The 288,358-nt window shown below is 39.0% G+C and overlaps 6 protein-coding genes and 1 long non-coding RNA gene across 8 annotated transcripts; 4 read left to right on the top strand and 3 right to left on the bottom strand.

Moving 5' to 3' along the window:
• The first annotated feature begins 57,029 nt into the window (after window positions 1–57,029).
• Window positions 57,030–179,888, top strand: LOC124167796 (synaptogenesis protein syg-2). Of its 2 annotated transcripts, XM_046545824.1 has the most exons (15): window positions 57,030–57,107; window positions 78,437–78,569; window positions 100,089–100,297; window positions 111,138–111,248; window positions 113,398–113,604; window positions 116,490–116,641; window positions 118,234–118,378; window positions 121,933–122,063; window positions 127,315–127,474; window positions 128,525–128,818; window positions 130,566–130,862; window positions 132,179–132,475; window positions 135,208–135,359; window positions 152,517–152,568; window positions 173,829–173,908. In XM_046545824.1, exons 1-14 carry the CDS (start codon window positions 57,053–57,055, stop codon window positions 152,541–152,543), a joined length of 2,370 nt encoding a protein of 789 aa, XP_046401780.1. In that variant the 5' UTR covers window positions 57,030–57,052; the 3' UTR covers window positions 152,544–152,568; window positions 173,829–173,908. The 2 variants fall into 2 exon arrangements, with proteins under 2 accessions (XP_046401780.1, XP_046401779.1); XM_046545823.1 differs by lacking the exon at window positions 152,517–152,568 and having other exon boundaries at window positions 173,829–179,888.
• On the bottom strand, window positions 145,141–147,507 carry LOC124167797. Its single transcript, XM_046545825.1, has 2 exons — window positions 147,254–147,507; window positions 145,141–146,874 (listed from the first exon to the last, which is right to left on the bottom strand). Exon 2 carries the CDS (start codon window positions 146,762–146,764, stop codon window positions 145,478–145,480), a length of 1,287 nt encoding a protein of 428 aa, XP_046401781.1. The 5' UTR covers window positions 146,765–146,874; window positions 147,254–147,507; the 3' UTR covers window positions 145,141–145,477.
• A 12,897-nt stretch (window positions 179,889–192,785) lies between the features above and the next one.
• LOC124168172 lies at window positions 192,786–208,415 on the top strand. Its single transcript, XM_046546297.1, has 2 exons — window positions 192,786–193,088; window positions 205,235–208,415. The coding sequence occupies exons 1-2, from the start codon at window positions 193,072–193,074 to the stop codon at window positions 207,303–207,305; spliced, it is 2,088 nt and encodes a 695-aa protein (XP_046402253.1). The 5' UTR covers window positions 192,786–193,071; the 3' UTR covers window positions 207,306–208,415.
• A 20,312-nt stretch (window positions 208,416–228,727) lies between these two features.
• On the top strand, window positions 228,728–235,536 carry LOC124167942. Its single transcript, XM_046546008.1, has 2 exons — window positions 228,728–229,002; window positions 233,454–235,536. Exons 1-2 carry the CDS (start codon window positions 228,986–228,988, stop codon window positions 235,408–235,410), a joined length of 1,974 nt encoding a protein of 657 aa, XP_046401964.1. The 5' UTR covers window positions 228,728–228,985; the 3' UTR covers window positions 235,411–235,536.
• A 9,824-nt stretch (window positions 235,537–245,360) lies between these two features.
• Window positions 245,361–259,653, bottom strand: LOC124168064 (mannose-P-dolichol utilization defect 1 protein-like). Its single transcript, XM_046546176.1, has 5 exons — window positions 259,263–259,653; window positions 259,116–259,181; window positions 256,167–256,299; window positions 250,860–251,103; window positions 245,361–245,622 (listed from the first exon to the last, which is right to left on the bottom strand). The coding sequence occupies exons 1-5, from the start codon at window positions 259,369–259,371 to the stop codon at window positions 245,401–245,403; spliced, it is 774 nt and encodes a 257-aa protein (XP_046402132.1). The 5' UTR covers window positions 259,372–259,653; the 3' UTR covers window positions 245,361–245,400.
• A 65-nt stretch (window positions 259,654–259,718) lies between these two features.
• LOC124168063 (cyclin-C) lies at window positions 259,719–275,369 on the top strand. Its single transcript, XM_046546175.1, has 6 exons — window positions 259,719–259,962; window positions 260,047–260,153; window positions 260,298–260,504; window positions 262,777–263,307; window positions 267,357–267,558; window positions 274,969–275,369. The coding sequence occupies exons 1-6, from the start codon at window positions 259,931–259,933 to the stop codon at window positions 274,991–274,993; spliced, it is 1,104 nt and encodes a 367-aa protein (XP_046402131.1). The 5' UTR covers window positions 259,719–259,930; the 3' UTR covers window positions 274,994–275,369.
• Window positions 275,370–281,071: 5,702 nt separating this feature from the next.
• Window positions 281,072–281,717, bottom strand: LOC124168295. The gene is made up of 3 exons (XR_006866894.1): window positions 281,552–281,717; window positions 281,354–281,450; window positions 281,072–281,122 (listed from the first exon to the last, which is right to left on the bottom strand). It is a non-coding gene; the product is annotated as an uncharacterized LOC124168295 (long non-coding RNA).
• Window positions 281,718–288,358: the final 6,641 nt, after the last annotated feature.

Below are 288,358 nucleotides of genomic sequence, written 5' to 3'. Positions count from 1 at the left end.
TTGAACCGATATTTATATACATGATGATGTTATCTATCAAAGGCAAAGAGATACCGCGGACCAACACATCTAATTATCAACGAAGATATGGCATTGCCCACATATTTTATTGTAAGAGCGTGTTTCAATTGCCACACAGCCTAATGATGATTGTGTAACAATTAAAACACCTGTAGTACGTTGTTCTAATAAAATTTGTGGGCGATACGATATCTTCGTCGATCATTACTTACCTATAAAAGGCTTAATTTCAATGCTGTTCCTCGCAATTACAAATATTGTACTTCAAAATATTGAGAAAAAATTGGATCGCATTGTACTAATCACCGCGCCGCGGACATTTTTGAAAACCAATTTAAATGCAACCGAAGTGGCAACAGAAATCTTCGCCTTCTATGGGATGTAATTGGGCCTCCTCTATACGGTCCCCTTGGTTACGTTCAACGAAGTAATTTCAATTCCTTCCGTTCTGTCATTTATTTTTCCCAAGCCGAGTAATGTTTTCCACCGAAGCATCAAGGAGCCGGTGAAATACAGCGTGAGAAGTTTGAGGGGCCGTTTCCCTCGGGGCTTATTCAATAGCATCAGTCAGTATTCGTGTGATGAACTAGTTCCACGGCACTTAGCCTCCGCCTCAGTCAGTCTCCGCCAACCCTTCCTTCATTTGTTATTCAAATTCCCCGGCAGTGTACCTACGGGTTCTCTCCCTTCTCGGCCCATTTCGAACGCCAGGCGGTGGGAGAGATTGTGCCACTAGCTTCTGCGCCTCGTGCGGTGGGAGCAACTCCCACTCTTGCCCCGCCCTCGATTATGCCAACTGCGATGAAGGAGCCTTCGCTCCGAAGAAGCTACTACGACTTTCTGCCACTTCATATTCGCTCACATTTTAGGGATGACCCGCCGCGACTAAGCGATTCTCCATTCCTCACGACAAATGTCTGCGCCGTGTGCGCTTTTCAGATATCTCTTCCGGTAAGTCCATTCACCCCAAACCGGCCAGTTTACAAGTTTACATTAAAATGGCGCGTGCGTATCGTATCCAATGTAAAGCAGGGATGGCAAGTGAAACGAAACGAAAATGTTTCGTTTCGAACCAGAGGGAAACGAAAATACGGGGCATAGGTTTAGTTTAGTTGCCGCACGAAATTAAAATAACCAAAGAGTTTAGTTTCGACCCGGGACGAAGGATTACTCCTTGGAACAAAACTAAATTAATCGAATCTCCGTAGCTCATAGATAAGTTTCAATCCCAGAAGTGAAGTGGAGGGGAGTAAGAGAGAATAATTTCGACCCATTACGTTTGACATACCTGTAGAGAGGTTAAAAAAAATCGAGCTTTAAGATGGAATGGCCAGTTTTTGTTCACGGTTCTCCTGTTAGTGGTAAAAATATGAGTGCACCTTGCATCTAATGGCGGTAGGCCGAACCTCTACTTCATTCAACCACTCTTCGTACAAAGTGTATTTCGACCCGAAGTAGTTCTGACTCCGATTTCGTTTCGACCCTGAGTTTAGCTCCACTGGTTTAATTCTTTTTCATTTCGCTTCTACGTTTCGCTCCCGGGAATGAAACTATTGAAATTTTACTGGTTTTGGTTTTCGTTTAATTTCTTTTGCTATCCCTAATGTAAAGTGTGTTTGAGAGAGAATCCTAAATCTAATATTTTTTGCTAAATTCAGAAGCATTTGAACAGAAAAAACAGTTTAAAAAGAGTATTGATGCATTTCTTGTGTTTTTCATTTTTATTTTTTTTTTCACCAATTTGGTAACCTTCTTTTTGATTGTTTTTTTTTATTTTTTATTTCTGATCCAAATTTCATAGCTTTTTGTATTATTTCAAGTTTTTAAAAATATTTTTCTCAAACATTCTTTTTGTGATTGAAAAAAATGGCATTGCTAACTAATAAACTGATATTAGAAGGATGTTAAGACCGTCGAAAGACTCATAGAAGATATACTTGAAGACGTATTATATATATATATATATTGTTGGGATACTTAGATCTTAAACCCAAATGTCTTTAATGAGTGCATTATTCGTGCCCTTAAGCTTGGACTCAAAGTTGTTTGCCAAATGGGAAAATGACATCATTGATGCAGGGTAGTTTACGGGCGGATCAAACATCGGACATTCTAATCGAAAGTCTAACATTGAGGAGGAACCGGATTGAGTTATTTCTAAAGCAATTGTTAGATAGTTCTATTTTTGCGTAGATTTCGTGTGCGTAGATAACCACCCGGCAAATTATGCTTCTTTTTTTATTTTTTATAGTATAATTTTCTTTAATTCAATCCAGTGATTATTTTTTTTATCGTGAGCACATTCAATTTTGAGAATACAGTTATTATGATTACATAGAAAACCAAGACGCACGATGGCTAACTTGCTTTCAGAAATACAAAATACACTTTCACACAAAATACCTTATATTAAGAACATTTTATGTCACCATTCTTAGTAATAAATACTCCACTTCCTCGTAGCACATAAGGCACATAATCTGCGCCATGAGAGGAGGGTGGAGAGAAACCCGGCGCGGAGTCGGCATTAACCTGCTCTTTACGTAAGGCGCCAAGGGGTCCACGGCTTAACGTCCCATCCGCCGGACGGAGAACTGTACTTGAGGTTCCCTTTACAAAGAACTCAAGTGAAAATCGAGCGAAATAAATACCCTCCAACGCCGGGATATGGACAGGGTGGGAGGGGAATACAATAGTCGCCACAGTATGTCAACCCCAAAAAGACTAATGCATTGCGAAATGAACGTAAAATATGATCTTCAACTCACGATTAATCCTCCCGTTTGAGTCGTGCCGGACGTTATTTCAACCGACGCTTTTTTTACTTCATTCAATATGCTTTTTAGCTCCTAGGGATACATCGTAAAGTACCTGATTTCTTTTAATCATAAAAACTATGGTTATACTAACCATGGTTTAGCTTTTGTCGGATCAATTTTTTTTTCTGATTTAATCGATTCTATCTTCGCATTTATAAAAATAATAATGAGAACCTATGCAAATTGCGATTTTTTTAAACACAACTTCTAAGAAATTCCAGGAAAGCCGTATTTTGATATTTAGCCAAATTAGTACAGTGAGTGAATAATGTTTGATGATGGCGATTAAAGGGATATGTACATAATTTGTTCTTGTTACGGAATTTTCGTAGGAGATTTCACGGGATAAGTCTTAGGAATACAGAGATTCACTACAGTGACTTTGTAGTCACTTTTAAACCATTGATTTTGGTCCAGCATTGGTGGATATTAATGACCGACAATTTTCATCCTTGAAAACGTTCGCCATGCCAATGTAAACCTTTACTTCGGTACTGCGCCATCTGATGGCTTTTTCGGAATGTATCGTTTGTTCAACACAAAATTGTCCGCATTATAACCGTAATTGCTAGATATATTGTGCCACTTCGTTAAGATGGAAGGTGTCTTATCATTGGCGCGCCGCAAGCGCCCATTTTCACCACAAACAGCCACTTAACAATATTAAAGTTATGGAGCGCATCTGTTTGTATTGGGTGAGTAGTTTGTTGCTCGTGTTAGCAGAAACTTATAGATTTATATTGAGAAAATGGATCATGACATTTTTCATGCAAACATTTATAGCAGAATAAGTATTATTCCTATTTTCTATTATTCGTAATTTCCGTTTGTACTTCCTGTTTCCGTTATAGTTTAATGATTTTTATTTTTTCTCTGCAAGTAACAAATTATATCGTTTTGTATATTTATGTTATCTTTTATTTTCTTTCGACATAATTCATTCTCAATACGTCTTTTTTCTAATTCCGGCTCAACGTATCGCATCAACTTGTCGGTGGAGAATCGCATTGATAGAGTCGTCACACGTCCTGCATTGATTGTATTCCCCCTCGGTCGAACGGCAGTCAAATGGCGCACCCGCACTCTGGTCACCTGAGGGAGAACCACCTGGTGCATCTGACCCAGCCAAAAGCTACCCCCCTAGTGTGAGCAGATGGAAACCAAACCTCTAGTAGTATCTTGCTTTCTCACCTTGTTGCCTCTGAGTCTTTGTCCAAGAAGGAATCAGCTCCAAGGGAAAGATCCATTTAGGTAGCATGCATAGTTCTCTTATTAGTTTGAAATCCGAATGGGATTCAATTAAATTATTGTAAAATTACTTGAAAAAATACTCAGTTGTATGCAGAAATAAAGAAAAAGTTAATTTTCATTGAATTATCGATTCATTTTAGCATAAACGAAGAAATATCTAAAATTAGTGCTGCCCTTAAAAAAAGACGGGTCCTTCCTGGTAGCCATACGACCCTGGTACTTGTTAAGCGGCATCTGGCACTATATTTAGCGGCTGTCCGTCATGAACAGGCCCGTGCTGGGCCGCCAGGACACCGGGACTTATCCCGGTGCGCCTTCCAGCCTGGGAATCTTTGGCGCCCTCCTGTTCCGGAACTGACAAATTTCACTGTCAGAATACCAAAATGGAGCTGTTAACTTGATTTCAATGATGTCTCATGTAACAGCATAACTAACATCGTGTTAAGTAAAAAAATTAAATTAATTACATTTATTCTGGATCGTTCCGGTAGTCTTCCCCTACTTAGTGCTGGCACCCTCTGGCCATGGTCGTCCGCCGCCCTAAGAAGGGGTCCAGCACAAGCCTGGTGATGAATGTAGTTCTAGTAAACCCGGATACATGAAGACTGAAGGCCGCTATACACGGCGAATGATTTCATTCGCATGATCATTCAGTATGATCGTGCGCGTGATCATTCACCGTGTATAACGGAACAATTCGAGAATGGACCGTCATGCGCATGACCATTCAGTGAAAATTAGAACATGTTCTATTTTGCTCGTATGATCCTGTGAATGATCACGTGATCATTCAGAATGATCATTCGCGTGATCATTCAACCTGTATAGCGGCCTTGAGAAAGGCCAAGAAAGTGATGTTAGGATAGACTAAAATCTGATTTGGTGAAGGTTGGAGCTTCATAACGGGAAGCAATAGGCAAAAATGACGTGAAGTCAAATTGTTGATGTAGCTGAGTGTCAACTAGGGCATAAGTGGACCTGGTAGTGAGAGAAGATGAGTAAACTAGCCCTAGAAAGTGCAAAAATTCCATAGAGAAAAAATCATTCACCTTGCACAGGATTCGAACCCGGATCGTCCGAATTCCGGTCGAGTGCATTTATTAGTTAAGATATCTAGGGATGTCTCCTCTTTGTGGAAATTTTTTTACTATACCGGAAAAGATGGTCTGAACTGCTGAGCTGGCGAATGATTTTCTTCTCAGCAAAATTTTCGCTCAGTTTGTACATTGTGGATAACTCAGTAAAGTTTTCACCGTGGCTAGTTCCGGTATACTTTTCGGTTGTGAAACTTCCCACCTGGTTTCATTATTTAATACCTTCCCGGCTTTGAGAATACCGTTATTTTCCTTTAGTTACTCGGTATTTCTGTTTTTGTGTCATGTAAGCCGAAATATTCCCAGCTAATATTTGATCCACCCTTTTTTGTTCATAATTTATGATTTTAATCATTTTTCGAAACCCATCTATAATTAATTACGACATGGGTTCGAGAAATACACATCATATGAAAAAAGGTTGTCCATGGGTATTTTGTGAATTGAGTATCGATTTTCATCGCAAAAGGCAGAATGTATGTGCACATCGAAATCATTGGTGGTATTTTTTGTTGGTCACCTGCTCGGCATGTAATTTTTTTCTACGTCTACATAATACCCTGCGAGCCACCTCTAGGGTGTTTGGCAAGGTGACAAATCACCAACATGCAGCATGCAAGAGGACCGCCACATGCACACCGCACGGTCATAGAAATATTACGCATACTAGCAAAATATATATAAGACACGGTCTCAGGCGTACTTTGTGAAATTTCTTCATCATATAATAAAATAAAATTACTTTGTTTTTATTCCACACTTTATTTTAAATAGCACGACCCGGGTTTATACCTGATGATAGCACAAGATGCTGAAACCCGGGTCGTGCTATTTAAAATAAAGTGTGGAATAAAAACAAAGTAATTTTCTTTTATTTTATTATATGACAAAATATACATGATTATTCATTTTTTAAAATTTGCTAATGGTTAGTAATTCCTAGAACAATTTTGGTGTCGGATTTCTTTCCATGGAAAGGACTTAAGCCGTACTTACTAGAATATATAGTTTTCTTATATGAAATCCAAACGGGATTCGATTGTTTTCGTTCCGGGGAGTTGTCGCGCGCCGATTGGCGAGGCAGTGACTGCTGTCGCCTCGCCAACCCTTCCCACCTCCCTTCGCATATCCAACGTCGTCGTCGAGGGGTTGAAAGAGGGGGAGGTCCCGCCCACAGCCATCGGCAGAGGCACTTAAGCAGTCGAGGTGAAAATTACGCTCCCTTCTGCTCCGTCATGCAAATTAGCACCCGTTTTCTCGCTCACCTAAGATACCTATTATGCTCCGCTCCTGCTTGTATGTCGCACGTGCGGAGTGTTCCTCAGTCTTTACGGATACTCCGGCTGAAGAGCCGTTCATTACAGCGGGGTTGAATCATAACAAGGTTGCTCATACCCTGCAGAGGGTTATCTTATTAGTTAGGCCGTCATGACTCGTCAGAATACTGCGTTTTATTTCTCCTTCGCACGAGTTAAGTTAGTGTTTTTATAATGAACGAATAACCTTTGGAAGGTTCACCAATTTATTAAAAAATAATACCCTGGTTTCATACTGTAGTTACGTCGTCATGTGACGATGCTATGAAACCTGGATAGTTCCATTTTACGAATCTCGGGTAGTTCTATTTCAAATATATTAGTGAACCTAATTAGGTTTATTCTTTTATTTTCTATGGTGGAAAAGTTTCACAAAGTTAAGGCTGAAATCATCGGTTATAGAATATTTAACTTTGCAACACGCCTGCAATGTGAACTCCAGTGAACACCATTTACTAAGTGAATTTCTCCATGTTTACTTGTCCTTTCAAAACGAAAGGCACTATTGTTTTTAAAAAAATTCCTGGATGCATGACTCTTACACCACGTGGTTGTGAGGAAAAAAGTTATAATGTGCTGTTACCAAAAATGAGTAATTTCGACTCTAAATTATGAAGGAAACGAGTAATGCAAGATGAATATCGCTCAGGAATCAACATGATTTTATTTATCTGACACGAGATGTTCCCACAAAATATTTTGAATTCACGGTACCAATGAAATCGAATAAAACACGTGAATTTTACATTTTTGTACCTTATTTATAATTTCCGCGTGGATCCCTACGATGAACCCGTATTTATCTTCTACTTGCTTCGCAAACGTTGATTTTTGTCCTATCGTGAACTATTTCTCACCAAAAGCTAAGCCATATTGGATCATAATTGTAAATAACTACACGGATGCTAAGGTAAAAATACTCCGATTACCGGGTGATGGCGATGATTGGAGCAGATTTTTCATTAGCTTATTGTTTCATCGTCTCTAGAATGAACGGTTCGAGCCTCATACAGATCTTGCGTTGATGCTGTCAAGTTCTGCTACGTATTTACGATGTAGCCGATTTATGGGGGTTGGTCACTGGGGTCATGACACCCACCAAATTCATCAAACATTTTCCATTTTTTTAGTTCAAAAGTTCTTCTATTCTTGCGAAGGTTTAAAGACAGTGTATATGCAAATGCATTGCTACAAGTCCCAGACGTGAGTGATGTTTGAGTCGTATTTATCGTAGAGCGTAGCACTCATTATAGTAAAAAAACAAGCTCAAAAATAAAAAAAACTGTGTTTTAACTCGGTAGGCATTATGGAGCATGGATTTATCTTGGCTAGCTAGCTAATCCAAAAGGAAGTATGAATTGGTGCATCCTTACGAAGGTAATGCCATCTTCTGGGGTGGAAACCGATGAAAACAAGAGAATGTGAAGGGATGACAAATAAGGCAGTGAGAATTAAAGGGGTGTAATTGACAAAAATTACAATTTACAGTTATATACATAACATGATAGGGGAAAGCCTACTCTGTTTGGTGGCAAATAGATGTTATTGGTAGCTTTGAAAGGTGCTGCTATACAGAGGGATTTAAAACAGCTGCTTTGTAAAAACTCCATTTTGATTTAACTTTGAACCAGTTTACACAAAATGTAGCTTTTGCCACCAACGTCCCTTTGCTTTTCACTGCTTCAAATGATGTAAAAAACCTTACACAATCCAGGTCCGACTGAAGCGATAAATTAAGAGAGACATTTTGCCGAACGGAAAAACATGAATCGCTCACTGCAAAATGGCATCATGTTGGGCGATTTTTCCTTTTTATCTTTAAGTTGTCGCCAGGAGTAAAACTCAGCGTTTCCTACTAAAAAGAAATATGTCCGCTCGTTGTTATTAGCATGAAATTTTTCCTTTTAGTAGGAAACGTTGAGTCTTGCATCTAATAACAGCTTAATGGAAAAAAATAAAATCGTCGAAAATGGACATAATGCCTTTCTGCAGTTAGCGATTTATATGGGCATTCGTTTTTCCCGCGAACCATAAAGGACTTTGATAAATTCTAATTGTAATTTTTTATGAGCATTGCTTTTTATATGCAGACGCCTGTAGTCCTAACACCACCTGCCACACGCCTTTTTAGGCAACTTGTGGGGTAGTATTTAGGTGTATTGTGAACTTTTCCATGCCATTGTGTCAGGTTATGACCACCTCCCTCCAAATTTGGTGCTGAATCCGCCCCTGTGTATAAGAGAGTGATTTTCTATGAAATTACAGTACTGAGCTGTTCGGCGCGTAGATCGTCTCCGAGTGCTATTGCATCGTATTTAAATATTCTCTCGTGGGCATAATTCTCGCTGGCGACCCTTTCGTGGGCATCCGCCCCATGCTGCAGCGATTACACGTCGCAATCCCACTAGAGGCTACACTCCCGTTGGCCGCCGCATTCCGACGAAAAGAAATTAAATTCCTCGGCCCTGCAATGGCCAAGGGGCCGAATGGCCTTTCCCCATGTGGCACGCGCCGCCCCTGCCGGCCCTGATCCACCCGTGTGTGTGCCTCTCATGGGTCGATACTGCGGCCCTGCGAGCGGTGCCCGCCCGGCTCTATATAACGCACACACACCCTCTCTTCTTGTGCCTATCACGCATAGAAGAGCAGGAGTGCTCGTGGAAAACACCTTGGCGCAATGTTCATCTCCATGGCGTGAAACGAGAAGACGCCGTCGGCCTAGTCCTCGTTCAGTCTGGCGACGACGACGATCCTCAACTTCGTGTGGGCTTGGTTTATTGGAGACTGAAGTCTTCTGACTGAAGACTGACTTCTATTGCTCCTTGAGTTTGTGTTACGTCTAGGGTCTCCAACCCGCGGGCCGTCTGCGGCTCCTATGAGGCTAAAGCAAGTATTGTATCGCGTCAGGCTAACATAAAAGATATTTCCTTGCGCACAATGGGTGTTTGAAACTCTTCTGTTCACAACAGAAATGAGAGCCTTGGGAATAGAATATCACTGATGGAGGAGACATATGGGGATGATATCTCAGCCCTAAAATATATAAATATTAATATCCAAATAAATTCAGAGGTAAGGAAAGAAAGGGATAAGAACGTATAATGGAAAAAGGACGAGGACAACGGTGCTGTGGTAGATGGAAAAAAGCCAGAAATCAGAGGGTAAAAATGTCTTGGACTCGAACCCAGAACCTCATGGTTGACGGCCAGGTGCTCTATTTACCACGATTTCGGCGGTGGTTTATCCACAGACAACTAACTACCTTTGTTATTTGTGGAATAGTACTATGTTTTGTTTTACCATGAACATTTCATCGTTCCACCAAGTAACGCCCAAATCAGTTGATTTTAACTCCCTTTGCTTTGGCCCACAAGAGGTACCAATGGTTGGCACTGGGGCAGCTCACCGCTCACCAACATAAGGAGTGGACGAGGACACAAGGATGAAAGGAAAGATACACACTCACACGATAGCAGGAAAGAGACAGGAACATGCGTTTCGGGGCACGCTGAGCCCAAGTGAAATAAGCCAATATGGCCGATACACTACTTCATTCATTCACACGGCACCTTAAGCGCAAACATACAAATAAATTAACAGATCGTTATCCAATGTAGTGGCCAATGCATCAGGATGAATTCTCTCCGCCTCACACTTTTCTCCGCCATTCACTTCATTAAAGTCGTCTGATTTCCATGCTTTTCTTTATCATCTTCCAAAATTTTAATCCATATATTCTTTTACGCGAAATGTCTTCAACTGCGGCCTCCGGGCCGCGTGTGGCCCGCCGGCTAATTTCTTGCGGCACCTAGAGGTTAAATAAAATATTATATCGCGCCACGTAATATAAAATATATATCGACACACTATGAATAAAGATAATAAATAAGGCAGTGAGAATCAAAGGGGTGTTTGTGACAACAATTAAAATTTAGAGTTAAATGCATATCATGATAGGGGATAGCCTACTTGTTTGGTGGCAAATAGATGATAGTGGTAGCTTTGACAGGTGCTGCTATATAGTGGGATTTAAAACAACTACTTTTTAAAAACTCGATTTTGATTTAACTTAAAACCAGTTTTACACAATGCAGCTTTTGCCACTTACGCTCCTTTGTACAAAATATTGCACTATCCAGGTCCGAAAGAAGCTATAAATTATGAGAGATGTTTTCCCAGACGGAAATATGCACTTTGAAATTATGTTTTTAATAATATTGATGTGGTGGTTAAGTGACAAGGAGCATTGTGGCGCTGTGAAATCAGTTTTTGGCCCTGGCATTGAAATCGGTTGAAGTTGTCTTGTCCCTTGTGTTCGTCAATTTTAAAACTTAATTTCGTCAAATTTTTAAAATGTACTCCTGTCTGCGATACCTGACCTTAAAGGTGTCTTTAAAACTGTAATCAAATCTTTGATGGCTTCATTTTCGCTGGCTGCCAGTCCTTCATAATATTTTGTTTTGTCCTGCCAGTCCTTGCGTTTTTCAATTTTTAAAACTTATTTACGTCAAATGTCCTTCAGTCTGCGGAATTCGTCCATAAATTTGTCTTTAAAACTAACCAAAACTTTGATGGATTTATTTTCGCTGGCTGCCAGTTCTTCAAAATATATTTGAGACATACTTGTCACTATTTCTTTTATAGACATCACCTTATTGATAGAGTACAGATAAATTTATTTTAATTAAAAAGAGAGAGATTAGAACTCTCATAAAAAGGGTATGAACCTATTAGCTTAATTAGCTTATCTTTTTATTTCTTAGTGTACGATGCACGAAAATTTTTAATGTTTTAAGAGTAGTACCGCTTGGTTGCCCAACTCATAAATCTGATGTGTCTTCTTTCCAGTTTTTCGATTTTTCCGATTTTGTCTTTTAGTTTGTATGCAACGCTAGACCGCGGCGGTGCCGCGTACAGGAAAACTGGTTGAATGAATTATTTGTATATTACTTTCTTGGCTGTTGCCGGCGTTGCGATACTTTTTAGTATTGGGCTTAAAGACCAAATACTTAGCAGACTTATCCAAAAAAGGGCATTTTTGTAATGAAAATGAAAAACAAGAAAATTTCCGTCCAATCTTAGTGTTGACTGACCCGGTTTCGATACTCATTGTGAGTGTCACTATGAAGGACTTTGATAATGATACAAAACATTGAAATCAGCATTGAAATTGTGTCGAAATTGACTGCTGACTTTCATTCTCACCCCATGGATATTAGATATTTCCACAAAGTTTCGCTGGATACTCTTACATTGTTTGGAAGTCCAAGTGACCACCATCGGAACACGAGTTACGACTCGCGTAAAGGCCTTACTTCCACGAGAACATTTACATCGTGAAATGGCTTTTGCCGGGAGTAATGAATCAATCAATGAATCGTTTGATGATTAATGAATTCAGCTCATTAAACGAATCATTTGACGATCCAACTACTACTTAAATGTGGTTATTTTCATTCGAAAATACAGACTGACCGCCCAGAAGTAACACTTGCTTTTAGTTTATCTTGAGGTTTGGCCAATTGAATAGCATATATTTTGTTGGATAAGTGTTCATTAAATAGTCTCATGAATTTTGTGTCAAGCAGAGGCGTAGCCAGGAATTTCGTTCGGGGAAGGGTCTAAAACCAGCGGAGAAAATTAAAAAATAAAGAATACTAAGTAATGGGTTTTAAACTAATTTTAACACTTTTCATAATCGAAATAACTTCATTTGTTAAAAAAATATTTTGTAAATTCATGATTTTTCACTATTTTGTTTTCTTCTATGAAGGAAAATAATAGCGTTTTTTATTTCGGGAGGGGGGTCCGGACCCCACGGACTTTCGTTTAATTCAAAAATTCATTTGGGTATCCACAAACTCTCTGAATGTGGTCGTCTTCATTCGAATGTACAGAACTAGCAGGCCACCCGGCGTTGCTCGGAAAGGGTAGTACCAAGAGAGGTGGCCAACATGGAATTCATGGTCACATGCAGGATTTTTAGGTAAAGGAATAAAGCAGGTATGATAATGGCGTATACATATATAACAGCAAACAATGGAAAAAATTATTTTCATATACCGTGCTCGGGATCGGCTTACATCCCACTCCACAACACTGATCATTATGTTTTTTCGTACGTGCATAGACCATAAACGTCCTGTGAACGCATACCTCAGTAAAAAGGTTTGCACCAGGAGGAGTAATAGTTAATTATGGACTCAAATGAGTTTTCCTCATTGAGCGTGTCGAGAAGTTTGCCTACCCGGCAGGATGACCAACCGCAGATGAAGGACGTAACGTAACCAATGGTAATGAGAAAACGACGCAAAGGACGCGTCGGACGCATCTGTTAGTAGTACTACGGTGTTTGAGAGCATGAGATTCACCAATGTACTAAATTGGGTTGCAGCCTGTGCAGCCGTATGGAAACGAATAGTGGAAGGACAAATAGACAACCTCTTTTATGTATACGAGACATAGATAACCTTCCTGGTTCGCCTCCAGAGGAAAACATTGGTAAAAGCTGTGGCAGAAATAAAAAATACATACAATATGAAAAAAAAAAAAAAAAAATGCCTTAAAATGCGACAAAAAATGACAATATGTCGAAAAATCAAAGAAAAATTCAATATTGAATTTTCATGTGTTTTTGTCCAATCAGACAATTTTCCCGACTTTCAATGTCGGATTGGTTTAGTTCTCTTAATTTTAGCGTGCTTTGCGCGCGCTCACTGCTGTCGCCGCATAAAAGATAGTACGCTGACCTTTAACCACTTGTACGAAATTTTGCCGAGGCCTCATAAGGTCGTGTCATATACCGTTTTACTTTAAGGTCGAGCACCAGGCCGGCAACCAGGAGGTTCTCGGTTCGAGTCCAAGTCATTTTTACCCTCTGATTTCTGGCTGGTTTACTTTATGGAGCTTTGGCAAAATTTCGTACAAGTCGTTTAAGTTCATATTCTACCTTTTTTGCACCGATAGTAGTAGTCTGTCATTCATCTTCTCCATCACTAATGCTGGAAAGGTTATACTGGTCCCTTAACAAATGTTGGAACTCAACGGTAGCTGATCCATAACCAAGAAAACTATGTATTAAAATGTTTTGGGTGAAAGTTGATGATGGTGGTAATATGAATGCCGAAAAAAACGTAGCAAAACTCTCGCGATCCCTGACTTAGGCCTATTTCTCTACTTCCCAAAATTAGCGAACTGATGGAAAGACTCATCGCCTAATACCTTAAGGAATATGCAAACAAAGTCATACCCGTACAGCCATTAAGATTCGGTAAGGGTTTATCTTGTACCCAATTTGTATCTTATCTCAGCCGTGAGGATGCTAGAGTAGATTTCTAGTGAAACGTCTGCCAATACAGGTCGTCTTCCCCGGTGTAAAACCCATTAAAAATTCACCTTACCTTGAATTTGTGCGAAATTTTGTTATAGTTGGTGTAGTGGATAGTGTTGTTCTCCCTGGCATTAGGCCCTGGTTGAAAAACCATCAACCTCAGTACAATTGACATGAGAATTTAGAAACCTGGTTGGCCTAGTGATCTGCGCAGTGACCCGGAAAGCTTGAAGTCAGTGGTTCGATCTCCGGCGGAGGGGAATTTTTTCCAATGGCAATGTACGTGAAATTTACCCCATTACAGGACTGGTTTGAAATATTATACAGCTTCTCATGGGAACATGACTCTTTGCCAAAGGGATTCACTGATGGGGAGGGCTAGTCATTCCTGAAGGTTATTCCCTGGTAGTAATAGACGTTTGTACAGCGCAGGGAATCGTTGAAAATCCCTGGCGGATACAGCTCTTTGATATGAGTCCCCGCCCCCTCTTTCGACCGCGTCGGATGCATTTAATATCCGCCGCTCAGCCAAGTGGAAACATTTCTTCGCGTGATCTCTCGTTCTATTGGTCGACCGGCCCTCGCGGTAGCGGATGCGTCTTCGATTTCAGGCGGAGCCACCTTCGCTGAAAATTTGACCGCCCGAAATGAAATTTATGCGACTGAAGTGAAAAAAAAAATGTTGGCCTATCCCTGGTCTTAGCGATTTTATTAGGGATTGGAAATATATTAATACTCTGGGACTTATGCCCTTGGAACATGAAATACATAAAAATGATAATTAAATTCAACAGCAACATAGGCAAGCAAGGCACAGATATGGTTGATATTCTAATATAATGATATATTTATCTAATAATATATAATATTTTAATGTCAGTGGTTCGATTCGGTCCAGGGTAATGTTTTCCCATGATGTAGTACGTCAATTTTACTGCCACTCAGCCGTGAGAAAAAATTCTGTTTCACTTCTTATCTCTTCGACATTCATTCATACTGCCGTGTCAACAAAATATTTTTCAGTCATATTTCAGTGCATGAATTATTAGAATATTTCATAATCTATACGCACAAACCTTAGCATTTATTTACCTTTTAATCATATGTTTATCGGTGGGTAAATTTCTTGCTTGCAAAAATGAAGGTCGTGGGTTCAAGCCCCGTCTAAAGGCTGGGACATAATCAACGCTAATGTGAGACGGTATACGGGATCCGGGAGAACGTGAGACGGGGAACGCCACCGTGCGGTCGCAATTGACGTTCCCGTGGCCGGAAAGAAAATTGACTAACGCCCGCGCAGTAGTTTTGTTTGTGGTCTTCTGTCTTTTCGTTTATGTGTAGGAAGAGTTTTGAAGAATGTTCGAAATCGACGAGGATAGTATGCACGTAAATTAAATTAAGTAATGGCTTACCTTGACTAACTTCTCTTCAGCTCACGTTGCACGACAACAACAACTGCTATATTCAGCAATGGGTGCCAACAATGCTGCATCGCTGTGATTGGCTTTCCGTGTACGGGACACGGGAAGAGATGAAAGTTACCCATCTTTTCGTACTCTCCGTAAACAGTGGTTGTGTCCCTTCCATAAGCTTTCCCTTCCGCCATATTTTTACCGATTCCCGTTAACGGCTCGCGTCTCACGTTAGCGTTCATTGTGTCCCGGCCTTAAGTATGTCATTATTATATTATCGTAAGTAAGTCATTATTATATTGTCGTAAATATTGCAAGGATTGCATCACAATGGCATGAGGGATAGCAGCTTGAAGTGCGACTCTTCACTTCAAATATCCTGGGAATGGATGTTTGTGAAATTTTATTGTTATTTGTTGCAATCTCCTTGTTGATATCAAAAGCTGTGCCTTTGACATGAACAGGATACTACAACACAACAACCCTTATTGTACTGTTTCAAGGGAGATGAAGGGAAATTAAAATGGGTGTTTTTCTGTTTCTTTTAATTTGGTTATAAGGACGAAAGATGGGAATTTTTAATTGATCTGACTACGCTAGTGTAATACTGTAAACAATTTTATATTGTCGTAAATATTGCAAGGATTGCATCACCCATGGCATGAGGGATAGCAGCTTGAAGTGCGACTCTTCACTTCTAGTATACTTAAGAAACGCTCCTGCCTCCATTGAATCCTGAATCAAGGTATAGGCACATTCTGAATTACGGCATACCATGAAGTGAGAAATTTATGTATTTTTTTCTTTTAATTTGAAAATAGTCGAATTTTTTAGAGCAAGAGAAATTCGGGAAATTCGCGAGAAATTAGGATAAAAGCTACAAGATACGCTCTTATGCGAAGTTGTTGACTCTGATGATAGTGATTTCACCGAACTCAGGGAATGAAAGAAAAAAACATGAATATTCAGACTTATAATTCAAAAATTTTATTTTTATGGAGATTATTAATTGGTTGTCAAACGATGTTACATAATTATGAAGATTATTGTGAAATGTCGTTATCCTAGAATTAATAATTGTTAAATTTCTTTCATGCGACCGAAACACAAAAAGTATTTTCTGTAATAGCTCTTATTGTGCTTAATTCACCTTACGTAATGCCTTCCTAATTTTCTTGATTAGCAAGAGTTAAGTTCGGTTGGAGCGTTACTTAATATAGTGGTATTCAATTCCGCTAAACTACCTTTATTCAAAATATTTTTTTCTTCGCAGGTAAGCCGTCTGGTGTTTTTCAATTAATCCCGTGATTCTCCACTTTGGCGAGAAAACAGGTGATTTTGTACGTACTGGTGAGTATAATGAAACACAATGCGTCACTTGATTTCGAGTGATTTTGTTAAGAGTGGATGAATATAAAATAATATCATCCGTATTACAGCTAAGAAATTTGCTCCACGAATCTCCGTGATCAGTAGTAGATTAACTGTGATTAGTTTTCCTCGATGTAGTTTTCAATTGCGTGAACACAATTGCTGTTTTTTACAACCGTTACGGCACGCTGCATTGTAAAAATATCTGTTGCGTTCGGATCAGTGGTGTCATGGTGCCGGATCACAGTTCCGGCACTTGTTAACAAAAGACATTGTAGTACTATAACACTTAACATAGACATAATAGTCAAATAGGTAACACCCTTATCAATGCTGCCTCAAAATTTCTAATATATGCATGCGAAAACTAAACAAAAAATTTCGTAAACAAATGTAAATAATAACTTGCATTAAAAAACACACAGTAAGATTTTACACCTAAAAAAGTTAAGGAAATTGCGTTCTGGCACTGATAATTTTTCCATGACATCACTGGTTCCGACTCATTTTGTCCAGAAAAAAGTTATGTTTTTCTTTCTCTAATTAAATAATTTCTATTCGAAGCCCTGTCTCTGTTCTGCTTGATGAGGGACGTACGTTATATTTGGAAGAATTTGTGTTGGTGTTGTGCGTTGAATTTGTATTCACAGTCGTTACGATCTCTTCCCATTCACACATCTTTCCCGTCTCCCGGACAAGGAGAGATGGTTTCCGCAGCAGCAGCGCAAATAACCCTTAACGCCTCACTGTTTTTTTCTTAAGAGCCATCTTCAATCAAGTAAACGTTGCTAGGGCGAAATATTGGTCCAATCATCAAAACGTTTTCATGAGGGGCTTTTTCTTCTCATAATTGCTATTTTCTGCCTGCTAGTTTCACCAATGACCTTCAAATGGGGGTGAATATTCTGAGACGCCCATTTCTCCTTAGTTATACGTTGCTTGAAAGTATAAACTTTTCCTCTACCATTCACCCTACATCTGTGTATTCAATTTCAGAGTGTTGGTGAAATTTACTGATAATTTGTTCGGCTGTAATCTCTGTTTTATAATGGCATTCAGATTATCACATCTCCCGCTAGACAAAGATTCATCGTTGCTGGTTTATATTGTTTGCTTTATTGAGACTCCAGTTATCCTGACGCAAGCATTCTATTTTGGACAGCGAAGGCAGAGCATGCTTCAGCATTTTTGTTATGTTTATTTGTGGTTTTATTTTCGGATAATTTACGGGAGAAATAACCGTGGTGGCTTTTCGAGAAAGTCCCATCCACGTGCTAATAAATGTAGTACCGGGAAGTCAGTCAATACGGCTACCATCCAGCATACATACTCAGACCCTTATTGGTGTCAATCCAAGAATACTTTGTGGCCGCTAGACCCTTGCAATTGCCCTAGAGAAGAGCCTTAGCTGTGTGATGCTTCTCATCCGGACTGCTGCGGGGGCGAAGGTCTTCATATATGTCATCCACTATTATGCGTGATCATCGATGTTCTAACCTGCAACTTGCCCCATTATGCGTGTGGCAGTGGGTGCCAGGATACCAGCCGCTAACGAAAAAGGGAAAGAAAAGGATATCGATGGCTAAGTTCTAACAACACGTATCTCAGAAATAGCAAATTTTCAGGAGAGACAAAGGAACGATTTATATTTTAACGGTGCACAGAAATTTAAAACCAAAAATTCATAAAACTTTAAAAGGCATACAATTGTAAACAGAGTTGTTTTTTGCTTGAATTCTATTTCTGAAATGCAATTAAACTTTGTTTAAGATACCTGTCTCAAACCGGCTAAATTTTTATGTACGTGTTGTTAGAACTTAGCCATCGAAATGCTCGTTGGAGAAATGTGAATTCATACCTAGAATTTAATAAAGTCGTTCGGGGGAAAACGAACTCATTCATACCCGTTCAGGATAATATCTCTCTTACTTTATTGTTTCTGTCGCACCTCGAAATATGGTGAGGTTCTAAGATGATGTGTTACTCTGAAATATATTTGTTATTAATTGCATTTCGGCCTCTTTCTGAAATCAGGCTGCCTCAGGAGAAACGTCGTTTGAGATTTCTAACAATGGGTTATGAAAGGATCAGGATATGAAAGCGGGCTGTTAACTAAGGTGTCAGGGTGTAAATCGCGACGTGATTAGCAATAAAAAATTCCGAAAATACGTAACCTGGTTAAAGTAATGTCTTGCAATAAAACCATTCGACGAAGATATTACTTCAATTCAACTAATAAACCGGAAACGAATGAAATTATTAATATATATTATTCTCGATCAGGATAGCATCTTCTAATGAGGCTAATATCATTTTCACTATAGCTTTTAGCTTCAATATATTTTACCATCCTTATTGCTTTAACGCAATGATATATGCACCATAAATGGCTGATTTTTTAGTTGAAAGAAGGCCTGATAAAAATGTGTTGACGTTCATGGGCTTGGAACCAATGGGTAATAATACCTCAGGAACCCGGGACGTAAGTGCAGCTTCAGACACGAAGTATATTATATTTTTTGATGCTCTGAGTAAAGAATGGCGATTATTTGTGGCTTTTTAATCCGCTAAATAATAGAAAAACTATCTTCACTTCACGGAAAAATGTCCACACACCCTTTTAAGGGCAGTTTCTTCTCGAGGGACGGCTTTTGATATATGACAGTTACTTAGTTCGCGTTCTCCGGGCGATCCGAGGAAAGATTCGCCGGCCCCGACATGAAATAGTGCACCATGTACTGCACCGAAATGGCGGCAACTTGCCTCTCCACGCGCGGCTCCGAGGAATTCCTTCGCCCATCTTCCGCTGAGAGGCGCTGCGGACGCGGGCCAGTGAGTCCAGTTAATCTCGCTCAAGCGTCGTCAGACGATGGCCATATTTCACGCAATGGCCGCCCAGGGAGCAGCCTCCTCCCAAGGAGCCACTGGCGGCCGAAATGAAAATTTCATGGTTTACGAGCGCTCCCACCCATCCGGCTAATGCCCCGATACGCACCCGCTTCCGATAGGAGGCAGCACTCTAGTCCCTTCCCCGGCTATCTCCCGCGTTTCGGACCATTCGCCACTTGTCTGGTTTGGGACTGCAGTGTTTAACACATGAGTATTGCAAAAAGAGGATCCTCAAGTCGGCCTCTAAATGTGTTGTCACCGGCCAGGCACTTAAATGGGTTTACTAAAATCGCCACTGACGGGCTAAATAATCTGAGTTTCGCGGGATATATGATTTAAAAAGATGCTTAACACACGAATATTACAATAGACGATCCTCAATTCGGCCTCTAAATGTGTTGTCATCCAGTGGCGCAGCGAGGGGGGGTTTTGGGGGATAACCCACCCCCCAGAGCTCAGAGAAATTTTGAAATTTAATCCATTTCACTTAATTGGATTAATTTTACTTATAGAATACTGTAAATATTAATAAAATATCCCTTAGAAGGCCGCAAAACTCACCATTTGAACCATTAATATGAAAAAATTTTTAGGGGAGGGCCCCCTCACCTCCCACTTACCCTGGCGGGTATTCCACACCCTCAGATACCACAGTGTTATGCGCCTAAAACACCCCCTAGCCTTAATTCCTTGCTGCAACCCTGTTGTCACCCACCGCGCCCTTTAATGGGTTTACAAAAGTCGCCGCTCGCGTCGCTGACGGACAAATTGATTCGGGTTTCACGGGGAAAGAAGGTATACTTTGGGGTGTCCACCGAAATTCATATACATAATGGTGTGACGAATCAAATTCATAACTTTTGAGTGATAAATGAAAAGGAGACTACGTTGATTTCCACTGATTTATTTCGTCGGTACGACATGTTTCAGACCATATGATGACCAAATGATCTCTATGATTCGAAACATGTCGCACAGACGAAATAAATCAGTGGAAATCAACGAAGTTTTCTTTTCATTTTCGAGTATTAACTTCCACATAGTTGAGCCTAACACCATTGAACTTTTGAGTGCTTTAAGTTTCACTAAATTAGTGTTTTATGTCATGGGACACATATTTCCCTAAGGATCATAAGGGAGGGAAAATTGGTATTATTTGACGTCCCACGCTGTATCTCAGAAACTAATCACGTCCCTCTCTGTATCTTAGAGATGTCGCATCCGTATAAATGTTTGTGGAATCTACGCGTTAATATTAACCTAAAACGTATTTTGTTTTGCAATCTAATGGCTGCAATCTCAATGGACCTTAAAGGGTTAAATGGGTTTGCAAAAGTCGCCACTCGCGTCGCTAACGGGCAAATTTATCCGAGTTTCACGGAGAAAATAACGTATAATTAGGGGTGTTAACCGAAATTCATACACATAATGGTGTGATCCATCAAATTCATGACTTTTGAATGCTCTTCCTTACAATAACGGACATTATACAGCAAACTGTTGGGAACATTTGGATCTCAATGCACTCATCACCGCGCTGCGGACATTTTTGAAAACTGATTTAAATGCGACCGAAGTGGCAACAGAAAGCAGTCTACTATGGGATGGGATTGAGCCTCCTCTATGCAGTCCCCTTGGTGTAACAATGTACCAGACTCGTTATTTTAACGGGTAACCTTTACTTAATGTTATTGCCTAGAATTTTATTCTGTCGTCTTCATTTTTTTACTTTAATTTATTTTTTATGTTACGTATTTTGTTAAAGTATAATTTAATTTTTTCTCATACAAATGGATAATTACTACCTATCCACCGTGAAAAACGAATAACCTTCAGAAAGACGGGATAAGCGTTTTATATTTTATTTGTAACGGTAACATGTGTTTTATCAGAGAGGAGTATTATCCTCGGTTTTATTCGGGAAATCATACACTATACTACGTCTGGGTAGTTTGATGTTTAAGTTAGCACATTTTTGCAATTGAAACTATTTGTTAATTTTTAATTGGAAATAAGCAGCTTATCTACCACACCAAGGGGCGTGCATACGGCATACATCTACCCCCTTTATGAGCATAATCTCTAATTCCAAACAAATTGTTTGCAACATGCATAGGAGCATATATAATTTATACTTTTGAAATAAGTACCCGAATAAGATTTTTTTATTATTTTTATTATCTCTTGAAAGCCGAATTTTGTTTTTAATGTTTCGTTTCGTCTTATACTGGAGCGTGTGGCTCATATGTTCCTATTGGGAGAGGTGAAGTTTGCTTTTGGAGGGGGTAGGCACTATCAGCAATGAGGGTTAAGGGATAGGTACCCCTGATCTCAGTAGGAGGAACGGGAGTGTGGTGATAGGCAGGGTAGCTTGGGATGTACTTGCAGATTTGGGTGGCTATTCTATCGAGGTTAGACAACAGGTTGTTTTGGTGGATATAGGGAGACGGTAATCGAGCTTAGATTTAGGTTTTGGCACAAATAACATTTCTCCTTACTGATTCTTTCCCAGCATGCATCTACCCCCTGTGTAAGCATTCTCTCTAACTCCAAACAATTATTTGCAACAGACAGAGGTGCATATATAATTTATACTTCTGAAATAAATGCCCGAAAAGGATTTTTTGAGTTTTTTACTATCACTTAAAAGCCGAATTTCGTTTTTAAGACGGCCCAACAATTTATTTTGAAATGACTATCGTTTTACAGTCTTAAGCTTTTTGTGATACTAGTTTATCAAATAATACTCTTTTTGACGTTTCGAAATAGTGTATTGAATGTTTTATCCACAGAATATAATAAGAACAATTATACCGTAGAAAAAAACATTTTTGCTATAAACGCTGTTCGCAGAATCTGGTTATCTTAAGTGAATTGACTATTTTCTCATTAATTAAACTATATGGTCGCTTAAAAAGAAGTTGCAAATCATATTATAATCCACGATTTTTAATCATTCGGCTACCAAAGTATTTTTGCATCTTACAAAATCAATGTCAAAGGGGAGATAATCAGGTTACCATATTTTTTCCGTTTTAGAGGTACAATTCTCAAATAAATCCATTTTATTATCACAGTCAAATTTAAGAGAAGGTGATATGAACATGACGTGTTTATGTAGATCTAGTTTTATCACATTCTCCTTCATGAAAGAGTGCTGATTCCTATGAATATTAAAACTTGGTTTAAAGCATTCCGTACGTACAAACCTGGATTTTTTTCCCTTACCTTTCTTACTAAGGGTACTTCTTTCTATTGTTTATTTTTACCTCGCTCGTTTGTCTTACAATTAGAGATAAGAATTATTTCTGCGTATCGTACAACTCATTCAATGTGATTGCGTAGATTGATTGCACGCAGAACACTCGAAGCACTTATTGGCCTATATTCCGAGAGTTGGCAATTCACAAGTCAGCTCCCCTTCGTCATCGACTCGGCCTAATCTCTGAGGCAGCGGCGGGTGGAACCACAATTGGTTGAGTGCCCGCTGTCGCGAGTCTCGTATATGAGAACCGCTTCAGGCCAAAACCACAACGCACAACATCTCACCGCGTGAACAACCTCTCCACGCGGGTGTTTCTTGTCCAAAGAATAATAAAAAGGCCGAGAGGCGAGTCTATTCCCTGCAGAGGCTCGCAGACACGCACATAGCGAGCGCCCTAGGGCATTGAGCGGCCGAGGGGCGAAGCACGCTCTCACCCCAGCGAGGCATAACTGGCAGCCATTACGGGCAATTTGTCGGCAAACACGCCATGTCTTCCCCCACACGCCACCGCACGGCGGCATGCATCACGCGAACTTCCCAGGAGGGCACTGCTCCTCCACACACTGGCGACCCCAGCGACGGCGCACGGAAACTCCTTAAGGAAGTATGACCCCGCAAGACGCGGCTGTTTTTTTTTCCTCAAGGAAGAAATAAATAGGTGGGTCCGTTAGACACTCCCTCTTCCAAGGTACTTGGCTATCTAGAAGGGTATGCGTATAAACTGCATCCGAATTTTCTTCTTCATTCATCTTACGTAAAATAAATGTTTTCAAAGTATGCTGCGAAGTTAAAAAAAATATTTTGGTGGGAGCATAAACACACATTAGGTCGCACTAGGCACAAAACATTAGTGTTCCATATACATATTTCGCTTGTTTCAAAGGAGAAATATATGGGTCGGAATTGTCCTACTCTGATCATTTCAACTGAAAACATATGACATATAAGCAAACTGCCTATAAATAATTTAAATAATATACCCTTGCAGATTTCTCAGTCGTCTCTCTTGTTTGATTAATTTTAAATTTAACTGTTTTAGATTTTTGGTTCTTTGCGTGGTACCAAACAGCTCTTAATTATTCAATCACAAATTTTGAGTGGAGATAAAATATGTGGTTGGACAGTTATCTTAGAGCTTAAGCCACCACTTGGCAATGCATCCAAACCATGCTTATAAGATGAAATGCCGGCCACAAAGGACCAATGTCAAAAGTTCTCATATCTCAACAAGACGATTAATGATTACAATAGATTCCCTGCTGAACTGTTTCGACCCTATCCTAGCAACATAAACATTTTTAAGAAGAGATGCAAAAAATTATCTTCGAAAGCTAATTTCATTGCTTATTTTAAATTTTCGATTTCAATGATCCAGTTTTATTTTGAAGATGTATTTTCATTGTATTGCCCCTGATTCAGCACGCAATCTTTTTCGCCTCCTTTAAAAATCTCTTATTTAATCCTCACTTAAGTTTCGATTTCATAAATGGATCGGAGTACTGAATAGAGGTATTTGACGATGGTCAGGTGAGCAGTAGGATACCAACCGCCATTAATATGTACGAAATCAGTCACTAAGTAAAATGAACCTCCAAGTATATTTCTCGCAAAGATTTAAGAATTCGCGCCAGCGCTTTCTTGGGAGCCGTGCCTAGCAGTTCCTACTGGACGAACGTTGCTCAGAGAGATTTTCAATTATCGCAGCATGCTTTCATTTGAGAACTGCCCTTACCCCTCGCAGTTCCATAACTGTGAGAGCATAATTGCTCTGCTATGGCCGAGGGTATTTTCCGCTCTGCACATTAAATAGTTCCTTAAACCCTTCATGCTGCTGGTCCCCTTTTTCTCTAGATCGTCGGCTATCGTTGTGGGGAGCTGAAGGAAATTTCAGGAATAAATGGCAAAATGGCTCGCTCTACTTCGCAAGCATCTCAGGACATATTGTCGAGAAAAAAATTTAAAGCAGCAAAAATTGCTGTATAAAATCTTCGTAAAACATGGAAACGGTAACAGGAGGAAGAGATACTCCAAACTTTAGTGCATTTTACTACACACTATACATCTTTCACTTCTATCAAGGGTAAAACGAGCATTTTCGATTTCTTGCTGAAATCCACTTTATTCACTTGCTTCCATTACGTATTGGAAATAAAATGCTGTCGTAACACCAGGAAAAAGACAATCGGTAATTACACCATAAGAGTTTCTAGCTAAGGTCTTGAAAATAACCACGGCCTCTTTTTTGACTCCCCTCTTCCATCCCACTACAAAAATACGTAGGTACTTAAAGTCCACGTTTATTTTACATTTTGCGATGATGCCACTACTTAGTAGGTGTTGATGTGATGGCGAAATCAAGTACATTCACTGTTTCGACTCATCAAAGCAGGGAAAAAATGTCGAAAATCTTACCGTTTGAAAACTTGTAAAACATGACTATCGCGTGGTCCTAAATATACGTGCATCAAGGAAAAAAATCGCCAGGGCAAAATATTTGGCTTAGCCGATATTCGAACTCAGGTCTACCGATTATGGGTCACGTATGCTAAAGGAGCTGACTTCTTCAAAGGTAAAACCCAAGATCCAAGTTATGTAGGACTTCACTTTTCCCGGCGAATGGTGGCAATAAATTCTTCTCGGGATTGCATCCGGGTAAGCTCCTCGATCTCCATCTCTGCCGACGTTTCCAATGAATTCTTTTCCATCATCATCAGGGCCGATAACGGCCTGATCGGCGCTGATGACGGTGGAAAACAATTCCTTCGAAGCTTCGGCAGCAATAGAAATCGAGGACCTGGCCCAGATGAAATCCCGAGAAGAATTTACATCCAAGATCCATCTTCTTGATCTGTCTTCCCTGGGTTTTGTCCATTTTCTTTTTCGACCGAATAGGTTTGTGTACTTTTCCATGAGTTGGATAGCTGTTTTCCGTCTTCCATATTGAAGGTTTTGGAGGATTTCATGATCTTTATCGCTTCCCTAATGTTACGCAGGTAGCATCTCTTCTCCTTGGCGGTAACTTTTGGACTCTCAGTGTAATTACTCGATGATTGTGTCCATTCTGCGTTCATGTGGTAAACCAATGCAGAGAAAAGTCATCTGCGACTCTTGGCCTTTACAATCGGTATAAGCTTTCCACCTTCCTCTTGTCCGCTGATGCCTGGCTTAATGACGCGCCGTCATACCATGCAATGTCACTCCGCTTCGAGACCTGCTCCATGTGACGTGTCCTCGAGTCACGCTTCTCGACGTTCCGCTGTTTCTGCATTCAAGGGGTCGCCGTCAGGGGGTGGGTCGTGCGCGGTGTTCCAAGGGGGGTGCCTATCGCGCTCTCTTGGCGCCACCCCTGAGAAGAATGCCAGATGAACATGCAGAATCTCTTCTTAGTATTCCAGGTGTGTAAATAAGGAAGGGGCTTCTGTTGAAAAAGCATGAGTGTCAACTTCCCTCGGGTGCCTATTCTAGTTTTACCGAGAATGCAATGCCTTTACCGGTCGACAGCGTGGTCGAGGAATCCTGCCGATTTGACAGCGTATGGTGACGTCATCTGCCTATAAGATTCATCACATAACGTGCTTTGCGAAGCGTCCTATAGCATAGTGAAGACGTGGAAAGAGTACAGGGACTGACGTATAGTTTTTTCCATTCGCGCCATCGAATGCAATATATAATAGGGTGGTTTACTATTTTTTTACTGCCTCAATCGAAAGATTATTACTCCTGGAGTACGTATTTCACGCTTTTAGATTTTTAAATGACGATATCTATTTTTTGGCGATTAAATGTAAAGTGAAAATTTTCAAGCGCGCGAAAACACGACAGCTAAGTATGAATACTGTGTGACGTCATTCTGGTTCTAGCTGCCGCCGTGTGAGGCCACCTTGGTGCGGGGCTTTGAGCGCCGATACGGTGCAGACTGCTAGCAGGTAGCGCTTGGCTTAAATAAGGATTATTAATACCCTATTAAACTAAAGAAACTTTCCGACCATAGGCAATTTTAATAAGTGATTATTAAGAGATGTTTCCATGAGCTCTGTGCCACATGCTTGCATTGATAATCTCAGCCGTTGTAAAACTCCTGACTACTCGTATAGCGTCTAGGTCTGTGTGACGTCACGTGAAGTGGCATCGTATGGGCGCCGATCTGGCCTTTTTTAAATGAGGTTAAAATTGACCATTAACATTCGACTAAACTGGGATTTCTGAAACCAAATAATTTGTATATTATGAATACTCTAATGGTGGGTAATGAATCGCAATCACTGCCTTTTGTTTTCTTTGATGAAGGAAAATACCCTTTTTTGTGACTCCAATAGACTTTGTAGACTTTTATACTGAACGAATGCTGTAATGCAATGATTTTCGGGATAGGGAACGTCTATGTCAGTTAATAATGAATTTTGTCCATTGATTTATGTACTGTAATATCCTTTTCTAAGGTAAAAAGAGATTTTGACGTAAATATAAGCGTCATAATGTCTTCTGACCTTCTCACAAGTTCTAATTTGATTATATCTTTTGTTAATTTGTGCTACATATAATTTAAATACACTTTACTCATGTTCGATGGGTTTCCAGTGTTTTGTTTGAAAAATTTAAGCAGGATTAATGAGAGAAAACGAAGTCTACTTTTTGGCTGACATTCCGTGTACATACTTTAAAGAAAATAAATTGTTGAAAATCCTTGGAAAAGCTGTAGACGTTAAGGAGCAATTAGGCTATAACCTTCAATTGGAGCAAACATTTAGGCAATGCTTGTCCGTCCATATTTCCTGTGATAAACGAGTTTTACGCTTAGCCTATGCAGAGTTCCTGCTTGTGGACTGAAAATAGAGCTATCAGAAACTATTTCGTCCATGATGTGCATGTTTCTGCTGTTGACTTTTTATGCTGATCGACTGAGTTCTTATGAAGTGTGTAAATTGCATTTTGTCTTATAATAGATGTCTTGAGTGGTATTAATGGTGCAAATGAAATTATTTTGAAAACATCATGTCAATCGTTTTCGATTATTGCCCTGATATTGAGAATCGAATGAATTTTTTTGCTGTAATATTTCTTTCCGAGTCCCTCAGACAAATGGTTTGACAATGGTTTGAGGTGTTAAGTCAAAATAATCATGGTCATGAAGATCGAATTTTACTACTAATGAAATTTATTAAGGTAATAATTAATATAGACTTCTAAGTACTCGCTAACTACTTCCGAGTGAGAAAGCAATGCGGAAATATCTTTAGAATTAGCTCTACTTTCATACATTTTAGCCAGCGGTATTAGTTCATCGCACGAAAATGCACGGCCGCCTCACGCACGAATCTTGAGTCTATATTCCTGGAACCCCAAAAATTATTTTAACCAAAGTCCTAATTTAATTTAAGGAGTACATAGAGCTTATCAGGAATGAGCCACTAAGGTTCCTGCAGCTTCAACAGGTGAGCGGTTTCCTTATCCTAATGTAGGCCTGTTCCTCTGTATCATATGAACCCTACAGATTATTTCTCTGATCAGAGAAATTATCAGCAAAAATCAACGATATGGATCGGAAGAATCCATAGAAAATTGATTTATATTTAATTTATTACACTTTTTTCAGTTTTCATCTCCAGATTATATTCTGCATATATTATTTTTAATGAGAACAAATATTCTCTGAAATAGCAGAATAATTAGGAAGCAGCGTAGAAAGGTTTCAACTGTGAAATTTCTTTTTTCATTTTTAGCACATTCAACATTAGCTTTTTCTTACACAAGATATTAAATGAGCTGAGAAGAAAATATATAGTATATTGGCGATTTTTTGCATAGAATAGCATTTTTCCTATTCTCTTTCTATTAACTGGTTCGGAGGTCGATGTTTTTGCCATCCTAACTTTATATCCCCTTCTGTGTATTCTTTGTGACGCGAATTTCAGTATATTTCGCTACGTGTGAAAATCTGTTTTTCTATCCGTATTCTGCTCACAATGATTATCTATAAGGAAAATGTGACTAAAATTCATTAATTTTTCATTTGTACGAAGTAAATTGAGTTGGCATTTCGAGATAAAAATTTCTTAACAACAATTTCTTGTGAATGCGCTTTTGCATTTTGGGACATTTTTCAATGTTGAAATCAAAATTCCTCTAACTGCATTCATTACGATTAATAAGTTTCTCATCATTTGTTTGGATTGGCGATTTGTACTTTCAAAGGAATGTAAATTTTAAAACTTAATTTTAAGCCTGGCTCCGTGCTTCATTTGAATCACTGTTAAGTAAATCAGAAAACTTATTATCCATTTAGAGCCTGTTTGCCAACAGTAAAAAATCAGTATCATAACTAAATAAATATAAAGGTTGTAAAAACTTAATTGGATCACATTTGCGAGACAAGTTTTCTTTCAGTAGATGATGTAGTTACCCAATCCTTATGTAATTTAAGTAAGCTGGTCCGATGTCTCACTCCAGGAACCAAAGCGGCCTTCGGGCCTAGATATCAGTCCTTACCCGCGAGCCAATCCAAGTTAGCCACCCAAAGGCAGTGAATGCTAAATCCGGCCTCTATACCAACTGTTTGGGGAATGGATCATCTCCGCCAACTGAGGAGCTGGATTAAACAAATATAACCGAAGATGAGACAACGACGACCAGTTAAATTGCACAGAGTTAGAGGTTTTTTTCCAGGTCATCGTATATACCCATTCAAACTTATTGTGTTTTATTTTACTCTAGTTGACAAATATACGCAATGAATTCTGGCTGACTGGTTAGTTTTTTTTCAGATAGATCAATGAGATTCCTTTCCCAAGACTCTCATCTCTGCTGCGAACAGAAGAATTTCAAACACCCATTGTACGCCAGGAAATAACTTTTTATGTTAGCCTCTGATGTTTAACGTAATGGGAGAGAAAGGCGTAATGTTGCCCAGAAGAGCTCTGTGATTTATTTCAGTACATAAAATGTGCTTATCCACGCAGCTCTTCTCGGTAATTCAATTTCGCGCCACACGATATCGCGGTGTGGTGGCGCCTTTTTTCAGAGATAATCCATTCGGCGCAAGTCGCCCGTGAACGCAAGTTTTTTCGTGCAAAAAGGGAAAATGTTACGTTTATATGTAGAGGAAAAATGCGCCCATCTCCCGACTGGCCCATACCATATTTCTTTGGTGCTAGTCTCCTTTGGCGAAAATGTCTCCGGAGGTTCCTTAACCCCTGAGGGACTCGACTTCCGGAGGAGACTGTCGGGTCCCTCTAATTCGAAAAGCATCGTCCCCACCCACCTATTAAGATGAATCTCCAGACGTGCAGAGCCGCAGCGTAATTGAATGCGTAAAAAAGTGAATTCCTCGACTCGTCATTTTTCGCGTGGCCGCGTTCCTTCCGTCCCATCGAGCTGTCGCCATTTAAAGTTCTTGGCCAACTATTCGGTTAGCGCCACGGGCCCTCCTCTCCAACCCCCCCACCCTCCAAAACTCCCTCCGTCGGCCCCCTCTAGGGCCGTTTTCGGGTCTGATGTACGACCCTTACCCCCCTTCCCCCGAGACACCTAATGGGCGAAGAAGAAGGATGTGCGTGGAACCAAAGCCTCTTAATGTTTCTCTAAAACCATATCACATCCCTCCAACCGTCGGCATCCCTCTTCCGCACGTTAGCAATTCACCCCTCCCCTATTCCCCCCCTCCAACCCCCATCCCAATACGCCCCCGCCCGCTCTGGAATGGACTTAATGTTTTCCCGGCTTTTCTTCCCACACCGCAGAATGGGATTTATGATCTCTTTCTCTCGTGGCCCCCTCCTTCTCCTCACCGGCTCCGATTCCGCATGCGACGGGGCTACAAACACACACCGCTTGCATGCAAAACGGGCGAGCGGCGCACGGCCCCTTAGCGGCACGATCCAACGCCTCCCGGGTGGTTATTCTGTATTTCCGAATTAGGGCTTGAATTCGGATGACGTCACTCATTTGGCCAAAAGAAGGGTATTGCTTGGAGGTTTAATGAGTGACTGACTACGGCGCGCGACTGCTCACTTCAGCTCGCCTCCACGGCTCCTTAACGAAAAGATCCAACGCCTCCCGGGTAGCTTTTCAGTTTCTCCAAATTTGGGCTTTAATTTGGACGACGTCTCTGATATTACTAAATGCGGGCATTGTTTGAAGGTTCAATAAGTGACCGACGACGGCGCGCGAGAGAAGGCTCATAACAGAGTCCTCTATATTGCCTTACAATAACTACTGTTAGGGAATAGTATTCACGCTCCAACGCCCCCCGGTTAAATATTCTCAATTTCCGAATTTGGTCATAAATTGGGATGACGTCACTGATTTGTCCAAACAGAGGAATCGTTTGGAAGTTCAATGAGTGACCGCCTACGGCGCGCGAGTATAGGCTAACTTCAGAGTCCTCTATATTGCTTTACAATAACTACTGTTAGGAAGTAGTTTTCGTCCACATCCCGGGTAGTTATTTTGAATTTCCGAATTTGGGCTTGAATTTGGATGACGTCACTGATTTGGGCCTGATGGGGGCATTTTTTGGGGGTTCAATGAGTGACCACCAACGGCGCTCGAGTAAAGGCTCACTTAATAGTCTTCTAAATTTCCTTAGAACGACTACAATCAGGGAGTAGTGGTTAGAGTGCAAGTTAGAGGATTCTAGGCTCAACTTCTTCGGGTATCGTCCATTTCCATCGTGTCCTTGCTTTAAACTCAAGCAATTTACGCATCGAACGATACATTAAAAAATCCAACAGCTCTAAGGATGTAGTCAATTTCATTTGGAAATACGGAATAACCTCCCTTTGGAGAATGCTTGCGAGGAACACTGTAACGCCATCAGCCTCGGTCACCTATAGGAGTTAATACATCCAAGCATTGCAAATCTGGTGTGTTTTGCATACTGTGGGAGGTTATAAAAAATTAAACTTCATGAGTTTGGCTATCCGCATTTTTTTAGTAAAATAATAAAATATTCAAATACATTCCTGATGACTTGAAATCATCGCAAAAAAATATTCCCTTGGTAAAGCTTAGCCCACGAGAATCAGCGCATGTTCCACATTCATTTTGCCGCTATCATAATACTGCTACGTAAGATACAGGATTTTACACTTCATGTTTCATTGATAAATATGTTAAAAACAACTTTATATAAAAACTCTAGTGCCTTCTTATGCTATCATACAATAGTAATCACATCCCAATGCACCCCTGCCCGTCCTGGAATGCAGTTAATGTTCTCCCGGCTTTTCTTCCCACACCGCAGAATGGTATTTATGATCTCTTTCTGTCGTGCCCCTTACCCTACTCAGATTCCTCTTGCGACGGGGCTAAAAACGCACAGCTTGCATTCAAAACGGAGCGAACCTTCTTAAGCGGCACACGCCTCGCATCCACGGCTCCTTACCGGCACGAGACAACGCCTCCTATGCGGAGAGCCTGCAAGCAGCACTTCGGGCCGTATTCCTGAACCGGACTAAATTTTGAGTCCACATTCTACCTCATTGGTTCATATCTCAGACTCAATTTGAGTTTGTGCTAGAGTTCGTATTTGGTATGGTATGGCAGGAGGAAAATATATGTATCGTAGGAGGCAAATGACTGTTGAGGTCTTAAACGCCGTTGGGGAAGAGTACGGAAGGAAGGGTGGAGAGAAACCCGGCGACGGAATTAGCCTGCTCTCAACTTAAGACGCCAAGAGGACCATGGCTTAACGTCCCGTCCGACGGACGGAGTGTCACGCTTGAAATGTACTCTATACAAACTTCAAGCAAGAAATTCTCTGAAAATTCTTTATCGGTTAAGCCGTACTCCCCATGGCGCCTTTCGTTAAGACCAGGCTAATGCCGACATCGGGTTTCTCTCCGCTATTCCTTCCTTATCGTCCCGTATGGCCCAAATAACCTCAGCTGTCGGTCGCCGGGATTTGAACCCGATCCCACAGGACGGGAAGCATTTCTAGCAGAAGTATTTTCACAAGGGATATTTAATTTTAAAAACGCAAGGTGATGGTGCTAAAAATCTAGGAGCCTAGCGACTAAATTTGAATTAGGACTCAAATCAGCTCTGGATATAGTTTGAGCAAGGTTTCCGCCTTGAGGTCTTTAAATACCAACGTGGCAACTGAGTCGTTTTAGCTACGATTAAGACTTTTTAAATGCAGAAGGTTAGTATATCGTAAGTTTTCGACTAAAACCCGGTGAGGTCATCATCGTCGGCCGTACAATGAGTCAGATATGCTAAGACCCAGGTATGCTAAGTTAATGCTAAGCTATGCAAAAGACCCAGGTATGCCAAGTTATGATATTTGTTTTAGAAAACCGACAGCTTAGGTCATAAGTGCCATGGATGAAGATAGGAAGGGAAGGGTGGAGAGAAACCTAGCGTTGGCTTTAGACTGTTCTTAGCAATAGGCGCCAAGAATACTACAGCCTAACGTCCCATTCGATGGACGGAGTCGTCCACTTATATGTCTTCCCCACAGTAATAAAGCAGAAATCGGACATTGAGTCCCACTGGGAGGTCAAGAACCCAGACAATTATTAGAGATACGGAGTAATTTTCCATAGTGAGGAAGGTAAAAACAGAGATACTCTTCAGAAGATATAAAGGCAATTTATTTCATCAGGATAAAAACAGTGTATTTAGATATTTTCGTCTATATTTCAAATCATCGTAAAAAAATATGCCCTAAGTAAGTGTTTTCCCGCGATAATTATGTTACATAAATATTTCGCCACAACTATAATAATTAATTGATTTAAATTATATATTTCCTCACCACGGAAAACATTACTATTTGGCCTTTACATTGGGGTCTGTGAAAACATGTAACGGTCAAACATACACAAATATCCATCCCCTAGAGAAGGATAATTTACCCAGGCGGGACACGTACCCGCGACCTTTGGTTTGGCAGGCGAGGACTTTACCCCGCCGCCACCGAGGCCGGCATAATAATCTACGTAATTAATGTGACGGGTTTTTGTCCAACAAGTTTTCTCGAAAGCGACGTGAAATCTCACAGTAAATACGATTAAGTGCTTCCTAGGCGTATTAGTTGAGTGACACTATATGTCTTTCTGTGGTCTTTCAGTGATTCAATTTCTCTCAGAATAAAAAACCTTGACTACGAATCAGGTGAGATAAAAAAATCATTATTATTGTGTGAATAGTCCTTGTAAATACTTCCAGACAAAATTAAATTTAAACTATATGAGGACTTAAACAAGGTTTTAGTCAAATCCTTCACATTCCTTTGATTCTGTGCTCTACTGCTTACTGCGTTTTCAGCATACATGTATGTAAATTAGCGTAAGCGTTTACCTAGCTATTAACTCAGAATACCTATTTGCGAATTTATTAAGTATTCACTACGAAAATCTATACTGCAAGAGAAATAGTTTAACAAAAATGATTGAAATGTACATATGGTCCTTGCTATCGCGGAAAATATTCTATACAAAATTTATTATTTTTTCAACAGAGGTATCTCTACTATCAATTTAATCAATTATGTAACGTATTTTTAATATTTTTGGTTGGCTGGGGTGCCGTGATAGTGTGATGAACTTTAATGGTATGTAACTGCCATTCATTTTGAAAGTCTTTCCCACTGACGACGTTCATATTAACGCTAATATCATACGGCAGTAATTCTTCCCTCAAGAAAATTTCTTAAGACATTAACTCCGAATTTATTCATTCAATCCTACGATGACCAAGTTATAAAACCAAAAATGGATGTATGAAGTCAATTGAGTTTATGCATTGTCCTACACCTCAATTGAAATTATTCCCATAAAACGTCATATCTACGGTATTGATAGCGTGCCTTCCCATTAATGTATCATAATGTATTGTTGCATTTGGTTATTATGATAGGTATTTGAAATATAGGGTTTTCAGCCCACGAAAGAAACTATTTTTTATTACGACAAAGAAAATGGTGTTTTTGAAACTACTAGGAGGAAGAGACTATGACAGAACATTACGGGAATGGTAGTTTTTAATTTATTTACCGTCTGACACGCTTTATGCTCTCAGAACTCTTTTGATATGGAAATATATAACTAGGAAACGTACATAAGAGAAACAGAACATAGCACTCCTCTTAATAATGACGACGAATAAACATGGAGTGCCGTAAAATTTATTGTGAGATAGGATGGGAGCCGTTGCAGCCTTTATAGCTTTCGGCATTGCTTGAGATATTCAATTCATAGAGGTGACTTTTACAATGGAGGGAAAATACTTCCTGGCGGGTATCCACCATGGTATTTTCCATAAAACTCACAGAATATACTTTTACATCGCATGTTGATAACCATGGTGAGTCTCAATTTTTATCTATTAGAAGAAAATGTTTGCAACCCATTTTCTTGTTTTTTTTTGCGAGTTCGTCTAAGATGAATTTATGTTATAAATATTGATACTTGCTACACTAATTTATTGCACGCACTCTTACCTACACCATCTTAATTATTAATTCTAAGCTCTTGGAAATATTATACAATTTTTACATTCGCTCTTTTCCTTTGAATGTAAATATGGAAAATAGAAATAGGAAACACGCCCGTCGCAGATTACGCACATAATTTTTTGGTCTATTTACGAAGTAAATAAGTATTTACTACTAAAATCGATAATGTAAGAGTGTAAGAGTATAAAAGAGTGTATGTGTATGTAAGAGTGTAAGTGTATAAAATATGATTGCAGTGTGTATGTGGTCCTTGCTATCACGGAAAATATTCTATACCAAATTTATTTTTTTTTCAACATAGGTATCTGTACTATCAATAATGAAACATGTTACGTATTTTTTTATATTATCGGTTGCCTGTGGTATGCCATTATAGCGTGATGAGTGTTATTGGTATGTAACTGCTATTCATTTTGGTAAAGTCTTCCTCCGGTGACGACGTGGATGATTGAGGTGGTAAAACTGATAGGCAGGCATGACAAAGAGGTCTTGAATTTGGTGCTATTTAGACTTAGTAAGTGGAGGGATTGGCTATTATGCAGGGACTCTTGCCTTCTGCTGCATGCAAGGATTCGCCAAGTACTTTCTTAGTTGAGTTCCCGCTTTCATATAAACTGCTTTGTCTAGTGACTTTAGATCACCGTGTTACAACCTGAAACGGTGGTTTTATTGAATACGAATTTTCTAAAAATACAATTTCATGAATTTTCTCATTGCGTATATTTCTAGGATGACTATCAAAACTTTTTTGGCGTTAAACATTTATGTTTCTATGTATTGTAAGTGATCCGATTATACTTTCCGGACTTCAACCTCGTTGTTGGATGTCAGATTAAGACAGTTTCGTTGGATTCTTCCAGCGATCAGTTTCATTCATCAGCGAGCGTATGTGAGAATGCATGGACGTGAGATGGCAAAATGGCCTCTATTCTAATTTCGTTTGAGCATTCGCGCAATCGCACGCAATAATGATAAATTAATGGAGTTCTAACCGGCGCGATTACGTGCCCAGTGTAAAACATCCTCAAGAGTAGGCTAGTGCCGGTTTCTCTCCATCCTTCCTTCCCTACCGATTCCTCATAGCATAAATGACCTCAGAATTCGGTCGCCTCCTCCGGCATTGAATCAACGGGATTCTCCTCAGAAGTCACTTAAGCTTAAAATAAATATAATAATCCACCCACACTGTTTACGTTTATGTGCTTCATTATACATTTTGTTACCCCTAGGAGGTGATTCCCCTGCGATGATGTACAGAAGCGGTTTCATTTTCCCTCGGCGTGAGCGCGATAAGATTTCTCACGCGAGTGATCACCTCTCTGGACACGTGAGATAGGCTGACTGTCCCAAACGTCGCGTTCATTACCAGATGCACTTGTGCACAATGGGAAGAAGCCCTCTCGCCGTGAACTATCGAGGAATAAATAAAGAGCCGCACTTCGGGGTGGCTATGGGAATGTCCCCCCCACCCGCTGTTTTACATCGGCTGTTTTGAGTTTTTCTTTTTCTGGAGTCGTCAGCGGGGCCGCAATCGTGGGAGGGCTTACCATCCGGTAGGCTGCATTTCTTAAGCATCTCCTTTTAAATTATTACTTTGAAATATTTCAGGAAAACCATTTGAGAAGACTCAAGAGAGACCCTCTTCAAATTCATTAACTCATTTGTAACAGTGTGGTATGAGTTTTCCGGGATCTCACACAATTACTTATACCACTTCTTTTTTACAGAGCGCGACCCGGGTTTCAATTAATTATCATTAAATGGCTCATCATATACCCAGGGTCAAATTCCGCATGGCTTTTAATCCTTATGCCACTCTGAGGAGACTGATTGTTAAATGTAAGGATCAGAAAGACCAATTGGATAGATGTGGAGTGTATTCATTGAAATGCAGCGATTACAATGGTGTATACGTGGGACAGACAGGAAGAAGTTTTGAAATCAGGAAGAAAGAACATTTAAGTGCTTACAAAAATAACAAAGATGAAAAAAGTAATTTTGCTTAACACTTAATATCCAACTACCATAGGAGCGATTTTAAAATGAATATTTTAAAATTTCGCAATGACCGCCGTGAATTGGACTATAGGGAGTAGTTAGAAATTTTAAAAATTATTGAAAGTGAGGGCAGTACTCTTATAAATGAATATCTCTACCCATCCTTTTCCCCTATTCTGGCGTGCGTTTTAAAATTCATCAAGTAACTAGGTAACGATAGTAAGATAAAAAAATCATAATTTGAAGATGATGATCATTCTTTGAAACCCGGGTCGCGCTCTGTAAAAAATAAGTTATATAAGTAATAGTGTGAATTCAAGGAAAACTTATAATGGAATACCACAAAGTAGATCAAGGGTTAGTGAATTTTGTACTGTGAGGTATTCCATTTTATAATTAATATAATTTAAATAATAAATTTTATTTTAAATTTTTTAATTTTTTCATTTCATTTTATAATAAATATAATTTTTGGATAATTATTACTTAAACAATTTTTGGCAGAAAAAACCAAGCTTCAACGGGATAAAGTATCTTGCCTCCAGAATGTATACCCCTTGCTTATGGGTAAGGCCACCGCGTTGCATGTGGGCACCATCTTGCGTCGTCCGTAGGAGCGTCTAGTAGAATACGGGCCGCGGAGGGTCCCGAAAGTAAATCATAAATATGCCTTGATTCATCGGAAAGTGCGCGTGTCCTTAACCGCGGGTGGTCCGAGGACTGCCTCGGCTCCCTGTGGAGACGGCCCGAGGGTCCGTTGCCTCGGCGGGGACGGCAGCAACAGGAGGCTGGGGAGAAGGTCCGTTGACGTGATATAGTGTCAAATGAGAGGGTTGGGTGTCCTTTCATTCCTTTAGATGACATTCCTTCGCTCTATGTGATTTTTTTCGCTACTTCGTTTAAAAACTACTAAAAGCTCTTATAAGAAATGATTGTGTCATAGTCCTGAAGAAGCTGGGGTTATTGAAGCGTGTGTAAGGAAAGTTTTCGGATGAAAAAGTAGAAAAAAGTGCCAATTCGCACAGGTCCGGCACAGGTTCCGTTGACGTGATATAGTGTAAAATGAGAGGGTTGGTTGTCCTTTCATCCCTTTAGATGACATTCCTTCGCTCTCTGTGATTTTTTCGCCACTTCGTTTGAAAACTACTCAATGGCTCTTATAAGAAATAATTGTGTTATAGCCCTGAAAGAGGTGGGGTTATTGAAGCGTGTGTTAGGAAAATTTTCGGATGAAAAAGTAGAAAAAAAAGTGCAATTTCGCACTCTTCCGGCCACTTCCTGAATATACAGCGAACAAATAAGGTCCAGCGGAGAAGAATTTATCCGTACATGGAAGAATATCCGTATCCATCCGTGCATATTAAAATACAAATGAAAGCTGCGCGATTCGACAAATTTGCTGCGGGCGTACAGAGACCATTACATAGATGTTAAATGAGTTAGTCTAGGAGTCACTAGTGTCTCGGAGGCTGCGACGTACTAAATCGTCGTTTTGATAGGGTGCATTGCCGGTGGGTGTTTGATGCTGGGTGTGTCTTTTTGATTTATTTTAAGTAATAGGAACAATATAAACATTTCCTTAGATGAAAAGTTTCGAAATATTTTTTAACATAGAGTACGTAACTTCTTTATTCACGTAGTCGTGCGAAAAATCCACAGAGGAAAAATCATTCGCCTTGACTGGGATTCGAACCCGGATCCCTCTATTTCCGGCCGAGTCCTTTAGTCAGTTAAGCTACCGAGGCGTGGATTTTTTGCACAATTTGTGCATTGCGGGTGAATACGTAAAAGTTATCACCGTGGCTAGTTCCGGTATACTTAAACAAGTCTAGAGCGAACACCTCTGCGTGTTCAAAGTTCGGACTTTGCTCTCCGGCTGTGGCGCCGTGCGCTCGACGTGGACTGCTATTCGCATAATATGCTCAGCAGTCCATTCCACCATGTCCGGTAATGCCCACAAATTTCTACAGGGAAGAATGACGCCTCGGTAGCTTAACTGGCTAAAGCACTCGTCCGGTAATCGAGGGATCCGGATTCGAATCCCGTTCAAGGCGAATGATTTTTCCTTTGTGGACACACATATCGCACAATTTGTGCGTTGCGGGTGACTCCGTAAAAGTTCTCACTGTGCCTAGTCCCGGTATACTTAAACAATTTATGTAGTCTTTTAAACCTCGGAAATTAAAATCTACCTTTCGGCCATTTTAAAAATCAAAGAATGGGTAACATTTAATTTTAAAAAGCTCTTTGTAATGTGAAGATGTCATTCTTTCGATAAAAAATACAATAAAATCCACCAATCAAATATTTTTCCCGTGGCGAGATGAAGAGGATGACCGTTTCGCCATTTGCATAGTTTTTCGCGTGTTCTTCTTCACTCTTTCGACCGTAGAAGCTTAGCGTTTGCGTTAAACAATGTTTAGTGATTCATTTTTGTAGTCCAATAAACAATGAGTAAAACGGTATGTGACAAGAGCTTCGTCACGATTTTATGCAAAGTTCAGCTTTCTACCTTTTTTGCGGCGATAGTAAGCTTACATCCATTTTCAATTGATAATGGATATCTTTCAGAGTGACGGGGAGAACATTATATTAGAACCCCACTATATTCCCAAGTCCGATCAACACGATATATTATGAGAGATATATTTGCCGAACTGATGGTTATGGGAATTCGCTTTCTCCCGAAAATGAGAGGGCTTAAAAATAAATGCCATGCGGAACTTCATCAGAGCATTTCTTTTCTATTTGTTTAAGGCTGGTGTCCTAACACCCCCGCCACAACCCAATTGCTTAGAATCCCTTGCAAAGGCTTGCGTTGTAGTCTGTAGATGTTTCACTTGATGACTTGTTTCATCGCCGTTAAGACCTTTAAGGCTGTTTTACACGGTACACAGAATTGCGCAGTCTGACGTACGTGTGAAGGCGCAATCAAAATTGCGTCGTGTAAAGCGGCGAATTGCTGGAACACATGCGAGAATGCGTGGATGCGAGACGGCAAAATAGCCCCTGTTCTAATTTCGTTCATGTATTCGCGTAATTCCACGCCATTTTAGAAATTAATGCAGCTCTAACCTGCGCAATTCCGTGTACCGTGTAAAACGGCCTTAAGACGTCCTGCATCAAATCAAATTTGCTTCGTAGCGAGTAGAGATGGGTCAAAAAGAACCGAACTGCTAAAACGAACTGTTCACTGAAATGAACCGGTTCGAAAATGAAAATTTCAGTAAAACTCCAGCCAGGAACAAATATTTTGAAATTTTCTTTTTACTGAATAGGATTAAAGTGAACGATTCGTCAAAATGAACTGTTTAACCCACCTCTATTAACAAGGGAAAGAAGCGAAAAATATATTATCAATAGAATAGCCCAGGTGAACGGACCATTCCAAAAAATGGAAGATCTTTCACAGTGAATCATTTTTACATGGAAGTGAGAAATAAATTCATCAGAACTTACATTTGGAGAACGCTTCTCAGCGGAAGTGAGGCATTTACAATGACAGCATTGGATATATCAAAGGTGAAAACTTCATAAATATGGCGCTAAAGAAGAATGATGAGGATCGAATGGATCAGCTGAGTGATTAATGGGGATGTACTAACAAGAGTTGGAGAGAAGAGAATCTTCGTGAAAAACTTGAGAAGAAGTGAAACACCTAATCGGCCATATCTTGATGCATTATGTCCTAATGAAGACAATACATAGTCGAGGACAGGTGGTTGGCAAGAAAGGGAATGCTCGGTATAATAAAATCTATGGAATAGATAAAGAATAATGTAGAAGAGAAGAAATAAGTGGGTTTGAGAAGATTAGATGATTGGAGAATAGCGTGGAGATATACGTTCAGCCAATCTTAGGGTTTGTGTAGTATTTCGATGCCAGCCACGCGAACGGCGGTGAAATATACTTGAATTGATATGAGAAAATATTCCCTTTGACCGGGAATCGAAGCACGGACCTTGGGTTTTCCATGTCTCTTCGCTGACCATTACGCTATCTAGTAGGTTCATAGGGCGATTGTTCCGAGGCTCATGGTACAAGACGTAGGACCCTAGCGGTCCATCAAGGATGCCATCGCGAAGGAGAAAGGATTTTGAGCACCTTGTACTCGTTTTTGCTTAGGGTACTTGATTTTTTCCGTGAAATTCGGATTGCTCTACCATCAACTTCGCGACTAACGACTTATGGTAAGCCATTAACCCTTTCTAACCCAGAGCTGATTATGGGAGAAATTAAATTTCAAGACTTTAAAAATGACTTTAAAAATGTGAAACTTTTCTACTCGTTCATAATTATTGCGGAAGCCACAAATTTCGCCAATAAACTTGACAGTATAAATGAACACACAGTTTAAATCTTTCCTGAATACAGCTGAAAATGGATGATGTTGTATTTTTGATGCTGCTTAGAAGCAGCATTGGGTTATAATCGGTTGAAAACGCTGTGACAACACATTTAGTAGTCAACTGGAGAAATCTACAGTAACATTCATGGTAGGTGTATACCTGTTAACGTAAATGATCAGAACTGCTGGTTTCAAATGGATTCCGACCGAACTTTGGGTATTCTGGCCAGTGTGAATCGTAGTCTGCTTTGCACGGATGGACTCAAAGACGGTAGTTGTCGTGGCCTTTTAGAAGCAGCATTGGGTTATAATCGGTTGAAAACGCTGTGACAACACATTTAGTAGTCAACTGGAGAAATCTACAGTAACATTCATGGTAGGTGTATACCTGTTAACGTAAATGATCAGAACTGCTGGTTTCAAATGGATTCCGACCGAACTTTGGGTATTCTGGCCAGTGTGATTCGTAGTCTGCTTTGCACGGATGGACTCAAAGGCGGTAGTTGTCGTGGCCTTGGGCCGCAGAAGAGTAGGGCCCCGATGAAATTATTGCAGAATTCTCGCTTGGGACGATGAAGGATTCTTTGGAGATATGGGGGGCTTAGTTCGAGGTGAGCTCTACCCTCACCTATCCAAACCAACCTTCGGTTTGGATCACCATGTACGTTTCATCACGAATATATATTTCGTTTTACATATTTAATTAAATGGGTACACGGTAGAGGATTTAGTATGTCCTAAAAAATCTCGATTTATTCTGCTACTTAGGGTGCATTTCAAAGGGTTTCAAAATTATTAAATAAAACGACATTCATCAGCCCTGAAGATGGGTCCCGAGTAGTAGCTCGAAACGTTGGATAAAATGAAGAATTTAACCCTGTGGGAATCTGGATAAACGTTTACCTACATAGGTGGAGGTTAATTTAAATTATCGAATCTGCTGGTTTGTTTTTTTAGTTTTATTTGCCAGGGTTTTCTCTAGCGTTCCGTGAACGCAAAATTATGCAAGCCATATTTTATGATGAATATGATAGTATATCTGAAAAATTATCATAATTAGGCCAAAATAAACCGGGGTATACGAAAAAAACTATGTTAAAAGCCCTATCCAGTCATGAGTAATAATTGGTTATCGTAAATGATTGAAACTGCTGGTTTAAATGGATTACGATCAAACTGTGCGATATTCTTGCCCGTGCGATAAAAAATAAAAGATGAAACAATGTTTGAACATTTGAATTTTTAATTTTTTTTACATTGTTTTTTTCCTGCGTTGCGCGAACGCAACATTATGCAAATCTTATCGTGTGATGGACATAATAGTTTTTTTCCGAAAATTCAACTTAATTCGGCCACAATAAACCGGAATATACGAAGAACTATGTAAAAAATCAGTCATGAGTAACTGAATACAGTCATGATTAATAATGGGTTAACGTAAATGATCAAAACTGCTGATTTAAAATGGATTATGACCGAACTGTGAGTATTCTGGCCCGTGCGATAAAAATTCAAAGATGCAACTTGATTTTAAAAAGTTGTTTTTTATTTACATGGGTTTTTCCCTGCGTTCCATGAACGCAACTTTATTCAACTCATATATGACGATGGATATAATTATTTTTCTGAAAATTCATCTTAACAAGGCCAAAATAAACGTGAAAAAAGGAAAAAAATGACTTTAAAATCGCTGCATGCAGCCATGAGTAATAATGGATTAAGGTAAATGATCGAAAATGATGGTTTCAAATGGATTACGACCGAATTGTGGATATCCCGGCCCTTGCGATTCGTAGTCTGCTGTGCGCGGAGGGCCTCAAAGGCGGGAGTTACCTCGGTCTTGGGCCGCAGAAGGAGTGGGCCCCGGTGAGAGATGAAATTAATGCATAATTCTCGCTAGGGACGAGGAAGGAGACTTTGGGGATATAGGCGAGGGGGGCCGGCCTCAAAGGAATTAGGGGAGTTGGAAAGTGAAACTTTGTGGAATGGAGATGGGAGGGAAGGGGCGGGGGTTATTCATTAATTAAAGCGGACACCAGGGGGGCGAATAATACCTGCGAACATCTCCAACTGCCACGAAAGTGGCGCCGCCCCGGAATCAGGCGGCGGAGTGCGATAACTATGGCGTCTTCGTCATCACTGGTGTTCGTCGTGGCTGTCGAGGGATGAACAAAGGCATCGCCACCCTCGGATAGGCGAGCGAGTGTGCGTGAATTAATGCGTTTAGGGTGCGTATATATCCTTTCTGGGTTTGCGGAATGGTTCGCTGTCGTGTGGCGCACGCGGCCAGATCATCCGCCCAAACGATGCTCTCTGCGTAGATGGCCCGGCATTCTTTCTCCCAGGTGCCTAATAATCGTCCGGATTATTTCTGAGCGAACTGGTAGTGCCCCTATGTGACTTGTGGAGGCTCGAGACTTCTCACCTAACCTGAATGCGGTGGAGCCCCGGTTGTACAACGCTCCTGATACGAAGATAAAAATAACTCCAAACAGGTGAAAGTGTCGCACTAACAAGAAGTCTAGCTTTAGGAATCCTATCTAACATCATTTCAAGATCAACTCAAATATTTAACAATATTATTATGTTTTAAGACATAATAATAATAATTTATTTTACTCCTACTTTTTGTTTTTAGATTTGAATACATAAATACCAAAGAGAAGGAGCTTTAGGTGGTCTCCAATGTCATAGGACCAGAATTGAACCACCATCGTATGCCAATAAAAAAATAAAAATGCAGTAAACAATACATGAGTGTTTCAAATAAATAGCATCAAAATATGTTTTCAATTATTTCTTGCGAGAAAAGCCAGTCTTTGGCATGTCTTAACAATCCATTTGAGGATTTATTTTTTTAAATCCTAGTGGGCAGTAAATGAAATAACTTTGGCTCCATGCAAAGAAAACAGCGTTTATATAATGTTAACTTAGGTCTATTTGCTACTACAAATGACTTACTCTCTGGTTTGTTAGTAACTTTATTTCTTCGTTTATTCCCATACCACCGAAAACAGCGCGTATTGACCTTCTACGTCGGGGTTTTCAGAAATTACACGTAACCGAAAAACCATTCCCTGGATAGGGGCAGATTTCTAGCGCGGGACTCGTATCCGCGACCTCTTGTTTTGCAGGCGAGGGCTTAAGCCCATGGCCATTGAGGCCGGCGAATAAAATGCATTTAAATAAAATAGAGAATGAAAACAAAAATTTATTGAAAGAAATTTACTGTATTCTGTGACACTACCTACCTTGCAGTATTGAGCAGTACTGATAAAAATGTTGCCTTAAATACAAAAATTTATTAACGGAAATATAGTCTTAGCGCTTTTATGGCAAAAATTGATAAATTAAACCTTATCTTGGTCATTTTTGCAAACAAAATTTATTCCACCTTGAAACATTAAATGTAAAACATGGAAATATAAAATCATTGAATACATTCAAAACATTAGGGTTGGGAAAGGTTGCTTAAAATAATCCTTGACAAAATATTGTTGGCTCGAAAGGAGACTTGAGACAGTTCAACGTAGGGCTACCAAATGTAGGCTTCTTCTGTGTAGTCACCTTGCACAAGTGAAGTTTGCATTTTATCATTCGCTCGCTCCCTAGGTGCCATGAGTTAAAAACGTTTCATTACGAATAAATGCCGTCTACCAAGCTGTATGATATTTAAAACCGTGTTCTTGAAGGTGAAAATAATTTTTTGAGAATAATTTCTAGGATTTTTTATCCTTCGAGGAGGTTTCTTCGTGTAGAATTAAATATTAAGCAAAGAGAGCGATAAAATTTACAGTTCAATTTATTTACTTCGGGGCGATGAAGCACGGTATTTGTAAAGCCGCATTCTTTTTAATGCTTTTTTTGTGCATAATGAAACAAATTTATGTACAACCATGTTTTCCTGTTACATGTGCGTCGCATTAGAATAACATACAAGAATAGAGAAAGTCAAATTTTGACCAAGAGGACTAGTGTTACCGCTCCATACGTACGGAAAATATTTTACCTCTAGTACATATCTCTTAGCCGTGCATGTCTTTATTTAAGCTCACGCGATGCATATTTCGTATTTTAAAACCGGATTATAGTTCTGTGGAGCCACAGGAACGATGCAATAACGGAAATTTAATGCCGCAAAATAGGAATTTGAATTTTTCCTCCGAAGCCGAGAGGTAATACAGTTCTCATGCTTACTTTTATTCAAGCCTAATGATGATTTTATTCATCTTGCAATAGAAACAGGACAAAACAATTGAAAACGCTGTGAAAACGGAAAATTATACTCCTTTGTTGTCCACTATGAGGGGGTTATTCTGTATTTGCGAGTTAGGACTCAGATTTGGATGACGTCATAGATTTAGCCAAATTCGGCCATTGTTTGGAAGTTCAATAAGTGACCGCCCACGGCGCGGGGGTAACGGCTCATTTAAAGGACTGAATTCCGTGGGAACGTTTCATTTGCATTGTGTTGTTTTCTTCTGCCTCAGGCAATGAGTGACTCATTGAACGGTTCATTAGATGATCCAAAATCCACGTGCCATCCGAATGTGGTAATTTTCATTTTGAAGCACATTATTACCCTCCAGAAAAGGATCTGATGTTTGCCATTTATTTTACTTGACCTCTTACTGTTGCCCTGAGTATTCGGTGATTTTATAAATCAAAGTTATTCTCCATTGAAGATAAATTTTAAATGACCAATCAACACGGTGTTTCCCTCCCAAATTTAGTTTCCTTTTTTGTTGAAATTAGGCTAAATTTATTTCATTTTATCAGTAAATTGTTTTCCCTGTGATCATTATATTAATGCAAACGTTTTTTTTATTAATTTTAATCGGACCTTAAACATGATCCCAGTGTGTAAAATTCTCGCGCGTAATAGTGTAAAATTTCCGTGGCCAAAGCGAAGCCTAAGCATAATATTTTAAAAGAGAAGAGTTTATATTAACAACGTAAAATTTTTGGCGTTACTCCATGCTTACTTTCCCTTGGGCCTCAACCTTGCCGCGGTGGAAAGGCAGGCGCGTTTCAATGACCCATAGAGCTGCACTGGCGGAATGAATTCTCAATTACTCCCGCCAGGGCCACCCATGCCAGATAGGTCGAAGGGTAGGAGGCAGAGGAAAGTAATTCCACGCGAAAAACACTGTCGGGATGTAGTTGGGAAACCCTTCCTACTATCTATTCCCCGAGAATATAGGAGCACAATCAAGTGAGCCTCGGGAACTAACCGAACGGTACCCATCCGCATAGGGTGGGTGGATATGTAGTTCATAAAGGTGCTGCCGTAATACTTCGTAAATACTCCATGCAAACCTACCTTAATCGGTAGTTCGAAAATCCCACAGAGAAAAAAGCCATTGGCCTTCACCGGGATTCGAACACGGATCCCCCGATATCCGGTCGAGTGCTTTAAACAGTTGAAATATATAGACGTCATTCCTAACTGTGGAAATTTAGTAACTGTCTAAAGAAGAATCTGAGCTTTTCCCGGTGAATAGCGTGGATGAAAGCTTCTCGGGTTCCCAACCGGGTCAGTGTCTGCATGGTGTAGGCCGACGTTTCGTTGGGAGACTTTCCCAACATCATCAGCCCTGAGGATGTTGGGAAAGTCTCCCAACGAAACGTCGGCCTACACCATGCAGACCCTGACCCGGTTGGAAACCCGAGAAGCTTTCATCCAAACTGTCTAAAGCATTGGACAGAAATTTGGGGACCCGGGTTCGAATCCCGGTAAAGGCGAATGATATTTTCTATGTGGAATTTTCACACAACCAATGCATTTCAGGTAATTCCGAAAGGTTATCACCGTGGCTAGTCCCAGTATACTTTAATGAACCTTGAAAGGCTTTTAGCAGTACTAGTATAGATAGTTTCCTAGTATGAAATCCAATGGGGACTCGATTCTTTTCGTTCTGGGGAGTTTTCGCGGGCCGATTAGTGCGGCGGCGTCTGCTGTGACATTATATTCTTTAGACATCAACAATTTCTAACCCAGATCTTCTTCTGGGAGAAATTATATTTCAAGAGTTTTCAATTGGAAAAATGTGAAAATTTTCTACTCGTTCATAATTATTGTGGCAGAAACATATTCAGCCATTAAAATTTACAGCACAAAAGAACACATAATTTAAATCGGTCATAAATAGAACTGAAAATGTAGTAACTTTAAATGTTACGTAGAAGCAGCATTAGGTTATAATAGGTTTAATTTCCAGGATTAATCATTAAAATACTCAATTGAGAAATTCAATTTTTTAGAAAACTCTTTTGACCCATGCTGTACTTTTAAGTCCAATGGTGAATACTCACCTTACCGGTGAGTATTGAACTCAAAAGTACAGCAGGCTGCGACTGCAGCGGTTCCATCAATTCCAGTTTTGAGAATGTGATTAAGCGAGGGCGACCCGTAGGGCAGTTGTGGCCACTTCGGCGTCATCACTCCTAATGAGCCAATCAGCTGACGCCCTCCAGCGCTCGCTCCAGTTGGATTCGCCATCATCCGAGGCGACTCAGATGTCGATCCATATCTGCCGAGATTGCTTTTCTTGCGTAGCGTCGGATGGACGAGGCTCCGAGCGGAATCTGCAGAGACTATTTACACCCACATTCATTTGCATCGTTATTACCTGACAAGGCTCCCGAATTTGATTGATGCTTTTAGTCTAAAATTAGATTACCTCCCATTTCCTTATTTATTTAATGCAGTCAAAAAAACAGCACAAGCCGAATTACAGAGGACTCACGATAAAAAATAAAGCTATTAACAAATAGTATGCAAAACGTTTACAGAAATTAACCAATAGAAAGCAAAACGTAAACAACAATTAACAAGATCCCCTGAGGATGATCAGCAAGTCGCTGATCAAAACATCGGGAACATGGACGACATCAACCGGTGGAAAACCCGAGAAACGTTTCAGCAATTGATACGCCGGGAAAACCTAAGATCATACAACAACTAACAAAATAATATTCAATAAAATTATCACTTAAAGAACAAAGAATGAAAGTATTGATAGGGTGGTATGAAGAGTAGGGGAGCATTACGATTAAGGTGGTGCGAGATAGATGAGAAGATGAGGGATGAAGAAAAGGATCAAAATTTGGAAATCATTTTGAATAGGAATTAATAGAAGAAGGTAGTCTGAATAGAAAAGAATTAGAGACAAAATTACGGGGTATGAAACAATGAAGTAGGACGCTCAACCTCGTCGTATGAAAAGGAGCACGAAGCGGCTAAAAAACAAAGAAGGTCATTTTTTCTGTATTTGCCATTAATAATATTAAAAAAGATTCTCCTGTCATTGAGGACACGGCGATTAACTAGAGTGATAATAGTTGATGCGTAGTTTTCCGCGGCGTTGTCTAGATGATGTCTCCATGTTTCTGGGTTTCACCGCGTGGATTTTCTTTGTGACGACAGTACAGACGACAGTAGTGACAGAGTGACAGACCGACGACACCGGAGAAACTGTCGTCACAAAGAAAATCCACGCGGTGAAACCCAGAAACATGGAGACATCACATAGAGTGATAATACCAAGAGAGGATTTAATGATATTCAGGGAAAAGTTACGATAAGACTTGTGGCGGTTGCGTAGGTAGTAATATCTCTTCAGGTGTCAATGACGTTAAACTTTTGACATGATATGAAAATTTTATACCTGCTTGTCTTTCTTGCAACAAATAAGGATATTAAGGGTGTACTCTAAACCCCCAGCCCACACATATGGGAACACAAAGGCAAACCTATTTTCTTCTTCGCCAAAACGTTCGGCGTACCTATATAACTTTTCCCTGCATTATTATCAACTATAGACTCTTTCTCCGATTTTAATTTATTGGCTATTACGATCGCGTATATAAAATTAAGAGAATCTTATTTTTCCATACCAATATGTGTCACCTATTACTTGGGGTAATTTTGGCAAGAAAATCAACGGCTTTAGCCCTTTCGCTGATTAGTTGATGACGTCATGAACTTATACCATGCGTGTCACCGCTTTTCCTGATTTAGATATGGTTAAGGCCGTCACTTTTTTTCGCCGCTAATAGCTCAACAAAGAAGCGACAGTTCTTAAAATAGAATAATACGCGCTACTTTATTTTTCAAACTTTATCACAATTGGCATAGAAAATAATTCCTGAACAAGCCGAATGCTGTTATTTAGTTCTAACCCCCACTAATGGTTTCACGCCTCAACGTTTAATGGGATGAAATAGTTAAGGCAGGGCGCGTTTAAACGAAAAAGCTATTGCACTGGCGAGGCTCTTGTACTTCCCAATTTTAAGGTTGTAAATTACATGAGATATAATTATATACATCATTGCAGTGATTTTTATCAGTAGAAATGAAACTGTGATGGGTACTTACCTTTGTAAACAATAAATAATAATGTCCCTTGCTTGTGGAATAGTGAAATTTTAATTTTTGTAACAATTTGAAAGTAGTACCCTCTTGAGGCCCTACACCAAGGGTCTTGAATCTGCGGCCCCCGGGACGCATGCGGCCCGCCGGCTAATTTCTTGAGGTCCCCAGAAGCTAAAGAAAATATTGTGTCGCGAACCAAATATCGGCACACTGATTGAAAATGAAGAATGTCAAAAATCGCATTGCTTAATTGAACTTTTTAACCCATAAAGACTATTGCACTTTGAAATTGTTTTTTTTATTTTATTGATTAAAAACGTTGAAGTCCTCTGCCCTAGACTGAAGCCTAAAAGTCCTATAGAAAAATCTGGCTCTAGGTTGTAGTCACGGAAGGCAGCTTAGGAGAAAGTGCTCATTACAAAGAGCGCGAAAATACATCATTACAGTGACTTGTATCACTGTGATAAATGAAACATGTTGTAATAGGGTAGTTTCCGGTAGGATTGCGATTCGTTACCCACCATTAGTGTATTCATAATACACAAATTATTTGGTTTTTGAAATACCGGTTTAGACGGATGGCAAGGGTCAAATTTTATCCTCATTTGAAAAAGGCCAGATTGGCGCCCATGCGATTCCACTCCACTTGATGTCACAGGGACCTAGTTTCTACACGAGAGGATAGGAGTTATACATCGCCTGAGGTTACCAATGCATGCATGAGGCACAGAGCTCAGGGAAACATGTCTTAATAATCACCTATTAAAACTGGCCAAGGTCGGAAAGTTTTCTTCGTTTTATAAGGTATTAATAAACCTTTTTTAAGCCAAGCGCTACCAGCCAGCAAGGTACTCAGCTACCCGCTAGCATCCTGCGTCCTATCAGCGCTCAGAGCCTCGATCAAGGTCACCTCACAAGGCGGGAGGGGGAACCAGAAATGCGTTGCACGGACTTTTTCCCATCATTTCTACTTACGCGTCGCATTTTCGCGCGCTTGAAATTTTTCACTTTTCATTTAATCGCGAAAAATAGATATCGTCATTTAAAAATCTAAAAGCGTGAAATACGTACTCCAGGAGTAATAATCTTTCGATTTAGGCAATAAAAAAATAATAGGAAACCACCCTATTGGTACTATAACTTTTATAAAAAATAAATAATATTGTTCACCGTTTTTAGATGAGTGAAATTTTAATTTCGTTAACAGTTTGAATGTAGGTCCTTTTTGATCTTGAGGCTCTAGGCTGAGGCCTAGTTATCCTGTAGAAAAATCCAGCCCTGGTTTATGGTCACGGAAGGCAGGACGGGCTGCAGATAACCCTGGCCTTAATCCGGTGACGTCATCTGAAACCTTTGACTCTCCTGAAAAGCTCCCCCTTCGTGGTTTGCTTCGCACGGGTCCCACTGAACGTTAGAAGTAGGCGAGAGTTCGAAGAATAGAAGAATACGTGTTCCTTTAATTTAACAAACCTAGTCATAATCGACAGTTAAAATAATCCCTGAGCAAACCGATTGCTGCGATTTATTTCTGGCCTCCATTTTTGGCTTCACACCATAACGTCGCTTCACATTTAAGAGGGCATCCATTCAATAACGTGAGGTGTTTAAGGGGATAGGGATCAAGCCGATTCTCGCCCAATCTCACCGCGAGATTCTCACTTGGGTAAGAGAGGGGATCCTGGCAAGTATCATGTATTTTTTTCGGAATGAAACGGTGGAAAATTGCGAGAGAACTGGGTTGAATTGAGCAAGTTATTAACAATCTTAAATACTAGTGTCAAATAATCTTAGCTGAAAATAAATAAACTGATTGTTTTTATAAATCCAACGCATTTATTTATTTAATCCAGTCCAAAAACAGCACGAGGCCAATTACAGAGGACTACAAGAACAGGAGAAACAATTTAATAATATTAAGCAACGTAACCAATAATGAACAAAAAATATTCAACAGTATTTACAAATAAATAACAAAGAATAGTAAATTTCATCGGGTGGTGTGAGGAATAGGGGGAAAATTATGATAGTGATGGTGCAAGATTGATGAGGGAATTAATCATCTATTAACGTATTCCCACTGTAAATACGCATTTTAAACAATCTCAGGTGACATTAGAGTGTTGGTCGAGCCAAATCTCACGATATCTCACTAACTGGGGGGGGAGTCGGAAAATCGCCAAAGTTGCCTCAAATAATTAATGGACGTCCCCAAAGGGTCATGGAGGATAGCACGGGCCGTCGAGAATCCTGGTCTTAATACGGTGACGTCATCTGACGCCTCTGGCGTTTCTGAATAGCTCCCCCTTAGCAAGTTTCCGTGGTTCGCCTCGCACGGCTCGCGGGCAGCCGAGGCGCGGCTCCCGCCATGGTGGCGTCACCGGGCGCGTGCCTCGAGTGGCGGTCTAGAATGGAAGCTCATTATTTCCAAATGATTTTCCGGCGACGCCATTCTCTCCCCTAACCGTGCGGATAATTGGGAAGATGGCAAGCAGTTGGTCGCGGGGCCGAGATGAGACGAATCGAAGGTCTCAGTTTCAATGTAGTCCATAGCATAACCCGATGCTGACTTGAAATCCTAGTTTTTTCAGAGGTCCTCTTACCCCAGCTCGATCAATCTTTTTTCTTACATGTTTTCATGTGTCAGGTTGACGATTTCACTTCTTGTTAGTGGAAAACCATTTTAATAAGATACAAACAGCTGTATTAATTTTCCACACTATTTCATTCGCTCAACCGGTTTCAACATAAACACGTCATTATCAAGAGACAGCTCCAAAATAAAAAAATGGGTCTATTAATGCAGCCAGGGGCGCAGCTAGGAATTAAGGCTGGGGGGTTTAGGTGCAACTAATACCGGGGTGTGTGAGGGTATGGAATACCTACCAGGATAAGCGGCAGGTGCGATTTTAATAAATTGCAGAATTTTGAGATAAATGGTTCAAAATGGTGAGTTTTACGGCTTTCTGAGGGATACTTTATTAACAGATAAACTATTCTATTAGCAATATCAACCCAATTATGTAAAATAGATTAAACTTTTAAAAAATTCTGAGCTCTGGGGGTTTTATCCCCCAAAACCCCCCTCGCTGCGTCACTGAATGCAGCTGTTTGTATCTTATTGTTATCATGAATGTTGAATAAGATAAAGGCTGTGGTGATAATGTAAAAATGGGTATGAGAAAATGTAGTATCTGAGATTTTTCCGGAAGATGACTTAAATGAAATTTTCTCGGGTATCCAACCGGGTTATTTTACATTTCGTAGGCCGATGTTTCTTTGGGAGACATCTTTAGGGCTGGTGATTATCAGCCCTGAAGGTCACGGGAAAGTATCTCAACGAAACGTCGGCATACAACATGAAGATACTAACCCGGTTGGAAATCCGAAAATAATTTATTAAACGTAAAAAAGGGAATAGGGTTGGTGTGGTGGCTAAAGTGTTGGCTTCCCACCTGGCGGGCCCGGTTCAATTCCCGGCAGCGGCAGAGAATTTTCAGGGACTGCCCGATCCCTGCTTGAATGTTGTTTGGAGGACATTTCAAGAGCAACACACCGTCCGTCGGATGGGACGCTAAGCCGTGGCCCCCTTGGCGCCTTTCGTTAAGAGCAGGCTAACGCCGACGCTGGGTTTCTCTCCATCCTTCCTTACCTATACTTCCCTCATGGCGCAAATGACCTCAGCTGTCGGTCGCCTCCTCCAAATTCCATACCACCATCAACGTAAAAATGCCTTAGTGTCGGCTTCGGCTTGACCCCCTCTCCCTATACGCCTCGCGTAATTAATAGATGCTCCCTTGCCAACAATGATTATAATACAAATTATGAGTAAAAATCGATCATTTTAACTTTTCTCGAGATTCCGCGGGAGTAAGATATTCTAAGAGCGCCGACATCAAAGACATTTCCGACTCATTCAAGCGGAAAAATCAGCCATATTCGATCAAAGCCTGGATGAGGACCATAAAATAAGGTGGTATGACTCCAGAGTTTCATGGCGATCAAATCGCGAGCACAGAGAACATAATATTAAAGCCACACTATATTTCCAGGTCCAATAGAAGCGATACATTAAGAGAGATGTTCTGCCGAACGGATAGATGTGGTAATTCGTTTTCCCCCGAACCATAAAGGACTTTAATGAACGCTAGTCCCAACTTCGTTAGAGCACTTCTTTTTTTATCTTTAAACGGCTGGTGTCCTAACATTCCCTGCCCTACGCCTTTTAGGCGGCTTGCGGGTTATTATGTGGATGTAGATGAATTCAATTTTGGAATCGATTAACTAAAGAGGCTATAAGACTGGAAAATAAAAATGTCAACCGAGACACCGGATTTTAGATCGGCAGCTCTTGGAATAGAAATCTTAAAAGAATTATGATTGCCACAGTCTACACTGATCCACGGTCCTCCGCGACAACAATCGGGTTTCGACCAATCCCTGATGCTGAGCTGCAACGGTCAATTCAAATATTCATTCAATAGCCGTGAGAATGGGCAACGAGTCGGGGCCCGAAACGTCGGCGCTCTTAGAAAATCTTACCCGAGAAATTTTTAAATATTCTGTTCGCCGGGAAAGTGTAAAATCTTCTATAAATGGATCGCCGTGCACTCATTACCGCACTGCTGACATTTTTGAAAACCGTTTAAATGCGTCCATAATGGCGGCTTAAATGAATTTTCTACGGTGAGGACTTGGACCTCCCCATTCTACTTCACCTTGTCCTCCTCCTGCGGATGCACGCTCCGTGCGCCGATTGCAGCGCCATCTCGAGGAACATTCCTCTGTCGAGGCCCTCTCGCTCGCAGCGCCGCATTCGGAGCACGTAGCAGCTATGGAATAAAGCGTAGCGCTGATCTTTCTTCGGTGACCGTCCGATTGTAATGCGGGTCCTGAATAATATCTCGTTCCTGCTTAAGCGCCTTCTTTCTCCTAAATCTTTTTCCTATTGGATTTGTATTCCAGCCACCGCGTCGCCCAGCGCTAACTGATTTCAGCCCGCTTCCAGCGGTAGGGAGCTCTTTCCGCGATTTCTCTTGACGGAGGCCACAGCTTCAGAGCTAAGAACACCAAGAGACAAACTTGAAAAGCAGTTAATTTAACACAGCGCCTTAAGTTGGAATATGTGACACTTGATTTACCTCAACCAAGATTACAGTAAATAGATGGCTAGTTTGGACTTCAGGAACTTAATTCAATAGGTTTGCAAGGTTAACAAAAAGATTTACTTTCCTTGCTCTTAACAATTTTGTAGTATTAGTTCTTTTCACTGGAAATATGGTCGTTTAAAAAATCTGTTATGAATTATGTGCTAATAATTATCATCAGGATTAAAGGACCCATAGCTTTTGAGCTATGAATGTAGAAAGACAAAAATTACCATCAGTATTTGCGGTAGCTTTTGAGCTAAGAAAGAGATAAGGGACAAACCTGGGAAGCGGTTTTATGCAGCTTTATTGCCAAAATTCGCAAATATGTAACGTTTAGTTTCTTTAAGGGAAATTTATTAAATAAACGACTAGGTTGACTCTAGGAAGTAAGTTAATGAGTTGACCAAGATCAACAAAATGATTTATATTCTCTCATCATCACTGGTCAACAATCCTAACATTAGTTTGACGTAGCTCTCCACTCAATTCTCCTTTCAGTTAATCTTTTCACACCTACGTATTTCTTCTCTTTCTTACCCCTCTTTACCTTTTGTCGAGGTCTTCCTCATCCGTTCTTGCCATTCACTCGTCCCTCGACGATTGTCTTCATCAGGCCATTATCACTCAAGATGTGGGCTATAAGGTTGTTCCGTTTTCTTTTCAAGGTTTTCATGAGAATTCTCTTCTCTCCTACTCTTCTTAAGAATTGTTCTTAACAATTGGGTACTTTTTTTTAAATTGGAAATATATTTATGGTCGTTTTAAAGATATCCACTGATTCTTTTCAGCTAAAATTTATCATGATCAGGATTTATATAATAATAATGAGATAAAGAATCAGTATGAAAACTACGAGCACCGGCTAATAACAATAAAAAACCTTTTTCTATCCGATCAACCGCTTAATATAACCAATTGTTTTTGGTTCATAAGACTTTTCTTTCAATTGAAGTATATATTTAGAAATATATGTAATCTTAAAAGAGGAAGATATAATTGAGCCGTTGCAGGAACTTTTAACATATAATATAATAAGATTTCTAATTAAGTCAAGAAGTGAGCCTAAGGATTTTCATTTCCTCCATGTAAGTTATTTATGGTTAAGTTGCATATATAATCTGGCATCGTAGGGCTTTCAATTGGACAAAATACATCTAATAGGTGACACTTCTCGTCTAGTCTAGTGCAAGTCAGACTATTCAATTGGTCATAAAAATATACCTTACTAGCATTTTTGAGGGATTATTTTACAACCAACTCCTGCAAAATAGCATTAAATTATTTTAATGCGGGTACTGAATCATTATTCACACTGCTAAATTCATCATAATCATCATAAGTAAAATATCGTATGATTGGTTTGACTTACCTCTTAATTCCGCTCTCCTGTGGAGCTTAAAGCCACCGATTGGGTATACTGGGTTGCGGATGGTGGATCGACTTTTAGCTATAGAAGTTAGCTGCGGTACAAGCGAGTTTACTCGATGAATAAGCAGTCATGGATAAAAACCAAGGGATATCTGAGATGGTTTCTGTAGACTACATCTGGGTAATATAAGCCATTCAAGTGATAGTTAAAGCAGGTGTTGATACAGTGACGTGGCCATCAACAATTTTGCTTCAAACCTTCCGTAAGAAAGCTCTTCTTCGTGTGAGTGAAGGCAAAGGACTACAGTGGTCAGTACAGTAACACTCATTTCACCTCAGGCGTGGAAACATTTACATAAAAGGAAGTAGTACTGCAATTTGGAGGGCAAAGGAAACCCCCACATTTGTTATTTCGAGGAGTCGCAACTACTCCACCAAATATTTTGAAGACATGGTGGCATTCTCGCGAGTAAAATGTGAAATTGAAATGACAAACGAAAATGGACTACATTTCGTCGATATATAAATTCTAAAGAATGTTTTATTTTTTATTTTTCCAGGTAGAGTAGTCGCGGGAGACTTGCAGCCAATGGACCTTCCCACGGATTCGGGACTGCAGATTGCAGTCAGTGCCACTCAAAAGCGTATGTTGAAGACTTCCAAGATCATCTCGATGTCGTTTCGTTCGCAATTTTCAGTTCATGATTAGGCATCAATTAGTCGCTTTAAGTGGCATTTATTTTTTTTATTTATTCTTACAGGTAGCTTATTTGTGGAAGAGCTTTCAGTTAGCTTTTTTTATGCCCACCAGCTTTCCATCAGCATGTTTTTTTCACCATATTTATATGATTTTCGTATTCATTACAATTAGTGCAAGCGAAGCATGATTTGGTATTTCGTTCTCCTTAAGTTTTCAATGCCGTATTTGCTAAAAAGCTTTCCTAAGTAAGTAGTATTAAATATCATCATGTGCTGATATGTAATAGGAAACAAGTCTACTCAAACATTAAAGTTTATATATTAATAGCAGTATCACGAATATTCGGAAAACTCCTATGAAAATCACCGGATGAATAAAAGTGATTATGGCGGCCAGTGGCGCCGACTACATGGGGCCTGAAGGGGACCGAGCCCCCTCAAAAATTCGTAATGGGTGTGAGGAAACAATGTGTCAGGCTTGTCGATTTTCTCCGGAGTGTCAAGATATCGAGATTCGAGTTATCAGGGTTCTAGTGTTGATCATATGACCCTTCTAAAAAAAATTAAAAAAAAAAACAAAAAAAAACGATAAAAATTTTTAAAATAACGATTTCTGTACCTGGAGATGTCGCCTCTGCGACGAAACGTCTGTCGTCTTAAATAAATTGTGTGAAAAAGTACCATGCCTTTCAATGGTTTACAATGAATTTTCACTAATATAAGCCTGAAAAAATCGAGTTTATCTTCTAAAATGCTTAAAAAACTTAAAACTCAGTACTCATAAAATTTCCCGAGGCAAGATCCCCGGTTTGGGCCCCCCAATGTTTTTTTAAGTTGGCATCCCTGATGGCAGCAGTTCTCATTTGAATTAGTGCGCATCAAAACTTAGCCAAATCAAAATATGAGTCAAAGATTAATTTAAAAAAAATATCGAACTAAGTTGGCGGAATTGGTCACGCAAAAAAAACTCGGAAACACCGCCTTCAGATATTCCAATCTCCTTGAGTCCATATTTTATCCATACTATTTTTCATCCCGAAAATCCTTATTCACAGCCTGGGTTAACAAAATGCGGATGAAAAGCACAGTCAAACAAATGACTACTACACTGCAAGCTCCAAAAAAACACGCTGATTTTCTTGTTAACACATTAAAGACCGGGCTTTTTTCGACCTTACCAATGTTTATATCCCAGCAAGTTTGATTTTTTGTAGTTAACTATAATTATTTTAATTACTTAATACCTAACGAAAACACAAATAAAATCGAGTTTAATACATTGTCAACTGATGTAATCAGTATATAGACAAAGTAGCTGCGATGTATCATTACAGGTGGCGTTTAAGGACAGAATGTAGAACTACGAGTTAACTCGTGACGCGTCAGTAGCAGATGGCTCGTGAGACTCGATTAAATGCGTGAACCGTTCGAAATATAATTTAAAAATCGACCCAACCTTATGATATTTTTCGAGTTTAAGTCACCTGAATCCGAGCTATTTTCTATGTAAACACCCCAGTAACGACTAAATACTGGAGTCTTACGTTAAGTTCTCCTTGCGTATAATTTATCGATATTTTTTTGTAATAACTGAACGTAACTCAAGTTTTCCTTACCACTTTCCTCGTGTTAACTCCAGTCTTCCTGCACACACACCGAACAGGTGAACTCTTTTCGAGTTTAAGGAGCGACGGTTGCTAGCACTACTGCTGCCCTCTGTTGGCTGGGGCGTGAGTTTTCGACCCGTCCTTCTCCCCGCGGGCGTCGACGGTGCTGCTGCCACGCGGAGACAGAGGGGAACGCAAGGTTTGCCCTCTCATCTCCATTCTTCACCGTCGCCGGAATTTCTGCTTTTATTTTAATGAGGTGTGCGGTTTTGTGAGGACGGATCCGCGGGGCCATCTTGGGGGAGTCGGAGGAGGGGTGGCGTCTCACGCAATTTGGATGCAGTGATATCAGGCGAAGGTCACGGCTGCTCAACTGCCGCGTTTCCATTCGGGAACGAAGTGACGAACAAGGCAGAAACACACGCCTAGAACGAGTTTGATATCCACGTCGTAGTAGCTTCAAACATTGAGACTGACCGTTGTCAAAATCAGGCATGCAATCTGATATTTGTACTACATACATATTAGAAAAATAAGACATTGCAGTATTTCCACTGAATTTTATTATGACACTACGCGTTTCGTCGTTGCAAACAACATCATCAAGTGTAACGATGAAAGTGCAGCTGTAGCGACGAAACGTGTAGTGTCATAATAAAACTCAGTGGAAATATTGCAATATCTTATTTTTCTAATGTTAAGAACTTCCACCATATCGTGCCCAAGATCATACAAGATGTACATGCATACTCCTTCATTCATTCACACAATTCAGATATACATCAGCCTCATTACACCTCAATTTAACTAGCGTGATCTATGGATGGGTCGATTTCATTTTTTTTCGATTACATAGATTTTATTCATACTATTTTATACTACATACACAGTGTATACTATTACCTACTACACGCAGACTTTCAGGTAAATATCTCCCATCAGCCATTGGAATACTTTTTCACGGTCATAGTCAGGGGAGCCAAGATCAGGATCAAAACTGGGGGAGGGGGGAGAGCCATGGTTGTTCAAGTTGTAGGTAAGATATAAGCTGGGAAAAGATGAATGAAATAAACATTTTAAGGAAACTTTAACAGCTCTTTATTACTTTTTAAAATTATTTGCTTGAAAAAATACTATTCTCCTTAAAAACATTTGCGATTTTTGCTTCTAGGGGGGGCAGCTGCCCCATTCTGCCCCTCGCTGGGTACGCCCGTGAGGGGAACTCTGTAAAGATGCACCAGTCTGTTCTGCTGGAGCTTGATTATTGTTGCCATTTTGGGCGAATTTTAATCGATAATGAAAAAAAAATTAGGGATGAATCGATTCCTTTTTTTCGTTTCGGATTCCAACTCCGATTCTTTCATATCGATTTCCGATTCTCGATTTCGATTCCAATGATTCTTATACATATTATCTGGTGGTATATTGATGTGTTAGTAAAATTTGTATTATTAAAATTCAATAATTGGATATAAAAAATAACATAAACAATGAAGTGGCCAAAAAAGAAAACTTTTTATTAACCCTTTGAGTGCCAGCCGAATTTCTATGTACTATGTAAAAAGGCCGAGGCATTTTTGCTGATTTTGCAGTGGGTTAGGAAAAAAATAGGTCTCAAAAACAACAAAAGGTATGTATTCAACAACTTTAGGAAATCTTTTCTATGCGTGCTTTCATCTTTTTAATGTATTACTTGACGAATTTTTGGTAATATAAGTTAATTTTTATAATTTAAAGAAAATAGTTAATGTTAAAATAAAATTAATATTGACTATTGAATGATTAGTGAACTATCAGCATCTAAGGGCGGCATTGCAGGAGGAGCCCTATTGCGCTCCTGGCACTTTTCGCCAGAGATACGAAGAGGGCGTCTTCTGTACGGAGCCGTCCGAGTGCATTCTCGGTCTTGTAAATTCTGGTTTCCCTTTTAGAACTTCTTTATCATTATCTCTTCCCTTTTTCTATGATGCGGACCAGCCATCTTAATCTCCTGCTCCTGATGATACCCACAATACTTGGTTATTCGTACAATTCTCTTTTAAAAAATTTATCTTCACCGCCACGAAAACAGCTCATTGAAGGCCTAATACATCAGGGTAAATAACGCGTAACAACGACAATCACGCACAATCATCTTATTCTACATGTTACTCCTTCTTCGACGAGACCGAAAGTACTTCGCAAAATTGTATTTCTAAATGTTATTAGCCTCATCTTGGCCAAGTGACCTTACGGTTCATTGAACATATGAATATCGTGTCGGCCATCCAGGAAGAGTAGAGATGTTTTTTGGAACTTGTTACAACATACTACAAACATTTGAAACGTGACAAGGGAGGCATGTGTCTTTTTTGTAAAAGCCCACAGTTCAAAACTATATAATAATATCGGCAGCAGGGGTGCAGCTAGGAATTAAGGCTGTGGGGGTAGGGGGGTTAGGTGTAAAACTAATACCGGTGTGTGTGGGGGTATGGAATACCCACCAGGATAAACGGTAGTTTGCGAGATTCAAAATTGCGGAATTTTAAGATAAATGGTTCAAAATGGTGAGTTTTGCGGCTTTCTGAGGGATATTTTATTAATCCTTTCACTATTCTATAAGTAATATCAATCCAATTAAGTAAAATGGATTAAAATTAAAAATTTCTTTGAGCTCTAGGGGGGGGGGGGGGTTTATCCCCCAAACCCCCCCCCCCTCGCTGCGTCACTGATCGGCAGTACTATTCTTTTATAAATCATAATTTTGTTATTTTTTGCAATAGTATATTGTTAAATAGCTTTTTAAGCTCCAGTATGACCTGTCAGACGATGCAGGTTGGGTGTTCAGTTTTTCAATCTCTTTTTTGCTGTTGTTTGTTAACACTATTCTGACGAGAAGTGCTGCTTTCCATTATTCATTGGAGCACCATGGAGTTCCGCCGTTGGGCGCTTGAGGGCAGCACCATCGCGATCGCGTTGTGTGAATGCGTGCATTATTTCTATGATCGTGCCGGCAATAATAATGTGCACGAGGCATTTCTCGCATTCGCCAACGGCTGAGTGATTGCGATTTCTGAGTGGGCGGAAGATGAGGCCCTCGGGATAGAGGGGCCCCTAAAGGAGAAGGACCCCCAGGGATCTTCCCGCGTCCCATGATGAAGACGAATGGCGGGAATCATTGCGGCCACATTTCCCAGTACGGCCGTGCGCGAGACGCCTGACAGCCAGAGTTTCCCAGAATTTCAATGAATAATGTCGACCGCAATTCTGGTTTTGCGAACTGAATTAATGGAAATAATCCATATCGGAATGAAAAATGAATGAATTTTCCTGAAAACAAAATTTGTTGGGAGGGACACCGTTTTTTTTGGGATGGGGCATAGCAACACATTGGGTTTCTTCTTTTTTCCACTTTCTATTGATTTTTATAATGATTTTCTACTGATACTGTAAATAAGTTAAAATACTAGCGCGAAATAAGTTTACTTAAGTTTTTCCCGTTTTAATAATCGACATTTACGCCTCGATGACATTAAATATTATTTAAAAATTTTATAGCTTAACAACCTTAGCTATAGAACGTATGAAATCGTCGCAAATTTGACTTGGTGGAAGTTTGATAAATCCATGACAAAAAGCCGATGTTACTTTCCACACTTTCATGCAAAACGTGGAAATTACCATTTGTTTTTTTTTTATCATGGTAGTAGCTACAGAGTTATGTACAGGTTGGTGGGGATCGGGCTGGTGTGGTGTCTATAGTGTTGGCTTCCCACCCTTAGGGATCGGGTTCAAATCCAGGCGGCGGTAGAGAATTTTTCAGACTGCCCGATCCATGCTTAAGTGCCTTGTGGAGGGCACTTCTAGTGTAGTACTCCGTCCGTCGGATGGGATGTTAAGCCGTGGTCCCCTTGGCGCCTTTCGTTAAGAGCAGGCTAATGACCGGTTTCTCTCCACCATTTCTTTCCTACCCTTCCTTCATGGTGCATATGAGCTCAGTTGTCGATTGCCTCCTCCAAATACCATGCCATACAGGTTGGTACTACTTAGCGGCAGGAGCACTGGGTTGCTGACCGAAAGGTCTTGAGCGGTAATCCCGGGTATATCTTTTCGACGCTATATACAAAAACCTTGAAGCACATTTACATCAACATATTACCCCGCGAGCCACCTGCAGAGGTGTTTGGCAGGGGGTGCACCAACACCAATTTTCCACAACACGAACCATAGGGATTAAAGTTAAATTCCTCGATCATGCATTACAGAACATCTAAGCTACCTAAGACATACTATATATATAATATACCTAAGATATATAATTAATATATATCCTACTTATGTAGGCAACCTGTCTATCATGTTAGAAGCTGTAAAACATGCTGTTGGAAATACTATAACAATCTTCAACAGCCAACTAGATTTTCTCTTAATCCTAATACTGCCGTTTTAGTCTCTCATCGATCGCGGAAAAAATTCTAAATCCATCTGCTCTAAATTCTATTCCTCTAATTTTATTTTTATTATCTGATCTACCGTAGTATGCTGTACATCGAAAGATTTGGTTAACTTCGTCAGAAAATAAACTGCTCGTAAACGTGCATAATAGGACTAGTCTAGTTTTCAATATACGGTCTGGAAGTGATTCCCTTCCGAGTAGTCCATCCACCCAAGTACATCTACATACTACCCCGCAAGCCGCCTAAAAATGCGTGTGGCAGGGGGTGTCAGGACACCGGCCGTTGACATATAAAAAGCGAATGCTCAAACAAAGGTACGACTAGTATTTATTGTTATGTCTCGGGGTTGCAGGAATTAGAGACTAGCAGTCCGGGCACTAGTTACGTTTCATGTACTTGTTCTACATACTTATAGTGCACATCCGGTGCACAGCCAACATGCGAACAACTCGAACGTTACGGCAAGACTGCCCGAGGTCACCGTTGCCGTACTCCATTACCCACAATTGCGTAGTAGCAATGGCGCAGTTGGCAGCATAACAAAAGATGGATACTTAACATTTATTAAAGTCCTTTATGGTTCGGGGGAAAAACGAATTCCCATAGCTATCCGTTCGGCAAAATATCTCTCTTAAGTTACCGCTTCTGCCTAACCTGGAAATATAGTGGGGCACTAATATGATGTTCTCCGTGTCGCTATTAAAGATATCTATTCTCAATTTTTCAAGCATTCTAAGCCCAGAGCGTAGCCACCGTTTCTTTAGCGGCTCCCAGCCTAAATTGCTTCGCATCTGCGTAACATTTCTGAGTATGAGGTGACCCTGGGAAAGGAATAGGTTTTTTTACCCTCCACCTTGCGCCTTAGAATAGGATGTGCTCCACCCTTATCTATCCAAACCAAGGGGACTGCATAGATGAGGCCCAATTCCTTCCTATGGAAGGCTGATTTCTGTTGCTACTGCGGTCGCATTTCAATCGGTTTTCAAAAATCTCCACGGCGCGGTGATGAGTGCTATGCAATCCACTTATTTTCCATTATTTTTCAATATAATCTTTGTGATTTCGAGGAATAGAATTGAAAGTATATGAATTAGATAGATAGCATTCATCATGCATTTAAATTCAGTAAACGCCCCTAGTTATACCATATTTCCCAGTGAAACTTAACTTTCGGATCACTTTGTCCGTCAGCCACGCGAGTGGCAACTTTTTAACCCATTTAAATGCGCGGTCTCTGACAACACATTTTGAAGCCGACTTGAAGATCCTCTTCTGCAATATTCGTGATCCAAACCATTCTTACGGTTGAAGCTGTATGTACTGGTTAGAATGAGTCCGTTGTCCGCAGTAAAAATTTTTAAGTCCGTGTCCTCCGTTTTGTAGCTGAGCATTCCAGCACTCATCCCGCTATCCTTCTATTACAACTACGTAGCCCATGTGAGCGTATGCATAGCAGCTGGGTCGTCACCATGAGTGAGTTCGTCGGCGCATGTTTCCCGCAAGACGCAGCTGTCCGCCTTTTGTTGGTCTCTTTACGTTCCGCCCAACTCTTCCTCATGAATTCATTAAACGCTTCAATATTTACGCCGTGGTAATTCACCCGCTGCCATTAGGAAGCGCCGAAACTGGCTAAGTGCTAAGCTTCCCTCCCCCCCCCCCCCCCTGAACCCCCAATCCCCCCTCACTCTGCCCTGGTTGCGGGATTTCGCCATTCAACTTGCAAGCTGGCGGTGCGCAAATCCCGCCTTGAGGAAATAGCTTACTTCCCTTCGCTATCTCTCTCGCTCTCTCACCAGGTGCTAGGAGTGTACCTCCCTTCTCGATAGATGGCGTGGTCCATCTTCAGAAGGAAAGGGGACTAAATAGGAGGAGGCACCAGTCTGTCCTATTCAAACTTATTTTTTTGCCACCTTGGGCGTGTTTTAATTAGATTTCAAAGGTTTAATTAAAAAGATTTTAAACACTCTCTCACTTCAGTGTTTATCAAATTCCATTTGGAAAATTATTTTTTAATTTTCAATTGAAGATTTTCACAGCTTCTTTTATCAATTTTGGTGGTTGTTTTCGGGAATTGCTGCGTAGGTAACAAAATATAATAATATATAATAATTAATAATGATCTATAGTAATAGATGGTTAATAATATCGTCTTAAAGACCTGCACTAGGGAACCTATAGCTTATTAGCATCCAAATTCCTTGCGGGTAAACTTTTCTCGGGATTCCCACCGGGTTAATGTTTTTATATCGGCCAACGTTTCAAGTACCGTCTCGGCACTCATCTTCGGGGCTGAAGATGAGTGCCGAGACGGTACTTGAAACGTTGGCCGATATAAAAACATTAACCCGGTGGGAATCCCGAGAAAAGTTTACCCACATTATTCGCCGGGAAAGCATTAAATCATATTTCATCCAAATTCCTTCATTAAACATCTCATCATGTATTTCATTACTAAGAAATCAGTGTATTTCTTGTAAAGGGTTTGTCTTTGTGGTGATTCTCGGGCATTCTTCTCTTTCCCTAGTGGTAGGAGAATCACTGACTTTCAGAATCTTATCAATTTAATATACTTGAGTAAGTAAATGTATGCTATGGTTTAATCGATTATATGATTCATCATCACCTGCAAGCTGAGATGAAAAAAAATGAAAAAGATGAAAAAGCGCGCTCTCTCCAAAAACAGTATAAAATACATAAAAAAGTTAAAAAAGGCATTTCTTCATTCAGAAAATAAATCGTGGCGGCTGCTTCGGTTAATTAGAAATGACTTAAGAAGACCCTGATAGGTTTTGCACGCTATATTAACATATATTTGAAACCTATTCAGTACATCCGCTTTATTCTCTAAGTGATGAAAAGCTTTTTTTTCTCTTTTTATTGCATTTTATACTTGCGGAAAGGTAGCACGTCTTGAGAATAGGCAAGAATTAGGTAGCTTACTTAAGAAACAATTAGAATGGGTCGTACAGAAATATATGAAGGGAATGACAACGTCAATGTATTTTTTAATGCTTACTTAAAAGATGTTCGCATTAGAGATGGGCGGAATTCCGCCGTAATCGATTAATCGTATCAAATGATCATCGGTTCCCTAGCGGCGATTCAGTGTAAAAATCGGGAAGGCATAATCGGTTATTTTGAAAATCGGTAGAATCATATGATTTTTTAGTAGGCATCGAATCATATGATTCTACCGATTATGTGAGGGCAACGAATCATTTGATTCTACCGATTATGTGCAGGCAAAAAATCATACGATTATACCGATTCTATGATGGATAATCGCGGGGATATCATATGATTTTTCGATACGAATTTTCCCTATCACTAGTAATTCCATTTACTGCGTTATAATTGCTATATAAAAATGTAGCCACCGGTACTTGATTATAACTCGATAAGAGATGTATTAAACAACAGCTCTTGCCGCCGATTTTTTCAAGTGAAGATCAAGCTTAAATTATTGATTCAACGATTAAAACGACACCCCATAATCGATCACATAATCGAAAAAATCGGAACATAATAATCGATTATTTTCACCCATCACTAGTTTGCGTAAGTGTGGATGTGCTAGAGGAGGGGATGCAGACAGAAGGAAGGTTGATTAAATTTGTAATAACTGTCAATGAATTTTAACAGCTATCCAATAAGCCAGGAAAGTTAGGGTTGGGGAAATAATTAGAATCGTGACAACTGAGAATAATATGAAGCAGCTAGGAGCAAGAAATAACTCGTAGTAGTATTCGAAACCCAGCATGTATACTATGCTTAAGTACCATGAATGCCATGCATCTGCATACTTAATTTAGGCTAAGTAACCGAACTAGTTTATAAAGTTTTTAATTCTTATTCTAACATAAATAGAAAGATAGTCTGCCATAGGGAATCAAAAGGAGAACAGGAGAAACAGGGCAATGGGATGTTGTTAATTATTAAGTTAATGAGGGTTTCTGAAAGTGAAGTGATACGGGTTGGATCACTATTTACAACCTTAAAACAAAAGATATTAGCTAATTTAGGACGGATGGCTTATGTGAGGAGATGCCTATCATATTACTTACGAACCAATAGCTTATTAGTATCCGAATTCCTTCATTAAACATCTCATCGTGTATCTCGTGTCTAAGAAATCAATGTATTCCTTGTAAAGGGTTTGTCTTTGTGGTGATTCTCGGGCATTCTTCTCTTTCCCTAGTGGTTGGAGAATCACTGACTTTCAGAATCTTAAACTTCTCAACACTTTTTACACTCCAAATATAAATAAGATAACGGAAAATAAATCAATTATGAATCCTTGGATGAGTTATCAAGGATGTGTGGCCACCTTGGAATATTATTTTATCATAACTAATTAGAGCCATATTTCAAATTCTATAACGCTGCATATCCGCTTTTTAGTAGTTAATTGAGGTAGATTTATATTGAAAAAGGTTTTGTGTCTGCTAAAAATATCCTTTTAAGTATTATTCTGCACTCAAATAATTAAGGGGTGGCATCTCTTCTGAGGCAGTTAAACAGCGAAAGTTTTAAGACCAGTTTTTCGTAATTGCTACCTACTTCTGATATCAATTTGACTGATTTCATAAGCTGCGTGCGTTTATTCATGATGTGTTGAATGTATTAAGGGCATAAATTTTATCGGATTGTTGAGGCAGTTTTAAATCTCGGAATGCCCAAATGTGACTTTTTTTATGCATTTCTGACAGTTCACGAATTCAAAATTCGGGATTGCCACGATCAAGCTTTCGCGGGGAGGTGAAGTAAAAAAATATACGATCTTGGAAATTTCTACGCATCTGTCCATTCCCATTTGTCGTTGAAAATGATAAAATTCTCATGCTATTTCCATCTTCCTACGGCCAGAGGCTTTTGAAATTCAGATTCGCCGTGCCTCTTCACACGCGGCGTGGTGCCAAGGTTTTTTTCAGGCAGTAATGGTGGAATTCCCTGGAATGGTGGAATTGGAAATGTCGAATATGTTATTTGAGAGTACCACCAACTCCTTGCGGCTGAGATTTAAGCCACCGAATGCGTCCACTGGGTTGCGGATGGTGGGTCAACCTCTAGATATAGAGGTTAGTTGCGAAATAAGCGTGATAACTTGTCGAATGAGAAGTTGTGGACAAAAAGCGGCGGCATTCCGAGGTGGTATGGGTCTATCTTTGGATTACATAGGCCATCAAAATGAGGAATGAAAACGGTGAAGTTACCGTGGATAAGAGACGGGAAAATGCCAAATATTATGTTACCCATCACCCGGAGTAGTGGGCAGCAGCCCTTCTTCATATGAGCGGAGGTGGAGACTGCAGTGGTTGGTACAGCGACAATCATTTCAATTCAAACGTGGTAAATTTACTTCAACGGCTAAAGTACTATGATGCGGAAGGCAAGAGAAAACCACCATATTATTATCGCGAGGAGTCGCAGCTACTCCGATTTTTTTATATCAGACATTATGGAAATATCTCAGTTAAAACATTCCAAAACATTATGGAAATATCTCAATTAAAACATTCGAAAAGGTTAGCGGATAGGAGAGAGGAATGGAGAGCTGCGTCAAACCTATCTCAGAATTTCTGATTAATGATGATGATTACCAACTCTGTTCCTCGGAATTTCCATTCTCCCCAGCAATGACTTATCTAAACTACTCTCATTTTCCCGATTTATATCTTATTTCATGTGCTTGTCTTACATAGAATAGCTAAAATCCCCGGGCGACCTTCAGCATAACATGGTGGTGCATAGTTCAATAGTTTGTACTTTCGCCGATCAAAGGTACATCAACAACGAAATCTCTTCGTATCCATTATCTTCAATGCTCGAGCTACCTTCAAGAAGCCACGATATAAGAGGCTCCACTTGGACCATAATTGAGATAGTTAGCGCCGGTAAGTGATTTGTGAGCAGATTCAACACAACTGTTGCTAACAAAGGAAATATTTATTCACAGTAAAAATTGACAGATCGTTTTAAAAATATTTTGTTGCAAAGTCTCTAAGTGATGGAAAAGCTACCTGGTCTGTAAAATTTTCTCCTTATCAATTGTTGCTTTTCCCCTTATACTCTGAAACTCTTCTACTAGAACATTTATTCTGTCCTTCATATTTTATCGCATCTTTGTCTTTCAGATTGATATCTTTAAAAAATCATTCTGCTTCTTAAAGATCCTTTTTAGAAACTATAGTTATGTTTACGCCGTATGAATATGCCTGTGGCTTGAGTTCAAGGCTCGCCTATATACATTAGTACACAGCCTTAACTCTTTTTCATTTTCTATGGAATCCTGATAGAATTACACGTAGGAGTGGTCGCATTGGATATTAAGGTCTTTTTGTGCCAATAAAAACGGTATTCAGGGTCAGTGTATAGAATAGTTAATCATGGAATCATCGTCATACATTATCCTTCCGAATATTGGTTTGACACAGCTGTTTTGACACTGTCCTCCGATATATTCTCATATTGAAGCATTCATTCAACTTCACATACTTAATAAACTGTCTACTGTAAATTACTTGGATTCGTCCTTTGCCTCCCTTCCCGTCTACTTGTTCTTCGATGCCTGTTTTCATTAGGCTTTTATGTATCTTGATGTGGTCAGGTAAGGTGTCTCATCCCGTCTTCCTAGAGTTTTTAGAAGACTTCCATTTTCTCACACTTCTTGGTACGTACTCGTTGCTTTCTGGATTGATTCATTTATCAACACAATTCTTTGGAATTACTAGATTTTGAATCATTCGTTCTTGATTTATCTGCTGCTATCAATTTCTCTCCTTTCTCTCATAAGGAAACATACTCTATAAGTAGAATCTGATGAATTGTTAACTCACTGCCATATTCATAGGTATCATCTGGTGTTGATAGATTCCTGTGTCTGTGGAATATTCTTTTTTCCGATTAATTCTAATGTCCTATTTGTAACCGGCTTCGTCCATTGCTGGTTACTCGGCTTCCTAGGCAGCAAAAACTCTTTCACCTCTTCTAGGTTTGACGAATATTTCTCGGGTTTGCAGCCAGGTTAATGCTTTTATACAAGCCGACGTTTCGGGAGACGACTTGTCTCCCATCATCAAGGCTGTGTTACTTTATGGAAGTCCAATTTCACACTGAACCGGATCGACCGTTTATCGAGGACAACAATGCGGCTCAGTTGTCAAGTCAAGTCGTCTCCCGAAACGTCGGCTTGTATAAAAGCATTAACCTTGCTGCAAACCCGAGAAATATTCGTCAGAAGTATTCACCAGGAAAAATTAATATCGTTTATTCTTCTAGGTTTGGTTTCCTAGTTTAATTTTTGTCGTAGTATACTCTCCCTTGCAGCATATCAATATCCTAGTTTCCTTTTCATTGAATTACTGCTAAGATTCAGTCTTCAATTGGCGGAAGTTAGACATATTTAAATAAATAAACGATCGTAGAACAGATGATGGCTCTGTGAGTCGAAACGCGTTGTACGCAGTAAAACATTTTGGTCGAAAAGTGCTACGATCTTTTATTTATTTAAATGAATTACAGCTAGTATCTAGCCAAATGTGTCAGAGACTTCTTCAAGACCTTCTCTGTTTAGGCTATGACTGCTATGTCGTCTGAAAATCTTCGTATACTAATTATTTCTCTTTGGATAGCTACCCGTGAAGCCCTTCTCTTATATTTCATTGGTAGCTTTCTCGATGTAAACCTTAAATGTTACGGGGGGCGTGATCACCATTTTCACTCTCTTTTCTTATTCTAGCTTCTTCATAGAATATTAGTTGTAATAATGAATCCATAAAGGAACACTTTCCTTTCCCCAAAGCTACATATAGCTACGAAGAATTTCACGGAATGCTCTCCCCTACAGTCAAGGACGCTTTCTCAGCGGAGCCTCAGTGTCTACCGCCATTCCCTCTGTCGTGCCCGCTGGGAACCTTCTCCCTCTTGGCTCACCCCCGCTGAAATCAAGTCCCGAAGAAGGGAAAAAGAGAAAGAAGGGTAATTGGGAGCGTTATTTCCAAGTGGTTGAGCCGCAAGTCGCAAGCCGAGGAAATGGAGTCGAGGATGATTTCCTTTGGCCGCTCTGATCATCAGTACGTCTCATCAACCCTCTGCCTCAACTATCTACCTCACCGCCGGCTTCTTCTTCTTTCACGGATCAAACGCATACTACGAGCGCCTACGTGAGCCTAGAAACTATTAGTGGGCTCGTGGTTTCACGAGCAGTGAAGTGATCTATCGATGATCGTCGACCCGAGGAGAATCGATCTATCGAATCCTTACCTTCAACGCTGAGCTCTAAGCAATAAAATGCTGATAACTCCTTCCCAAGAGAAGCGAAGGCATGCAATGAGTACTAGAATTGGGTTCCATTTTAATATTTGGGAAATAGTGCATCTTTGAACCTTATTTTTTCTCGAGTCTTATGATTCAAATTCGCTCTCACTCACTGGGGGGCTTAGCTTGCCCTAGCGAGCGACCATTTCTCGCCACTCTGCGAGTTCTTATAATTTTTATCGGCCGTTTGTCCCTTAAGGATCGTTTTTTTCGGTGATATCTAACCCACATAAATTAAATCCTAGGAATTCCAAAAAGTTCTTCTATTACAGGGTTTATGACTGTTACAAGGTGTGGACTATTGGCGACGACTTTGATACTATTAACAAGCTTCTGCACGATTTTCAAATTTCTCATTACCATCGATTATTTTACCCCTAATACTCCCAAAAAGTACCGGTATAAGGGCAGTTAGCACCACTGTGATAGAAAAAATTTTCCTAGGGTTTTATGGCCTGGTTACACGATACATTAACGCGTACAAGTTCATGTACGTTTGCGTGAACGATTTTGGTGGACCGGAACGGAACATGTACGAATGCATGAACGAAATTAGAATAGGTTCTATTTTCCGTTCATCCATTCGCACAAGTTGGGTGGTTACATGGTGCATTTTTGCGTTCGTTCACGCGTTCATACATTTAGACATTAACCCGTATGAGTTAATGCATCATGTAACCAGGCCTTTACACTATTATAGATGGGGTCGTATTTCGTCTCGTTCACCTCAAAACACTTGTGTGATTGAGTAAGTTAGTGATCGGAAGTGCGTTTTATAGTATACTAGCAGGCCACCCGGCGTTGTTCGAGAAGGATAGTACATAGGGTAGTGGAATTCATGGTCACATGGCAGGATTTGTATGTTTACCTACCCGACCGGATGTCCATCTGCGGAAGTTGAATGAAGTGACGTAACAAACTGTAATGAGAAAACGACGCCAAAGACGAGTCGTTAGCAACCTCAAGTAGAAAAACGGGGTTTGATAGCTTGAGATGCACCTATTTATTTAGGTTGCAGTCCGTGCAGCCGTATGGAAGCGCATAGTGAACAGACAAACAGACGTCCTCTTTTAATTATATAGCTAGACTACAAGTGAAAGAGGAGTGGAAGAAATTTATCCTTCACGCAATTGCGTTGGAAGGTCTGAATTCTGAAGGCTAATTGAGATTCTTTTTATCCTGTTTTTTGCAGAAATCTGGCATCTTTGTGAATTATTTGCTTCTTGGCTTTTTACGGCCTTATTTCATTGGCGTGAGAAGCCAGTCTTTTCTGTAGCTCCGCAGCTCCTTTGATCAGGACTCTTTAAGATGTTGAATACCAGTACGTGAATTACATCCAACTGAAAATAGAAATTGTAAGAACCTTTTTTCCGTGGGTGATCGACATTAAAGAAGTATCGCGATTTTTTTTCGATATAATTAGAATTTGATGCAAGATATCTGCTTTGGCTTGGTATTTCAATGGTTGCTAATTATCCCGCTAAAAGCAAACCTTCTTTATCACAGAATCTTATAGTTCTACCGGATAACAAGGCAATTTTGACATTAAACCCTTTCTCCTCAGAGTCACCTTTCCTATACCACATATTTGATATGCAACGTATAGTGATGAGATTATGTAGATATTTGAATTCCGCACTGCAGTTTTTTCGTCTCAACATTCTCTATCCTTGCAATTGAATCATGTGCATTTCCTATTTCAAAGATATGGGAGTTGTTAGGCTATGTTGTAGTGCCTACACGACCTTCAGCCTGGATTCAACTACTCCCGTGAGCTCAACTATACCATCGCGACCAGAATTCTGCTGTTTTCAGTACAGTGCCCTAAGGCCCAGCGCACTAGCAGTGAATATTTTATGACTACAGTTGGAAATCAGTTCAGTTTACAACCAGTTTCCCTACTGGTTGTAAACTGAACTGATTGCAGGCTCAACTGGTTACTGGTTGCAGGCTCAACTGGTTTCCAACTGAAAAAAAAATTTCTGTCCGCACACTGGTGTACTGAAAAAGGGCTGGTTGTGAATCAGTTGCGTCTATTGTTCGATCAGTTTATATGCTGTGCGAAAAGTCCACAAAAAAAATCATGCGCTTGATCATCCTGGTTAAGGCGAATGATATTTTCTCTGTGGACTTTACGCACGATTTGTGCATTGCGGGTGACTCAGTAAATATATCACCGTAGCTAGTCCCGGTATTCTTAAATCAGTGTATATGTGTTTACTTAGAGTGTTACGTGTTGTTTTTAAGGCCTAAGCTTGGCTGTGTGCGCTTACTGTGTCAGACTCATACGAATGTGACGTTGTGAACTATTATCAAGACCAAAGACGATTTATATTTTGTAGTTTTACAGAACTTCATGCTTCTTCACTGTTCCAACAAGCGTCATGTTGAGTTCTTGATCACTGATGCTGAGATTGACACTGCACGGCTGTCAGAATACCGGTAAAATACTATGTGGTCTCGTGTAACTGGAGTCAACGACGCAACTGCAACCGCAGCCCAACGGTTGTATGTGACTGGTTTCAGATTGGTTTGAGATCGTCAAAAACCAGTCGTGTCGTGTGAGGTCACAAAACGGTAGCGCGGTCATCCGGTTTGCAACTGTAGTTGTAGAACAGTCGCACCGTGCGCGCTGGGCTTAAGTCTCACGTGAACTCCCGTCGGAGACCAGAATGAGTCTGTTGCATGAAAGTAAAAGAGGTAATGAATCCCGGGAATCGAACGTTTCAGGCTCAAAACGAATGGCCTCGCTCAGCAGACTCGTTTTTACCATCATTTTTAGCTGAGTCTCAAAAATAAATTCGCCCGTTTTATTACCACGTTTTATTATAGTCGCTTTCTTGTTTGTTTGTGTGTTTGATCTGACGAACAAAATATTGCTACTCGAATTTCAGCCACTTTTTTGTCAGTTAGACCGCTGAAATATTCAGGATAGCTCAGAAATGAATGTTAATGCAATGTTATTACACTTTTACCATAATGGAAACAGGATCTCGACTAACATTATGAAATAAAAATTGAATGTGGAGATCAGCTGCGAAAATGACCACCGTTTTTATTTCAGTGGTTAAAACACCACCTCACGTAATGTTGGTAGGACGTTAATACGTAATGTTCATACATCACATCCATGCACTACTCCAAAAATGTGATTTTTTCTATAATATTGCTCGATTCATTTTTACATATTTTTTAATGCCAATGATGCATTTTTACGTTAGCATTAGGTGTTGAAAATATCATTGAGTGATTCGTTCTTTACATTTCTTCAACTCTAAGTATTTCGTTGAAATTAGCCGATTTACTTAGCCCCTGGGATATCGAAGGGTGATTTCTGTGAGCCTCTACATTCCATTCTTTGAATTTGCTCTACCTCGCATTGTCTTCTTTTTCTGTTGTCCTTCTTTTTGTAAGCCTCCCTTTTTGCTCCACTTTTTTTATACTCTTTGTCCCACTCTTCCTCAAAATTCTGGATTACCAGCCGGGGTGCGTTTGACAGCGCAACAGTCTTCTCCCTCGCCATAGTCTCTAGCAGGGAAGAAAATAAAAAGAGGTCCTCGTAAAGTTTTGAATTATGAATTCGGCTCCTGGCCGCATCTTCCCCTTCACTTATTTCCGAGAGCACTCATACTTCCCCCTCACACACACTGGCGGCGCTGTCTCCGCCTGCCGGACAGCAGCCGTTGCCACCCTCGTGAACTCGAATCGCCGCCACCTGAGCCACGGACGGCGCCACCAGCCTCGGCTCTTCGCGCACCAAATTAACCCCCGCTCTTTCATTAAGCCACTGCCTGCTTTCCTGCCCTCCATTCCATTTGCCTCCCGCCATTTGCCTGTCCTTCCTTTCCGCCCACTCCCATTTGCCGCTGCAAACGCCTTATTATTACAAGCGAGGGAGCTGAGGCGATCGGGGCGACAACGGGTCGCTCGGGCGAATTGGGCATTAGGCACAGTGCCGCTGCCTACCGGTGGCCGGTACCATTAGATGCGAGCCATTAACGAAGGAAGCAGCACCCTGCTGTTTTCACCGCATGGGCATTCGCCAAAATTCGTGAGATTCCGTAGCGAATTCTTCGCCTTCTGCACTGTTTGTCCTGGTATAGGTTTACGGCGATTATGCATAGAGCGTTGGTGTTCATTTCATTTCTTAGAATCCCCACTTCAGTAAACCGCGTTTATTTTTCTTTTAGCGTAGAGATTCTATGGATTCGCGTATTTACTAGAATCAATGTTTCAGTGTATTTTCAACTCATTTTTTGGAGAGGTCCAAATCATTCTTGCATGAGGCAGTGCAATTAGCAGCGGAAAATGAATAGCGCGTCCCCAGTACACTAAAAAATTCACACTCACTCTTAGGCACCACTCTTAGGCTTCTTACTTCATGTAAAAAACTTTTTAGCCCATAAAATTAAGCTTTTTGTTATGTAAACAATAAAAAGGTATGGTACTTTTTCACACAATTTATTTAAGACGACCGGTTTCGTCGCAGAGGCGACATCTTGAGGTACAGAAATCGTTATTTTTATAGCTATTTTGTTGTTTATTATTATAATTATTTTGTGATGTGCCTAAAATTGCGTAGAATGATATATGCTCTGGCGTAAAGTATTTCGCATGTGTGAGTAGTTTCATTTTTTTACTTCAATGAACAGTGGCGCCGACTCCATGGGGCCTGAGGGGGCCCGAGCTCCCTCAAAGATTCGTTTGGGGGGGCCGAGCCCCCTCAATGTTTCAAGAAAATTATTAAGTTATATTATGCTTTTTGAAATCACAAAAATATATTGGTAATTTTTATTTCCCATGTTTGACAATAGTTACTTTTTAAAATATGTTCAACAATGTGTTAAAACAAATAATTATTAGGTTAAGCAGGTTAACTGAATCAGGTGGTGTGAATCATGATAGTGTTTCGGTGCTGCGACACACTTTGATTTTAACCTCTTCCAGGGGCAAGACCTCGGATATGGTCCCCCCCAATATTTTTTATAAGTCGGCGCCCCTGTCAATGAAACAGCCTTTCAATGAAGGAAGAGATCGTAATTAAATTTCCTGCGAATTTGTTTGCAGAATAGTCCAGAGGTTTAATGAAATTTCTTCCATCGTTTTAATTGAAGTCTTTGAGGAGGCAGTTTTGATAGTCATGATAGTATCGTTATGCTAACCAAATCTATACAAAGGGATAAATGATCTGGGGATGTCGGTAAAGGTCTTCTAATCTACGAAATAGGGTACAAATTTTCCATATTTAGGTTTCACTGTCAACTCCTGCCAAACCAAATTGAACCGCATTTAACTCACCGATGAGAGTAATGCTCCTATTGATGGTTTTAGTCGACATTTCGTGACGCAAAGGTAAATAATCTCAAAGAATTTGGAAATGCTTTATACTATTTACATAAATATCATTGGGCACCAAACATGTGGTTTTGCAACTTTTAAATGCTATCACAAATCTCTTCAAGAATTGTATTGGGTAATGTGGCATCTCTTTCTGCAAGGAATGAATTATATTTTCTATTTACAAGCCGTAGAAGAAGTGAACTAATTTAGATAATGATAACATTTATAGGAAAAAATAGTTAGAAACAAGATTAATCGTAGAAAATCGTTTGAAGTTCACTCATAACAGAAAGCACGACTTTTTTTGTAAAATCCGCTTGGGAAGGAAAACTGAGAGTCGAGAGTGAAAAAAAACGTGGTGAAATGTTAGCCAAAACTGGGTTTTATTCCCCGGTAAGGAATGGCTCCGTATTCTAAGAAAGCTACGCCATGAAAAAGGTGAATAACGTAGTGAATTCATGTACTTATTTTATTGTTGATTGTGATAGAATTTGTAAAATAAAGGGATTTGTTTTCCCGGCTTTCAGCCCGTCACGTCGCCAACTTCCCGAGTAATTCATGACGAAAAATTGAAGTCAGTCGTAGTCAATGGCAGACATTTCAATTTCGCATATTTACGAGAATAAATCATCCGCAGACGTTTGTCCTTTGGGTACCTTAACTCTGAAATCCATGCTGAGCACTAAAATAAAGATGTATCGACAAATAATTCTTTCTATCTGAGGTTCATTTTTCTATAAGTTTTTGAATACGTCCATTGGTCAATAGTGTTTATAGTAGCTACCTATCTTGCATTTAATTTCTAACTTCCAAAGGAGAATGTGCGTTCACTTTTAAATCATATACGTTTTGAATGCTAAAATGGAATAGGATATACCGTTTTCCGGCATCTTTTTTTTTCTAAAGCCACGTGACTTCATTCTTTGCCTCATCTTTTAGTTAACGTTGCACCACTCCGTGGCTTTTGTTTATCTTTTCTCTGAGTTCAATCTCACGGCAAAGAAGTTCAAAACTCATTTTTCCGAGGATATCAACAGTCAAAGTTTGGATGAGTAACGCAAATAAGTAAGTAACTTTTATGCAGCTCTGCCTTATGCAGGCCTGATTCACATCTTAAGTCCTTTTATTTTCATATGAGATACCTTTTGTGTAATATGAATACTATTTATCGTAGTCAGATGGTATATTCAAGTTCCACGTACAGTTTTTCGTGCGGTAGCTCTAATCCAGGTATTATCTTCTATTTAACTTAAAGCCTGTAATTTGAAGCCAAAATTTGCATCCATAGTGGAAAAATGGGTAAAGGAACATGCTATTCAAAATTCTCGAAATACGAGGTATATTTTGCATGAGTTCGTATGACTTTTTGTGCCTTTTTGCTTTTTAATGTCATATTTCTAGTTTCTAGTTATTTATATTCACCATGCCTGGGTTTTTCACCCTCGATAGTATGTTTCATTTTTGTTGTAGAGTTGTAGATAAAGCGTAGTCATTTAGAGGTATGTGTAATTGTGTGTACGGAAAGCCTTCAATTGTTCTTTTGTTCATTTTCTTCCTGCTTGGCGGCGCGTGCAGCGGGCCCAACGATAGAGGTGCAAGCGGTCACCAAGGGAACGGCCATTCTGCCTTGTGACATCGTTCCACCGATCGCCAACGACAGCGCCATCCTCGTCATTTGGTACAAGAACGACATGACTGCAATCTATAGGTAAGCACTCTGACCTCAGCGAACTCCCTCAACCTTTATTATTTAGCAATGCTACTCCCTGATCAAACCAGATCAACCTCAACACATTCACGACCACGTCCTAGGACTTAGCTTTTCCTGGGTAAGCATACTAAAATCATCCCCATAAATTTGCAAATAATACCTATCTAAATAACTGATATTGCTCTTAGCCACCTGTTTATCGTTTATATAGATATGAAATTTTAATTTTGCGTACAAAATATCCATATCAATGGGGAAAAAACAAGTCAGAGGAATAGCAAATTAAAATTGTCCAATAATTGGTAAACAGATGATTAAAAAACAAATTTTCCATAAACTTGGTCGATATTTTCAATTCCTAAAAATTGTAAATAATACTCGGCATAGCAGCAATTTCTGTGAGTGACACAGGAAATCCGCTTGGTCGTGTACTCCCGGGGTGAAAGCCAAAGAACTTTGTTTTTACGGGAAATACTTTTAAAGAGGGTCTTTATTTCCAATCTCGGCGTGGAGACCAATATGGAGGCCACCCACAAAGTAATGTATCTCTTTGAGCATTCATCTTGTATTGGTATTTTTTTACCATATTTTCTTGAGTTTTTGGACGTATTCCCTCAAGGAAAGTGTATGTATTCGTTTATAAATGTTATTTGTAGTAATTTCCTGCTTCGTACTGATAATGATTTTTTCTTCTATCGCCTACGAAAATTAACAGTAAAAAGAAAATTGACTATAGCTTGTGAAATATTTTGACACGAGAAAGACCTCGTTCGCGAGACATCGAATGAACACTTACTGTCGCGGCCAAGTGTTCCCCGTATCGCCACCGTTCGTCGCGTCGATCTGTTTGGATTTGGGTGTAACCAGAGTCCTCTAGGTTGCAGTCTTAACACTACCTCTTCACTGGGCCTTTCCTAATATAGGGGAATCCAGGGAACTCGTAGTGCAGTGGTGCGGGCTCTCAGGACGAAATTTGACTACGACCCAGCCGCAAGTGGCGAGGCAACGGGGAAAGGGGGCAGTCTTAAATCGGCAGACAGGGGAGCACTTGTGGGGATGAGGAAAGTGGACAGGGGACTTTTATTCATCTCTATGCACCTCTTCCGCTCATAATCTCTTGACATCTTCGCCTCCCGCTCTAATTTTAATAACCAAGTGAAAAGTCTATCTTTCTGACACTGACCTTTTGTATCTGTTGTATAAGATGAAAATGATTGTTACTTATGATAAAAATTTCTTACATGTTCATTATTATATTTATATAATTTATTTTGTTTATAAGCCCAATGTAAAGGCCTTAGTGCTGTTTTTGGTGTGACATAAATAAATAAATAAAGCTGCCATCCGGGTGGCCTCCTTCACCGGGCAGTTTGACATTCTTCGCTGCACATCTCGTGACTTACCTGAAGGACAAGTCCTTGAATTTTTATTTTTCCATCAGTAAGTTAAATAAATTAACAAATAAATTACATGTTTAAAGACATCTTTCTCTTGCGACTCAACCTCAAACGTCATTTTTGCCTTTTAAAGAACTGCACTTTTTATATTTAATTGGTCATGTTTCCACCATATTTACCTGAATTTAAACTGTATTCTCAAGAAAAAGCATATCGATGGCTAAGTTCTAACAACACGTATCTCAAATTCGGCCGGTTTGAAACAGGTATCTTAAACAAAATGTAATGACATTGGAAAATAAAATACAAGCGAAAAATAATTCTTTGTTTGCAAATGAACGCTTCTTTATCAGTTTTATGAATTTTTGGTTTTTAATTTCAGTGTACAATGAAAAATATTAATAGTTTTTTTTCTCTCCTAAAAAGTTGCATTTTTGAGATACGTGTTGTTAGAACTTAGCCATCGATATGCATTCGTTTCTAAATTGTGGTTATTCTGATTTACTTTGGTCATCCGCGCTTGTTTTGTTCTGAAAATCCCCCAAAACTTACCAGTGAATACTTTCTTTGGACCTAATTTGAGCAGGTTTTAAATCATACATTATTTAGTTTTTGATCAGACTTGGTGTGGTTTTAATCATGCCTGACCAGGATTAAATCAGCTCCTTTCTTGTTAAAAATTTCAAATCAGGTCTAATATTAAATTAGCTAAAAGATTAACTCATTAAAATTTCATAATATCAAAGAGCCGATTTTTATACATGAATCTTTGTAAAAAAATATTTTTTAAATATAACTTAAGAAATATTATAATTTCATCTTGGAATTGGTTCTTGATGCGAACGGTGTAGTTTCTCGCGTTTTAATTCCCTCTTTACGAATAAATGGAGTTTAATTCGAGGACTCAGAAGAGATAAACTATGCTGGAGAGGATCGTTTTCTGAATAATTAGATGATCAGAGAAATAATCAAGAATAGTTACAATAAGCCCAAATATACTATCTGGATCATTTCAAATAATTGTGCTAACTTCTTTATGAAGCTAAACTTCTAATTTATTCCTTTTCCGTGGTCTGTTTCCCTCGAACGTGGTGAATCTCCAGCATGTAGGGCTCCAAAATGTTTCTTTACGAACGGAAAAGAATATTTACGCGTATGTTAGAGACAGCCCTTACGGATCTATAATTGCCTCCATAATTGTGCATGGCACTATAAAAGCCTAAAAACAACTATAGTTTGCTATTCGTTTAGATTTACTCCTCTACCTCAGTTAAAATTAACTAACTGAAATTAAATGGAATGGAACGTATTTTGACCGTGTTGGAATTAAAACAACTCATGAGCTTTTATGCTTATTGAGGGACTAGTGATGCAAGAAAGTATGAATACAATATGCAAAAAAATACTGACGGACCTTGTGGTAACAGTAGTGTTCCCGGATTCGTTCTCCCTCCAATGAGTTTAATTCCGGCCTCTTCGCTATTCTATTGGAATCAGCATCTTCTTCGCATGAGTCGCGAGTCACAACTTTCATTCCTTGGGCATGGTAATCTTACAAGAACTCTCAGGGTTCAAGGCGAACCCTGCTAAGGGTACAGCCACCGGGACCCGGAACCAAGCCAGGTGCTTATACGCCAGGAATCCCGGGGAGGGGGCTGGAGAGGAAGGAAAAGGGAGAGAGGCGCCGTCGCGATCGGAGCCCGCCGACGCCTCCAGGGAAAGGAAAAGGGCTGGAAGGGCGGGGAATAGGGATAAAACACTCCAATGCTATAGAAGCAAATGAGGCCCTACCTAGCGAAACCAAGCGTACGCAATTTTTCTACCACCATCCCGGGGAGATTTTTCTATGAGGTAATCTTACAGTAACCTTACTCCCATCCGCACAATATATCGCCTGGAAACCATTTGTGAAAACAAAGTGTGAGATGTAGAATTTGAGTTTTCCCGGCGAAGACGATGGAAACGTCATCGAAACGTTGGGACCTGTGACCCAAATCTACACCCGGTGGGAAACCCGAGAACTATTCCTACGGAGTGTATGATGATAATAATTCACCAATTCTGATATCAATGAACTTCAGCCTGTCTGATCAGAGGGAACTTGAGGCCCTGGCACCGGTATATAAGACTTTCTGAGCCACGGCATTCAACCCTGAGGATTGAGTACGACTCGGACCCCGAAACGTCGGCAGCCGTCGTGGAGATTACCTGTTGGAGCACCCGAGCAGTCTTCATTACTACTAAAATTCAACTTTTTGCGGAGAGATGTCGTGGAAAAGCATACTTTATTAGGTCAGGAAAATTTTACTAAACCACATAAATAAAAACTGGAACACGACCCGGGTTTCATCTTCTTAGCGTCATTATCAGGTGGTTACCAATGCGTTATTACCAATTCAATGTATTGGTAACCACCTGATGATGACGCTAAGACGTTGAATCCAAGGTCGTGTTCTAGTTTTTATTTATGTGGTTTAGTAAAATTTTCCTCACCTAATACAGTTTGTGATGGAATACCACAAAGATTCCCAGAATCGTGTTTTATTCTTACGTGGAAAAACTTTTCGAATGATGAATAAGTTATCCTATTACCGTATTACTAATTTTGCTGTAAACTTTTACCACACGTGTATCGATTTTTACATTATCATCATCAGGTACTAGCAAAATCTCATTTCAGACATACGTACGATGGGGGAACCAAAATTAACTGGACGAAAATCGCTGCGTGCGTCGCTCTTAAAGTATAGTCCTAGTTACGCCACTGCTCACCACTTTAGCATTACGTAGTAAATCATATCAGATGCAAATGCCGATCCTTAAAGGTATCTCTGCTGGTAAAAATTCTGTAATTTTGGACTTCAAAGCATAGAACGGGCGTGTTGATCCCTGAAAATAAATTGGCATGTAGGGAAGAATGAAGAAAAATTTACTACTGCACACAAAATTTTTTTAGTGGATGGACGTTGGCTAATTTGGTGGTGAGGATTGTAGCCGTAGCCAGACGCAAGGACTACAATGAGAGAAGACCCAATTCGTCCCGTAAAACTATATTTGGCCTCTTCGATCGCTTTACAATCGATTTTCAAAGATATCTACGATGAGCTCGAAAAGATACATTTATTCCTTATATTTACAATCGAGGGGGATCAGGTTGATATGGTGGCTTTAGTTCTGGCTTCACACCCAGTTGAACCGGGTTCAAGTCCCGGAGGTGGCAGATATTGTTTACAGGCTGTCCGATCCCAGATTGAGTGCTTTGTAGAGGGCATTTCAAGTACAGCACTCCGTTCGTCGAATGGGACGTTAAGCCGTGATCCCGTTGATGCCTTTCGTTAACAGCAGTGTAGTACAGACGCCGGGTTTCTCTCCACCCATCCTCTTAAAATTTCCCCACGGCGCAAATGACCTAAGCTATCCGTTGCGTTCTTTAAATGCCATACTTAGCCATTTGCAATCGATTCTTTTCACATGGTAAGAATGGAATTAAAATAAATTTATCAGATTAACCTACAAATAAAATAAGGTTATAAATTTGTTATATTGTATTATTTTGAACATAAATTTTGTTTGACAGTCATAATTATAATGTATTTACGGTGGCATTCTGGTCCTACTAACACATACGTCGAAAGTCGCAGCTTATGTGAACTTATTAAAATGTGCATTAGGTGACAGTACTTTTAGTGGCTGATTGGGGGAACCGTCTACTGCGATATTTATATCCAGAAGAGCAGGAGGGAAGGTGCTGGAAACGATAGCGAAAGATAATGCGTTCGCAGACAAAAGTGGATGGGGATGCCATCCGAAATCATTGTGATGATCGCCGCAGTAGTAACGCCTCTAATCTCAGAGATTTTCATTTATGTGTCTGACCTATTGTGTCGGGTTAATAGCCCATCGTGTGGGAACGTAGATACTTCAATTTGTTTTTTTTAACTGGGAGATTAATTCCACTCCCAATTAAAGTGGACATTTTTGGACATTTTTTTAATCAGAAAATGTCGCTGCTTTTTGATCCTTAAGTCGGAAGAAAATCAGTTGTCGGTCAGCCTTCGGGATTATCTTGGAATATTATTACGTCGCTCCATCTCTTACTTTGTCGTCATCCCTGGGAAACGTATTTCGGCCGCCGGCAATCGCAATCGCTGTTCTAATGAAAGACGAACGGGCGCCATTTTAATCTTCTCCAGCCACGATTTCCTCCGAGGCGGAACTATTATCCTCCATCCCCTCCGGGAAATTGATGGCCCATTCGACCCGCCCCTCCTCCTCAGCCCAATTCAACCAATATACCTCGCGCGTAATCCCTTCTAATTCAGCCCTCGGCCGCCTCCCCCCGGGCGGCGCCCCACTCGCGCCTTTTATTCATCCTACTTTCGGCAGAATTCGCTCCTTCCTTTCGACACCTTCCCCCCTCCCCTCCCTTCCCGCCCTTTTTTTTGGGATTTGGGGGGTGGTTTTGAACCCCTACCCTCCTCCTTAATCACTCCATCACGCACCTTTCGCAAACTCGACTGCCTCCTTAAACCCCCCCAAACCACCTGTCTTCCGCAGCGGCTGAGATTGAAATTGGGAATTTTTATCTCCCGCCATCGCGTTGGCGGCTGATCGCCGAGGCTGTGGCTTTCGAGGTGTGGCGTCTTCCCCGCATCGCGAATTAGTCGAGAATTCCGTCTTCGGTCGGGAGAAAGAATGTTTTGAGAAATAGGGGGTACCATCATTGGGTTTTGTTCCGAAAATGAAGGAATAATTGGTTTGATGGTCTCAACTTGGAAGAAAAATGGGAGTGAAAACTCTTTTAGGCGCATTTAGCACATCTTGGATGAGGCGAATTCCAGCAAGTCGCAATACGGGGAGAAACCGTTTCGCCATTTCGAAAGATTTCGTGACTGACTTTTCCTCAACGCGTAGCATAAACGGCAATGGATTCAATTCAAACTTTCAAAGACACGTTATGAGGTTAAGGTGCGCAGACGAAGGATTTTGTAGCAAAATAAATTGATATTGTTTCATTTTATAAATGATAAATTTTACACAATAAATGGAGGAAATGGATGCAGAAGAGAATGAATACGTCTTCATGAAAAGGCCAGCGAACAGGAGAGAGGAATAGAGAGCTGCGTCATACCAATCATAGGACTGTTAACTAATAATGATGATAATGAACGTAGGAAAAGACTTCCATGTAAATATTTTATGATATAAAAATCATTGAATCTATTTGATGCTTACATTTTGGGAATCTGAAGTTCTGGAATCCCATTTTCATTTATTTTATTTTCTTGTACAATCCAACAAGCGAGTCTTATTCTTCAAACTTTCCCTTTCCTTTGCCATGTTTGCCTCACAACGAGGCTGAAATATCGTTTTACTAAGCTGAAACTTGTGTTTAGTATTCCTCTTTAGTATATTTAACCGTCAGATATGATGTATAGATTACATTTCTTGTCAAGCATGGTTGAAGATTTTGTCACGTTATGCCTCACTCGTCGGAATTGAGTATTTAATTTCCTGATTCAAGGTTATTAAGGCAGCAATCGACTGTAATTAATTCTCACCAATTTCATATCAGAAATTAAAGAATACAAAATCAAAATAAGTTAATGATTGTTCCTTGGTACAAAAAATGACGATGAAACAGTTTTTTAAAGACCATAAAAAGGTTGGGTAAAAAGCTGCAGAGTAGAGAAAAGATACCGCAGTATGCAGGCTTTAATATGATTTCTTATATTAAATTTGATGGGAATGATGGTTCACTTATTGAATGAATTAGTCATCAATTTTACTTGTTTGATTTCACTTACTCCTATTATTTAGTTGTGAATTTCTAAGCTTCTATTTATTACGCAGAACTGCTTGTATAATTGTGTTCTCAGTTACACCGTAATGCATTACCGTAGTGGCATGCCGTGACAGTTTCAGTCAGTGGTGGGTGTATGGAGGGGAGCTAAGGGGGCTATAGCCTCCCCCTCTTGGGTATCCAATTTACACTAGAGAGAATGGTGATTTTTCCGACCCCCACTACTGCTGGAATTTCAGTTCCCACTTATCACTATCCGGGATCCACCACTGGTTTCAGTTTAAGAAGTAGAGGCCCATTTCTGTGGTCATATAAAAGGGCTTATGAAATAATTCTTGAATAATGCACGAAGAAATGATTATTCCAAAAGTCACAAGCTCGATTATACCATCGCATTGCTTAGACTTGAACATACAAGTAGCAATTGATATAGATTCGCGTTCAAGGGGACTGCATAGAGAAGGCCCAATTCTGTCACACAGAAGGTTTATTTCTGTTGCCACTTCGGTCGCATTTTTAACGGTTTTCAAAAATGTTCGCGGCGCGGTGATGAGTGCAATGCGATCCACTTTTTTCCAATATTTTGCAGTTAAGTGTTTCGTTATTGCGAGGAAGGTCATTGAAATGTTAAAAATTTGATAGATTGCATCATCATGTATATAAATTTCGATTGAAATCCCTAATTATATCTTATTTCCCCATGAAGCTCGGATCAATTTGTCCGTCAGCGACACGAGTGGCGGCTTTTGTAAACGCATTTAAATGCGCGGAGGTTCACAACACATTTATAGGCATACTTGAGGATCCTCAGTATATGCTTGCGGTAAACTAGGACTTTTACAATATTCATTCTTTTCTCAGAAAAACCCAATTGCAGCATGCTTCAGTGGCCCTCCATTAGGCGCGGGTTCTCCTATCAGTGAGTTTCCCATGGACTGCTATATTTTTATAAGCTCGTGGAGGAAATTTAGAAAAAAGAAAAATTATGGTCATGCATTAGTGCTTCATTTAAGAATATAGTCTGAGGTTACAGGCGAGATGGAGTGGAAACGCTTCATTTAAGCTTTCGTAAAATACGGCGAATGAGACTATGAATATGAGAGTTATTAAAATTTTTTCTCAGGGCTGGGGTCAAAAATACCCCATTGAGATAGGCACGCCCCCGCCTTCCAATCTGCCGTCGTACATCCAAAGTCGCCGCACCCTCGCCCCTTTTTATGTGCGCGACGCCGAATTTCCCAGTAGGGCAGTGCTGGCTGCTTTTACGGCGGGATTTCTCATGTTCACATTGAAGGGAGCCGGATGAAAAAATGTGCACGGTGGGAGGGGAAACACTCATGGTCCCCGCTCGCAACCGATTCCGCGGTTCCTCGGCTCACCAATATTACAAAAAAAAGGAGCCTCAAGCCGACCTCTAAACGTGTTGCCACTCAGCGCGCATTTAAAAGGATATTGCAAAAGTGGCCACCGAGTCACTGACGGAAAAAATAATCCTAGTTTTGCATTTATTGATTTAAAGTAGAATAAATTGATCTCGATGTATGATGTCCTGATGAAGAAAATCTTCGAGGGACAATTGGATTGTAAGAACGGAAAAGGAATACCTCCAAAAAATATATAGGAACAAGTAAAGAAAGATGTGAAAGAGAAGAAATACGTAGATGTGAAAAGATCAGCTGATAAGAGAAATGAGTGGAGATCTGCGTCAAACCAATCTTACAATTGTTGACCAGTGATGAGGTTGATGAAATTTATTTTACCAAAAAGCCTAAGATATAGTTAATTTTATCCATTTATGACAAACAAGCGGAAAAACATACATATTTTTAATAATTTTGTGTTTTTGAAGACCAAATAATTATCGGTACTGTTCATCACTGCAAGCAGCGGCGGATCTATGAGGGATATACAATTGGATATACAATTTACACTAGATTGAATTGTAATTTTTTTCGGATCCCCACTACTTCTGATAAGTTGACCCCCACTTAGCCTCCCCCCTTATCCCTATTCTGGGGAAATAATCATATCCATTGCATTTTGATAACGCGCAAAATATCTACCTCAGAATTCTTCCCCATATTCTGCGAAGCATACTTTTTCCCACGACTCACCTACAATGGAATTTACTCTCATCTGTGAACTCAGCCAGCATATTTGGCATTAAGGCTGTGTTAGAACTAAATCGTTCAGGTGGCGTAGTGGGTAAAATATCATGCATCGGATCAGAGGTTCCACGGATAGTCTCAGTGACGGATGATTTGATGCTGTCGTAAATTATAAATATTTTGTTCTATTCCACATTTTATTTTAAATACTACGACCCGGGTTTCTGCATATCATGCTATCATCAGATTTGATACTGCACGCACACGATGGAATTTTTCTGATCTTTAAACCTACCACGAGTTACAGAGGATATTGCATGGCTACCGAATTCTTATGCCCTTATAATTGTTGAAATTTAACTCTTATACTGCATAATCATTTGGGCAGTTAATATGGAGTGAATTTTGTCCACATTTTCCGCGTCGTTCAGCCCCGCTTCAAGGCCCCTAACATTAACTGCATGTACGACGTGTCACAGGTTACTCTTCCTCCCTCATTTCAAGGGGAAATCCCCGGTAGTTCCGCAGATCTGAGTGAAGGCAGAATATCGAGCCGCCCAAACTCCGTACTTTTCAATCGGGAAACTTTGGGAAACACTTCCTTACCTACCATTCCCTCATGACGCAAATGACCTTAGCTGTCGGTCGCCTCCTCCAAATATCATGCCATATCTAGAACTTGTACTTACTTTCTACTTTTCGGTACTTATTTTTTGTTTTAAGCCTCAAGGATATATTATAGTTAACAGTTTTTCGGATGATTCTCCGGTTCTCTTTATTGGCGGCCCTCGAAGATATTAACTTTGACATGGTAATATGCTTCGTTCCTGTAAATTTTTCTCGATACATATTTGCCGTTCTTGCTGTCGTATCGAAAATATTTATGAATCGTCGCTGGTGCTCATGCTTCTTGACGATCGCCGTTCTTTAAGATGACCACTGACGTGCTTCACTCCGAGATATAAGACGAAGATGTATTCAGATCCAGAGAGCGGGAGGTTTTCCATCTAGTGGAGTGGGGAAGCGAAAGAAACGCGTCACCATCCCTCCTATTTTATTAATTCCCAAGCCTCCACATCGCTGATTCAATTTTCCTGTCCGCGAAAAGAAATTCGCTCGTGGATGTAAATACATTATTTAGGGCCGGCAGAAAGGCAGCGCAGACGGGGGTGGGGGGAATGGAGAGGTGGATAAACATGGGAGGATGGAAGATGCAAACCGCAGCGGCGGCCATCGCATATTCATGACCAGACCGAGAAAAGGGAGAGGGCGAGAATGCACTTTGATCTCTGGGCGGCCCTTTCACCTCAGCCCACCCCACTACGCCCCCCTCTGGTCCACCTAGGTTCCTCTATGTCCTCCATAAGGTGTCCCAAGCGTCGTGCAGGGCGGTAGAAGGTGCCTTAATTGGCTACACTCAGTGCCGCTGCAATACGCGTGAAACACGAAGCCTCCTATTTCCTTCAACTGTCGTGTAATGATACTAATGATGATAGACTACCGCTTTAAGCTAAGTTCCAGTGGAGTTATATGGGCTCTTTGTTACCTTTAAGCTCACGTACACTAGCGAAAGCTCCTTTCTTGATTTGTATGCCTATCTTTAACTCATCACGTGATCTTCCTGCCATTACCAACAGCAAAATGATTTTTTTCTCAACATTTCCTCTTATTTTGCTCCACTGTTGTGTAATGATAATAATGACGATAGACTACTTCTTTAAGCCACGTTCGAGTCGAGTCTGCTATTTGTTGTCTTCAAGCTCACGTACACAAGCGAAAGTTCCTTTCCTGATTCATATATCTATCTTTAACTTAACACGTGATATTTCTACCATTACCAACAGCACAATGATTTTTTTCTCCATATTTCCTCTTGTTTTGCTCCAATGTCGTGTAATGATACTAATGGCCTTATACTACCAATTTAAGCCACGTTAAAGTAGAGTTATAAGGACTATTTGTTACCTTCAAGTTCACGACCACAATCGAGCGCTTCTTTCTTCATTTTTATGTCTATCTTTAGCTCAGCGCAGGAACTTCATTCCATTAGAAACAGTATTTTTCATTTAACAAATCCAAATTTATGGTAACCATGATATTTTACTAGCATATTTACAATTGATAAAAAAAGTGCCGATAAGGTATGTCAAAATTCTTTTTGCGCCTTTTTCATTCATGTGCAATTGTATTTTTTTTTATTTTTAATAGTAAATAAACTTTGAAAATCATTCTTACCTTCACGATATAAGAAAAGATAAAATAAAATATTGAAACTTCGGTAAATATTTTTGTATTTCATTCCTTGACCTAAACTACAAGACCATATTAATTATTACTTAAAAAATCAGGAAAATAAAAAAAAAGTTTTCTTTTATTTTCCTGACCTCTCTATTAAATATCAAATTTGAATCTAGGAGGTGTAAAATCGTTTCATTTTTTAATCTTGAATCTAGGAGTATAGGTCTTTAAATTTAAATGCAATATTCGCCGTCATTTCGGTTTATTTATAAACCATCATCATCTCGCTTATCAATTTTATGCTGACACATTAGATAATCCTTATTATATCCTTATTAAATGATTTTAAAATGCTGTATTAAAGTCTAGTTCCAAAAATCCTGTGCATATTCAATTTAATTTCTCTTTTTTATTTATACCAATCGCCTTAATTTGCACTCGGGCTATATCGAACCACTCATTCTCATTCATAAACCACCCCGCTCACGTATACTTTGGTTTCCCACTCGTATGGCTTAATGGAGGAAGAATATGCGACTTGTTTGATTTTCCTTCGTCCGAATTTTAGCCAACTTTCTTGCCAACTTTTCCAAATGGGCAACTTCGAATATTTTAAAAAATGCGAATTGCCCTGATTATAGTTCGTTATATAATGGCATGGTGGTTACTACCCACGGTTCTCTCCGCCAACTTCGCTTTCATGTAAGACTCGTGCAATTTTCATTTGCCTGCACAACCCCCATGTGCGATTGTGAATAATGACCAATAGTTTTATGCCCACAAAACGGTCATTTTATTTTGTACACAAATGTCAGAATGTTGATTGAGTACTTTTCATGTTAGTCGTGTGCTGTTAATGTTAACGTGCGCATGATAGCGATGGGAACGCAAGCTGACTTGCTGTGTGTACGCTACATGTCGAACGCATTTTCTCGTTCACAGATAGTGGCGGCACAAAACTTGTCAGAATACTTTTGCCTTTAGTGCATGATGATGCAGTCCCGTGATGGCTCAAAGTTGAGTGCGACCTCTCGGTTCATAGAGGTGGACTACTTCCATCTGCTGCCACACAACGCTCCCTCTGTATTCGGGGCCACATGGCCTAGAGAGAGTCTTTCGCAATCCAAGCAGGTGAGGCAGGACCTGTTAGTAGTAAGCGAACGCATCCTGCTCCACGTTCCGCTCCGCTTTTTCCCCTCCGCGGCCCATTTGACCGCTCCTCCTGGCGCATTTTCCACCCCATTTAACTGCGATGGCGTGTTGGAGGCCACTAACGGCCTGCCCCATTTCACTCCAGCCCACTCCAAGGCGCCCCCTCCGAGTTCATTTCGAGTGCTAGCGCTCACTCCAAAGCTCCTACAGTATCTATAGTCACCGCTGCGAGTGACTGCAAGTCTTCGCCGTCATATGTTACCATGAGAGAAAAATGTTCACTTCACTTTTAGTAATCCTATATTTATATTTCGCGTGTACAGGCTTTCATTCATTCCGCGAATCTAGCCAAAAATAAGTACGCCGCGTGGCAGAAAATGCTCGCATGAACGAACCTATGTTCCGAACCAGTAATGATATCGTATAGGAAATAGTGATCGCATGTTTCGGTTTTCCTAACTTATTCGTGGATTATTGCAGTGTTTGGTTTTCCAATTTAATATTAAATATGTCACTTTTTATAATTCTCTAACCAAAATACTGACGTATGAAGTGAACATGGAGTCATTTAAGTGACGCAGCGGATTTTCAGTCCAAGCTTAAGCAGGAGCCAAAATTGATGATCCACATATATGGCAATAATTCATTACATTCCAGTCATTTCTGTGGTATATGTGTTATGAATGAAGTCTGTGCTAGTGTATATACACACAAAGAATACCAAGAAAAACGTCGAAATCTTAAATCTTATCGTTTATCGATTTCCACGGTCGCGTTCCCGAAATTAGGAATCAACTTAAATTTTTCATTGTTATTGCTGCTAAGTAATTGGGAAAAGTTAGTTTTTCACGTCAAATAAGAGTTCCTCAAATAAGTTATCGATACATGATTGATATAACGATAATATATTTTTCACGCCGTAATACATTTACTAGTTCAGGTGCGTAGTTAACTCCAACATCGGCGAAATGTATCGACTGAAATGAGTGCATGTACGTAAATTCTGGAAAAAAACGTAGATTACTCATAAATATTTAATGTTGTAATGATTACGAAAATTATGTGCTTAGTTGTGATCGGCACACGAATGGTACTAGATTTTATTACATCGTAAGTGATATAATGTTCGAAAAATTTTATGAGTGTGTTTCTGTGTGAACAGGTAATTAATGCATTTAAGTAAATAATCTTATACTATATTGAGAATCATCTCGTCTTTCATAAATATCAGATATCATTAATTGACATCTTCTGAGTAGATTCAATTCAATTCGTATTTCTATAATTAAAAGGACTGAAAGTGATACCCTTATTTACACTTAGTTCTGCTGTTCGATCTCAGGGTAAAAGTGAAAGAAAAACGTTACTAGATCATCATCAACCACCCCAGCGAGAGCAACTGTTAGGTAAATGTTTTTTTTACTTTTCCATCCATTTATGTTATCTTTCCGCTCTCTATTTAATTATAGTTTATAATTTAACGAAAACGATTCGCACTCACGCTATAGCTTGTTTTTTCATACATTTTAGGGCTGATATTTTATCATTGAGTACTCACTTCCTTTTTCTCGAGTGACTGAAAATTTATCACAAATTCTAGAGCTTGGAACGGTGCAACTTTTTTTTCTAATTTAAATGGTTAAGTTACGGTAATTTTATTTAATATATGAAATTTTCCGCTTGTATGTGTTAATCTTGAGCAGATAATGCCAAAAATGAATTTATTCAATAAGATTTTATTTTTCAAAATCTTGTCGCACAATAAGACTTCATCACTTGGGATGCATTCAGTGGCACCATGGTTTTATCAGTAATAGGCAATTTACTGAAATTCGGGCTGGTAATCAGTATGACGATATTCTTCTCACCATTTATTTGGAGAACTTTAAAACCTCCAGCGGGTTCTCCTTAACTATACGAATCGATTTCATTAATTCTGCGTGGGTATACTGCCCTAAATATGGAACTGAACCGTGTGAAATCTCCCGTGTATAGCTGTTCTTAGCTTTACAGACGGGTTATTGCAATGTGGAAATAATGACTGTAAATCAGCTCAAAGAGTTGATCCAAGATGTTTTCGTGGAGACAACTTCGTTTCGTGCGGCTAATGGCTTTTAGCGGCTCTGTTCGTAAAACTATGCTTTTAATACCGCCGTCCATTTGGTTTCAAATTGCATAACTCGGCTCGAAGACCAAGATGGTAAGGGAAATACCATACTGATGATGAAATAATTGATATTCTTCAATATCTTACCTAATTGTATGCATAGATTATTCCATTAAATAATCACAGATTCTTGGGTAGAGCGTGGTGTTATGCAGGAAGAAGTTCCTATGTACATAGCCTACGTTGTTGCGCGCTTGGGTGCTTATCAATGGGTCCTGGGTTCACGCCCCGGGTGAAGCCATCGGAAACGCCCCAAATAAAATCCTCGAAGTGCGGGGTGGTCCATTGAAAAGAACTTGCACCCCTACGCTACTGAATGTGGGAAATTCAGACCCTGTGGTTTAGGTTGGGGTTAGCTTTACCCTCACCTATCAATGCTAGTATCAGGCTTGAATCACTTTGTGAATGATTCGTTAACATATATGTACCTTCATACTTGGTGCCGTAGAGGCTCATAGTTTCAGCATTCAGGAAGCTAAATTTAGGTTAACAGCCCCGATTATAGCTTATTTCTCAGTGAAATCCGGATCGCTTTGCTCGTCAGCGACGCGAGTGGCGACTTTTGTAATCCCATTTAACTGCGCGGTGGGTGACAACACAACTGGAGACTTAACTCGAGGATCATTTATTGTAGTATTGGCTCGTGGTATCCTTGGTTCCTTTCGTTTAGACTTTGCTAACGCCGACGCCGGGTTTCTCTCCAACCTTTCTTACCTATCCTTCCCTCTTGGCGAAAATGACCTTAGCTGTCCATACCATACCTTCTCCACGCAGAATACTTCAGCTGCGCAGGCGGAATGCAGCAACCATTACTATCGCTCCAGTGCTATCGCGCCTTCCAGCGTCATCGTCTTCGCTTGGGTCGGCCGTATACTACTCCTAAGTCTTCGCTTCCCGAACACAGTGAAACACGACGGGACGGCTAGTATTGAAGGACGTTCTCAGCGATCTGCGATAGCTGTTGGGAGGGCTTTATGGCGCCAAGTGCCTCCCAAGGAAGCGAAATCGCCCCAGCGCGCCTCCCTCGCGATAGCAGCGCCTCTAGGCGTGGCGGTGGCGAGGGCCGAAAGCTGCGCGATAGCGCCTTTAAATCAGAGTTTGCGATGTGGTGGGTGCTGGCCCAAATGGGCCCATCGCATCTTTACGACCATCCTGGGGAGGGGCCCTTCGGGACGGCTAGCCTCTTATTGGCTGGACGCAGCTAATGCCACGGAAAAAGGCAGCTCCTATCGGATCAAACTCCAGCCGCGCCAGCACAAAATCACACGCACGGCGCCTCTTCCGCTTGACAGGTTTTTTTATCGCGGGAGACGACCATGCCATTTACAGTAAGACGATCCACGCATAGGTCTTCCTTCACTGATATGTTTGATAGCTCGTATTTAGGGTCTATATGGTCACTGGCTACCTACCTCCGTAAATAGTTTCCCATCGGCTGAAATCATATATATATATCTTCTCACTATTTTACTTATACCTTCTGTCCTTATATAAGGACGAAAATTGAAGATATTGCATTTACATACTGCCATACAAGCCGCCTAAAAAGGAGAGTGGCAGGTAGTCTACATTAAGCCCGTCAAACAGCCGTCTAAAGAAAAAAGCAAATTCTCCTACAAAACTACGTCTAGCATTTGTTAAAGTCCTTTATGGTTCGGGGCAGGGGCGGATCCAGGATTTCTTTCTGGGGGGGGCACAAGCAAGGCCGTATCCAGGATTTTGTTCAGAGGGGGGCACAAGAATATCTCGTAATACAAAACGAACGCAATGATAATGGGACCGTATGAAAAATCTTGCATATTTTTGAGTGTCTGGGGCGGGCACGTGCCCCCGTGCCCCCCCCCCCCTGGATCCGCCTATGGTTCGGGGGAAATGCGAATTCCTATATCTGTACGTTTGGCAACATATCTCTTAATTTATCGCTTCTGTCGGACCTGGAAATAATCAAGGGGCTCTAAAGGTCTGTTTACACGGTACATTAACACGTACAAGTTAATATCTAAATGTATGAACGCGAGAATGAATACGAAAATGTACCTTGTAACCACTCAACTGGTGCGGACGTATGAATGGAAAATAGAACCTGTTCTAAATTGGTTCATGCATTCGTACATGTTCCGTTCCGCTCCACTAAAATAATTCACGCAAACAGAAATTAAATATTACGTGTCAATGTATCGTGTGAACAGGCCTTAAGATGATGTTTTCCGTGTCGCTCCTAAAGATATCTATTCTCTATTGTTCATGCAATCTAAGCCTAGCGCACAGCCTCCTCTCCAGCGGCTCCCAGCCTGATTCGCTAAACATCTGGGTGACGCTGTCTGTACGCCCGAAGCAGTTTTTGACGAATTTCGCAGCTTTCCATTGTATTTTATTCAGTTCACGGATTAAGTCTTTCTGCACCAGATCCCATATGCTCGCTGTATATTTAAGGTGTGGTCGGACGAGTGCGATATATCACCTTTATTTTATTTTCTCATCCGAAAATCTTCCCACAGTTCGCTTGACGAATCCCAAATTCTTCTGAGTTATGCCGAATATATTCCTTTTATGAGTTTCCCACGAAATGTTTGAAGTTATCGTAAAATATGTATACGTAATACATGAGTAAATAAGCCAGATAATAACCAATGGTGAACTTTCGAGAATAAAAGGAAACGAATAATGGCTCAAGCACTAGCAGAGTGGAACTCAAGTTTTCAATTATTTAACATAATAATAGAACTTTCTTCGTCTATTTCCACACTTCTTCATTTTTGCCGACCGATTCCACGTAGTACCATTTTCAAGATACAACCAGGTTAAACCTTGGCATTATTTCCTGGACTTTAGGTTGATATGGATAAAGAATTGTGGAAATACACAGGTACTTTGTTAATGTTAAATATGAAAGATTTCCACCGCATTACTCCGGAAAATGAATCTTTTATCTCAAGTTTTCAATTATGGCTGCTGAACTCATTGTTGGAAATAGAAAATTTTGCTGGTAAGGGAAGAAGTGCTTCATGTATTTGTGGAAATCCTATTTTTTTTAATTGGTCCTTCACTCAAGTCTTCAATTTTTCGAGTGATTAAGTATATCTTGTATCATACTGCATGGTGTGATGCAGGAAGAAGGTCACATAGATAGTCCCACAAGGAAGCCTAACAGGCCCTCTATTGTGCACTTTCGTTAACTTTTGATGTTTTTAATTATACATAAGAACAGATATACCTCTTTATTCATACAGTTTATCATTGAGGCGATTGGTTTTATCATGAATCCGCTCCTCTGATGACACATCTTATGGTTAACCTGAAGTTTACAATGAAACCATGTTTATCAGTTAATTATTTCATGTTGCGTATGCGCAGGGCGACTCACCTGTCTTGTAATGTTAGTGGTTCAGAGAAAAGTCCTCCGAACTTACACATTGGGACCAATTTTTTCCCTTCCAACGTATTTACTGCTTATATGACCATTGATTGAAACATACTATCTTTAGAACAGTATATATGTTTCTAAGGCAAAATATTGATTCCAAAAACAGACCCTGAGAAGTTCAAAATCAAGAGGGATTGGTCGAGGACTCCCAGCGTCAGAAATGTACGTTAGCTTGTATTTTCTTCAAGGAGCAGCATGCAGTTTGGTTGAAAGCATTTTGGAATATGCTCCTATGGAATCTCATATCACTTGCTCTCTCTCATATCTCATCTCTCTATCATAATCTCATATCATTATCAAATATCTATCGTTGTATGCACTTCCGCGTCGTTGGGCTTAATACGGTTTAACATTAATGAGCGTAAGTTGAATACAATGGAATGCCATTGATAAAGGAAAAGAATTTTAATTTAAAATACTCATGCATAATAATAGGAAGTTTTAATTAAAGATAATATGACTATAATCTATAAATATAACCTGAATATAATATTTACTCTGTGATATCAGTGCTCCGCAATGATGTTGGGAAGGGCCGTATTCTCAGACGATACGGTCACTTTCCATTCATTCCGAAGTAAGTGCAGTCACAGTTGTCCAGGAAGCCACAATTTGTTTGAAAACCATTCCAAAAAATAAGGTAATTTCCGTGGTAGGCATTAATATCACCGATATTCTCATACGAAAATGTACATTTAGTCGCAACCGATCGCGTCGATCGATAGGAAGAGGGTGAAGATGAAAACAAAAGAAGGAAGGAGAAAAATTATTTTCAGCTATATTATTTAGCAATAAGTCTAAATAGTAGGTAGAAAAAATTCCGTACCGTAGGGATGCAAAAACAAGGAGGGGGATGGAAAAGAAAGTTAAACTCTTGAAAGGCAAACTGTATCCTGGAGAAACGCAACTTCCTTGACACTAATGCATAGTTGGTGGCTCATTACTCTCGCTCGACGGCGGAGAGATAGAAACGATCTGAGCTCCTGTCGAGTAGGGCCGGAGAAAACTGGTAGTTTTATCGCGAAGACTACAGTCTCGTGATGGAAAAATTGAAGGTCGACATTTATTTTTCGAGTAATTAATTTTTAATCGCAATGAAAAGCACCCTTTTCGACAAAAATTGAAATTTGAACCAAAATATCGACTAATTCGAAAAATTGTCGTTTCTTAAAAAAAGCCGTTTGCAGAAAAACGTTTCTATATCATTAGAAAAAACACTCAAAATAAAATATTGAAAGATCAAGTGTGTCATATGCTTTCTTGAAGATCCCATTCCTTTCCAATTTTGAAAGATCAAGTGAGGAAGATGCTTTCTTGATGATCCCATCCCTTTCCAGTTTTACCAGTCTTAAAGAAGAGTCTTTCACATGGGATGGATGACGTTATCATAGGCTGGTAGCGACACTGCTATGATCAAACGCAGTGTTTAATCTCGACGTTGGAAAATTGAGATTCGATTGAAATTCGAATATCTTGACTCGATCTCGATTTCCTCGTACTTTGAATAGTAAAATTCGATTTTAGTCGTAATCGATTTTTCCGTGATTAAATAGGTCTGAATAGAATTAGGTATAGAAAATAGGTTAAAAAAACTAACGAGATCGACTTAATATTTAGTAGGGCATTTCATTTTCCACTGGATGTAAGCACAGGGCAGAGATTGTATCCTTTATGAGTACGATAACCCTTGATATGACTAGTATGGTGTGTGGTACATGAGTAGATATGAAGAGAATGGAATCCCTTGGTCACCAAGTTGTTGCATATTTCTTCCATCAATTTCTGTACCCAACTCCGTTTAGGAAAAAAAATCACTCGTACCCCTTGGCTTCTCACCCCCTGATACGGAACATTCATCACCTGCGTTTGAATGAAGACGGAACAAAGACGTGGCTAAATCTGAGACGTCAGCAAAATTTGAGCCCAAATTCGGAAATAGCCTCCGTGTACTTAAACCCTTGACGGCATGAATTTTTAAATACGTGCCAGAAATAATTCTCATAAAATATATACAGAAAAGCTTCAATTACTACATGTTTATAACTTTTTCTGCTATTTTTTATTTTTAAAGATAAAGTTTTAATATTTATCTCATGTTATACATTATGGTTATGGACAACTTTTACATGAAAAGGATACATAGCACAGATTTGAAAATTTTCCAAGAAAGGTTTTCATTTTATATACTCATTGAAAACTTTTCGTTGGCGCCCGTACTATTACCAATAACATAAATAGATATCACCTTGGTGAATCCTCTTACTCAACTCTCATGCGGGGAGCTTTCTTACTTCAGCATAATTAGAAGCTGATTATCTGCGATACCTACTGACTGCTTTGAGAACCGCACAGTATAACGACGGGGTATATCTGATACACCATGCGTTAGAGAGGAAGAATAGGGTGGTTTCCTATTTTTTCATTACCTAAATCGAAAGGTAATTACTCCTGGAGTGCGTATTTCACGTTTTTACATTTTTAAATGATGATATCCATTTTTCGCGATTAAACGAAAAGGGAAAATTTTCAAGCGTACGAAAACGCGACGGCTATGTATGAATGCTGGGAAAAGCCCGTTTGACGTCTGGCCGCTGCTGTGTGAGGCCACCTGGGTGCAAGGTTATGAACGCCGCTACGATGCAGGCTGCTTGCTGATGGCGGTAGCGTAGAGTACCCTGCTAGAAGGTAGCGCTCGGCTTAAATAAGGATTATCAATACCCTATCAAACGTAGGAAACTTTCCGACCTTAGGCAATTTGAATATGTTATTATTATGAGATGTTTCCCTGAGCTCTGTGCCTCATGCATGCATTGGTAACCTCAGACGATGTAAAACTCCTAACTACTCGTGTAGCTTCTATGCCTCTGTGACGTAACGCGGAGTGGCATCGCATGGGCGCCAATCTGACCTTTTTCAAATGAAGTTATAATTGACCATTAAAATCCGTCTAAACTGGGATTTCTAAAACCAACTAATTTGTATATTATGAATACTCTAATGGTGGGTAATGAATCGCAATCAATGCCTTTCGTTTTCTTTGGTGGAGGAAACTACCCTATTGTGCCCCTCAGAAATAAGCGGCAATAAGTGTATTGTATCATATGTTATACAAAATGGAGTGAGGGGTTAAAGACCCTAAATTGAATTTTTTAAACGTGTGAAAAAATGTCAAAATGAAAGTGGCCGATTTTCAATCTCATATCAATGTGCAAAATGTTATCTTTCAGCTACGACGCGCGGGGCAAGCACTCGGACAAGGCGTCCCACTGGAAAGAGAAGGAGCTTGTGGACGAGCGCGCCTATTTCCGGACCATAACGGAGCCCGCCACACTGTCCGTCGACTCGGTGGAGGAACGGGACGAGGGCGAGTATCGGTGTCGCGTGGACTTCCGGAAATCGCCCACGAGGAACACCAAAGTGCGGCTGACCGTCATCGGTGAGTATGTGCCTGCATCTTGCTGCACGAAGTCTTGGCATTTATTAATATCTATTCACTTTATGCCTGCGGGTGAGCTTTCGTGAGAGTCCGGACACTCTCGGATGGCTTCGCTGATAGGGGAGGGGTAGTACCAAGAGAGAGAGGATGAGCTAACATAACGTTGCCAAATGTACATAGCCGCCCTACTTTGTCACTGAAAACGTGTGAGTCATAGATGGCCATAGGTATCATGGTCCGGGCGCCGAGATAATATACCTACTCATTTGGAAGGCATTGAGGATAATCCCTTCACAGAAGCCCATTACATTTCCAGCTACCGCGCCGAATGAGGCATACTTAATCACAAACAATGAGAACGCGTGAGGTTTGACAACACTGCTCCACGAGCAGATTCACGATGTTTACTCGGCGGAGGTCGGAGAGCGGCTGACTGAGGCCACGCCTGCTGTTAGCTGATTGGCCAAGGGAAAGTCACATGTCGAGAAACTTTTCCTCCCCTCATCTCCACTTGCTTTGGCCACACCAGCTCACCCACAGAGGTAAAATGAACAGAGTTTAATAGCTTCTGTCGCGGGATGAAAAAGAAACGATGATCATACAACTATAACCCGAAGGACCAGAGAAATACAACGCACTTTTAAACATTCAAAAAATATATAACCATAACTTTGACAATATCATGACAATAGTGAATAATAATGGGGGAATTTCTCTTATCAGCACTATAATGGGAGAAATTTCACTTATCAGTCAGTCTTCAGTCAGTAAGCATCCTTGTCTGCAGTTCCGCCGACACTTGAGCACACTTGGGGGGCGGGGGAGGGGCAGGGGCAGCCAGAGCGGCTGATGCACCACGCATTCTCACTATGAGTTCCACACACGACTGACTGCGAGATTGACGACGACTCGTCGCACGCACACACAAAAAATTGAATATCGGAATAAAACTACGCCCTCCGGTGGCAGTTACGACAACTAAAACATACTTCTGTTTACAGAACAGCTTCCCATTTTCTTCCCTGATTTTTATCTCGTATGGTCAATCATGTGGTGGATCTAGTTCAAGCAGTATTACTGGTATATTATTTCATCCTCGGTATTCAGGAATCTCCCGCTACTATGGCAATATTTAATAATCGCAGGATATACTTTTATCTAGCTGTATTTAGGCTTTTGAATAGTGATTCAGCTACTTATGAAAAGTGATATCTGTTGCTGAAAATACAGTAGATCCAATATGTACCTGAGTCCTTTTTCCGGGCACGCTTAATTTCATTCGATAGTACTTTATATTTTCTATATTATTTTTATTGGTAAGTTGGCTATTGTTTTTACTTGGAATCAATATATCTTTTTTGTGCGAAGCTTTGATTACCTTGACTCCGTCGATTGTGATGTAAATTCTTGTCATTGAGTTTGGTTGTTGAGGTAGGTTATTATTAAAGAGTTACTTTTAGGATTTCATTAAAATAAAGCTAACTTTTAAGCACTTATTGGTGTGTATATGTTGTGAGGGGTATACACTTCTGTACGTTGGTTATATAATGCAATGCATGTTGCACCAGCAGCACTCCGTATCTGTTCGTGCTTATATATTATGCACTCATGTATAGCATTTTACATCCTTTCTGACTTATTTCTCAGCCAATTTGTTCTAGTTATTAATATCTATTCTTACCTAAGCTTATTAGAGCACATTTAGCTGATGATTTGTTAGAGACATGAGTATATTACTGTGAATTCTTTACTTCAAAATTTTGATTTTTCCGACTTATGTTTCAACTGCCAATCAATAATTTTGAAGGTCTAATCCGCTGGAAAGAATTTCTGTTTAGTTACAACCTGGTCATAAATTAAACTTTTTGAGCGTTAAATCAACTAAAATTACTTGGCCTGTGACTACAGTCCACTAAAGTACAACTTCAGCCGTCAATTTTATTCTTACTTATTTGTTGTTTTATTTTTATTCCCATATTTTTATTTTCTGTAGTTTTAAGACTAGCTTATTTGAGAAAGGATGATATACAAGATATTTAACGTATCTTTATTTAAACGTAGAATTGTGTAAGCACAGGGGAATTGCGTGGATTTGTTATTGTACCTATTATATACTCTACATAAGAGAGACTACATCAGAGTCCGGCGTACAATTTTCATCCGAAATTCTATTTTTTTCTTCTGGCGAACCGTTTATCTCTTATTAGTATAAGAGAAAGAGATGGGGTAATTTTTTTTACAAAATACTAGCCCAAGAAAAGGCGGATTTCCTGTATTCGTAAGAATCCTTAAGTTTTAAAACTCTTCTCATCCCTTCAGGGCAGGCAAATGAAATAAGCCAATCTTCACATCCAATATCATTTTCAGGTCAAATACAACTTGTCGATGGTTGTTATGAAACAGTCTGCTCAAAAAATAAGTGGGAGATATCCATGTCGTACTTCTCCGCATTAAACGTTGAAGTGAATTTTTACGCTTTTAGGATTCAGAGTCTGACTATCGACGGTTGGTTTAAGATTAAGACTTGATTGACTACTGTTCATATAGTATATCTTGCCTGCAGTTATGTTGGCAGGCGTTACCGATTATATAGCATGTCCCATTGTTATCAGTGAACACGAACTTTTTACATTTAATTCAACCCTTCCCGGTTAGGATTCTTGGAAAAGCATAAAAAATGATACAGAAATATATCATACCGTTCACCTAAAATTAATTTAACATACCCTACCTGATTATTATTGAAAGCCAATCGAAATGCGTGTAGTGGAGTGTGTGAAATTAAAGGTATGTGGGCAGTACAATGTCTTTGCATATCATTTGAGTGTTAAGTTGCAGAGATATAGTTTGCTACAAAGTTTAGTTGGCCATGAAAAATATAAATATGTTTTTTCTCCTTCTTAGTGAACGCATTATTTCTTAAAACACACGAGCCAAAAATTTTAACCTCTTGTGCTATAATTTCTCTGACACTTCACTGGGCCCCCTGGTGATTAATCATCGGAAACTTTCTCTCCACGTAGCCACGCCAACCAAACCCATGACGTGGAAAACAAGGTAATAGTTCTCGGAAAACACGAGGTTACATATTTCTTTCGTTCTCATCTTATGGGGTTAATCAGAGGAAATGATTTATACAAGGTAGCGCACAGCATACTCTTGCATTCATCTTTTTGGAGCGTGCTTTGTGTGTAAGGAAGATAAAGGGATAACGAAGTGAAGATAGCGCGACAGAGCGGCTTGTGCGCTTAGAAGTGGCATTCGAAATTACGATGGAAATTTTTCGATCTAAATCGATTTTGCGAGCGATCGATTTTTTGTAGAAATGAAAAGATCGACTTTTCAACAAAAATCGTAAATTGAACCAAAAGATTGATTAATCGAAATAATTGCCTGTTCCTTTTTAAATACACTTTATACAAAAACATGTTTATTATTCATTCGAAATTACACTCCAAATACGCATCTGAGCAGTAGAAAAAAAATCCCAAAAATCTACTCATAATATATGCTTGAATTTATGGCATTAAAAATTTACAACTGCAAGGGCTGGAAAATGCTTTTCTCCCGACAGACTCTTTGAACCCTCTCAATATGCTACTCAGATGCTTCAATATCATTCAGCATTCAAAAGAAGTTAAAACCGTTCAAGTCAAGACGACTTTGATGGAAACGAGGGGCTTCAAGAACAATCAAGACAATATGTCTGGTGTCATGACGACTGACATGACGTCACATATATTCCAGAAAGCTTGTTCAACGAGTCCTTGAACGAAATTTGACAGTGTGAAACCGCCATTATATCATCCCATCATGTTTTTTAGGGACTGCCTTTCACGGGAGAATTTTTTACCATTCTTTTTATGATTTATCCTGATAATTCTATTTTTCATAATTGCACAGAAAATTTTATTTTTCGATTGACATGACGTCATATGAGTTCGAGAAAGTTTGTTCAACGAGTCTTGAACGGAATATGACGTTGTGAAACCGCCATAATATCATCCCATCATATTCTGTAATATCTTTAGTGGAAAAATTTTATTTACCATTCTTTTTATGATATGCCCTGAAAACTATATTTTTCATGATTGCCCAGAAAATTTTATTTTTCGATTGACGTGACGTCATATGCATTCGATAAAGTTTTTTCAACGCGTCTTGAACGGAATTTGATGGTGTGAAACCACCATAATATCATCCCATCATATTCTGTAATATCTTTAGTGGAAAAATTTTATTTACCATTCTTTTTATGATATGCCCTGAAAACTATATTTTTCATGATTGCCCAGAAAATTTTATTTTTCGATTGACGTGACGTCATATGCATTCGATAAAGTTTTTTCAACGCGTCTTGAACGGAATTTGATGGTGCGAAACCACCATAATATCATCCCATAATATTTTTGTGATTTTCTTTCGCGGAGTAATTTGATTTGCCATTCTTTTTATGATTTGCATATGAATTTGTTTTCATGGTTTCCCTAAAAATTTTACGCATACGCTTTCGAGAAGGCTTGTTCAACGTGTCTTGAACGGAATTTGACTGTATGAAACCGCCTTAAGAAGTCCAAGTGCTGGAAAATGCTATTCTCCCGGAGTTTCCAAGGTGAGCATGATGAATTACTCCCAATGCTCCCTCGAACCCCGTTTTCTGAATTTTTTCACACTCTCTTCTGGCGTCCAGCGAACCGGCTGGCCGCCAAATGTTCTCAACGACTATTAATCTCCGGAACGTTTTCGCTTCGGACCCGCCAGCCAGAGAAAATCATTAGTGGACTTGGGATTGAGGGTTGCAAAAACATCATTAAAATCGCTTGCTCATGATTAGTGATTCTCCACCCCTCCTACCCTGCGACACAAGTGCCTCCTCGCGCAGGTGTGACCATCTCCGGACCGCTGCTTTTTGCCACTTACGAACGGGCCGAGAGGGAGATGGGACGCTTTTTGGAGGGGCCCTTTGGCCGCAGTACACCCCAAACCGGAGTATTTTGCGTCATCTCGTAGAGTAGCGATCGGGATGAAAAGGGATATTGCTGACGCTGCAGAATCCTCGGTCAGGGGGGGGGCACACGCAAAAAAAGGGGGTTTGCAATTGTGGTTACGGTGGGAAGACAAGGAAGAAGGATTTTAAGGGTTCAGGCTGCTTCTTTCCCTTGCCCGGACGCGAAATTACCGCGTTGGCGTCGAGTAAGCGTTTTTCGTGGGGAAGGGTTTTAATGAATGGGGGTTTGAAGGTTTATTAAGTTTGGTGTGGGGAGACCACTCATGTGCATTATGAGAGGCAAAAAAAAGATGGGGAGTGCATTAAAGATATTGTTGTTTTAATGGATGGTGCCGGAACGTGCGTGATATATGAAGCGGACGGTGGGAGACTAAACACCTGGCTGCAAGAATCGTCGATCCAACGTACCTCTTGTTTTCTTCGCGGCTCCAAGCGCGTTGGCGTTGACACAGCCGACGTTTCGTCAAAGTCATTTTTGTCCTTAAGTCAACTGCCCTGAAGAGTGAAAGATTCAACTAGATGATGATACGGGACACATTAGGACGGAGAAGGAAAATAAGTAGGCTTTGCGCACCCTTGCGAGAGAGAAAGCATGGGGAAACTACGACTTCATCATCATCACTGGTCAACAATCCTAAGATTGCTTTGACGTTGCTCCCCACTCAATTCTCCTATCAGCTACTCTTTTCACACCTACGTATTTCTTCTCTTTCACATCCTCCTTACCCTGCTCCACATATTTTTCTCGAGATCTTCCTTTCCCGTTTTCGCCATCCACTTCTCCCTCGACGATTGTCTTCATCAGGCCATCATGTCTCAAGATCTGGGTTATAAGGTTGTTCCATCTTCTTATTAAGGTTATTATGAGGCTTCCCTTCTCTCCTACTCTTCTTAGGACTTCCTTATTGCTTACTCAGTCGATCCATGTGATCTTTATCATTCCACTGCAGCACCACATGTCGAAGGCCTCTATCCTTGCTTTCTCCGCTGCTGTCATTGTCCATGCCTCACTTCCGTATTGGAGCATACTCCACTTAAGATTGAAAACCGCAGCTATATAGGTAGGAAAGATCATTAATACAATATGAAATGCCGGCCAAAAAGAACCGATGTAAAAAAGTTATCATATCTTTACAGGGCGACTAATAAATGGAATAATAATAATAATAAATTCGTTTATTTCGTGGGCCTTGTGGCCCATGAGAAAATTATTGTACAACTTTTTACAAGTTCAGCATGACATTACATTCATAAAAGAAAAGAAAAAATGAAAAGAAATACAAAAGATTCACTCGTTGCAGACCGCCGTTAAATTACAGACAATTCGGCAAAACAATATTAACGAAAGGAAAAATATCATACTGCGATATAACTGACTAATTATTACAAGAAATTAAGGCGACAATTTATTATGACAATAGTGTCACACAAACAGTATTTTCAAAAAAATAAATGACAGATTGGTATAACACTCTAATTTAACACAATTTTAAACTCAATTTTCTGCAACAATATGTTTGAGCCAAGAATATATTTGAGAAGATTATTGTACAACTTATGCAAATTCAGCGTGACATTACATTCGTAAAAGAAAAGAAAAAATGAAGAGAAATACAAAAGATTCACTAGTTGCAAACCGCCGTTAACATACAGACAATTCGGCAAAACAATATTATCGCAAGGAAAAATATCATCTGCGGAATAACTGACTAATTATTACAAGAAATTAAGGCGACAATTTATTATGACAATAGTGTCAAACAAACAGTATTTTTCAAAAAAAATAAACAGCAAATTAGTATAACACTCTAATTTAACATTGGAATAGACCTCTGCAGAATTGCTTCAGCCCTATCCTAGAAACTTAGGATTTTCCTGATGAAATGTAAAAATTTATCTCGGAAAACTAATTTCATTGCTAATAATAACATATCTATCCATTGCTTTTCGGGTTATTTCGGGCATTGCGTTCTCATAAGAACTCAACTTCGACGCAGCTAACCCGAAAAGCAATGGGGAGATTTGCAATCCAGCGCTGTGAAAGCCTCAAGCAGAAATAATAACATAATACAGTAGAACCTCGGATAAAGACCACAATCCGTTCCAGAAAGCTGGTCGTTATCCGAAATTTTCGCTATCCGTAACAATTTTCCCCATAAGAAATGAAGGAAATAGGAATAATTGGTTCCTAGCTCCTATTGACTCGCAATTATATGAAAGTTACAGACTATATAAGTATGCTTTTTTAAATGAGAATAGTTATAATACAGAACAAATTGAGTTAAATATAAATAAAAACATTAAAGAAAGCATTTAAACAAAAGGAAACATAGGAAAATTAACCATTTTTACTACCATGAGATGGCGTGGGTGGATGGAGGTATTACTTTGTTTCCATTTGGGATCACACAGCACCGAACACAAACATGGACGCTACACATCTGTTCGCTAACCGAAATTTTGTTCGCTATTCGAGGAAAATGTTTAGCGAAATTTTTGGTCTTTATCCGAATTGTTCGTTATAAGAGGCCTTCGCTAGTCGAGGTTTCACTGTATATACGCGAGTCATCCGTCACCAAAAAGACGAATGAGCGGCCGGTATGCGTCCTCGTAAGCATCTGAGTAGCATGTTAAGAGGATTCAAAGAGTCTTTCACGAGAATATCATTTTCCAGCTCTTACCCTTGTAAATTTTTTATGCTATAAATTCAAGCATGTATTCTGTGCAGCTTTCTTGAGATTTTTTTCTACTGCTAAGATGTGTATTTAGAGCGTTTTTTCGAATGAATAATAAACATGTTTTTGCATACACTTTATTAAAATAGAGAACAGTCAATTATAATTAATCGAAATAATTATTTCGATTAATCGATATTTTGGTTCAATTCACGATGTTTAGCGGGGATTACACACACGAGTTAACTCGTAGTCGATCGATTTATATTGAATCGAATGTGAGCTTCGACTCCACTTGGATTCACTGTTGTGTCTACACGTCTAGCGCTGTCGATTGCACGTTATCGCAAGTGAAGTCTTGTCGTTGGCGGTATTTTTATATCAAGCATATAACCAATTATTCGTTTGTGGCGATGTCTATTAACCGAAGGAGAGTCGCGCTCGGACTTGTTTTGTTGAGCAGCTCCTGAAGGATGTTCAGGAGAGGAAGAGGAGATTACGTTTTACATTGAAGGTTCTTCCGATTTCTGTGGAGCAATAATTCTCACTTCTCATGCACTGATTGCTGTGGGAATTCAGCAGGTTGCTTGTGGAGGAAGAATCAATCTTCCTTTCATTCGCTTGTTTCATGTCTTCAGTATTCGGCGAGGAGTTTACAATAAATTTCTGTGAGAAAGAGGATTCAATTTTTACTTGATACAGTAATATGCATAACTATGAAACCGATGGAGTCCACTAATCCAAGAGATTTCTATTTGTGTAGCAGAGTGATATGATTTACTCTATCAAACGCTTTAGAAATGTCAGTATAGAGGACGTCAATTTTGACAACCATCCTCAAAAACCGGTAGGTTGGATACAGTTAACATACCCTGTCTGAATCCATGTTACTTATGTGCTAATACACTCCTCAGTAGAGGTTCAACCTTGTCAACAGCTATGCTTTTCATGATTTTGGCTATTACTGACTGAATTGTGATGGGACAATAGTTAGTTATAATACATTTGTTGTTAGCCGTATGAAGTTATATTACATTTTTTGTTAGCCGTATGAATGGGAATTAAATAGCTAATTTTCAGAGGGTCAGGGAAAGGAACCACAGCGGAAGGATAAATTGAAGAGCATAAAGAGGTATGAAAGAGCAGAATAACATGATTTAAGAATAGCAGGGCGAATACCATTAGGCTCACAACTCTTGTTAGACACTAGATAGCACCGGATGAGATTATTTTAAGTTGAAATTAAAACAACAGTCAGTTAAACAATTAAACTGATTTTTTGACCGCTTCCACCATAAAGTTAAAAGTCTCGGCCAGGTTCAAATATGCTCGATTTTTCATGTCAAGCCTCCGATGCTTGAATGTTCCAAAGGCATTCATGCCTTTGATATTCCTCGATAAATTTTATGGTGTCTGCCTCGGTAAACGTTACCCTCCGGCATCTCATATTCGCTTACACTTCTCTCAACCACTCTCAACGTTCTCCATTTTTAAACAGCGATCCACTGCTGTCGGACCACTGCGATTATTTCGATCTAATCGAGAACCCTCGGATAGCTACTAGGATGGCGGCTACCTCGTCCGAGTATCGAGAACCACAGCAATCGATAGTGAACTCGGCCGGAAGTTGATATGATACACGTCCGAGTCGGCTAGTACCAACGAGTCAACTCGTTCGTGTAATCCCCGCTTTTGTTCAAAAGTCGATCTTTTCTTTTCTATTAAAAATCGATTAAGATCGAAAGTTTTCCATCGTAAGTTCGAATGCCACTTCTAAGCACAAGCCTTTGAATCAATCTTAATTTCAGTTTTTAAATCCATTCGGAAAAATTAATTCATAATTAAAATATGTTGGCTTTAGTCCAAAAATTTAATAGTGTCGTTTCAGTATAAACCATAAAAATTTCTGCAAGAATTGGTGATAAAGGATATCTAAAAGCTATGCCCTCCGCGTAATTGATTGAAATCTATGTCATTTTAAACGTTTTGGTGATTTAATTTTGATATTTTAGATTTTAATGACAAGAGTGACAAACTTCATTTTTAGAGCAATATTAATATTTCAACAGCCTGCGTATTTTTTGCAATGACTATTTTCCCCAGATTCTTGCAGCCCTCCCAAGAAAGACCTATACCAAATGCCGTAAGTTGACGTAATAATCAACCCCAACCCACCTTACTCCTACAAATTCAACTCTTTAACCACATATATCTCGGCGAAAATTGTTACCCAGTAGATGGAAGTAGGTTTTGAAACCCGGATTGATGTTTTTATTAGTTTTTTGCAAAAAAAACAAGTTTTTTTATGAATGTTTTTAATGAAATTACCCATGAGAAAATCATTTGGCTTAGCCGGGATAAGCCGGGATCCCGGAAAAACCAAATGATTATTTCATGGTGGATTTCGGCCTTTGTGGATTTCATCCTCTGCACCTAAACGCGTGACTGCGAACAAAGGTACCCTAAGCAGCAGACAATACCCATAGAAAATCTAAATATGGTTGATATAACCTAAACACTTGCCAGAAAATTGCCACAATAGGAGTCAAAGTTTACCCTGACTCCGTGCTTCATTTGAATCGCCTTTGAGAAAATCAGAAAAACTTAATATCCATTTAGAGGCTATATTTGCCACCAAGAAAAAATGTTCACATAACTTAAATTAATATAAAGTTTATTAATAATTAACTGGATAACATGTGCTACAAGCATAACTGCTGTATATTCCCCCTCTTTGTATCAATCTTAATTTTAGTTTTTAAATCCCGAAAAAATTAATTCATAATTAAAATATGTTGGCTTAAGTTCGCAAAAATTTAACAGTGTCATATCAAGATAACCCATAAAAATTTCTGCTAGAATTGGTGATAAAGGTTTTCCGAAATCTATGCCCTTCGCGCAATTGCCCTAACTTCGCCAACTGGAACGTTGGCAAAATGTTGTCCGGCAAAACGGATGAACGCGGAAGGAAACCCGGAAGAATCACTGCCTAACTTCGGATATTTAACAGATATCCATACAACGTTAATTTTAATTAAAATGGATATTGCACGGATATATTTTGACGCCGATAGTGTTGCTTTGATGTTGTTGGGATTGCTGCTTGGGTAGTTGAAGTGGCGTTTTTTTGACCGTATTTTCTGTTTCCTCTTTGCAGTGCCTCCGCAGAAGCCGAACATCATTGACGACCGGGGGAAGGAGGTGGTCGGTGTTGCGGGACCGTACGAAGAGGGCGCTGAGATGAAACTCACGTGCATCGTGTCTGGCGGTAGGCCATTGCTTCCCACTGTCACGTGACCACCTTCTTTATTTCAACTTCCTTCAAATAACCACTCCGGTATAATAGATTCAAAAACAAACTTTGTTATATTCCACACGAAGATAAAAGTAGGTGGGGAGAAACTTGAACAGGTAGAGCAATTCAACTATTTGGGCAGTATATTAGAGGAAAACGGACACAGTAGTAAGGACATCAGGAGGCGAATTGGACTCGCGAAGGAGGCGTTCATGAACAGGAAGGAGCTTCTGACAGGATCGTTATGTAAGAGTTTAAAGAAAGGGTATTGAAGAGTTTGATCTGGAGTGTAGCTATCCACGGTGCGGAAACGTGGACAGTGGACACTAGGGAAAGAAGACGACAGAAGATTGGAGGCATTCGAGATGTGGGTGTGGAGAAGAATGGAGAAGGTGAAATGGAAGGAGAGGAAAACGAACGACGAAGTGCTGGATATGGTTATCGAGGAGAGGCAGCTTTTAGATGAGATACGGAGGAGACAGGAGGTATGGATGGGAGGAGTACTTAGCGGGGAGAGGATGGGCCTTACAGTGAATTACGAAGAAGGCAGTGCTGGAAGGAAAGGGAAGCTCCCAGATCACTTCTTTAGTACTCCATGGAAACCTACCATAATCGGTAGAATACTATAATAATAATATTCCACACAGTATTTATTTAAAGCTCTACTGGTTTCGACTTCTTCAGGTCATAATCAAGAGGTAACAAAACGAATCGAATCGCGGGTAACAACTTACAGTGGCGTCGCCAGGATTTTGAAATAGTGGGGGGGGAGGGTTTACCGGAGACTGCGGTGCCCTTCCGGGGGGTATGGAAAACATCCCAGGGAAAATTAGGGTCCTCCTTCGGAAAATTTTGGATGTTGAAAACGTAATTTTTAGGACTCAAAAACAGTGACTTCGTACGAGCAATTATTAAGTTATTTGTTGAGGCCACCTTACTCATTTTTGTCGCCTCTTTTAAAGACTCAAGAGAGGGAGGTTGTAACCCATAAACCACTAACAACATATCCATTAATTAAACAGAACGTATCGATTTTTTCTGTTACCTCTTGATAATGACATGAAAAGCTAGATTTTGATGAGATTTTTAATAAATAATGTGAGGAATATAACAAATTATTTTTGAATCCATCCTGTCACCATTCCAGGAAGTGGATTCGCGAACCATTGATTTGATACCGCTCCAACATTTTGGAATTCTCAGCCAGTTAACAAAATATCATCACCAACCTTACAGTCTTTTCAGGAAAAACTGTCTTGTGACTTGAAGACTAGCTTCTCAAGTTCTGGAACGGTTTTTCTTACGTTGTTGTTAATATATTATCTTCCTGTGATACTTTTTTGTTGCAATTTCTTTAAAACTTTATTTTTTGTACTATTTATATTGAATCATTCTGTCCATATGCTGTTTATTTCTATCTAAGCAGAGCATAGAAATGTAATTTATAAAATTCACGAGCAAGCAAGGAAGTGTGAGCCGAAAATCGCCGAGCTCATTAAAACACGTTTAACGTTAGCGGCTGCCATAGAAAAATTTACATTGAATACAGCTGAAAATTTAATTATACTTTAAGGGTATGCATATCAACATGATATAAATTCTTCCAATCCTTGAAAAAAATTCTCAAACTCGTCTTTGGGATAGACTTTAGCCCAATGTTTCCCAAACCTTTTAGATCCACCCTTGAATGCGTAAACCTATGACTCAACGCCCCCTTATCGGTAACTTTAAAATAATAATTAGAATCATAGACTAATTAGCAAAATAAGTACCTAGCATTGTAATAATTAAATTAAAAACAAAGACTAATGGAATATTTTCTTGTAATCCTATAGATGTATAGATTTCATTGCACATTTGTACAAAATACTTAATATACAATAAAAAACTTAGGTGAGAATATACTTAATACATATGTACATATATATAATGTACATAAAATAAATTTTCCCCCCTGCCGCCCACTTGGCTCTTTTCGTCCCTATTGACTAGAGCACAACGAGTCGGTTGCGCCGACTTTGGTAACCCTTTCAACGATCCATAATAAATTTTAAAACCGCAGAGAATCGCATCTTTATTTCGATACTTAAATAATAATCCTGCACCCATTTCTTCCCTTCAGGTCGGCCGAGCCCGTCGGTGAGGTGGTGGAGAGGCGACGCCATGGTCGACTCGACGGACACGCAAAGTCCTTTCCCGCACGTGATGCGCAACCAGCTGGTGGTGGCGCGGTTGGAGCGGACGGACTTGCACGCAACGTACACGTGCCAGGCCAGCAACAACAACATCAGCCAGCCCGTGTCTGCCAGCGTCACCGTCGAGATGCACTGTGAGTCGGTCGAGAGCACGGACTTAGAATAATCAGGGCTGGGTGCTTAATCCTTTCTAACCCAGAGCTGATTCTGGGAGAATTCAAATTTCACAATATTTCGTTATGAAAACTTTAAAATTTTGCACACAATCATAATTATCTTGGCAGCTAAACATTTCGTCATTAAAATTTACGCCACAAAATATTGCGTAGTTTAGATATTTTCTAAATAGAGCTGAAAATTTATACATTTTTATGTTGCTTAGAAGCAACATTGGGTAATAATGGGTTAAAGCTTCATTTGTCATAGCTATTGTCGCTTAAGGTTAAGAGAAACTATTGCCTCGTTCACATTAGGATTGTCCAAGCGATCGTCCTAACGATAGTTGGTCGAACTAGCCGTGTGAATGCATGTCCTGACAATAGGTCACGTAGTTCCGAACTTAAATCGAAACATGAAGCTTTTACGTGGTGGAAGGGCTCCATATTAATAATGAAATACACTTTGTTACTTCCACAAAATTCACGGAGTTTCTATTTTATTACCTGTTTCGGCTATTCCACCATTTTCAACTACCTAAAATACCTAGTATTTGAAAATGGTGTAATAGCCGAAACCGGTGATAGAAACTCTGTGAATTTTGTGGAAGTAACAAAGTGTATTTCATTATTGATAAGTAGTTCCAAACGTTGCCGCTTAACGATGATTAGGCGCTGGTAGACCGGAAACGGAAGCAACAAGAGAAAGACGAAATGTTCGTGAAGCTCTCTTCGCTCTATCTTTTTCATGGATTTGTCCTAGGAAGGAAGAATGTGGGCGGAAGAAAAAAATATTCAGTGAATACACGTGGAAGTCAGTAATATCTTGACCCTGCATACCTCAACAGCTTTGCTAACCGTGAATTTCTCGTTCACTTTAGATGTCAGCACTAGAGGGCAGCACAGGTTTTAACCATCGTGTGAATGCACGATAGTTCCAAAAATTGCTGGAACAATCGTAATCTGAACGAGGTATGTTCGCGCAAGGTGTCAGCACTATTGCTAGCCCTAAACCAAGGAGGTTGTAAATATCTGGAGGCGCTGTTTTCGAGTTTTTAGCGTAGTCAAAGTTCCGCCATCTTGGTTTGACGATTTCTGGACTCAGTCTCCGACTGATATTTTGATGTGGCTAAGTTTTGTTCTGAAAATGCACTACAATGAGTGAAAAATGTATTTCGCCCGTGATTGTTATTGGATTTTCCCCATCATTCGCGATACTTCTATTAATGTGTAAACTCTGTGTCTGTTAGCAGCTTCACTGGTGGGGATATCCTTGAAAGTATACTTTATTCCTGTAATTTTTAGATTTCCATTGGCTATAGTAAAATTAAATACCAGTAAAAGTGCTGGTAAAATACTAGTTTACTCTTGTAAATTATACTTTCAGCTGAGCTGGTTGTAGAACGTAACCGTAGTGATTGATAATAATTTTTCCCTGGGAAAAGATGTTTGAGTCATAACTTCGCGAAGCCTACCAATGAAGTAAGGGAAAAGTTTACATTGTTCCTTCCATAGGTTATTTTAATGTGTTAACGAGTTATGACCAAAAATTTCACCAAATAGAAAGCATTGACCCTTATGGGATTGTCAATGTTTTGGTCAAAGTTGGCGGGTTTGTCCACCCCAAGCACCCCTATTCTGGCCACACTTCGCTCCACGCTCGAAACCAGTGGTGCCCCCTCCAGATATTTACAACCACCTTGGCCCTAAACATCTTAGGAGTTTTATGGTGACTGTATGGGAGTGATCTTTATTCAGTGTACTTTCCAATAGCGAGTTTAGAGCGATCACTTTAACTCACAATTTTAGAGGATTGTGTAAAGATGCCAGGACACCGATACATTGCTCCGGGATGCACGTCTGTTAACATTAGTAACCCGGAGAAGGTCTACGGCTGGATCGAGAGACGCGCGTTGCAGTTCCAAACTTTCCTTTCGTGACTATTTCCCTCGCGTCTTAAGAGGACTCACGCCGTAATCTAGAACTATACTCAAGTATGGATCCTGACTCAAACTATAATCGGTTGCCACAATGGTATTATGAGACCTCACTCGAGTCCCGGCTCATGTTGAGTCACCAAATTCCAAGATGTCCGCTACCATCGCATCACGTTTTTGAAAAGAAAAATCTCTCGTAAAATAACCTTCAACGTGTGATTATATACCACAGGCATGATTTTTTTGATGAGCAGGGAACCAGGAATGAAAATAGTTTAGGTAAATATAAAATTTTGTAAACTTTACCACAGTAGCGTAACTATGGGGGGAGATGAGGGGATACACCCCCCCCCCCCCCCCAAAGTCTCAGAGAAATGAGAAAAATGTTTAAAAGTAATGTCTAGTTTTGAAGAATTGTAACTGCATCAGCTTATAGTTAAATGTGATTTATTAATATAATGGCAGTGAGACAAATCACTGAATACTGACCGGTGACTAACCTCCGGAGCCGGAGGGGTCACCCTGAAAACCCCTCCATGCCCCCAAGGCATATTCCTAGTTACGTCACTGCTTTATCACAGTTACTCTGACTGAACTGAGCCGAGTTGAAGTTAGCTTCTATAATATGACCCACAATTCAAACTCATCTTGAATTTGAGAGTGAGTCCTCACTCTCCTTCACTAAAGATTGTGTCCTCACTCCATACTCACTCTAGACTTTCTGAAAGTTCTGGAATACGGCCCATAAACCTTCTCGGCTTGTTTTTTTGGAGACGGATTACTCGTTTAATGTTTCAACAAGAAGAATAGCAACCAATAAAATAATATTTTGGACAGAACAGCATTTTGTCTTACAGTATTGAATGTGTTATATGTTTACCTCGCGTGCTAAATTCATTAACTTTCTTCTTTTCCTTATCTATGCAGTCAAGCCGCTGAGCGCCACCATTCTGAACAAGAACCAGGGCCTGTCCGCGGATCGCAAGTACGAGATTGTTTGTCAGGCCGTGGGGTCGCGCCCTCCAGCCAAAATCACTTGGTGGAAGGACAACAAGAGACTGGAGAGCTTCGTAGAGAAGGTAAGTCCACTCTCATTGCCTCGTAAGGGAAGCTACCCAAGTATCACCATAACTGTGTTTTAATTTAAAAACTAAATCACTGCTTGATATTTCATCAAATAGTAAATATCATCAACACCCAAATTCTTTTTTGGAACCAGTCCCCACGCCCGAAATATTAAAAACCAGCAGCCCGCCCGGCGGTGCTCGGGAAGGATTGCACACAAAGAATTGGAAAACTTGGAACGTAGAAGTCAAAGTCCCCATAGTAGGATTTACATATTTTCTCTTTGAGAGTATAAAGATGTGTTTCTATTTGGAAATACGTCCAACCGCAGAAGTTGTATGACGTGACGTAACAAAAGGTAATGAGAAAACGACGCAAAGGATACGTCGGACGCGACCAAAAGATTTACTATCATGTTCTTGAGCATGAGATGCACCTATATACCAACTTTGGCCGCAATTCGTACAGCCGTATGGAAACGAATAGGAGACAGACAAACATACATCCCTTTTTTATGTATATACTTTACCCATTTTCTGAACTGTTGGGGGCTAGGAGGTAAAGAGTTAGTAGTGATGCGAAACTTTGCGTATGCATCATCTGAAGTTTTATGGGTGCGCACACCAAATTTTTGTCTTTTTCGACTGATAGATTAGCAGCAGGACAGTTTCAAAGTGGCATCTGTTAGTGATGTGCGTTACCAGCAGCATGCTGTGTTTGAATTTCTCACTGAGGAGAAAAAAATGTAGAGGATATTCACATAGAGTTAGTCGCTAGATTCAGAAGACGAGGACATCAGAAGTCAGTTCGGCGGTGGTCCAAGATTTGCAGCGGTCAGGGAGACTATCCACGGTTGTCGCACCTGATACGTTTCAGCGAGCTGATGTAGCTATTGCCATGCCATTACTGCCAAGAGGCAGAACTATTAATTCAAAAGCATATGTCAACACATTAACAAGCCTCAAGACGTGCTTCCAGCGACTTCAGTGCCATACACCCGAGGAGATTTTTTTATTCAACATGATAACCCTCGGCCCGGCACAAGTTCGATGACTGCTGAATAAAACAGGTTTTGGCAGTGGCAAAACAGGTTTTGACAGTGTCACCTCATCCACTGTACAGCCCTGAACTGGCTCCCTCGGACTTCCACTTGCTTGGACCATGACAGGATACCATCAAGGAAGACATTTTGAGGACGACAAGGATGTGATTCACTCAGTGAAGAAATGGCTACGTGCCAGAAAAAGGATTTGAACCAATAGGGCAAACATACCCTTGCTTCCCGCTGGAGGAGGACCATAGAACGGGACGGAGATTATGCAGAAAAATAGGCTGTGTAGTTGAAACATCATTCTTGGGTGATTATTCTCATAACGTTCAATTGCTAAATGTCGAAGAAAAAAATATGGTGCATTACTTTCTGGGCAACCCTCGTGCTATCTATATTTTTTCTATCGTTCACGTCTCGAAAATTGAGGTCGCAATGTGGGCCAAAATCGATAAAAACTCAGTCCCAAAACGTAGTCCTTCAATTTTTCAATGGAGTTTACTTTTGGTTTGCCGCTGGTGGAATGGAATGACCTCACTTCGTTTCCTTGCTTTCCAGGTATCGACCGACGGGAACGTTACTACTTCCACGACCACGCTGACGCCCTCAATGCAGGACAATGGGCGTACGCTGACCTGCAGGGCTGACAACCCGCGAGTACAAGGCGGTGCCGAAGAGGATACCTGGAAGATGGACGTGTACTGTAAGTTGGCACTCCTGAGGTTACTTCTGAGATCCCTTTACTGAGAAATAGAGTCCCTCTGTTGACAGTGTTTATTGCCATTTGACATAAATTTTACATCACCGAATACAGTCAACAGTGTGTCTGGGAAAACTGGTGGAATCGAGAATTATGCCTGAATTTTTAGGCCATGAAACAAAGCATGAATTTTTCACGATTTGTTTCTCCAACCTGGAATTTCAAAATCTTATCTTTAAAATTCATTTCACATAAAATCTTACCATTTCAACACCCATTGTCTGACCTAAAATGTGTTTGACGTAACTTAAAGTGCAGTACCTGAGTAGAATTTTTACTTAGAACAATTTTTATGAAAACATATGTTTACCTAACTATTGTACTTATGATGAATATATATTGAGGTGCCAAGTGATACATTCATGAATTAAGTGTAGAATTGTCATTGCTAACAATAAGTGTAAGAATTTAAATTTAGAACATTGAGTAATACATAAATATAATATTATTTAAAAGTATTGAAGTAATTGTTGATGTTTTAAAATTTCCTCTATCGCCGTAATCACGATAGATAAACATGAAATTTTGGAAAACTTCCCTAAAAAACCTGGAATTATGCATGATTTGTTTTTACTTTAATTGCCCAGACACCCTAGTCAAGAATGTATTAGAGTCGGGGTTACTCTAATATTTAATTCCCAGCAATCTCGAGGCTTGAATTTCATTGTAGAAAACAGAACGTTTTAGGAGAGCACAATGCAAATATCTTGTGTATAATACTGGGAATTGCTCATTTGGAAAGTCTTAAAACGCAGTACTTCAGGTGAAACCTCTCCAGTTCACCAGTAGTATACCATGACATTTTATCGTTTATATCACATTTATTTCTCCAAAGCACGTTAACTGCTGAATTATTTGATTATATTACCTCTCTCTATCGAACTTAAAAGTTTTTTTGTATTTGTTTCTCCATGCCTGTTGAATCTTTTGATACATCCGAGATTAAAAATTTTGAAATCAGTTTCATAACTTAAAACATAGTTTAAACCGTGGTATCCCATGAATAAAAAGTATGGTGTAAGTATTTATGTCCTACCAATTTTCGTTACTTAGTTATTCTTAATCAAAATTAAGTGTGTGTGGTTGAAATTAGACGATATAACCATTGTAAGTATGGAAAAGGTTGAATTTTTCAATGACAGAATGTTGTTAAAAATCCACCCGCACCATTTGAACCTCTTTAAAAGAAAAAATATAGTACCGAATTGCCTAGAAACATTCGGAAATTCTCTTCAGGTAGTTAGATCGCCTCGGTAAAAGTAACAAAAAATTGATGAAACATTGGTCACATATTCTTAGAAAGGCGCGCTTTCAATGATCCAAAGAAAAGAAATTCCCATGTGCCCTTTTGGAGGTATTTGACGGTAAAATTAGAATAATTAAGCATGGGCTCTAATGGAGAAATACGGTTTTCTTCAAGCTATCAAAGCTATTTATAACAAGAAATTGTTGAGACGGCACTCATTAGCAGGGCCGCTTCATCAATTAGGCACAGTAGGTACTGAGCATAGGACCTACGGACTTTTCAAGGGCCTACGAAAGTCAGAACATAGAGTGAAAACAAGTTCAGAATGCCAGTAAAATTTAATAATGTTTGTATTAAAGTAAATATATATAACCGTATGAGATGAGCACCTGAGCAAGTCAAGCTGCAGTTCTGTAGATCTGTAAATTACGGTATGTTTACTTATCGGCTCTTTGTCTTAGCAAAGTCACATATGGCGTCCTCAAATGTCATTTCCCTCATCAAATCATTTTCAATTGAAATTAATGCCAGGTATGATAGTTGTGTTTTTCCCATCGTTGACTGGAGATACGTTTTTATCAATTTGAGTTTAGAAAAGGAAACTTTTGAAAACATTTTAAGAAAAAAGAAGCACACGATAAACAATAAACAACGAATGCGAAGCACATGACGTAATACTGGAATTACTACATCAGCACTGCATAGAGTCTGCACAGAATAATTAACGATGCGGAAAGATCATTTAGATTTCAAATCGCAAAGAATTGCGGGTGAATTTTTGAAAAATATTAAAAATGAAATCGGGGAGGGCCTACGACTTGGTAAGTGCCTAGGGCCTACAATGACCTTAAAACGGCCCTGATTGTACCCCAAACAGCAAACGATATCCATAGGATATCTAAATAAGTTTGAAATATCCAAAACATATTGTCATTACACGATGGATATCATGTTGACAACATTCCATAGATAACCTATTTATAACATCCACGACAAGATTTAAAATAGCGTGTCATAGTTGTAACATCCGCGGCAAGTTGTAAACTTAACATTACTTAGGTATCCAATTCGTAATATCCGGGATATTCTTAATTGACGTAGTCCATGCGTATTTAACTAAGGAAAGGAAGGAGAAGACTAAATCTAATTATGATATGGTTTGATAATAAAGTATTCTGAATTTTGCCAAAAATCATATGCATTACCATTATCTACTCATTAGATGTCGTGAAGATATCTAAGAGATGCGTACGACTTTGAAAGTTCCTAGGGCCTACGATGACCTTAAAACGGCCCTGCTCATTGGAAGCAAAATTTTGTAAAAAAAATCTAAATATTCTTGGGAAAGTATATGTTTTCATGATAAAATTAGAAAGGTATTTGTGAGAAACTACCTAAAACGGAATAGACGGCTGGAAATTTCTGGTACCAACACCGCAAAACGCAAACCACTACACAGACTTCGCCTGTATTAGGCAAATATATTTAGTTTCCCGGCTTATACATACGTCTTACACATCTTTGCTTATAAATATATAAATTTATTTAGGATTCGCCTCTTTGAGTGTGAATATTCAGTCAAAATATGTCGTCAATAACGCAGCGTGCAAAAGTTCGAAGCAGTGTTGAAACTAGTTAATTTGGCTACTGTAAATACCTTTTAAAAAATAGTTTTTGACGTTTTCATTGTGTTGAGGTGCATAATTGCACTCACATTTCATTCCTAATTATGTTTTATTTTGTTTAAATATTTTTTACTTAAAAAATTTGCGTGCATAATATTTAGCTCTAGCACATCACTTTACTTCCGTCGATGCCGCTCCAACTACCTTTATAGTCATAGAATGCCAGTATTATTGAAATGGGATAGGGTTTCAGTGATGAATAATTTCTTGCAACTTTACTTATCCTTATCTATTGAAAATACACCAAGGGATGAAGTTCGCCATGAAAAAATATTTAATTTAGCCGGGACTCGAACCCGGATCTCCCGATTGCCGGTTAGGTGTGTTAGCCAGTTACACCACAAAGCCATTTTCTCAGACTGAACTTCGGGATGTGCTGTACAGAACAAGATGTTGACGTCACAGGTCCACACTGTGGCACATGTGGCGAGGGTCGTGCTTACTTAAGCCACCGTCGTCCTTTGGTGTATTTAGCTTTGCACCCGTATCAGTGACTGCGTACAAAGTCACTTGATTCTGCAGTGCTAATCTATTGAGTTCACAATTCGTTTCGTGGATTTTTTCAGACGTGCCCGTCGTCCGGCTCGAGCTGGGATCGAACCTGAACCCCAAGGACATCGAGGAGGGCGATGACGTATACTTCGAGTGCAACGTGGACGCCAATCCTCACGCCTACAAGGTCGTCTGGAAACACAACGTAAGTTCACCTCTCGAGCCAATCTTTGCCACGCAATTTTCCAGGCAGCAGCGCAAGCTTTGGCCGAATTCCAGTACACTTCGGGCCACAAATCTGCATCTACATAATAATCTGCGAGCCACCTTTAGGATGTTTGGTAGGGGGTGATAAGTGCTGCACCAGCTATACTAAAGAAATTTTGTTGTAATGGGGAAAATGTATGACCATATAATATATTCTTAAAATGCTATTTTTTCAACCTGAGATTCTCTGCTAGACTAAAAATTATGTTTAAACTTGATGCGCTTTTATTTAATGGCATCAAATAGAAAATCATTGCCTTAATTTTGTCTTGTCAATGGTGTGAGATGAAAATAAGTTGAGTGCATTGTTTATTCACGCATATCCATCATTTCGTCGTTGCTTTCAAAAGTATAACATGATTGCATCCTTCCTCAGCAAAAGACTCAAAAATTGGCCGCCATGAATCCGAAACTAGATGTTGAATAATCGGCCACCCCATCCCAGTCGAAACGGAAGCGTTCGGGAAGTGTGCTGGAAATGTTGCGGGAGCATTGAGCAGTATCCCCGAGCACTCCCCGTCTCTCGACTCTTCTGCTTACCTGACGCTTCCTCGCCACTCCCGGGCTGAAACGCTCCCGAGACGCTCCCCGAACAATCCCCGTCTCTCGACGCTTCGGCTTACCTGACGCTTCCTCGCCACTTCCGAATTGAAACGGTCTCCGAACATTCCCCTTCTCTCGACACTTTGGCTTACCCCTCGCTTCCTCGACACTCCCGGGTTGAAACGCTCCCGAGAAGCTTCCCGAACACTCCCTGGACACTTTGGCGTACCTGACGCTTCCTCGCCATAGGGTAGTTTCCTTCATCAAATAAAACGAAATGCTAGTTTTAAGGTTTTCGCAGCGATTAGATGCACTATTACAATTCATTTTCGGGAATACGTCTGCGTGCTTAATATTTAACTCAACGTTTCGTTCCACTTACTGGGAACGTCGTCAGGAGAATGAAAATATAAACACCTATCATACCGTTGGAAAAACTGGTCCATTGTTGTCAAGGTATTTAAAAAAGTAAATAAAAATAAAATAAAAGCCAACTTCTTTAAAACATCTACTATAAAAAGGAAGATGAAAAGTGGAATATTGTAATTAAATTTTCGAAATGTATCTCTTCCACACATGGCTTAAATTATATCCATCATCCCTGTTAAAATTCATAGGTCGTTTCGAAATTTCTATTGCCTCTCTAATAAGCCGTGGATAATATGCAGATTTTCTTGCAATGGCTTTGGCCTCATCCAGGAGGATCTTGTGTCCTGGCCCCGACATAAAATGATCGGCGACAGCTGAAGTTTCCCATTGCCTTGCCTTCAGCGCCCTTTCATGCTCTTTCAGCCTTGTCACTATCTTCCGTTTGGTCTGTCCGATGTAACTAGACCCACATGAACACGGAATCTCATATATGCCTTCCATTTGTAATGGGGGAACAGCATCAATGACGGATGAAGTAGGTTGTAGTAGTGTCTCTGATCTTCCTCAACGTGCCAAACCTGGTTTCAACGTTGGCTTTTCCAAGGATGCGAGCAATCCGGTCCGTTGTTCCTGATATGTAAGGCAGAACTGCAAAAGCACTTGGTTTTGTTTTCTCCATCGGAGCCTTGACTTCCCTTAAAGCTCTCCTAATGAATGCATTAGCATATCCGTTTCCTTTTAAAATAGAAATAAGATGTTCCATTTCACTTTCCACGCTATCTTCATCAGAAACGGCAAGGGCTCTATGTCTTAAGGTCTTATGTCACGGCTTATTAGAGAGGCAATAGAAATTTCGAAACGACCTATGAATTTTAACAGGGATGATGGATATAATTTAAGCCATGTGTGGAAGAGATACATTTCGAAAATTTAATTACAATATTCCACTTTTCATCTTCCTTTTTATAGTAGATGTTTTAAAGAAGTTGGCTTTTATTTTATTTTTATTTACTTTTTTAAATACCTTGACAACAATGGACCAGTTTTTCCAACGGTATGATAGGTGTTTATATTTTCATTCTCCTGACGACGTTCCCAGTAAGTGGAACGAAACGTTGAGTTAAATATTAAGCACGCAGACGTATTCCCGAAAATGAATTGTAATAAAACAAAATGCATTGATTGCGATTCGTTACCCACCATTACTGTATTCATAATATACAAATTATTTCGTTTTAGAAATACCGGTTTAGACGAATGGCAATGGTCCATTTTTATCCTCATTTGAAAAGGGCCAGATTGGCGCCCATGCGATGCCACTCCTCGTGACGTCACAGGGACCTAGTTTCTATACGAGAAGATAGGAGTTAAACATCGTCTGAGGTTACCAATGCATGCATGAGGCGCAGAGCTCAGGGAAACATGTCTTAATAATCACTTATTAAAACTGGCTAAGGTCGGAAAGTTTTCTTCGTTTGATAAGGTATTAATAATCCTTATTTAAGCCAAGCGCTACGAGCCAGCAGGGTACTCAGCTACCCGCTAGCAGCCTGCGTCGTATCAGTGCTCAACTCGCCTCAAGGTCACCTCACAGGGCGGCAGCGGGAACCAGAAATACGCCACACGGAGAGAGATTTCCCGGCATTCATACTTACGCGTCTCGTTTTCGCGCGCTTGAAAATTTTCACTTTTCATTTAATCGCGAAAAATAGATATCGTCATTTAAAAATCTAAAAGCGTGAAATACGTACTCCAGGAGTAATAATCTTTCGATTTAGGCAATAAAAAAATAATAGGAAACCACCCTATTCCCGGGTTGAAACGCTCCCGAGACGCTTCCCGAACACTCGCCGACACGTTGACTTACCCGACGCTCCCCGCCATCTCCCCGGTTTCTTTACTCGTTTGTGAACGCTTCCCTCGCGCTTTCGTGAATATGATGGGCCTAATTTGGTCTTGGAACTTCCTCTAAGGATTGCTTATTTGTAATTTATAAAATATGATGGAAAGGGAAAAAGACATTTGAAGTTGCATTTGAGAGTATTCAAAAGCAACTCAGGCGAAACGGGAGCGTCGATGAAGGGTTGCGGGAGAGGAAGTAGCGGTTGAGTGTTGTGGGAGCATTTTAAATATTGTCACGTTATAGTCTATTCACTTTATGTTTGCGGGTGAGCTTTCGTGAGAGCCCGGACATTCTCGGATGGCTTCGCTGATAGGGGAGGGGTAGTACCGAGAGAGAGAGGAGGAGCAAACATAATGTTGCCAAATGTACATAGCCGCCCTACTTTGTCACTGATAACGTGTGAGTCATAGGTGGCCAAAGGATTTTGGCCCCGGCGTCCAGACAATATACCTACTCATTTGGAAGGTATTATGGATAATCCTTTCACAGAAGCCCATGACATTGTCAGCTATTGCGCTGAATGAGACACCATTCGTGGAAGGCATACTTATAAGGAAAACGCGTGAGATTTGGCAACACTGGTCCGCGAGCAAATTCACGATGTTCACTCGGCGGAGGTCTGAGAGCGATTAACTGAGGCCACGCCTACTGTTTGCTCATTGGCAAAGGCAAAGTCACATGTCGAGACTCTTTCCCTCCACTTGCTTTGACCACAACCGCAGAGATAAAATGAACAGAGTATAGTGCACTAAAACAGCTCGTTAATGCCGCTTTACGGCTTTACACAGTGCAATAGGTAGGTAGTGAAGAGGATAAGCGTGCCTCCGTAGCTTTCCTGAGCCCCACCGCCGCCAGCAAGGTTCGCAGTTAAACATTTACAGGTTTATTATATTTCCTTAACCCCTTGCGCTGTAATGACGAGTCTAGCTCGTCATGAACATTCGACGCCAAACCGCACAATGACGAGTGCATATCGTCATCGGATTTTCATAATTTTAGCACTATTTATAGGAATAATATAATTATTTTGAAAGCTTAACAATGTTAAAACATTCATAGTATACATAAATAATTCATTTTTCATGAAACATGATGCATTGGAAGGATTAAAATTATTTTATTCGAGTAGCTGTGCTCTCCATGTATAATAATCACATTTTATTTCGCGGTTATGCGTTGATTACAAATTACAAAATATCATTTCGCCATACACAAAGGCAATAGTATTTTATTAATGTAAATAATCAACCTTTGCGTTGAAATGTGAATAAGATGTGACTAAACTTTCCCTTTTTAAGCTTAAGAGGAATACTTGATGCACACAATTGCATTACGTAGTTACTCCATATCCATTTCTAGTGCAGATGCGCAAGAAAACTTTATTTGTAGGCTTTTTACATCGATGTAGAGACGATTTTAACGTGCTGGGTGATGGATTGAGTCTAGTATGACGACTTTTATCACATGTCATTCAACATGATCGCGAATGATTATGCCTCAGGAATACCTCTAATTAAGGTTTTTATGTGTCAAAATACACAAACATCTCCTTACAGCTTTAATATCCATGATAATACGCTGTTCAATCATTGTCTTTGATGCACCGGCTTACGGATAACATTGCAATGTAAAGCAGAAATAAACAGAAAAATGAACGTAAACAAAATTAAAACGTTATCGCCATCACAAATAATAAAAACAAAATCATTTCTACCAACCTATCTTTTATGTAAGGCCTGTTTAAAAATCTTTAAAGTGATGAAATGGTGGTGAAGTGGATGTGAAGGTTGGGTCAGACCAACCTACGCTGGCGAGGAGTCCTTCACCAGCAAAGTGCGCTGAAGAAGACCTTCGGACGTCTCCCGAACTGAAATCTATCCTTTATGAGCCGAGGAAGATGAAGGATGGCTAAAGAAGCGACTGACGATACGGGCCTTAGGTGCGAATAATGAACGCGGAATTTTTTTCATAAATTTTCTACCTTTCATTTTACAAAAGCCTGCTGCTCGTCTTTCTTTCCGTGACTTTCAATGAAAATTATATTTTCTTCTGGGAAATCTTTTCTGCAATGCGGCAGCGTCAGATGGACCGGTGTGGACACTCCCCTAGCTTGCGAAACGCTCCCGAAGACGCTTTCAGTGGGCCATAATCTGCACCGCGACACTTCCTAAACACTCCCGTAACACTCGACCGCCACTTCCAGAACACTCCGTCCGACGCTCCCGCAACGCTTCATCAACGCTTCCGTTTCGCCTGGGATGTACAGAGCTCAGGGTTTAGCTGATTGCACATATGCATTTCCATCATCTGGGGGGGCACGTGCCCCCGTACTCCCACCCCCCCTAAATCCACCTATGCCTGTCACCATTCGCAGAACCAAGTAATCCAGCACAACCAGAAGCTTGGCGTCATCACCACCAACCAGGACTTGGCGCTGCAGGCGGTTAACAGGCATCATGCGGGCAACTACTCGTGCATCGCATCCAACATCGAGGGTGATGGCGACAGCAACACGGTGGAGCTACGCGTCATGTGTGAGTATTCTGACTTCACTACGATCCTTTTCAAATATCTTTGCGACTGGCGCAGTCGGGCGAGCTGGGAATGTTTCCAGCGGCGTAGCGGCATTGTACATAGAGTGCATGAATCGATTGAAGTCTTGATTCGATGTATTAGAGAAGCTGAAGCATTTCAGCCTTGAACGCAGCAGGGTACATGTTAACTACGGCCATGGATATATCGCGGACAGATAGTGTTGATTTAACTATTCAAGTAAGGAGCATAATCACCAAGTGCTATTTCTCAATTTATTGGTTATTAGGGTATCAATGGCAAGCCAAAATGCCTTTTTGTTTACCCAAAAAAACAGGATTCCTTTGCAACCGTTACATCTTTTGTTTTTCAATCTTTGCCAACATGGAGTAAGTGGCACTCTAGGGACACTGCAGTGTTGAAAACAAGGGGACTGCATAGAGAAGGCCCAATTGCATCCCATAGAAGGTTAATTTCTGTTGCCACTTCGGTCGTATTTTAATCTGTTTTTAAAAATTTCTACGGCACTGAGACGAGTACAATGCGATCCACTTTTTTCCAATATTTTGCAGTCAAATTTTGGTCATTACGAGAAATAACATTGAAACGTCGTGAATTTCATAGATTAAATAATTGTATATATAAATTTCGGCTTACAGTCCGAGTTATGACTTATTTTTCCGTGAAACTCGGATCAATTTGTCCGTCAGCGACGCAAGTGGCGACATTTATAAGCCCATTTAAATGCGCGATCGTTGACAACACATTTAGAGGGAGTTTTGAGGATCCTATTTTGTAATATTCGTGCTATGGACACTGCAGTGTTGATAGCAGAAGCGAGATATCGCTTCTGCTATCAACACTGGGGGCTTCATCGGGGCTTCTGCTGTAGCATTCTACACTCGGGGCGTGTAAACCAGGCTTTACGACACCGAGCCAAGCTATAGTCAGAAATCAGTTTGATTGGTAAACGAAGTGTACGTAATCGCCTTTGGTTTCTGGTGTAGCTGAAATTGCTTGATCGTGATGCATTTGTTTTTTTCTCCGAACAGACAAGCCCATATGCCGGTCGGAGCAGAAGCGGGTGTACGGCGTGGCGCGTCACGAGAACGCCAACGTGGTGTGCGAGGTAGAAGCGTTCCCAGCGCCGGACTCCTTCAAGTGGTCCTTCAACAACACGGCCGAGACGATCGACGTGCCCCAGGCACGCTACCAGACGGGCGCCTTTTTCAGCACGCTCACGTACACGCCCGTGACGGAGATGGACTACGGTACCGTAGTGTGCTGGGCAGCTAACACGGCCGGACAGCAGAGGGAACCCTGTGTCTTCCAAATCATCGCCGCAGGTCAGTCTTGCTCATTTTAGAAGGCCTGGTTAGTCGGTAAATTAACCCTTATAAGTCAATGACTGAATGTATGAATACGAACGAACGCAAAAAAAATACCCCTTAAAACTAACTTGTGCATATGTATCAACAGGAAATAAAACCTGCTCTAATTCAGTTTATTCAATCGGACACGTTCCTATCAGGTTCATCAAAATCGTTGATGCATTTAAAAGTTTACTCCTACGGGTTTATTTATCATATAATCAGGCCTAAAGGCTCTACATTGGCATTTCAAGTTGCCGATAGAGCCCATCACTGAAAAGTGTGATAGTGGATAAAAAAAGGAGCGAAACAATCCAATTTCATGTTTCTATTGCGTACAGAGTTTTAGTTGCGGTTTCAACAGTGATCGCCTCTGACCTGCAGAGGCTAATGGAGCTGCTGGGGAAATCGTTGTCAATCAAAACTTTGTACACAGTGGAGACCAGATAATATTGAGAATCAAGTGTACGTGCGAAATAGGGTAGGGTGCTTTCCTAGCGAAAAGCATGTGTGAAAATCTGTCAGGACTACCACCTGATTAGGAGCTGAAAATGTGCCTATGTTTGGAAGTCCAACTTAGTCATCGTCATCAGGGCTGATAGTGCCCTCATCACTGTAGTACTCATTATCAGCCGAGAAGATCAGCCGAGAAGAAGATGGGCGAGTCGGACATGAAAATATTGACAGCATTACATGCCAAAGGCAGTCCTGAGAGATTTTCACTAAGTATATGTGCTCTGTCAGTTGATTTGTTTTCTGTAAGCCTACATATATATTAGATCATATGATGAGTGCTTCTCGAGGTTGCTCCGCTGCTGGATGCTCTGAAAAAGTCATGACTTTGAATGTTTTGCCTACTGGAGATTGCAATGAATCCAAGGCATCTGGCAATGAGGCAACCTTGCGGCCAATTGGAGGGCTTGGCTCAAAGTTTCTGTAGTTTCAAAATGGTACATTTTCGACCTAAACACCATAGGAAATTTAGGTTTACAGTGGCATCAGCTGTCATCATTAATCTAGCGATTTGATCGATGGATTTTTCTTCCTCATAGGAAAATCCTCTAAAATCGCTGGCACATTAATGGCTTTGCCTGGTTTTGCTAATTAGTAGGGCCCTCTTCGCTTTTATAGCATTGGGGTGTTTTTCCCTCTCCCGTTGCTTCCGCACCTTTCCTCTCCCAGAGGCGTCGTCAGGCTCCTATCGCGGCAGCGCCTCTTTCCTTTCTCCTTCCTCTCCAGACCCTCCCCGGGTGATTGAGCATGTAAGCCACTGGCTTGGTTCCCGGCCCCAGTGTGTTGTATCCTTGAAGGGCTCTCCTGAGCCCTCATCCGCTGGCATCAGCTATACAGGTTTAACCCTTTGCGGTCCAACGTCGAGGCTGGCTCGACAAGTTTAGTGCTACAAGCACTTGGCTTGTTGTAGCATCAGGTCTTACTTCGAGTTGAGCTCAAAATCAAGTCGAAGTGATTTATACAAGGGCAATGTTTCAAGAGATTGCCTGATTGTACGTCGAAGTTAGACCTGATGCTACGACAAGCCTAGTGCTCGTAGCACTAGACTTGTCAAGCCAACCTCGACGTTGGACCGCTAAGGGTTAAAATTTCATGATACAATTTTTCTTCCCCCTATGTATTAGCTCATGCGAGGGAGTGGTGAGATCAGTGGAAACTGCGGCCAGTTATGATCACTCTGCCTCAGCATCAAATATTTTTCCACTCTCAGGCAAGCCGGAGGTCCCATTAAACTGCTCAATAGTGAACCAGACGACCGACGGTGTGGAGGTGGAGTGCATAGAAGGCTTCGATGGTGGACAGCCTCAGTTCTTCCTGCTCGAGGTGCGGGATGCACAGAGCGGCCTATTGCGAGCTAATCTCTCCAGCAAGTTCCCAGCGTTTGCTGTCAGTGGTCTGGAGCCTGGCCGTGGACTTAAAATGGCTGTGTTTGCAGCCAACGCCAAAGGTCGCAGCGAGCCTGCACTGGTCGAGGGCCACACGCTCAAGCCAGCACAAATGCAAACAAGTGAGTATGGGTGTAGGCTTTTGGGGAGCTACTCCTTATGGCAGTTCTCAGTTTCTGGGTTTTAATCCATGCCGTTTCATCTTGGGAACAATAGTTTTGCTGGTGCTTCAGCTGGATCTTCTGAAAACATAATCATAGATACACTAATATTGTATGTTCTACAAATTTTTTAATGACCATTTAGAATTTTTTTTACCTATAGAATGTGTAATGTCTAAACCTGGGTCAGACCATTAAAAAATTTCCGGAGCATGCAATATTAGTGTACCTGTTATTATGATTCCTGTTACACAGTTCCACTAAATATTGCCATCCACCCTTACGGGTGGATACCTTCGGGTTTAAGTGCAGGTGCCGAGTTATTATCTGTCCTTATATATTTCCCAGCCGGGAAAATCAAGTTTAACCTTTATAAGAATTTAATCCTTCCCAAAATTCAGCCCTCTTTGGACGAACTTCTAGTACAATAAAAATTGTAAAATAGCCATTTTTATGTTTTAGATTGGAAAATTGAGTAAAACTATTATTGATTATGAATTTGTTGCCGAAAATATTGCCTTATATGTGACCCTTACCATGTATTCCACATTTGAAAATTATTTTGAGAAGTTGGCACATATTAGTTGAAATTGCTGAAATAATATGAGTGTAGGTGGGCCAAATAAATGTAAATACTTAATTGCTCAATAGAAATACAGTAAAGAATGGCATCTTTATTGCCAAGACTTATGAAAGCTAGACAATAATATTATAAGGCCTCTGTATTGTGAAATGGCAGCCATTTTAATCCTAAGAGACATTTTTAGTGGTGCTGCAAACCAACTGTCTTATAAACGTGACCTCAACATCAATGCTAGGTGGCATGCTTCATCATAACTTATCCACTTCATACCGTATCACTTTCACTTGCATCATATTGTGTCACTTTCTGAAGTATCTATCAGCATAAAGGATGGCAGTAGCGCAGCGAAGGGGAAGATAAGGGGGTCCAGACCCCCCCGAAATATGAAAACACACTTTCCTCCATAAATGAAAACAAAATATTGAAAAATCATGCATTCACAAATGATTTCTTTGGCAAATGAAGTTTTTTAGATTATGAAAAGTGTTAAACCCTCTACTTCGTACCCTTTTTTTCCAAGACTTTCCCCCCTGGTTTTTGACAAAATTCTTGGCTGCCCCAATGAAAGACGGATTACAGGGGTATCTCCAGTGGAGGAAGTTGTCTCTAACTTGAGGTGATACAACAATAGCTTTTTTCTCACGGATGAATGATTTTCGAATGGACTCAATTGTTTTCTTTCTTGTCCAACCAGGGTCCCCGATTGCCTTGGAAATGGGCCCCGTCCTCGGCATCCTCGTCGGTATGGTGGCAGCCCTGCTCCTCGTCACCCTGGCCATCTTTGCTGCCATGCGCTGCAGGGGGACTGGCAGCACCAGTGTGAGGGCTCGGGGCCGTCAGGGTGAGAACGGTCTTAGGCCAGGGACCGCGGGGGCGTGCGAGCTTCTAACGGCCACTGCCAAGGAGAAAGTGGCGCTGCCACTGCGCTCCAATGTCGAGGACCTCTACGAAATGGATGACAAAAACCCTGACGTCATTCCCTGCAATAAGGGTGAGTGCTTAAATAGGCATCTTACTCACATATTCTTTTTGATTACTGATTCTCAGAATTTGGAAATAATATCGGACAATGCATTTCTTTTCTGCACTGCAACATTTTAGTATTGTTCAACTGCAAATAGAAACATATTCTGTTCCTAAGCCAGCTTATATGTTTCTTTTTTAGGTACATAAATGACTATCCAAATGCCAAAGAGGATAGGAAATCAAATCTTTGAAACTAGTTTCCAGTGCTCTATAAAAAATGAGGTTAACTCCTGAACAGACTTTTAGCAGGTCTAAATTTAACCACCAAAATTAGGCAACCAGCCAAGGAATTCATCGCATTTGCATCAATTAACACTAAATATAAAAATAACAACACGGGAAAAATATTTCCATTCCTTTTCGTAAAACCAATTAAATAAATACACGTTAAACATTATGTGAAAATTCATAGAGAAAGTTGAAATACCTTGTAATAAAGTAACTTACCTCTCCTTGTCAACTGCAAAAGGATCTTTTTTTTAATTTCGCTTTGAATATTAGTAAATTTTTTTTTAAAGGTATAAGAACAATTGTGAGAAGAGATTGCTGTTTTAACATTATAAAATGAAAGTAATAATTAGCAATAGATAGTAAAAACCCACCCCCAAAGATGTCTTTGCAGAGCAAAACGGTAAAATAGAAAAACACAGAAAAAATCGAAAAAAATTTTCTCAGAGCTTTCTGCATGGCAAATTGGAAATGACTGTTGACTGATCCTCTCCCATACCTTTATGCCGGTGGCTGGCGCTCAGAGCAGAATATATTGCAAGAAGGAACCATGACTTAACCCTTACGTCCTCAGTCACTCGGTAGTGACTGCCATGACGTAGACATAACGTCATGAGCGTGGAAAGTGTTAATTTCATTGTATGAATACCAAGTCATGCCTTTAAAAATTTGTAGATAGCCTCAAAATAGTTTTATTTTATAATTTGCTTTTAAGTTTTTAAAGCAGCCACAAAACCCAAAAAAATGTCTTGAGTAGCATTGTGTTGAAAAAAAGTACACACAACACATGGTTGTGGAATAAGTATGGGAGATTATGAAATATTTGTTGGCAGTGAATTAATTAAGAACTAATCAAATAACTTTCTCAATTGAACAGTGGAATTTGTAAAAATTTGTAAAATCTCCCCTATAAAAAAGAATCTCCTAAGACATTTCCAGCATTCTTTTGGTCGCCTAGACCTGGATTGGAATACTATAAAAATCCTTTAGATGGGCATTTGCATAACGTTTTGTAAATTAATACCTAATTTCCTAATTTAAGTTCTCTTGAAAATATATCTGAAAGTATGATATTGATTTCCGTCATCACTAAAACCTCAAGTTTCATGATGTGTGTCTCCAATCATCCATGATGTTTTGAGATCTAACAACTTCTAAGGGAATTATATTGGGCTCAATTATGTACTTGCATCCATTTCAACATAGTTGACCTTTGGCAATGCATGGTATACATGAGGGATGTAAGCAGTTATTATCTTCAGAAAAGATTATCATTTAAGGCTTACACTGCTGTTTAATCTTTTGGATTCCTAGGAGTATTTATTTTCCCATAAAATGTTTATTGTAAATCATCACGTACCTACTTAATGAAATTAACTCCTATTTGCAGATACATTGAAGTTTTCTAAATGATGAATATTTAGTTGTAGTGAGAATATGTAGCTACAGTGTGTCTTCAACTCAATTGCCTCCAAGAAGCTTAAACTCCACCAAGCACGTCATTAACACCACATTTCCTTCTCAACTATTATGTACCTGTTTTGTGTTCCACAGGTTGCCAAAGTGATGCAAATTATGCTGAAAATTTATGTATTTCATGCATTCAAATTTGGGAAGGGGACTTAAGAGTTTCACCTATCATTTTCAAAAAATTGTATCTTGGAATACTAGGGGAATCAGTTAAATTTTATGGAAACTTACTATACCTGGCTTTAATTTCTATATTACTTGAATGGTTTCAATCATCATTTTTACCTTTATTTATGTTAGCATAATAATTAGTCGCATTTTGTTATCTATGGTAATTTGATCCTGTTTTCTATCCCTGGGTGTTGATCTGTAGACATTTATGTTGCTTGTAAACATGTGTATTGTTTGGAATTTTTTTTTATACTTTGACTGCTGTGGGTATAGAGCCTAAAAAATACCTCCAAAAAACGGGTATCACTTCATTATTTTAAATCATGGAAAAAAAATCTCTGGGGTTGTATCAATATCCTTCTCAGAAGACCCCTTGATTGATCTATTCCTTGCATGTATGTAATCGCACAGTACCAAAATAACAGCAGGAATATGGTTCTTTAGCAGTGTATTTCATCAGAAGTCTATACGGAGCACTAAAAAAATATTAACCCTTTTTTTAATTCCGCTTAGAAATATTGACTCTTTTAACCCTCCAGCCGGCGCGCTGTGGAACAAAGTGCAACATTGCGCCGCTTCGGCCTCACATTATTAATAGTAGTTGGTCAGTGAACCAAACGCACCTATTATTCCAACAAGGTCATGAATGTACGCTTCTTAATTCGAGTTTTTCTTATTAATATCAGCAGAAAACCAAGTGTTGCACTGAGTGCCATGCGCGCCCGCTAGTGTCAGAGAATATATGGCGTGCCTGCTGGAGGGTTAAAAATTTCTGCTGTCAAAAATGGAAGGCTATTTCATGCTTTATTATTCTTCTTTCCACAATAGATTCAGACTACCAGCTTGTGTCGGGATCTCAAGGTTTGGCGATCAAAGAATTGACTGAAGTTTCGTACGATGGGATCGCCCAGAGGAACAACACTTCCAGAAACGGAGATCTCTATGAGAACTACAAGAACAGCAGATATCCAACTAGCAGGGTGAGTGGTGCATATAGCTGGCACAATATTATGTCATGGATTATTGTTATAAAATTACAATTTTTGCCAAATACTCAGCTACTAGACATACTTTATGAATCAGAATGGTTTTTAAAGTACATAATTAGAACAGTAAATACTAGGCCCCAGCACCATTTATGTATTTCATGCATTCAAATTTGGGAAGGGGACTTCAGAGTTTCACCTATCATTTTCAAAAAAATTTATCTCGGAATACAAGGGGAATTAGCTAAATTTTATAGAAACTTACTATACCTGGCTTTAACCTCTATATTACTTGAATGGTTTCAATCATAATTTTTATCTTTATTTATGTTAGCATAATAATTAGTCGCATTTTGTTATCTATACACAAACACAAACTATATAATTATCAGTTATTTTTGAAAGCATTATTAATGTGGTTCCAGCAGACGAATGATGAATACTTAATACATCTATTGAATGAGTACCTACCTAAGGAGGAAGTGCAAAGATAAGTTGAGAAGAGGGATTGTGCGAGAACCCTGGGAGAAAGATATAACAACTAAATCAGTCAAATTTTCGGGACTGTTGGTCTTACGAAGACAATCGTTTGAGAACAAGTGGACAGGAAGCGTCAGCAGCGGAGGAAGGTCTCAAATAAGCTTATTGAGGAATTCTATTGGATATGTACAGGTTATCAAGGACGAGAAAGAGAATTAAGTACATTAAATTTAAAAATTATAGTACATTAAAATGAAAAGATAGGTGGATATGAGTTGAGTGGAGAGCTGTGTCTAGCTAAACCTAGGATTGCTAGCTGAATGATGATGAGCGTAAGTTATTATGGAGGTGTTGACATGTGGTATTATAAATGAAGAAAGCAAGCTGTACCTACCATTTGTTTTCATTTTACATTTTCAAATTAATTTTGGCTTATGCGGAAGAGTTACTGTCTATGGCATTGAATTTGTTTTTCATGCAATGGCGGCTTGTCCATAAGGACACTCGGACACCGCCCCTACCAAAGTTTTGAAAAGGAAAAAAAAAATAAATACCCATTCAATTATAATTATACATCTAATTAACCAAAGTGTTTTTTCAATCACATACATTGAAAATGTAGGGAAAACACACAAAAATAGTGTGAGAAGTTTGCATTTGCAGCCGCGGGGCGCTGGCCAGAACGTCCCAATCCTTCGCCATTCAGTTATATGAAGAGTGGTAGTGGTGGCGGCTGCTGGTGCTATTATGCGTCTAAGCTTCTGCCTCATGAAAGTCTTGGCACCGCCTGAGCATGCGCAGAGTAACGTATTTAATGAGATGACATCGCCGTTACCGCTGGCAGCAGGCCCGTCGCGAGGGCGGGGGTACAAGGGCATTTTGCCCTGGGCGCAGCAAGTTGGGGGCGCACCGTGCTCGCCGACTAAATTTTTTTTAAATTTTGACTAACAACGTTATCCGCTTTGTGGCGCTCTCAGCTCTCTTCAAAACAACGAAAGAGCTCCTTTACTTTCATAATCAATAAAATATCTTTATTATGAAAATGTTTTCAATTATATTTTCAAATCTCTCGATTGCAGATATAACAATGTTATGGGGTGGGGGGGGCACGATCCCAGTTTGCCCCGGGTGCCAGATCAGCTAGCGACGGACCTGGCTGGCAGCATTATAATCTGGCATCTACTTGGTGCTGAAGTGTTGTAGAATACCTTGTTTTGGTATTCTGCAACACTAAGCATTGGGGCAAAATCTAGACATATTAAATAAAATTAAGTAGCTGAAAAATGTTTAAATCTGAAATGTTGCTAATTCCGGAAAATAGCCTTGGCAGTCTTCGTACATCCCACCTGAAATAGGCTGGCAGTAAAAGGGTTAAGTAATCTTTAAAAAATATTTTAGTTATGCATTCATGAAACAGTTTTCTCAGAATGAGTGGATGGCTACACTGGCAGGTAACATGTCAAAATCATCTCATGTGATCCATTTTTTACGAGCAAAAAGTATTAAATCTTCAGGGAAAACAGTTTTGGATGGGGTAATGTTAAAATCATCTTTTCAAGGTCTTTCTATTTTTACTTATATGTTATACTTGCATCTTATTTACAGACAGTAGGCGTCCATATTGAAATTCAGATTTTCACCCGTCTGTTTCAGCAAGTGGAATCATTTTTACCTGCTCCAAAAATAAACCAATACACGGATTAGGTTAAAAAAATATTATGCAGCATATTTGTAATTATTTGAAAACAAAATAGTGCACACTTTTTCATCATGAATCAAATTTGCCCAGCACCGTAATGTACCCAGCTAGCTTATTCCAAATAATCAACTTGGCGTGAGAACAAAGAAATCGATGGAATTTGACAGAAAAAATATTTCTTACCATTGAAATCTCACTCTCACCTACGTAACATAGGAGACATAATAATAAGACGATAAGTTAACTATGTAGGGTCATTTAGCATAAGTGCATTACGTCAAAGAACTGATGTTAATTTAAAATTCTTGGTAAAAAAACTTGATAGCAATTCATGCTCGCGGCTGAGCTTTAAGCCACCGAGTGCGTCCACCGGGTTGCGGATGGTGGGTCAACCTCTAGATATAGAGGTTAGCTGCGATATAAGCAAGTTTACTTGTCGAATAAGCAGTCGTGGACAAAAAGCGGCGGTTATCCAAGGTGGTATGGGTCTATCCCTGGGTGAGATAGGCCATCTAAATGATACACTAAACTTGTGAAGATACCGTGACTTGGCGATGAGAGGCCGCCAACAATTATGCCTCACATCACCCGGGGGAGAGGGCAGCAGCTCTTCTTCATATGAGTGAAGGTGGAGATCACGATGGTCAGTACAGCGACACTCATTGCACTTCAGGCGTGGTAACATTTACTTTAACGGCTGTAGTACTGCGATGTGGAAGGCAAGGGGAAACCACCACATTATTATCCCGAGGAGGCGCAGCTACTCCAACTTTAAATTGTCTGACATGATGGAATTCTCTCAGGTAAAAAATTCCGGAGGTAAACTAGTCCCCCATTCGGATCTCTGGGCGGGGACTATCCGAGAGGGTACATCGGTCAATTGTGATAAAGTTATGAGGATAGGTACATGGAACGTGAGATCACTCAGGACTTGCGGTAAGCTAGAAAACCTTAAAGTGGAAATGGAGAGATTGAATATCGACGTGCTAGGAATCAGCGAAATGAAATGGCCTGAGGAGGGAGACTTTTGGAGTGGAAGCTATAGGATTATACACACAGGATCCCTGAACGGTAATGCTGGGGTTGGGATAATGCTCAGAAAGAGCGCCGGAATGCGTGTGAAAAGCTTCCTACAGTACAATGATAGGATAGTTATGGTGACGATAGAGACTAAGCCAGTAGATACCATAGTGGTACAAGTCTACATGCCCACAACAGACTACGAGGATGAAGAAGTTGAAGACGTCTACGATGATATAAAAGAAGTAATCAAAAAGGTAAGGGGTGAAGAAAACCTAATTGTTTTAGGTGATTGGAACGCTGTCGTCGGCGAAGGCCAGGATGGAAGAATAACCGGAAAATATGGATTAGGAAATAGAAATGAAAGAGGAGAAAGGCTGTTAGAGTTCTGCACAGAACACAAATTAGTGGTTGCCAACACTCTATTTAAGAATCACATGCAAAGAAGATACACATGGAAAATGCCAGGAGACAAAAGGAGATTTCAACTAGACTATATTTTAGTGAAGCAGAGGTTTAGAAACCAGATAAAGGACTGTAAAAGCTACCCGGGGGCAGATATCAACAGTGATCATAATCTAGTGATGATGAAATGCCATCTGAAATTCAAGAAATTGAAGAAATCAGCAAAGAACACCTGGCAATTAGAGAAACTTCAGGAGCCAAAAAATCAACAGGCCTTTCAAGAAGTAGTGGAGCGCAAGATAGGACTAGATCAGTCTGAAAACTCAGTTGAGAATAACTGGACTACCTTAAGAAGTGGACTTCAGGAGGCCGCTAGAGAAGTTCTAGGGATAAGAAAATGTGTTAAGAAAAAGCCATGGATCACGGATGAAATCCTAGACCTCATTGAAGAAAGGAGAAAGTATAAGAATACGAATACTGAGGAAGGACAGGCTTGCTACAAGAGAATAAGGAATGAGATTTGCCGCCAAGCGAGGAAAGCCAGAGAAGCGTGGATGAGGAACATGTGTGAGGACGTACAAAATAACCTCGTAAAAGGGAAAGTGGAAGCGGCCTATAGAATAGTGAGGAACCATTTCAAGGAACGAAACACAAAATGTAATAGCATAAGGGACAGGAATGGAAACATTCTAATTGAAAACGAAGACAAAGCTGAGAGATGGAAGGAATACCTGGAGAAATTATACAATGGGAGCAAACTTAGCTCAAAAGTTCTCGAAGAGGAAAGTGAAGTTGAAAAGGATGACATTGGAGCAAGCATCTTAAGATCGGAATTTGACGCTGCAGTAAGAGACCTGCGAAAGAATAAGGCCCCAGGAATAGATGACATTCCAGCAGAGTTAATAAAAAATGCAGGAGAAAAGGTCTTAACTCAACTGTATAAAACTATCTGCGATATGTACTTAACAGGAGATTTACCTAGTGACTTCGAGAAGAACATCATCATTCCCATACCCAAAAAGAAGAGAGCTGAGAAGTGCGAAGAATTTAGGACCATAAGCCTGACGACACATGCGTCGAAGATTCTGACAAGAATCATTTACAGGAGAATTGAACGAAGAGCAGAAGAATTCCTGGATGAGGACCAATTCGGATTTAGGAAAAGCAGGGGCACAAGGGAAGCAATTTTGGCTCTTAGGATGATCATAGAGAAGAGAATGGAGAAAAACAAACCAACCTTCATAGCATTTGTCGATTTAGAGAAGGCCTTTGATAACGTGGAATGGAATTCAATGCTTATAATTTTGAAAGAAATCGGCGTACTCTACAATGATCGTAGAATTATTCATAGTTTGTATAAAAACCAAGTAGCTGTGATCAAATGTGGACCAAACGGTGCAGAAGCGAGAATAAGAAAAGGGGTGAGACAAGGTTGTGCGCTTTCCCCCTTAATTTTTAATGTTTACATAGAGAAAGCCATCAACGAAATCAAGCAGAAAGCTTCGGGTGTCAATATCCACGGAGAAAAAATTAGTATGCTGCGATTTGCTGACGACATAGCAGTCATAGCCGAGACAGAGAAGGATTCGAAGAAGACGTTGACAAACATGGAAAGGACAATGGCCAGATATCAGCTGAAAATCAACAAAAAGAAGACTAAGATATTAGTTTGCAGTAAAAGAGAGGAGGCTAAAACAAACATCAACCTAGGAAAGCATAAGCTTGAAGAGGTGAACGAGTTCTCTTACCTGGGAAGCCGAATTACCAGCGATGGACAGAGCAAGAAAGAAATACACAGTAGAATAGCGCAGGCGAAGAGGGCTTTCTACAAAAAGAAGAATCTTCTTACAGCTGAAAATACCAGCATAGAAGTAAGGAAACAATTCATCAGATGCTACATATGGAGTATGTTTCTCTATGGAAGCGAGGCTTGGACGTTGACAGCAGCAGAGAAGTCAAGAGTGGAAGCATTCGAAATGTGGTGCTACCGAAGAATGATGAAGATAAAATGGATTGACCGTGTGAGTAACCAGGAAGTGCTAAGGAGAGTAGGAGAAAAGAGAAGCCTCCTAAAAACATTAAGCAGAAGAAGGGACAACTTAGTTGGCCACATTTTGAGGCACGATGGTCTGATGAAGACAATCGTTGAAGGACAAGTGGAAGGGAAAAAGGGCAAGGGACGGCCCCGAATGAGTTATATCGGACAGGTTATAAAGGATGTAAAAGAGAATAAATATGTAGCTATGAAGAGATTAGCAGATAGGAGAGAGAAATGGAGAGCTGCGTCAAACCAATCTTAGGATTGTTGACTAATGATGATGAGCAATTCATGGTAAGATAAAATAATATACTCTTACATTTGTTCTGTGTTTGCCATTTCTCTCTAGTAAAACTGGTTTGTCTCCGTAGTAAGATTTTCAGATGTGCTAGTTGTACAAATCTTCTTTTTGGTTGTAATGTTCGCCCAAAGGGTAAGAATCTCAAGTATATAATCTTTGGGTGAGAATGGATGAAAGGGGTAGGTTTCCTTAAGACCTGTATGCACATGTGGTTATCCCGCAGGGAAAGGATTATAGCCAGCTCCAACCTTGAAAATACTGTGAAAATAATAACAGTATTTATTTCAATGACCTACTCCTTTGGACTCTAGGCTCAACATATGTTACAGTTATGACATGCATGCACTCTCCCAGTTTAGAAAAAGTTGCACAGTCACATTTCCAAACAGTACAGAAGACTATTATGGATATAAAGAATGCCACATGTGAGATAATGAGTATATGTTTTGCTGAGGTGCCACAGAAAATAACAATCCTTGTTACCTACTTCCATCGCACCAACCTTCAACCTAATAAGTACTACTTTCTGGTGCACATTTTAAGTTTATACATTTTGATGAAATTTATCGCACACTTGGTAAAGTGCCCGGTGTAAAATATTACATAAATCATTTATCATAACCCTGTGGAAATGTTAACCCTGTCATCACTGTGGAAATGTTTTTAAACATTTTGTACGCTGACTGCGGGAAAAAGTTTTTAAATGTTTGACCATTGCTCGACTACTAATTACGGCAGTTTCCCAAAATTTTAATTGCTACCCAGTAGAATACAAGTGCACTTTCCCTCACTGTAGGAATCGCTAATGCTGCTTAACTCTCACCGGACATCCCTCATGGCAGGGGGTGCCTCCTGGCATTTCCTATCATGCATTGTTTCCTTCCCGCTTCATGCTTTTAATATGCCTACAATAAGTGCCCAAATATAGGCCCATCCATTGGTAAGAAAGAAAGAAGGGTTTCCCCAGGTTATAAGGGTTCACTCCTTGAAAGATGCTCGGCCAGGCTAGGGGGGGGAATATTTCTTGGTTCTCTCCAGCAGAGGCTGGTGGCAAAAATCATGTACTCCCTCAGCTAAAGGCATGGGCGTACCCAGCAATGAGCAGGGGGGGCAGCTGCCCCACACCCCTTAGAAGCGAAAATCGCCAAAGTCTTTAAGTAAAATCAGTAATGAATTGAAACGAAAGCATTCAACAAATATTTTTAAACCCACGAAAAATGATATGTATTAGTACAAGATATGTAACTAAAATAAAACAATTTTTCAAGGAAACAATCTCATAAACTAATGTCACAACTTGGTTTGCCCCCCCTAAACCATGACTTGCCCCCCACCCAGACCATGGCTTGCCCCCCCTTCCTCCCCCCAGTTATGATCCTGGGTACACCCTTGGCTAAAGGGTTAACAAATACAAGTACAAATACTAGAAGTTAATCTATTTTGGAGACATTTAATGGTACAATTAGTACTCCATGATAAAATAGAGGACATTATTTGTAAATGCAATTTTGACACCTAGCATTAGGTTGAAGGCATAGGCACCTCTGTCAATTGTACTCCTACGGGAGATGGGCATAAACTTTTCTTTCGTTCTTTGCCTCGGATTTGATTGACAAATTATGCCGAAACAGCATCTCTGCATTTTTTCTTATTTCATATGCCCTAAAGTTGCCCCAGCCACACACATATATAACATAAGCACGACTATCAACTATCTGGACATCTCCACTGCACAAATTTCACCCGATCCAGTTGATAAGAACACCAGTTGTCCGCTAACTTCCCAATACTGCCTTGGCTGCAGCTTATCACATCTACCTGTATATGTACTTAAGATTTAGTAACGTGGAAATAACCTCTAATCCAAACTATCCTGGCAGCGAGAGTCGAAGCTTCGAACATATTTGCTATTCCACTGCCCTATCAGCTTCTTCACGGTAAGGTTTGACTTTTTTCGTTATAGCAACAAATTTAACCATTTATAGCATGTTCACACTCCATCATTCACTAAATAATTCAACTCGTAGGCTATTTTGGATAGGTGAGCGTAGAGGTCATCCCATTCTAAGCCACAGGTGTCTGAATTGCATACATATAGAGTATGGGGGACCAGATCCTCTCCCTGGGCCACTTCACGCCAGAAGGATTTTGGTCGGGGGTGTCCAATAGCTTTACCAGAGATTTGAACACAGGACCTCTTGTTCAGCATCCAAGCACTCCACCCCCTTGTCCAACTGTAGATATTAGGAGACCACTTTTTCACCTTTCCAAACCATAATACAGTGTGTCCTCGTTTAACGTCGTCCCGTTTAACGTTGTTTCACGATAACGTTGCCCAAAAATTGAAACCCTTGATCATTTAACGTCGTTATTGCTTCGCGATAACGTTGTTCAAATTATGCGCGGCGAAAAAAAAAATGAATGGCGAATAGGACGCAAGCGCACCTGATGTATAGTAAATATTACTATATTAATGCGATTGGTAATTTTCGCTCGACAGAAAAGGTTGGCGTGGGTAGCGTATGTTAAATATGCGTCTGAGCGAATAATTATCGCCTCATTTACCCATTATCCGTTTATTTTTCTGATGCCAACCGAAAAAAATGTCCACGAAGAAGAGTGGCTATCCTGGCGGTTCTTCAGACGTGAAGAAAAAACGGCGATATTAGAACAAAGACTTGGTATTATTTAAAGAATTGAAGAAGGTGCAACTGCTGGAGAGATCGGTCGAGTTTTAGGTTTGCATGTCGAGTTTTTACAATTAAAATTTCTTCTGTTACTGAAAATATCGATGTTTCGCCATTAAAATACTTTCTTTTTAGTTTTTATATTTCATTTAATAATGCCTTCTTCCCAACCTTTTCGTTATGAAAATTCGTTTCGTTTCGAATTAATCGTTATCATGCTGAAGTGAATAATCGGTAATGAATGTTTCTCGCGATTTCCGCCGGGTTAAAGAATTCATATCATCACGAAAATTGACTCGCCCTTCATCCTCGTGCTTCCGAGTGTCAGATTCAGATTTTTTCTGTTTTGGCCTGATTCAGGTGTCTCCCGATTGGTCACAAAGTCTGCTTAAAGTTGCGGCTCCGATAATAGGGTAGTTTCCTTCATCAAAGAAAACGATAGGCATTGATTGCGATTCGTTGCCCACCATTAGTGTATTCATAATACACAAATTATTTGGTTTTTGAAATACCGGTTTAGACGAATGGCAAGGGTCAAATTTTATCCTCATTTGAAAAAGGCCAGATTGGCGCCCATGCGATTCCGCTCCGCGTGACGTCACAGGGACCTAGTTTCTACACGAGAGGATAGGAGTTATACATCGTCTGAGGTTACCAATGCATGCATGAGGCACAGAGCTCAGGGAAACATGTCTTAATAATCACCTATTAAAACTGGCTAAGGTCGGAAAGTTTTCTTCGTTTGATAAGGTATTAATAAACCTTTTTTAAGCCAAGCGCTACCATTCAGCAAGGTACTCAGCTATCCGCTAGCATCCTGCGTCCTATCAGCGCTCAGAGCCTCGATCAAGGTCACTTCACAAGGAGAGAGGGGGAACCAGAAATGCGGCGCACGGACTTTCCTACTTACGCGTCGCGTTTTTGCGCGCTTGAAATTTTTCACTTTTCATTTAAGGTAAAACCACCAGTAGTTGACACCTTAAGGATTTATATGTCTGTTTGTTAACATTACTTAAACCGAATTCACTGTAGGGGAAACTTAAAGTTACTGATAGCTGTACAAAGTATTCCTCTATCGTACTGTCACAAGAATAACATTAATAAAATGAATGTGAATTATTATTATTTTTTTTTTTGTTAACGGGCACAGGTCTAGTAGTTGACACCAAGCGAAAACAAGAATATTTAGTAGTTGACACATTTTATTTTCAGTAGTTGACATACTTTATAAAACTCTTTATTTCAATACACTCTTTATTTATTGACACTCTTTAGTAGTTTACATATGTTTTAAATGAGAAAAGGTTTAATAAATGAATTTTTGCCTACTTTGTATGAATACAGGGATGAAATGAATGATAAAAGTTGTAGAAAAATACAAAAATTGAATGTTAACGTATTACATAACTTAGGCTCATTCTCTAGTTAATTAAGTTAAAAAAAATGAATATAAATTGTGCTAAGCTATCAGAATGCAAGAAGTTAATCCCATAAAAATTCAAGTTCCGGGACTGAGTAAACATTTCTCGTGGTACTCATTTTTAAAGGCTCGTCAATGTGGTATAATACAGTTTCCCATTCGTAGTCCAATTTATCCTCTTTTTCTGGCCATTTCCAGAGTCTCCCAGATTTTTTCATAGCTGTAATAGTAGCAGCTGTTTCACAAACATCAGTTATAACCCCCGGAAATAACTCTTCTTCATAAGAAAAAACTACATACTCCCCTACTTTCCTCTCTACTGGTTTCTTTAGGTTTTTCTCATGTATGTTTTCCTCATCGCTCTCATCTTTAAAATCACTGTCTGATGGCACCTCTTCTATGCCAGAGTTAGAGCTGTCTTTGTAATGAAGCACCCGCTTTGCAGTCCTTTTCTTATGCTGCCGAACTTTATCTTGTTTCGCTCTTTCTTTTTCATCTTTTTTCCTTTGTCTCTCGGCAGCACGTTCCAGTTTTCTTTTTTCTAATTCTTCCTTTTTTGCCAACTTCTTTCTAAAATAATCTTGACACAGCTGTCCTGAGACAATGGCAGGCATTTTCTCCTTCATTGATCGTTTTTGTTTTGGTTCATTCTTGTCTTTCTGGAAAAAAAAGTGTCTTTTGAATGGGCTGGGGATTTCTGCAGATACTTTAGAAGTTCCAGCTTGACAAAGATCAGTATGATTAATACTATCTCTAGCAGGCTTATCGATACAAGTAAGGTTGTTCGTTCCAGATGGCATATTGTAATCATCAGTGGTATGATAAGTGGACTCATCGATAGCACTAGGAGTGAGTGTTGCAGATGACAGGTCCCCATCCACAATGCTTAGATTGTCTGGCTCATTAGTAGCACCAGATGCATTTAACAAATTACTTTCCAGTTCTAATTTTGTCTTCTGCCACAGTTGAAAGAGTGAAATATCTTTTTCCTCCAACTCTTTATTTGTATCCCTGTTACAAAATATTTTGAGCTTGCTTTCTGGAATACTCTCATTGAGAAATCGAAGTCCTTCTTTTAAAAATTGTCCACGTTCTTTGGCTTTTGTGACTTGATTATCACCTTCAATGTTTAATGGGAGAGTGATAGCTTCTGGGTTCCATGGAAACAATCCACATTTTCTAAAACCATTTTCCAGGATAGTCACTTGTAGCACATTGTCTATAACTTCTTTCAAAAGTTTTGGAAATTCTTTCTTCTTTAAGACTGGAGCCTCCAAATTGGATAACCTCCATTCATGTACTTTCTTCTTCCAGTGCTCTTTAAGAGTCCTGAAAACCGAAACATCCATCGGTTGCAAGAGATGCGTCGCATTTGGGTACAGTGCAATGAGAATGATGCCACAGCTGCTTCCATTACCTCTTGAGTATAATTTCTAAAATTTCCCTTTGTTGGAGGCATCTGAAAATGAAAGAGGGAGTAATTCAGAAGTTGACACATTGTAACTCCAATAGTTGACACCCCCTGTCAACTATTGGATACAATACTTTGAAAATGTTTTAGAGGTTATAATACACAGTTCAACAATGTAAGCAGTTAAATAACACTCAAATAAAGCAGAATTATTAAATTATATTACTCCTGAGTAGTTGACACACGGTGTCAACCACTCAATACTATGTCATCTAAAGTTTCAGTAGTTGACATGATGCCAAACAGCCATTTTTTTTTAATTTACAGGTTATTTTGAAAACTGTTTGTATACTTTAGAGTCTAAAACAAAGTATTAAACATCTCCTTAATCAAAATTATAATTGGTGTTTAAATTTTCAATGCTTACCTTTTAGCTTGTTCTTAGCAAACTCCACAACGAAATCACATTAATCAATTGAAAAACATGGGCTGTTGTCATCAGATGATTGTGGTTAGACTGCTGTTAAAGATGGCGGTACAGTAGTTCACATACACACCACTAGAGAGCTACACTACACAGACAGAAAAATATTAATCATCTGGCACCTTTATTCCTCTTGTTATTGTATTTTTTTATTATAAGTGTCAACTACTAGTGCAGTGTCAACTACTGGTGGTTTTACCTTAATCGCGAAAAATAGATATCGTCATTTAAAAATCTAAAATCGCGAAATACATACTCCAGGAGTAATAATCTTTCGATTTAGGCATTAGAAAAATTAAAGGAAACCACCCTATTGGCCTCCTTGGATTCTCGCCCGGGAAATTCTGGATTCTTCACGAAGAAATGGATTGTTAGGAACATGGCTAGGAACCAATTTAAATTTTTTACATTGTTTCTTATGGGAAACACTGCATCGTTTAACGTTGTTTCGCTTAACGTCGACTTTTTCAGGAACGAATCAACAACGTTAAACGAGGACTCACTGTATTATTTAGAAAGTAAATTGATGGATGTAGGATGTAACAGTGCGCTAATTGTCTGATCTTTCACCAGAGACCTTGCTTACAAGGGGGAACTCAAAAATAACTGGACTATTTTCTAAAATATTCAAAATTTAATTTTTTTGTAACAAACGTTGGTTACCTTCAAAGTACTCTCCATTTGCACTGATACAATGGTTAAAACTTTTCTTCCATCGTACTCATTGTTTCCAATGCATTGCAGTGCCATCTTCGATTCTCTTTTCACCTCCAACATGTGACCAAAACATTACCCTTCCATCAACATTTTCAACCACAGGAGCAAAAAAAAACACAAGGTATGATATTTGGTGAGCAGGGTGGGTGAGGAAGCTATGTCATGCACTTTTTTTTACCAAAAAATCAAGCAGCAACAAGAGCTGCATTTGATTCAATTGATTTTGACGCAGGATTCTACAAGCGGGGGATGAATTTCGCAGCGATTCGTCTCATTTGCTAATCTTCAGCTAAAATTTGCTGCAATGAACTCCACAAAAGACCAGATTGTTCAGCAAGCTGGTCAGTAGTACGTGTCTTATCCTCGTACACAAGGGAACGAGTTTCTTTCCATGTTTTCATCAGTTCTGGACCGGGAAGGCAGCCCAGTTTAATGTTTTCGGTCGATATGTTGCCGTGTTTGAATTGCAAATACCACTTATAAATGTGAGTTCTTTATTAGCCAACATATCAATTGTGTCCAATAGGGAACTTGCATATATTTCAGATATTATCAATAGCCCCAAAATTATTGAAAAATATATGTTTGCATACCTCGGTGAAAGTTTTTTTTATTATTTTATGACTTGGTTTGCGATATTTAATGCATCAAAGATCACGAGAATTTTCAAATGCAAGTGAGAAGCGAAAACGCCCGATGATTGGCTGGTAGAAAAGTGACGTCATAGTTCAGTACGAGGCACGGCGGCACGGCCATAGTATAGGTTGCATACTTGAATACATGCGACGGCGTGGTTATGATTGATTTATTGAAGTTCAGACGTATCGGAGTTGTTCATTGTGACTTCAGGGCTATTATTTGATCTATTTCTCCTCCATTGAAAGCGATAGATTGCGTAAAGATGAAGGCATATGGTTATTCTTAGGCTGATCCTAGCAAGCTTCCTGTTACTGAATCCATCATGATAACAGGGTATTTTAGTGAAACTGTAGACTTCGTCGGCTCGGAAAGTCGATGCCGAGAAATGGAAAGGTAGCTGATGTGCATCTGTAATGTTTTATAGTTCATAACAAAGTGAGACTTGCGTATAATATTGGCGAAAGCGTATACTCATGTGAAATGTGTATTCTTTTGGCAGTCCGGTAGAGTCTTATGGTGAACTTATTTCCACCTCGAAGCTGTCGATGATACTTTCAACTTAAAAATACCTTGCCTGGAGGGCGACAGGAAGCCAGACCGGCCAGGCTATTAATGTTTCAATTTAGTAGCGATAATATAGACGAACTTCCAACACAATCTACCATCTTGTGACTCAAAAACCCTGAAGCCACTTCCTATTCTGCAGAAAGAATCGGTCAATCGCACTTCGATCAATATAATAAACACAACGTCTTCAGGTGTTAAGAAGTTACTTTTGTAATGAAAGCTTTCCTAAAGTAGCATTAAAATGTGAATATTTTCCAAACAGAGTCTTTAATACATTTTGGGAGCTTTTCTCACGATATACCTTAAACATACTGTAAAGGCGAGCTCATCGTCATTGCGATCGGTTGTCACTTAAAAATTCCGTATCGGAAATCCTAGAGGGATGACCTTCGACGATGACCGTGATCACCTCCACTCTCACTATCACTGGAACCCGTGGTGAAAATATCATCCCAATCCAATTTCTATTTGGTTTTAACTGGGGAAAGAACAACATAGAACTGCACATTCTTCGGGCAACTTTAGGTTTGACTTTCCCTCAAACACCCCATTTCCCCTGTGGTGCACATCAGGATCCTATCTTTATACGATGGCCTGACAACCTATAAATGGATCCTTGGTTTATCCTGACAACCAACTAAATTGCTAATCCGCACGTCTTCCTCTATCTCCACAGTTTCCAAATCAAGGGCCGCGGAACATTCCTCTTGTGACTCAACTTTTTCAGAAAAGCAAGCAACGGCGTAGAATAAAATCAAAGAATGCTGCGATTCATTTTTTGTGACCACCTCTGGATTCCATTCTTTTTCCATCTACAACTTCCTTTATCTTTCGGGATAAACTATATGGGACAAGATAATGTTTAAATATTTTCATTAATTTATAACAAAATATAAGTTCTAAAAATACCCAAAAGACATTTTATTAATCCGCACTGATGAGTGTAAATTAATGTGGAAGATGAATGCTGTAGACGTAGTAGTTTTCCCTAGGTTGGGTTGCAAAGTTCATGAAGTTGACAAAACGGCTATTTTTTCGGTGCGCGGAGTCATTTATTGCACTGGCCGCGTCTACATTTTTGAAATTTTTTGTAATAAAATAAATCAGAATTTAGGATAAAATTTCCTTTAGAATGACGAATAGTTCATTATTATACCATGCAGTGAAGCCAGGATATAAATTTGCAAAGTACAGCGGCACATCATTTTGACGCCGAGAGTAGAAGAAAACGCTGTCTTCTTGGCTGGCACTCGAATGCATGAGGATCAACGTTGCTCTATATTTTCATATTTCCTCCCTTGATTTTAAACATCATGGAATTTTCTATGTCCTTCCGTAACTGAAATTGAACAAGTGCCTTAATAATTTGAGTCCATCGTAACGATCGTAACCATCGAGAAACGCCTATTTCGATTTTTGTTCGGAAGTTGAGTTTTTATTCTACGGCGGCCGAATTATCGAAAAATCTCAGTTTCAAGTTATTCAGTCAATGAAATATGGAAATATTATTTATATTAAAGTTATCTTCGCTCACATAGCACACGGGTTTATCATTACGTTTATTATACTCTTATTTTTCCGTAACGCTCATCCCGACAGACGGCATGCATCGAGGCTTTTCTTCTAATTTCCTCCGTGGGAATGCAGGCGAAAATTTTTTCTGGGGTGTTATTGCACAGAGGAACAATGCACCACTTGTAATTTTTCCTTATTTCACCCATGTTCTCCTTTAAACGCAACGTGGCTCTTCCAAACCTGCAGTTACTGGGCTTGGATCTTGGACTCGTACTGAACTATGACGTCACAGCCAAAGATTAGTGGGGGCGGTATTTTTTAGCCCGCGAAACTCGGGCGACTTTTGGGAGTCATTTTCTAGGGTATAAACTGAATTTTAAGCGGAAAAAAGTATATTGCGGTACTAAGTGTTTACTGTAGTATATCAGCATACTGTTTATAAAAAGTATGCAATTTCCCTATTCACTTTTACCGAGCAGAGAACAAAATTTCAACGCTGCACGCTGTTCTCGAATACCATTTCAAAAATCGAAGAGGTCAAAAAACTCTCACAGGGGCATTCTTCAACAGTCAAAAGCCATGCTGTTTTGCATACTGACGAAATGATGAAATAACACCCATCCATTGGGAGAACCACGAGCTATTAGAGCGATGCCCGCAGCGATTTCCATCCCATTATTTTTGGGTCCCCCCTCGTGAGTTGCAAAGTTATTGAATCTAATGGCTGTTTTACAAGGGGCACAGAATTGCACAGGTTAGAACTGCATTTATTTCTAAAATGGCCTGGAATTGCATGAATGAAATTAGAATGGGCTATTTTGCCATCTCACGTCCACACATTCTCGCATGTGTTCTCGCAATTCACCGCTTTACACGATGCAATTTTGAATGCGCCTTCGTTCACTCGTCAGATTGTGCAAGTATGTGCCCCAAGTAAAACGGCCTTAAAACATCTTGGGAATTAAGTGATATTTCAAATCAACCGACCTGTTGGAGTTAGCTTCCTGAATCATTTTTAATGTATTGTTCATAAGGAATTATGTACAATCATATCAATGGCTTGATATTGGTATTTTCCCATAGCTTAGGATTTCAATTTCTGCTAACCACATGCTCGGCATGGTATAATGGGACTTGAACACACTTGTATTTTGAGGACATAGTTATTTGGGAATGAATGCTAAACCTTTTTAATGCAATCCATACACTTACAGCCCTTTGCCAAAAAAAATGTGTAAAAACCCTGTGCTGCTGTTACCTGCGGTCTCCGATTGTTATGCAGATTTTCTGGGGGCAAATACTTCATTCCGTTGATCCCTATACTTAGTCATTTAAATTTTTGAATTCATGTAATTTAACGCTCCCATTATTTGCGCATAAAATTGTTGGTATAGGTGACGATTTCAAGATGGGTGCTGTTAGCTTCATGGACATTTTTAAATAGGCTTTGTACTTACTTGTATTTTATTGGAATGATTGAGCGTGATCTTATTATAAGGTGACAAGTAATTCAAAACGTGCATAGTGATGTATTTTTATTGCATATTATTTTTAAACTATTTATTTAAATAACTGACAAAATGTCTTTACCTGTTAAGAGTACCTACCACCTAATCCATTTTTACAACAGGGATTGAAATATTGTTCACTGAATCTTTTATCCCTCTGAATCTATGATAATAAATAAGAAAAAGGTCTTCATAATAAGGAGCTTTCTATTGTACCCCATTTGGGCTCCATGCTGAAGCCAGTACTCTCAATGTTTCAGGATGTGGTGGCCGAGTGGGTAGTGTGAGAGCACTTACAATAAGAGACCGCTGGTTCGTATCTTATTATAAAAGTGGCCCTCTTAAAATTCCATTGCTTTTGCATTGCAATCTATGTTTGTATGTTTTCAGTGGATATTCAAAGTTGACCTTTAAAATTTTCTTTAGAAACTCTTTTAAGTTAAATACTTAAAAAAAAAAAACAATCGCATGTGTAAAAAAACCTTTATTGATGTACAATTTTGAAGCCTTCAGTTCCATTAATCATTACCATATTCTTCTTTCCAAGGCCTCTATGGCTTCTGTATGCATTTTTTCCTCCTGTAGTTTTTTATTGTAAGAGCTGAGCTAATTTCCAGGCATGATGAAGTGGAATCTTTTGATGTGAAAACTCTTTATTTTTACTAACATGTATTAATTGAATTGATCCTGGTTCTACTCCGTGCAGGGGTGCAGCTAGGAATTAAGGCTAGGGGGGGGGGGTTTTAGGCACAACTAATACTTACGGGTGTGGGGGTATTGCATACCTATCAGGGTATGCAGGAGTTGCGGGGGGCCCTCCTCCAGAAAAATTTGAAGACTACATAATGGTTCAAAATGGCGAGTTTTACGGCTTTCTGAGGGATACGTGATAAGTCCTATCTTTGTTCTATACGTAATACTGATCCAGATAAGTAAAATGGATTAAACTTTAAAATTTCTCTGAGCTCTGGGGGGGGGTTCATCTCCCAAACCCCCCCCTCGCTGCGCCACTGATTCCGTGGAATCTTGACTGAAATAATGAATGAGAGCTTATAATGAGGTCGTTGATGTATTTTTTTTAATTTTTCAATTGAGGTTGAGTTTTTTTTTTAATAGAGAAACCCATATTTTCCCTATCTTGATCCGTTTCCTACTACTCTAGCTATTCGCGTAGAAAAATCGATGATCTTTACCCTTTCACAGATTAGTTGATTATGTCTTGAATTCTTGCATCTACATCTACGTAGTATCCTGCGAGCAATCCTTAGTGTGTTTGGCAGGGGGTGATCAATCACCAGCATTCAAGAGGATTTCCACATCCACATGTCATAAAAATGTTATGCATACTAACAAAGTATACTTTTACATTCCTGTAAATGCAAAACTTGCCAGCTACTTATGAAGGAAATCTACCAATGAAGCTAGAACATCTAAGAAATTATAGGAAAATTCAGAAACATGCATTGAGGAGTACAAAAGTTAGTAAGCTACACTACAAGTCAACTAATCTATTAGGAAATCCTTGCGCTGTCGTTATATTTTCTTGTCAATCGTGGAAAAAATTATATTTTGAATATATCTGCTCTACAATATCTCTCTCTTATTTTATTCTCCGCCAATTAAAAGTTAAATTCTAATAAAAAGAGGGTTAAAATTTACTTCCACAAACATTTTACATATGATGATGATATATTGTATTAATCTATATCCCAAATTCGAAAGAAATCTGCCTTTCAAGCAATAGCATTCAAAACAACGCCGAACCCTTAATGGGGCCTTCACAGTTCGTCATTGCGTTGACGCCGCGGCTCGCAAGCCAATCAGATCCCGTCTTCGAAAATTGATGACGTCAGGTCGCCAGCTTGCTGCGTTGTTGCAGGAAAATCTGTTCATGTTGGATTTCGACTGCATGGAGGCGGTAATGCTGTTGGAACAACGGTTATATAACGGAACACACATAAATATTCCAGAAAACTTTTCACATTTCTTATGTTCTCAGAGTGTGTTTAATTTGTTATTTTTCGTATTTCTGAGTGAGTAAGGCCGTAACATCATCTTGTTCCATGATAATGATGCATAGGCAAGTGCCATCACTATGTATGTGATTAACGACTCTATGATCGCAATATTTTCTACCAATGCAATCAGTTGTTAAGAAGCATATTTTAGCATGTGAAATCTGGGCGAAAATGCGCAAAACGACATACGTATTTTTAATACATGCGCAAGTTATGTATTAATTTGAATAGGTTTAATAATATGAGTGTTATCAACAAGTGTTTTTCGTAAATAAATTTCTCATAACATATTTATGTAATTTCAACAACCGAATCTCAAAAAATAGAGTAAGAATGGATGTACACCCATGTCTCGTATAGCGCAATTTCGATTAGCGCAATTTCGATATAGCGCAAATACGTTCCTCGGGGAAACATTGCAACGCAGTGTAGCCTAATCAAAACTCTTAAACGCTCTCGTGATAAAACGTGAACTTGCGCGAAGTACAAACAAAATTTCTATCATTTTACGCATATTAATGTTATTGCTTGCCTCAAAGCTTCTTTTTTGTTTATATATTAATCGAAATCTATTGCTGTGCAATGGCCAAAAGTATTACTCGTCATTGGGTCCAGATAGCCGGCTTACCGAAGTAATTTATCTTGTCTCCTTAACAGAATGATAATAAATAATTTAGATCGTTAATTAAGCGTGAGGCTAGTGGAAATGATTTTTTTTCAGCAATACGGTTTGAGACGTATTTTTGCCGTCATAGGTTATCGGGCGATTGACTTCCAGGTAGAGCGTCTACGCTGAAGCCTTCAAGGTCATCGGTATTCACGGGGGAGAAATGGAGCGGTGGCCGAGTTGCGCATGAATAGCATCAACACATAAAAGGGTCCGCTATAGAGTCTCAAACACAATGGCTTCGTTCCCTCCCCGCAGTCTTAGGCCTTCTGCGTCTCAGGAATACAGTTCAGCACTGGAAGGTGATTTAGATAGAGCCATACAGAGTAAAAACCAAGAGAATATGGCAAAAAATAGGAATGCGTGTGGAAAAATCAAGAATTTATCAATAAAAACTATAAACCTAGAAGAGGAATTGAAAGAGGTCAATTGCTTTGAAAATGGAGAGCGTCAAAGCGATATTGCGCGGAAGTTTAAACGTACGATGCCTTATTAAGAATAAAGACGAAGTTAAAACATCAGTGACCTCAGCCGCACCAACTTCAACCAAGCGGTCTACACATACGGAAAGTTCATAGAGAATCAGTACAAAAAGACGGGAGTGGTAATCGCTCAGAGACATTTAGTGAAAACTCCGGTTGGTTCCAGCATTTAAACGGCAAGCAGGTATTTTCAGTGTGGCGATATCAGGTGAATATGCAAATGTTGATAGCGCAGTCACCGCAACATTTTCTGATGAACTCCAAGCTGTGATTGAAAGTGGCTCCTTTCCCCCTCAACCAGTTTTTAGTGTTGACGAGACGATGTTGTTTTGGAAAAGAATGCAATCTCGTTCATTCATTTTCAGGGAAGGAAAACCTGGGTCAGGTTTCAAGGCATTTAAAGACTGTTTCACGTAGCTGCTAATGACTCGGAGGACTTCAAATTAAAATGATTTATCATTCATAAACTCCGCTAGCTATGAAATGGCATTCGAAGTAGCATTTTCCTGTCATTTCGATGAGCGACAAAAGGGCCTGGGTGACACAATAGTTGTTTTTAGACCAGTTTGAAAAATCGTCAACTGCCGGCAACGCATTACGATCCCCTGAGATAGCAGATGTTAGCCCACCCGCACGACAGGAGGGAATTTCAAAAGCACGTAAGAATTTTTTTTAACGTGAATAAAAGTCTTTGAATGCGTGCATACTATCTTTAAAGATGTTTTAAACTATAAAAATTTATACAAATAATGTTTTCTAAGGCTTTTTATGGGAATATAGATGTTTTAGAGGAAATTCAATACCCAAGACCTATCCTACCAGGAACGCATCCCTATCTTCCCAATGATAAAACGCTCTCGTATAACGCAAATTCATATAGCGCAAAGACCCCGAGGAACGCATCCCTTGCGCTATACGAGACATGGGTGTATTATATTTTACTGGTGAAGGAGAGGGAGTAGGAGAGGAGGATGGAGGAAGGGGGTGAAAACTGACCTTTGCCCCCCCAAAGAAACTCCTAGTTCCAACCCCCGTAACTGCCAATTGCAATTGGTTATTATTTCTTAAATCTGTGTCCAATGATAAATGTCACGCTCACTGCATATTGAAAGTGCGATCGGAACAGTGTGAAATAGCACCTTTCTTTTACTTTCTCATCTGAAAATCCTCCCACAATACAATGCGTAAACACCCCATGAATTTCAACAGGGACCAAGGACGGACAATTAGCAATGCTTGGCTTCAGCTATATTTCGAAATGTAATACAGGATCAGTGGCGCCGACTCCATGGGGCTTGAGGGGGCCCGAGCCCCCTCAAAGTTTGTTGTGGGTGTGAGGAAAAAATGTGTCAGGCTTGTCGATTTTCCCCGGAGTATCCACGTATCGAGATTCCAGTTATCAGGGTTCTAATGTTGATCATATGACTCTTCTAAAATGCTTAAAAGAAACTTAAAACTCGCTACTGAAAAAATTTCCCGGGGCAAGATCTCCGGTTTGGGCCCCCCCAATATTTTTTGTAATTCGGCATCCCTGTACAGGATGTCGGTTTGTCTGTCCGCATGCGCTTCTATGCGGCTGCATGGATTGCAGCCAAAGTTAGTAGATTGGTGCATCCAGGGGCGCAGCTAGGAATTAAGGCTAGCGGGGGGGGGGGGTTTCGGTGCAACTAATACCGGAGTGTGTGGGGGTATGGAATACCCTCCAGGATAAGCGGTAGGTGCGGGATTAATAAATTGCGGAATTTTAAGTTAAACGGTACAAAATGGTGAGTTTTACGGCTTTCTGAGGGATATTTTATTAATCCTTACACTATTCTATTAATAATATCAATCCAATTTAGTAAAATGGATTAAACTTAAAATTTTCTCTGAGCTCTGAGGGGGGGGGGGTTTATCCCCCAAAAACCCCCCTCGCTGCGCCACTGGGTGCATCTCATACTCCCAAAGCCCGTAGTGATACTTTCGGATGTCTCCGACGCGATCTAACTATTTGATCGTTGGATTATTCTTCCCCATAGAATAATCCTCCGAAGTTGTTAGAATAGCAATGGCTGATGCCTGGTTTCGCTGATGGTAGGACCCGCCCGCCCGGTGCGGGATTCCTCGTCCCTTCCCCTCCTTCCCTATCCCGTCCCAGGAGGCGTCGTCGGGCTCCTATCACGGCGGCGCCTCCTTCCTTTCTCCATCCTGTCCTCCTCCTTCTGGGTGCAGAGGTGAAAAGCTAGCGCTTACGGACCCTGCCCCCGGGAGTGTATCCTCGAGAGCCCGCCCTAGGAGTCCCGTTCCAACTATCTCCGAAGCGTCCTGTGCATCGTTTTCTGATTTCCGAACCCTGCAAGTGCGCTCAGCGCCGCCTAGCACCCATTCCCCACCCTTTTATTACTCTACCCCCTTCCGTGTTGTCGAAAGAAGTTTTTTGGTATTTAACGTGCTGTTAAAATTGGTTTTTTGGTATTCAACTATCCAAAAAGATTTTTTTTCACTTTTTATTTAGGAAAAAGCTGTCATATTTTCTAGTGAACACATGTCTGATATAATTTTATTTATTAGCGATTTTTTAGAACAAGAAATGCCTTATAAGTTAATATAAAATGATCCAAAAATTTATTCTTTTTTTTTTTTTTTTTTGAGAAAATTGACTGAAGTATTTTGCTGCAGTTGCGTTTTGCTTTAAAGTTCCCAAATTAAAAGCATGCCATGATAAAAATGAACATTTTTGGATTCCCTTGTAGTGAAAAATTTTATTCTATTCATAGTTTTAACTACTTTTTATTAAACAAGTCCAATGTTCTATTTTTCTCGGTTTTTTAATAAAGTGTAGAGGAATACTCAATGTTTTTCACTTAGTTTCACAAAGTGTTTTACACCACATTATAAAACAAAGTGTAAACTTTCAAATGAAAAATCCTGCCCCAATATGCACCCCTCCGCTTTTGTGGTAACTCAAAATGATGTCGGGAGATTCTCGCGCCCCGTGACCCGCTATACACGGGGAGAACTCGAGAAGCTAGCTTAGTACTCATAGCAGTCCGTTTAAGAGACTGTATTTTCCCTAAATCTTGAGTGAAATTAGCTCAATTACTTATCATTTGTGGTGATTTTATGGTATGTACCCTTTTCTGACGGTTTTACCATCGGGTCTTTGCGCGGAAGCTGCGTTTGGACGGCAATAAACCTAACGGTTCGACCCACCCCCCGCTTCGCCGATGGCCTCTGTACTCGGCGGCTACGTCTTTATGCGCCAAGATTCTTTTTTCAGTTTGAAAATGTTGCCATTCCACAAATTGGGTTTTCCCAAAGTACCTATGCCATTTAAGCGATTGGCTCGCTCATCAGTCTCTCTTCAATATTCCTAGTAGAAGTTTATGCCAAAGGACATTCACAGTGTAGTTACCCAATTGTAGATACAACGAAAGTGACTCGCCAATATTTAAATGATCGTAGTTTTTCCCGGCGAATCGAATGAATAAAATCTTCTCGGGTTAAGCACCGGGTCAGGCTTTTTGAGGCCAACGTTTCAATGAGTACCTCACTCATCGTCTTCAGGGCTGAGACTGAATGCCGAGCTTGGTCTACGCCGGATATTTATAGCGAGCTAGCCAACGGACGGTTGAGGCCCATTGTTGACCAGCCGATTCAAATTTGGCTCAAGGGTTTTGGAGTCTGAATTGTGTCCGCGACCGTTGTATTTTATTTATCAGCGGTCTCCATATTTGGCTGATGTTCTGCCCATAGTCTCGGTAAAGCCTTTTGTCTTCGAGACGTATTTCAATTCCCTCCTTCACATTTCGATCCCAGTACCCATCAGAACGGCAAAGGATTTTGGTGCCGTCAAAATTTATGGAGTGCGCCATATCGAGGCTATGTTCTGCCAAGGCCGATTTTTCTGGTTGACAAAGTCTTATGTGCCTCTTATGTTCTTTTATTCTTGCTTCTACCGTACGAGAGGTCTCTCCAACGTAGGCAAGGCCACACTCACAAGGGATGTGATACACTCCAGGCACCCTGAGCCCAAGGTCGTCCTTAACTCTTACGAGCCCATCCCGAATTTTCTTCGGAGGTCTATGGATCACCTGTAGATTGTGCCGAAGTAAAATTCTCCCGATTTTCCCCGAAATGGTGGATACATAGGGAATACAGGCTCTTCCTAATGGCTTTTCATTATCTTCATCCGTTGGTTTACGGGGTCTGATGGTTCTTCCCAAGGCCAAACGAAAATCTCTGTCACTGTATCCGTTACGTTTGAACGTAGTTTTTAAATGTTCAATTTCAGCGGGGAGATTTTCTGCATCAGCGACTATTTTGGCTCGGTGTATTAAGGTGGTCAAGACGCCTTGCTTTTGGGAGGGATGGTGGTGGCTTCTCCCATTAAGGTAAAGATTAGTGTGGGTAGGTTTTCTATACACACTATGCCCAAGAGTCCCATCAGGTTTCCTTTGAATTAGGATGTCGAGGAAAGGAATGCAGTTGTTATTTTCCTCCTCCATGGTAAATTTGATGTTAGGATGCTGTTGATTCATGTGACTTAAAAAGTCATCAAGTGTATTCCGTCCATGTTGCCAAATGACGAAAGTGTCGTCCACGTACCGGAAGAAATACCTCGGTCGAAGTGAAGCCGATTGCAGAGCCTTTTCTTCAAAATCCTCCATGAAGAGGTTGGCAATAGCTGGAGAAAGAGGAGATCCCATAGGAACTCCATCCATCTGCTCATAATATTTTCCTCCATAAAGGAAATAGGTTGATTTTAGGACATGTCGGAACAGTCTAACTGTCATCTCGTCAAATTTACTTTCCAGGATGTTAAATGTGTCTTCCAATGGAACTCTTGTGAACAAGGAAACTACATCAAGGCTCACCATGATGTCTGAAGGTTTAAGCCGTATACCTCCAAGTGTCTTCACATACTCGGCCGAGTTTTTAATATGATGTACGCAATGCCCAACTATAGGCGACAACACGGAAGAGAGATACCTTGCCAGATTGTACGTTGGGGCGTTGATAGCACTCACGATGGGCCTGAGTGGAATGCCATTCTTGTGAACCTTAGGTAGACCATAGAACCTTGGTGGAACGGCTCCCCGCACTGTAAGGTTGGATTTTGATTCCGGCTCCATCTTCGTGTCTTTGATGAGTGCGGAAGTCTTCCTCACGATAGCATCCGTAGGATCTCTGTCGAGGACTCTGTAGGACCCATCTTGAAGAATCTCATTCACTTTTTTGTGATACTCTTCAGTGGGCATCAAAACTGTTGCGTTCCCTTTGTCAGCGGGTAAAACAACGATTTTAGGATCCCTTCGGATGGCGTGTAGTGCATTTCTTTCCTCTCTTGTGAGGTTAGGCTTCGGTGGAACTGCCCTTTTTAGCGTCGTTACGACGTCACTTCTAATCTCATCGGCTGCCTCAACCGGAAGCTTCCGAATTGCCTGCTCAACTCCTCCAATGAAGTCCAAAAAAGGAATTGATTTTGGAGCCGGGGCAAAAAGACCAAGCTCGGCATTCAGTCTCAGCCCTGAAGACGATGAGTGAGGTACTCATTGAAACATTGGCCTCAAAAAGCCTGACCCGGTGCTTAACCCGAGAAGATTTTATTCGCCAATATTTACGTTGCATGGTCACGGAAAATAGAGGGAAGTCTATGAAGCAGATGAAATCATTCGTATTAGAGTTTTTACACAAAAACGTGTAATAAAAGGAGGCAAGAATTTTTTAAATTTGCTTTCGCTTACATTCTAAATGTGTTTTTTCGTCAATATTTTCGAATGTGGGCTGAGTGCTCCAGAGCGAATAGTAGATTTCTGAAGTGTTATAAAATTTCGTTAAAACAGCTAATGACACTTCCTTCCTCTGTGTCATTTGTCTCTCAAATATCTTCGAGTAAGTAAATAATTATTTATCGAAACTCCTAATAGAGTTAAAAATCATTTTCTAGAAATCTGGACGACCTAATAACCCGCTTGTCAATTATTTTTAGTGCTTTATCCACAGGAATTCAAGTGAATGTTACAGTTTTCTCAGCTTAATGCCTAAAAACAGCAAAGCAGTACGTAATTCTTCATAAAATCCATGGTATTACATGTCATTAAATATGCACAAATTTTAATACATGGAGCTGTAATTGTGAAACATGCCATTCTTCCTATTCGACAGCTTTACAATGAGGCTTTTGGAAGCCCAGCACAAGGATAAAAGAAGATATCGTGAAAAACATACCAGAAAAGTGTCGAGGAATGCCACAAACTATGACCTTTTCAAAAAGCTCCTGCGTACATCAGATGCTTTTATTTCTTTTTCTGCGGGGGCTCCCCTTAAAGTAAAAAAATAGCAGAGGAGGTGAAAAATCTGGTGTAAGAAGAAAATATTTTGGAATATGAGGAGTCTCTATCTTCTGACTCAGAATAGGAATTGAAGTGGCAGTCCTTAGCTGCAATTAGCCATAACAATATTTGTAAATGGTATTTGTTTATTTTATTACGCTTCAATGGCCAAAATTTCAAGTTTAAAGATCGAATACCAATATTTAATCATCAGTTGCCTTATGAACAGCTATTTGATAGCTTCAACGTGTTGAACAATAGAAGCAATTCTATCATTCCCAGATGTTCCTGTAGCAAAAATGTCTATCTGTACCTGGTAACTATACCTCCCACATCACTTTTCCTATTTTTTTATTTTTATTGGCCTTCTAAACAATAATATGGACTGCATCATGCTAAAAAAATTCAATGCATCTTTACATTACACAAATTGCAAAAATGTTCATTAATTTATCAATATTTAAGACCACAGCAATTTTGGCCACCTTTTTTTCGATTTCAGTTCACTATAAGGGCGAGCCCTGAATGGCAACGGAATACTAGCTTGAACAGGACGGAGTGCGACCTCAGTTATATAGTCCACTATATTCTGCCTTTCATGGGGTTCGTTCCGAATCACGCATCATTGCGCACCAGCACATGGCCGTGATGCAGCCGTTACGAAATGCATCAAGTCATTGATGCGCTGAAACCTTCGCGTGATTTGGAATGGCTTGAGGAGATGCGAGCGGGAAATATTCCGCCGTTCATTATACCCGCTAGGAACAATGCTGGAAGATTTTACGGGTGAAGCGATATAACACAATGGTTAATATCAGGGGTGGCAATAGCAATTAAACGAAAGTCGAAACAGGTAAATTTTCAATAGTTTCGTTCCCAGGAACGAAATGTAGAAACGAAACGAAATGGTTTTAAACCTGGGGAGATAAACTTAGGGTCTAAACGACATTGGAGTCAAAACTACTCAGAGTCGAAACTAAGCTAAAACTCAGGGACGAAACGAGACGAAGATAATGTTTTGCACCGGTGGGACCAAGTGATTCACTTTTGAGCCGTTTAGTTTTGACCCACACACCGAGTACGAAGTATGGTTGAATGAAGTAGAGGCTCAGCCTACCGCCATTAGATGCATGGGGAAGTCATATTTTTACCACTAACAGGAGAACAGTGAACACAAAGCGGCCTTTCGATTTTTAAGCTCGACGTTTTAACCTCTCTGCACGTATGTCAAACACGATGGGTCGAAACTATTCCCTCTTATCCCCCTCCACTCCAATTCTGGGATCGAAACTTAACTATGAGCAGCGCAGTTTCAAATAATTTAGTTTCGTTCCACTTGCTATCCCTGGTTAATATACCGAAACATAATACGTATGGTCACTTATATGGCGAAAAATGATTATTTGATATGTATATTAATGCTTGTGCACAAGGGCGTACCCAGGATCAAAGGTGGCAAGTCATGGTCGTTCAAGTTGTGACATTTTATCATGGAAAAGGCGAATGAAACCAACATTTTAAGAGGATTCTAACTGCGCTTTGAGTTGTTTTTTTTTATTTCCTTTAAAAATTTTTAAAAATTTTTGGCATGCCTTTTACTAATATCATTTTTCATGGTTTTAAATAACAATTGTTGAAAACTTTCGTTTCAATCCAGTCCTGATTTTCCTTAAAGTCTTTTGCGATTTTTTGCTTCGAGGGGGGGGGGGCAGCTACTCCCTCCTGCCCCCCGCTGGGTACGCCCACGCTTGTGCATGAATCTTCATTACGAAAGTTTCAAGTCGTAATTACTTCAAACGTCGGGCTACTTATTTCAAAAACTAGCAACCATAATTCTTTCAACTCCTTCCTGCAACCTTAGGACCACAACAAAGTCGTACAACTGCCCTAAGCTAACGCCAAAGACTCCGTAGCAGTTTTAAAGTAGTGCCCGTTATCTCATTTGCAACAACTGCATCAGGAATTTCTGATGAGAGCCGATGCGAATTGATGCATCCTAAACCTCTAAATATGCTCGCTGCAGGGCCACATCAATGCTTGATTCGGAACGGCCTGATGCGCATGGTGTGTGATTCGGACCGCGCACCTGTGCTCATTTTCCCTTTCTATTCCTTTTCCTTCGCCTCTCCTACTCTGTGCAAAAAGATACCGTAAAGCCTGAATCACTATCGCGATCACTAGAGTGATCACTCGCAAATGATCGTCGCCGGCAATTGTTTTTCGCGATCGCGATGAGGATTCCCATCGTTTTTTTTTATCACTCGTCCGGTCCCTTTTTCCGTGGCTAATACCGTCCCTAAAGGCCGTTTTACACGGGGCACGGGATTGCGCCGGTTAGAACTGCATTAATTTCTAAAGGCCTGTTTACACAATACGTTAACACGTACGGGTTAATGTCTAAATGTATGAACGCGAGAATGAACACCAAAATGCACCGTGTAACCACCCAACTTGTGCGAATGCATGCACAGAAAATAGAACCCGTTCTAATTTGGTTCATGCATTCGTACATGTTCCGTTCTGGTCAACAAAAATCATTCACGCAAACGTACATTAACTCGTACTAGTTAATGTATCGTGTAAACAGGCCTTAAAATGGCGTGGAATTGCGCGAATACATGAACGAAATTAGAACGGGCTATTTTGCCGTCTCGCACCCACGCATTCTCGCATGTCTTCTAGCAATTCACCGCTTTACACGAGGCAATTTTGATTGCGCCTTCGCACATACGACAGATATCGCAATTCCTTGTACCGTGTAAAACGGCCTTAAAACGCCATATCAGCCAATCGGAACGCATGCCCGTATGGAGCGATTGCAACGTTTGACAATCTTGGGAACGACATAGATAAACAAACACGCTGCATATTTTCGTGATCCGGGTCCTATGACAACAAGCTGTGATATTGAGAGCGATGCGAAAAGCGACGGCGGGAGTGACCGTGTGATTCAGTGAAATGATCACTAGAGCGATCGCTTTTCGCTACGGGAAAAGTGATCGCGATAGCGACGAAAAAAATGATCGTGTGATTCAGGCTTAAGCTTTCGCGGAGTCTCGATGACGATGGTCACCTTTCGCCTAGTTACAACACATTCATTGCCGTGATAATATTACGGATCAGTGGCGCAGCGAGGGGGTTTTTGAGAGATAAACCCCCCCCCCCCCAAAGCTAAGATAAATTTTTGAGTTTACTCCTTTTTACTTAATTAGATTAATATTAATTATGGAATAGATTAAGGATTAATAATATATCCCTCAGAAAGCGGTACAAATCGCCATTTTTTAACATTTGTCTTAAACATTTTCTGGGGGAGGGCCACCGCACCTCCCGCTTACCCTGACGGGTACTCCATGCCCCCCAGTTCTACAATAGTTACATTTCCTTTTTTATCTTATCTTGGCCTCATTTAATTAATGATTAAATAATTCCTGGAGTATAGGTCATACATAATGCAAAAAGTTGTTTACCAACTTTTCGGTCTATTTTAAAACCTTCATCAGGGCCATGAATGAAAAAATGAGAATACAATAAAATACAATAGTATACAATATTGATGTATAAAAGGATTACAAAATAGTGTTTTTTTAATAATATAATTTTTTTATTTAAAAAATTGAGAAGGGAATACACAAGAATTTTGATATACCTTAGTTTTGCTAATATTTGTTTATTCATAGTAGGTAACTAAGCTATTATCAAACCTAGTTACCATTAATTTCGATTAATTAAATAAAAATAAAGTTTGCTAAGGTTTTCAATGTTTGTTTTTTATTACAGCTGTTAATTTATTTATATGTGTGAACCATTTCTTTGAATAGTCTTTTTCTCAAATTAACCTCATGATCTAAAATTTCGCCGTTGTCAAAATCAAAAAATAGTTACGAAAGTACCGCCTAAAAATCCCCCATGGACTTGATTCCTAGCTGCGCCCCTGACGGAGATATGACTTAGGTGACAACCCGTTCGAAGCCAGGAAATACCACAATAGCATCATTCCCTTGCCCTATATAACGCCATTCATTATGCGTGTTAAGTTCCGCAGACACTCAATGGAGTGTCGGTTGATGGTGGCCCATTAAGTAAAGGCTCCGTTTATCATTGTACCCAGGGCCGCTTCATCAATTAGGCAGAGTAGGCACTGTGCCAAGGGCCTACGGACTTTTCAAGGGCCTACGAAAGCCAGAACATAAAGTGAAAACAAGTTCATAAAGCCAGTAAAATTTAATAATGTTTGTATTAAAGTAACTATATATAACCGTCTGAGATGAGCACCTGAGCAAGTCAAGCTGCAGTGCTGTAGATCTGTAAATTACAGTATGTTTACTTTTCGGCTCTTTGTCTTGGCAAAGCCAATTATGGCGTCATCAAATGTCATTTTCTTCATCAAATCCTTTTCATTTGAAAGTAATGCCAGGGAGGATAGTTGTGTTTGTCCCAACGTTGACCGAAGATACGATTTTATCAATTCTAGTTTAGAAAAGGAAACTTACTTTAAAATTTTTTAAGAAAAAAGAAGCACACGATTAACAATAAACAACGAATGCGAAGCGCATGATGTAACACCGAAATTATTACATCATCACTGCATAGAGTCTGCATAGAATAATTAACAATGCGGAAAGTTCATTTAGATTTCCAATCGCAAAGAAGTGTGGGTGCATTTTGAAAAATATTAAAAATGAAGTCAGGGAGGGCGTACGACTTTGTAAGAGCCTAGGGCCTACGATGACCTTAAAACGGCCCCGACTGTACCCCAAACAGCAAACGATATCCATAGAATATCTAAATAAGGTTGAAATATCCAAAACATATTGTCATTTTACGATGGATATCATGTTGACAACATTCCATAGATAACCTATTTATAACATCCACGACAAGATTTAAAATAGCGTGTCATAGTTGTAACATCCGCGGCAAGTTGTAAACTTAACATTACTTAGGTATCCAATTCGTAATATCCGGGATATTCTTAATTGACGTAGTCCATGCGTATTTAACTAAGGAAAGGAAGGAGAAGACTAAATCGTATTATGATATGGTTTAATAAAAAAAATATTCCAAACAGTATCCATCGGTAACATACGTTCTGTATAGAATTGAAGAACACAAATATTGTGTGTCTTGGGTTTTTCCATAAATCATAATATGCATTACCATTATCTACTCGTTAGATGTCGTGAAGATATCTAAGAGATAAATTATTACGAAGGCTTCCGCGGTGAGTTGATTGGTGATGGTTTTCCGGGTTTACACCGCGTTGATTCATGTTTTTGCGGACGGCAGTTTCGGGCGCGTTCCAGCTCCCGTCTTCCCGTCTTTTTGGACCCGAATACGGGAGCTGGAACGCGCCCGAAACTGTCGTCCGCAAAAACATGAATCAACGCGGTGTAAACCCGGAAAACCATCACCATATCTAAGATATGTTGTAATATGGACCTCCATGTCCACCGTTGTACATCAGTGTAACATTCTTTGGCGGGTCCTTAGGATATTTGACAGATATTCGTAAAACGTTAATTAGATTAACATAGATACGAGCGTGCTGCGCCCGCTCCCCCGCTCTTTTCAATGAAGGTCCACAGAGGGATAGGCGCATCTCTAATTTTAAAATGTGGGAAAAAAGGCAGGGTCTCATGTACAAATTTAATTGGAATTTTCATGTACAAATTGAGGTGATAGGACCTCTTTAAACACAACATTGGAAGTAATTACACTATACTCTGCTAAACGCACATGATGACTCATACTTACGTATCAACAGGAGACTTTAATGTGGAATCAGCTGCATTTTGATAAAAATTATTTAAAGAATGCGAGATATTGTTGCAAATGAACAAATGTAACAGTTTGTGCGCCGTTAACTTCAGGGATATTTATCTTTTTTGTTTTTTCTTATTGTTTAAAACCCAATTTTAGGAAACAATAGCAATATTTAGGAAGTAAGATATGCCGTCGCATGTTCTATGATGAATTCTGTACATTTTGGTGCCTCATTTGTAGAGTTTGGTTGCGTATAAGTTGAGAAAAAGGTATCTATACAGTAGAAATAATATAGATGATTGCACGGATGTCATATGACCATATCAACAATGTTGTCTGGATGCTGTAGGGATATTTATTGCTGCTTTAGACGTGTATCTTTCCATGTCCCCACACAGGGGCATGTTTTTTAAATGTACAGCACGCACAAGTTCCCGAGCTGTGATGAGTAAAACATGCATGTCAATGGGCTTGGTTAAAATTAAGTTTTAAAATTTAAATTCGTTTAAAAGTACAAATCACCGCTCGAAAAAAATGATCTATTAATTGAAATGAACGTAATTGTAGGTAGTTTTATTTCACCATTGAAAAATGTCCCAAAAGGTTAATGCACATTCACCGGAAATTATTGCTAAGAAATTTTTATGTTGTAATGCCAACTCTATGTAATGTACTTAATATCACCGAGAAATTAATGCATTTTACTCATAGTTTCCTAGATTTTCAGATTTTTATGTGTAGCGAAATATGCATGAAAATCACATCACAAAGAATACACAGAAGGAGACAGAAAGTTAGATTTCAAAAACGTCGACCTCCGAACCAGTTTCATGTAATAAAATGGGGAAAAATGCTACATCATACAAAATATAGCGAAGTAGCTGATAAACGCAACCTACATTTGTTATTATTTTTGCATTCGGAGTAACTGCGAAGAAGAGTTTCACAATTTCTTGAATTTTCGACAGCTAATTATATTATCTTGTGTTAATAAAAATGGGCACACTAAGAAACTGAAAATAACTAACCAGTCTGCTAGAATTCATTGTATATATTTTAAACTAGAGCAAAATAAAAAGTAAAAAATCGGTACCGCAACCGGTCGTAGTTGTCCCATCACCGGATAGATTTGTTTATTCCAGCTGGCGGAGGTGATCCGTACCCCAAACGGTTGGCATAGAGGCCAAAGTTTGCATAGTTTGCGTGCGGGTTTGGTTTGGAAGTGTTACTGGGCCCTAGAGCAGGCATGTTTCCTGGAGTGAGACATCGGACCAGCTGAAGGGAAATCGGTAAAGATGAGGTATCTACAGCACCTATTGAAAGATAACTTGCCTATTGAGAGATATGTAGCATATGTGATCCAACTAATAGTTAATAAATTTTATATTTATTAAGTTATGAGTATGATTTTTTTCTTTTTGGCAAAAATAGCCTCTAAATGGATAATATTTTTTTCTGATTTTCTCAACGGTGTCTCAAATCAAGCACGGAGTCAGGCTAAACTTTGATGCCTCTAGCGTCAAAACAAAGCAATCAATTTCAATGCAACAAAAAGCATAAGAAATACAATTTATTTATACGTTTTATCATGTACTTTTAAAAAATCTTCTAGTCAATATTGTTTCCTGTACTTAATTTTTCCTGAAAAAGTACCCGATTTTTGCGCGTATAATCAAGTTTCCCAACTTTGAGCGCTTGGAATTCCCATAGTTTTCATTCGTGTAACTTGCAATTTTTATACAAAAAATTCACATCCATTATTAGCAGTTTATCGAAAACATATTGATTATACCACTAAAATTAACGGAGTTGTAAACAACGCAAACCTCTGCTAACTTCGAAACCAGTGGGTCAATTGAAAATTGAGGAAAAATGAAGTACAGGAAATACTATTGAGCAGAAGGTGTTTTAAATTACATGATACAACGTAGAAATAAATTATATTTCGTTTACTTTTTGTAGCATTGAAATTGATTGCTTCGTTTAGACGTTAGAGCTCCTCAAATTCGGGTATCTTGCTTTTTTTACAGTAGGCTACCAACTGCTGCCTCATCCTGCATATTCTACAGGATTAGTTCCCTGCGACTACATTCTGTTTCAAAATGTGAAGAAATAGTTAAATGGTTAGACATTTGGGTCGAACCAGGGATGCTGACTCACAAAAAATATTGGGGGGACCCAAACCGGGGATCTTGAGCCGGGAATTTTTTTAAATAGTGAGTTTTAAGTTTTTTAAAGCATTTTGGAAGAGTCTTATGATCAACATTAGAACCCTGATAACTCGAATCTCCATGTATGGAACCTCCGGGGAAAATCGACAAGCCTGACACATTTTTTCCTCATATTTCCATAACGAATTTTTGAGGGGGCTCGAGCCCCCTCAGGCCCCATGGAGTCGGCGCCAATGGGTCGAACCAAGAGGTTATCACTGAAACGAACGCATATTTTGTGTCCTTGATAAAATCTATTATTTAGAAGGAAAAAAAAATATTTGAACAAACCTTAGACTAATTGTATCGAACTAAAAGGAGTCTATGTAGAGAAATAAAACTCTTTCTTACCGAAAAAAAATATTATATTCAAAAAGTCACGGACTTCTCAAACCACCCTCGTATATACCCTCCTCTCTTCGATTTTACCCTCGGGTCTTTGCGCGGAAGCCACGTTCGGACCCCAATAAACCTAATGTATTGCGCGCTCCCCAAGCCGTATGTCCTCGGCGGCCACCCCTTTATGCACCTAGATTTGTTCTTTTAATTTGAGCATGTGCAAATTTTTCCATTCTACAAATTGGGTTTTCCCATAATATGCCGTCTAAGCTATTGACTCGCTCATTTCTAGCCGAGTGCGCAACAAGTTTGTGCCGAAATACAGTCGCAGTTTAGTTGCCTAGTTATGGATACAACGAGAGTGACTAGCCAAGATTTACACATCATGGTCTTGACAAATAGAGGGGGGTCCATGAAACACAAGAAATCATTCGCGTTGGACTTTTTCCCTCAAAAAAAATCTTTTGGAAGGAGACGAGAAATGAAAAACTTTGCCTGCGATCTTTATTAAAAAAATGTTTTTTCGTCCATGCTTTCGAAATTGGGTAGAGTTCTCCAGAGTTAATAGTATATTTCTGAATTTGAATAAAATTTGGTTTAAAAAAGTCGTCGTTAACACATCCTGCCGCTGTATTAAAATATCTTCCAAATATCTTCGAGATGGTAAAATTATTAATGGACTATCCTGATACGGAGCAATATCCTTTTCAAGGAATTTCGGTCGACCTAATAAATCATTTCTCAGTAATTTTGGGAATTGTATCGGTTGGAGTTCAAGTAAATGATACGATTTTGTCAGCTTTCTGTCTTAAAACAGCTAAACTGTACGAAAAACTTTATCCATGGCAGTACATTCCACCAACTATTCACAAATTTTTAATACATGAAGGTGGAATAGTGGAACTTGCCATTATCTCTCTTGATAAGGTGCATTGGAAGCCTGGCACAAGAATATAAGAAGATATCGTGAAAAATATACCAGAAAATTATCTAGGATTGCCTCAAACCATGACCTTTTCCATACACCTCTACTTACATCAGGTCCTTTTATTTCTTGCTCTGCGGGGGTTCAACGTAAAGTAAAAAATTACCTGAGGACGTGAAAAATCTTCTATTAATAAAAGAGAATATTTAGGAATATGAGGAGCATCCTCTGACTCAGCATAGGTGCTTAAGCTTTTGTATTTCAGCAATTCTTTTCTTCTTGTGGTTTTCTGCCCGTCGGCAGGTCCCCCGCGCCAATGCTGTCTCCATTCCCTTCTGTCTCCGGCCATCTCCTTGAAGTCTCCATATCTTCCAATTTTTATGTTGTCGATGAACTTCAGCCTTCTCCTTCCCCTTCTTCTGGCCCCTTCCACCGATCCCTCCAAAGCTACTTTCAAAATTCCATTCCCTCTCATCAAATGTCCCAGCCAGTTACCCTTCCTTTGATTTATTTTGTCCATCAATGTTCTTTTCTCATCTATCCTATTTAACACTCGCTCATTCCTAACTCGATCCGTCCACCGCATTCCCTCCATCTTCCTCCAAACCCACATCTCAAACGCCCCAATCCTGTCCCTGTCTCTCTTCCCCATCGACCAAGTAATAAAAATTATTTTTATTATTGAAATAAGTTAGCAATAAAAATATTTCTGTATTGCATTTTTTATATTATAACGCTTCAATGAACAAAATTTCTGATTTCAAGACCCAGAATCAATTTTTATCATTATTTATACTTTTCACAGCTACTTGATAGCTTAAAGTTGTTACCAATAGAAGAAATTCTCTGTTTCCGGCATATATATTCCCGTATGACAAAAACATTTCTGCTTTCCCCTGGAAATATGCTTCCCTCACCACTTAAATTTTCTTTTTGTCGCCCTCCTAAACAATATTGTGGACAAAATCATCCAAAATAAGTTCCATTACGTCTATAAAATACACAATATGCGAACATTTCCATTAATCTAGCTATTCTTAAAGACTACAGTGATTTGAGGCCAGATTTTTTCGATTTTGTGTTATTAGTATTGAATATTTTACATTTTTTGTCCAAATATGTACTACTTGTTAGCCTAGAATTAATCTCCATAATACAATATTTTTATCAAAATGTCTTTTATTGAGAGTTGAACATTTCCTGTATTTTCTATTTTTTGCTCTGATAGGTTTTACCTAGAGCACAATAAAAATATTCATTCATTCATTTCAGCACACTGTGCGCCGGCCAATTTCTTGCGGCCTTTAGAGGCAAAAGAAAATATTGACATAATTACGACACACTCGTCAAAAATAAACAATGTTAGAAATGGAATTGATTGATTGAGAATTTTCACTGATAAAGATTCTTGCACTTTGAAATAGATTTTTCGAGAGGTTTGTGGCCCCCTTTAAAACTTCGAAAAGTTATTGTTAATAACCTCCATAAACACCTGTTACCTGCCGCTAACAGGAGAGACTAGGAAAATAACTAAAACTGTTTTCAAGCAAATAATTTTTAACACTTTCGAGACGGCGGAGTTTTCGTCTTAGCATGACTGCTGTACTGAGCCCCAAGAGACTTCTTTCTCGTGGAGCATTTTTGAAGGGCCTCGCTGAACCTTTTTTGACCCCTCCACGCAGGGAATTCGCATTATCTCGGACTCCGAGAGTAGTTGCGCTCCCTCCTTTCCGGGTTTACGACCATACCTGCTGCATTGGTTCGCTGTCAACTTATGTATTGCTTATGTGTATTTAGCACATGGATAATTGTTGCTTGCACGTAAATTGCAGACTTTGAATTGAATTCCTCATTTTTATCTGAGCATTTTCAATTTTAAACGAAGTTCTAAGTCCATTATTAATGCATTTAATGCAGCAACAATTTCCATGTTGATGTTTATACATAACTCGAGATACAAGTTAATATTTATTGTAGAATTTCGTTTAAAAATTGGAAACGCTGATCAAAAAACAAATAATTCAATTCTTAGTTTATTTCTCTTGAGAAATGAACAAATATTTATTTCTAAACGTGACTGGTTAACAATTGAATGACCGCTGTCCCTTACTGCTAAGAGGGATTATAAAGTACGAGGGGTCCGGGTACCTGCTCCCGGATTCCGAGGGTAAATCCAAAACCTCGCAGGGTTGGGTCCCGAAACAAAGACGTCGTAAACCCTCACCTTCTGAAAAAGGGGGAGAGCTAGAAAACGTATATATACGTATATAACGGCTTTCGTTATACATTGTGGTTACTTGTTTAATGATAGATTTTATAATGAATTATTTAGTAAAGGTTGGTAATACAAAAAAAAACACCTCTTCGAAAATCTATGTATGAACATGACCAATCATAGTCTGTGGACATAAAATTTGGAAAATATGATTATTTTTTTACTAATCTGTCACTAAAAGTGGTAAAAGGATATATATAATGAGCCAGTTTAGTTTTGTTTTAATACTATTGGTTTTCTTTACGGCAGTCCGATGACATAATTTTGTACTATTATGGGAGAATGACCCTTTTATATTTGGAGGGGGGACATTTGTTTGGGGGGTCAGGGGGGTCAGGATATTTGTTTCATCCCCTTTCCTCTCTCATTTTCTCTTGCCGGCCTCGGGGGCGCCGGGGTAAAGTCCCCGACTGCTAACCTAGAGGTCGCGGGTTCGAATCCCTCCTGGGTGGATTGATCACCATCCAGGGCATGGATGTTTGTGATTGTCAATCAAGTTAATTGTAAGAGAGGACAATGCTGTCCTAAATTCGCTTGAAAATAAAGACAATTATTATTATTGTTTTCTCTGTACAGGCGGAGGAAGTGACGTACGCCGAGCTCAGCCTGGCGAGGCCCAGCGAAGCCGGTGCATCCCCGCCCCCCGCCGACGCCACCATCTACGCGCAGATCGACCACTCGCGACGGCGCGAGCACGGCGCCGCGACGCCCCAGTCGCCGACGCCCGGCGCCGCAGTCTTCCCAGCCCCGCTCTGCCTCGCCGAGCCATCGCTGCCCCGCGAGATAGTCACGGTGCGCACCCCACTCGTGTCCAGCCAGCAGGAGAGCTGCGTCTAGTGGTTCCGCGCTCAACAGGAAGGATGTTTCTCGCCTCTGAAGTGGGCCACCTAGGAATGCGACGCGGGGAGCCTCAAGGAGAGTGCATCCTGGAGCTACCTCACCTGCAAACATTCTACCCGTGTTCGGTTGAACAAACCTTATTTCAGTTATGGTAAACAGTTCAGAGGCTTGTGGCTCCGTTGAGGAGAGTGGTGACGAATATTATAAACAGAGGATTCTCCAGTCGGCCATTCGCCCACGGCGCACCTGAATGAGTTTGCAAAAGTCGCTACTCGCGACGCTGACGGCAGAGCGATCCGAATATCGCGGGAAATCATGCCATTATTTGGGCCCTCGACCGAAATTATATTCTTGATGATCCATGGAACTCATTAATCTTCAACGCTACTCCTCCAGGGTGCCAATAATTTAAAGCAAATGGCAAATGCTGACAGCAAGGGGACTCCATTTAAGGAGGCCCAAAAACATGGCGGTTAAGCGCTATTTCTGTTACCGTTTCGCGCGCATTTTATTCGGCGGTGCCACTAGACAGCGGTATCTCGTTCAGTGTGACTTTCGCTATTAACCGTCATGAAAGTTGTCTCATTTTAGTTGAAAATCGTCTCACGTGCGTTAAATGAGTGGTTTTTGTGATTAATTGGCTCGGTTAAGTATTACTGCCGAGTATTTCCTCGTGAAAAGTGGACATCGATGACTGGTAGCGCCGCGAGTGGCGATTTTGAAGTCTAATTTTTAATGCGCACGGAGCGACAACAATTCTGGCGGCGGACTTGATAATCGACTGAGAGTTAATGGATCGCTCCGCATTGCTGGCATTTTTAAAACTTATAAAAAAAGCGCAGGAAATGGCAGCGTGAACGAGGCTCCTACGGTAGGGAGTAGGTCTCTTCTCTGTAGTCCACTACTTAGATAGCGACCTTTTATTACTTTCTGTCCGTCATGGAATTTCTGTTGGTTACGAAATCTCCTCGGGATTCTTGGCGTGAAGGTCGCAGCTGTTTCATGAAAATGGGTTTATAGTGGAGGAGGTCCGATGGTGCTCAATGGCATACTGTCGTTTTGGGGGTTAGCAAACGCCGTTGAATCTCGGGATATTTACGAAAACTCGGAGTATACCGAAGTGGCTGGCAAAAATTACGGTAACAGAATCGCCGACGAACGTTTGCATGGTCCATAGAGTTATATTTAACCGGCCCTGGTGTCAAGAAACTATGTAATTTTCAAGATGTGTGATAAAGTTCTGAAGGCCACTCTCGAACCAAATGTTTGTCGTAACATGGCTCAGTTAATGAAAATCTGTAGAATATACAAACATTTTTTGTGATTGTGTTACCTATCTCAAGGTCGTACGAAATAAGGCCAACCACTCTCATTTTGGTTGGAAATGACGGTCACTGACGTAATTTCTCTCTGCTGCTTCCTCTATGGCCTTTTCAGTTGGCAATGTTCATTGGTGGAACGATTCTTTCTCGTCTCCTGCGTGTTAGCATTGAAATGGAAGAAGCATTTTATTCCATCAATTCCAAGCTGCTACTTACTTCTGGAGGTATACTCGCTTTATATTTCTTTGCGCGCGAACATATACCTAAGTCAACGATGGGAAAACAAGAAAACTTCGTGATCTCCGTCGCAAGTTTTTTTTATTCTACCTAATAGTCACCGAGTATCATCTTCAGGTGTTAGGTGTCAGAAATTTGTTTTCACTTGAGCGGCGAGGAGAACAGTCACACCGAAAGAATTTAATGAGCATTTTTATTATAACGGTGCTAAAGTGAGGTATGTACCAAAAGGATGTGACGGAAAAGGTTTAATTTTGATTGAAGATTTTGTTTATACTTGTGGTATTTGAAAACTTGATATGCATCCATAGGCTTTGCTTTTAAAATGTTATTACGGGCCAAATTTTACGGCATATTTTCAAAAGCTTTCAATGCTAAATATAAATTTTTTCTCATTTTTCCATTCTCATTTCGTTTCTTTTTCTGCATCCAGTGGTTTCAAAGTAGCTGTACTATAATTCCAAATTTCTGTCTCGTATACCCTCATCGTAGGTTTTCAGCTTTTAAAAAGCTAAATGTCGGTCCAATCACTTTATTCACTTGGGAGGATTCAGAGCTACTAAAACCGATAAGAAACCAAAGTACATATAATCGCTAACTTTTGGCAGTACAAAGTATACCGGGAGTAATTTGGCAGTAATTTGCCATCGATTATAGGTCTGATTTTGCAGAGGTTTTCAAGAGATGGGATAATTACAATATCTTGGATCTAGAACCAATTAGGACTAATTCGATCTAAACGGAATTTTTTCGTAAGTTCATCATTAAATGCGGGATTACTCTCACACGTTTACCATTGGACGAAACACTTGTTTAAGTGCCATGTGATTTCGGCCGACTCTTAAGACTTGAGTCCAACGCTTCAAAGGAATTTTCCACCATTTCTGAAAACCAAGAGAAAAAAGAATTAGACGTGAAGTCTGTTGTACCATCCCGATTGGCCTACCTTTATTCCTATTGATGAATTAATCTGAAAATGCTAGAAGAAAACAGGATATATCGATTCACTAGCATTCCTGATAATTTCGCGGCTGTCAATGAGGGTAAAACTTGAGTTCAATTTTTAGTTTTTTGAAAAGGCTAGACTGTACTTGTAATATTTCGAAATCTGCCGCGTGAACGGCGGTGAAAAATACATGAATTGCCTTGATAAAAAATTCCCTTTACCGGGAGTCGAACTTCGGACCTTCGGCTTCCCGGGCCCACTGGGCAGAACACTACGCTACCCAGGTTCCTGATTTCCGAAAGTCTTTTCCGAAGCATTTTCTCCATCAATTCTAGTGTTCCACTTGAGATGTCCTCTTCTGTGATTTAGGGTTTCAGTGGAAGAAAACATGGAAGTTAGGCCATGAAAAAAATTATTAGGACTCTATGCATTTGATAGAGTTATGTTATGTTAGAGTCAAGCCAATTCACTAACATTAATATTTCTGTTAATTTAGCAAGTTTTCACGCTAATTTTTCTATGCTCGCTACCATTTGCCTAATTATATTACTTATCTTGATAAAGTTTATTTATCATTTGATTATTTTATTTTATTTATTTAAAACTTCCCCGTAAACAGCACGTAACGGCCGTTGCAACATCGCGTTGAGCATGCGAATGCAAGGAATTTGATTTATTTCAAACATTAGTAATAATTGGATCGCTTTGCGCTCATCACCGCGTTGCGGGCATTTTTGAAAACCGATTTAAAAGCGAACGAAGAGACAGCAAGCGTCACGAATCGAAAACACGCGTTGAAGTCACCCATTTAGTCTCCTTGCAAACGCACTTCAGATGAAGTTGGTCCACCTATCGTAGGGGAGGCCCTCTGCAAGGCTTAGGGACGAAAATTACAAAAGGATCCTCAAGTCGGCTTCTGTGTGTTGTAACCCACCGCGCATTTAAATGGGTTTACAAAAGTCGCCACTCGTGTCGCTAACGGACAAATCGATCCGAGTTTCACGGGGATGTAAGGTATAATTAGAAGTATTAACAGATATTAATGCAAATGATTAATGATCTATCAAAATAATTACTTGTCAATGCCGTTTTTCGCATTAATAAACATTTTACCGCAACATAATGGAAAACCGTGGATCGCATTGCACTCATCACCGCGCCGCGGACATCTTTGAAAACCGATTAAAATGCGACCGATGTGGCAACGGAAATCAGTCTTCTAGGGGATGAAATTGGGCTTCCTCTGTGCAGTGCCCTTGGGCATAAGCTTCTAGTGGGAAAGCGACTGTGGTGCCGTGAGACGACGGATTGGCGAGATATGGCCAGGGCTCAGACCCAAAGTGAATCGAAGCGTAAGTTTTTATTCAAATTATACTACGACAAGCCACTCTGTTCCGTGAGACGTAAATTTTATTCAGGTGTCCTTAATTTATCAGGTATTGTATGAGCCAGCTCGAAGAGGAACTCACGTCTCAGAGAAATCAAGGATTAGAATTTTAAACAATATCATGCAATTTATAATTTTAACTGTAATCCTGAGATGTCATTTTTTTATAATTTTGAGACGATGTCTGTGTTTTTAATTGTCCTTCTTTAAGATATTCCAGTAAAACAGAGAAAGGAGGTTCTTAAATAGTGTGAAATCGTGCTGCCGCCATGAAAAATTTGTATTTATAGACTCACAAAACGGATTTTTGTGGATTCCAGGCATAATTTCCACTAGCGGCGTGGTATTAGATTTTAATGTGTATTTTCATTCATTTTTTTCCGATTTGTTATTCAAATTCGCCTCAACGATCGTGAAAGAGGCGCTAAAACTCATGTATATAGAGATACTCATTTTTTATCAAATTTTGTGTGATATTCAAAGTATATAACTATTGAACTACTAATAATCATCATGGCTGTTACCTTCTTTATCACCTTCATGGAGAAAATAGATATAATATCAAGTATCATCATTTATGGAAGAGAAATTTTTATACTTTGAATTTTTAATATGAACATATCTCCTCCAATATCGTCCCTATCTGTGAGAAAAAAATGTACCTATTGTATTCTCTATTTATTGAATTTTTTGATCAAATAAAAGTTGTTGTTATACTTACTTATGAAAAGAGGAGGAAGTATGGCGTCGGGGTAAACTTTATATTTTCCTCAATGCTAGGTGAACTTTTTAGGAAAAAATTATGAAAACTGGGGATGGATGTTTTTTTCCCTCGAGTGCTGATCTAATTGGATCGTTCCGAATCTCGGAGTAGCCGGCCTGTGTTGTTCACTTCGCTCCCTCTGCGACTTCAAGAACAGTGGGAACAGACTGATGACAGCGACATGAGGTCGTGTTGCCAGGAGCAGTTCCAAATTGGGGAACGTAACGGGAGCGACAGCTGGTTCTTGTTTTCTGTGAAAATGAATGCTCCCTAGTCCCTTTTGAGTGTGTGTGAGTGAGTATAGTGCGTGTGTTCGGCCACGACTAAACACTCTAGTTCTGCGAGTGTACAACGATGTGAACGCAATAATTGTGTTACTGACGAATGCTGCGTTATCGGCGGGGCAGCGCATTACATTCAATAATAATAATACTAATAATCAGTGTAATATAAATACTTTGTATGTGTATGTATATATAGAAGTAATAAGAACTCCTCCACGACATAGGACGACAGGCCTGACCTTGATTTCGTGGAGCCGTCCAGAGTGCGCGCGTATGATGGTCCCCGCTTTCTCCATTCGGCTGTGGTGGAGAGGAACGTAAGGCTTCCACGAGAGTTGATTTTTTCTTTCCCTCAGTCAACCTACCACGAAAAAAAAACTACATTAGCGTTCCTTAGGTGAAAATGTCCTAATATGTAGTTTCCGTGAGTCCGAGCCTTAGGACTATGTGCTTCATGCATTTGGTTTCACACCACGGCCCTGGTTTGCGGGAAAAAACACAGTTGCATCCATTGGTTGGTGAATAACTGATTGAATATGAAAACAACGGTGAAAAAAAATATGAAAAATGGAATGACGACGACATGTCTCCAGCGAAAGGAAGAATTGAAGCTCGCCCTGGCGAAAAATTCCTGAATTAATGGCATAATTACTATTACTCTATTCTTACTCTGGGCGTGTGATTAACGGAATATTGTTGAGTGTATAAAATATAGCCCACATTTGTGCGCAATCCCCTTGTTGATCATGGCGTTGGGTTGGCGAACGAAGGTTTGAGAAATTGATTTTGCCGAAAATTTTTGTCAACACGGAGTTGTGAAAAACGAAAATTAAAATAAAGAATGTGTTGGTTAAAAATGTGGTTTATTTTATTTATTATCTGGAGTCTTAAGTGGTCGAATTATCTATGTGCATTAGATTCCGTAGGACTAGCCACGTATTTGTGGCAAATCTCCTAGAATGGAACCCAAATGAAGAGGTTTCTTGTGTTTTCAGTGGTTCATTGGTACTAAAATCCGTTTTCATCTCCGTAGCTCTCCTTGCTCAAAATGTTCACCATCATCATAATAAGTTAACGATCGTAAGAAACACAGCTCTCCATTTCTCTCTCTTTTCTGTACTTACATGCAACGCAGTATGAGAATACTCACTCATGTCGCTGCTAACCTCTATATCTAAAGGTCGACACGCCATACGCAACTCGGGTCACGCATATAGTGGCTTAAAGCTCAGCCGCGAGAATTTCCACCAGTTATTTGGGGAAAAACGCCGTTTAAAGTCGAACTCTCCTAGTTACAAATGTTCACCAGTTTCGTAAAGTGAAAGTCATTTTCATGATTTCAGTCGCGGACCTTTTTTGGGAGTGTACCGACATTTTTCTCGGATAAATAGACTTTCTAAATCACATTGAGTAGTTCCACTTCTCGTCTTCGAGATGAATTATGCCCAACAAGATGTTGAAAAACTAAGTGTATTTCATCGGTGGTTTTAATCAGGGCCGGATTTTCCAATAGGCTAACTAGGCTTCAGCCTAGAGCTTTAACGTCAAGAGGGTCCGATATTCACATTGAAGATAACAAAATGTGATAATTTTCACAGCGTATTTTATTTTCGTGGTCAATGATTTTTACTATTTGAATTTTGTTGCGTGCTGTGTGTTATGTTTGATTAGTTACTGTTGCAAGTACAACATATGATGCTGAGTATAAATGTCCAAATGTAAGTGTTCTCGCCTTTTTTTCAAATTTATTATCCATGCCTCATTTTTAATGAGGTTAGTACCAGGTAAGGCAACAGAAACTAAACGAAAGTGAAAACCAGTAAAATTTCGGTTGCTTCGTTCCCAAGAGCGAAATGTAGAAACGAAACGGATTTATACTCGGGGAGATAAACTCAGGGTCGAAACGAAATCGGAGTCAACACTACTTCGGATCGAAACTAAACTAAAACTGTGCGACGAAACGACACGTAGACAATATTTTGCTCCGGTTGGACCACGTGCTTCACCTTCAAACGGTTTAGTTTCGACCCACACACCGAGTACGAAGTATGGTTGAATGAAGTAGAGGTTCGGCCTACCGCCATTAGATGCATGGGAAACTCATATTTTTACCACTAATAAGAGAACGGTGAACACAAACTGGCCTTTCGATTTTTAATCTCGACGTTTTAACCTCTCTACGCGTATGTCAAACACGATGGGTCGACACTATTCCCTCTGATCCCCCTCCACTCAACTTCTGGGATCGAAACTTAACTATGGTCAGCGGAGTTTCGATTAATTTAGTTTCGTTCCGGGGAGTGAAGTTTTGTCCCGGGTAGAAACTAAATTCCTAGGTGATTTAAATTTCATGCACGAACGAAACTAAATTTAGGTCTTCTTTTTCGTTTCCCTCTGGGTCGAAAGGAAACATTTTCGTTTCGTTTCACTTGCCATCTCTAGTTAGAACCAATCACAGGGTGTTTCATTTAATACTTGATGCACGATGGCCGTTTTTTCAACCTCCGAACGCTCACCAAAAACACCATACAAGCTACAGGCGGGTACTGCGGGTCCTCCGCACTACACGCTCAAGTCATTTCTGACCCTAAGTCGTTAGTTTAAGGTTAGTAGCAATCTCATAAACTACACTGCATCAATAGGGTGGTTTCCTATTATTTTTTTATTGCCTAAATCGAAAGATTATTACTCCTGGAGTACGTATTTCACGCTTTTACATTTTTATATGATGATATCTATTTTTCGGGATTAAATGAAAAGTGAAAATTTTCAAGCGCGCGAAAACGCGACGGCTTAGAATGAATGATGGGAAAAAGTCCGTGCGACGCATTTCTGGTTCCCCCTCCCGCCTTGTGAGGTGACCTTGATCGAGGCTCTGAGCGCTGATAGGACGCAGGATGCTAGCGGGTAGCCGAGTACCTTGCTGGCTGGTAGCGCTTGGCTTAAAAAAGGTTTATTAATACCTTATCAAACGAAGAAAACTTTCCGACCTTAGCCAGTTTTAATAGGTGATTATTAAGACATGTTTCCCTGAGCTCTGTGCCTCATGCATCCATTGGTAATCTCAGACGATGTATAACTCCTATCCTCTCGTGTAGAAACTAGGTCCCTGTGACGTCACGTGGAGTGGAATCGCATGGGCGCCAATCTGGCCTTTTTCAAATGAGGATAAAATTTGACCCTCGCCATTCGTCTAAACCGGTATTTCAAATACCAAATAATTTGTGTATTATGAATACACTAATGGTGGGTAACGAATCGCAATCAATGCCTTTCGTTTTCTTTGATGAAGGAAACTACCCTATTGATTATCCCGCCATGTGTGCACTGCAGAGCGACAGCCAGAAAACTCGCCGAATGGCTTCATCATTGACATGGCTTGACCTTTTTGCCGATAAAAGAGAATTTTTTTTAATGCAATATGGCTAGAGTGTGAAACATTACGTCCATTCCCATTCAAAACAAGAGACATGCTGATTTCTGGAAGTGCCCGAATCCATGACAACGACCATCATCTCAGTACTGATGCAGCCTAAATGCTCCTTGAGCAATTTCAATGGGACATTTTCGATCCCCCACTGTGTGATGCCGATCTAGTGCTGTGTGACTTCCATCTTTACGCTGAAATGAAGATATGGCTTACAATTAGAGGGAAGCGTTTTCAAACGGGCGATGAGCCTCGGGACAAAGGCAAAAATCATTGGAAGTCATTGGCGGCAACATCCTATGAAGAAGGTATAGTAAAGCTTTTCCACAGGCACGACCAATTCCTCAATCGCCGAGGCGATTATGTCGAAAGGACACCACAAGTGTGCTCAATTTATATCTGTGAAATAATTTTTAATCAATCATTTCGTCTTCTGTTCATGGCCCATCGGAGATTAAAATAAAAAGGCCCTCGTACATTACAGTAATGATATATTTTATCACCTGTAATGTCCCTTACGTACCTTAACTCTCCTGTAATGTACAAATAGAAGATGAAAGGGCCTCATAAGTGAATAGCTTTGGGCCTTTTTTTAATTTAAAATTAGCACAACACTTAAATCAAAATAAAATTTTGCACATTCTTCTTCTCCGTTGAACAAATATTGGGCGCATATCCTTATCGATCTCTTATGTCTCTTAGCGTTCCTCAAGTCATAAACACACGTTCCCAAACGTGGATAAATATATATTTTGCAATCTAACGTACATTTATTGACAGCGTTTTCTGCCTAAATATTAATAACTACATCCACTGAGCTACTGAAAGCTATTCATTTTGACCACCATTCCGCCGATTTCCGGTCGACAGCCAGTTAATGCCCCGTTTACACCACGATCGTACCGACGTTGATCGCGACTACTGCACGTTTACACGTCTAAAAGTTACCATCGTAACTCAGTGCTGCCCTCGTTGGCGAATGGTGTCAGATAACAACTGACGACGACACTGCGTGAGAAAATTGAAATCCTGGAAATTAAGAAGCAAAAGAATATTAATGTTTTCATGTGCTAAAACTGAAGCTAGACCGAACTGTCGGTAAAACGTTAAAGAATGTAGGTTTCTTTAAGGGAATCTGTCCAAAGTTTAGCAATATTCATGCGGTTAAGACAGTAGATATGTCTCCTTGATACGTTCCAAATTGTAATATTTTGCTAACTGGTCACTTTATTATAATATCGACTCAATCCGGATTTAACGTGTCCAAAATATTTTTTTCAAATTAAATAATTACGATTTATTAATCTCTTTGTCTGATTACAACACTTCATATATTCTTTCCCTAGTTAATTTGAAAATTCTTGCACGACCAAGTATCCTCCAACAAAGGCATATTCCTCTACAAAATTATCAATTAATATTTAGATTGTTCCTATCTCCTTTATTAGTAACTTTTAATGGATCCCGTCATAGCTATAAAAAAAATACTCACCTGCTTGTTTTTAATTACCATAGAGCAAAGATTATATACTCTAGAAAGATGTGTATGTACGTGTTAAAAATGACGTAGCAAGTTTTGGCCGCCTACTGTAGCGCCATCCTACTTTTGCAGCGGCCAAAAAAGTAACTTCGGCTATGCTAGAGCGCGAAATTCAAATTGAACAGCCTTTTTCCCCGCCCCCCTTTCCATGGGATTACCAATATTACTACTTATTAAAAACTCGGGCCAATGACCCGTTATCATAGTTGATATCCATTACGGTTCGCTAGGGTGAAAACACTAAAAAAAATAATTGAGTAATACAAAGCACATTTATTAAGATTTCTTGCATATTACATTGTGATCACACTGCAGTAGCCTTTGACACAGAACAATAAAATGATGCAAAACAATTATACAAAAAGATGGGATTATATCCACAAATGTGAAGTAACAATCAAATGTGCAACAGAAAAGTTTGAGAACTGCACCTCAACATTAATAATGAAATGAATCCCTAAGGGTGCTATTCGTAGACGGCACTTTAAGCTAAAGTATACATTAGCTGGGCTAAAGTCTACTTTAGCCAGGCTAAAGTCTGCTTTCTCTGTTTCATAAACACCACTTTAGAAGAAAAATGGCAGAATTGTCACTTTACCGTAAAGTGCCCAACGGGAGCTCACTTAGGGTAAAGTGTTCTTTACGGATGAATAAATATGGCTGCTTTTGAAGTTGAAATATGAAGATATTTGGGTTACGGAAATTAATAGGAATTAATTCTTTGGTGAGACTCAGCAGAAGACAGGCATATTTCAAGAAATAACCAGACACGTAATGTGTCTCTCTTTCCGGAAAATATATCGAGTCAGTATTGCTGGAGATGACCCATTACTTCTGCAGTTGAACTCTATTAGTTGTTATACTACCTAGGACATTTTTACGATTATGTGATAATTACAGCACAGTAAGTGGTTGAATAGGTTGGCATAATTTGTGTTGATTTTTAAAACAAGCTAATTATGTTCTTAGGTTATGCATGTGTTTATATTCTAGAATTTCCCCCCTAGAAATGATAGCAAATTTCTGTTTATATTGGAGCCAATGGTCCTCTTAAGCAGACTTGATTTTCATATCGTTTGGCAAACCAAATGCTATTTTCTAAACGTTTCATTGTATTTTAAGCGTTTTCATTCCATAATTGCTTTATGTACTCTTTCCACATGCCTCCATATTATGTTAACATTTTCTTGTTTCTGTCATTTTGAAACTAGAGAGTTTTTGTTTCGTTTTTCGATTAGTCATTTGAATGTTTACAATGATGAAATAGTATCTTGCCATGAAAGGCAGCAATAAATAAGTAAAACACACTTTCCTTCATAGTCATATTATCTGCAGCTAAGCAATATTTTATCGAGGATGTATATACATACAGCCCCATACATCAACATCCCAAGAATTAAAATACTGGTAAGAACAAAAAAATTCAATAAACACCAATACCTACTTCAAAATATGCGTCCACCTGATACAACCACTGATTGGGAAATCGTCAAATTGATTACTACAGTTTCAAGTTAACGTGAGAGAATTTCACTATTTCACCCACCTTCAATGAACTTATACCATCAAACTTCGACTAACATGTAGTCCAAACAACCGTGTGCAGTTAAACAGGCAAGATTATCATAAAATGATGTGAAAATATCAGCATTTGTGTCTTTACTTTGCTGAAAACATCGAAGTGCATTTCCAATGCAGGAAGCTAATTAAAAGTGAGCTTTTATTCACCTAACTCAGTCATTATCATACAAAAAAGTTAGTGGGGAAAAGCTTCGGACAACGCAGTATTAATTTACATCTGCACACAAAATGAGAGAACGAGAAAATGTAGCTTAATAAAATCTTTGCACAATACAACATGGAAACCTAGTCCCCAAAAACCTGTAAACAACTTAGCAATTCATATCCTGAGTCAACTTTTTGTTAACCTTTATGAAGCGTTCATTGCCAACACTCAAAATTTCAATGCCTGATCGAGACTTAAGCAGCTACAGTTCCACTTTATAAAGTGAGATCCTGGGGATGCCTTTGAAGTGAACTTTAGCTAAACTCTCACTTTACCGTAAAGAGACTTTGTAAAGTGAGGAATTTTAGTGTCTCTATGAATCGCACCCTTAAATGCTTTTTTACCCCAAAAACACTTTGTATGGCACTGCATAACATAATAAATAAAAATGTAAATGAAATACAAAGATTTCTTAAAAATCTAATGGCACAATTAAGTGGTCATGATCCCAATTGGTTACGCATCATTGTAATTCCAAATACATACAGCTACACCATTGATATAAAAACACTGACTATAAGATGGCCTGTAGGCAAAGATAAGGAATACCTTAGATGTACACCATGGCAATGTCAAAAATTTTACTTTTGCATATTTTCCTATCAAGGTTATTAATTTGGTTAAGAGCAAAGCTTCATTTCCATGTCCATTGCCGCAGGAGAAATCTGCAGGTTGAACCACTTCAGCAACTTCAGTTTCAAGATACTGTCAGAGCAAACAAAAAATATATAAAAATATGTCACCCAATAAAAAGCAGGTACTCATAAAGATGAATGCGAAAGTACATTAGCAATCCCATCAAGTTGATTACATACCTCTAAGCTCCATGCCTTGGAATGTTAGAAATCCAATGGAATTTTTCAATATTCAATCCCATTCATCAGTTTAACTGCTCCATTATCCTGATCTAAGGTTTCACATTGTACTTGGGTGATGAATGACATCAATTCAGATACTGTCAAGGTAAAAAAAAAGATAAATGACAATATGTTACCTGGTAAAAGAGAGATGGCCATAGATATGAATATCAAAGTACATAGTCAATTCCATCAAGTTCAACACGAGCCATTCCATATCAATGCAAAATAAAGTGTTTACCTCACCATTTTAGATTTTGTGGAAATTTGTTACGATGATTGCAAGTGCTGGAGCAATAATTACCAAATTTTCAATTTTTTATCTGAAGCAGTTACAGAAATATGGCTAAGTAATATTTTCATAAACTGACAAAAAAGGGAGAACAAATATTTTTCATCACTCTTTGTGCTGTCTTAATTGAGCTGCAGAGATGGGAAAGGTGTCATATACCAACATTTTGTACACTATTTCCAGTGAGATACAAGTATTAGATAGAAAGTTTTGCAGAAGGGTTATGCAACATTCTTTCAAGTTCTCTGCTGTATTTATCCATCTGAAGATGGCATGTATAGCAGGCATTCCAGTCTGCTTCTTCAGGCTGGAAGTCAAGGTTCAAATGAAAAAAAATGTCAACTGAATTAAAAAATCAGCTTGAGTTGACATAAATAAAATGGACAAGTGCCTATTCAGAAACACCTAAAGTGGGGGAACTTGAAAATTTGGAGAGTGAGATGTTTCAAATTTGATGACTCTCGACATTTAAAGAATATTCTTTTGACAGGTGGAACATCTAAATTAAGTCATAACTTAGGAGTTTGAGACATAATGCAATAGAACCTCTGATGATAAAATAGATGCACATGACTAAGGGCCTATCTGAGGCTTTCTGAGTCCGTACTTCACAAGACTTAATCTACAACCAGATAATGAACGACTATCTTGTTTCTCTGTTGGTGAGACTTTTTCCTTACATTTTTATTGAAGATAAAATTAAGTACCACATGGCTAAGCTATTACATTATGTCATGATGATGATCAAATCTGTTGAGTGATTCATTTATGAGCTTAATTATTAGCTGGACTGAGTGGCCACACCCCACTTGTGAATATTCAACTCAACAAATCATAAAATGAATGAGTGACAATGCCAAGCAAAATGTGGCATAGAAAATAACTTAAGTAATAACAAGCAATGCAGTGTAAAATAGCATTTCAACTGATCACCAATTGATTGAAACATACGTACATAATTCTGAATATTGCCCTTGAGAAACTGTTACACCTAAAACTTTGCAAGACTCCCTTGAAGTAAATTTAAATTTAACATGTTCCACTCTGACTGTAAAATTCAGTTCATTACTGTAACCTTACTCAGACTAGATCATTTAATGTGATCTGTAAAACTGGAATAAGCATAAAATAACCTGCAACATGGCCTCCATTAGGCAACCAGCTCTCTAGCTCCATTAGGACTGCCACAAGTATAGCTGAAACAACACCATTAATGTATGAGCCAGTTTTTCCAAACATAAGAATTCTTATTCCATAAAGAAACTTATATCAATTTTAAAATTTGGTAGATATTTAGTATCAGAACCAGCTATGGGTGTACCACTTTTGAACAATATTAAAATTACGATTTTTCAACAGTAAAGGGCACCCAACAGTTCAGAACCTCAATCATACAAATCCAATGTCTCACGATAGAAGAGGATAATGAATGAAACCATTGACTACACAGCGAAGAAAAAAAGTTCTACTAGAGAAAGACTCCAGTTCAGATCAAAGGGGATGTAATCGTAAAATTAAATTTCAAAGATCATTACCTATTCCATTGCGTTGAAATTTATCCAAAAATCACACCCCAACATGATAGAAATCCAAGAGCATTTTACAACAGATCTTGCCAATATTCACTTAACCATGTCCAGCATACAAAGCCAATGTCTCATGCTATACGCGACTGATGAATTATAGCATAAATTTCACTGTGAAGAAAAAAAATAAGATAGGTTCCCATTCGAAGAGGTCATATTCATAGAATGTAATTAGAGTTCTTACCTATTTCATTGAGTTGATCTTTATCCAACATTCACACCTCAACGTGATAGAAATTGAAGAGCTTTTTTCAATAGAATACGCCAATTTTCACTTAACAAAATACACCATACACGTCCAATGTCTCATGCTATATGTGATTGATGAATAATAGCATATATTACACTATGAAGAAAAAAAGCAAATGGGATAAGGTGCACAATCAAAGAGGTTCTAGTCATAGAATTTAATTAAAATAATTACCTATTCCATAGAGTTGACCACGTCCAACATTCACACCTCAACATGATAGAAATTCAATTCAAGGGCACATCCTTCCTTACTCAAATATCGAACATCCATAATTATTTCCACTTATTTTCATGTTTTAATTGTCCAGATAACGAGATAACTGAGTAATACTGGTAATACCTCGAGCAAAACGAATGTTTCTGTCAACAAAAACATAGGCAGGTAAAGCAACTGCACAATGTTCGCATAGTACAGTGGCGTAGGTTACTTTTGCACAATATGCATTAATCCGTATAAAATATCGTTCATATGTATCCGCAGATAACATTACACAATATTAAAATATGTTTCTTCCGCTGCACTGCTCTTTATTTTGCCAATGAAAAGTAATTCACACTAAAAGGATTATGTTGGTAATAGCATGAAGGATATCGAATAGGATGCTGAACTTGATGAATTTTCACTAGCGCCCCAGGTCTTCACGCGGTGTCTTATCCACAACATTAGGTAAGCCGGCGGCCTATACTTCTTTCAGGGCCTTGCCATAGAGCAAATTATGTCTTCAACTCCCAGCTATGATGAGATAAAACTAAAACTAGTCATAACAGTCCGTGAAGTCTTTAAGAAACTAGATTCTTCGAGAGAATATGTCAAAACATTCAAGAATATTCACGCATTAAAGACAGTACATATTGCTGTTATAATTTAACTAGAAAAGGCTTAGATTTCGGCTTGATTCGGCACAAGTATTGATATCTCCACGTCCTCATCTAAATGTTATGGTTATTTCTGGCGAATTTTGTTGTGAAATCCTTTATACAATGATTTAATTGGTTAACATTTTGTGCATGTTTGTTATTTTCCATCATCTGTGAAGTATAATGTAAGGATACATGGGTATGGGTTAACTTGTAAATAAAGAAATGCATAAAACTGGTATAGTATAGAATATCCGATATCATTTGGTAAATAGAACATCAGAAAAAACTTTCCCATCACGTCCTTCCATTACCTGCTCAATAATGTCTTCATTCGTTGCCATATATCTTTGATACATTAGAGTTATTTATGAAATATCAATTACTGTATCAAGATTGCAACGGCGCGAAAGAATCGTATATGCATCGATCTTCATTTCGATCTCTTTTTTTCTTGGTACACTAGCGCTAACCATCGTAAGTTCGGCAGTGTTAGGTACTAAGGCCTACGATGGTAACTCTGCGCGTCTACACGACGTTTTGAGGTTACGATCGTACGGATCAACGTCGCGACGATCGTGGTGTAAACGGGGCATAAGCGCCGAGCTATGAAGGCACCCTAGGCATCATTCTTACCAGTTTAAATTTGTGTACAAGACGGACAAGATGGTCTGGACTGCTGAGCATATGAAGCGACAAGTAATCGTGGGCACCGCACCACAGTCGGAGAGCAAAGCAAAGGTGTTCGCTCTGGACTATTTTAGGGTGCGATTCATAGACGACACTGAAATTGCTCACTTAACAAAGTCTCTCTTTACGGTAAAGTGAGACTTTAGCTAAAGTTCGATGCAGAGTCGTTTCAAGGATCTCACTTTATAAAGTGGCACTTTAGCTCCTAAAGTCTCGATCATGCATTGAAATTTTGAGTGTTGGCAATGAACGCTGCGAAAAAGTGAAGAAAAAGATGACACACGATTTTAAATGCGTACTTGTTTACAATTGTTTCTAGCGACTGGGTTTTCGTGTTGTATTTTGCTAAGATTTTATTAAGCTGCATTTTCTCGTTTTCTCATATTATGTGCGAATGTAAATGAATACTGCATCATTGAAAGCTTTTCCCCACTACCTTTTTTGTACGTTAATGACTGAGTTAGCTGAATAAAAGCTCACTTTTAATTAGCTTCGTGCATTGCCCTTCGATGTTTCCAGCGATGTAAATATTCAAATGATGATATTTTCACGACATTTTATATGATTAACTGCAAACGGTTGTTAGGACTACATGCTAGGCGAAGTTTGATGGTGTACTTCCATTGAAGGTGGGTGAAATAGTGAAATTCTCTCGCGTTAACTTGAAACTACCAATTATTTGAAGATATACCGATCAGTGGTTGTCTCAGTTGGACGCATATTTTGAATGAGGTATGGGTGTTTGCTGAATTCTTTTCTGCTTACCAATATTTTAATTCTTAGAATGTTGAGCTAAGGCGTTATATACTACACTAGAGAAATGGACATTCAAGAATACCCACATCATCAAAACCAATGAATGAATGGCCACACAATGAAACATTTTGAATGTGAGAATGGATTTATATCAATAAATATCTCTTTGTCTGCTTCAAATGATGCCTCGACATATGTGAATACCTAACCCGAGTATCCATTCACGAATTTTGTAGTAAAAAATGTCAATGAAGTCTGTGATGCTGTGTAAATGAAATTTCATAACAATCCTACATCCTCGAGAAAACATTGCTTTGCTGCAGATAATATGATTATGAAGGAAAGTATGTTTTAATTTTTTTGCTGCCTTTCATGACGAGATCTTATATCATCATTATAAACATTCAAATGCATAGTCGAAAAAAGAAACAGAAACTCGACTCAATATAGTTTCAAAATCACAGAAACCTGTTAAACGTGATATGGAGGCATACGGAATACATTAAGCTAAATTTGAATAAAAACGCTTAAAATGCAATGCAAGGTATAGAAGCTAGCATTTGGCTGACCAAACGACATGAAAATCAAGTCTTCGCGTACGAAGGCTATTGACGCCAATGTAAACAGAATTTTGCTATCATATTCAAGTATCTTTTAGGAAAATCATGGAACATAAACGCATAAATAACAGAAGTACTTAACAATTAGCTTGTGTACAAATGCAACATAAATTATGCCAATATGTCCAACCACTTACTGTGTTGTAATTATCACACGACCGATAGTTTAACTTCGAAACATAAGAAATGGGTCATCTCCATCAATACCGACACGATATATTTTCAGGGAAAAGACATATATTACGTGTCTGGTTATTTCTTCAAACATGCCACTCTGCTGCTGTGTTCTCACCAAAAAATTAGTTCCTATTCATTTCCGTAACCCAAATATCTTCATATTTCAACTTCAATAACAGCCGGTGCCGCCATATTTATTTATCCGTAAAGGACACTTTAGCCCTAAAGTGAGCTCCGGTTGGGCACTTTACGGTAAAGTGACGATTCGGCCATTTTTCTTCTAAAGTGGCGTTTATGAAACGGAAAAAGCAGACTTTAGCCCGGCTAAAGTATACTTTAGCCTAAAGTGCCGTCTATGAATCGCACCCTTAAGTATACCGGAAGTAGCCGAAAAATTCGGATTCAAATCCTAGTGCAGGTGATGACGCTGAATGATTTTTTTCTCTCACAATCAGTGGAATTTTCGAACAATTTGTGAATTGCGGGTGACTCCGTAAAGGTTATCACCGCGACTATATATTTAGCACAATTAAAAGCGAACTCCTCTTAGGGTCAAAGTTCGGGCTTTTAGTGATGTGGAAAATATGGCTTGGCTTCAGCTAGGAATTAGTATTAATGGTAAAAAATTCGGAAATGAAATTTAACTTGATAGATCGCATGGTGATAGATTAGGCTGAATTTCCTTCAGTTTTGCGAAACACGGTGATTTCACTGGGTGTTACTCGCAATAAATTTATCTCAATGCATCCTCGTTACCTTATTATATCTTATTTTCTTCTGATGCATCGAGTAAACCCCAACTCTCCATTTCCAAATGGCAACCGTGTTCCAACGTCCCTCCACACCGCTTCGTTCGGATCCTTTGACCGCTCAGTGAGCGATGACGAAGTCCGCTTTCCGCTCAACCTGCTAAGTCAGCGTGAATGTGCTCACAACAACACGACTGTTTGTTTACGTTTTAGAGTTCGTGATTTTACCCTAGCAACGCATGAACCAATCGGAAAGACGTAACTTATTTTTTATCGTTGCTTTTGTATGTGCCGTAGTAAAGCTGCAGTATTATGGTATCATGCTCCTGAAAGGTGTGTGATGTTTGGAGTTGGAGGAAACTTCGTATTTGACTGAAGCGATGATACTCGCCAGGTTATTCGTAACTTTTCTTGACAGCAGTGGATGACCCTCATATCGACTAAGAAGACATGGATTCTCACATAAGGTAAGGTAGCATTATTATAAACTGGGTAATTGGCTGATGCAATGGTTGACTTCTTTGATCTGTGATGTAAGAGGTTAGAAAGGCGTTTTTTACGTTAGGTACCATTGACTGCAGGTGCCGCTTACACTTTCACTCTAATTATAATACCTCTCAACCTTACAGTAAGGTACGTACCTCTCGATCACACGCTTTCAAATTGTTTAAAAGTTATATAGTGAAGCGTCACTAGTGATCCTGCGAGAGTATACTATAGTTTCTCATCTGATGCAAACCAGCTGAGAAAGTGATAACTCACGATGGTGATTAAATTATCTTCAAAGGAGCATGAGAGGATACCGTGTACATTATTCAAATTATAGAAGAGAAAAAATAACTGGACGTCAAAGAAATTACTCGGAAACATTATCACTGCGTTTGAAATTATGCAGAAATGTGCAATTTGCATGCGTTTACATATGCATGGCTACTATAAGGGCAACTTCTCCACAAAACTGAGGGCTTTCTCATTGCCATTCAGGATCAAGAGATGAGTGCAAGGAATAGAGAAATACATCCTCAACAATAACTTAGAAAATGACAATTTCAGAAATAAGAGTAGGTACCGAAAACAAACTGTTGATCATGTAACTAAAGAATGTACATCACTGGCAGGAAAATATTACTGCAAACGCCACAGTGGCACGGCTAACTGAAACAGAACAAGATCTGTAATACAACTGCTTTGCCGTAACAGTACAACCATATTAGAAAATGGGACTCCTTGTATTCCATTAGTATGCCAGTTGTATTACAATATCAAATTTCCTCTATAACTATTGTATATATGTATACCAAGAATACATTTGGAAGATATTCATACGAGTATGTAATGCATGTGAAGTGTTATTTTTGTTTTATTGTTGCCACAAATTTAATAATGAAAATGCAAGCTGAAATTAATGCCACAAATTGAGAGGTGTAAAGGAAAATATACTCTGAAATAAATAGTTTCCATAACTACATTTGAAAAAATGGGATTTATTGAAATCTTTCTTATCGGAAAGGAATAACGTACCTAACCCCAGTTATATTTTTACCTGTTATGAGGAAAAATGCCACTTTTCCGCCTATTACTCTGATATAGCCAGTTGGATGTATCTCTAACAAACAGCGTATCTTCATAGATTTTGTGTTTTCGTGCAGCTCCTGTGAAGATATGGAGAGATAAATTTTTTAATATACATGTATGAATGAAAACACACCTTTAGCATCATGTAGGTAATATCCATTTCTTGAAATACCTGCCACCGGTGATATAAAATATTTTTAGTTATTTAGAGCGTACTTTTTTCTCACTCCTCCCCTGCTCCTGCAATCTGCGGCCAAACACTTTCTCACTATCTTGACCAAATTGTTTCTGAGGAACTAACCAAGCTTTTTACCATTTATTTATCGTGATGTATTTTTTGTAATATTAAGCTCTGTTGAGGTCAACTCAAGTCACTTTTGCTAAATGTATCTTTCGTGAGTCATGCAAAGAAGTAAATTACCAAAGATTCCTTAAAAGCATCCTAAAAGTGTGAAGTGGAAGATCTTCCTAAAAGATCTTCCTCTTTAAATAGCTCTTCCAACCTTTTTCATGGGCAGGGTAATGGGAGTGGTGTTGGAACTGTATTCGGGGTCATGGTTGCATGTCATTCTCTTTCTCAGTGCTCTCCTCTCCAGATTAAGTTTTCTTGGATGGAATTCTTATACAAGCTGGAAGGCAAGTTTGCCTTCCAGCTTTTTGCAGAGAATTGCTCTTTCTGTGCTTTCTGGCATAAATTCAGTTTGATTGGGTTTCCAGTTTTAATCCTTGAAAATCGCCTGAAATATCAAAATGAGTACAAGAATGAAATCAGGGACTTGTCACACATTACCGTTTTATATAAAATGAAATAATAGACTCGGTAAGGTTCACTTAATGTATTTTAATATCATGACCAGGTTTGCGTGACATGGTTAGATGTAACCACATTACAAAACCTGAATCATGCTTATTAAATATTTCAAGTGAACCTTCCAAAGTTTATTCGATTTCATTTTACATAATGGATAGATACTTGAAGTTAAGCCTGAAAACATTAGTTACCAATAGGGTATTTTCCGTCATCAAAGAAAATGAAAAGCATTGATTGTGATTCGTTACCCACCATTAGTGCATTCATAATATACAAATTATTTGGTTTTAGAAATCCCAGTTTAGACTAATGTCAATGGTCAATTTTAACCCCTTTTGAAAAAGGCCAGATTGGTGCCCATGCAATGCCAATCCACGTGCCGTCACAGGGACCTAGATTCCATACGAGTAGATAGAAGTTTTACATTGTCTGAGATTACCATTGCATGCATGAGGCACACAGCTTAGGGAAACATCTCTTAATAATCATCTATTAAAATTGCCTATGGTCGGAAAGTTTCCTTCGTTTGATAGGGTGTTAACCTGGATCCGCCCAAAATATTTTTTTTGAGATTAATAGTTCATATTTTAAGGGAATGGTTAGGGTCTCATTTTTACTACATTCTGAAAATATTACGTTGATCGGTTGTGTAGTTTCCGAGATACAGGCTGTGACATAAATGTCACATTGGGCGGATCTGTTGTCTTTTGGTGCAATCTAATATTTCCCCAGAAAAAGCAAATATTTTTCGCATTTGAGCTGCACTGTTCATTTAAATGATAAAAATACACTAGAAAAACGTATTATTAATTACATACACTATTTTAAAGCTTTTGTTTAAATTTAAAGTAAATTGTTTAAAAATTTAGCAATAATTTTCAGAGTTCCATTGCCCGCGATTCATAAATTTTTCGCTGTAAATTGTGATTTTTTAAGATGCACAAATTTTTTGGATTTTTACAATGTTATTTCACAAATGTGGGGTTTATTTAAATTTATAATGTTTATATTATAAACTTGTCAAATGCACATCCAGAAAAATTATTTTAAATTTATGTTAAGTTTTCGGCAGGAGTGTTATGAAATTACAGAACCTTGAATTGACACAATCAATGGATTTGTTGAAGGTACATTTAAATAATATTTTTACATGGCTAATAAGTAAAACAGTTGAAAATGCATTTCTCAATTTTGGAAAATACATAGAATAAATATACATGTTTCAAAAATATTCTCGCAACACATAAGAGTGTAATACAGTATTAAATTGAATGAAATTTGAATCAATTTGTTTCATATAAACTAAAGATTGATTTAGAGTTCAATGCGGGTTATACGTACCATTTTGAGTGGTAAGTAGTAAAGCAATATTTGTCCATATTACATGCATCGCATGCAGTGCATTTGACGGAAGCGCAATGTTCTCGAGCATGGCGACGCAATCTTTTGTTATAGTAAAACAGAGACTAATTGATCATTAGCATCATAACATATTTCACTGTCTGTCTCTGTTGAAAATGAAGTAGTACGGCCGCTATAATTGGCTTTGCATCGATGTATGGTCAGTTATGTTTGCATTATTACACGCCTGATCTCTAATTGTGACATGCAATGACCAGATTTCGCTCGTGAACAGATTGTGAACAGCTTAAGATTGTGAACAGCTACATCCAAAAGCCAAGGAAAAATATTCCACCACCACCACCAAAACTGATTGTCTTCCGCCGAATGAATTGCATGCAAGAATGGATACCAAAATACGCAATCATTCTCCTGCCTAAAGAGAATTAATTCTCAGTGGGAAAAATTCCCCTGAAACGTTCTTTCAATGTAGTGATCTACGGCGAAGGTCCCAAAATTTGTCTATTATGTCGGGCATCGTATTGTCTGCACAGTGAAGGTATCTACTCATCACAAAGAAGCTATTCCTTCGCTAGGCTACGGTAACCATTGAGTTGTGAGCACCCCCAGAATCTTCCCAGGAGCATCGCTTGGATGGAAACCAGTTACAACCTCATAACAGTAAAATTCCAATGAAAATTTTCATCTCCTCTTTATTGATGCTAGAAGATGAAAAAACAGTAGAAGTAGTATAATAATCTAATTCTGCCATGAGAAAAAAGAATGTCATCCGAAAAAACAATTTAAAAAATTTCTACACTTAATTTTTCCCTCTATTCAGGAAGATCTGTTTCGGGGAATAACCTATTTCTTACAAAATGACCTTCTTGTCGCAAATTGGCAGCTTCTCTTTTTACTTTTTTCTATTGGAGAAGTGATGTAAGCTTCGTTGATTTCGAATCCTTTTCCTTACATGTAACTGGTACCGAAATTCTTCCGGACTTCTCTTGAAATTCATTAGTATTATCATTATCAAGCTGCAAAACAAGCTCCACTCTTGCCCGAAGTTGTCTTCCCGTTAAATTTTCCACAAGTCCATCAGCCTGGTCATCTGCAATGTCCTAATCAGTGACAATTGCTGCTTCTGCTGGCTCAAGGTATATTGTACTTCGTCAAAGTCTTCGTTTTCCAGAAGCTATTTGGCTTCACACAGTGCTGAGCTATCGATATCCCTAATATTAAAAATTTTAATTCAAAAGTAATTACCGGAATAAAAGTAAATAAATGCAAATTTATCGATTTATTGAAAAATAATAAATCTTTTGGCGGGAATACGAAGGAAAAAACGTTGAAAATGCAATAAATTCTAACTAGAGCAAAAAATTCGAAACTTTAAAGATTTGCATAGGGATCCGCCCAATGTGACATTTATGTCACAGTAACATTTATCAGTGTATATTACAGAAATGGAAAGCAATACCAAATATATTAATGTATTATTAATAATTTTGTATCATTATGTTGATACATACCAAAAATTGTCGCTGTAGCGCTTATAGTTAATGAAAAAATTAAATATTTACACAAAGCGAACGTCCATTTTTAGTGTCTAGCAAAGGCACCTAAATACCAGGGGTACTTAAAGGATAGGTCTTCACTCTTACTTGACAATTCTTACCTTGAATTGAAGCACTTAGCTTCCTCTTTCTTATAAGGTATAAAACACAACAATATACCGTGCCCGAACGATGCAAGAGCCATTGCAGTGGAGCGATACAGGGTGTGACATTTTTGTTACATTGGGCGGATCCAGGTTAATAATCCTTATTTAAGCCAAGCGCTAACTGCTGGCAGGGTACTCTATGCTACCGCCATGCTCGGCAGCAAGCAGCCCGATTTGTAGCGGCATTCATAGCCTCGCACCCAGGTGTCCTCACAAAGCAGCAGCCAGACATCACATGGGCTTTTCCCAGCATTCATACTTAGACGTCACGTTTTTGTGCGCTTGAAATTTTTCACTTTTCATTTAATCGCGAAAAATAGACATTGTCATTTAAAAATCTGAAAGCATAAAATACGTACTTCCAGAGTAATAATCTCTCGATTTAGGCAATAAAAAAATAATAGGAAACCACCCTATTGATATGTATGTCATTGATTTTATGGCTAATTAATTTAACATTTGGAACATTCCTAATATAACATTCCTAATACATATACATAGTTTTAAGAGCAAAGTACTATTCCTCGCCTGTCATTGATAGTTTTCATCCTATCCACTACATCAGTCATCAAGTCCCTGGAATCAATTATTCATCTTTAGATAAAGGTAGCCTAAAATCAGAATCTAGAGTGGGAGGGAGAGCTGTTGTCTGTATTGGGAGTCTAATTGATAAAATCTGATCAGTGCTTCCTCAACTCCAAATTCCCTTTGCTGGAGCACCTGGCTCTCCTTTTTGGCTGCAGATATTAAATCCGTGTTGCATTCTGTCCTTATAACTCCAGCACATTGTTTTTTGGCAACAAAATGGCTTCTAAGATAAGGAAATAGTTAATCAGCCTCCCATGATGATTAAATGTGTCCAAATGCAATCAAATTGACTGGCACAAAGAGCTTTTGCTGTCCGGCTTTACTCAGATAGCCTCTTGTGGTGAAATTTGTCTGCTTTCCTGTCTACTGTATGCTGTTGATGAGTATTTTGGAAATTGTTTCTTTAAAATCTTTAATTTTACCTGTTCTTATGAGTGCATGCAGTGGCTCCTACTCCATGGGGCCTGAGGGGGCCCGAGCCCCCCCAAAAATTAGCTACAGATGTGAGGAAAAAATGTGTAAGGCTTGTCGATTTTCCCCGGAGTGTCCAGATATAGAGATTCGAGTGATCAGGGTTCTAATTTTGATCATATGACTCTTCTAAAATGCTTAAAAACTTAAAATTCACCACTTATAAAATTTACCGTGGCAAGGTCCCTGGTGTGGGCCCCCCCAATATCTTTTGTAAGTCGGCACCCCTGAGTGCATGCCTGATAACTAGCCTTGCAATGGGGAACTTGCATGGGTCATCAATTGCTCTAAAAACTATTTTGAATAAGTAAAATGGATACATATATTAGCTTGCAAAAATACATTAAGTTTCTCCATTCAACATCAAAAGGAATAAAAAATTGCATTTAAAATCGAGAAAAATTTCTCTGAGCCGACCACTGCACGAAGACACCCGAACGTTGCCGAGGCCAGACGTGATGTCATAGGTGCCTAAACAACCGTAGGGAGTTGGGAAATACGCTGAGCGCATGCTGTAAAATTTGTCTTGAGGGAGTATTTACCCACTCATCGTCGCTTTATTTTGTTCTGTTATTCTTGGGCAAGTTTTCCTATTGCTATTGTGCCACGATTATTACTTGGGCTATTAATAATGCGACATCGGGATGATTAAGTAAAACGTTTCACTTCGTATGCTTCAGTTATCAGAAAAATGGATGATAACGTTGCCGCTCGTTCGAATAGTACACCTGAAATTCATCTGCATCTACGGAATACCCCGCAAGCCGCATAAAAGGTGTGTGGCATGGGGGTGTTAGGACACCAGACTTTTTTTTAGGACACCAAAAATTGATGCCACGACCCTCATAGAATTTGTTAAGACCAATTATTGCTATACGTCGGCGGAAAATCGAGATGTAAAAGAAACTTGTAATACTGGAGGATAAGGATCGTAAGCTGTGCTGTTGAATTTGGCAAGGCCGAATTAGCGGAGAAGGTAGTCCTATCCGTCCTATGGTACGAATTCACAGCAAAACAGTCTGCACACAATCCACATGTGAGATCGCGAATCGGTTCCGCTGCCAACACACACACAAGCTGCAACATATTTCAATAATATAGGTAAATCCATAAACAATATACTAGCATATACCATAAAAATATAGTGGGAAATAGGCAAATACTCATCAAAAACTGGAAGTCACTGTCACATTCTTATATTCATCAGATACAACTTAACAACAACAGAGCTCGTAATGATGAAAACAACTATGTATTTATTCACTGATTTAAAGCCTTAAATTAGCCCACATAAGTGACACAGGTGACTTTTCTCACTAATATTCGTTGAAATAATGGAATAACAAACTTCACACACAGTTTTTATTTCAATAGCTTGAGTGTGAAATGTCATATCTACGGTGAACAACAGAGGTTAACACGCCACTGACAATTTTTACACTACTGTTAGACATTTATCGATAGCTACTGATAACTCTTGGCTGCTATTTTTCAACCTTGTCAAACTTTGTGCATTACAACCACTGGCACTGTGATTATTAGCAGTAGCTTGACGGGAGATGTCACATTGAAAATAACACTATTTTTGCCCAAAAATGTTCCTAGATGTCTCCAATCAGCGAGCAAAAGTTGCATTGACTGGAATTCACCTCATAATACAAGCACAGACAGTCCTAAACGACGAATTCTCCGATACCTACGAATAAACAGATGAAGTTATTGTTTATAAAAGCTAAGCGGACATTAGTAAACATCTAAATCATTCTAATTACATACTTAAATGAATGATATGCCGTCGATAACATCAACTTACAATTAACATATTCCCCTTCCAACGGCCATGGCTCAGGCTCCTACAACGATGTTATTTAGGTTTCATAAAATTTTTGGTTTCACTGCTCCAGTTTTATATGTCATGCCCTTACTCAGGTATTAATATTATAAATAATACAAAATATATGAGGGCTTCCGACCCTCTATTGACAGATATTTATCTTTAAATAGAATATAATCAACACGTCTAACAAACGAAGCTCTCACAACTGCTGTCAAGTATTACAAACAATAACAACAATAGCTTCGTTTGATGTTTAGGCATCTTTGACGTCATCGAGGCTTCGTCGGCAGTGGCTTGGGGGGTGAGGGAGTTTTTCCAGCGCTTTAAAATTCGATATATTTATCATTGAAAACATATCTCGCGAAGGAAAACTCAGATATGCATGCGGTTTTCTTTGTTGTATTCAGAAAATAATTTTCTGTCTGCCTGTGAAATAAAAAATATTCATGCAAGTTCCCCATTACCATGAATGAAGGCTTCATTTATAGGATAGATGTAGGCAAGATGACCGCCTAAATTAATTTGCATTCCTATGGCTCATGTAGGAAATCTTTCAAAAGTAGTGAAAGGGTTGTATTTTGTGACCTCTGGCTGCTGGCATTTCATGCTGCATGCTCAAGACTAAACAAATTATTGTAAAAAGCTTTGTTTGAGAACCGGAACATCTTTTGGAAATGCTATTCATACCAAGCCTTGAAATTTTCCCTTTCCAATATGTCGGCAGACATTGAGTTTTTGAAGCAAGGAATTAACAACATTAATGTAAATCGGTGTGAGCATTCTTAAGCTGCAAAATAAATACTATCTCCAAAAACGACAAAATCAAGCTATTGTACTAAATGTGGGAGTGTCTCAACTACAAAAACTAATCCCAGTTGTGATAATCCAATCAGCATACAAGCATATATGTTATGTAGGTCTCCTTGTGAAAATTCTAGTGGAAACATCAAAGAAAGTGTCAGCGGAGATGTTCAACCAGCATCAAAAGAAGAAAAGGGCTTTTCAGAAGTTAAATCACAAAAAATGAAACACTGCAGTTAGGTGTTGGTACTGGAGAAAATAAAAAAAAAAGGTCTGCAGGCTGCTGAATGCTCAACATTCCCTTGTATTGGTTGTATAGACCCTAATGTGTACTGCAATTGACAAGGTATTTTCTAAATGATTTTAACATTACATGTAAAACTGGCAAACAAGTTAAGTAAGTGTGCCATACTTTTGCTATGATATGGTGAAAGATTTAACTCAGTGGCCTCTAGATATATTTATAAATCATTTCACATGTCCTTAAAGTTTTGTGAATGATGCCAGCCTGAAAGATGACCTAAAGCCAACAAATGCAAAATTCTCATCAACCCTTGGTACACGTCTTTCACATCAAAAAGAATCCAATTTGGGGAAATCACTTGATGGCTAACTAAGCATCTATTATCATAGAGTTCAATCTTGAGAAATAAGTTAAATAACTTAGAAATCATGCTAAATAAAGATGACAATCAAGTTAAACCACTTTGTATTATTGAGCTCTTGTTCAACTCTAAGGAAGTCGAATTCATTTGTATTCTTGGTTTCTGTGTTGGTGTTTTATTTATTTAGTGTAGGACATCCTTTAAAAATGGAGGAACCCCAGAAATTATTAGTTATAACAAAATAAAAAGAGAGCCAGACAGTAATTACGGAGAGTGCAACAATGGTGAAAATAGAACACTTTACTAAAACTTTATTAAACATTACTGCAACATTATTCATTGTGCTAAATCATCTTACAACAATCACTTGATAGAAAATTCAGGTAATGCATTAAAGGCAGCTTTGTCCATTAAGAAGAGCAACAAAAAAAGTGCCCCTCAAACAGAAGACATAAGCATATGGCATTCAGGTACTCTGGTGACAAGCCCACAAACTAGGTATTACAAATATCTTTACATAATGACTACTGTATTGAAACTCTGAGGAGAATCCGCAATGGAATTAATAGCGCCCATGCAACTGAAGTTACCCATCATGAGCCACCTGCATCTAAATGCTGTAATGTACCTTTTATTTACCCTACTACCCCACAAAAAATTTTACAAATAGGCCGCTCATTACATAGTAAAATGTTATTTGTTTTTAAAGAAATTCCTGACAGGATTATTAAACAGGGGCGGATCCAGGATTTCTTTCTGGCGGGGGCACAAGCAAGGCCGTATCCAGGATTTTGTTCAGGGGGGGGCACAAGGATATCTCGTAATACAAAACGAACGCAATGATAATGGGACCGTATTAAAAATCTTGCATATTTTTGAGGGTCTGGGGGAGGGCACGTGCCCCCCATCCCCCTGGATCCGCCTATGTTATTAAATGTTCTATTCCCTTCACCATTAATCTATTCACCTGCTTGTATAATTTATCAGTTTCAGAAGACATCAATTTCATAGTCAAGTTTTCACTCTTTTTAAAAAGGGAGGTAAAACTGACTGTAATAACTATTGATCTATAAGATTACTCTTTTGTTTCTATAAGGTATTGAAGAAGGTCATATACAATAGGGTGGTCTCCAATTTTTTTAATTGCCTAAATCGAAAGATTATTACTCCTGGAATACTAATTTCACACTTTTAGATTTTTAAATGACATTATCTATTTTTCTTGATTAAATTAAAAGTGAAAATTTTCAAGTGCACGAAAGTGCGACAACTAACAATAAGTATGAATGCTGGGAAAAGCCCATGTGATGTCATTCTGGTTCCAGCTGCCGCCATGTGAGGGCACCTTGGTGCAGGGCTATGAGCGCCGATGGGATGCAGGCTAGTAGCAGGTGGCAGAGTACCCTGCTAGCTGGTAGCACTTGCCTTAAATAAGGATTATTAATACCCTATTAAACTAAAGAAACTTTCCGACCATAGGCAATTTTAATAAGTGATTATTAAGAGATGTTTCCCTGAGCTCTGTGCCTCATGCATGCAATTGTAATCTCAGACAACGTAAAACTCCTATCTACTCGTATGGAATCTAGGTCCCTGTGACGGCACGTGGATTGGCATCGCATGGGCAGCAATCTGACCTTTTTCAAATGAGGTTAAAATTGACCATTGATATTCATCTAAACTGGGATTTCTAAAATTTAATAATTTGTGTATTATGAATGCACTAATGGTGGGTAACAAATCACAATCAATGCCTTTTGTTTTCTTCGATGAAGGAAACTACCCTAATGCCTTTTAGATTTCCTACACAAAATGCAATTTTAACTAACAATAAGTATCAATTTGGCTTCCGACAAAACAGATCAAAATCTGATGCACTATTTGAATTTCTTGGTGATACAACAAGTGCTGATACTTTTTTGATTTTGAACCTGCAAGTACCTGGTTCAATGCCAGTTTCATCCCATGAGCTAGTATTTCAAAACCTAGGCATAATGGCATTTTATACCCAATCTTTCGATTTTTTACGAGCCTTAAAGGGAAATAAAACATTCTATGTGGTTGATATGCTTGAAAAGCATACAATTGTGAATTCTTTATTTTGTGTCGTTTTGTATTTTTCATTTATTATTGTGTTACCCACACTTACAAATACTTGTTGGAAAGACCTCTGAAAAAATTGTATAAGGTTTATAACAAAGTAATAATTTTAAAAAAATGTATGCAACTATTGTAAACCCAATGTGCGTATTGTTAGAATACTAAACACAAATTTTGTATTGAGTGCATTTATTTTCATGATTAGATTTGCAATTGACTACTAAATATGGTTTAATTCATGATTTCCTTAAATAATTGTTATAAACGTTTAAATTGGGATATAATTTTTATATATTTAATAAATACTAAATATTTATTTAAAATAATGTTATATAATTTAATAAATAATAATGTTAAAAAGCATTCTTAATGAACTGATTTCACAATTTATCTAATGAAACTGAGGCATTTTAGGGGTTAAATGATCCCTATCCGTCCTTCTAGGTAGCAAAAACTCCTGTCCTCCTAATCTTAAAGAAAATATTGTATAGTTGGCTAAATATATTCATTATTGCAAAGAAGGTAATAAACATATGTAATATTTTTTCTTCACAGTTAACGATTGCACATTAAATTATGTAGTGTATGTAAATTATGTGATTTTTGTTAGTGTCATAGCTGGTGACGAGATGATCTAATTAACAAATTGGAATATGAATCAATGTATATGTTGTGTGTATGTCTTTATGATGCAATACCACTTACTCCCTGTACTGGCTTTTTAGCTATTAAAATTACTATTATTATTTCTAATTTTGTAGGTGCATTGGAGTAGATGGGGATAAGGAATGGATATTAAGAGCTGCTGCTTTTCAACAACAGTACTATGTAGACAGAAATTCATGGCAATGTTGCAAAGGAAAAAGAGAAATATTGGAGGAAGAAATAAAAGCTCTATTTACTGACCCCTGTCATGGTGTTACCAATAACGTTGAAATGCTCATGGATGTGATTTACAAACAGGTTTATGGCTTTTCTATGTTTAGCATACAAACTTTAAAGCCGAAGGATGAAAAATACAAACTGACATTATTTCTTGTGAAGTGTGAAAGCATTAAGAGCTATTTTGATGAAGTTGGGAATGTATATACTTCCCGACTGCATATTTATCGGCAAAGGGGGATCATAAAATTTGTTATTCATCCTTCAAAAATGTTAAAAGTTCATGATTTTGTGGGTTTATGTGATGAATTGGCGAGATGGTGGCATGGTGATAAGGATGAGATCACCCGACTGGGTAAAAATATATACCATAAGCTAGGCTTACATTCAGAATTTGCAGTAAGATCGCTATTCAATCTAGGGAAAAGAGATGAAGATTGTATTCATTTCCCAGTTGTCCGAATAGCAAGACATGGAAATGAGAGTGCGTGTAAACGGTCTATATTTTATGTGGACCACATTGGTAGAGTATACTGGGATTGGGAAGACTTCCTTCGCAAAAATATTTATCCTAAATGTATTATGTGCTATCCCCGCAATGGCGTCTACCAAGCTAATCTAGAAGGTGACGTATTGTTAGATGTCACTTGGTCACCTGCTAAAGGGAATGTCATGAATGCACTTGATGTTATAAGACCATGTATTGCGTTAGGGTCCCTGGTGCTTGGTGGCGGTGTCTTAGCGGCTACAGGTATGGCCATTGCATCTGGGTGTTCTCTTGTTGTGGGAGGCAGTCAGTTATTCGATCGCTGGAAGCACGAACAAAGTATAACAAATCATGAGGCTGCTGGGGGATGGCTGAAATTTGTTGAAGGACTTGCTGGAGTCGCGAGTGGGCCATTGAAGTTGGCTCAGGGACTGACAACTGGTGGGAAGATGGAAAAAGGAATTCAGGTGTTAGCAAAAATTTCAAATGCCATAGCACCTAGTAACAATGCTGGTGGGAATACCATTGGTGGTATTGAGAAAGTAATTGCAATACAGAGGTGTTTCAGGGGAGTAAAAATTACTCAACAAGATGTTGATGCTGTATTTTCTTATGTGAAAGTCAAATGCATTGAATTGAAGAATTTTGTCATTGAGATCAGTTGCAGAGTTAAGGAATTTTTTTTAAAACTGTGGTGCACGTATTTACCATTGGTAGAACACTGTGAGGTTGCTAATGGTATATCGAGTGCTATGTCAGCATCAAAAAATTTTGAAACCAATGTGGGTGATTTCAAAGATGAAAACGATTTCTACAGCATTGCCAACTTAATATTTGAAATTAAGGCTTTGAAGTTGAAAAGTATGGAAAAAGAATATCAAGAGCACAAAAAAAGGACACAAGAAAGCTTAGGAAGTGGCTTTGATGAATCACTTTTTGACAAAGAATGGGGTATAAATGTTGGTGATGACAGGAAAAAAAAATTTTTAGAGAAAGTGAATTCTGAAATATCTGAGGGAGAAGTCATTGAGTGTCATGAAAAGTACACTAATGAAATCTCAATACTAAATCATGGGTTTGATGGTGTAAAATTTTCAACTGATAAGGCAGCTATCAGAAGTTACCTAATTTTTCATTGTGTGAATAGAGATGTCACCCCTAAAGAGTTTTTCTCTATGATAACAAACATAGGAACAGAAGTTTCTAATTTTGTGAAAATTAATGAGTGTGGAATTACAAAATCTACTACATATTATAATGATAAAATTCCATTAGTCGTAAAAATTTCAGATATCAATGGCAAGCCTTTTGTAGATTTTGCTCGTGTTGAGGATTATAATCCCACAGCCGATTGTCCCATCAGTGATAATGATGGTCATTCTCTCTCCGTGGAAAGTGATAGCGATGGAATCTCAATTGCCTCTGCTGCAGTGAAACCATCCAGTAATCCTCCGAATACTTGAAACAATATTGGCTCCAAGACTTTACTTGATAAAACAGGTACAGTGAAGTTAATAGATGGTTATAATAACCTAAATTATTTTTTTACTAATGTTCAGTCTGTAAGAAATAAGATTCTAGCCCTTGAAGTCTTGTTAGCTGACCTCGACATAAAGGTTTTGCTTATGTGTGAACATTGACTCAATGCCAATGAAATTAATGCATTTAGCATTTATAACTTTAATCTTATTTCACACTATAGCTGTAGCAAGGGTCAGGGTGGTTGTGTCTCTTTATATTGCCAGGATGAAATTAAAGCCTTACTGTCTGTAAAAAAGACTCCCGAGATTGAAGAGCTCAAGGGTCTAAACAAATCAGTCAATATCAATGCAATAAAAAGCATACTAAGGAGAATTTATTTCTACGTTGGATGGTATGCTTTCAAAAATCTTCGGCTCCATAATATTTCCGGTACTTAATTTTTCTCAAATAAGTACCTATTTTTTGCACGTAAATTCAAGTTGCACAACTTGGAGCGCTTGATATTCTCCTAGTTTTTGTCCCAGTAACTTGCAACGTTGATATAAGAAAGCCAGTTCCAGTATTAACAGTTTGTGGAAAACAAATTGTTTATCCCACTAAAATTGATTGATTTCTTGTATTCTCTGCAACTTCAAAACCAATGGATCAATTGAAAATTAATTAGTACTGTTGTGTGCCTTAGAATATAAGAAATGCTGGTACGTAATAATACATATACTCCATTTGGTTGTAGTATCTTTCCTTTCATGTGTGGTAAAAAGACAATTTGTCATGTTGAAAACATTTGTTTTATTGTGTATTACTTTTGCTCAATTTTTGTTATCAATTTGTATTTTTTATCGTATAAGTATATGTGACTGGATTGTTGATTTAGCAAAGACAACTATGTATTATACAGTGCAGTGAACAAAACCAATATTTATTGTACTAAGTCAGGTGATCATGGTTGGAGAAGACTCGTATCCTGTTGTGCCTTAAATACACTCTTGTAAGATTATACTACTTATAAGAATATGGGGAGATAGCTGTGGTGGAAATTTTAATACCATTTAACCAAGAAATAAATAATTTTTGTATTTTAATGGCTAAAATTTGTGAAACTCATTTTTCTCAAGGTAATTTGTGGATATAGGTTTGTTTGTGTGCCTGCTTAGTTTTTATTTTTGGATTTGTTATGGTTTTCAAGGTCTCTTATTCTCTCTCACACTCACTTAATAAGTATGTACTGACAAGGAATTCGTGTCATACAGCGTTTATGTCACCCTTGCCACCCAGAACAACATCTCCCCTTAACCCATTAGTGCATTGCGTCCGATATATCGGACCTGCGTTTTTAATTTTTTTCTGGGCTCCAGTTGACATGATCTACATTGTGATACTATATTAATTTCAAATGGATGTCTGTCTTTACCACTCCGCTAATATTTTAGTTGCCTTCTTGAATTTATATACTTGAGAAGCATTTATGTGAGACATGGCATTGAAAAAAGTTTCACTTACATGGGGTAAGTAAATTACTTTTTATTAAAGAATTTTGCTCAATATGTTGATAACTTTGATCTTTTTTTCTTCTAAATGTTGATGTTTTTATTTCCTATGGCCTAAGGTTTTGGTGTACTATTTTGTTTTTCTTTATCTACAATTAAAATTGACCGTTCGATATTTCGGATGTCATGCACGGGGGTGAGTTCTCGTGACTAATCTTAAAATGGTTGCTCTTATATTACAACTTCAAAATTTGTTTTAGTATTGCATGTATGATTATAAAATGAAATTAATGTTATTCAGCGGTGGAGTACTAGCATATTGTAAGTAACTATCCGTAAAAAGATTATCAGCCTTGGCAATAAATAAACTAGAAATGGGTCGAATAGCAGATTTCTCAAATTCGAATATCGAATTCGAATACTAAATCATTGCTCGAATATTCGAATACCTCGAATACTACAATTGCGCAAAGCATATAGAACGTACGTTTTTTCTTCTATTTCCTTTGATGAATGTATTAATATAAGGGTATACAGTGGAACCTCGATCTATCGTTTTTCAGGGGGGACGAAAAAAAACGTTGAATGCGGGAATGTTTGACTAGGTTGTCTATGCAGCAGGAAACCCAGGGTTTTGACGAGTAATTGAGATTTCCTTCAAAGGATTCAAACAGGAATTTAGCTGATTAATGGAATATTTTAATTTTATGGAAACAATTTTGGCATATCGCTCATTCAACTAACATCTCTTTCAAATATCCTAAGGTGACAACCGCCTCGCGAAAAAATGATTGCATGCCGTCTCGGCTTTTACACTTGTGGCGATTACACGGCAATATAACGGAGATGTTCCGACTCGCAACGGCGCACCGCGCGCCCTCTGCGGACGTCCATGGAACTCCCCGGAAAACAACGGCGAAGCGATGCGCGCAAGTTCCTGAGGGAGTCACACGTGAAGGAGTTGTGCAGGCAGTCAGTCTTGCCCAGTCATCGAAGTCGCTTGTTACGCCCGTCGGTGCTACATCGAAACGCTGGTCTTTTTTTAGCGATGGCCACACAAAACGTTCCGCTATTTAGATTTTATCTCTCAGTTCACGACGGACATTCGTCATGTGGCCGGGGCAGAAAACGTCGTCGCGGACGCCTTGTCGCGGGTGGAGGAAGTCTCCGCCGCGGTGCCCCATTCTACCCTCGCTTCTGCTCAGGAGGATGATCCCGAGTTGAAAGCCCTCATAGACGACAATAACTCCTCCCTTGTATTTCGGAAAATATCTCTCCCCGATACCGGAATGGAAGTGTATTGCGACATTTCAACCTCTATTGCACGCCCGTTCGTGCCGAGTGCTTTGCGGAGACAGGTGTTTGAATCACTCCACTCCCTCAGCCATCCCGGCATTAAGGCATCGGCCAAGCTCGTATCGGAACGTTTTGTGTGGCCATCGCTAAAAAAAGACCAGCGTTTCGATGTAGCACCGACGGGCGTAACAAGCGACTTCGATGACTGGGCAAGACTGACTGCCTGCACACTGCTACGATGGATTTCTGTCTGATGTATACATTCTTATCTACCAAACGCCATTTCAGCGGCTCGCCCATCTGATACTCGGCTTCATCCAACTTCTTATTTTCAACCGGTAGCTCGCTTTACCCTCACTCCTACTGTCAAGTGCTAGCGGACAATCCGAGGAGGCGTTTCGCAAAATACTCGCGCTTATCCACCGGATTTTCTTCTCTTCAATTATTTTCAGTCCATCTTTGGAAGTTCTCACGAGATAAGCAGACGAATTCGAATTGCTAGCACGGAGAAACCAAATATCTTGAGAAAATATCCCTTCGACTGTGACAATAGAGATTTATAGCATAACTCATAAATTGTAACTTGATGTGTGTTTTCGGAAAAAATAATGCATCAACTTCCGAGAAGCTCAGCTGCGAGGATATCGAGTTTCGCCAAAATATTAAGTCTCCGTCGTATTTCTTTGTCTTTCCGACATTTATTTTATTGCGTAAAACGCTTAAATAAAGTCATACATACGCCGTGTTTGGTCTCATTCTTTTCTTTAATAACTAATATTTCAATCCCATAAAGGTGTAATATCAATTGCCGAAAGTGATTGTTAGACACCTTTTGGGCTAGTAGATGACTCATGCAGCAGTTGACCTCCAGAAATGGGGAAATTCTAAGCAGGTAGGCAGATAAAGGTCAGTGGGTGAGAAAAGGGGGGGACGAGACATGTATGTATTGTTCTCGTGTAACTGGATATTTTTTTCGAAGCTAAGGTCTTCGTAATACGATCCCTGTGCGAGCTGGGACCTATAGTTAGATTTCGGCGAAGAGGAAAGCCTCAGGAAACTAACCTATTGAGAACCATTGAGTTAAACAACAGCTGATCCACTAAGCAATCACATTTTAACCTGAAATTTGAGTCTTTTTTGTATCATAAATAATCTTCAGAAGGATGTCGCCTCAATTTTTGGAGCAATAGGGAAAGGAGCCAAAAACTGAAACATAAATTTGTAATGTCGTATATTGGAGTGGTTCCAAAAGGCTATAAAGTATTTCCAAGAGCAGAAATTCTTATTTTACTGAAAGAAAATGTTGCCATGATTGCGCAATGCTAATTGCTTCAAATTCTTGCAAGCGTTCTTTTGAAAGCGATGTATTTGAAAATGGCATTATATAAATAGAGTCTGGTTTCAATTAGCAATTAAAACATCTTAATTGATCTTAAAAAATAACAAAACAGCAAATAATAGGGTAGTTTCCTTCATCAAAGAAAACGAAAGGCATTGATTGCGATTCGTTACCCACCATTAGTGTATTCATAATACACAAATTATTTGGTTTTTGAAATACCGGTTTAGACGAATGGCATGGGTCAAATTTTATCCTCATTTGAAAAAGGCCAGATTGGCGCCCATGCGATTCCACTCCGCATGACGTCACAGGGACCTAGTTTCTACACGAGAGGATAGGAGTTATACATCGTCTGAGGTTACCAATGCATGCACGAGGCACAGAGCTCAGGGAAACATGTCTTAATAATCACCTATTAAAACTGGCTAAGGTCGGAAAGTTTTCTTCGTTTGATAAGGTATTAATAAACCTTTTTTAAGCCAAGCGCTACCAGACAGCAAGGTACTAGGCTAGCCGCTAGCAGCCTGCGTCGTATCAGCGCTAAGCCTCGCCTCAAGGTCACCTCGCAGGGCGGGAGGGGGAACCAGAAATACGTCACGCAGAGAGACTTCCCGACATTCATACTTAAGCGTCGCGTTTTCGCGCGCTTGAAAATTTTCACTTTTCATTTAATCGCGAAAAATAGATGTTGTCATTTAAAAATCTAAAAGCGTGAAATACGTACTCCAGGAGTAATAATCTTTCGATTAAAGCAATAAAATAATAATAGGAAACCACCCTATTATGCCCACCTGCCATGATTCACGCCTCAACTGTGATATTCAATTTGCCTCATTAGTCACAATACTTGAGTTCCAGTATATGCTTATTTATACTAGGTCCGTGTGACGTCACGTGGAGCGGGATAGCATGGGCGCCAATCTGGCCTTTTTCAAATGAGGTTAAAATTGACCATTGCCATTCGTCTAAACTGGGATTTCTAAAACCAACTGATTTGTATATTATGAATACACTAAAGGTGGGTAAGGAATCGCAATCAATGCCTTTCGTTTTCTTTTATGAAGGAAACTACCCTATTGTTTGTAAGCAGTGCATGAAACATGTGACTTTGTGCACAGTCACGCGTATGGCTGGAACTAGGAGTTTTGTATGGGAGGGCCAAGATCAGTTTGCCATCACCCCTGATAGCTCCCTCCCACCCTGCCACTAAAATTTTATACTTCCGTAAGCTAGTTTTTGAGATGCGGTTGTTGGAATTACACAGTATCGGAGAATTCTGTGAAAAAGGCATAGTAATATTATTGTTTAATGTGGTTTAATTTTATAATTGTTGTTAAATAATTTGATTAGAAAAATTAAATTACTTTTTCATAAACTATATCATTGCAGCGGAATAGGAGGGGGACTTCTTGCTCGCCTTTCCCCCCTTTTTTACACCACCCACGCGCCGCCGAGTCGGCAGTTCATTCTTCGCCTCTCGCTTCATTATGCCTCATTCACATTACGATTGTTCCAGCGATTGCCGGAACTAGCGTGCATTCACGCGACGATTGTTAAAACGTGTGCTGCCCTCTAGTGCTGACTTCCAAAGTGAACGGGAAAGTTGACGTTTAGCAAAGCTGTTGAGGTATGCAGGGACAAGATATTACTGTGTTCAACGTGTATTTACCGAATTATTTTTCTTCCGCCCATATTCTTCCTTCCTTGACAAATCCATGAAAAAATAGAGCTTCACGAGCTTTTCGTCTTTCTCTTGTCGCTTCCGTTTCCGGTCTCCCAGCGCCTAACCATCCTAAAGTGGCAACGTTTGGAACTACGTGAACTATTGTCAGGACATGCATTAACGCGGCTAGTTCGGCCAACTATCGTCAGAACGATCGCTCGGACAATGGTAATGTGAACCAGGCATTACCTTCACCGCTCCTCACCTCCCCGCGAGCGTGAGACCCAAGCATAGTCAGCAGAAAAACGCATAGCTGGGCGACGCGACGGAGTGGAGAGAGATAGGGAGCACACGGACTGGCGAATGATGCCCGGCCTCGGGCAGTTGCCCCGTTGACGAGTGTTGAGAGCAAGGGGACTGCGTATATGAGGCCCAAGTCCATCCCATAGATAGCTGATTTCTGTTGACACTTCGGTCGCATTTTAATCGGCTTTCAAAAATTTCCGTGGCGCGGAGATGAGTGCAATGCGATCCATTAAAAAAAATAATATTTTACAGTAAAATGTTTGTCATCACGAGGAATAGCATTGAAAAGTTATGAATTTGATAGTTCACATCAGAATGTGTATAAATTTCGGTTAATACCAATGTTATAACTTATTTCCCCGTGAAACTCGAATCAATTTGTCCGTCAGCGACGCCAGTGGCGACTCCTGTAAACCTATTTACATGCGCGGTGGTGGACAACACGTGTAGAGGGGACTTGAGTATCCTCTTTTGTAATATTCGTGGTTGAGTGTAGACAAGTGATGTCATGAAGCCGGAACGCCGTTCCGGCACTGGTTAACAAAAGACATAATGGTCTGATAACACTTTTATCATTTGTTGCTTCAAAATTTTTAATATATACATTCTTTATCAAAGCAAAAAATGTAATAAATGTAAAAAATAAATTTAATATGGGGTAGCCAGGAATTTCACTTGAGGGAGGGCCCAAGACCAGGGGGGAAATTTTGAAAAACAGGGTACTAAGTAGAGGGTTTAAAACTAATTTTAGTACATTTCATAACCGAAAAAACTTCATTTTTCAAAGAAATGTTTCGTAAATTCATAATTTTGCAGTACCTACTTTCTTTTCTTTTATGAAGCAAAGTGATGGCGTTTTCTTATTATTGGGGGAGCGGAGGGTCCGAAACCCCCTCGCTACGCCACTGCCTCCCCCAATCCAAGGGGAAAGAAAGCGTGGCAGACCGAGAAAGGCCACATCCGGTAGTGAGTGGGAAGAATGCGTTGATAACATTCCGTCTGCGTGTGCAGATCGAATGTGCGAAAATCAAAGGCGGGAAGCTGACTGTGTTGTCCGTCCTGACCATAGGAGGGGGAGGGGAAGACGTAGAAAAAACTTACCTTGTTTGACAAAATTCACATATCCCCTAGGGCCTCCTCAAGAATCGCCGAATACGCGAGTGGAAGCCACGTTTTCCCAAAGTCACCCTCACCCATTCCTAAGTGTTAGTGAAACAAGGGGGTTGTAAATATCTGGAGGCGCTGTTTCCGAGTTTTTAGCGTGGTCAAAGTTCCTCCATCTTGTTTTGACAATTTCTGGACTTAGTCTCCGACATGATATATTGAGGTGGCTCAGTTTTGATCTGAAAATGAACTACATTAAGTGAAAAATGCTACCATAATCATTAGTATTTCGCCCGTGATTGTCATTGGATTTTTCCCATCATTCGCGGTGCTTCCATTAATGTATAAACTCTTGCGTCTTTTAACCACTTTACTTGTGGGGATATCCTTGAAAATATACGTTCTTACTCTAATTGTTAGATTTCCGCTACAATAAAATTAAATATCTGTATAAGTGCAAGTAAATGATTAATTTATTCTCGTAAAATTTTATTTTCAGCGGAGCTGGTTGTAGAGCGTAACCGTGGTGATTGATATTGATATTTCCCTGGGAAAAGACGCTTGAGATTTAACTTCGCGACAGTGGCGCCGACTCCATGGGGCCTGAGAGGGCCCGAGCCCCCCCAAAAATTCGTTACAGCTGTGAGGAAAAATGTGTCAGGCTGGTCGATTTTCCCCGGAGTGTCCAGATTCGGGTGATCAGAGTTCTAATGTTGATCATATGACTCTTCTAAAATGCTTAAAAAACTTAAAATTCACTTCTTATAAAATTTACCGGGGCAAGGTCCCCGGTTTGGGCCCCCCCAATATTTTTTGTAAGTCGGCACCCCTGCTTCGCGAAGAGTACCAATGAAGTAAGGAAAAAGGTTTTCTTTGTGCGTGTCATAGTTTATTTAATGCCTTAACGAGTTGCGACCAAAAATTTCACCAAATAGAAAGCATTGACCCTTATGGAATCGTCAATGTTTTGGACAAGGTGGGCGTACTTGTCCTGCCTAAGCACACTTCGCTCCACGCTCGAAACCTTCAGGTATGTACTGCCTCCTTGGATTGGAATCCCCCGAACATCCCACCTTGAATCCACCGTCCCTCGGGAGAAAGCATCGAGTCGATGGGATTAATCACGAAAGCCTCGAATTTGTCGATTCCTCGACAATATCGAGGTGGTTACGTCAAAGCCTCGACGTTTCCAAAAGTATCAATTCACGAGACTTATTTTCGGCGTTTCGAGGCCGCGCCTGACGTAAATAATATCGAGTCGACGCGACCTATACCATTTTTCTGAACTGAAGGCGGCTGACCTTGAGCGTGCTCGCAACCCACCCACTCTTCTAGCCAATCACAGAAGAGCGACAGGAGAAAGTGTGGAAGAGCCCGCAGTCTCTCTCCGAACTCCGAGCAGTGAACATCGCTCTCCGGCTGGCAGTGTTGCCAAGCCAAATCTTTGGAGATCGCTTTGGCGCTTTGGCGCTCGTTCTGCCGCCCCCGAAATTACCGTTACTCCCAAGGCTGGCAACGCCGGTCGGCCGGATGGAGGGGAGCGTAGGGGAAAAGGGAAGGGGATGGAGGGGAACGGAGAGGTGGAAGGTGCAGCGCTTCTGATTGGCTACTTGCTATTTTCCACCCAGCCGATTTCAGTTCAGAAAAATGGTATAGGCCTCGAGAACAATTTCGAGTTTTGTTTATCCTCGATTTACAAGTAGTGAAACTGCAGCTGGCTTGATTTAGAAGTTCATAGTTCAATAGCTGACGTATGTACGAGGGTGATCACTATCTTATTTCATACTTTTAAGAAGGAACAGGTGTAATGATACATATAGCTGTAGAATTTTAAAATATGATTATCTACATCTACATAATACCCTGCGAGCCACCTCTAGGGTGTTTGGCAGGGGATGATCAATCACCAGCATGCAGCATGCATTTGGACTCCCACATGCACACTACACCGTCCAAAGAACCTCCCGCATAATAACAAACTATACTACTATATGCTGTTATAAATAGAATAGAAATTCAGAAACATGCATTAAGTTTTATATAGGTTAGTAAGCTACACTACAAGTCATGCAATCTATTTACGAGTTCTATTGCTGCCGTTATAATCTCTTATCGATCGTGGAAAAAATGACATTCGGAATCTGTCTGTTCTGCAATCTATCTCTCTTATTTTATTTACATGATCTGATCTTCCGTAGTACGTTGGCGTCCGCAAGATATGGTTAACTTCGTCAGAAAAGACACTGCTCTTGAATTTATCTAAAAGGTTTAGTCTATTTTTCAATCTACGGTCCGACAGAGATTCCCATCCGAGTTTATCTAAGAGGTCAGTTACACTAACAAGACTATCGTAACGACCTTTCACATACCTGGCAGCTCTTCTTTGCACGCGTTCTAACTCTGTTATTAAGCCTTTTTCATGAGGGTCCCAAACACTGGCAGCGTATTCCAAATGTGGTCTAACGAGGGAAAAGTAGCTAATTTCTCTCACTTTGTCGTCGCACTTTCCTAATATTCTTTTAACAAAACCCATTTTACGATTAGCTTGACCGGTTATTTCTCGAATATGTTTATTCCACGATAGATCATTATTGAGTCTAACCCCTAGATATTTCACGGATTCAACTGCCTTTAACTGGGTGCCCCGAATGATATAGTTACGCTGCAGGGAGTTATTCTTCTTCCAGAAGTTCATTACGACGCATTTTTCCAAATTTAATTCTAACTGCCAAGCATCGCACCAAGCTTGGATAGCGGCAAGGTCATTCGTAAGTTCATCTATATCTTTGCTGGAACGGATTTCTCTGTAAACTACAGCGTCGTCTGCAAATAATCGTAACTTACTCTGCACTACTTCGCCAATGTCGTTTATATAAAGAAGGAATAGGAGTGGGCCAATGACACTACCCTGAGGAACGCCAGAAGTGACTCTAACCTCATTGGAGACTGCACCGTCTAATACTACTCTTTGGACGCGGTCGCTCAAAAATTCTGTAATCCAGGAAATGACATCTTCGTCTAGAACATAAGATTTCAGTTTTATTATTAACTTACCGTGGGGTACTTTATCAAATGCCTTTTTGAAATCAAGAAAAATCGCGTCTACTGGAATGTTGTCTTCCCCGGAGACTAAAATATCGTGGGCGAAGAGCGCTAAATGAGTTTCGCACGATCTGCTTTTCCTGAATCCATGTTGATTTCCCATTAATAAGTTTTGTGCGTCTAGATGTTTCATTACCGAGCTGACTACGATGTGTTCAAGGACTTTGCAAGAGATGGACGTTAAAGATATCGGCCTGTAATTAGATGGCTGTTCCTTGTCTCCACCTTTAAATATTGGCGTTACATTAGCGATTTTCCAGTCATTAGGTACTTCGTGTTGCTTGATGGATTTACTGAATATTAACTGCAAGTAGGGGGCAATTTCTGAGGCTAGTTCTCTATATACGCGAGAAGGGATTTCATCTGGACCAGGTGATTTATTTGGACTGAGCGATTTCAATATATTGTCTATTCCGAGCGTACTAATGTCAATAGCTGGCATCTTATGTATACAGGGATTGTCATCGGTCTCGGGTGAGTTTTCGGAAGGCTCCGTGAACACGCTCTTAAAGTATGAATTTAATAAATTGGCTTTATCGTAACTGCTTGTCAACACATCTCCATTGTCGTTTCTCAGCGAACATACGGTAGATCGTTTACCTTGAACTTCCCTAACATATGACCAAAATGCTTTTGGGTTGTCCTGTAACTGCTCTACTAGTGTTTTTCTTTTAAAATTCGTGAACGCATTCCTGAACGCTTCCTTCGCGGCGGCTTTAGTCATCCTATATTTTTTTATTATTAGCTCGCGTTCATTAGCGGATAAATCCGTGCTGACTTTTTTCATTTTAGCATGACACGCTCTCTGTCGCCTCAATGATTTTCTCACTTCCGCGTCGTACCATCTCGGTTCGCTGCCTTCTTTTACTATTTTACTAGGGATGTAGCTATTTATTCCCGAAGTTACGAGCGAAAGAAAAGCTTTCCAAGTATTCTCTACATTTAACTTTAATACTGATTCTTGAAACTCGGGGAAAGCATTTTTCAGATGACTCTTAAACCCATCAAAATCAGCTCTTTTAAAAATGAAAACTTTACGCTCTTTTTTAAAGTTTACAGCGGTATTTAGAGAAAACTTTGCAGTTACTACCCTATGGTCACTTATTCCTTCGACAGTGCCAACGTTTATTACCTGATGTGGTATATTTGTCGCTAATAAATCAAGAATATTTTCTCCTCTGTTTGGTGCGGATGCTATTTGAAACAATGAATTAGATGTAAAAGTGTCTAATAAAGCCTCGCAGATCACTTTATCCCTCCCACCAGGAATGAAGCTATAAGTCTCCCAATCTATAGAAGGTACGTTGAAATCTCCACCCACAATCAAGTTTCTTTCAGGATACTTGGATGCTACGCTGTTTATTTGATTTTGAAAATCCAACATTGACGTTATATCTGAGTTAGGTGGTCTGTAATACGAACATAATAAAATAGTTTTGAATTTTGGACATTTAATTAAACACCACACAGATTCAACGCTGGTCTCAGTTACGGTTATCGCTTGGCTGACGATTGAATTCTTTACAGCTATAAAAACTCCGCCCCCAACTCGATTAATTCTAACTTTCCGATAAACAGTGAACGATTTTGGGAAGATCTCATTGTCTGAATCATCATCTGTTAGCCAACTTTCTGTTCCAAAAATTACGTTACACTTCGTGCTATGAATTAAATGGTGGAATTCGGGAATCTTATTTCTTAAACTACGGCAATTAACCACAGCCACGATTAAAACTTCGGAAGTAGAATTATTGCGATTCGGGAATAATTCTGATTTGCTTTTGTCGAATAGACTATTCACAGGCTCTAAACCGCTGATAAATGGAAATGCATCTGTAGTTGTCTCGCTATCAAAATGACTTGAGGCTTGACTGCCTTTGAACGTACTGCTCGACTGACGCTTTTCGTGCTTAAATGTAATACCTGAAACGCTGATTTTTCTTTCTACTTCTCTATTCTCATTTCTGGAAGAATTTTTGTCTGTGAAAAGTTTTGAACTTACCCCTTTATTTTTCAACCCACTAATATATCTACACTCTGCCCTACTCTCTACTCTAAAAAAGACCTACAGTGCTCAAATATGCTACTCGCTACACGACTAGCCGACTCGGCCGTGTAATGGACTCCCGAACGGTTCAGAGGGATCCGACACGATCGGATTGCCGGCCTAAGGTCCACGAAGGAGGCTCCGATGTCCGTGCAGAAACGACGCAGCCTCTGGTTTATGCCTTCCACTCGGCTCCAAACCAGAGAACCACGATCGATCCTCGGGACAAGACTACAAATCGAAAGCTCTATGCCGATCCCAGTGGTCCCACCCACCCGCTTCACTTCGGAATTCAGATCCCGGAGGGAATCTAGAATTTCCTCAGATCCACGGAAGGTGGCATCATTGACGCCGACATGAGCCACAACCCGCAGTCTGGAGCACTTCGTGTCCCGTACCGCCGCACCAACCGCCTGCGTCACCTGAGGAACACCGCCACCAGGGATGCACCATGATGTCACACGGTCGCTTACACCCTCGCGGTCTGCCCTCTCCCGTAACGGGACCATCACACGACGGACATTGCTACTCCCTAAAACTATGATCCCCCCCTTCCCACTCTGACGCGCCGTTCCTAGGTGCCGGTTTCGGTTTCGGTTATCCCAAAAACCGAAGTTTCTAGCGGTTGTTTCGTGAGCTATCACCTGTGAACTAGCTTTCTAGTTATTTTCTGTGAGGAATCGTGTTTTAATATTCGCAATAACGAATCTCCGTCACAATAGAACAATATTTTTATAGAGGATTCCATAGCCCCTAAATTGTTAGAGTTAGACAAAACTCATGAACTCTCGGAAATTTATTATCGGTTGTGTATACGTTCGTGTTGATTTTGTTATTATTATTGGTTCGTGTAAATCCTTTCTGATACGAATGCGGAGTATTGCAGAGAACCGAGTGCACACCCAGGGGTCAGCGAAGTAGTGTCGCCACCAGGGGCGGTCTGGCCTAATCGGCTGGTCGACAATCGCCGAGGGCCCCAAGATTAGGGGGCCCCCACAATGTTCGCGTTTATCGCGAAGCATATGTGAAAGGTATAATAAAAAATACTCAGATTACTTGAGCCAAAATATTTTGCTATCATAAAATTCTACGTCTCATATAGGACCTTTGATTACAACATACCCATTGGCCGGATGAATAAAAGTTGAGCAAATGCTCATGAGCATAAGCTTGGAGCATGAGCATTTGCTTTGAGCAAAAGGTAAGAGCATAAGCATTTGCTCCATTTGGTATGAATAAGCTCTACCTTATGCTCCGGAGCAAATGCTTCAGTTTAAATACCTTTTGCTCAACATTTTGCACACGGCGCGCTCGCTAAAGACCGACTTCCCCTGCTTTGCTACAACTGCCTCGTCCACAAACGGCACTTCATTATACATTTAACAACTCATTTCTGCTATTTATACTCAACAATAGCCCTTTCGTTCACACAGGGGTACTTAATTATGAGTCGAACTCTAGAGTCAACTATTTTAGTCCACTGTTATTTGCGTACATTTTTGTGGTAACGTGTATATTTTATGGCAGTAATTCTTAATCGATGGAAGATTTAGATGAGTAGAGTAAATTAGCAGAGTTTCGTGAGTTTTTTGGGCAAATAAGATAACATTGGGAATTTTAAAGAATTACTTTTTGTTATGAAAAATAAAATAAAGGTGTTAGGAGATGAAAGAGAACCAGGTGCTTTATTTGAATGGGCTATTTGAAAAGATTATATTGGAGGTTTTTGAAGTGAAAACTTCTTTAGCGGCGTTAAGCACTTTTGCGGGATGGGGGAAAAATCATAGAATTCGCGTGAGCGTCACCGACCCGACACAGCGATCGCTACAGCGAGATATACATTTTGGTCTTTAATTCGTCTCTTAATATCACATCCTCGGTAGTATAGCGTTCAGTATCCCCGCCTGTCACGTGGGAACCTGGGGTTCGATTCCCCGCCGGGGAGGATTTTTTTCTCAATATCATACAATTTAAAAACTTTTACAATGGATATTTCAACTACGCAGGCTGACTAGGTATAGTAAATAAACTTTGTTAATATATAGACTGTTAAAGTCATTTTGTTTTAAAAATATTAAAATTGAAAATAAATATCTATATTGTATAAGTTCATTAAATATAAAGAGCTCGTGCATGAACGTGAAAAAAAGCGTAGAATGTACGTGTATATATTTTTCTATACAGTGCGCATTATTTTGTAGACTGTTAATAGAGAAAAATATATACACTTTGTTAATATATTGTTAATTTATAGACTATTAAAGTCTTTTTGTTTTAAAAATATAAAATTGAAAATAAAAATCTATAGTGTATATTGTATAAGTTCATTAAATATAAAGATCTCGTGCATGAACGTGCAGAAGAGTGTACACGCTATAAAAATACAGGTCAGTACAATTTAAGGCAGTTTATTTTATCTGCATAGCGAACAATTATAGGTTTAAAGCATATTAAATAAAATAAATAAAAGCATATTATATTTTAATATATAAATGATGTTACTTTCTATTCATACACATCGTATTTTTAATATATATTTAATAATAAACAGTTTGCTAAAAAAAATAATTTCAATTTTTGTTGAAAAATGAGTATTACTGGAGAAATTAGTTCTTTAATAATATTAAATCTATATAAAAAATAATGGATAATAATTATTTCAGTTTTCACTTCTGTCGGCCAGTCTCACGTCTGCCCCGTTTTTTAGATTTCAGTGCAGTTTCTAGGAAAAAATTCTCTAAATAGACAATGTAACAATATCACACTAATAAATTTTATAAGGTATGGAATTCTCACTTTTCGTAGTATTTTCTCTTTAGAAATAGCTATTTTTATTTACTTTTATCCAGTTTTTAAGAGCCAGAATAGCGTCAAAATCCATTTCCGGGGATACAAACTCGCACGTATATCTCGGGATTTTGTGATCCACAGTTCCCAGCCAAAATGGTTGTCTCCTGGGTGTTAGGTTTTTTATAGTTGGTTTCAGACAGCGAAAATCACTTGATTGTATTTTAAATTGAGTCATGGCATAGTGGCTAGGGATAGTTAGGGAGTGGGAATATGGGTAGGGTTTAGGGCACATTTAGAAAATCTGTATTTAGGTTTGATTGGAGGTTCACAGTCCCAGAGATTTTGCAATAAAGGATTTTTCGACTTTTATAAGTGCACTTTTCAGAGATGTTTAAATTAGAGTTGACGAAAGATCTTTTCGAATGTTTTTGCTGCTGATAAACCAAGGTGCGCCGATGATTCGTCTAATGATTGTATTTTCGGCAACCTGAATTTTCTTTAGATGAGATGGGGCTAAGTGAAGCCACGGCGGAGACGAGTGGGTAAGGATGGGCTGTAAAATAGGGTGGTTTCCTATTATTTTCTTATTGCCAAAATGGAAATATTGTTATTCCTGGAGTATATATTTAACGCTTTTACATTTTTTTAATGGCGATATCTATTTTTCGCGATTCAATGAAAAGTGAAAATTTTCAAGCGCGCAAAAAACGCGACGGCTAAGTGTGAATGCTGGGAAAAGCCCGTGTGACGTCATTCTGGTTCCAGCTATCGCTGTGTGAGGCCACGTGGGTGCGAGGCTATGAGCCTCTCCTCACCCACAGAATCGCAGCGTCATTGTTGACGATAATGGACAAAAGAATCGGGAGCGCCTAACCTTCAGCACACGATTATTTTGCCCAAAGAATCGCCCCATAATCGTATGATGATAATCGGTGCATAATCGTCTCAAGAATCGTGCGCTGGCTAAGTATTCGATTATTCACCGATTCTCTGCGTAAGCTAGGAATATTGTTATTCTGTCCTGAATCGCTACCTTGCGCTACCGGTTATTTGAGTGTGAAGCGATTCTTTTTGTGGCGTGGTAGAATAATCGTCTCGTAGGAACGCTAAAGACCTAAAGATATCGGCGCGCACCGTCTCATTTGTATTGAGTGAAAAATAAAATGCAAAGAATCGTTTTTATTGTCGTATTTTGAGATTGTGCGGATGCTGTAATGGTGGTATTTTGAAGGTGGGTGTCATGATGCGTGTTAAATAATTTAGTTCGTTTTTGAACTTGTAATATTAAGTTATTTTATCTCTGACAATCTTAGATCCGGATGATGAGTGGTATAGAGCGTTCCACATTTAGTTGACAGTACGGGCCTTATGGATAACAGTGTTGCCAAGCTTCCGCTCCGCCGGCAGGCATCCTAACAGCGTATGCAACCACACATAATAGAGCGCCAAAATGGTTTAGTTCAAAAAGGAGTTCGGGATTGCACGAAAGACGACGTAAATTAAGGAATTTTTTAGCGTAAATTACAATACCTTTGCTGCAATATAAGAGGAAAAGTTTTTTGTTATTTTATGCACGTACTTGTTCAAAGCACAAGCAGAATAATGAATAATCTGTAATGTAAAAAATAATAAATTGAAGGATAATAAAAATTATCGCCACTCCTGAATGAGACGAAATTTCTATTCCTTCCATATTATGCAATATTTTTTGGCTCTGGCTAGTATTACATGAAAGGCGATGTTGTATAAGACATCATCAATCTTTAATTTTTCAAAATTTTCCCGTACTTGGTTTATTGTAAATGAAAGATCTCTTTTCAAGCTGACATCTTCAAAGATAATTTCCTTAATTTTCTCTTTCCTCCACCTTAAAGTAGGCAAGGATTCCAATTTCCTTCAGTAATAAGAGGCATTATCTACCACTATAATTGATCCTTCGGGTAAGTTTGGAAGAAGTGAGTGCTCAAACCATCTCTCGTAACACTCGCCACCCACTTCTTCATGACCATCCATTGAGTTCTTTTTGTACAGAAACACATGCGATGCTCCTTTTATGAATCCTTTTTCCGTTCCTGCGTGTATAATTGCAAATCGTCCTCCTCGGGAAGTGGGGGCCAAGCCCAGTATTTAGTCCAGCAAGGAAATCTTGACGCGGATTTTCTAATTGTTTGTTTCGCAAACTAATGTTCACTATTTGTCCATCATTAATCCAACTTTCGCCTGTGGTTACACTCGTCCTGAGTTCGCGACGATATTTTTTTAGCTGCCTTAAATAATTAATTGTGCCACCAACGAATAATATCATCCCTTTCGATAAGGATGCTTCTTTTCCGCCTGCGTTCGTACACGAAGCCTATGTCCAAAAGAAGACGATATAGTGTTGTCCTTTTGAAATCTGGGAGAATACTATCCATATTTACCGAGTTTAAGATGGATTTTAAAGTCGGAGGAATATTTTTCACGAAGGATTCATGTACCTTCCTTCTAATTCCCGATCTTACCAAACCGTCGAAAATCACTGCTCTCGAATTTTTGTAAGGCTGTCTAATTTCTTTAGTTTTTGAAGGAGTTACCAATGGACCCCGGGAGCTTTCGTTTCTCACTCTGTAAATAGTGAGCTCCAACACCCAGTAGCCTTCGAAGCTTCTCGGCAGGCCTCACTAATGCTGAGAGATTTCCTTAAGTACGAGAAGACTTTGAGCACCAACTATCTTTCGCGGCTTATGAGCTTCTCACATTTTCCCCTCTTCTTTGTATCGGACATATTGATTGGGCGTGTTACAGCAAAGATAAGTGTAAAACACACTTCACAATTCTGTAATTCAGCAGACCAAACAACACTTGTTCACTCCAAAAATATGCAATGACAAATTGAACGCCTTCGTAAATTCTTCCCACGGCCCCTTCGGCTAGGGTCGCTTTTGGTGCAGGTTTTATGGTACCCTATCAAAGGAACTCAGAAAAAAACCCAAGCCCCCTTTTGTAAAAGGCGTACACTGGATGGGGTAGTGTTTCGCACAGATTATGAGATATTCTTTTTCTTGGTTTCCGCGATGGGACCTAAACACCCAAGGCGAAAGCGTCTTATTTCCAAGCCGCTTGCTTACTTTCGTGTATCAATGTATTGAGATAAAAACACTGCTGTTACGACGTATGAGTATTCTCTATTTAGGATATCAAACGAATAGATAAATACATTTCTTAGTATGCATTGACAAAAAACTCCTTTTCCGCCCGAGAATTTTCCCTCTGCGCGCAAGAAAAGCCCGGCCCAGCGGCACCGTAATATTTTTTCTTAAGATCAAAACCTTGTAACTCGCTTCAGAATTGATGCAAGTTAATGATTTTTTCACCAAAAATAACCTTTTAGTTTTCTCCACATTTGATACGCAGCATGTAGGGACCTACGACGTAAGAAACGTAAGTTGGTAAGCGGATACTTTTTACCTTGCAAAAATCAAAATTTTCATATCCTAAAGGCTGTTACGTCGGCATAACAACATTTTAACTCAATGTTTGTACAATTGGTGAAGACCTTCAAGGAGAAAATAGTGTGCAAAATTTTTTGCAGAAGATTCAATTCAATACAGACAACGGTCAGGCAGAAATTGCGAGAAGAAGATAAAGTAAAATAATACACGTTTCTGACGGAAATTTAAGGAAATGTTTTTTATAGCTTTTGTTATAATTTTTATCGAAAAAATATTGGCACGAATGAATGCAGCATCTCTTTCTACATTAGCATGCAATTTTTAATCAGTGCATACCGCAGCATTAATTTTCGTGCTGTTATTGACAACACCGCACTCCCAGCCTTATGGAGATTAACATGGAAATCGATTCTCTGTGGTTGGTCGGTTTCATCCAATTGGATGAAAATTTAGAACCTGTCCTATCCATTTGTACAAATCGGTGATTTGTACAAACGATAGGACCAAAAGCCAGTTGGACAAAATTTTGACCGTGGGACAGGGTGCGCGTCATAGTTGCGTCAAATTTTGATGCAAATATTTTGACGCAAATTTGACCGTGGGACATCGGCTTAAGAGCCCATACTGTCAACTAAATGTGGAACGCTCTATAGCAATGCCTTCTTAAGCTTACGAAGGCATTGGTGGTAGTAATAAAGTAGCTAAGTTTTTGTCTTGTTCTTGACAGTGATATCGTCAATAGGTTTTTCATGCCATTAGTACATGACTATAGGAAATTGTTTTTCTTTAGTCTCACTCAAATTTTTGTGGAAATACTTCCACAAGTGACTCTTTATTGGTGCCATATCACTTTCGTTTCTGAGCTTACACCGAACAAAGGATTTTAGTGACTTATGGGTGAATCGGCTTCAGATGAGGTGTCTGGGCTCTTCCACTTACGTGGTGTTATACATTTATTTACGATTGATTATTAGGTAAGCGTTGCCCAATTAGCTTTATTACATATTGGCGGTGAAAAAAATTGTTCGTCCTTGACCAATTAGGCCCTGTATTCCATATGATCATGTAGTTACTCAACGCGGCCATAATTTTTTTCGCTAATTTTTCATGATTTCTTCCTTCAACAATAGATATTTTCTCCCATCAAAAATTTAGAATTTGTTTTATTGCTTATGATTGTTTTCAAATTTTTCAATCACCAATTACGATATAAGGATAGATTGTCATGAAAAATATATGCTCGCTCTCGTTTCTCGCAAGTGAGCACGCTTCTTATTCCCGCCGATTATATTCAAATAATCGGATGTCCATAATCGATTCAATAATCGAAAGCAAATAATCGATTATTACGTATAATCGATTATTTTTGCCATTTGCATCCCCGCTTAACGGTGATTCAATCACAGTTAGCGATATATCGCTCATCACTTTATGCCCCGTTTACACCACGATCGTCGCGACGTTGATCCGTACGATCGTAACCTCAAAACGTCGTGTAGACGCGCAGAGTTACCATCGTAGGCCTTAGTACCTAACACTGCCGAACTTACGATCGTTAGCGCTAGTGTGCCAAGAAAAAAAGAGATCGAAATGAAGATCGATGCATATACGATTCTTTCGCGCCGTTGCAATCTTGATACAGTAATTGATATTTCATAAATAACTCTAATATATCAAAGATATATGGCAACGATTGAAGACATTATTCAGCAGGCAATGGAAGGACGTTAGGGGAAAGTTTTTTCTGATGTTCTATTTACCAAATGATATCGGATATTCTGTACTATACCAGTTTTATGCATTTCGTTATTTACAGGTTAACCCATAACCATGTATCCTTACATTATAATTCACAGATGATGGAAAATAACAAACATGCACAAAATTTTAACCAATTAAATCATTGTATGAAGGATTTCACAATAAAATTCGCCAGAAATAACCATAACATTTAGATGAGGACATGGAGATATCAATACTTGTGCCGAATCAAGCCGAAATCTAAGCCTTTTCTAGTTAAATTATAACAGCAATATGTACTGTCTTTAATGCGTGAATATTCTTGAATGTTTTGACATATTCTCTCGAAGAATCTAGTTTCTTAAAGACTTCACGGACTGTTGTGACTAGTTTTAGTTTTATCTCATCATAGGTGGGAGTTGAAGACATAATTTGCTCTATGGTAATTAAAAACAAGCAGGTGAGGATTTATATAGCTATGACGGGATCCATTAAAAGTTACTAATAAAGGAGATTGGAACAATCTAAATATTAATTGATAATTTTGTAGAGGAATATGCCTTTGTTGGAGGATCCTTGGTCGTGCAAGAGTTTTCAAATTAACTAGGGAAAGAATACATGAAGTGATGTAATCAGACAAAGAGATTAATAAATCGCAATTATTTAATTTGAAAAATTTATTTTGGACACGTTCAATCCGGATGGAGTCGATATTATAATAAAGTGACCAGTTAGCAAAATATTCCAATTTGGAACGTAGCAAGGAGACATATCTACTGTCTTTACCGCACGAATATTGCTAAACTTTGGACAGATTCCCATAAAGAAACCTATATTCTTTAACGTTTTACCGACAGTTCGGTCTAGCTTCAGTTTTAGCACATGAAAACATTAATATTCTTTTGCTTCTTAATTTCCAGGATTTCAATTTTCTCACGCAGTGTCGTCGTCAGTTGTTATCTGACACAGTTCCACAACGAGGGCAGCACTGAGTTACGATGGTAACTTTTAGACGTGTAGACGTGCAGTAGTCGCGATCAACGTCGCGACGATCGTGGTGTAAACGGGGCATAATCTCTGGTGCCCACCGTAGACTGAGGTGACCTCAGTGCACGACTGTTTACGTGCGTGATTTTGCATTGGAAACGCATCTTGAGCCAACCGGCACGACGTAACTTATTTTTATCATTGCATTTCTATGTGCCTTAGTAAATCCGTAGTATTATGGTATCATGCTCATGAAAGGTGTGTGCTGTTTGGAGTTTGAGGGAACTTAATCGTTAACTGAAGCGAGGATACTCTCCCTAACTCTTGTTGGCAGCAGTGGATGACCCTCATACCGACGAAGAAGACATGGATTCTCACATAAGGTACGTCAAACCAAGGGTCCTGCAAGAATTGTAAACTTAAGAGGCGATCTTTCCCAGTGTCTGTAATCGACGAGCAATCTAAACAAAGGTAAATATTTTAAGATAAAAGGCTACGAGCTTTTGTTGACCAGTGGAATCAGCAGTTAAAACTAACCTCAGGCAAAAAGCACTAGTGATAAGCCTTGCCAATAAAAATTGTAAAATCTAGGATAGGATGAATTCTCACTAGTTACTGCGGAGCCTAACCGAATCCAACCATGTGATAGGTAAATAGTTTCTAGGAAAGGATCTAATCTGATGCAGACCAGCTGAGAAAGTGTTAAATCACGATAGTGATTAAATTACGTTAAAAAAACATGAATGTGACACCTTCTACATTATTCAAATTATAGAAAAGTAAAAAAGTAACTGGGGATCAAAGAAATTACTCGGAAGCATTATCACCGCGTTTCAAATTACTGCAGAAATTTTGTAAGATATTTACAAATACTTGGCTTAAAATTAAAGGACAACTTCTTCACAAAACTGCAGTCTTTCTCATTGTCATTCAGGAACAAGAGATAGGTGCAAGGAGTAGAGAAATATATCCTCAACAATAACATAGAAAGTGACTTATTGCAGAAATGTGGGTGGCAAAAAGAAGACGTTGATCATATAACTAAAGGATGTACATCACTGGCAGGAAAAGATAGCACGAAACGCCACAATGACACAGCTAACCGAAACAGGATTATCTGTAATACAACTGCATTACCATAACAGTACAATCATATTACAAAATTCCTTGTATTTCATTAGTATTTCAGTGGTTTTACAATATCGAGTCCTTTAAAACAATTGTATTATGTATATTCATGTTCCAGGAAACACCAAAGTTGTTACAAATTGTATTTCTCTTGGATTACCGTCGTAACACATTTGTATACCATTTGGATGATATTTGTATGAGTCAGTAATATGCATTTAAAGTGGTGTTTTTGCTGTATTGTTGCCACAAATATAAGAATGAAAATACAAGCTGTTCCGATTGTATTTTCATTCTTATATATTCCTATATTAATGCCACAAATGGAGAGGTGTAAAGTAAAATATACTCTGAAATAAATAGTTACCATAACTTCATACGATAAAAGTGTATTTATTGCAATCTTTCTTATCGAAAAGGAATAACAAAACACACATTATATTTTAACCTGTTATTAGGAATAATGTCACATTCTGTCTATTACACTTGTGTAGCCTGTTGTATACATATTTCTCAAACAAATAGTGTATCTTCATATATTTCGTTCATCATTGCAGCACCTGTGAAGGTACGGAGAGATAAATTTTTTAATAGAGATGAATGAAAACACACCTTCAGCATCATTTAGGGGTCATTCCATGTCAAATCACCCAGAAATTTTAAAAATGACACCCACCGACTCAGATTTTGATTAAATTTTTGTCACTAGCTACTATCACCTATTTTATGACCCGTGTAAATTATTTCCTCTCTCACTCTCATAGTTTGCAATATATGAGGAGTCGAAGTTTGAGATGTTTGCTCGGAAGTGGTGATAGTGGGAGTCAAATTCCAGAATGCAGGGCACAGGGTAAAAATTCATAACTCATAAACTGCATAATATATTTGAATGAAATTTTGACCCCTTGCCTATCCAAGTACTTACATAGCTTCCACAGTAATGTCTTTTATTCCCCTTGCATTGTTATGTTAGCCAAAATGATGTCAACAGTTGTTAGTTAACCGATTTTTTAGCTCAAAAACATTACTTCTTATTTCCAGAATTATCACCAAAAGGCAGAGTTGTTAACTCATCCAATTTTTTTTTAATTGAAAGTTAATATGTGCTCCAATATACTATGAAATAAAAATGGTGATGTTTTGACTGTCACTATGAATATATTTTCGGTTTTACTTTTTTTCTGCCTCTGTGAGAGGGATTTTGGACATGTAGCGTAAGATAATAAGTATAAGTGTATCCATACCTTCATGAGGATATATTTGAAATAATGGTCAGTAAATCTAAGACCAAACATGTAGGCTAGTGAATGTGGCTCTTGTTCATATAATTTTTTTAAAGAACAATGCTTGGTTTGTGGCAGCTGAGGGTGAAAGAGTCCAAATGGCTCAGAAACTGTGAAATGATGCTCTTTTCCTGGAATTCACCCATTTTTCAAGTGTTTTGTTTATGGAAAAAGTGGTATCAACATACATGAAACTCTTACTGTGCATTAGAGGATAAATGGAAATACTAATTTAAATAAAATTATTTAAATATGTAATACACTTCAATCATAAAACTTACTTTCAAAAAGAGGCGAAATGAGTGCAGCAGAAATGCTCCTGCAATCTGCACCCACACGCTTTCTCATTATTTTGACCAAATCGTTTCCTGAGGATCTGTCCAAGCTCTTTATCATTTATTTATCCTGAAATATGTTTCTGTATGTTATGGTCAACACAAGTCACTTTTGCAATATGTATCTTTTATGAGTCATGTGAGGAATTAAATTACCGAAGATTCCTTAAGGTCAGGGTGTCTTCCTAAAGGATCTTCCACTTCACACAGCTCTCCCGTGCTTTTTCCTGAGCAGAGTTTATGTTTATGTACTGGGCTTCTTGGTTGCAAAACATTCTCTTTCTCAGTGCTTCCCTCTCCAGATTTAGATTTCTTGGCTGGAATTACAATCCTTGTATTCTGTTTTTTTTTTGCATCAAACTTGCACTTTTTGTGCTTTCTGGCATTACTTCAGTTTGATAGCCAGGGTTTCAAGTTTTAATCGCTTCTTGGAAATGACCTGATGTGTCAACATTTGTATGGATTCTATAAATATAAGCCTGGAATAAGAACACAAAATCGTAATGTGATGCGCATTGTATAGTCCTCGGTGTTAGAATGAATTTTTACTTATATAAACAAAATCCTTTGGGTAGCAACAATGTAGAAATAATTATTTACATAAAATTATACTCAATAAACTATAAAATAATGAAGCTAGAAACATTAGCTAAATTAAATTGAAGTTATGACGCCTCAATGCACAAGAATCAAATCAGGAACCTTTCACACATTACCATATTATATCTTGATGATTTTATCGCTAATCAATTTAAATTGATTAGCGATAAAATCTACAAAACGGTGCCAGAGTCGGGAGAATAGTCTCAACCAAATGAAGCAGGGGTCACGACCAGGAGAAGAGGAGAGTTATATAAGTATTCTGGGACGAGTCACGGTGATAACTTTACAGAGTCATCAGCAATGCACAAATTGTACGAACATATACTAAATTACAAATCCTCTGTAAATTAATGTAGAATTTTTTAATGCTACCATCTTACAGTTGTATTACAAGAATCACTAAAATTTGAAACTTGGCAAGAGATTTTCCATTTGTGTACAAATGCTAGCTCTGTCTGTGAAAATAATACACCATGCTATAGCCAAAAAGTACCGACTAATGGAAGATATCAAGCCACGCTAGGAATATACCCCACAGAAAGTATTTGAGAAAAGGGAATAAAAACTATTCAGGGCTGGGAAATTTTCAAGTACAAGAATACGCCACAGTTCCTGTGGATTGTCTGCACATCCTGGAGCATTTTTCCAGAAATTTTCTGTGTTCAATGAATCAGTTAGGGGATCTCGTGTGAACTCAAAATTTATTTAATGTATGAGGTAGCTATTTTGAGAAAATAACCTAAGTTAGAAATAGTCATTGAAGTAAAATTACACCAAATATTTTATTCAAATGAATTTTGTCTGGAACAAAATGTTACACCATGAAATGTGCTTTTTAAATCATACATACATCACATTTGCACTTAACTGAAATTATGTATGAGATGCTATTGATTTTGTGAACCCACATAAATAGTGCCTTTAACTCCAGTACATCGCTGTGTGGCAACCAAATGAATCCTAAGATTAGGAAATAGTTAATCAGCCTCCCATAGCAATTCATGTGACCAAATTAAATGAAATTGGCACGTAAAAAAAAGTTTTTTCCATCTGGCTATGCTCAGACTGCCTTTTGTAGTGTTTTAAAATTAAAGTAACAGAAGCAGGCGTTATGTAGTGGAATGACATTCTAAGTTTTTTAAAAAAATAACACGAAGATGGCAATATTCCACAAGTTTACTGTCCGTGCAACGCGTTTCGACCGTTAGGTCATTATCAAGAACAATGACCCAATGTTGTACTTGATAATGACCTAACGGTCGAAACGCGTTGTACGGACAATAAACTTGTGGAATATTGCCATCTTCGTGTTATTTTTAAAAAAAACTTGTTTTAAAATTGTTTGCTTTGCCAACAATTATTTGCCGTTGATGAGCATTTGAACCTTGTTTTATTGCATCTTGTATTTTAATTGTGCTCATTATTAATGTTTGATAACTAGTATTGCAATTGCCATGAATAAAGCCTTTGTTTCTTATTTTGTAGGTGCATTGGAGTCCATGGGCATAAGGAATGGATCTTAAAAGCTGCTGCGTTTCAACAACAGTACTATATGGAAAAAAAATCATGGCTAAGCTTTACTGGAAAAAGAGAAATATTGGAGGAAGAAATAAAAGCTCTATTTGTTGATCATACTTTTACCAATAACGTTGAAAAGCTCATGGATGTGATTTATAAACAGGTATATGGCTTTTCTAAGTTTCGTTTGCAAATTTTAGAGCCGAAGAATAAAAATAATAAACTTGTATTATTTCTTGTGCGGCATAACGGTAATCGGAGTTTTATTGATCAAGAGGGGAATGTATATCATCGCCTGTTAGATGTTAACTTTCAAAAGCAGTTTATGTTATTTCATTATCATCCTGAAATAATTTTAAAAGTTCATGATTTTGAGGGATTATGTCTAGAATTGGCAATAAGGTTACATGGTGAAGAATATGACATCACCAGACTGGGTCTAATGATATACGAAAAGCTTGGCTTACATTCACAATTTGCTGGAAATTCACTAATCAATATAGGGAAAAAAGGTGATTATTGCATTCATTTTCCAGTTGTCCGAATAGCAAGACATGGAAATGAGAGTGTGTGTAAACGGTCTATATTTTATGTGGACCACATTGGTAGAGTATACTGGGATTGGGAAGACTTCCTTCGCAAAAATATTTATCCTGAATGGATTATGTGCTATCCCCGCAATGGCGTCTACCAAGCTAATCTAGAAGGTGACGTATTGTTAGATGTCAAATGGTCACCTGCTAAAGGGAATGTCATGAATGCACTTGATTTTATAGGACCATGTATTGCGTTAGGATCCCTGGCGCTTGGTGGCGGTGTCTTAGCGGCCACAGGTGTGGCCATTGCATCTGGGTGTTCTCTTGTTGTGGGAGGCAGTCAGTTAGTCGATCGCTGGAAGCATGGACAAAGTATAACAAATCATGAGGCTGCTGGGGGATGGCTGAATTTTGTTGGAGGACTTGCTGGCGTCGCCAGTGGGCCATTGAAGTTGGCTCAGGGACTGAAAACTGGAGGGAAGATGGCGAAAGGAATTCAGGTGGCCACAAAAATTTCAAATGCGGCACCTAGTATCAATGCTGGTGGGAAAACCATTGGTGGTATTGAGAAAGTAATTGCAATACAGAGGTGTTTCAGGGGAGTAAAATATACTCTGCATGATGTTCATGCTGTATTTTCTTATGTGAAAGTCAAATGCATTGAATTGAAGAATTTTGTCATTGAGATCAGTTTCAAAGTTAAGGAGTTTTTTTTAAAACTGTGGTGCACGTATTTCCCAATGGTAGAACACTGTGAGGTTGCTAATGGTATATCGAGTGTTATGTCAGCATCAAAAAATTTGGAAACAAATGTGGGTGATTTCAAAGATGAAAACGATTTCTACAGCATTGCCAACTTAATATTTGAAATTAAGGTTTTGAAGTTGAAAAGTATGGAAAAAGAATATCAAGAGCACAAAAAAAGGGCACAAGAAAGTTTAGGAAGTGGCTTTGATGAATCACTTTTTGACAAAGAATGGGGTATAAATGTTGGTGATGACAGGAAAAAAAAATTTTTAGAGAAAGTGAATTCTGAAATATCTGAGGGAGAAGTCATTAAGTGTCATGAAAAGTACACTAATGAAATCTCAATACTAAATCATGGGTTTGATGGTGTAAAATTTTCAACCGATAAGGCAGCTATCAGAAGTTACCTAATTTTTCATTGTGTGAATAGAGATGTCACCCCTAAAGAGTTTTTCTCTATGATAACAAACATAGGAACAGAAGTTTCTAATTTTGTGAAAATTGATGAGTGTGGACGTACAAAATCTACAACATATTATGATGATAAAATTCCATTAGTCGTAAAAATTTCAGATATCAATGGCAAGCCTTTTGTAGATTTTGCTCGTGTTGAGGAATATATAGATGAGTCAAAAAATTAGCCAAACCATTTACAGTGGCAGAAAAAATTAGCACAGCCAAGAGTTAAGGCCTATTTACATGGTACATTAACCCGGATACGAGTAAATGTCTAATGGTATTAACGTGCGAATGAACACGAAAATGTACCGTGTAACTACTTAACTTAGGCAAATGCATGCACAGAAAATAGAACCTGTTCTTATTTGGTTCATGCATTCGTACACGTTCCGTTCCGGTCCACAAAAATTATTCATGCAAGCAGACATTAAGTCGAGCGTGTTAATGTATCATGTAAACAAGCCTTTACAGAGGTTTTACTTCAGCCAATTGGTTGCTCAGGTAAATCACTGTCAAATTTCATGTCAATTGAATCTTAAAGAGGTTATATATTTCAATGCCCATTTTTTTCCTATTAATAATACATTGTTCTATAATGAACCAAAAATGAGGAAGAAAATCTTCTTCTTGTTATAGTTTTTCGTGCCTTTCTACAATTATAAGCATATGTTGGTAATATTTTTATTTTGGCAAATTGTGAATAAGATTTTTTTCATTATTAATTAATAAGTCACAAATAATTACAATGAGTGAAACTATGATTTGATGGAAAGCCTTGTTGGTTTTTGCATTATATGACCAGGTACATATATGTACTCCATTTGGTTGTAGTATCTTCCCTTTCATGTGTGGTAATAAGATAATTTTTCATGTTGAAAACATATGTTTTATTGTGTATTGCTTTTGCTCAGTTTTTGTAGCCATTCCGAAACCTTAACTATGGTGATGGTATTTTTTATCATACATGTTTATGTGACCGGACTGTTGATTTAGCAAAGACAAATATGTATTATACAGTGCAGTGAACAGAACCTATATCTTTTGTACTAGGGCAGGTGATCATGGTTGGAGATGACTTGTATACTGTTGTGCCTTAAATACACTTGCTCTTATAAGACTTATTGGGAGATAGCCATTGTGGAAATTTAATTGCCATTTAACTATGAAATAAATAAGTTTGGTATTTTAATAGTTAAAATTTGTGAAACTTATTTTTCCCTTGTTAATTTCAGGATGCAGGCAGATGGACTGCTTTGTTTTTTTTTGCATTTGCTTTGGTTTTCAAGGTCAATTCTTAATTTCATGAATCCTCTCTTAGTCTCTCTCACACTCACTTTATAAGGATGTACTGGCAAGGAATTCGTCACCCTAGCTGCCCAGAACAACATCTCCCCTTAATACATTTCATACAGATGGCGAAAATTCTTGTCATTGTCTTCCCAAGCGTTCCGGATGGATGACGAAAAGTCTCGTCATTTAGACGTGTCAACATTAAAAATTATGTAACATGATATACATATTCTGTACTAATTTTTCAGTTACTTTTTGTTACTTATTATGAGTAGATGTATCATAATTTTCAAAAAGGTATTTGTATTTGTATAAAATGTAGCCATTTAACCATATTTTAACCTGAGGCCGTTTGTCCGTAATGTCAAGTAACGTCAATCTCAACAGCTGCTCTCTTATGCGTCTTCCCTCTTCTTTCATCGTTTTTATTTTATTTATTAGGGTTCTTTGGGAACACGATACTCTTGCCCTATAATTTTCGGGGAGTTAAGCCATGTGCCCCGGTTCAGCTGGCAAGCTTGGCCCTTCTCTCTGTCACCACTCCGCCGAAATGCACTGTCAGCGAGTGGACCTACAGGGTGGTATCCAGAAGTAGTAGGACTGATTTTAAAAAAATTAATTTATTGAACATTTTGATATACCGACTCAATACTCTTCAAAACCGCCCTTTGGGCATCCACACACTTCTGGTAGCGAGTCTTCCACGTCGTGAAGGCCTTCTGGAAGTCGTACTCCGGAATGCTGTTCAGCACCCTCGTCGTCGCCGCTTGGACCGCTTCCCCCGTGTCGAAACGATACCCCTTGAGCTGCCTCTTGATCCTGGGGTACAGGAAAAAGTTCGGTGGTGCCACGTCAGGGCTGTAAAGGGGGGTGAGGCAACGTGGAAACGCCAAATTTGGCCAGGAGATCCCTCATAATCCACGCGCTGTGGCACGGTGCATTGTTGTGGTGGAGCTTCCAATGCCCCACAGGTCTGGTCGCACGCGTGTGATCCGATTTCGCAGCACTTCTACGTAAAATCTTGCGTTTACAGAATGTCCACGAGGTACAAACTCCTTATGGACAATTCCATGATGGTCGAAAAATGCAATCAACATCAATTTCACTTTCGATTTCGAGGTTGACGGACGCCCGGCGCGTTGGTCGTCCTCGACGTGCTCCCTGCCATCCCGAAACAACTTGTGCCACTCAAATATCAAGGAATGGCTCATGGTATCATCCTTGTAGGCCTGCGTAAGCATTTACTTGGTTTCGATTGCGAATTTTCGAATTTTGCAGCAAAACTTCATGGCGTACCGCTGCTCTAAATTTTGCTCCATCGCAAATAACGACGAGGCGCCTAAACAGGAGGTCACTAAAACAGTTGTCCACACTCAACTAATGCACGCAGGCGACTGCCGCATGTTGAAAATTGTTCCCAAGACTCCGCACCACAATATTCAATCTTGCAGACCCCCCTCAATCTTTCTGCCCGCACGGAAAAAAATCAGTCCTACTGCTTCTGGATACCACCCTGTATCTGCTCCGTTAACAAACAATTATGACAAAAGGAACTAGGCAACTCAAAATGAAGCTCTCTTACTTATTTGTCGGACTTGGATTAGTTTGCTATCCCGTTGTGCCTGGAGCAGTATGTGTTTCCTTGAGTCTCAGTGAATTTGTTATTTGGTTTTACTGCCAAGAAGGTTTGTTCGTAACATCTCTACTCGTACTGTAAGAAGCATTCACAGGAATATTTCATATAGTGGCATCGCTTAGGAAAGGCAGTGCTTTGCATGAAGAAGAAATTATGTTAGACCAGCTCGCAGATGATCTATCAAATGTACCATTAGAGTACGATGAAGAGGTTGCGCTGCATTTGAGGTAGAGTTTCGACGAGAGTGAAAGCGATTCTGATATTTTGGTGAATATGAAAACTAGAAAATCTATTCCTCTAGTGATCAGTGAAAGCGACTCCGATATGGGTGCACAGGAAGACAATAATTTGGTGGGAAGTTCTACTAAATGGGAAAAAATAGATTTAGAGACAATTTTTGGGCCAACCTGGAGTGAAGCGATTACCTGAAAATTCCACCAGTATCCTTGACGTAGTCTCACTATCTTTTTTGAAATGATGTACTATCAATCCAATTTGTATTACCTTCAAAAGAAACAAATATAAATAATTGCCAAAAACAGGGAGGTGGTCAAATATAACAGTAGTTGAGATGAAAATATTCTTTGCTATTTTGATTCTGATGGGTCAAGTGAGGAAAGACATGCTAAAGGAGTATTGTAGCACAGATCCTTTCATTGCATCCAACATATTTAGAGAACTGTTGACAAGAAATGGATTTGAGCAGATATGGAAAGCATGGCACTTCAGTGATAACGGAGAATTTTTAGATACTACGGATTAACTCTATATAATAAGACCCACTCTAGAATACTTAGTTGAAAATTTTCAGACTGTGTATAAACCAAAGCAGGAGTTGTCACTTAATGAAGCCATGATTCCATGGAGAGGAAGATTGAAAATCAAAGCTTATAATCCAGCTAAAATTGTACAATATGGGTTATTAGTCCGAATGGTTTGTGAAAGTGATTCTGGTTACATTAGTAATTTGGAAATATGTTCAGCCGAAGGAGAAAAATTAGAATAAACTATCCTTTCTCTTTCACGGCCACATCTCAATCTTTGGCATCATATATCAAGACAATTATCATAATAGTGTAAAAATAGCAGAACTACTCTTGGAGAAAGTAAGAGATTGTGCAACCATAAGTCCCAAGACTCCCTGTCACGTTGAAGAGCGAGGCCAAAACTTTGAAAAATGGACAAAGCATGTTCTCTCATTAAGGTGAAGTGTTACTTGTGGTTTGGAAAGACAAAAGGGAAGTTAGGATGACAAGTACTATTCACAATGCTAGTATGGATAACTAAAAGATTAAGGATAGGGTCGCAGGAGTGGCAGTCAAAAAACCCATGTGTATTTTGAAATACAATGAGTGTATGAAAGGAGTAGACAGAGCGGATATGTTCCTATCCTATTACTCCATAATGAGAAAAACAATGAAATGGTCGAAGAAAGTAGTACTGTGGCTCATAAGTTGTGCTCTTTTCAATGCTTTTTGGGTTTATAAAACTCTAAACGTTTCAAGTAGCATTTGTTTCAAAGGATTTTTGCTCCAGATCGCCAAAGAGTGGGCAGTGAGTAAAGAGTCAGTTGAGTCATCCTCGGGACGAGGATGGCGAAGAGAAGCCAACAGAGGGTGTCCCTTCATGAGATCACCCACAACGCTTCTTGAGAGACATAGGTAGACATCATCTCATCCCTATCATTGGAAAGGGGAAGAAAAAATATGTACCACACCAGAAGATGCAAAGTGTGCGCTTTAAGAAAAATTAGGAAAGAGACTAGGTGTGTGTACTCAACTTGCAACGTTCCACTCCAAGGAAAATGTTTTATGGAATATCACACGAAGAAGAAATGCTGAAATTATTTGTGAGTACTACATTCAAAGTCGCATTAAAAAATATTGATTTTTTTAAAAGTTATGGAATTTTTACTATGACTATGCACGTTCTAAGATTGAGGTTTAAAGGCCATTTTACACGGGGCACAGAATTGCGCAGGTTAGAGCTGCATTAATTTCCAAAATGGCGTGGAATTGCACGAAGGCATGAACGAAATTAGAACAGGGTCTATTTTGCCGTCTTTCATCCACGCATTCTCGCATGTGTTCTAGCAATTCACCGCTTTACATGATGCAATTTTGATTGCACCTTCGCACGTACGTCAGATTGCGCAATTTCGTGTACCGTGTAAAACGGCCTTAAAAATCTGCAGGAACAGAGGGTTAAAAGGCATTTAAATACCCTGGTACACAACGTGTTAATCCTGGAAAGCTGTAGGGGACTGATCAAAATGAAATTATGTGACTTTTAATCTTTTTCAACAAGATGTAAACACAGTGAATTTTATAATAAATAGTTGCACGGTAAGTTGGAATTTTAACTTTAACCTTAGAGGTCAGAGGGGTCAAATTTGACTGCCTCACTTTGAAGCAGTTGTCACTTTTTTCTCCTACCTGCATCATTGCTATTTAACAGTAAATATGTTTTTAAAATGTTAAAATGCTTAAATGAAACATGATCTCTACTCCCTATGCCTTCCATGTTGCAAATGTCCATATTTTACTACTTTGCGACATCAGCATGCTTGTGTTGGATTTCCCTCTGACATCTTCATGAATATCAGTATCAGCAGAATTTTAATTTAAACTTTATTCTCATTGGGTCTGTCTTTAATTTCAATGCGTCCGTTTGTGGAATTTGGAGCTTAACTTATTTACCAAGTTGCGTCGTTCGATTCTGAAATCTGACAGTTTTTTTAACTTGGCAGGCTGAATGTTGATCAGCAAAATTTGTTGATGTTTGGTGAGCTTCGATTTGTCCTTGCGTGGTGGTGGTGATTACATTTATTCCCTTCATTTACATCATGTTTCCACTACCTACCATTAGGTAAGTTTTTATAAAGGCGGTCGAAGATGAGCACATTTTGAGGACAGACTCATGGACAGCAAACTTTTCAACCATTGGCTGTGTTGTTAGCTATATGGCTCGGAAGGGGTTACATATATCACAAGGAGCATCTAGCTGCCTTACTGGACGTAAGTGAAAATGAATCGGGTTCTGATCGTGGTGTATGGGAAGATAGTGATACGAGTAGCGACGAAGAATCTATTTTTCTGAAACATGATTCCATCCCATCCTCTGAACTGGATTCGCCTGTTCCAGAAAGAAGGTTTGAAGACAGCAGTTCACCTTCTCAGGAAATATACTGTTTAGCATAGTCGGTAATTTGGATTAATATAAGAATGTGGGGTAATTTACTCCATAAAGTACTGGTATATAATTATTTATTACCTTGAAATCATTTTTCAGAAAAAAAAATAAAGGAATTTTCTACTTGAGAGGAGTATTCGGGAACAAATCTCTTCCTCTATAATCATTGTGGTCAGTAAAGTAGGGTTTGCCCTTGTGCGAAGACGAAATGTCTGGAGACTGTTTTTGCTTTTTTGCATATTCTATTTGATTTGACATAAAATCAACAAGGCCAACAATACTAGCTACAGACTATTTGCATTTGCATCCGAGGTGGGGAGCAATTGCATTAAAAACAGGCATGCTAAATTTCAGGGCCCTACGTAACAATAGAGGAACAACTTGCCTCGCATAACCCTGTTGGCCATTTTTGCAATTAATGTCAAGTAAGCCTGTAAGTACAGGAAAAAAATTGGCAACCTGTGGATAAGGATAAACAATATTTTATAAATGCTTTTCCCTATCTAGGAAAGTATGATTCCAGGCCAAATGATATGCGTTCCGGATATCATGTGGTGATACTGTTTATTTCCCTCTATTTAGGAAAGGGAATCCTGAAGGGAGTTCCTAACTGAAATCAAAACCTGTCGCTTGCAGCTACACGAAAAAATGTTCTGGAAAAGGATAAAATCACTGAATTTCAAGAGAACCAAAAATGTTCTCTTAGAAAGTACTATTCCCTTCATTGTAACCGTTAAAAGTATAAACTAGGGGCTGTATTATTTTATAATGAAAATAAATTTGAAATAGTTATAGTAGACCAAATGGCGAGGCTTGATTCAGTGAAACCTGCTGGCTGATGTTGACCTTCTTCACACTTTCAGCAACATTCTGAATCTCGCTGGGAAGTTTATTATCCCTGGTGAGTAAAAAAAATAATGGTTGGGTTTTCATTAGAGAGGTAAAAAATTGTAAGAACTCTTGCTGTAAGTTTATTCTGACTCTTCCAGAGCAGTTTTTAGCATCTCATCAGTAGAGCAGTATTATAGATACAGCTAGTGTATATATCGTGTTTGGTATCATTTTTTTAAATGAAGTGCAGATTACTAATATTTCAATCTAATGAAAGTATAATACCAATTGCCAAAAGTCATTGTTAGACAACTTTTGGGCAAATAGGTGACTCATGCAGCACTTGACCTCCAGAAACAAGGAACTTGGAAGTAGGTAAGCTGAAAAAGGTCAGCGTACAAGGAAGGGGTGGCATGAAAAAGGTTTCTTTTATTCTCATGTAACTTGATATTTTCTTTTGAAGATAAGTTCTTCGTAATACGATCCCTGCACAAGCTGGGACCTTTTGTTTGATTTCGGAGAAGAGGTATGCATCTAGGGGGGGAGGCGATTGCTAAATGGAGGGGGATAGCGGATCTTAGGAAATGCGCTAATGTTACTATCCCACCGCACTCAGCTTCTCCCTAAGGTATTTCAAGCTTCAAGGGAAGATTCAAACTATGTGTCTGTCGTCATTAGCCACAAATAACACATTGTAAACACTTCGTCTCACTTCCATTAAACGATGGATGCGGGAAAATTTTACTTTGGAACCGGGATCTTTAAACAATCAATGTGGGAAAATGATACTTTAGGGAACGACAGATGCGAGAGAAAACTAAATTGTCTCATTGGAACTTTATTTGGGACCAGGAATGGCTAGCGATGAATGCGGGAACGATAGATCGGGTTTCCACTGTATATACCTTTTTTTTTATACATTCATCAAGTGAAATAGAAGAAAAACGTACATTTAATGTTTTGCACAATTCTAGTAATTGAAGTATTTGAACTTCGAGATATTCAAGTTCGAGAAACCTGCTATTCGATCCATCTCTAATTGAAACCCCCTGTAGTGTTTTAAGTGTGATACCATAGTGAGGGCTACCTTTTTCCCGTATTATAATAATAAATTATTCTACCAATTAAGTTAGGTCTCCATGGAGTACTTAAGAAGAATTTTGGGAGCCTCCCTTTCCATCAAGCACTTCCTTCTTAAATTCACAATAAGGTCTACTCCCTTTCATTCTATCTACAAATCCTATTCTTTTCCTTTTCTCTCTCGCATTTACCTAACATTGTACCCTCTAACAGTGTTTTCAACATCCCTTCCCCGTTAAGTACTCCCTCCATCCTTACCTTCTGCCTCCTTCGTTCTCAATAATCTCATCAAGAAGCTGCCTCTCCTCACCCACCATGTCCAGCACTTCCTCATTCTCTTCGTTTCCGTCCACCTCACCTTCTCCATTCTTCGCCACAGTCATATCTCAAAGACTTACAGTCTTTTCTTGTGCTCCTTCCTGTGTGTCCAAGTTTCCTCACTGTAAAGCACTACACTCCATATCAGACTCTTCACTAACCTTTTCTTTTAACTCTCACATAATGATCCTCTTATAAGCTCCTTCCGGTTCATGAACGCCTCCTGTTAGTGCAATTCTCTTCCGAATGTTGTTTCTTCTGAATTCGTTTTCCTCTAATGTGCTGGCTAAATACCGTATTTCTCTGAATATAGTCCCCCTCTGAATATAGTCCACCCCCCTAATTTTGAGGCTTCAGTTTTGGGAAAAGTTAAATAAATGCGTTTGAATATAGTCCCCCCCTTTACTTTTACCACAGGCATTTTTGGTAAAAAAGGGGGACTATATTCAGACATATAGGGTACTTGAGTTGCACTACGTGTTAAAGCTTTTCCCCACTCACCTTTATCTTTATCTCACATTCCTTGCTCATGATGCTTTACAAAAGCGAATAATCTTGGTCTTCTTGTGATTAATCCTCATCCCATACTCCTCCCAACTCTCATGTAATGCATCCACTTGAGCCTGAAGCCTCCTTGCTGACTGGCTAATCAACAGCTGATGAGCACACGATTTGGACTGCTTGTGGCATCACATGCTCAGCAGTCTATTCCACCTTCTCCAGTAATGTTCTTAAATATCCACAGGGAGGAATGATGCCTCGGTAGCTTAGCCAGCTAAAGCACCTGAGTGGAAATTGGGGCATCCTGGTTCTAATCCTGGTCAAGGTGAATGATTTTTTCTCTGTGGATTTATCGCAGGTATTCCTTCCATCTACTCTGAACCTCTTCTCACTCGGTTAGCATCCTTCCACATTTAGCCTTAACTTTAGACATTGCTTGCCCTCTTTTGCCACCCGATAGCGACTAAATTTTGGCATACAATGCACCTACCTCTCCTTCCTTTTGAAACTTTTCCATTTCCTGACACTCTTTTCCACCAAGCGTCCCTAGCCCTCTTAGTTTCACGCGGTAATCTATTATTAATTTTGCTGATATTTGCAAACATTCTTTTGCCCTGCTCTGTGTCCATGTTCTTCCACTTTCTCCTCTCCTCTATTTCTTTAATTATTTCCTCTGTTATCCACGACTTCTTTATCCTTTTACAGTCAACGTAGCTAATTGACTTCTCAGCCGCTTTCTTTATTCCAGTTTTTACATTATCCCACCTTCCTCAACAGTCTGTGTACTTTCAATCTCCGGGGCCACAAGTTCCTGATATTCTCTTCTGGTACTCCCCTTCAAAGCTTCCGCATTCCTTTTCTTTGCCTTCCTAACTTTCATTAATCTTTTGAATCTTATGTTGCATTTCATAACTGCACTAGGTTGTGGTCTGAATCCGCATCCTCTGCAGGGAAGCTGCGCGAGTTTTTCACACCTTTCTAAACTTTTGTCCTATCATGATATATGTAAGTAGTTTATTTTGTGAGCATTTGCATTATTATTTTGCTATTATTTTTATTTGTAAAATTTATCTCAACCTCAAACCACAAGTAGAAATTTAAAAATGTCATCTTCATATTCAAATATGAATTACATTGGTGTAAAAATGCGTCATTTACACTTTACTAGTTACCGAAAAATAAGTTTAAAGTAAGGTGTTAAATAAAAGAAAAATAAGAGTAAACAAAGATTAAAGCTAAACCATCTACCGAGATGTGTACTGAATGTAATGCCCTGAAATCTTAAAAAAAAAATAAAAAAATAACAACTCGGAAAACAATGCAATCATTCAGATTTTACATGCTTCCTCCCATAGTATAATATCTGCGCAAATATGACACCATTAGCAGTCGAAGCTGCCATATACGTCACAACCAAAACCTTGTCGCCTGTCTCTTGAATTGAAGTGAATATGCGAGCCAGGGACCCCACAAAGAGAAGACCAAGGGTGACAGCAGACAGCTGCCCGGTGCTCTGACGATTATAGTTGGCAACAGCTTGAATTGACTGAAATCAAGAAAGCAGATAAATATTATGTAATAGGGAAGTGCGAGTACATAGTACCTTTTTAAACGCGAGTCGAGTATGGTCCTTTCTGGGCCAGACAATACAAAAATCCAGGCCCCAACATATTCTCATTTTTCCAATCCACTTGTGAATTTACAATTCAAAATGCTTAGCTTGATATTAAAAGAAAAGATTATGAGGAACATTGATGGTAATTGTGTCAAATAGGAGATGAATAACAATATAAGTTTATTAACCAGTTCCATAAGCACAATTGAAATGAACTTGATTGTTTCTCGCTTTACTTTGTGACAATCCATTCTGATCAATAAAAAGTTATGTACTTTTTCACACGATTTATTCAATACGACAGAGGCGACATGATCAGGTACAGAAATCGTTATTTTAAAAGTTATTTTGTCGTTGTTTATCTGGTTGCTACTACGGAATTTCCAAGAGGGGGGAATAGTTGGCAAAAATATTCTCATTTGCTAAAATTCCATTTGTGATATGCTTCCTAATCTCCAACTCCTCCAAGCAGTCCATCCTTCTTCCCTTTTCCTCAAGGTGGAGAATTTCCGGAACAAAATCGCTCCTGTGGTCACTCTCCCAAAGGTGTTTTGCGAAATGCAATTTGTCTATTTCCCTGTTTCTCAAATGCCTTCCGTGTTCCTCTGTTCTTAATCGGAACGAATGTCCAGTCTGGCCTATGCAACAGGTGTCACTACACTTGAGTTTGTAAATGCCACTTCTATCATTTATGTGAATTTTATCTTTCATATTGCATAATAGCGCCCTTAAGTTAGATGCGTTATAATATGCAATTTTAAATTCTTCTCTGGGAAAGAGATTTGCGGTTGCCTGTGAAATATTTCCGTAATAACTCGGTTTGCACCAGCGTTTCTTATGCTCATTATGAATGGTATATCATTTTCTATGCCCGGAGGGAGCAGTTCTTCCTTAACAATTTATCTATGAGACTTTCTTCGCATCCATTTTTAACTGCAATGTGTTTGATGGTTTTGATTTCCATGGCGAGGTTCTCGGCAGAGAGGGGGATGTTGAGTGCTCTGTTTAACATGGCATGAAAGGCGGCTAACTTATGAGCTAGCAATGGGCTTGTTAAGGCTGCTGCTAGCTGTGAAAATTTCATTTTTATTACTACGAGAGTGATTTATATTTAATTCTAAGGACTTATTGAACGACCCTCTTAAAAAATATTTTCTGGGCAAAACCTTGATACATCTCATGGAATTATATTAGGGATGGGTCGAATAGTAGATTTCTCGAATTCGAATATCGAATTCGAATATCAAATCATTGCTCGAATATTCGAATACCTCGAATTTCGAATACCTCGAATACTAAACGATGAATGTGAAAATGTTTGACTAGGTCGCTTATGCAGCAGGAAACCCAAGATTTTGGCGAGTAATTGTGACTGCCTTTAAAGGATTCAAACAGGAATTTAGCTGATTAATGGAATATTTTAATTTTATATAAACAATAGGGTAGTTTCCTTCATTAAAGAAAATGAAAGGCATTGATTGTGATTTGTTACCCACCATTGGTGTATTCATAATATACAAATTATTTGGTTCTAGAAATACATACCGGTTTAGACCAATGGCAATGGCCAATTTTATCCTCATTTGAAAAAGGCCAGATTGGCACCCATGTAATGCCACTCCAGTTGACATCACAGGGACCTATTTTCTACACGAGAGGATAGGAGTTTACATCGTCTAAGGTTACCAATGCATGCATGAGGCACAAAGATCAGGGAAACATGTCTTAATAATCACTTATTAAAACTGGCTGTGGTCGGAAAGTTTTCTTCGCTTGATAAGGTATTAATAATCCTTATTTTAGCCAAGCGCTACCAGCTAGCATGGTACTCGGCTACCTGCTAGCATCCTGCGTCGTGTTAGCGCTCAGAGCCTCACCCCAAGGTCACCTCACTCGCGGCAGCGGGAAGCAGAACGACGTCACGCGGAGTTTTTCCCGGCATTCATACTTACCCGTCGCATTTTCGCGCGCTTGAAATTTTTCACTTTTAATTTAATCGCGAAAAATAGATATCGTCTTATAAAAATCTAGAATCGTTAAATACGTACTCCAGGAGTATTAATATTTCGATTGAGGCTATAAAAAATAATAGGAGAGCACCGTATTTGAGCATTACGCCAAAATGCTAAGCCTCCGTCGTATTTCTTCGTCTTTCCGGCATTTATTTTCCTGCGTAAAATGCTTAAATAAAGTCAGAAATATGTCGTGTTTGGTCTTATTCTTTTTTAAATTACGCGCTTATTACTAATATTTCAATCTAATAAAAGCGTAATATCAATAGCCGAAAGTCATTGTTAGACAACTTTTGGGCTAGTAGATGACTCATGCAGCAGTTGACCTCCAGAAATGGGGAACTTCGAAGCAGGTAAGCAGAAAAAGGCCAGTGGGTGAGTAGAGGGGGGGCGTGAGACACGTTTTTATTGTTCTCGTGAAACTTGATATTTTTTTCGAAGCTAAGGTCTTCGTAATACGATCCCTGCGTGAGCTGGGACCTTTTGTTTGATTTCGGAGAAGAGGAAATCGTCGGAGGGGGAGGGGCGAACGCTGAATGGAGGGGGATAGCAGATCGTGGGAAATGCGCCAATGTCACTATCCCACGGCACTGATGAGTTCCTCCATATGGTAGTTTCATCTCCTGGGGAGGAAGGGTGAAACGCTATTCTTATTTTCCGGTAACTTGATATTTTTTTCGAAGCTGAGGTCTTCGTAATACGATCCCTGGGCAAGCCGGGACCTTTTGTTTGATTTCGGAGAAGAGGAAATCGTCGGAGGGGGTGGGGCGAACGCTGAATTGAGGTGGATAGCGGATCGTGGGAAATGCGCCAATGTCACTATCCCACGGCACTGAGCTTCTCCTGATGGGGGACACCTGGGATTTTCGGATTTTTTTCACCCGATCAATTTCGGTTCCCCACGTTGAACTCTATTCACCGCTCTAACCCGCGAATTTGATGTAGTTCGTCAGCTTGCCTAAACGGCGCTGCATGCACTGAACGACTAGAGTTCTCCTCATTTTTTCGAGTCAACTACCAACGACGTGCGAGCGACAGTGTATGACGCGAAATTAAAAGTATTCGAGGTATTCGAGACGGCACCTTTGGCATAAATATTCGAGATCTCGAATATCGAATACTTTCTAGTATTCGAGGTATTCGAGGTATTCGAGTATTCGCGGATACTATTCGCACATCTCTAAATTATATATTTTTCCTGGTGTATTTCAGGCCTAAACAATCAATTGATCCTTGAATATATTTCCCCTTATGGAATGGTTGCTATTCGCTAATGACCACAAATTTCTAAGATTGAATTAGTAAACAAAAATTTTCTACTCGTTATTTGATTACATTTCCTAAAACAGAAGGGAATTTATTTAGTGCCAAGACCATTGATATTTAACTATTAAAATTGGGATGTTTAGGGTCGCTTAATTATTTAACGTAATTTCACGCCTTAAAATCAATAAAAATAAGCATTCTTTTCAAATTCTAGCATAAATAACCGACAAAAATGTTCAAATAAGGCCGCTAAAGACAAAAAAGGGCGAAGGGTACAATTTGCATTATCTTGGACTGAAATACTTTCTTTCATACAAGTTATGGAGGCTAACTTCTAAGAACCACTCGTTTTAAGGCACTGCTGCCTAGGTATGATAATAATAATAATAATAAATTTATCGGTGCCAAAAGATATGCAAAAACATATATAGGACCCGTCAAAAAAGATAAATACTTACACAAGAGATTCTGAATGAACAATACATAAAAGAATGTTACACAGTTGCAACAAAACAATTAAGAATTGAGGAATTCCTCAATAGAATAAAAGGTATTGTTTAAAAGGTACATCTTTAATATAGAGGAGAAATTTCCTTTCACCTTTTCATCTTTTAATGAGGCAGGTAAGTTATTATAAATCCTGCAACTCATGGTGACAGGACCAGTATTAAAAATACAAAGGTTATGTTGTCTCACAGCATAATTGTCTCTGCTTCTCGTGTTATGATTATGAATATCAAGATTCTTTAGAAGTGTCAAGTGAGAATGGTGATTTCTTATAAGCATCGCAGCACAATAAATATAAATACAAGGTAGGGGAAGGATTTGTAACTTTTTAAAAAGATTGCGACAGCTGTCTCGTTTCCTAGCTTTGCAGATGATTCTGACTGCCCATTTCTGTAATTTAAAAATACTATTGTTACATTAATGGGTATGTTACATTAATGGGTACTCATCGTGAACTACTTCCTCCTAAATAATGTTCTTCTCCTTTGATTGTTAAATCTCTTCCTGATTGTTTCATCCATGAAATGACACCTAAACTTCCATACTTATTTCTAGTTTTTCCAGGATTAACATCAATAGGGTGGTTTCCTATTATTTTTTTATTGCCTAAATCGAAAGATTATTACTCCTGGAGTACGTATTTCACGCTTTTAGATTTTTAAATGACGACATCTATTTTTCGCGATTAAATGAAAAGTGAAAATTTTCAAGCGCACGAAAACGCGACGGGTAAGTATGAATGCCGGGAAATCTCTCCGTGTGACGCATTTCTGGTTCCCGCTTCCGCCCTGTGAGGTGACCTTGACGCAAGGCTTAGCACTGATACGATGCAGGCTGCTAGCGGGTAAGCTGAGTACCCTGCTGCCTGGTAGCGCTTGGCTCAAATAAGGATTATTAATACCTTATCAAACGAAGAAAACTTTCCGACCTTAGCAAGTTTCAATAAGTGATTATTATGACATGTTTCCCTGAGCTCTGCGCCTCATGCATGCATTGGTAATCTCAGACGATGTATAACTCCTATCTTCTCGTATAGAAACTAGGCCCCTGTGACGTCACGTGGAGTGGCATCGCATGGGCGCCAATCTGGCCTTTTTCAAATGAGGATAAAAATGGACCATTGCCATTCGTCTAAACTGGTATTTCCAAAACGAAATAATTTGTATATTATGAATGCAGTGATGGTGGGTAACGAATCGCAATCAATGCCTTTCGTTTTCTTTGATGAAGGAAACTACCCTATTCCTTGACGCACAGCTATTGAGATACATCAACCTTAAAAAAAAATCGGGTTACCTTCTTTGTTTCAATGTAGACCACATGGTTTTTTCAATAGCCTTAACAAAGGGGAAAAAACATTGAGCACGAAGTGGTTTTACCTACCTTCCCCAACAAGATGAGCGGAACATTGGAGGCTTGCATTCCCCTCAGTATCTCAATGCTAGTCATGCCAGACATGAGCACATACAGCATCACACAATATACAGCCACAAACACCAGGGCATTTGCGGCACTTCCACCCGTCTCCTTCTGGGGAGACTTTTTTGATCTACCGGAACCATAGAACAGGGCAAGAGCAGCTATGGCACATGTTTGCAGGGCTAAAAACAACCCTTCTCCCCAGGCACTACCAGAAATGTAAAACATAAAACAGTAATTAGTCTAAAAACAGGTATACAAACACCCAGTGCAGGTAAAAATAGTATGAAAGCATTATGGGCCAAAAAAGTTTCCCAACCAATAGAGCGCTGCCTATGGACGATTTGGATTTCATCTATTGCGGTAGGTATGTCATTCCTAGGCCACACTCTGGAAGATCAAATTTCTAACTATTAATCATAATGTCATTCCTAGACCACACTCGGGAAGATCAAATTTCTAACTATTAATCGTAATGTCATTTGCTTGCTTTCAACCATGATCACTGATGTACACCACTTGGGGAAAAACATGTAAAAAATAAAATAAAAAAACACATGAAAAAGCCCTCTCAGAACCATATACTTTTGAGTGAGAAGTGAACTATTACACATTACTACGTAATCATATGATGCAAATAAACTTATCAAGAAACCATCGTGGAATGATCATGAGCGAGCTGGAAAGATTACATAAGTATATCTTTTGGTGGTAAACAAATGGATTCATCTTATATGAGTTATGATTGATCAATGAACTACATTGCACAAGCCTTTCATTAAATATTCATGAGAGCTACCAAGTTATATTTCCATTAGGAAGACCAAGGAATAATATACCATAGGCTGAAGATGAAGCTGAAGTTTCAAAATAAGCAACTGCGGCACCACTCCATTTGGTGAGAAACAATTTTGAACAATAGTATCTCTTCTTTAAAAAAAAAGGAATAAGCCTGATACATTACCAACAACAAGGAAATCGTACATGTGGTGGTATGGTGTGGTATTTGAAGATGGCGACAGCCAGCTGAGGTCATTAGCACCATGGGGGTAGGGTAAGGAAGGAATGGAGAAGAACTCAGCATTAATATTAGCCTGCTCTTTAACTTTCTGTCAGGCTCAATGCTGCTAACTGCTGAGTTCAGGTACAATGTGGCTAATGGGCACACATGCGAAAAAACTTAATTAACTCTTACCATGGCTAAATGGTACAGCTTTAAAGTGCAAAGCACCATTATTAGTGCAGTCTAACACTCCCATGATGTTTTACGTGCTATTCATAGGCCCCTCCACACTTTGTCGTATGGCCACGAACTGATCCCGCGATTTAAGGTGCTCTTTAAGTATTATTACGTGTAATGTATTTTAGCAAATTAATTCTATAAGATCAGTGTTATTTATTATACGAAGTCATTTTGCTAATAATGCTATTATTTTGCTTTATTATGCTAAATAATCCACCACTGATCTGTTGGCATAAATGCAAAAAGTAAAAAGTCTACACATAGGGTGTCAGAAGAAATAGCGCCTAGTGGCACTGAGAAATCAAAAAACATGCTGTGCCCGTCAGATCCATTGCGCCTGACGGAAGGTCAAAAGAGGTACTGAGCTGACCACGGTTTAACATACCATCTGACGGTTGGAGCACTGCACTCACAATCAGTGGGGTAGCCAGGTATTCCGTTATGGGGGCGGGGGTCGGGGAAATTTTTTTAAAACAGGGTATTGAGTAGACGGTTTTAAACTAATTTTAACTTTTAATAATAAAAAAAAAACTTCATTTGTCAAAGGAATATTTTGTAAATTCATGATTCATCAATACAGCATACTCCCGATTATCCGGGCTAATGATGGGGAGAGACGGCATGAATAATACGGAAACACGGATAACCCAAACTTTAACTTTCATGAGTTGTAATGTTCATAATTTACGTAAAACAAACAATATATTATAATTTAAGCACTTATTCTGTTATTTTTAAGCGCTTCCCGGACTCATTGAGAGCTTTGTTCGCCAGACCTCGATCTTTTTGGTGGCGATAATATGATTATACCCATATTTCTACTGCTCCATATTAGACCTGGTTTCGGTTTCATCCGTGGCTGCATGGTTTCGGAAACCATGCATCCGTGGCTGCATGATCACGGATACAGAAAATTGGTTTGCACGATTGCCCCAAAACCATTACGCGATGTTGCAAACTACACTGTCAGGCACCGGATTGCAACTTGCGGGACGTGTATCCGTGATCACGGAGCATGGTAACACACTGCCAGGTTTGGAAAACAGGAACTCCCGTAAATGCAGCTCCTGATTTACGAAGGGGATTCTGAAGGAAATAATAAGTCTGGCGTATCCTAGCATTAAAATGCAGTAATTCTGGTGATTTGCATGCGATTTTCTTTTTTTTTTAAGATCGAGGGAAACATTGAATGAGAGTGAAAATCATGCACTGATAATCCACAACACGGATTAACGAGCCGCAGCCGGATAATCCGGAGTCCAATGGCGCAGCGAGGGGAGGGTTTTGGGGGATAAAACCCTCCCCCAGAGCTCAGAAATTTTTTAAAGTTAAACCTATTTTACTTAATTGGATTAATGTTACTTACAGAATAGTGTAAATACAAATAAAATATCCCTCCGAAAGCCGTAAAACTCATCATTTTGAACCATTTATCTTGAAATTTTTCTAAACTAGTACCATCCTGCTTACCCTGGCGGGTACTCCACACCCCCAGACACCCCAGTATTAGTTGTGCCTAAACCCCCCACCCCCCCAGTCCTAATTCCTAGCTGCGCCCCTGCGGGAGTCTGCTGTAATTCATTTTCTTTTATGACGGTAAGTAATCGTGTTTTTATATTTTGGGGGTGTGTGGACCATCCGGATCTTCCCCTTGCTACGCCACTGACTGCACTTGATGTGCCCCCCACAAAGCATTCAAGCAGGGATCTGAAAAATCTCTGCAACAGCTGGGATTTGAATCCGAACTCACCGTGTGGGCAGCCAACATTCTATCCACCACACCAGCCCAATCACAAATCCATTCATATTTACCCACTTGATTTGAGACAAAAAGAGGCCAAAAAAAATTGGAAGAAAGGATCATTGAATGAAGTCCTCATACAGCATTAATTCCCAGGAATTTTATAATTGAGCACAATGAATTAAACTTAAGGGGCGTAAATTGTATCCAGGCCAGTGACAATAAATCCTAAGTCCTCATATTTTGTCTTTGATTTGACCATAGAACGGATAACATTTCTTAATAAAAATCAACGGGGAAAATTGAAAATTTCCATGAAGGACAATTTTATTCTACAAAATGAATGCTGGAAGTTGTACAGGAAGTGCTATATAAGATTATTTTAAAACATAGGCTTATACAGCGGGATTCATTGGTGTCAACGGCTTTTGGGAGCAACTGCAAATTGCTGTTTGTCACACTAGCTTTCACAGCCATTTAAGTTTGCATCATCAGGCAATGATGCATTTCATCGCCTGATGATGGTACCTGCAATGGACACGAAACCTTGCATGACAAAGAGCAATATGCAGCTACTCCCGAAAGCTGTTAACACCTACTGTCTGTAAAAAAAAAAGCACGACACCCGAGTTTGAGGAGCTCTATCGTCTAAACAAGGCAATCAAGTTCAATTAGACAAAAAGCATACGAAAGAGAATTTATTTCTACGTTGAATCATTTCCTTCAAAAAAATTTCTGTGCCATCGTATTTCCTGCACTTAATTTTTTCTAAAAAAAATCACCCTTTTTGCATGTAAAATCAGGTTTCCCAACTTTGAGCGTTTGGTATACCCATAGTTTTTGTACCAATGGCATAGAATTTTGATATTAGAAAGCCAGATATATTATTTAGTTTTTAGAAAACAAATTCTTTATACCATGAAAATTGATGGCTTTGTCGTAAACAATTCAAATCTCTGCTAACTTTGAAACCAAATGGTGAATTGAAAATTTATTGGTACTGTTGTGTGCCGTAGAATATAAGTAATGCAAGTACGTAGATCATACACGTTAAATGCCAACAGTGTATTCAATATCGTTTGATATTTATTCTTGTTTTTAACTCTGGTTGTCGCTTTTAGTCTGCCTAGTGAGGCAGACCAAAACAAAGCAACAGAAAAGAGGAAGTCCCTCAAAGCCATGCACAGTTGCCATGTCGTGCATTGTAATGCATAGTACCCTGGCAGTTTGGGAATCATCCACAGGTGTCATCGGCCTAGCCGTTGGCAACCACGCGCCTCTTTTCCCCTCCCTCTCCCACGACGAAGCTGTGGGTAAGCTTGTAGAAACATTTAGATAAATATTAAGCAATATTGACTTTATTAGCGATATTTAATGTAAATGATATGAATACTAGTCTTCATTTCATCACACAGCATACATCGGTACCAATCAATTTTCAATTGATCCCTTGGTTTCGAAGTTAGCAAAGATTTGCATTGTTTACAACAAATCTATCAATTTTTTGTGGTGCATTAATACAATTTGTTTTCTGCACATTGTTAATAATTGATCTGGCTTTCTTATATCAAAATTCCAAGTTATTGGGACGAAAACTACAGGAATACAAAGAGATCAAAGTTGGGCAACCTGATTTTATGTGCAAAAAATTGGTGCTTTTTTAGAAAAAATTTAAGTACAGGGAATACTATACATGGCGCAGAATTTTTTTTAAAGTAAATGATTCAACATAGAAATAAATTCTCTTTCGAATGCTTTTTGTCTCATTGAAATTAATTGCCTAGTTTAGACGACAGAGCTCCTCAAACTCTGGTGTCTTGCTTTTTTTACAAACAGAAAGATTATTTTTGTTGATACTTCACCCATTTGGCCAAATCATAAGTTAAATCAGTAATGTTTTTAATAATATAAAATTGATCAAAATACCAATAGCATTACAAGTAATAATCCAGGTTGAACCTAAGTTGAAACTTTTACTTATCTACAAATTACATTACTAAAATTATTAATAAACAGTACGAGGTATTTTTTAATTTTCTCTTTGAAATTATAGATGATTTAGAGATGTATTTTTAGAGAAAAATAGTTTGTGTTTCCTTTGATTATTGCCCTCCTGATACATTTCTGTGGGCTGATTGCACAACATCTTCATATTAAGAATGAAAAACAATTTCAAAAGTTCAAATTAGCCCAAAAATTGTACGTATTGGTTTAGTTAGAATCACTGCCTTTCAGAAAGACAGCAAAAAACTCTACTTAGGGATTTTACTCAGTAGTGCATGATTACCTGAATGGAAATTTACTTATAAAACTGTACGCCAAGCTAGCGGTGATGGCAAAAAGTTCCATACATACACTGGAAATGCTGATACCTTCTGCACTTTTATTGGACATAATCTTCAAAATTTGAGGAACCTTGACTGAAAAAAGAAAAGACATGAACAAATTTTTTAAGCAACTGAAAAATTACAGCAACCACAATAAAAATTGCTCGTATTTTTGTCAATTAGGTCACTTCTTTTCTGGATATCACGCAAAAAAATTAGCATTTCATTTTTTTATACAGTTTTGGGAGGTGTACTTGAATACAGTAGAACCTCGTTAAAGCGAGTACGGGCTATAGCGACACCCCCGCTATTGCGAGAGATAACCGATGCACCGTCAATTGACCCTATAATAAGCGTGTTAAAAAATTCGTTTTTACGAGACCCTTTCGGCGTTGGCTCTCGCCATAGCGAGGGTTTCACCGCCGGAAGACTTTCATCAAGACTCCTTAACCTCTGTAATTGCTAGCGATCTGTTAGAAATGAAGTTAATGGAGTGCTCAGTCTCAAATTTATGTGGTAAACTGTCGTTCGATAAATATAATGATTGACGAAACAATGCTTTGTATGATTTTTATTCAGTGCGGCGCTTATAAATTGTTTGAATAGTTTGTCGTTATTTGAGTAAGGAAATTTAGTGATGCAAAAAAACATCGCCTTTTGCCTGGATTTATATGCTTACGTTTATGGGATAGATGTTTATCTGTCGCCGCACCACTCCTGTTCCTGTATATCTGTTCGCAACAGGTATATTGGCTATTATTTGCTCCACCTCCGGTAAAGCGACAATTCGTTATAGCGAGTCTTTATTAGTGCACCGTGGAGTGTCGTTATATCGAGGTTGCACTGTACTTTGAGATTGTCTTCAACACTGAGTTATCCCTAACACATATTCCTTCATAAAGGAGTAACTGAAATTACCTTGAGGAATGAGCTCATTCCCACACTTCTTTTAATTGCCCATTGAGAAATTTTGTTAAGTATTAATTCCAATGTGACATAAAATTTGACAAAGAAGAGTCTGAAACAATTTATTTATATATATTTTGAATATCTTTACCCATCCTTTTCTCCCATTCTGGAGTCTGTTTAAAAATTCATCTCTTCCTCCGTTAGGTAACTTGGTAGCAATAATAAGAAATAATACATCATTATTTATGCTTGAAGATAATGTTGATGGTTTCAGGCGTTACTTTATGGAAGTTGCTCATGATGAATGAAAATTGTACTTTGTTTTTCCACATATATTTATTTACACCCGACCGCGATTTCGGCGCACTGTGTCATCATCTGGCGAGGAGTACAATGGAAGATCGTCTTATATGTATATAAACCAGAGTTAAGGGGGGGGTATTCAAGAGGTAGGGGGAGGTTGGGAGTGAAAGGTGGGCAAGGAGTGAGAGGTAGGGGAGAGAGGGAAGAGTACAAAGGACATTAACCAAGTACAAAATTTTTATACTCGGTTAATGTCCTTTGTATTTGAGTACAAAATTTTGGTACTTGGTTAATGTCCTTTGTATTCTTCCCTCTCTCCCCTACCTCTCACTCCTTGCCCACCTTTCACTGCATTTATTCAGCTTTGGTGCATCGACCCTTCCTACCTCCCCATCCTCTCACATCCCCTTGGCTTTTACTACCAGGGAAAACCTAACCCCCCCCTCGCTCCCAACCTCCCCCTACCTCTTGATTACCTCCCCCCTCACTACTCTGGTTTACATATAAGACGATCTTTCTTTGTACTCCTCGCCAGATGATGACGCAGTGCATCGAAACCACGGTCACGTGTAAATAAATATATGTGGAAAAACAAAGTACAATTTTCATTCACCTGAAGATGATTATTACTCATCGAAACCCAGGTCGCATTATATAAAAAAGTATTAGTAGAAGTAAAATTGAAATATCCATGAAACCTCGAACTGACATGGAATGACCCCAGTGCAAAGCCAGAGAAATACTCTTAAATGATTGAGCAGGAAAATTTTTAATCTATCATTTGACATTTTCTTTACCAGACCCCTGAGATCACTCCCAAAATATTCCCTGTGGATATTTCTAATGTGCCTTTTTGGAATGGGCACTTTAGGATGAGACGGGAAAATTATACACGAGGCTACAAGAATTACTTCTCATATATGCCAAAAAATATTCCAATGGTATATTCCTGACACTGCAGGATTGTTAACCTAGTTTATTCTCCACGGTAGACTAGATTATTCTTACAACATCCTTAGGATACTTTGAATGCATATTTAGCAACTTTTAATTACTTGACATAGAAATTTGGAATGGATCAGAAATAATTCATGATCACTGAGAATATAGAGGAGACACCAATGGCACTATACAATCTAATTTGCAAAATTGATGGGAATAAATTGGGTTGAGCCATTTACAAATAAGTAAACATCTTTATACATAGTATTTCTTACAGCATTACCTTGAGGGGAGGTACTTTTCTTACATTACACCATCTAGAACTGGGTTACACACAGAGATCAGATTTAAGGAAACTCCTAGCTAGTTTAAATTCCCTAAGGTTTTGGACATTACAATAAATGGCTTGGTCGTATGCAGTTCACTGGAATGGAAGCAGCAATTGAGAAACAAACCCTAAGGGAACCACAGAACTACACATTCACATTTGATTCAACAGAACCAAACCAAGAAATCGATATTATTCCTACACAGCATTAATGATTTGGCTGTCGAAAATACATAGTTTATAAATTAAAAATAGAAAACAAATTGGTTAGGGTAAACTTGAATAATGTGACTTCTTTCGCAAGGCTGTACATAAGATAGCCTACATGTTTACCTGTAAGCTGATTTACAGGAGGTTTTTTTAGGCTACCTATGGAACACATTACGGTACAATGCTTCAAAAAGGCAAATCTCATGACAATACTCACCTAACATGGACCCCGCTATTATTCCTATTCCTAACATCTTGCTAACAGCGATTTTGACACAGTCCACTGAAAAAAGTTAAATATGATACATCAAAATTCATGCCTAAAGTTTTTAAATGATAATGAGTCGTGAAGTATAATACTTACTGTTAAAGAAGTCAAACTCGACGAAAAAAGCGTCATGGCACTGTTCTTTGAATAATGAAACACTCAGATTCTTCAACAGACCAGAAGCATCATCCATGACTGAAACCATCTTCAAATAATTTCGGTGACAAATGTTATCAGAAGTACAACCTAAGCAGGGACGTGGTAGGCAGTGGACTATATGGAAAAAATAACTAAGTCTTCACAGCTCAGTGACGAAGAGAAAGGCAATTCGTGAAGGCTATCATAAGTCGGCGCAATTGTGATTGTGATAATAAATGCGCTGATCTGAATATTTAACTAAAGAGCGTGTCAAAACTCATGATTACAACTCTCAAAATTGAATATCTTCGATTTTCTCTTCAAATAATCAGTTTTATCAGCCGATATCAGCGCTGGGATCGACATGTGCCGGCAGCTGCACGAACTGCCAGAAACACATGGAACGAACAATTGACAATCGTATTTGGAGCGGTGCAATCGTGTTTGTTTACTACATTTACAAATTTATTTGAACATTTGTTTTGTCGGACTTCAATCAATATTGACGTCGTAGACTGTGTTCCTCATCGAGATAAATAATTCAACATTCTTAAAATTTGTATATCAGGCGTTGAATTGTAATTGCGAGTGGTAGTGGTAGTTTTTGATGAAACACAAGTACCTCAATGGCTGGAAATTTTTGGCAGAGTTCTCACTTGTGCGTGTTTTGCCCTCAGTAGCTCATCAATATTCGTTTTCACATAAGAAATGGTTTTTAAATGTGTTATAATTCTTTCTTTAGTCAGCAGTGGCTGTTGGACAAGCAAGATCTTATCAGAGAACGGCAGCATGATTTGGGAATTTTGACTGAAGAGGAGTACCAGAAAATATTCATATTTTTTGCGAACTGTAAGCTATTTTTATCGCATATCTCAATAGAGAATGAATGGCTGAATTTTAAATTCATACTATCAATTTTTTATGGGAAGATGAAGGATGGGTTTTTGCTCCACCCTTGCTAACCGTTGTCTCATTATTTTCTTATTCTTTTAGTCATTCAGGTTCTAGGAGAGCAGTTGAAATTGCGACAGCAAGTAATCGCCACAGCTACCGTATATTTGAAACGTTTCTATGCTCGAAATTCATTAGGGTGCATTGACCCTCTCCTCTTAGCTCCAACTTGTGTCTTCCTTGCCTCCAAAGTGGAGGAATTTGGTGTGATTTCCAATAGTCGACTAATTACCACTTGCCAAACTGTAGGTAAGTCATTTTATGCATCCGTGCTCGAGTCATTGATCTTTAAGTAATGTTTATTATGTATTTGTGAAGGTCCTGGTATTGTCTACATTACTCCTAAATTATATGCATCAAGTAGTAATTATAAATTTCAAAGTATGCTGTGATAATCGGTTCTATTTGTGTGTGCGTGTGATTGTATTTTGACTTTATTATTGTGATGGCAGCGTCATGTTCGGTGATATGCTACCGAGAATATTAAGATTGTTTCTTTAATGTATTTTACGGATTATTGTTTAGATAGAGATGTGCAATTGGTGTATAAATATCTCAAAAATGATCTTAAGTATTATTTTTTGTTGAGATAAGAGATTTTTAGCTGCACGACTAGAGTATTTGGGAGATAGTTGCATTGAATCGTCATTGTAGGTTTAATTTTGCCCCACTAATTGAAAATATTTTGTGAACTATTACTTTGCCAAAAACTTAGAGTTACATTCTAAAGTATAAAGCTATTTTACCGGTCACGTTTGTAATGCTGAAAATCGTCGTAGCTATTTTTCTTATCTGGTAGTAATTAATATGAAATGTCTATTTTGATTTGAAATGGCTTAGCAATTATAAAATTTAGATGGAAAAGAATTGGGGCTTCAACTGATTCATTCCTTGTTGATGTAGTTATGGGTGTTTATCCTACTGCTCAGAATCAAATAATAGTTTCTCAAATATATCCAAACCAACAACAATCAACGGCTGATTTCCTGAATGAGATTTTCAAAGCGTATTATATGTAGCCAAGGTTTTAACAAAATTTTTAAATGTTAATAAAGCCATTACTTATATTTGCAAGTCAATACACATTCCGTAGAATAGAGAAAAATGTAATGAGTGTTGAAAAAAATCCTAGGACATTGTATTTTTGTCTAGATGAAATTAGAGCAGCTTCTGTTTTCCTTACTGCCATTCTTAAACGGGTCACAGTCAGAGGGTCCATTCCCAAAATTCCCGGCGACAAAATCCCTGCGGTGACAAAACCCACGGAATTTTTTTATGAAATATCAACTTCAATTATTTATGGATTGTTTTCCTAATTGTATTGGATTTTGTCACTGGGCATTTTGTCGTCAGGGGATTTTATAGCCGGGGATTCTGCGCTGGGCCTTATGTCGGTAACCCTTCTTAAACCACAAAAGTGTTTACATAATTTTAGTCCAACTTATATTGCTCAGGTCATTTGTGTAGGTGCCACCTGAATGGTAGCTTTATCCTGTGTCCTCATGTACGATGATTCTATCATAGCCCTAAAAAGCATACCTAGTCTATGGTTTAATTCTCAGTCCAGGTGTATATTTTCCTGTACGAATTAATGTTGATTTCACTGCCATCCTCCCGGCTGGACTAAAATATAACACATTTACTGCTATACATGGCTTTAGGTAGATTTGAGGTCGTTAACCTACTGTGGCTTTATAGAAATCCTTTCCCCGCTTGGATGGACCATTAGGGCCTTGCATCTTGTACCATCTAATAATATTCCAAATTTAATCCTAAAATCTGATTTAAAACTAATACATAGCATTCTAAACTCTTCCATAGACTGTCCCGATCTCGTCTCCAATCTAAATTTTAAAGTTCCATGCAGACCCACTCAAACGCATTCGCTCCTCCATGTGCCCATTCCCAGATTACCACTAACCAAACGTTCCATCCTCTCCTGCCTCTCTTCCCTCATAAATTCCCTTCCAGATCACATTGACTCATTCTCCTTTCCAAGCCACTCCTTTACAAACCGTGCACTTTCCTACCTTAATAGACACTCTTAAGGTCAATTAGTATACTTCAGTGTTTTGTTATTTATTTAAATTTATTATGCTTGATTGTATTTGTGCTTTTTATGTTTGTTATGTAAATATGCTGTATGTGGACAATTTGATAAATAAATAAATCTACATAATATACCCCTAGCTGCCTAAAAGGCGTGTGGGAGGGGGTGTTAGGACACCAGCCATTTACTCATAGAAATGAATTCCGCTAAGGAAATTATGGCTAGCATTTATTAAAGTCCTTTATGATTAGGAGAAAAACGAATTCCCATGTCTATCCCTTCGGCAAAACATCCGTCATAACTTATTGCTTCTGTCGAGCCTGGGATATAGTGGGGCTCTAATGTTATGTTATCCGTGTCACTCTTAAAGATATCCATTCTCAATTGTTCAAGTAATGTAAGCCTAGCGTACCATGAGTTTAGGAAAAATATCCATGTCTCATCAGTTTGACGTGCCCCTTTCTATTTTAGTGAAAAACAAGCTCAGTTACGCTTACACCCAGGAATTTCCCTACCGCACCAATCATGTCCTGGAGTGTGAATTCTACCTCTTGGAGAACCTCGACTGCTGCCTCATTGTGTACCAGCCGTACCGACCCCTCCTGCAGCTGCTTCACGATGTTGTCTACGTCCACTCTGCCTCAAGCACAACTGCAGCCGGTGCGGGAGGGACGGGTGCCGCTGCCACTGGAGGTGCGGGTGCAGGAGGTGGGGGAGGTAACAGTGGCCACCCCTCACCGCACCACCACCACCATGTGCATGCAAGTGGTGCAGGTGCCACGCCTCCCTCGCACCCCTCTGCCCACGCCTCGCACCCCTCCGCACCAAACTCAGGATCGGTGTCTGGAGGTGCTGGGGGTCATCAGGGGCATGGGGGAGGGGGTTCCTCGATGGGTAATGCTCATGGGGAAGAACAGCTGTTGGCCTTGGCTTGGAGGGTGGCCAATGACTCCCTTCGGACAGACCTCAGCTTGCTCTACCCACCGTACCAGATAGCACTCGGTAAGATTATAATCAGACCATTACACTAAGTCCTCGATATATGTGCGAGCAAGATGCATTCCAAGCATGGATGCCGACTCACACAAAATATTGGGGGGGCCCAAACCGGGGATCTTGCCCCGGGGAATTATATAAGTAGTGAGTTTAAGTTTTTAAGCGCTTTAGAAGAGTCACATGATAAAAATTACAACCCTGAGAACTCGGATCTTGATACATATCTGGAAACTCTGGGGAAAATCGACAGTCTTGGCACATTTTTTCCTCACACCAATAATGAATTTTTGGGGGGGCTCAGGCCCCCTCAAGCACCATGGAGTCGGCGCCACTGGTTCCAAGACCTTGTTCGTAAGTTGAAAACCCTAGGCTAGGCATCGAAAAGTGTAGTTATCCTGCTGCATAACAACCTTGAGTCAACTCATTATTTTCACTGTTTCCTGTACATGCAACGTGGCTGGTGCTGAAAAAATTTTCCTGCCCATAGGAAGCAAAAACCGGTGAACATTTCCTGACTACACAGTTGTTGAATTGATTGTTTTAATTATATACATAATTACATTTGAAATTTATTCGTCACGGCAGCAAATTTTTTACCCAGGAAAAGCCTGAAGGACAAGATCCACCACACCACACTGACAGTCGCATGAGCCATCTCCAAAAGGCAGAATTTGAAATTTTGGGCATGCTTGAATTTTTCGAATGGGCATGGTATGTATCTCTGAAAGGTTGTAAATTGAGGTCTTACTGTTTATTAAATCATTTGAATTAAATGAGTTCATACCTGTCAGGAAAATGAAAATAAGGACTGGGAGTCATGGAAATTGGATAATGGTCTGGGAAAATATTCCAGAGACTGTTTCTACTACTTCTACTTTACATTTTTACTACTTCTAGATCCTAGATGCTGGTTTGGTGTGGTGGGACAAGGGATTAAAGGGACTTAACCTAACAAGCTGGATTATTTTACAGGTGGTGATCATATCAAGGTTTAGTTTTCATTGATTATTAGAGGAAAAAGGAAGATTTTATCAAGATATAATTGATACATGTATGTAATGGTTCCAATTAGCAATTTTGTTTGCTTCTGCCATTTCAATATCATTGCTGTTACATTGTAATTAACGTGAAGTGCATACAGCAGCAGTATTGAATAGGCATTTTATCTCTCATTAATGATAATTTCATTGACCTCATTTATTTTAAGAGCAATTTATTTGCTTTATCTGGTTCATTTTTTATCTTTAATTTCCTATTAATCAATATTTCTCCTTTATATTGTAGAAACATAAACACACACCTATAATTGGTGCTAAAAATTCTCTTGCTTCAGGTGAAGTCTTCTGTGTAGTCTTTCAGTGAAAGACACAGTTTTTCTTAATACATATGTATTCCTGATTTTCAGCTCCTAATATTTTACATTCAGCCTCAGGAGCTACAATTAGTCAATTTAAATTTTTGCCTTGCAGTTTGGACATTGCTTTGTGGACACTTTCCATGGCCACATGACTGGGGCATTGATGGGTGCTTTCAGTTGTACCCAACTGTGGTCCTCATTGTGCCCATTTTCATTCAGCTTAGTGAGGCAACACTTGCCAAGACATTGTACTTTTATTATTAAGCAATTATGACTGAACAATAGGGTGGTTTCTTATTACTTTTTTGTCTAAATCGAAAGATTACTATTCCTGGAGTACGCATTTCATGCTCTTAGATTTTTGAATGACGATATCTATTTTTCGCGGCTAAAGGAAAAGTGAAAAATTTCAAGCGCGTGGAAACGCGACAGCTACATAGGAATGCTGGGAAAAGTCTGTGTGACATATTTCTGGTTCCAGCTGTCGCCATGTGAGGTGACCTAGGGGCAAGGCTTTGAGCGCTGATACGACGCAGGCTGCTACATAGTAGGTAGCGCTTGGCTTAAATAAGGATTATTATTGCCCTATCAAACGAAGGAAATTTTCCAAACTTAGGTAATTTTAATGGGTGATTATTAAGAGATGTTTCCCTGAGCTCTGTTCCTCATGCATGCATTGGTAATCTCAGACAATGTAAAACTCCTATCTACTCGTATAGAAATTAGGTCCCTGTGATGTCACGTGGAGTGGAATCGCATGGGCGCCAATCCGACCTTTTTCAAATAGGTTAAAATTGACCATTGCCATTCGTCTAAACTGGGATTTGTAAAACTAAATAATTTGTTTATTATGAATACACTAATGGTGGGTAAGGAATCTCAATCAATGCATTTCGTTTTCTTTGATGAAGGAAACTACCCTATTGAGCACATGGTGTCCAACATACAGATAGAACTCAGTAAAAAGCTGGACTGTCTTAAAGCAGTTTCTCTGGATCAGGGGCAGTCTGGCCTGGTCGGCGATCGCTGAGCGCCCTGAACTTAGGGGGCCCTGAGAATGCTCACATCAATTATGAAGCGTGTATGAAAGGTGCAACAAAAAAAGACCTGATTTACTTGAACCATAGTTTTTTCTGCAATTACTATATAAGTCTACGTATTCATTAGTTGCTTTGCTTACAACATACCATGAGTAAAACGACTATTTTTAAAAATAAATAAATTAAATGTCAGTTGCTTAGCCTAGGGGGGGTCCAGACCCCCTCCTCACCCCCCCCCCCCCCCAAAATATAAAAGCACAATTATTTTTTCCCATAAATGGTAATAAAATATTGAAAAAAACATACATTTAAAAAATATTTTTTCGACAAATGAAGTTTTTTTCGATCATGAAAAGCATTAAAATTAGTTTAAAACCCTCTACTTAGTACCCTTTTTCTCAAAAATGTTCCCCCCTGATTTCGGACCCCCCCTCCCCCCCAACGAAATTCTTGGCTACACCACTGATAAAGGTGTCAGAAGATAAAAGATATACTGACACTTATTTTGAAAGGGTTCTTTGAAAAGGTAATATGAGTTTATTTTTAGATTACTGTAATTTAAAGGAATAAATTCACTAAGTAGATAATACAGTAAAACCTCTTTATATCGTAACGGTGGGGACCAAAATTTGGGCATTTTGATGTATGGAGGTTCACTATAGAGAGGTTTTAGTGATAGGCACCATTTTTTCATATCATTCAGAAATGAAAGGCACTACTGTCTATAAAACCATTATATGTATGTGTTTAAACAAACATGCATGGATTAGTGAACGTATACCCCTATGAAAAAATTGTATAAAACTTTCAAATTTTTAAACATTCTTATACATTGCCATGACAATGTATAAAAATTTGAAACAGTTTTATACATTTTTTTCATAGGGGTATTTATTACCTATATACATAATAATTACAGAAAGCGTGTGCTATCACATGATTTTTACTACGATTTGAGAGAAAATTATGAGATCTCTCTTAATTCAACAGTCATTTAAAATGATTAGGATAGTTGTATACCTTTGTTCTTATTTACTGTTAGGTATGTTCTCATATGGATAAAATTGCCACAACTAATGATTAACGTGAAAATTACAGCATATTAAAGGTATATAAGAAAAAAATGATAAGGGTGAAACATTTATCACTGAAAATGCCATTCCATGTACATAATCGCGGCTGCATTAATGGTGTCTAGTTGTCTCGGTTTGATTTGAAGAGGTAGTTAGGCCGTCTCAGGGGTATCTCCTTGGTATGATAAGTGGAGGTTTTACGATATAAAGAGGTTTGCCTATAAATTTACATGTAAATCTGACGGGACCGTAGGGATGGTATGATGTATGGAGGTTTATGATGTAAAGAGGTTCACTACATAGAGGTTTTACTGTAGAACTATAATATATAATTATAGTTTATAAGCTGTGAAATTCTCACGTTTCAATGTATTTTTTCTTAACTTTTGTCAGGTTTTTAAGGGCTAGAATAGCGTTAAAATCCATTTCTGTGGAATGCAATTTGCTAAAATTTTCCAGGGAAGGACTGCTGAATCCCCTTGGAAGGAAAGCCCAAACCAAGGGCCCCCAATTGCCCCTGGTGCAAATCCTGAAAATTATTTAATTATAATGAGCATAATACATAATGCTTTTTTTTAATTTCAGGATGTCTACAAATAGCCTGTGTCATAATGCAAAGAGACTTGAAAACCTGGTTTGCTGAGCTAAATGTTGACATGGATAAAATTCAAGAGATATGTCGATGTTTGGTGTCACTCTTTGAGTTGTGGAAGTCATATGATGAGAAAAAGGACATTCAAGCTCTTCTGGCCAAGATGCCAAAACCTAAGCCTCAACCAACAAGTCGGTAAGTTGCCGAGTTGATTGTTGAAGAATTTACCTCATGATTAGATATGTTCTATATACTATATGTGCTACTGCCCATGGAATTAATTGTGAATTTTACTCATGTGATCAATAGATTCTAATTTTTAAAAATGTACTTTACCTAAATGTCTTTCAAAAATGTACAATGTTCTGTGTGTTTAAATATAGAGCCTATTATTGTTTTCTGTTTTTCATTCTAAGTAGTAGAAAATCTGCCCAGGTGTTTTGAAATAATGAATTTAAATTTACAATGAAGTTAACCCTGGTATCATAGCAGAACATAAGTCTTTGAGGATACATATGAATAGGAGAAAAGGGTAGAGCATACATATGTTAAACCTTGGGCAATTATTTAATTGGAAAAGACTTTCGATGCATATCAGCTTCAGATGATTTTGATTTTATCTGGCAAAGATTAATCAAATGCAGGCCAAAGATGCATTGCATTTAGCAGTAATTTAAGATTTTCAAATAGTAGTTTGAAAACTGACAACCTACCACTGGGCATATTTTACAATTGGGTTGTTGACTTAGATCCAAAATTGCTACTCATTGCAAGACTGGTTGATGGGAGGGAAAGAAATTTTCTGACAAAAACATATCTTCCTAGACGGCCATTTTTTCAAGATTTTTAAGCGAGGATTTTCTTTTTGCAAGAACTTTTGCCTCTTACTTGGCTCCTTAATTTTCTAATCAAGTCTGTTATACTTAATGTCTTGATCCTCTCATTTAGTTCATCTCTGTGTTATTGCCAGTTTTTAATTGTTTGAGCTAATGCACCTTACACACCACGTCTCCTTAACTGTTCTGCACTTCTCAGAGGTGGGTAACCCTCTCACGTGTTGTTCTCAAGGGTAGCATTGCAGTGAAGTCAGAGTAAACCCCAATTTTTGCTATAATTTTCAGCATTTATTAGTTCCTTGCAGTTTCCCTTCACCAGCATGTCATATCCTTTTCAACTTTATCCAGCCCTATTCCAAAAGCTATAACAGAGTGGCCTGGGTGACTTGATGAAAAGAATGTCCTCTAAGTCTTTAAAAAGAACTCAACCCTTTAGCTTCAGGAATACATACAGCAAGCTCCCGATTATCCGGCTGCGGTTTATTCAGGTTGCGGATTATCCGTGCATGATTTTACTCTCGCTCAATTTTTTCTGCGATCTTTATTAAAAAAATAAAATCGGACGCAAAATCATCGGAATTACTGCATTAATGCTAGGATACACTGGGGTTATTATTTCCATTGGTATCCCCTTCGTAAAACGGAAGCGATCGCGTGAGCTGCATTCACGGGAGCACCGTGTTTCTGTTTTCCAAGCCTCGCACTGCACGACCTCGCTCCGTGATCACGGATATGCGTCCCACAGCAGTTGCAACCTGGGCAACTTGTGCGAGATGCAACTACGTGGCGTGGTGCCTGACAGTGTATTTTCTGACGTCGAGCAGTGATTTCGGAGCATTCATGCATACCACTTTTCAGTATCCGTTATCATGCAGCCGTGGGTGTGTGGTTTACGAAACCAGGCATTACATGGAGCATCAATAATACGAGTACAATCATGTTATCGCCACTAAAAAGATCGCCAACTGGTGAAGAAAGCTCTCATTGATCCTAGGAAGCACTCTAAAATAATAGAATAACTGCATAAATAATAATATATAGTTTGTTTTAGGTGAATTATGAACATAGCAAGGCAATTTTAAGTGAAAGTTTGGGTTCTCCTTGTTTTCTGATTATTCATGCCGTCCCTCCTCTTCATTAGCCTGGACAGCCGGGAGTGTACTGTACATGATTTTAGCTACCAGCGTGTGAGAGAGAACCAAGAAATATTTTTCCCCATAGCCTGGCCGAGTGTCTCGCAAGGAGTGAACCCTTATAATCCGGGGTAATCCATCTTTCTTACCAATGGATTGGCCTACATTTGGGCACTTGTCGTTGGCATATTAAGGGTGTGGAGCGGGAAGGAAACAATACAAAATGGGCAGTTCGATAGAAAATGCCGGGAGGCACCCGTGAGGGATGGTCAGGGCAGTGGTGCAGCGAGGGGGGGGAGGTTTTTGGGGGCCCACAGAGACAGGTTTGTGCATGCACATGAATGAGGACAGCTGATGCGGATCAACCAGATTTTTCAGTTGAAATAGGGTGAGCTTGGTGAAAACAGTGTGAGTGTGCCTTTTCGCCGAGTATAGTGGACTAGATTGTCTTCAATGGTCTTCTGTTTTAGGAATGCGCATGTGAAAATAATTGAAAAACTTACATTCATCAGCACATTGCTCAGTAAATGTGGTCACGAAAGCAACTTTTAATTACCTTTGCTCCACAATAGGTTTCTTCCGTTTTTCTAACCTGTATACGGCAATTGCTTGAATTACTCTTGGCAGTATGATGTTCTTCCACACTGGCAAGCTATGCATAGCTGCCCTTGTGCCGGATGTGGACAGTTTTTGTCCGCGCCTATGTAAAAAGCGGTGACCGCTCTCCGTGCCCCTTGTGCGTAGCACGGACTGTCCGCATCCATGTGAAATGGGTCTAATGGCCGTATCACACTAGCGACTGCGACCGCTGCTGCGACCGCAACTGCGGCTGCGACTGGCCCGTCGACCAATCAGAGCGAGGCAGTCGACGCTGCGACTGCGACTCAGAAGAATAGCCGACTGGCTATTCTTCTGAGTTGCAGTCGCAGCCAATCAGAGAGCTCCATTTCAATCTTGCACGCTTACGGCAGACGTGTTTGTTTGTTTTGGTTACCGTAGCGAGGGAAGTTCAAGAAGGTTGTGAGATAACGCTGTTATAATTTCGGATTTTTAAAGTGAAGATGGAAGCCCAGTATATTGGATATTGCACCCGAGTACACAGGTGAATGAAAATGAAGTACGTTTTAGCATATTTTATTAGGAACATTTTCAACAATTGCTGCTCTCTATCTATTCTTTGGGCTTTCGTAAACAAACAAGCCACAAGCAGAAACGTTCATACGTGCGCATGCGCGATCGTGGCATCGGCCGCAATGTGTGATGGGGTGCAGTCGCAGCCGAAATCGCGGTCGCAGCGGCGGTCGCAGTCGCTAGTGTGATACGGCCTTAAGTTTGCTCCTCCTCTCTCTCTCTTGGCAGTAGTGCAGCGGATGGCAAGGGGGGGAATTTGGGAGATAATACAACCCCCCTCTCCCCCAGAGCTCAGTGAAATTATTAAGTTTACTTTTTACATAATTTTTCATTAAAAGTACATGTAATCATTCATCAAAAGTACATTTTACTTAATTGGATCAGTATTACTTATAGAATAGCGTTAGGATTAATCAAATATCCCTCAGAAAGCCATAAAATTTGCCATTTTGAACCATTAATCTTTAAATTTTTCTGGAGGAAGGCCCCTAGCAACTCCTGCTTACCCTGGCAGGTATGCAATACCCCAAACCCGGAAGTATTAGTTGCGCCTAAAACCCCCCATAGCCTTATTTCTTAGCTGTGCCACTGAGTTAGGGAGAGTTAAACAGCATTAACAATCCCTACAGTGAGGGAAAATACACTTGGGCTCTACCCATGAGGCAATAAAAATTTTGGCCATAGGTAGTCAAGCAATGATCAAATGTTTAAAAACGTTCCCACAGTCTAAGGGTTAAGAAGAATTATGAAGACAGATTCAACAAATGTTAATCAAGAAATTACCGTAGACTAGCTTGCAATGTACAGTGGCTGAAAAAAATTATCAGAAAGCTCATTGGTGACTGAGTGCGACCATCTCAGGAAGTATGTATTTGCTGACATCTATCCTCTAATATTTTGTTCTCATAATTTTATCAAACAACTGCAAATTTTCAAAATACATGCCCCTTGTACTGGGCAAATGTATTCATACGTGTCGACTACACTTAGAAGACACAACTAGAATTTTTCCAAAGCATGTTTTGCCTACACCTAACTTAGAATGGTGTTTCCTTTCGTAGGAAAATTGTGAAAATCTGACATTTTTGACATTAAAACTGCTGTAGACCACTAAGGTTCCATTGTTGTGGTGGATTAAGTATCATGTAATGGACCATGGGTTCCACAGATCAAATCCTGCTGACGGACAAGAGGGTGTTGCGTACACAATCTGGACATATTTCAAGTCTCAAAAATTTCACAATATCTTCTACATATTAGGTGTAGAGGATGTCGCATGACTATTGAATTCTTGAGCATTTATTTATTCCTTGAAATTTAACTTCTACCAAGCATAATCATTTGGCCAGTTGACTGTAGAGTGAATTTGGATCACCTTTTCCTCGTCGCCCATTTCAAGGGCAAATTCCTCGAAGTTTGGTGGAACTCAGTGAAAGGAGAAGATTGAGCCCTGATTGTTCATTCTTGGATTTTTGGGCACCGTGTATGTATTTTATCCTAAATGATCGAGTGAATAGAATTTTGGACTTTTGAAATTTTCTGACCGAAACGCATTCCAAGTAGAGAGCATTTTAAATGTTCTCTAATTATCAAGGGACTAATGTTATTTCAAAGACTAAGAAATGGTTTACTTTAAGAAATAGTTTACTGGTGTTTTCTGCATTTTATTTACTTCCTACTATCAGAATGAAATGATTTGTAACGAATGACTTATTTATGCATGGGAATTTTTGCATCAAACATGCAGTAATAACTAAGTAACATTCATTTGCATTCCAATTTATCACACATTTTCATTTCATGTAGATTTTGGTCGTTTAAAGTTCCAAATATGTTGTTACGAAGCAAGATCTTACTAATAAAAAATGAGGAACCCATTACCTTTAGCTACAGGGTACAGACCTTATCCTTGAAATTCAATGAATGATGTTTCTTAGCGACTATTTACAATTTGATTTAATTTATTTGAATTTACAATGATCTCTATTGAATAAAGAGTCAATATAGAGTTTATTTACTAGCCTGTGAATAGTGATTGGTCAAGTCTTTCCATTGCGTTTGCAAAAAATCAGTTAGCCACTGAATGTACATATACTAAAGCATTTGCATCATGTATAGTGGAATATTTCTCCTTCACTCCATTTCGAGGCATTTACTTACGTGATTGATGTTTGTTGGATGAATAAAAATTTGCATTGAAGATGAACTGGTGGAGCAGACTATGTAGAAGGAAAATATAGGTAAATGAGTTGAATTGTTGGCAATAAATGCTTTGCAGGAAAATAAGATACAGACTCAAGAATCAAGTAGACAGGTATGTGACGGGATGGTAAAGCATATATGCCGGGTTTATAAAGAAATATTAACATAATAAATATAATTTAATCTATAAAAAATTCAACTTGCATTGCAGGATATTGACCCAAGAATTAATACCTAAATTTTATTGGAAAATCTATTAGTCCATGAGTGCTATCAAAATCAAATGTTACTTATATTTTGAGGAAAACAGAGAACAAATTCTAGAAATAAAATTAATCTTCTCCTATTTAGTGTTGGGATGCAGGATTGTAACTTGAAATGAAATAACTTCATCCCGATAAAAGTAAATACCTATATTGGATACTTGGGGATACAATTTAACATGTGGGCATTATGCCGGCAACCGGTTGAACTAGTTTCTGCTGCTGTCAAGTGCCATAGAGATTGTTTTGAATGGACAATTACTTCTCTCAATGGTTGTTGCCCAGAGGACGTGATGTATGTTGTCTAATAAAATGCCAGCAACTAAGAATATTTTAACCCTCCCTAAAACGCATGAAATATCTATCTAAGTAATAGGCCATACATTCCGATTGGTGAAGTTGGAGTGCCCTGGTGAAACTCATGATCCAATGAGAGACTTTTGTTAGGTTTTCAAGACGATTGTATTTTTCATCAAAACCTTGTTGAAAACTTAATGAAGGTGGCTATAATGATTTTGTACAACATTGAAAAACACTATTGCAATGCTTACGTTGAAAACCATGTGTACTAACGAAAGAAATTCATTCAGTAAATTCATTGACCCTCATAAAAATCCTCTCTGTATCAACTGTTGCGAAGCCTTTACAAATCCCGCAGAAAACCTCATCATAACATAATAAATCCTCACCATTAAAATTTTAGGGTACGTAAAACAAAATGTCCAGCAAATCTCTCAGAAACCTCTACTAAACCCTATTGTGCTGCAATTCGTTCTCTACAGAGGCAGACGGGTAGCCAGAAATTTCCTCTGGGAAGCATGCAGTTTACCTATACTAGTATTTGTTTTCTTTCATACATTAGAAAGCCTCAATTTAAATACCTTAGCGATACATACCATATTTATTCGTAGAAGCCCCACACTTTTTTCCAGAAATGCCGGTGAAAAAAAGGAGTTGCGTGGCTTACCTGAATCCTCCTTACTTTCATGTAAGCCACGCAACATTTTCCCTCAAATTCCTATCGTTTATTTCTCCTGAGTTGACCATTGGTAAATAATGTCAGAATTACATCTCTGACATTATTTAATTTTAATAATCATGGTATCGTAAATTAAATTCTTCGATTCACCAACGAATCACGAATTCATCTATAAGACCGCACCTAAAAAGCGCTAAGAAGTCCTCACAAGCCAGCCCAAAAATGGGGGTGTGTGGGATACTCTAGGGCGCGGCTTTAACGAATAAATACGGTATTTCGTTTGAATTGCAATGAAAGTTAAATTCATTGTTGGTTAATGGCAGACGGTGGCGGACTCAGAGAGGATCTAGGGGAAGCTATAGGGTAGGGCCAGGTAGGAGGGTCGTAGGGTACCTTTGGGAAGCCCCCCATCTGTTGGTATCCAATTTACACAAGATAAAATGGTAATTTTATTCACACCCCACTAATGCTGAAAGGTTGCCCCTCAGGCCCTCCCCAATGGCGTAGCCAGGAATTTTGTTCAGGGAGGGTCCAAAATAAAGGGGGAAATTTTTTAAAAACAAGGTAGTAAGTAATGGGTTTTAAACTAATTTTAACACTTTTCATAATTGAAAAAACTTCATTTGTTAAAAAATATTTTGCAAATTCATGATTTTTTAAATATTTTGTTTTCTTCAGTGAGCCCATAGGGCTAGTGCTCTCTGTAACAGAGGTGTCATGTGTCATGGTTTCCCAGAGAGGAAAAAAATTTTCAGGGGAGACTGAAGCCTCAAAAGGCCATCTATCTAGGTACAAGGGTGTGTAGAGGTTATCATTGAGATTCAAAAAGCCTCTTTACTCTCTGAATCGAAATTTAAAAAAAGAAGTGTTGAAATATATGAATTTTCGTCAAAGTGATGTTAACTGAAATTCTCCACTTCGACTCAAATATGTATTCCCTTCTTCTATCCAAAATTATTTTCTGGCAATAGCTTTGTTTTTTCGTAATGCTGATGCCAAAAGGTAAGTTTATAATAAGTTGTGACGTGAATGGTATTGATGTGTTCCTTCTCTGTCTGTAGGTCGCCCCCAGTAATGACTGTGTGAGTACCAATATTTGTGTAGTGTGGCTTGGCAAGGAGGCACCTTCATGTCTTCATCCAGTGAAAGGTTTTCCTTCATCAAGCTTCTGAGTTGGAATCCATTTCAAGGATCATGACTGTGGTGTGTTTTCTATACTTTCATAGGAGAGATTGGAATTATGCCATCATAGAGGTGAAACAGTTCATATGATTGTAACATTAAAAACATCTTTTGACAAAATGGCACTCAAAAGTTTCTTGGACAGAGATACAATCTTCAGCAGAAAGTGCCATAGCATTATACTTCATCCTAGGGATGTGTGGTATACAAAATTACTCTGATACATCCAAATTTGATAATTTTTTTTCAACTGATGCATTGAAAAAATAAACCATTATATCAGTTCTAATTATGACCTACAAGATATTTCCCCTTTTTTAAGGGGGGGATTTGTAATCTACTTATACCTTCTTTCTATTATCTTTTATGAATCTGATTTTGGTTCTCCAAATGCTGTATTTGCACGAACATAAGACAAGGTTTTCCCTCCCAACTTTTGCAAAAGACTTACTATGGGATCAATATTCTCAGCTTCATTTCTTCATTGAATAATCTAAATTATGGATAAGGTATGCCACCAGATGGCTTTTCGACAAAAAGCCGGTGTTCAACATAGCACCACCATAATTCCATAGTATTTCTTGGTAACTAATAAATGATAAGGTTTTATTTAGATTGCTATAAGGTTGGCATCAGTTTTATGGAGAATTTACGCTTACCCTTAGTTAATCTGCTGTTCAACAAATTAGGACACACGAAAAAAGCTGACAGCATAGCAGGAATAGGGTGGTTTCCTATTTTTTTCCAATTGCCCAAATCGAAAGATCATTAGGTACTCCTGAACTACATATTTCACGCTTATAGATCATTAAATGACGATATCTATTTTTTGCAATAAAATAAAAAGTGAAAATTTTCAAGCACGCAAAACCATGACGGCTAAGTACAAAAGCTGGGAAAATCCCATGTGATGTCTTGCCGCTGCTGCGTGAGGCCACCTGGGTGCAAGGATATGAACGCCACTATGATGCAGACTGCTTGCTGCGGAGCATGGCGGTAGCATAGAGTACCGTGCTAGCAGGTAGTATTTGGCTTAAATAAGGATTATAATACCCTATCAAACGAAGGAAACTTTCCGACCACAGGCAATTTTAATGCATGATTATGAAGAGATGTTACCCTGAGCTCTGTGCCTCATACATGCATTGGTAATCTCAGACGATGTAAAACTCCTATATACTCTTATAGCGTCTAGGTCCCAGTGACATCACGTGGAGTGGCATCGCATGGGCGCCAATATTGCCTTTTTCAAATGAGGTTCAAATTGACCATTAACATTCATCTAAACTAGGATTTCTAAAACCAAATACATAATTTGTATGTTATGAATACACTAATGATGGGTAACGAATCGCAATCAATGCTTTTTGTTATCTTTGATGAAGGAAACTACCCTATTGAGAACCACTGAGTTAAACAACAGCTGATCCACTAAGCAATCACATTTTAACCTGAAATTTGAGTCTTTTTTTGTATCATATATAATCTTCAGAAGGATGTCGCCTCAAGTTTTGGAGTAATAGGGAAAGGGGGCAAAAACTGAAACTTGGTAAAACTGCGAATACGGTAAAAGAGAGAAATAAAGTCACATGAAGAGGAGACTTTGGACTACAGGTTGAGTCTCAGAACTTCACTTACAATTAGTACAGAATTCAAAGCCAAGGATGGCGAAGGGAGAGTAAAACTATTTCATCATTATTCAAAAGTTCACTGTAAAAATCATTGCACTTTTCTGCTTTGAATGTTTTGCAAATACTAGCTCTTAAAGCATATCCCTGACAAATGAACTTGAAACATTATTAATGTGATTGGGGACCTGTACTTTCAAAATAATACCTATCAAACCAGCATATTATGGTATTTCTGGAAAAATTTACTGCACATCCCTACTTGAGCATTGAAGTATTTGCACTGATATCTAAAACATTTTTGGTATTTATTAAATTTTCACCAAATAATCATTTACTTGTATTATTTTATTTCTATTTGTGTTGATGAATCTCTTGCAAGGCAGCTTATCAAAGAAATCACATGCTCTTATTCCCATTGCAAATTCACTTCGTATTTTAAAATATTGCTGAAAACATGATGGATAAGCCTTATAGTTTTTCGTAATCGTTTCCGTATAGCTACTGCTAAATACCTATAAATTAGTTATTCAGAATGGTTGGGAAAAAGGGTGAACTTGAAGCATTTGTATGAAATTAGAGAGAGTTCAATTGTGTTGGGTACTTTAGGTTAATCGTTGCTAGAAGTTTGTCAGATATTACAAAATTTTATAGCATCAATAGACTGTCCTGTTAGATGATATTTAAAATATTGCTTGGGCTTCTCTTCACTGGGTGATGTTTTCTAATGCTTTCATCTTTTCATTTGATCATTAAATGGAAAATAATTCAATGCCTTGAGGGAAACAACAGCCCATCGGTGGTAACTAATCTCAATTGTTTGGAATCTTTTGTTGGTTTGATTCAGAGTTATATCAGACACCTGTAACGCCTTAAAAATATACCACATCAACTTTTGGAATCAATGGCAGCATCAGAAAAAAGTACCCAATGAAAAGCTGAAGAAATATTTTTAAATATTATGGTAATCTGTTTGACACTTATGCACAATATCCCTTGTAATTTATAAGCATTCAATTTTAAAATGCTTTCAAATTTCAGCCAACCATTGAAAACTTAAAAAAGAGTTGGGTTGTGATGTTTTACCTAATTAACTTAGTTTCCTCAACATTTTGTTTCAATTTGTGTTAAGCATACCAGGGCCTCTAACTTTTATTCTGTTAACTTAAAATATTTCAAATTTTTGTACCATGAATTTTGTTGGGGCCGATCAAAGGTCTGCAAAATTGAACCATATTCCTTGTCAAATTTATTTTGAATATGTAGTAAAGTATAAATTTAAACTCAGAAGTTTGAGAAAGAACATGGTTTCTTGAACTAGATGTGAAAGTTATGAATCATCATTGACCATGGTAAAACATATATATTGTATGTAGAAACCAGCCCAGATAGCATGCTAAACTTGCTGCAAGCTTGCTGCAACCTTGTCATGACAAAGTTGCAAGTTTGCAGCAAGCTTGTCATGACAAGCCTGCAAGCTTGCGGCAAGCTTGAATCAAACCTCCTAGTTACGCTTTTTCAAACTTGCAGCAAACTTGTCGCAACAAACCTGCGGCAAACTTGTCGCATCAAACCTGCAGCAAACTTGTTGCATCAAACCTGCAGCAAGCTTGTCATGACAAGCCTGCAAGCTTGCGGCAAGCTTGAATCAAACCTCCTAGTTACGCTTTTTCAAACTTGCAGCAAACTTGTCGCATCAAACCTGCAGCAAACTTGTCACATCACACCTGCTGAAAACGTGTAGTGTCACACCTGCGACATACTAGGAAAACTAGTTCCACACCTACCATTTCTGTAGTGACACTTGCTGAGGAAAAACTGCCTTAAAATTTCTGCTAAATAAAATGCTCTCCTAAATAATGATCAATTTACAACAACAAAATTGAAAATTTTCTACTCTATCAATTGTTAGTCATTTTACATGCAAAAAATTTGGCTGCTAAATTTATTTAATAAAATGGGCAACAAATAAATGCTGAAGAGTTTATTTTTCTCATTAATTATGTACATGTTGAGGCAGCGGTGGACATACCAAAGATAGATGTCTAGTCATCTATAGTTAATCATTATTAATGAAGTGAGTGAATTACTTACAAACTGAATAGGAAACATCCCTGTCGATTTCTGTAACAATAAAGTCTGTTCATTGTCTGTCAGTTGGCTGTTCGCTCCCTGTTCCCTGACCAAGAGAGAACAGGCAGGCGACTGTTCGTAGAATGTAAATTGGAACGCCTTGTCTGTTCCTTGTCTGTGAGAAAAGGGTTACTTGTCTGTTCCCTCCCTGTTAAGAAAGCGGCATTCTCTGTTCCTTACCTGTTGGACCACAGACAATGAACAGGCAGGGGACTGTGCGCTGTCAGTTCATTGCCTGTTTTCTTCGGCTGTTAGTTCCCTGTACCTTGACCAAGAGAGAACAGGCAGGCGACTGTTCGTAGAATGTAAATTGGAACGCCTTGTCTGTTCCTTGTCTGTGAGAAGACTGTTATTTGTCTGTTCTCTCCCTATGCGCATACTTTGTTCCTTAACTGTTCGCTGTTGCTAAGTTGGGCATAATAGACAAGAGATAATTTATGTTAAAATAGAATTAAAAGTTGAAATTCATTTGAATGATTGTAAGAAAAACTTTTATTTTGCTTTTCCACATATTCCATTATAGTTATAAACATCTTGAATAGTTGTAGAAAAGCAAGCTTTGTCATCATTAACAGAACAACCACTACACCAACAAAATATTTCACATGCCTTCATCAAAGAAATATGTACTTCCTTAAATTAATACAACTCGGATTCTGCACTATGTCAACATAATACGTGTGATTTTAAAAGAGAAACACGCCTTTAAAGAATATTTTTGAACACGATGATTTCACTTCTCACAAACAAACCTACAAGAAAGACAGTCTTCTGACAATGTTTGTCGGTTCTTATTGGCGACGTAACGCACATACGCATAATACAAATACAATACAAATCTCAGTACTTGCTCAAAAACTTAAGAGACACAATAAATTATTAAATAAACACACTCAAGAACAAATATCACTTCACGACTTTCACTATCACTGAATGGATGCCCGAATTACTTAATTCGTCACTGTGGGCATTTAGCACAGGTTAAATAATACTCAAATAAATAACTGTTTTCTCCGCAACCAACAACTTCACCACAACACAGTCGACCATGTGCTCGTAAACTGTCAGGATAACGGTATCGGTTATTGGCGTCATTGTTTGCGTTTGCTATCTTCTATAGGTAGGTAGCAGCACCACGCTATCTTTCCGTCCTTGTTGAGAACCTGTTCACTAGCTGTTCACTGTTTTCTGTTCGTACCCTGTACCGTGAAACGGACAATGAACCGGCCCTTGCCTGTTGACTGTCCGTTCACTGTTGTCTGTTCGTTCCCAGTCCGCTGAAACCACAGAGTACATACTCTTTGGCTGAAACATACGGCCCCTGCCTGTAATTGGCGAAGTAAAGTATTTAACGTGCGTAAGCCGAGCGGATAGCTAATATAATTTGCGTGCTCACTTCAATAACCGTCATCCGTGGTTGATGGTAATCGTGATAATGAATTCAACCGTATATAATTACTGTTTAAGTAGATATGATAGTTTCTTTGGATTCAATCAAACTTCCTTGTACTCAATTAAATTTGGATTAATCCAAATTGTTGTCCAAATTCCGAAACTTGAAACAATTGTTCGTACGTTGTTCATAATGTGTTCTCAAAATCTCCAAAAGGTTCCAAACGACAGCGAACAGGCATTATTTTTACGTAAATCGATAGGGTGTTTAGTGTGTTTGTTCACTGTTGTCTGTTCATTCCCTGTTCGGTGAAACATACTACCAACCGGCCCCTGCCTGTTAAAAGCTTGTTCACTATTGTTCCCGAAATGCTTGTTTCCTGCCTGTTAAGGAACAAGCTGCAAACAGAGTACAAACTGTTGGTAGGCTGTTCGTAAGTTGTTCCTACTTGTGAGTGACCCGAGATTGTTCGTTGGCTGTTTATACCCTGTTCACTAATCTCGAACAGGCTATCAACAGACTTCAAACGGACAGCGAACAGGCATTGTTGTTTCAGAAATCGACAGGGATCTAAGATAGAAAAACTTAAAAAAATTTATGACCCCCTCGGCCACACATGGTAATAACTAAATTACAGAAATCTTCAAAATGTAAAAACATATTGCTCGAATTTTATCAAAACATTCACAAGTATGCTGATTGGCTTTGAGGATTTAAAATTAAAACTTCATTCTTTTGAATTCTTGTTAAGTTATGGGAGTACAAGGCTGTGCATGGAACTTACATGGTTACATACTTATAGATCGTTACTGATGAACTTATTAAGCAAAATTATTGTCTTCATCAGCCTGATCCTCGGTCTGTTTATCCTGCCAATCCCTGAAGAGAAAATAGTAATTACTCCATGTGAAATGATATATCATGTATCATTTGCTTAAATCAGGGAGGTAAATTGAGAAATTATTAACTAATATTCCAAAAAGAATAAGCAATCAGATTCAATAAATAATATGTCCATATTGTACCCCCACATTCTCATAATGGCGGTAAATGATTCAACTTCCATCAAATCGAATTAATGTGGCAGGGAAATGAGAAGCGACTACTTACCTTCTTATTTTCCTGACTTTAGCCTGGTTGAGCCAATTACTCAGACACCCTTTCAGCACCACATCTGATGCATCAGGGTAGACCCTTCTGCATACACCTATGAAATTATAAAAAACATACCTAATGCAGTATGTTAAAAATTCATTTCAACAATCCATTATTATAATAATCTTAGAATATCTTATTGGATGCACTCACGAAAAATAACAGGACACACTGAAGTGCTATAAAATGATTTCTTAACCGAATTCTTCTGAAGTTTGCCCGTAAGAGAATACAGCTCTGCTACATAGTCATTCTAAGACGACGCAACATATTTTGTAGAAGTGTTCATTCATTTCTTCTACCAACTGCTACCAAACATTGCATCTAGAGATAAAAAAGATCAGATCAATTAAGAGTTAACAGCTTATACAAGAATAACAAAAATCATGTTTATAGCCAGAAGAAAAATTCACCAAAAAAATTAACACAATTGTCATGGTTAGTATGCATATGTAGTATGTATGCACGTAAGTGCATATGAAATAACAAAAATCCAATCATACCATAATTGTTTAATATTTCATTGGACAATAATCCATACGCACTTCAAAATTATGTTGTACTTGAGTATTTTTATAGCACATTGAATTCCAAACACCGAGTGTCTGGCGAGCTCCAGATTTACATCAATTTTGAAACTTTCTTACAAAAACTTAATTGTTCTTTCATCAAACAATCATACATTTTTTGGATCAGGAAGGTAGCACACAAATTACCATTATTCACTTACCAACTTTGGCTCAAATGAGGTTTCTTCACTTATCCTACGGCAGAGTTTGATGAAATCCTCATCTGCTGTCAATGGCAATCAGCTGAAATACATCTCCTTCACAGCACAATCCTTTTGCTTTGGGTCATAAGCCAATAAAGCATCTACTTTCCTCTCCAAGTGAGAAAACCCAGGTGCCATTTCTTCCATCCACATGAGGAGCTGGCCATTCTTTAGTTTTAATTTACTGCAGCCTATAAATATGAAATTGTTATAAATACAATAATACCAATTGATTTGCTTATATTATACTACCTTAGCACACTTGGTACTTAATCATCATAAATCCTGCCTAAATGCTTATCAAACAGGTGCTAACCATAGATTTTAATACACCACTATTTTTTCTGTCAACAAACACGAGTAATTGATTACTTTACATCTCAAAAATTTTAAGAATTGCAATCTTATTGCACAGAAACAGCTTAGAAATGTGTTACTTATGCCCTTGAGTGCAACATGCCTGTTAAGAATGTACTGGCAGAAATGTACGATATATGCATGGGCATTTGTAAAAAAATTGAACTAAAGCATAAATCAATGCCTAAATTATAATGATAAGAGAGAGTACAACTGATGGCTATGTTTAGAACAGCCAATTAACTGCTATTATTCTTCGACATATTCCCAATAGTTATTCATTTTCAAGAAAAATCCTTTATAAACGAGTTTACTGAGGTTGAGACTAATACTATAACGTCATAAAGAACTGCTAACAAAGTGGATTCTACCGCGAGAACCCTGATATTTCAACTTAAACCGTCTGAATCGAGTCTTTTCACAATGCCAGCGAAAGCAAAGATCATGCTAAATTGTAATTACACTGAGAATAAAATAATGAATAATCTTAAATAATTATTGGATAGCAATTGGCGGTTCATTAATGATACATAGTATCGAATAGAAAAAAATGTTCCATTTACTCACATTTACATGGTTAACACAGCAGAGATGAGTAGATGCTGACAGAGGCAACTTCTTAAATCTCTTCGTGCCGTTAAAAGCCACTGTTTCCGAGCATTCAGCAATCTTCCAATCCCCTTTTGCCAGTATTCACTACGAAACACGGATTATTTTCTTCTTCCATAGCACACTTCAACGTAAATTTGCTTGTAAAACAAGAATTTACTTCACGGCTAAATTCACAATCAAAAATCACGGCAACCGTTAGGTCACGTGGTACATAAGACTGCCGCCGGGCGTTTTGGCGCGAGTTCAAAATACGATTTTTAATCCAAAATATTAAAATAAGTTCGTAATATAATGGGAAAAGTTTTTTACTTGAGTTTTTTTTATGAGTATGAAGATAATTATATCAAATAACATTATATTTTTATATTACTATAAATCTCATTAAGTATATATTATTAAAATCTTACAACCAAGCCAAATAGGCTGGAAAGAGGCATGAAAAATTCAACCTTGAGATGACAAGGAAAAGTCAAGCTTCACGTAAGCTAACATGCTATGTGTGGGTAGTAGCAGGTTTGATATGGCAAGTTTGCTGCAGGTGTGATATGGCAAGTTTGCTGCAAGTGTGATATGGTAAGTTTGCTGCAGGTTTGATATGGCAAGTTTGCTGCAAGTGTGATATGGCAAGTTTGCTGCAGGAATGATATGAAAAATCTGCTATGGGTGCAATATGGCATGTATTCTGCAGGTGTGATGTACAAGTCTACGGCTTGTATGTGTTCACATAACTTGTAAGCTTTATTCAAGCTTGTACATAGCTTTCATGCCAGAATAGGTTTGTCACAGCAAGTTTGCTGCAAACTTGCCACGACAAGGCTTGTCGTGACAAGCCAAGGACAAGCCTATGACAAGTTTGCTGCAAGCTTGCATGCTATCTGGGAGATTTATAGCATATTAGTGGACCATCAATTTTTACATGGACTACATATACATAACAGATTTTTAACGGAGATATTAGAGCATAATGAGAATTTTTTATGGTACCTGTGTCAGATTAGATACTGTGTATCAATCAAAAACTGAGTTTAAATAACCACATAAAATATTTATTTGGGCATGGTAATTTTAGAATTTTGTAATATTCATTAAAAATATACAGCAGCAAAATAAAAACTGTTATCATTACATTCAGTACCTGCTAAACTTTCTGATGTGCCAAAGCTAAAAAGAAATTTTAACTATCATTTTCAACTGTTTATGAGAGAATCATGATTTCTCATGATTTGTACAATTTGTCACGTGAAGAGATTTAACACATTCAGTGCGGAGTACGTCAATGGACATGGTCCAGTCCAAGCTGAGGTATGCCGCACGACAACTGACGTCCTCTGTCGGTCGGGTCCCTTTCTCCGCCTCCGTATGTGACTGATATCCACTTCCGAGTCTTCTGATCGTGTGTATGGCCTTCAGCAAGTTTCCCTCTTTCAAACCGTGTGCGCCGTTTGTATTTGAACGGAAGTTATGACGTGGAAACCTCCCTCATTTTTCTTTCTTATTTTAATGGCCGATTTTGACGACTTTAACCCTTAGGTGCACGCACCTGCAAGTATAGCACCAGTGCACGCTTGCGGCTTATTTGCCGCACTTTTACATTTTCGATTTTCCCTATTATACATTCAAATTTGAGGGTATTTTAATGTATTTGGGTAACTTTTAGTAAATAAAAGCACTTTAAACATTTTTTCCATTCATTTATAAACAAAAATACCGCATAATTATATGCAAATTTCTTGATAAATACTTAACTTATTTTCTAAAGGAATTGCAGACGATTATCTATACACTATCAAGTCAAAAAACACACACAAAAAAAGGAAATGGATATGCCAAAATGTTAATGCAATCATTAAAATTATAAAAATAACAAACTTTATAAAAAAATTAATTTTTTCATCCTTATTGACCATCACTGTCTTTGTAATGACATTCATGACATTTTTTGATGGAGGTGGAATAAAAAGCGAGCATAACTTATTTTTCGGTAACTAGTAAAGTGTAAATGACGCATTTTTACACCAATGTAATTCATATTTGAATATGAAGATGACATTTTTAAATTTCTACTTGTGGTTTGAGGTTGAGATAAATTTTACAAATAAAAATAATAGCAAAATAATAATGCAAATGCTCACAAAATAAACTACTTACATATATCATGATAGGACAAAAGTTTAGAAAGGTGTGAAAAACTCGCGCAGCTTCCCTGCAGAGGATGCGGATTCAGACCACAACCTAGTGCAGTTATGAAATGCAACATAAGATTCAAAAGATTAATGAAAGTTAGGAAGGCAAAGAAAAGGAATGCGGAAGCTTTGAAGGGGAGTACCAGAAGAGAATATCAGGAACTTGTGGCCCCGGAGATTGAAAGTACACAGACTGTTGAGGAAGGTGGGATAATGTAAAAACTGGAATAAAGAAAGCGGCTGAGAAGTCAATTAGCTACGTTGACTGTAAAAGGATAAAGAAGTCGTGGATAACAGAGGAAATAATTAAAGAAATAGAGGAGAGGAGAAAGTGGAAGAACATGGACACAGAGCAGGGCAAAAGAATGTTTGCAAATATCAGCAAAATTAATAATAGATTACCGCGTGAAACTAAGAGGGCTAGGGACGCTTGGTGGAAAAGAGTGTCAGGAAATGGAAAAGTTTCAAAAGGAAGGAGAGGTAGGTGCATTGTATGCCAAAATTTAGTCGCTATCGGGTGGCAAAAGAGGGCAAGCAATGTCTAAAGTTAAGGCTAAATGTGGAAGGATGCTAACCGAGTGAGAAGAGGTTCAGAGTAGATGGAAGGAATACCTGCGATAAATCCACAGAGAAAAAATCATTCACCTTGACCAGGATTAGAACCAGGATGCCCCAATTTCCACTCAGGTGCTTTAGCTGGCTAAGCTACCGAGGCATCATTCCTCCCTGTGGATATTTAAGAACATTACTGGAGAAGGTGGAATAGACTGCTGAGCATGTGATGCCACAAGCAGTCCAAATCGTGTGCTCATCAGCTGTTGATTAGCCAGTCAGCAAGGAGGCTTCAGGCTCAAGTGGATGCATTACATGAGAGTTGGGAGGAGTATGGGATGAGGATTAATCACAAGAAGACCAAGATTATTCGCTTTTGTAAAGCATCATGAGCAAGGAATGTGAGATAAAGATAAAGGTGAGTGGGGAAAAGCTTTAACACGTAGTGCAACTCAAGTACCCTATATGTCTGAATATAGTCCCCCTTTTTTACCAAAAATGCCTGTGGTAAAAGTAAAGGGGGGGACTATATTCAAACGCATTTATTTAACTTTTCCCAAAACTGAAGCCTCAAAATTAGGGGGGTGGACTATATTCAGAGGGGGACTATATTCAGAGAAATACGGTATTTAGCCAGCACATTAGAGGAAAACGAATTCAGAAGAAACAACATTCGGAAGAGAATTGCACTAACAGGAGGCGTTCATGAACCGGAAGGAGCTTATAAGAGGATCATTATGTGAGAGTTAAAAGAAAAGGTTAGTGAAGAGTCTGATATGGAGTGTAGTGCTTTACAGTGAGGAAACTTGGACACACAGGAAGGAGCACAAGAAAAGACTGTAAGTCTTTGAGATATGACTGTGGCGAAGAATGGAGAAGGTGAGGTGGACGGAAACGAAGAGAATGAGGAAGTGCTGGACATGGTGGGTGAGGAGAGGCAGCTTCTTGATGAGATTATTGAGAACGAAGGAGGCAGAAGGTAAGGATGGAGGGAGTACTTAACGGGGAAGGGATGTTGAAAACACTGTTAGAGGGTACAATGTTAGGTAAATGCGAGAGAGAAAAGGAAAAGAATAGGATTTGTAGATAGAATGAAAGGGAGTAGACCTTATTGTGAATTTAAGAAGGAAGTGCTTGATGGAAAGGGAGGCTCCCAAAATTCTTCTTAAGTACTCCATGGAGACCTAACTTAATTGGTAGAATAATTTATTATTATAATACGGGAAAAAGGTAGCCCTCACTATGGTATCACACTTAAAACACTACAGGGGGTTTCAATTAGAGATGGATCGAATAGCAGGTTTCTCGAACTTGAATATCTCGAAGTTCAAATACTTCAATTACTAGAATTGTGCAAAACATTAAATGTACGTTTTTCTTCTATTTCACTTGATGAATGTATAAAAAAAAAGGTATATACAGTGGAAACCCGATCTATCGTTCCCGCATTCATCGCTAGCCATTCCTGGTCCCAAATAAAGTTCCAATGAGACAATTTAGTTTTCTCTCGCATCTGTCGTTCCCTAAAGTATCATTTTCCCACATTGATTGTTTAAAGATCCCGGTTCCAAAGTAAAATTTTCCCGCATCCATCGTTTAATGGAAGTGAGACGAAGTGTTTACAATGTGTTATTTGTGGCTAATGACGACAGACACATAGTTTGAATCTTCCCTTGAAGCTTGAAATACCTTAGGGAGAAGCTGAGTGCGGTGGGATAGTAACATTAGCGCATTTCCTAAGATCCGCTATCCCCCTCCATTTAGCAATCGCCTCCCCCCCTAGATGCATACCTCTTCTCCGAAATCAAACAAAAGGTCCCAGCTTGTGCAGGGATCGTATTACGAAGAACTTATCTTCAAAAGAAAATATCAAGTTACATGAGAATAAAAGAAACCTTTTTCATGCCACCCCTTCCTTGTACGCTGACCTTTTTCAGCTTACCTACTTCCAAGTTCCTTGTTTCTGGAGGTCAAGTGCTGCATGAGTCACCTATTTGCCCAAAAGTTGTCTAACAATGACTTTTGGCAATTGGTATTATACTTTCATTAGATTGAAATATTAGTAATCTGCACTTCATTTAAAAAAATGATACCAAACACGATATATACACTAGCTGTATCTATAATACTGCTCTACTGATGAGATGCTAAAAACTGCTCTGGAAGAGTCAGAATAAACTTACAGCAAGAGTTCTTACAATTTTTTACCTCTCTAATGAAAACCCAACCATTATTTTTTTTACTCACCAGGGATAATAAACTTCCCAGCGAGATTCAGAATGTTGCTGAAAGTGTGAAGAAGGTCAACATCAGCCAGCAGGTTTCACTGAATCAAGCCTCGCCATTTGGTCTACTATAACTATTTCAAATTTATTTTCATTATAAAATAATACAGCCCCTAGTTTATACTTTTAACGGTTACAATGAAGGGAATAGTACTTTCTAAGAGAACATTTTTGGTTCTCTTGAAATTCAGTGATTTTA

Source organism: Ischnura elegans, chromosome 11, assembly GCF_921293095.1.
Source record: "Ischnura elegans chromosome 11, ioIscEleg1.1, whole genome shotgun sequence".
NCBI classification, from domain to species: Eukaryota; Metazoa; Arthropoda; class Insecta; order Odonata; family Coenagrionidae; genus Ischnura; species Ischnura elegans.
This window is presented reverse-complemented; position numbering and strand designations above follow the sequence as displayed.

What these genes read in the sequence shown, in the direction of transcription:
- LOC124168064 (XM_046546176.1), bottom strand. Translation starts at nt 259,371, where the DNA reads ATGGTTTCAGTCATGGATGATGCTTCTGGTCTGTTGAAGAATCTGAGT. An exon ending in CGAGTTTGACTTCTTTAACA is followed by an intron (nt 259,182 to 259,262) that starts GTAAGTATTATA and finishes AACTTTTTTCAG; the next exon opens with TGGACTGTGTCAAAATCGCT. An exon ending in AATAGCGGGGTCCATGTTAG is followed by an intron (nt 256,300 to 259,115) that starts GTGAGTATTGTC and finishes TTCTTTTTTCAG; the next exon opens with TCAAGGTTCCTCAAATTTTG.
- LOC124167797 (XM_046545825.1), bottom strand. Translation starts at nt 146,764, where the DNA reads ATGGATGTTTCGGTTTTCAGGACTCTTAAAGAGCACTGGAAGAAGAAA.
- LOC124168063 (XM_046546175.1), top strand. Translation starts at nt 259,931, where the DNA reads ATGGCTGGAAATTTTTGGCAGAGTTCTCACTT. An exon ending in TTTTGGCAGAGTTCTCACTT is followed by an intron (nt 259,963 to 260,046) that starts GTGCGTGTTTTG and finishes TTCTTTCTTTAG; the next exon opens with TCAGCAGTGGCTGTTGGACA. An exon ending in ATTCATATTTTTTGCGAACT is followed by an intron (nt 260,154 to 260,297) that starts GTAAGCTATTTT and finishes TTATTCTTTTAG; the next exon opens with TCATTCAGGTTCTAGGAGAG.
- LOC124167796 (XM_046545823.1), top strand. Translation starts at nt 57,053, where the DNA reads ATGGACCTTCCCACGGATTCGGGACTGCAGATTGCAGTCAGTGCCACT. An exon ending in AGTGCGGCTGACCGTCATCG is followed by an intron (nt 100,298 to 111,137) that starts GTGAGTATGTGC and finishes TCCTCTTTGCAG; the next exon opens with TGCCTCCGCAGAAGCCGAAC. An exon ending in CGTCATTCCCTGCAATAAGG is followed by an intron (nt 132,476 to 135,207) that starts GTGAGTGCTTAA and finishes TTTCCACAATAG; the next exon opens with ATTCAGACTACCAGCTTGTG.